Source organism: Scyliorhinus torazame, chromosome 21, assembly GCF_047496885.1.
Source record: "Scyliorhinus torazame isolate Kashiwa2021f chromosome 21, sScyTor2.1, whole genome shotgun sequence".
Classification (NCBI taxonomy): Eukaryota; Metazoa; Chordata; class Chondrichthyes; order Carcharhiniformes; family Scyliorhinidae; genus Scyliorhinus; species Scyliorhinus torazame.
The window spans coordinates 74,145,720-74,394,223 of NC_092727.1; the positions used below are offsets into that span (position 1 = coordinate 74,145,720).

Consider the following 248,504-nt stretch of genomic DNA (forward strand, 5'->3'; position numbering starts at 1 on the left):
CTCCACGGAGTCCAGGAAGGTGTCCAGCTCGGCTTCCCTGAACTGTGGCACTGCTTTCCTTCCAGCCATCTCATTGGCGGGCATGGTGTGTGTGAGGGAAAGGACAGTTAAAGTGCGGCTGCAGCGTGTGACCGCCAATCATGACCGCCAATCATGGACCCGATAAGGCCTGCACCCTTTTTCATGGAATTGATTGCGTTCCACGTGGTGATGGTGCTAGCCTATTTAAAGTAGCTGAATCGATGCAGGTGTTGCATCAATTTTTCTGTCGTCAAACGCCACACATCCTCCGCTGGCGTCAACGCTTCGCCGCAGAAACGGAGAATCCAGTACGGAGAATTTCGCCCTCTGTTTCTGAAACGGAGAATCCCTCCCAATGGATTTGGATTTGGGTTTATTATCAAATGTACCGAGGTACAGTAAAAAGTATTGTTCTCCGTACGGTCCAGCCAGATCATTCCATACATGAAAAAACATAGGACATACAATAGATACACCATACATAGACGCAGACATAGGGTGAAACATACGGAGTATAGTACTACTCGGTAAAGAAGATGTGGGGAGAGATCTGTTCAGTCCATAAGAGGGTCATTCAGAAGTCTGGTAGCAGCTGTTTTTGAATCTATTAGTGTGTGTTCTCAGACTTTTTTATCGCCTGTCCGATGGAAGAGGTTGGAAAAGAGAATCACCCGGGTGGGAGGGTTCTTTGAATACACTGCCCGCTTTTCCAAGGCAGCGGGAGGTGTAGACAGAGTCAATGGATGAGAGGTGGATTCACGTGATGGACCGGGCTGTGTTCACGACTCTCTGTAGCTTCTTACATTTTTGGGCCGTGCAGTTGCCATGCCAGGCTGTGATGCAACCAGATAGTGAGCTGGTTTCACCATTGGCCAGATCCTCTGTTTCGCCAGAAGCACACTCACGCCCGTGGATTTTCCAACGTCATGGGGGTGCCCACAATTGGAAACCTCATTGGCCGGCTGCCGGGATGGAGAATCCCGCTTCTGGCGGCGGCGCGCCGCACCAAAAAATGAGTCCGGCGGGGTGGAGAATCCCGCCCAAGATGCTTTCCATGGTGCACAGGTAAAAGTTGGTAATAGTCAATGTGGACATGCCAAATTTCCTTAGCTTCATGAGGAAGAAGAGGCGCTGTTGTGCTTTCTTGGTCATAGCGTTGATGTGGGTGGACCAGGACAGATTGTTGGTGATGTGCACACCTAGGAATTTGAAGCTGTCAACCATCCCCACCTTAGCACCATTGTTACAGACAGGGGTGTGTACGATACTTTGCTCCTGAAATCAATGACCAGCTCCTTAGTATTGCTGACATTGAGGGATAGATTGTTGTCTTGCACCACTCCTCTAGGCTCTCTAACTCCCTCCCGCATTCCGACTCATCGTTGTTCGAGATTCGACACACTATGGTTGTGTCATCAGCAAACTTGTAGATGGAGTTGGAGCCAGTATTTGCCACACAGTCATGTGTGTATAGGGAGTATAGTTGGGGGCTATGAACACAGCTTTGTGGGGCCCTGGTACTGAGGGAGGTGTGTTTTTTAAAAATATAAATTTAGAGTAACCAATTCTTTTTTTTTTCAATTAAGGGGCAATTTAGCGTGGCCAATTCACCTAACATGCATATCTTTGGTTTGTGGGGGTGAAACCCACGCAGACACAGGGAGAATCTGCAAACTCTACACGGCAGTGACCTGGGGCCAGGATCGAACCTGGGACCTCAGTGCCGTGAGGCAGCAGTGCTAACCACTGTGCCGCCGTGCCGCCCATGCGGAGGAGGTGTTGTTGTTTATCCTTACTGATTGTGGTCGATGGGTCAGGAAGTTGAGGATCTAGTTGCAGAGGGAAGAGTCAAGTTCTAGGCTTTGGAGTTTCGAAATGAGCTAGGCTGGGATTATGGTGCTGAAGGCGGAGCTGCAGTCAATGATTGAAGTCTGACATAGGAGTCCTTCTTATTGAGATGCTCCAGGGATGAGTGCAGGGCTAGGGAGATAGCATCTGCCGTGGACCGGTTGTGGCGGTAAGCAAATCGCAGTGGATCAAGGCGTTCTGGGAGTATGGAGTTGATGTGTCGCATGACCAACTTCTCGAAGCAGTTCATAATAATAGATGTCAAGGCCACTGGACTTTAGTCGTTGAGGCACGTTGCCTGGTTCTTGTTTGGCAACAGTATGATCGTGGTACACGTATACACTTCTTGAAGCAGGTGGGAACCTCAGAACAGAGCAGGGAGAGGTTGAAGATGTCCGCGAATACAGTTGGTCCGCGCAGAACCTGAGGGCACAACTAGGGACTCCATCAGGACCTGTTGCTTTCCGAGGGTTCACTTTCAAGAAGGCCGATCTGACTTTGGAAGCTGTGACAGTAGGTACGGGTGTGTCCAAGGCTGCTGGGGCAGTTGACAATGGTTTGATGGTTTCCTGCTTGAACCGAGCATAGAATGCATTGCGTTCATTGGGCAGGGGTGCGCTGCTGGAGATTCTACTCGCTTTGCTTTGTAGCCCATTATGTTTACAAGCCTCGCCACAACTGATGTGAATCCATGTCATTAGTCTGTGACTCTAGCTTAGTCTGGTATTGTCTCTTGGTATGCCTGATGACTTTGCGGAGGTTGTACCTAGATTTTGTGTATAGGTCAGGGTTGCCTGTCTTGAATGCCCCAGACGTGGCCTTCAGAAGGAAGTGAAATACCGGTTAAACCATGATGTCGGTTGGGTAGCATGTACTACCTTCTTTGGCTCACAATCTTCTGCACACTTGCTGATGAAGTCTGTGACAGTGGTGTCATACTCATTTAGGTTGGCCACTGAGTTCTTGAATATGGACCAGTCCACTGACTCCAAGCAGTTGTGTAGGAGCTCTCCCATTGCCTCGGACCAGCATTGCGTGACCTTCTTAACCGGATTCTCTCGCTTAAGTTTCTGCTTGTATGCCGGGAGAAGGAGCACAATCTTGTGGTCCGATTTTCCGCAGTGTGGTCGGTGGATGGATCCGGAGGCACCCTTGATGTTTATATGAGAGATGTGGGTGAGAGTGTGTGTGTGTGAGAGTGTATGTGTATACGTGTGCGAAAGTGAGCGTGTGTGCATGAGAGTGCGTTTGGGTGTGCAAGAATGTGTTTGTGTGATAGTGTATGTGTACAAGAGAGTGTGCGTGCAAGAGAGAGTTTGTGCGAGAGTGTGTGTGTGTGAGAGTGAATGTGTGTGAGAGTGCGTTTGTGTGTGCAAGAGTGTTTATGTGAGAGTGTATGTGTACAAGAGAGTGCGCGTGCAAGAGAGAGTTTGTGCGAGAGTGTGTGCAAGATTGCGCGAGAGAGTGTGTGTGTGTAAGAGAGAGTGTGTGTGTGTGAGAGAGAGTGTGTGTATGTGCAAGAGAGAGTGTGTGCATGCGAGAGTGTGTGTGCAAGAGTGTGTGGAAGTATGTGTGAGAGTGAGTGTGTATGTGTGCGAGAGTGAGTGTGTGCATGAGAGTGCGTCTGTGTGTCGGAGAGTATGTTTATGTGAGAGTGTGTGTGTACAAGGGAGAGTGTGTGAGCGAGAGTGAGAGTGTGCATATGTACTAGAGAGAGAGTGTGCATGGGAGAGTTTGTGCGAGAGTGGTGTGTGCAAGACTGTGCGAGAGAGTATGTGTGTGCAAGAGTGATTGTGTGTATGCAAGAGAGAGTGAGTGTGTGTGCAAGAGTGGGTGTGTGCAAGAGTGTGTGTATGTGTGTGCAAGTGAGAGTGTGTGTGGGCGAGAGAGTGTGTGTGATGCAAGAGTGTGCATGAGAGCGGGTGTGTATGTGTGTGCGTGTGCAATAGATTGTGTGTGCGAGGGAGAGTGTGTGCGAGAGTGTGTGTGCAAGAGTGTGTGTATGAGTGTGTGTGTGAGGGAGTATGTGTGCGAGAGGGTGTGTGTGCGAGAGAGTGTGTGTGCAAGAGTGTGCGTGTATGCGAGGAAGTGTGTGTATGCGAGAGTGTGTGTGTGTGTGCAAGAGAGTGCGTGTGTGTGAGAGTATGCGAGAATATGAGAGGGCGACATGGTAGCACAGTGCCATATTCACAGCACCAGGGACCCGGTTAGACTCCCGCTTGGGTCACTGTCTGTACGGAGTTGCACGTTCTCCCCGTGTATGCATGGGTTTCTTCCGGGTGCTCCGGTTTCCTCCTACATGTCCCGAAAGACGGGCTGTTAGGTGATTTGGACATTCTGAATTTTCCCTGTGTGTACCCGAACAGGTGCTGGAGTGTGGCGACTAGGGGATTTTCACAGTAACTACATTGCAGTGTTAATGTAAGCCTGTTTGTGACACCATTAAAGATTATTATCATAAGAGAGTGAGTGTGTGTGCGTAAGTGTGTGTGTGTGCAAGAGAGAAAGAGACTGCAATCTGTGTGAGGGTGTGTGCACATGCTTATGAGAGAAAACACAACATTTTCCCTTTGTACAATGAACCCCAGCAGTTTTTCAAACTGCCACTGTTTTCTTGAAGTCACTTCAGCACCAACAACAGCCCTGTCTGTCTGTCAGTTTAGTTAAATATTATGGAGTTATTACAACAAGTCCATTATCAACCTGCACCAACAACAGATTGAACATTATTCATCTCACTATAAATTTGAAGATCTTTCTTTGCACTAAATAATGTCCCTATAAAACAGCCGCTGTGTGTATTACTGTGTGCTGAACTTCGAGATTACTGGAAATGAGTTCATGCATCTCAGAGAGGAGCTGAGTGCCCCCAAATGGCGCATCTCTGTAAGTACAGTTACCAAAACCTTCCCAAACTGTTATTCCCAAATTCCATTGTGCAGGTCATCCAATAATAATAATATTTTTTATTAGTGTCACAAGTAGGCTTATATTAATACTGCAATGAAGTTACTGTGAAAATCCCCTAATCGCCACACTCCGGCGCCTGTCCGGGTACACACAGGGAGAATTCAGAATGTTCAGTTCACCTAACAAGCACGTCTTTCAGGACTTAAGGGAGGAAACCAGAGCACCCAGAGGAAACCCACGCAGACACAGGTAGAACATGCAAACTCCGCACAGACAGTGTCCCTGGCACTGTGAACATATGATCATTTAATTGGATTAAAGACACCCCATAAAACATTCAGTTGGACTGACTGAATTGATCAGAATTCCACTTCAGGACCCTTTGACATTAAGGAAAAGTTAAAAAATCAGTTTCAGCAGCTGGAGATTTTCTACCAATCCTGGTTGGATTGATACCTGGAATATTACAAGGATCCCACAGGTTAGTGTCATGAGAATGTCGCTTTAAGAAATGTTTGGCTGCTCATATTACTGCAGTGATGTCAGAGTGTGAGTGGAGCTGGGCTGTCTGTCAGTTTTTTACTTTTGTTTTAGGCTGTTTGCTGCAGGGCGTGTTTTAGTTTCATTTTCAGTGTTGGAGCTGAAGCCAGACCAAGCAGGTGTACTGCTGTTCTATCTGCCATCAAAAGACCATCTCTTTATCAATTGGTGAATTCAGAATTATAAATGTTTTCAGTAATGACTTGAACCTGATGTGCTTCTGTTAAAGGTTATGTTTTTTATAAGTCTTCTGGATGTTAAAAGGACAGCGTAAGCATTAATTAGTGTTGTACACTTTGGAGGTTGTGTTTGAATTAATGGTTGCTAAGATGTTCACTGTTTGTTTTAAAAAGGTTAACTTGAGTTCATAGAATAAACATTGTTTTGCTTTAAAAACATTTTTCGATTTCTGCTGTCCCACACCTGTTGAATGGGCCATGTGCTCCCCATACCACAATCTATTAAAAGTTGTGGGTCAGGTGAACTCCATGATACACTTTGGGGTTCTCTAAACCCGGCCCATAACAAATTGGAGGATTGGCTTAGTGAACTTAAAGACAGTGAGGGGTGAGCATATTGTGGTTGCTTTTCAGGTGTGGTATTCCAATTTAAGTGGGGAGTGTGTTGTGGACAATGGCTCTTTCAGAGGCTCTGAAGTTTTTGGGGGTGGAGATGGTCACACACACTACCTTACGGACAGAGACTAAAAGCAGACTGTTAGATTTGGTAAAAATATTGCTGTTAACATTACCTGACAAAATGCGCAAAGATGAGGTAATTATGACGGTGGCTAAGCATTTGAAGTTGCTTGAGATACAGTCTGACTCATTAGAAATGGCAAAGATCCAGTTGCAGATTAAGCAACTTGAACATGAGAACGAATTAAGCAGCTTGAATACGAAAGAGAGGAAAAAGAAAGAGAGAGAGAGGAAAAAGAAAAGGAGAGCGAAGAAAGGAGAAAAGAAAGAATAGCCCGAGCTAAACAAAAAGAAAGAGAAAGGGAGATACAGATCAGGGAAATAGATAAAGAGAGAGAGTTTGAACTTCAGAAAATGGCCATGAAACATGACAGTCAGTTAAAATTGGCAGACGTAAAGGGAAACGTATAGTTGGATGATAGTGATGAGGTTTGCACTGAGTGCTGAATTTGGTGCATTTGAGTGCTACAGTGAGAGTTTGGTGACTGAGGGAGTACAAGGCTTTATTTTTATCGAAAGTATAGTCTTTCTTTTATTTAGTTAATTAACTTAAAAGTTGCTGTTTGGTATAGAAGAAGGTGAATTTTCAATCAGCTTTAAACAAAGGTTCTACTTGTAGGTACTTGCAGCTGGAGCTTGTTAATTAGTTAATTGGATTAGGCCAGTTTTCAGAGGCTAGATTCACAGTATAAAAGTGTTTGGTGCATTTGAGTGCTATAGTGAGAGTTTGGTGACTGAGGGAGTGCTGAATTTGGTGCATTTGAGTGCTATAGTGAGAGTTTGGTGACTGAGGGAGCGCTGACTTTGGTGCATTTGAGTGCTATAGTGAGAGTTTGGTGACTGAGGGAGTTAGGTGAGGAGGGACTAAGACCATAAGACCTAGGAGCGGAAGTAAGGCCATTCGGCCCATCGAGTCCACTCCACCATTCAATCATGGCTGATTTCAACTCCATTTACCCGCTCTCTCTCCATAGCCCTTAATTGCTCGAGAAATCAAGAATTTATCAACTTCTGTCTTAAAGACACTCAACGTCCCGGCCTCCACCACCCTCTGTGGCAATGAATTCCACAGACTCACCACTCTCTGGCTGAAGACATTTCTCCTCATCTCTGTTCTAAAGTGACTCCCTTTTATTCTAAGGCTGTGCCCCCGGGTCCTAGTCTCCCCTGCTAATGGAAACAACTTCCCTACATCCACCCTATCTAAGCCATTCATTATCTTGTAAGTTTCTATTAGATCTCCCCTCAACCTCCTAAACTCCAATGAATATAATCCCAGGATCCTCAGACGTTCATCGTATGTTAGGCCTACCATTCCTGGGATCATCCGTGTGAATCTCCGCTGGACCCGCTCCAGCGCCAGTATGTCCTTCCTGAGGTGTGGGGCCCAAAATTGCTCACAGTATTCTAAATGGGGCCTAACTAATGCTTTATAAAGCTTCAAAAGTACATCCCTGCTTTTATATTCCAAGCCTCTTGAGATGAATGACAACATTGCATTTGCTTTCTTAATTACGGACTCAACCTGCAAGTTTACCTTTAGAGAATCCTGGACTAGGACTCCCAAGTCCCTTTGCACTTCAGCATTATGAATTTTGTCACCGTTTAGAAAATAGTCCATGCCTCTATTCTTTTTTCCAAAGTGCAAGACCTCGCACTTGCCCACGCTGAATTTCATCAGCCATTTCTTGGACCACTCTCCTAAACTGTCTAAATCTTTGTGCAGCCGCCCCACCTCCTCCATACTACCTGCCCCTCCACCTATCTTTGTATCATCGGCAAACTTAGCCAGAATGCCCCCAGTCCCGTCATCTAGATCGTTAATATATAAAGAGAACAGCTGTGGCCCCAACACTGAACCCTACGGGACACCACTCGTCACCGATTGCCATTCCGAAAAAGAACCTTTTATCCCAACTCTCTGCCTTCTGCCTGATAGCCAATCGTCAATCCATGTTAGTACCTTGCCTCGAATACCATGGGCACTTATTTTACTCAGCAGTCTCCCATGAGGCACCTTATCAAAGGCCTTTTGGAAGTCAAGATAGATAACATCCATTGGCTCTCCTTGGTCTAACCTATTTGTTATCTCTTCAAAGAACTCTAACAGGTTTGTCAGGCACGACTTCCCCTGACTAAATCCATGCTGACTTGTCCTAATCCGACCCTGCACTTCCAAGAATTTAGAAATCTCATCCTTAACAATAGATTCTAGAATCTTGCCAACAACCGAGGTTAGGCTAATTGGCCGAAAATTTTCCATCTTTTTCCTTGTTCCCTTCTTGAACAGGGGGGTTACAACAGCGATTTTCCAATCCTCTGGGACTTTCCCTGACTCCAGTGACTTTTGAAAGATCATAACTAATGCCTCCACTATTTCTTCAGCTATCTCCTTTAGAACTCTAGGATGTAGCCCATCTGGGCCCGGGGATAAATCAATTTTTAGACCTCTTAGTTTCTCTAGCACTTTCTCCTTTGTGATGGCTACCATATTCAACTCTGCCCCCTGACTCTCCAGAATTGTTGGGATATTACTCATGTCTGCTACTGTGAAGACTGACGCAAAGTACTTATTCAGTTCCTCAGCTATTTCCTTGTCTCCCATCACAAAATTACCAGCGTCATTTTGGAGCGGCCCAATGTCTACTTTTGCCTCCCGTTTGTTACTGGCTAGCCTACCTTCAAATTTGATCCTCTCTTTCCTTATTTCTCTTTTTGTTATCCTCTGTTTGTTTTTGTAGTCTTCCCAATCTTCTGACTTCCCACTACTCTTTGCCACATTATAGGCTTTCTCTTTTGCTTTGATGCATTCCCTAACTTCCTTTGTCAGCCATGGCTGCCTAATCCCCCCTCTGATAACCTTTCTTTTCTTTGGGATGAACCTTTGTACTGTGTCCTCAATTACTCCCAGAAACTCCTGCCATTGCTGTTCTACTGTCTTTCCCACTAGGCTCTGCTCCCAGTTGATTTTCGTCAGTTCCTCCCTCATGCCCCTGTAGTTACCTTTATTTAACTGTAACACCTTTACATCTGATTCTACCTTCTTTCTTTCAAATTGGAGATTGAATTCGACCATATTATGATCACTGCCTCCTAAGTGCTCCCTTACTTTAAGATCTTTAATCAAGTCTGGCTCATTACATAACACTAAGTCCAGAATGGCCTGTTCCCTCGTGGGCTCCATCACAAGCTGTTCCAAAAAGCCCTCCTGTAAACATTCAATGAATTCCCTTTCCTTGGGTCCACTGGCAGCATTATTTACCCAGTCCACCTGCATATTGAAGTCCCCCATGATCACTGTGACCTTGCCTTTCTGACATGCACTTTCTATTTCGTGGTGCATTTTGTGCCCCCGGTCCTGACCACTGTTAGGAGGCCTGTACATAACTCCCATTATGGTTTTTTTGCCTTTTTTTGCCTCAACTCTACCCACACAGACTCCACATCATCTGACCCTATGTCGTTTAGTGCTATTGATTTAATTTCATTCCTAATTAACAAGGCAACCCCGCCCCCTCTGCCCACCTCTCTGTCTTTTCGATAGGTTGTGAATCCCTGGATGTTTAAATGCCAGTCCTGAACCCCCTGCAACCATGTCTCTGTGATGCCTACCACATCATACCTGCCAGTCACAATCTGGGCCACAAGCCTTGTTCCGTACACTGCGCGCATTTAAATATAGCACCTTTAATTCTCTATTGACCGTCCCTTTTTGTTTTCTTAGTGTGGTGGACCTTGGTTTACTGAGCCTTTCCATACACTGTGTCATATTTTGTGGGATGGGGACAATCGTAACCACTCTTGAGTTTTGTCTGTTCGTGTTTTTTTGTATTCCTAAGCAGCTACACTCCCCGCTGATTACTTCACCTCTTGGTTTGCTGATTTTCCCTTCCCCCCCAATCTTTAGTTTAAAGTCCTATTGACCACCCTATTTGCTCTCTTCGCCAGAACACTGGTCCCAGCTCGGTTCAGGTGGAGACCATCCCAACGGTATAGGTCCCCCCTGTCCCAAAACTGATGCCAGTGTCCCATGAAAAGGAACCCCTCATTCCCACACCACTCTTTCAGCCACGTGTTAACTTCCCTTATTCTTGCCTCCCTATGCCAATTTGCACGTGGCTCGGGCAGTAATCCGGAGATTATGACCCTTGAGGGCCTGTTTTTTAATTTGAATCCTAGCTCTTTGTGATCTCTAAACAGGTCCTCTTTCCTAGACTTGCCTATGTTGTTGGTACCGACATGGACCACAACAACGGGATCCTCCCCCTCCCTCTCCAGTATCCTTTCAAGCCGGTCAGAGATGTCCCGCACCCTAGCACCGGGCAGGCAACATACCATGCGGGACTCTTTATCCTGCTCACAAAGGATACTATCTATCCCCCTGATAGTAGAATCCCCTACAACTACAACTTGCCTATTTACTCCCTCCCCTTGATTGGCCTGCTGAACCATGGTGCCTTGGTCAGCTGAATCATCCTTCCTGCAACCCTGTTCGCCATCCACACAGGGGGCAAGTGCCTCATACCTGTTGGACAGTCAAGGGCTGAGGCTCCTGAGTTCCTGACTGCTGGTTCCCTTTACCTGCCTGACTTGCAGTCACACCCTGCTGTCCCTGGCCACTGGCAGGATTTAAACTACTTACTCTGACAGGTGTGACTGCCTCCTGAAACACAGTGTCCAGGTAAGTCTCCCCCTCCCGGATGTGCCTCAGTGTTTGAAGCTCAGACTCCAGCTCATCAACTCTGAGCCGGAGCTCTTCGAGCAGCCAACACTTACTGCAGATGTGGTCGCTGCAGCTCGCAATGGGATCTGCCAGCTCCCACATCAAGCAGCTCAAGCACATCACCTGACCAGCCATCACTAATTAATTAATTAGTTTAATTTAAGTTTATGGTGGGGGCAGCTTCAGCCAATCAGACACTAATCTACACTGCACTTTTAACTGAAAAACAGCACAATTAGATTAACCACTTACCTTTCCTGGTTACCTCACTGCACCAAACTACCAAATTCTCACTGTCTGTATCTCTCTCACTCAGGCTGTGTCTCCTTGACCTGCGCAATGCTAATAATATAATATAATAATGCTAATAATAATAATATAATATGGCACTTACCTCACACCAATGGATCTTATTATTAGGTTCGAGAAGGAGGGCGGGTGGGAGACACTACACGTGTAGTGTCTCGGGTTTCCTCTCCACCAGAATTTATTGGTTGGGGGGGGGGGGGGGGGGGCGGGGGGGGGGGGGGGGGGGGGGCCTTCCCAGAAGTAGAACTTCCGGTTCCCACCTTATATTTTAAAAAAAACAGAAAAGAAGAACAGAAACGGGACTAGGTAAGTGTTTTTAAAGGAGAAACGTACCTCCTAGAAATCACTTGCGCACCGCTCCTGCCGAAATCCCAAGGCCTGCTCCTGTGAAGGTAAGTGTTTTTAAAGGAGAAACTTACCTCCCAGAAATCACTTGCGCACCGCTCCCGCCGAAATCCCAAGGCCTGCTCCTGTGAACGTAAGTGTTTTTAAAGGAGTAAGGCGCTCCTTTCATTTTGTTTCCTACATTTCCGCTAAGAACGAGAAAGGAGCCAGGAGTTTACGACTGGGAGCAGAGTCAGAGGGCGGAGGTCCAGTTGGTCCACAGGGCAACTATATTCTGTAAGGTTAGAGGGGATGGAGGCTAGGCCAGTTGCATGCTCCTCCTGTAGGATGTGGGTGGTGAGTGATACCACTGGTGTCCCCGCTGACTATACCTGCGGGAAGTGCACCCAACTCCAGCTCCTCAAAGACCGTGTTAGGGAACTGGAGATGAAGCTGGATGAACTCTGGATCATCCGGGAGGCAGAGAGGGTGATAGAGAAGAATTACAGGGAGGTAACCACACCCAAGGTACAGGACAAGAGTAGCTGGGTTCCAGTCAGGGGAAGAAAACAAACAGGCAGACAGTGCAGGGATCCCTCGTGGCCGTTCCCCTTCAAAACAAGTATACCGTTTTGGATGCTGTTGGGGGGATGACCTCCGCGGGAAGGCCCTAGCGGCTAGGTCTCTGGCACTGAGTCTGGCTCTGGGGCTCAGAAGGGAAGGGGGGAGAATAAAAAAGCAATAGTAGTAGGAGATTCAATAGTTAGGGGAGTAGATAGGAGATTCTGTGGTCGCGAGCGAGACTCCCGGAAGGTATGTTGCCTCCCAGGTGCCAGGGCCAGGGATGTCTCGGATCATATCTTCAGGATCCTTAAGGGGGAGGGAGAGCAGCCAGAAGTCGTGGTGCACATTGGTACCAACGACGTAGGTAGGAAAAGGGGTGTGGAGGTAATAAACGAGTTTAGGGAGTTAGGCTGGAAGTTAAAAGCCAGGACAGACAGAGTTGTCATCTCTGGTTTGTTGCCGGTGCCACGTGATAGCGAGGCTAGGAATAGGGAGAGAGTGCAGCTGAACACGTGGCTGCAGGAATGGTGTAGGAGGGAGGGCTTCAGGTATTTGGATAATTGAAGCGCATTCTGGGGAAGGTGGAGCCTGTACAAGCAGGACGGGTTGCATCTGAACCAGAGGGGCCCCAAAATCCTGGGAGGGAGGTTTTCTAGTACTCTTCGGGAGGGTTTAAACTAATGTGGCAGGGGAATGGGAACCGGATATGTAGTCCAGCAACTAAGCGAGCCGATATTCAGGACACCAAAGCATGTAGTGAGGCAGTGGGGAAGGGAACACTGACAAAGGAGAGTACTTGCAGGCACGGAGATGGGTTGAAGTGTATATACTTCAACGCAAGAAGCATCAGGAATAAGGTGGGTGAACTTAAGGCATGCATCGGTACTGGGGACTACGATGTGGTGGCCATCACGGAAACTTGGATAGAAGAGGGGCGGAAATGGTTGTTGGAGATCCCTGCTTATAGACGTTTCAATAAGATTAGGGAGGGTGGTAACAGAGGTGGGGGGGGGGGGGGTGGCATTGTTAATTAGAAATAGTATAACAGCTGCAGGAAGGCAGTTCAAGGAGTATCTGCCTACTGAGGTAGTATGGGTTGAAGTCAGAAATAGGAAAGGAGCAGTCACCTTGTTAAGAGTTTTCTATAGGCCCCCCAATAGTAGCAGAGATGTGGAGGAACAGATTAGGAAACAGATTTTGGAAAGGTACATAAGTCACAGGGTAGTAGTCATGGGTGACTTTAACTTCCCAAACATTGAGTGGAAATTCTTCAGATCAAATAGTTTGGATGGGGTGGTGTTTGTGTAGTGTGTCCAGGAAGCTTTTCTAACACAATATGTAGATTGTCCGACCAGAGGGGAGGCAATATTGGATTTGGTACAGGGTAAGTGATAGATTTGTTAGTGGGGGAGCATTTTGGAGATAGTGACCACAATTCTGTGACTTTCACTTTAGTCATGGAGAGGGATAGGTGCGTGCAACAGGGCAAGGTTTACAATTGGGGGAAGGGTAAATACGATGTTTTCAGACAAGAATTGAAGTGCATAAGTTGGGAACATAGGCTGTCAGGGAAGGACACAAGTGAAATGTGGAACTTGTTCAAGGAACAGGGACTACGTGTCCTTGATATGTATGTCCCTGTCAGGCAGGGAAGAGATGGTCGAGTGAGGGAACCATGGTTGACAAGAGAGGTTGAATGTCTTGTTAAGAGGAAAAATGAGACTTATGTAAGGCTGAGGAAACAAGGTTCAGATAGGGCGCTGGAGGGATACAAGATAGCCAGGAGGGAACTGAAGAAAGGGATTAGGAGAGCTAAGAGAGGGCATGAACAATCTTTGGCGGGTAGGATCAAGGAAAACCCCAAGGCCTTTTACACATATGTGAGAAATATGAGAATGACTAGAGCGAGGGTAGGTCCGATCAAGGGCAGTAGCGGGCAATTGTGTGTTGAGTCTGAAGAGATAGGAGAGGTCTTGAATGAGTACTTTTCTTCTGTATTTACAAATGAGAGGGGCCATATTGTTCGAGAGGACAGTGTGAAACAGACTGGTAAGCTCGAGGAAATACTTGTTAGGAAGGAAGATGTGTTGGGCATTTTGAAAAACTTGAGGATAAACAAATCCCCCGGGCCTGAAGGGAAATATCCAAGGATTCTATGGGAAGCAAGAGATGAAATTGCAGAGCCGTTGGCAATGACCTTTTCATCCTCACTGTCTGTGGTACCAGGGGATTGGAGAGTGGCAAATGTCGTGCCCCTGTTCAAAAAAGGGACTAGGGATAACCCTGGGAATTACAGGCCAGTTAGTCTTACTTTGGTGGTAGACAAAGTCATGGAAAGGGTACTGAAGGATTGGATTTCTGAGCATCTGGAAAGACACTGCTTGATTAGGAATAGTCAGCACGGATTTCTGAGGGGTAGGTCTTGCCTTACAAGTCTTATTGAATTCTTTGAGGAGGTGACCAAGCATGTGGATGAAGGTAAAGCAGTGGCTGTAGTGTGGATGGATTTTAGTAAGGCATTTGATAAGGTTCCCCATGGTAGGCTTCTGCAGACAGTAAGGAGGCATGGGATAGTGGGAAATTTGGCCAGTTGGATAACGAACTGGCTAGCCAATAGAAGTCAGAGAGTGGTGGTGGATGGCAAATATTCAGCCTGGATCCCAGTTCCCAGTGGTGTACCGCAGGGATCAGTTCTGGGTCCTCTGCTGTTTGTGATTTTCATTCATGACTTGGATGAGGGAGTTGAAGGGTGGGTTAGTAAATTTGCAGACGATACGAAGATTGGTGGAGTTGTGGATAGTGAGGAGGGCTGTTGTCGGCTGCAAAGAGACATCGATAGGATGCAGAGCTGGGCTGAGAAGTGGCAGATGGAGTTTATCCCTGAAAAGTGTGAGGTTGTCCATTTTGGAAGGGCAAATATGAATGCGGAATACAGGGTTAACGGTAGAGTTCTTGGCAATGTGGAAGAGCAGAGAAATCTTGGGGTCATTGTTCATACATCTTTGAAAGTTGCCACTCAAGTGGATAGAGCTGTGAAGAAGGCCTATGGTGTGCTAGCGTTCATTAACAGAGGAATTGAATTTAAGAGCCGTGAGGTGATGATGCAGCTGTACAAAACTTTGGTAAGGCCACATTCGGAGCACTGTGTACAGTTCTGGTCGCCTCATTTTAGGAAGGATGTGGAAGCTTTGGAAAAGGTGCAAAGGAGATTTACCAGGATGTTGCCTGGAATGGAGAGTAGGTCTTACGAGGAAAGGTTGAGGGTGCTAGGCCTTTTCTCATTAGAACGAAGAAGGATGAGGGGCAACTTGATAGAGGTTTATAAGATGATCAGGGGAATAGATAGAGTAGACAGTCAGAGACTTTTTCCCCGGGTGGAACAAGCCATTGCAAGGGGACATAAATTTAAGGTGAATGGTGGAAGATATAGGGGGATGTCAGAGGTAGGTTCTTTACCCAGAGAGTACTGGGGGCATGGAATGCACTGACTGTGGAAGTAGTTGAGTCAGAAACATTAGGGACCTTCAAGCAGCTATTGGATAGATACATGGATTACGGTAGAATGATATAGTGTAGATTAATTTGTTCTTAAGGGCAGCCCGGTAGCATTGTGGATAGCACAATTGCTTCACAGCTCCAGGGTCCCAAGTTCGATTCCGGCTACATAAAGATGTAGTTAAATTTTGTCAATCATGTCACACATGTCTAGTGATAGGGAAACCTCAAGCAGTGATAAAATCAGCGCCCTTAATACCCATACAAGCATTTGAGGAACCTTTTACAAGGGTCCTAATTGATTGCGTAGGACCGCTTCCTAAAACAAAAAGTGGGAATCTTTTAACGATAATGGATGTGTCTACTAGGTTTCCAGAGGCCATTCCAGTACGTAATATTACAGCTAAAAAGATTGTGGAGGAGTTACTGAAATTCTTTACTAGATACGGACTACCCACAGAAATACAATCGGATCAAGAATCCAATTTTACCTCCAGGTTTTTCAAAAAAGTTATGGGTAGCTTCGGAATAAAACAATTTATATCAACTGCGTACCATCCAGAATCACAGGGAGTGTCAGAAAGGTGGCATCAGACATTAAAGACAATGTTGATAGCTTATTGTCAAGATTATCCAGAGGATTGGGATAAAGGAATTCCATTTGTACTATTTGCAATTATGGATGCACCTAATGAGTCAACCAAATTCAGTCCTTTTGAATTAATTTTTGGTCATGAGGTAAGAGGACCACTTAAATTGATTGAGGAAAAAATGGTGAGTGAGAAATCAGAAATGACATTATTGGATTACGTGTCAAATTTTAGGGAACGATTAAATAGAGCAGGTGAATTGGCTAGACAACATTTACAGCTTGCACAAAATGTGATAAAACGGGTTGCAGACAAGAAATCCAAAGTTCGTACTTTTGCCTGTGGAGATAAAGTTTTAGTATTGCTACCAGTGGTAGGTGAACCTTTAAAAGCTAGGTTTTGTGGACTTTATCAGATTGAAAGGAAATTAAGTGAGGTGAATTATGTGGTTAAAAATGCCGGATAGAAGGAAAACTCACCGAGTGTGTCGTGAATATGCTTAAAAGGTACTTTGAAAGGGAAGGAGAGAAAAAGGAGGAGGTTTTAATGATTCTAATTCAAAGTGGCGAACCAAATCCAGATGACTTGGAATTTGACATACTTCAAATTAAATTTGAAAACGAGGATGTTCTTAAAAATTGGGATAAATTGTTGAGTTACCTTCCAGAGGAAAAACAAACTGACCAGAAAGAGTTATTGATATCACAAGTTTGTAGAGATAAATTGGGAAGTAATAAAATGGCTACACATGATGTAGATGTGATAAATGCTGTTCCAATCAAACAACATCCGGAGATTTTAAAAAGTGGCGGCCGAGTTCCGGGAGCCGTTCGGAGAAGGAGGAGCAGTCTCTGTCGGGGAGAGAACCTGAGAACATCTAAGACACTCAGAAGGTAAGAAGGTCAGTAAGTGATTTTTACTCATTTTTACTTTTATACCTTTTTCAAATTGTGTGTGTCGGGGGGAAACTGAAGTGACATCACAGAAAAGCTGTGACCTGAGTAGCTGGTTGGGAATCTACACTAAATTTTAAAAATTACGCATTGGTAACTAATGCATAATTACTTAATTATAATTTAGAGGGGTATCTAAGCCAGAGATCGGAGAGTACTATATTTAGCGTTCGCATTTATATTAGAAATCTAGTGCTAGGAAACAGATAGTTAACAGTAACTTTAAAAAAATAAAAAAAAATATATATTTTTTTTTGAAACTTTTAATTTTAATTAATTGACGCAATGTCAGTTAGAGGGGTGCAGTGCTCTGACTGTGAGATGTGGCACGTCCGGGAGGCTTCCAGTGTCCCGGGTGGCTTCATCTGCAGAAAGTGCACCCAACTGGAGCTCCTCGCAGACCGCATGGTTCGGTTGGAGCAGCAATTGGATGCACTTAGGAGCATGCAGGTGGCGGAAAGCGTCATAGATCGCAGTTATATAAATGTGGTCACACCCAAGGTACAGGCAGAGAAATGGGTGACCACCAGAAAGGGCAGGCAGTCAGTGCAGGAATCCCCTGTGATTGTCCCCCACTCAAACAGGTATACCCCTTTGGATACTGTCGGGGGGATAGCCTATCAGGGGAAAACAACAGCAGCAGCCAGAGCAGTGGCACCACGGCTGGCTCTGATGTTCAGAAGGGAGGGTCAAAGCGCAGAAGAGCAATAGTAATAGGGGACTCTACAGTCAGGGGCACAGATAGGCGCTTCTGTGGACGTGAAAGAGATTCCAGGATGGTAAGTTGCCTCCCTGGTGCTAGGGTCCAGGATGTCTCCGAACGGGTAGAGGGCAAACAGGCAGAGGTCATTGTACATATTGGTACTAACGACATAGGCAGGAAGGGGCATGAGGTCCTGCAGCAGGAGTTCAGGGAGCTAGGCAGAAAGTTAAAAGACAGGACCTCTAGGGTTGTAACCTCGGGATTACTCCCTGTGCCACGTGCCAGTGAGGCGAGAAATAGGAAGATTGAGCAGCTAAACACGTGGCTAAACAGCTGGAGTAGGAGGGAGGATTTCCGTTATCTGGACCACTGGGAGCTCTTCCGGGGCAGGTGTGACCTATATAAGAAGGACGGGTTGCATCTAAACTTGAGAGGCATAAATATCCTGGCCGCGAGGTTTGCTAGTGTCACACTGGAGGGTTTAAACTAGTATGGCAGGAGGTTGGGCACGGGAGCAATAGGTCAGAAGGTGAGAGCATTGAGGGAGAACTAGGGAATAGGGACAGTGGGGCTCTGAGGCTGAGCAGACAGGGAGAAGTTGCTGAACACAGCGGGTCTGGTGGCCTGAAGTACATATGTTTTAATGCAAGAAGTATTATGGGTAAGGCAGATGAATTTAGAGCTTGGATTAGTACTTGGAACTATGATGTTGTTGCCATTACAGAGACCTGGTTGAGGGAAGGGCAGGATTGGCAGCTAAACGTTCCAGGATTTAGATGTTTCAGGCGGGATAGAGGGGGATGTAAAAGGGGAGGCGGAGTTGCGCTACTGGTTCGGGAGAATATCACAGCTGTACTGCGGGAGGACACCTCAGAGGGCAGTGAGGCTATATGGGTAGAGATCAGGAATAAGAAGGGTGCAGTCACAATGTTGGGGGTTTACTACAGGCCTCCCAACAGTCAGCGGGAGATAGAGGAGCAGATAGGTAGACAGATTTTGGAAAAGAGTAAAAACAACAGGGTTGTGGTGATGGGAGATTTCAACTTCCCCAATATTGACTGGGACTCACTTAGTACCAGGGGCTTAGACGGGGCGGAGTTTGTAAGGACCATCCAGGAGGGCTTCTTACAACAATATGTAGACAGTCCAAATAGGGAAGGAGCGGTACTGGACCTGGTATTGGGGAATGAGCCCGGCCAGGTGGTAGATAGAACATAGAACAATACAGCGCAGTACAGGCCCTTCGGCTCACGATGCTGCACCAAATCAAAAGCCATCTAACCTACACTATGCCATTATCATCCATATGTTTATCCAATAAACTTTTAAATGCCCTCAATGTTGGCGAGTTCACTACTGTAGCAGGTAGGGCATTCCACGGCCTCACTACTCTTTGCGTAAAGAACCTACCTCTGACCTCTGTCCTATATCTATTATCCCTCAGTTTAAAGTTATGTCCCCTCGTGCCAGCCATATCCATCCGCGGGAGAAGGCTCTCACTGTCCACCCTATCCAACCCCCTGATCATTTTGTATGCCTCTATTAAGTCTCCTCTTAACCTTCTTCTCTCCAACGAAAACAACCTCAAGTCCATCAGCCGTTCCTCATAAGATTTTCCCTCCATACCAGGCAACATCCTGGTAAATCTCCTCTGCACCCGCTCCAAAGCCTCCACGTCCTTCCTATAATGCGGTGACCAGAACTGTACGCAATGCTCCAAATGCGGCCGTACCAGAGTTCTGTACAGCTGCAACATGACCTCCTGACTCCGGAACTCAATCCCTCTACCAATAAAGGCCAACACTCCATAGGCCTTCTTCACAACCCTATCAACCTGGGTGGCAACATTCAGGGATCTATGTACATGGACACCTAGATTCCTCTGCTCATCCACACTTTCAAGAACTTTACCATTCGCCAAATATTCCGCATTCCTGTTATTCCTTCCAAAGTGAATCACCTCACACTTCTCTACATTAAACTCCATTTGCCACCTCTCAGCCCAGCTCTGCAGCTTATCTATATCCCTCTGTAACCTGCCACATCCTTCCACACTATCGACAACACCACCGACTTTAGTATCGTCTGCAAATTTACTCACCCACCCTTCTGCGCCTTCCTCTAGGTCATTGATAAAAATGACAAACAGCAACGGCCCCAGAACAGATCCTTGTGGTACTCCACTTGTGACTGTACTCCATTCTGAACATTTCCCATCAACCACCACCCTCTGTCTTCTTTCAGCTAGCCAATTTCTGATCCACATCTCTAAATCACCCTCAATCCCCAGCCTCCGTATTTTTTGCAATAGCCTACCGTGGGGAACCTTATCAAACGCTTTGCTGAAATCCATATACACCACATCAACTGCTCTACCCTCGTCTACCTGTTCAGTCACCTTCTCAAAGAACTCAATAAGGTTTGTGAGGCATGACCTACCCTTCACAAAGCCATGCTGACTATCCCTGATCATATTATTCCTATCTAGATGATTATAAATCTTGTCTCTTATAATCCCCTCCAAGACTTTACGCACTACAGACGTGAGGCTCACCGGTCTATAGTTGCCGGGGTTGTCTCTGCTCCCCTTTTTGAACAACGGGACCACATTTGCTGTCCTCCAGTCCTCTGGCACTATTCCTGTAGCCAATGATGACATAAAAATCAAAGCCAAAGGTCCAGCAATCTCTTCCCTGGCCTCCCAGAGAATCCTAGGATAAATCCCATCAGGTCCCGGGGACTTATCTATTTTCAGCCTGTCCAGAATTGCCAACACCTCTTCCCTACGTACCTCAATGCCATCTATTCTATTAGCCTGGGGCTCAGCATTCTCCTCCACAACATTATCTTTTTCCTGAGTGAATACTGCCGAAAAATATTCATTTAGTATCTCGCCTATCTCTTCAGACTCCACACACAATTTCCCATCCCTGTCCTTGACTGGTCCTACTCTTTCCCTAGTCATTCGCTTATTCCTGACATACCTATAGAAAGCTTTTGGGTTTTCCTTGATCCTTCCTGCCAAATACTTCTCATGTCCCCTCCTTGCTCGTCTTAGCTCTCTCTTTAGATCCTTCCTCGCTACCTTGTAACTATCCATCGCCCCAACCGAAACTTCACACTTCATCTTCACATAGGCCTCCTTCTTCCTCTTAACAAGAGATTCCACTTGCTTGGTAAACCACGGTTCCCTCGCTCGACGCCTTCCTCCCTGTCTGACCGGTACATACTTATCAAGAACACGCAGTAGCTGATCCTTGAACAAGCCCCACTTATCCAGTGTGCCCAACACTTGCAGCCTACTTCTCCACCTTATCCCCCCCAAGTCACGTCTAATGGCATCATAATTGCCCTTCCCCCAGCTATAACTCTTGCCCTGCGGTGTATACTTATCCCTTTCCATCATTAACGTAAACGTCACCAAATTGTGGTCACTGTCCCCAAAGTGCTCTCCTACCTCCAAATCCAACACCTGGCCTGGTTCATTACCCAAAACCAAATCGAACGTGGCCTCGCCTCTTGTTGGCCTGTCAACATATTGTTTCAGGAAACCCTCCTGCACACACTGTACAAAAAACGACCCATCTATTGTACTCGAACTATATCTTTTCCAGTCAATATTTGGAAAGTTAAAGTCTCCCATAATAACTACCCTGTTACTTTCGCTCATATCCAGAATCATCTTCGCCATGCTTTCCTCTACATCCCTAGAACTATTAGGAGGCCTATAAAAAACTCCCAACAGGGTGACCTCTCCTTTCCTGTTTCTAACTTCAGCCCATACTACCTCGGAAGAAGTGTCCCCATCTAGCACCCTCTCCGCCACCGTAATACTGCTCTTGACTAGCAGCGCCACACCTCCCCCTCTTTTGCCTCCTTCTCTGAGCTTACTAAAACACCTAAACCCCGGAACCTGCAACATCCAGTCCTGTCCCTGCTCTATCCATGTCTCCGAAATGGCCACAACATCGAAGTCCCAGGTACCAACCCATGCTGCCAGTTCCCCTACCTTGTTTCGTATACTCCTGGCATTGAAGTAGACACACTTCAAACCACCTACCTGAACACTGGCCCCCTCCTGCGACGTCAAATCTGTGCTCCTGACCTCTATACTCTCATTCTCCCTTACCCTAAAACTACAATCCAGGTTCCCATGCCCCTGCTGCATTAGTTTAAACCTCCCCAAAGAGCACTAACAAATCTCCCCCCCAGGATATTTGTGCCCCTCAGGTTCAGATGTAGACCATCCTGTCTGTAGAGGTCCCACCTTCCCCAGAAAGAGCCCCAGTTATCCAAAAATCTGAATCCCTCCCGCCTGCACCATCCCTGTAGCCACGCGTTTAAATGCTCTCTCTCCCTATTCCTCATCTCACTATCACGTGGCACGGGCAACAACCCAGAGATAACAACTCTGTTTGTTCTAGTTCTGAGCTTCCATCCTAGCTCCCTGAAAGCCTGCCTGACATCCTTGTCCCCTTTCCTACCTATGTCGTTAGTGCCAATGTGGACCACGACTTGGGGCTGCTCCCCCTCCCCCCTAAGGACCCGGAAAACACGATCCGAGACATCACGTTACCCTTGCACCTGGGAGGCAACATACCAAACGTGAGTTTCTCACGCTCCCACAAAATCTCCTATCTGTGCCCCTGACTATAGAGTCCCCAATTACTAATGCTCTGCTCTTCTCCCCCCTTCCCTTCTGAGCAACAGGGACAGACTCCGTGCCAGAGGCCCGTACCCCATGGCTTACCCCTGGTAAGTCCCCCCCCCACAAGTATCCAAAGTGGTATACTTGTTTCTCAGGGGAACGACCCCAGGGGATCCCTGCACTGACTGCTTTTTCCCAGTCCCTCTTACAGTTACCCACCTATCTCCAATCTTTGGTGTAACTAATTCCCTGAAGCTGCTATCTATGACCCCTTCTGCCTCCCGAATGATCCGAAGTTCTTCCAACTCCAGCTCCAGTTCCCTAACTCGGTCTTGGAGGAGCTGGAGATGGCAGCACTTCCTGCAGGTAAAATCAGCAGGGACACTAACTGCATCCCTCACCTCAAACATCCTGCAGGAGGAACATTGCACTCCCTTCCCTGCCATTCCTCTAACTTTCTACCAAGATCTGGCTAACAACTAAATTAAATTTTTATAAAAAATAATAATAATATAATAAAATATGGTACTTACCTCAGACCAATGGGTTTTATTATTAGGTTAGAGGAGGAGGGTGGGTGGGAGACACTACACGTGTAGTGTCTCGGGTTTCCTCTCCACCAGAATTTATTGGTGAGGGTCTTCCCAGACGTCCGCGGGTCGACTTCCTGTTCCCGCCTAAAAAACTAATTTAATAAAAAAGAAAAATCTCAGCTCCTGCTGAAATTGACTAACCAGCCAGCTCCACTCCCGCTGAAATCGACTGGCCTGCCCCTGCAAAGACAAGTGCTTTTAAAGGTTGACTTACCTCCCAGCAACCTCCTTCCGCAATGCTCCCGCTGAAACTGACTCACCAGCTGTTCTCACGCCGAAATCGACTGGCCTGCCCCTGCAAAGACAAGTGCTCTTAAAGGTTGACTTACCTCCCAGCAACCTCCTTCCGCAATGCTCCCGCTGAAACTGACTCACCAGCTGTTCTCACGCCGAAATCGACTGGCCTGCCCCTGCAAAGACAAGTGCTTTTAAAGGTTGACTTACCTCCCAGCAACCTCCTTCCGCAATGCTCCCGCTGAAACTGACTCACCAGCTGTTCTCACGCCGAAATCGACTGGCCTGCCCCTGCAAAGACAAGTGCTTTTAAAGGTTGACTTACCTCCCAGCAACCTCCTTCCGCAATGCTCCCGCTGAAACTGACTCACCAGCTGTTCTCACGCCGAAATCGACTGGCCTGCCCCTGCAAAGACAAGTGCTTTTAAAGGTTGACTTACCTCCCAGCAACCTCCTTCCGCAATGCTCCCGCTGAAACTGACTCACCAGCTGTTCTCACGCCGAAATCGACTTCGTAGTTTCAGTAGGGGAGCATTTCGGTAACAGTGACCACAATTCAGTAAGTTTTAAAGTACTGGTGGACAAGGATAAGAGTGGTCCTAGGATGAATGTGCTAAATTGGGGGAAGGCTAATTATAACAATATTAGGCGGGAACTGAAGAACATAGATTGGGCAAGATGCCCCTTAAATGTCACTATCATCCCTGCTTCCACCACCTCCTCCGGTAAACATCCAAATCCTGAAACTTTTAGCTGCCAATCCTGCCCTTCCTTCAACCAGGTCTCTGTAATGGCAACAACATCATAGTTCCAAGTACTAATCCAAGCTCTAAGTTCATCTGCCCTACCCGTAATACTTCTTGCATTAAAACATATGCACTTCAGGCCACCAGACCCGCTGTGTTCAGCAACTTCTCCCTGTCTGCTCTGCCTCAGAGCCCCACTGTCCCTATTCCCTAGTTCTCCCTCAATGCTCTCACCTTCTGACCTATTGCTCCTGTGCCCACCCCCCTGCCATACTAGTTTAATCCCTCCCAAGACCTTCTTGTTGAAAGAGACTGTCAATCAAGAAGGATTTCAGTTGGAGGAAGAAGAACAAAAATGGACTATATTATTGTACTTGTTTGCATGTGTTGTTTTTTTTTAAACAAAAAAGTATATTTACTGTGTGCATTTCTTAAAGGATAGTAAAAAGGTGAAAAATGAAACCATCTTGAAGTTGATGGTTTATTTATTTTTCTTGGGGAGAGGTGTCATGAGAACGTCGCTTTAAGAAATGTTTGGCTGCTCACATTACTGCAGTGATGTCAGAGTGTGGGTGGAGCTGGGCTGCCTGTCAGCTTTTTACTTTCGTTTTAGGCTGTTTGCTGCAGGGTGTGTTTTAGTTTCGTTTTCAGTGTTGGAGTTGAAGCCAGACCAAGCAGGTGTACTGCTGTTCTCCCTGCCATCAAAAGACTATCTCTTTATCATTTGGTGAATTCAGAATTATAAATGTTTTCAGTTGTGACTTTTACCGGGGCAGCACGGTAGCCTTGTGGGTAGCACAATTGCTTCACAGCTCCAGGGTCCCAGGTTCGATTCCGGCTTGGGTCACTGTCTGTGCGGAGTCTGTACATCCTCCCCGTGTGTGCGTGGGTTTCCTCCGGGTGCTCCGGTTTCCTCCCACAGTCCAAAGATGTGCAGGTTAGGTGGATTGGCCATGCTAAATTGCCCTTAGTGTCCAAAATTGCCCTTAGTGTTGGGTGGGGTTCCTGGGTTATGGGGATAGGGTGGCGGTGTTGACCTTGGGTAGGGTGCTCTTTCCAAGAGCCGGTGCAGACTCGATGGGCCGAATGGCCTCCTTCTGCACTGTAAATTCTATGATGAAACCTGATGTGCTTCTGTTAAAGGTTATGTTTTTTGTAAGTCTTCTGGATGTTAAAAGGACAGCGTAAGTATTACTTAGTGTTGTTCTCTTTGGGGGTTGTATTTGAATTAATGGTTGCTAAGATGTTCACTGTTTGTTTTAAAAAGGTTAACTTGAGTTCATAGAATAAATATTGTTTTGCTTTTTAAAATATTTTTCGATTTCTGCTGTACCACACCTGTTGAGTGGGCCATGTGCTCCCCATACCACAATCTATTAAAGTTGTGGGTCAGGTGAACTTCATGATACACTTTGGGGTTCTCTAAACCCTGGCCCATAACATTAGATAACCAAGGAGGTCTTTCTGATATGAATGAAATGGAAATTGCTTCTTGTCACAAGTAGGCTTCAATGAAGTTACTATGAAAAGCCCCGAGTCGCCACATTCCGGAGCCTGTTCGGGGAGGCTGGTACGGGTATTGAACCCACGCTGCTGGCCTTGTTCTGCTTTACACGCCAGCTGTTTAGCCCACTGTGCTAAACCAGCCCCAGAAACATATTCAAGACTCACCAAGAAGTTGGAGCATCGTGGGCACAGCAGATGCAAGCTGAGATACAGATATCTGGAGCTGATTTGGGCTCGGACTCTGGTAACTGGATGAGGGATCATCTCTCATTCCCCGAGTTATGACTGGCAATAAGAGAATAAACTGCAGGCGGATGTATTTGATTGCGGTAAAGGTGTGGGGGGAGGTGTAGAGTAAAGGGTTAACAGCAGAAGCAGATGATGCTGATGTAATGATGATGTAACACCACGTGATCGTGTAACAGAGGTCTGAGGGAAGGAAAGTTTTAACCATGTGTAGAATTCCCAATAAGAGCTGTAGATAAAGAGTAAACTAGTCTTTTTTTTATTAAGGGGAAATTTAGCATGGCCAATCCACCTATGCTGCACATCTTTGCGTTGTGGGTGTGAGACCCGCGCAGACATGGGGAGAATGTGCAAACTCCACACGGACAGTGACCCGGGCCCAGGTTCGAACCCGGGTCCTTGGCGTCGTGAGGCAGCAGTGCTAACCCCTGCGCTACTGTGCCATCCCTATCAAACTACAGTCTTGAGCAGCTTATAAAGACAATCCCCAATGTGCCCAGCAAGATCTCATCCACATAACGAAATATGGTGACAGTGGTAAACACTCCAAGAAGCTGCTGCAGACCTGACAAGTCAAGAGATCCTTAAAAGAAAGATGAAAGAAACAAATTCAAGACTCACCAAGAAGTTGGAGCAACATGGGCACAGCAGATGCAAGCTGAGATACAGAAAGCAATGAGCACAGATCAGAATCAATTAGCAACATTAATGAAGCAACAACAATTTCATGACTTGGTACAAGCATGGAATTCATACTACCACTCGCAGATCATTCCGGAGCACTGAATACTCACAACAATAGCAGCACTTGGAAAGCTGGAGAATGGTTTTCCAGATATGGAACCACTCCTGGTCTGCATAAAAAATAGCACAATGGGTCAAATCATTACTCTATGCCGTTGGAGCAATTGCTGACCACATTATGGTGAGGCAGGGTGTCAATGAGACTTCAACTTCATACAAAGAAGTCCTTTCAGCATTTCATTCATATTTCAGTGTTCACAAAAACATTGTTATAGAAAGGGCAAAGGTTTGCAAATGAAAACAATGACCAGGCATGAGCATGGACTCATTCATCAACAATCGATACAAGTTGGAAGAAAATTGTAACTGCAAAATATTGAGGGGAGAATTATTTGTTCTCAAATAGTACTTGAACCCAAAATGAAGTTCTCTTGAAAATTAGAAAAGATTTAACTCTAATCAAGGAATACAAATTATGATTTTTAAAATAAATATAGAGAACCCAATTATTTTTTTTTCTTTTCGGGGCAATTTAGCGTAGCCAATCCACCTATACAGTGAATGGTAGAACCCTCAAGAGTATTGAAAGTCAAAGAGATCTAGGAGTACAGGTCCACAGGTCATTGAAAGGGGCAACACAGGTGGAGAAGGTAGTCAAGAAGGCATACGGCATGCTTGCCTTCATTGGCCGGGGCATTGAGTATAAGAATTGGCAAGTCATGTTGCAGCTGTATAGAACCTTAGTTAGGCCACACTTGGAGTATAGTGTTCAATTCTGGTCGCCACACTACCAGAAGGATGTGGAGGCTTTAGAGAGGGTGCAGAAGAGATTTACCAGAATGTTGCCTGGTATGGAGGGCATAAGCTATGAGGAGCGATTGAATAAACTCGGTTTGTTCTCTCTGGAACGAAGGAGGTTGAGGGGCGACCTGATAGAGGTATACAAAATTATGAGGGGCATAGACAGAGTGGATAGTCAGAGGCTTTTCCCCAGGGTAGAGGGGTCAATTACTAGGGGGCATAGGTTTAAGGTGAGAGGGGCAAGGTTTAGAGTAGATGTACGAGGCAAGTTTTTTACGCAGAGGGTAGTGGGTGCCTGGAACTCGCTACCGGAGGAGGTAGTGGAAGCAGGGACGATAGGGACATTTAAGGGGCATCTTGACAAATATATGAATAGGATGGGAATAGAAGGATACGGACCCAGGAAGTGTAGAAGATTGTAGTTTAGTTGGGCAGTATGGTCGGCGCGGGCTTGGAGGGCCGAAGGGCCTGTTCCTGTGCTGTACATTTCTTTGTTCTTTGTTCTTTGTAACCTGCACATCTTTGGGATGTGGGGGTGAAACCCACGCAGACATGGGGAGAATGTGCAATCTCCACAAGAACAGTGACTCTGGGCCGGGATTCAAACTTGGGACCACAGATTTTTCACTGTTGCTGCCAGGATTGCTTTTACCTTCCAGACAGGGGTGACTGATGGGGTGGGGGGTCTCAGATGGGGGATCTCTGATGAGGTGGCATCTGATATAGGGGTCTCTGATGGGGTGGTCTCTGATATCGGGGTCTCTGATGGGGTGGTCTCTGATCTCGGGGTCTCTGATGGGGTGGTCTCTGATGTAGGGCTCTCTGATATCGGGGTCTCTGATGGGGGGGGTCTCTGATATAGGGGTCTTTGATGGTGTGGTCTCTGATATAGGGGTCTCTGATATAGGAACAGATTAGATCATTCACCCGCTTCCTACATTTGCATGCATACCTTTTCTGTGCCGCATTTGTGCTGACTGCCAAACCACCACCCACCCCCAAAGGCCTGAGCGGCGGCATTGGTGAACCACCTCCGGCCATCACTGGAGTATAGAACAATCCAGTGGGCCTCAACAGGGTACAGCAGGAGACCCAGTGAAGCGTCACTAAACTTGGTAGCCTGAAGGAAAGAACCACTGAGGTTACAGTAGGGCGGCATGGCCGCACAGTGGTTAGCACTGCTGCCTCACAGTGCCAGGGACCTAGGTTTGATTCTGGTCATGGGTGACTGTGTGGAGTTTGCACATTCTTCCTGTATCTGTGTGGGTTTCCTACGGGTGCTCCGGTTTCCTCCCACAGTCCACAGTTTTTGTTGATGATAAGGCCATAGATGTCATAATATCCACTCATGTATATAATGAGATGCAGACAGGCAGTGATTGACACACAGGATGACCAGTAAGCACACAACACAGTGCAGCCAATCACCAGACAGGACACTACCACTATCAAGCCAGAGGGCACTAGGTTTCCCGCTCTCTTGGGACCCAGCCACTGAGACAGTCAGAGTCCACGAGCTAGCACAGTGCAAACACCATGCGGTAGCTAGTAAGTCTGGTCAGGCTACTAAAAGGTCTCCAGTCAGTTCAGTTTAGTGTCAACCCACAGCTGAATATGTATATCAGTTCTATCGTTGAATAAAACAGTGTTGGATCTTCTCCAGTGTTAGATGTCTGTTTCTAGCTTCCCTGCATCGAGTGCAGTCCACATCGAATCTACTTGCCTAACACATCAATAAACAGATAAAATTAACTGTCTGACCTTGGCTGTTGCTGCTGTAGACTAAGTTCGAACCATAGAACCAAAGGATCTTGCAGTGCAGAAGGAGGCCATTCAGCCTATCGAGACTGCAACAACCTTCTGAAAGAGTACCCTGCCTGGGCCCACTGCCCTGCCTTTTCCCCGTAACCCCATAACTCCACCTAAACTGCACAACTTTGGAATAGGGGAGGAAACTGGAGCACCCGGAGGAAACTCACACAGACACGGGGAGAAAGTATACACTCCACACAGACAGCCACCCGAGGTCGGAATCGAACCCGGGTCCCTGGTGCTGTGAGGGAGCAGTGCAAACCACTGTGCCACCGTGCTGCCCAATGAGCTTTCGTACCACATGTATAGGTTCACAGAACCCAGCATATCTGTGTGCTTTTATAACAGCCTTAGCAATTCATTCAGCCCTTTTTGTTCCTGCGTCTGTTGGCCTTTTTCCTCTGTTGCCACTTGTCTTAAACCTAAAAGTTTTAGTATCCAGAGAACAGTCTTGAACCACTATCCTCCGGATTAGTGGCGCTCGCAATCTACTTCAGTACCACCCTGTCAGACGAAAGCAGCAATTGCATACTTCTTATCTATTTTGTTTTAACTTGGATTTTGTCAATAAATTGAGGATACGGCTGAACATTTTGTCCTGAAATGAGAATGATAGGAACACTGGAGATCCATTGAGCTGTTTGGGACTGACAGACAGGTAGCATGGTAGCACAGTGGTTAGCACAGTTGCTTCACAGCTCCAGGGTCCCAGGTACAATTCCTGGCTTGGGTCACTGTCTGTGCGGAGTCTGCACGTTCTCCCCGTGTCTGCATGAGTTTCCTCCGGGTGCTCCGGTTTCCTCCCACAGTCCAAAGATGTGCAGGTTAGGTGGATTGGCCATGAAAAGAGGTTAGGTGGGGCTACTGGGTCACAGGGATACTGGGTGGAGGTGTGGGCTTAGGTAGGGTGCTCTTTTCAAGGGCCGGTGCAGACTCGATGGGCCAAATGGCCTCCTTCTGCATTGTAAATTCTATGATTCAATGACCGCACGATATTTATATTCAAATTGTTAAGTGTATTAAATGAAAAAGAAAACTCATGAGTAATTACTGTTACAAATACTCTGTCATAGAAGTTTCCTCACAAGATCAAAGACATTACTCTGGGAGTTCTTTGTGATTATTCCACATTTCTCACAGACCACTGTCTGGCCCAGGGGGCAATGCTCCCATCTGGGCCCACGAGACATTTTGTTGACCGTTGCCACGTTCCGTTGGTTTCCATCCATGTTGGTTTTTCCTATCGGTGTGACTGAATGATACGTGCATAAAGCGAGGGCAAGTGAAGTGAGGTGGGTACTGATTGCTCGCAACATTGACTGTGAGAGCCGTGTTCAAAGTGTAAATATTTATTTTGTTTTTACTATTTGACGTTGATAATTGTTCTATTAATAGATAAACGAATGAGCATTTGCTATAACTCATTACAAAATAGTCAGAATGTATTAATTGTATTTACACATATTGATAGGGTCATGGTTAGCGAACAAGTCCGATTTGAAATTAAATGAAATGAAAATTGCTTATTGTCGCAAGCAGGCCTCAAATGAAGTTACTGTGAAAAGCCCCTAGTCGCCACATTCCAGCGCCTGTTCGGGGAGGATGATACAAAGAACAAAGAAATGTACAGCACAGGAACAGGCCCTTCGGCCCTCCAAGCCCGTGCCGACCAGCTGCCCGACTAAACTACAATCTTCTACACTTCCTGGGTCCGTATCCCTCTATTCCCATCCTATTCATGTATATGTCAAGATGCCGCTTAAATGTCACTATCGTCCCTGCTTCCACCACCTCCTCCGGTAGCGAGTTCCAGGCACCCACTACCCTCTGCGTAAAAAACTTGCCTCCTACATCTACTCTAAACCTTGCCCCTCTCACCTTAAACCTATGCCCCCTAGTAATTGACCCCTCTACCCCGGGGAAAAGCCTCTGACTATCCACTCTGTCTATGCCCCTCATAATTTTGTATACGTCTATCAGGTCTCCCCTCAAACACCTTCGTTCCAGTGAGAACAAACCGAGTTTATTCAACTGTGTAACACACAGGCAGTCCCCAAAATGAAAACCTGATAACTAATCAACCCCATGATCAGCAGCTGACTGTTCCATGTGCCGTTGGAGATAAAATCAGTCACCCATAGATACCCAACATGAATCAGTCCTCGCAGTGACTCTCTTCAACAGATATGCCAGTAACCTCCCTCCCACTAAGTCACAGCTTTTCACATTTTCTGATGACTTGGCCCTGGCTTTTGAGGCTGAAGAATTCCAGGACGTTGAGAAAACACTAACTGAAGATCCATGTTCACTCTGTCTATGCTCCTCATAATTTTGTAGACCTCTATCAGGTCGCCCCTCAACCTCCTTCGTTCCAGTGAGAACAAACCGAGTTTATTCAACCGCTCCTCATAGCTAATGCCCTCCATACCACGCAACATTCTGGTAAATTTCTTCTGCACCCTCTCTAAAGCCTCCACATCCTTCTGGTAGTGTGGCGACCAGAATTGAACACTATACTCCAAGTGTGGCCTAACTAAGGTTCTATACAGCTGCAACATGACTTGCCAATTCTTATACTCAATGCCCCGGCCAATGAAGGCAAGCATGCCGTATGCCTTCTTGACTACCTTCTCCACCTGTGTTGCCCCTTTCAGTGACCTGTGGACCTGTATTCCTAGATCTCTTTGACTTTCAATACCCTTGAGGGTTCTACCATTCACTGTATATTCCCTACCTGCATTAGACCTTCCAAAATGCATTACCTCACATTTGTCCGGATTAAACTCCATCTGCCATCTCTCCGCCCAAGCCTCCAAACAATCTAAATCCTGCTGTATCCTCTGACAGTCCTCACCGCTATCCGCAATTCCACCAACCTTTGTGTCGTCTGCAAACTTACTAATCAGACCAGTTACATTTTCTTCCAAATCATTTATATATACTACAAAGAGCAAAGGTCCCAGCACTGATCCCTGTGGAACACCACTGGTCACAGCCCTCCAATTAGAAAAGCATCCTTCCATTGCTACTCTCTGCCTTCTATGACCTAGCCAGTTCTGTATCCACCTTGCCAGCTCACCCCTGATCCCGTGTGACTTCACCTTTTGTACTAGTCTACCATGAGGGACCTTGTCAAAGGCCTTACTGAAGTCCATATAGACAACATCCACTGCCCTACCTGCATCAATCATCTTAGTGACCGCCTCGAAAAACTCTATCAAGTTAGCGAGCCACGACCTCCCCTTCACAAAACCATGCTGCCTCTCACTAATACGCCCATTTGATTACAAATGGGAGTAGATCCTGTCTCGAAGAATTCTCTCCAGTAATTTCCCTACCACTGAAGTACGGCTCACTGGCCTGTAGTTCCCTGGATTATCCTTGCTACCCTTCTTAAACAGAGGAACAACATTGGCGATTCTCCAGTCCTCCGGGGCATCCCCTGAAGACAGTGAGGATCCAACGATTTCTGTCAAGGCCTCAGCAATTTCCTCTCCAGCCTCCTTCAGTGTTCTGGGGTAGATCCCATTAGGCCCTGGGGACTTATCTACCTTAATATTTTTTAAGACACCCAACACCTCGTCTTTTTGGATCTCAATGTAACCCAGGATATCTACACACCCTTCTCCAGACTCAACATCTACCAATTTCTTCTCTTTGGTGAACGCTGATGCAAAGTATTCATTTAGTACCTCGCCCATTTCCTCTGGCTCCACACATAGATTCCCTTGCCTATCCTTCAGTGGGCCAACCCTTTCCCTGGCTACCCTCTTGCTTTTTATGTACGTGTAAAAAGCCTTGGGATTTTCCTTAACCCTATTTGCCAATGACTTTTCGTGACCCCTTCTAGCCCTCCTGGCTCCTTGATTAAGTTCCTTCCTACTTTCCTTATATTCCACGCAGGCTTCATCTGTTCCCAGCCTTTTAGCCCTGACAAATACCTCCTTTTTCTTTTTGACGAGGCCTACAATATCTCTCGTTATCCAAGGCTCCCGAAAATTGCCGCATTTATCCTTCTTCCCCACAGGAACATGCCGGTCCTGAATTCCTTTCCACTGCCACTTGAAAGCCTCACACATGTCAGATGTTGATTTGCCCTCAAACATCCGCCCCCAATCTATGTTCTTCAGTTCCCGCCTAATATTGTTATAATTAGCCTTCCCCCAATTTAGCACATTCATCCTAGGACCACTCTTATCCTTGTCCACCAGTACTTTAAAACTTACTGAATTGTGGTCACTGTTACCAAAATGCTCCCCTACTGAAACATCTACCACCTGGCCGGGCTCATTCCCCAATACCAGGTCCAGTACCGCCCCTTCCCTAGTTGGACTGTCTACATATTGTTTTAAGAAGCCCTCCTGGATGCTCCTTACAAACTCCGCCCCGTCTCAGCCCCTGGCACTAAGTGAGCTAGGTCAATATTGGGGAAGTTGAAGTCTCCCATCACCACAACCCTGTTCTTTTTACTCTTTTCCAAAATCGGTCTACCTATCTGCTCCTCTATCTCCCGCTGGCTTTTGGGAGGCCTGTAGTAAACCCCCAACATTGTGACTGCACCCTTCTTATTCCTGATCTCTACCCATGTAGCCTCACTGCCCTCTGAGGTGTCCTCCCGCAGTACAGCTGTGATATTCTCCCGAACCAGTAGCGCAACTCCGCCTCCCCTTTTACATCCCCCTCTATCCCGCCTGAAACATCTAAATCCTGGAACGTTTAGCTGCCAATCCTGCCCTTCTCTCAACCAGGTCTCTGTAATGGCAACAACATCATAGTTCCAAGTACTAATCCAAGCTCTAAGTTCATCTGCCTTACCCGTAATACTTCTGGCATTAAAACATATGCACTTCAGGCCACCAGCCCAGCTGTGTTCAGCAACTTCTCCCTGTCTGCTGTGCCTCAGAGCCTCACTGTCCCTATTCCCTTGTTCTCCCTCAATGCTCTCACCTTCTGACCTATTGCTCCCGTGCCCACCCCCCTGCCATACTAGTTTAAACCCTCCCGTGTGACACTAGCAAACCTCGTGGCCAGGATATTTATGCCTCTCCGCTTTAGATGCAACCCGTCCTTCTTATATAGGTCACACCTGCCCCGGAGGAGGTCCCAGTGGTCCAGATAACGGAAACCCTCCCTCCTACACCAGCTGTTTAGCCACGTGTTTAGCTGCTCTATCTTCCTATTTCTAGCCTCACTGGCACGTGGCACAGGGAGTAATCCCGAGATTACAACCCTAGAGGTCCTGTCTTTTAACTTTCTGCCTAACTCCCTGAACTCCTGCTGCAGGACCTCATGCCCCTTCCTGCCTATGTCGTTAGTACCAATATGTACAACGACCTCTGCCTGTTTGCCCTCCCCCTTCAGGATGCCCTCTACCCGTTCGGAGACATCCTGGACCCTGGCACCAGGGACGCAACATACCATCCTGGAGTCTCTTTCACATCCACAGAAGCGCCTATCTGTGCCCCTGACTAGAGTCCCCTATTACTATTGCTCTTCTGCGCTTTGACCCTCCCTTCTGAACATCAGAGCCAGCCGTGGTGCCACTGCTCTGGCTGCTGCTGTTTTCCCCTGATAGGCTATCCCCCCCCGACAGTATCCAAAGGGGTATACCTGTTCGAGAGGGGGACAACCACAGGGGATTCCTGCACTGACTGCCTGCCCTTTCTGGTGGTCACCCATTTCTCTGCCTGCACCTTGGGTGTGACCACATTTACATAACTGCGATCTATGACGCTTTCCGCCACCTGCATGCTCCTAAGTGCATCCAATTGCTGCTCCAACCGAACCATGCGGTCTGTGAGGAGCTCCAGTTGGGTGCACTTTCTGCAGATGAAGCCATCTGGGACGCTGGAAGCCTCCCGGGCCTGCCACATCTCACAGTCAGAGCACTGCACCCCTCTAACTGACATTGCGTCAATTAATTAAAATTTAAAAAAAAAAATTAAAATTTTTTTTAATATATCTTTTTTAAAATTTCAAAGTTACTGTTAACTATCTGTTTCCTGGCACTAGATTTCTAATAGAAATGCGAAAGCTAAATATAGTACTCTCCGACCTCTGGCTTAGATACCCCTTTAAATTATAATTAAATAATTATGTTTAATTAGTTACCAATGCTTAATTTTTTTAATTTAGTGTAGATTCCCAACCAGCCACTCAGGCCACAGCTTTTCTGTGATGTCACTTCAGTTTCCCCCCGACACACACAATTTGAAAAAGGTATAAAAGTAAAAATGAGTAAAAATCACTTACTTACCTTCTGAGTGTCTTGGATGTTCTCAGGTTCTCTCCCTGACAGCCAACGGTGCTGGCCTGCCATGGTCTGCTTTAAAAGCCAGCTATTTAGCCCTGTGCTAAACCAACCCCAATCTTACGGCCACTGAGGTGAAGGAGGGTCACTCACCAGCCTAGGTTGACCATCAGTGGTCTACACAGTGTGAGAGGGGTATGTTCGGAGTGTAGCACCACTGGATCTTAAATGTTGAATTCTGAAGTAATATTTTTACAAGTGCATGATATACCCAATAAAATTTCACATAAAGGGCAATACTGTTGAACTGCTTTTACTAAAGGTGTAATAACTGAAGGGGAAATAGAGAACCAAAATAAGAGAACAACATCACCCTCAGGCAGAGCAAAAAAGATGACAAGTGTGAGAAGGAAGATGGGCAATGCAGGATTGAGGGTGTTGTACCTAAATGCGTGCAGTATACGGCTCAAGGTAAATGAGCTTGTTGCACACATTGAAATTGGCCGGTACGATGTTGTGGGCATCACAGAGATGAGGCTGCATGGGATCTAAATATACAAGGATATGTGTCCTATTGAAAGGACAGGCAGATGGGCAAAGGGGCGGGGTTGCATTGTTAGTAAGGAATGGAGTTAAATCGATAGCAAGGAGCGGTATAGGCTAAGAAGGCATAGAATCTCTGTGGGTAGAGTTGAGGAATCGCAAAGGTAAAAAAATCCTGATGGGACTTATGTACAGGCCCCCTAGCAGTAGTCAGGATGTGGGGCAGAAAGTAAATCAGGAGATAGTAAAGGCATGTAAAAAAGGTAATATTACAACAATCATGGGGAACTTCAATATGCAGGTGGACTGGGAAAATAAGATTGGTAGTGGATCCAAAGAAAAGGAATTTGTGGAATGTCAAAGAGATTTTTTTTGGAGCAGCTTGTGACAGAGCCTACAGGGAACAGGCAATTCTTGATTTGGTGCTGCATAATGAGGCAGACTTGGTTAAGGAACTTAAGGTGAAGGAATCCTTAGGGCGCAGTGACCACAATATGTTAGAATTTACCCTGCAGTTTGAGAGGGAGAAGCTGGAATCAGATGTAACGGTATTACAATTAAATAAGGGTAACTGCAAAGATATGAACGAGGAGCTGGTCAGGGTTGATTGGAAAAGGAGCCTAGCAGGGAAGACAGAAGAACAGCAAAGCAGTGTTTTTTGTGCATTATTTGGAAGGCACAATGGAAATTCATCCCAAGGAGGAGGAAACATGCTAAGGGGAGGACAAGGCATCCATGGCTGACAAGGAAAGTCAAGCACAGCATAAAAGCAAAAGAAAAAGCATACAAAGTGTGGGTTAGTCAGAAGCCAGAGAATTGGGAAGCCTTTAAAAGTGAGCAGAGGGCAACTAAAAAAGCAATAAGGGGGGAGAAGATGTAATGTGAATGTAAGCTAGCTAGTAATATAAAAGAAGGTAGGGAAAGTTTTTTCAATATATAAAATGTAAGAGAGAGGCAAAAATAGACATTGGACCACTGGAAAATGTGGCTGGAGAAGAAATAATTGGAAACAAAGAAAAAACAGAGGAACTGAATAGTTACTTTGCATCAGTCTTCCTGGTGGGAGGACACCAGTGGGATGCCAGAGCTCCAGGAGAATCAGTGTAGGAGGTGACTGCAGTGACCATCATTAAGGAGAAGGATCTGGGGAAATTGAAAGGTTTGAAGGTGGACAAATCATCTGGAACGGATGGACTACACTCCAGGGTTTTAAAGGAGATAGCTGAGGAGATTGTGGAGGCATTGGTGGTGATCTTTCAGGAATCACTAGATGCAGAAAGGGTCCCAGAGGACTGGAAAGTGGCTGATGTAACACCACTGTTTAAGAAGGGAGGGAGGCAGAAGACGGGAAATTATAGGCCTATTAACCTGACTTCGGTCATTGGTAAGATTTTAAAGTCCATTATTAAAGATGAGATCGCGGAGTGCTTGGAAGTGCATGATAAAATAGGACTGAGTCAGCGCGGCTTCGTCAAGGGGAGGTCATGTCTGCCAAATCTGTTCGTGTTCTTTGAGGAAGTAACAAAGAAGTTGGACAAAGTAGAACCAGTGGACATGATTTATTTAGATTTCCAGAAGGACTTTGACAAGGTGCCACAACGGAGACTTAAATAAGTTAAGAACCCAACGTGTTAACGGTAAGATCCTGGCATGGATAGAGGATTAGCTGATTGGCAGAAGGCAGAGAGTGGGGATAAAGGGGTCTTTTTCAGACTGGCAGCCGATGACTGTGGTGTGCCTCAGGGGTTGGTGCTGGGATCACAACTTTTCACAATATACATTAATGATCTGGAAGACGATATTAATGAAATGAAAAATCAAAATCGCTTATTTCACAAGTAGGCTTCAAATGAAGTTACTGTGAAAAGCCCCTAGTCGCCACATTCCGGCACCTGTTCTGGGAGGCTGGTACGGGAATTGAACCGTGCTGCTGGCCTGCCTTGGTCTGCTTTCAAAGCCAGCGATTTAGCCCTGTGCTAAACAGCCCCTGTAGATCTGTAGAGGGACAGGTGGTATTGAGTAAGCAGGTGGGCTGCAGAAGGACTTGGACAGGCTAGGAGAGTGGGCAAAGAAGTGACAGATGGAATACAATGTGGAAAAGTGTGAGGTTATGCACTTTGGAAGGAGAAATGGAGGCATAGGCTATTTTCTAAATGGGGAAATGCTTATGAAATTAGAAGCACAAAGGGACTTGGGAGTCCTTGTTCACGATTCTCTTAAGATTAACGTGCAGGTTCAGTCGACAGTTAGGAAGGCAAATGCAATGTCCGCATTCATGTCAAGAGGGCTAGAACACAAGGGCAGGAATGTACTTCTGAGGTTGTTTACGCCTCTGGTCAGACCACATTTGGAGTATTGTGAACAGTTTTGGATCCTGTATCTAAGGAAGGATGTGCTGACCATGGAAAGGATCCAGAAGAGGTTCCCAAGAATGATCCCTGGAATGAAGAGCTTGGCATTTGAGGAACGGTTGAGAATTCTGGGTCTGTACTCGGAGTTTAGATGGATGAGGGGTGATCTGATTGAAACTTACAAGATACTGAGAGGCCTGGATAGAGTGGATGATAAGAGGATGTTTCCACTTGTAGGAAAATCTAGAAGCAGAGGACAGAATCTCAGACTAAAGCTCCTATCCTTTAAAACAGAGATGAGGAGGAATTTCTTCAGCCAGAGAGTGGTGAATCTGTGGACCTCTTTGCCGCAGAAGGCTAGAGAGGCCAAATCACTGAGTGTCTTGAAGGCAGAGATAGATAGGTTCTTGATTAATAAGGGGATCAGGGGTTATGGGAGAAGGCAGGAGAATGGGGATGATAAAAATATCAGCCATGATTGAATGGCTGAGCAGACTCGATGGGCCGAGTGGCCTAATTCTGGTCCTACATCTTGCGGTCTTATGGACTTACTGCAGCATGTGGCATTCTGAGTCGCCTCGCCGCACTAAACAATGACCTGCATCTTCAGCACCCAGCCAAAAGGCATGTCCGAACTACAGCACCATGACCTTCACTACGGGCAGAGCAGGGAGGCAGGTCCCAAATCCACCCCAGTCAGGATGAGGAAATCAAGAAGCATTCTGACGGCACCAACTGCCCAGCAAGTTTCTCCCCACTCCCACCCTAAGGAGTTAGAGTTATTGTGGCCACATACACTTTCATACGCATGCTGTAGTTTGGAGCTATGGATAGTGATGGTAGAGGCTCCAATTTATTTCCACCATATGGCTGAGCAGGAATTTCTCCAACACCTGCCGCCTCCCATTGGTATGCATTGGAATGATTAACATATTCATGATGAACTAGTGTGGCGTCGTTGTGAGCGTTCCTCCTTGACCACCAGGTCCTGGGTTGGAATCCTGTGGCCATCTAAAATGGCCGCCCGCAAAGATCGATGGGAAAGTTGGTCAAGCCTGAATGAACACAGACAGGCCTGCAGCCTGCAAATATACAAAAGCTGCAGCTCAGACTTATGCAGAAACTAACACATAGAACATAGAGAACATAGAACATTACAGCACAGTACAGGCCCTTCGGCCCTCAAAGAACAAAGAACAAAGAAATGTATAGCACAGGAACAGGCCCTTCGGCCCTCCAAGCCCGTGCCGACCATGCTGCCCGACTAAACTACAATCTTCTACACTTCCTGGGTCCGTATCCCTCTATTCCCATCCTATTCATGTATTTTGTAGCCACGTAAAATGGCTGCTTCCCGATTAATTTGGCCAAAACCCGATTTAAAATGGCTAACCGGAAAGGCTGATGGGAAAAGCAGGTAACAAGACACAAATGGACAGCTGCAGGCAGAATATCATATTCGGCTCTGGGGAAGTCGGCCCAGATCGATACTCAGGACTATTAACAGCCCATCAACCCAAACATCTGCAGTTATACTCAGGACTATTAGCAGCCCATCAACCCAGACATCTGCAGTTTAATCGGCTATCCCCGGGAACAATGGCAACATATTAGCAATTGAATACCGGGCCAGACCTGTCGGCGCCTGCAGTGGCCGAAACAAAGGCAGGTGAACGACCACCCCCCGATCGGGGAATCGCCTCGCAATTGGACGTATCGAACCCAGTGATTGGGAACAAGTCCAATCACTTGGGACTCAGGGTCAAGGGCCGCCCCGAGAGGCGGGAAGCCCCTGGCCTCTATAAAGTGAGGGGCCAAGTTCAGATCGCTCTCTCTCTCATCTTCGCCTGCTCGCGACCTTCGCAAGAACATCGACCAGAAAGCGTAAGTTTGACTCCAGCGATCGCTACCCGATCGAGACTCCTAGCAATCGACCTGCATCAGCCTTTTGAATCCCGTGGGCCAGATCCGATTGGATAAGCCTTTTGTTTCCCTGACCTGGTGGGCCCTTCCTAAAGCTAAGTATTGGCCAGTAGTGATAGGTTTCTACATAGAGAATAGCATTATTGTGTAAGCATTACTTGTTGTATATAATAAATGACCGTTGATTTCAATCTTACTAAGCGGTGTGCTAACTTATGAATCATAACTCGAGCTTGAACTACGTGGCGGTATCAGAAATATACCTGGCGACTCATGAGCAAAGTTGACGTAATTAAAACTAAATAAACTGAGGCTGATAAGAGCAACAATTTGTCAGGATGCTCCTTAAATGTCACTATCGTCCCTGCTTCCACCACCTCCTCCGGTAGCGAGTTCCAGGCACCCACTACCCTCTGTGTAAAAAACTTGCCTCGTACATCTACTCTAAACCTTGCCCCTCTCATCTTAAACCTATGCCCCCTAGTAATTGACCCCTCTACCCCAGGGAAAAGCCTCTGACTATCCACTCTGTCTATGCCCCTCATAATTTTGTAGACCTCTATCAGGTCGCCCCTCAACCTCCTTCGTTCCAGTGAGAACAAACAGAGTTTATTCAACCGCTCCTCATAGCTAATGCCCTCCATAACCAGGCAACATTCTGGTAAATCTCTTCTGCACCCTCTCTAAAGCCTCCACATCCTTCTGGTAGTGTGGCGATTAGAATTGAACACTATACTCCAAGTGTGGCCTAACTAAGGTTCTATACAGCAGCAACATGACTTGCCAATTCTTATACTCAATGCCCCGGCCAATGAAGGCAAGCATGCCGTATGCCTTCTTGACGATCTTCTCCACCTGTGTTGCCCCTTTCAGTGACCTGTGGACCTGTACTCCGAGATCTCTCTGACTTTCAATACTCTTGAGGGTTCTACCATTCACTGTATATTCCCTACCTGCATGAGACCTTCCAAAATGCATTACCTCACATTTGTCCGGATTAAACTCCATCTGCCATCTCTCTGCCCAAGTCTCCAAACAATCTAAATCCTGTTGTATCCTCTGACAGTCCTCATCGCTATCCGCAATTCCACCAACCTTTGTGTCGTCTGCAAACTTACTAAACAGACCAGTTACATTTTCCTCCAAATCATTTATATATACTACAAACAGCAAAGGTCCCAGCACTGATCCCTGTGGAACACCACTGGTCACAGCCCTCCAATGAGAAAAGCATCCTTCCATTGCTACTCTCTGCCTTCTATGACCTAGCCAGTTCTGTATCCACCTTGCCAGCTCACCGCTGATCCCGTGTGACTTCACCTTTTGTACTAGTCTACCATGAGGGACCTTGTCAAAGGACTTACTGAAGTCCATAGAGACAACATCCACTGCCCTACCTGCATCAATCATCTTTGTATGTTGCGCTGACCTGTGAAACCACTCTAAAGTCCATCTACACTATTCCCTTCTCGTCCATATGTCTATCCAATGACCATTTGAATGCCCTTAGTGTTGGCGAGTCCGCTACTGTTGCAGGCAGGGCATTCCACGCCCTTACTACTCTCTGAGTAAAGAACCTACCTCTGACATCTGTCCTATACCTATGTCCCCTCAATTTAAAGCTATGTCCCCGCGTGCTGGACATCACCATCCGAGGAAAAAGGCTCTCACTGTCCACCCTATCTAATCCTCTGATCATCTTGTATGCCTCAATAAAGTCACCTCTTAACCTTCTTCTCTCTAACGAAAACAGCCTCAAGTCCCTCAGCCTTCCCTCATAAGATCTTCCCTCCATACCAGGCAACATTCTCGTAAATCTCCTCTGCACCCTTTCCAATGTTTCCACATCCTTCCTATAATGCGGCGACCAGAATTGCACGCAATACTCCAAATGCGGCCGCACCAGAGTTTTGTACAGCTGCAACATGACTTCATGGCTCCGAAACTCAATCCCTCTACCAATAAAAGCTAACACACCGTACGCCTTCTTAACAACCCTCTCAACCTGGGTGGCAACTTTCAGGGATCGATGTACATGGACACCGAGATCTCTCTGCTCATCCACACTACCAAGAATCTTACCATTAGCCCAGTACTCTGTCTTCCTGTTATTCCTTCCAAAATGAATCACCTCACACTTTTCTGCATTAAACTCCATTTGACACCTCTTAGCCCAGCACTGCAGCTTATCTATGTCCCTCTGTAACTTGTAACATCCTTCCGCACTGTCCACAACTCCTCCAACTTTAGTCTCATCTGCAAATTTACTCACCCATCATTCTACACCCTCCTCCAGGTCATTTATAAAAATGACAAACAGCAGTGGCCCCAAAACAGATCCTTGTGGTACACCACTAGTAACTGAACTCCAGTCTGAACATTTCCCATCAACCACCACCCTTTGGCTTCTTCCAGCTAGCCAATTTCTGATCTAAGCAGCTAAATCACCCTGAAATCCCATGCCTCTGTATTTTCTGCAGTAGCCCACCGTGGGGAACCTTATCAAACGCTTTACTGAAATCCATATACACCACATCAACTGCTTTACCATCATCCACCTGTTTGGTCACCTTCTCAAAGAACTCAATAAGGTTTGTGAGGCACGATCTACCCTTCACAAAACCGTGTTGACTATCTCTAATCAAATTATTCCTTTCCAGATGATTATACATCCTATCTCTTATCAACCTTTCCAAGACTTTGCTCACAACAGAAGTAAGGCTCACTGGTCTATAGTTACCGGGGTTGTCTCTACTCCCTTTCTTGAACAATGGGATAACATTTGCTATCCTCCAGTCTTCTGCCACTATTCCTGTAGACAAAGATGACTAAAAGATCAAAGCCAAAGGCTCAGCAATCTCCTCCCTAGCCTCCCAGAGAATCCTAGGATAAATCCCATCCGGCCCAGGGGACTTATCTATTATCACACTTTCCAGAATTGCTAACACCTCCTCGTTATGAACCTCAAGCCCTTCTAATCGAGTAGCCTGAGTCTCATTATTCTCCTCGACAACATTGTCTTTTTCCTGTGTGAATACTGACGAAAAATATTCATTTAGCGCCTCTCCTATCTCCTCGGACTCCACGCACAACGTCCCACTACTGTCCTTGACTGGCCCTCCTCTTACCCTAGTCATTCATTTATTCCTGAAATATCTATAGAAAGCTTTAGGGTTATCCTTGATCCTACCTGCCAAAGACTTCTCATGTTCCCTCCTGGCTCTTCTTAGCTCTCTCTTTAGTTCCTTCCTAGCTAACTTGTAACTCTCGAGCGCCCAAACTGAACCTTCATGTCTCATCTTTTCATAATCCTCCTTCTTCCTCTTGACAAGTGTTTCGACTGCTTTAGTAAACCATGGTTCCCTCACTTGACCACTTCCTTCCTGCCTGACAGGTACATACTTATCAAGGACACGCAGTAACTGTTCCTTGAACAAGCTCCACATTTCCATTGTGCCCATCCCCTGCAGTTTTCCTCTCCATCCGATGCATCCTAAGTCTTGCCTCATCGCATCATAATTGCCTTTCCCCCAGATATAACTCTTGCCCTGCGGTATATACCTATCCCTTTCCATCACTAAAGTAAACGTAATCGAATTGTGGTCACTATCACCAAAGTGCTCACCTACCTCCAAATCTAACACCTGTCCTGGTTCATTACCCAGTACCAAATCCAATATGGCCTTGCCTCTCGTTGGCCTATCTACATACTGTGTCAGGAAACCCTCCTGCACACATTGGACAAAAATGGACCCATCTAAAGTACTCGAACTATAGCGTTTCCAGTCAATATTTGGAAAGTTAAAGTCCCCCATAACAACTACCCTGTTGCTTTCGCAATCCATCTTTGCAATCCTTTCCTCTCCATCTCTGGAACTTTTCGGAGGCCTATAGAAAACCCCAAACAGGGTGACCTCTCCTTTCCTGTTTCTAACCTCAGCCCATAGTACCTCAGTAGACGAGTCCTCATCAAACGTCCTTTCTGACGCAGTAATACTGTCCTTGACTAACAATGCCACCCCTCCCCCTCTTTTACCACCTTCCCTGAGCTTACTGAAATATCTAAACCCCGGCACCTGCAACAACCATTCCTGTCCCTGCTCTATCCATGTCTCCGAAATGGCCACAACATCGAAGTCCCAGGTACCAACCCATGCAGCAAGTTCACCCACCTTATTCCGGATGCTCCTGGCATTGAAGAAGACACATTTTAAACCACCTTCCTGCCTGCCGGTACACTCCTGCAACTTTGAAATCTTACTCATGACCTCACTACTCTCAACCTCCTATATACTGGAACTACAATTCAGGTTCCCAAACCCCTGCTGAACTAGTTTAAACCCTCCCGAAGAGCATTAGCAAATTTCCCCTCCAGGATATTGGTACCCCTCTGGTCCAGGTGTAGAGCATCCTGTTTGTAGAGGTCCCACCGACCCCAGAATGAGCCCCAATTATCCAGAAATCTGGAACCCTCCCTCCTGCACCATCCCTGTAGCCACGTGTTCAACTCTCTCCCTATTCCTCGTTTCGCTAGCACGTGGCATGGGTAACAACCCAGAGATAATAACTCTGTTTGTCCTAGATCTAAGTTTCCACCCTAGCTCCCTGAATTCCTGCCTTACATCCCTATCCCTTTTCCTACCTATGTCGTTGGTACCTATGTGGACCACGACTTGGGGCTGCTCCAATAGAGAAAGGTCATTAAAAGGTTATCGGGGGACAATGGGCTCCAGTTAGAAACTGACGATAAGTGGCAGACTCAGCGGCGCCTGTTTTTCTTATTTGGGAAGGCCTATGTGCCTCGGACACTAACGACCATGGGACCCGCCCAGCCATCAAGGTGTCCGCCCCCAATTGGTCAGGACCGATCAGGGTGATCGCGACCCTATTGATCCATTGGACCTTCACCTGGGGCCGCGCAAAAGGGTGTGAAAGCTAGAAGGATAAAAGGTACTGCATAGTCCACCACTCGCTCTCTCGACTATAGCTCACGACTGCAGCTTCGACAGCCAACAATAACAGTGAATCCATCACCAGCCAAGAAGAGTGCCATCCACGTGATCCACAGAGGAACCAGGACAGAGGACACAGACAACCAGCAACAAGAACTCCAGCACTGCCAAACTACCAGATCTCAGGTAAGGCCTTATCTGCTCTGTACTTGCCAGTCACCTGGAAGTTGAGTTAAGTTGGACATTTATAGTCCAATGTGCAGGACCGTGTGATTGATTAAGCAATTACCCTTGTCTATGTTAATAAAAAAATTTTGTACTAAGCAACTTGTGTGATCATTTGTCCACCGTATACAAATTAAACACACACTGTGGTTTAGCTAAAGAAGGCACAACAATCCGAATCCAGAGTTTCTGACTTAGGGCCACTTGACCTCCAAAAACTCACAATTACGAGGCTGTATTGGCAATATATATTACATTTAATGTTCAATATTCTCTGGTGCATTCAATCTGAGGGTTTTTGGTGAGTTCCAGACACTCGCTGTAGTGGGAGGGCTTCCGATTGTATTCCTAATGAAAGGATGTTGAGTTCACAGTTGTTGAAGTACTAGTTAAAACAATAATCTAATTCATCAATCATCCAGTTGCTATGATAGTTTGCTCCACAATTGCCTTCGAATTTGTTCTTCCCTTGATCACAATGGGGTCTGCCCTAGTTTATCAAGTAATATATTAGAGTGACAAATTCCAAATACTGACAGCACAGAAAGAGGCCATTCAGCCCAACAATGCCATGCTGATTCCCCACATATTCAGCCTCTTCCCTCCCCTTTTCTCCTAAACTTATCAAGATAACCTTCTACGTCTAGCTCTGTCATGTGCTTCCTCTTCAATTCATCTACTCCTTGTGGCAGCTACTTTCACATTCTCACAATTTTGTGTTTCTCTTCTTTTTCATATTGGATTTAATGTTGACTATTTTGTATTTATGTCTCCCAACAAGTGTAAACATCAGCTCTACGATTACCCTATTTTAGTAGAGAGTGGAATGCGGGGGTGTTCTCAGAAACTGTGCCAGAATCTTCCATTCTGGAGTCTCAGATCGGTGGCAGGAGCAGAGATGGAGTTATTTGTGCTGTGATTGGGGAGGAGTGGGGGGGGGGGGGGGGGACAGCTGTTCACGTGCTCTTGTGTTCGGTTGCTTCCTTGAACATGAAGGTACACATAGGACACGAAGATAGGATTGCTGCAAGTATTTATTCTTGATGATAACAATGTATTTCCATGTAGAAACAATTCTGTTTACATTATTGTAAAACTAAGGAGGGAGATTACTGTCCTCTTGTCCTTCCTACTACCAAGTACCATCCTCCCGACTGTCCCCCGATATATATATGCCTTTATGGGTGTCTGGTTCCACCTGCTGGCGGGAGGTCATAATTGTCCCTACATGTGTTGGTCAGTGGCTGTGTACAGTGGTGCTATTATATACAAATATATACATTGGTACAACTATTGTGAGCAGCACGGTAGCACAGTGGGATCACTGCTGCTTCAAAGCTTTAGGGTCCAAGGTTCGATTCCCGGCTTGGGTCACTGTCTGTGTGGAGTCTGCATATTCTCCCCGTGTCTGTGTGGGTTTCCTCCGGGTGCTCCGGTTTCCTCCCACAAGCCCCGAAAGACGTGCTGTAAGGTTAATTTGGACATTCTGAATTCTTCCTCAGTGTGCCTGAACAGGTGGGGGAATGTGGCGACTAGGGGCTTTTCACAGTAACTTCATTGCACTGTTAATGTAAGCCGACTTGTAACAGTAAAGATTATTATTATGTACAATTATACATGGATATGCCTATAAGCATATCACCACACGTGCAAACTTGCACCGTTCACCTCATTACCTATACATCCGTGTGGACCATGGTGGACCTCGAGGCAGGGTTGGACAGGAGGTTGCTGTTCCCATCATTACCTCAAGGGTTAAAGGACCAGGCGGAGATCGCAGCGGAGATGGGGCCTGCACAGAAATGCCCATCAGTGTCGGAAGGGGACGAATTATCTCCCGTCCTCTGGCAGTGGAAGTATACCATCTTCTCTCACTGCAAACAGGCACTCATAAGAGAACCAGGCAGTCGAACTGCACGTATACAGGGGTGTGAAACAGGATTTTGTACTGTATGTGTGCCAGCCACTTAATGCTCTTATATCAGTTGCAGGACCTCCTGCTTTTTAATCACTGACTGAAGAGGGATCAGTAGCTCCCAGAAGCATCTATGCTGTTAAACTGCTCATGACTCTATTGGATGACAATTAATCCTTCTGTAGGACAAGAAGAACCACAACAAGCACCTGGGAGTGGTTTGCAAAGTAATCGGTGTCTCCCTAGGAACCGAGCACAAACATATAGGATTTCCCTTCTGCGATTACAGTACTCGCTGCACGGTGAAAGAGTGGAATCCTTTCCTATTGTTGGATGTGACTGGCTGTTGCCATGGAACTCTCAAGGCCACATGTCAGTAGCATTTGTGGGAAGCCTGAGATTGCAGCAAATCCCAACTCTCTGGCAGCCTAGTTTTCGGAATCCAGGTGGAATTGTACAAATTGGTACGTTCCCCTAAACAGGGCATTAGGCACCTCCTGGATGAACTTGTGCATCATTGACACGGAGAAGCTGCACAGGTTCCCAGTGGCACCCGGAAAGGAGCCATGGGAAAAGACATTTAAGGAAGCAGTGCCCTTCAATGCCTTGTGGCTGCAGGTTGTTGTGGAGAAGAGATCACTCTGGGATATTCTAAGGCACCTCTGGAATAGTCTTTTGTTATAAGCGAGGCATTTTCAGAACCCCAAAATGTATCATGGCATTCAACCAACCTCTCCCTTTAATGTTTTTGTTGCTTTTCCTAGCACACGGCTTTTTCCCTAGGTGTGGAATTACAATTATGGACACGTGGGTTTTTAAACACAAAACACTGTTTATTCCATGAACTCAACTTAACATCTTAAATAAACATTGTATCTCTGAACATCCCTTACTTCAAATATAACTCAGAAAATATTGCAACAGTAAATAACTCCTTAAACTGTTCCTTCAAACTTCCAAGAGACTTAACAACTGTAAACAGTATCACATCAGGTTAAAGGATATATATATTTTCTGTAGAATGGCAGAGATATATTAGCTTGGTTGACTTCAACTCCAGCACCTTGCTTTCTTCCTTCAAGCAACTCACAGCAAACCAGAACTTCTCAAGCTGCTGTCTCAAACTGGCTTTCTCCTTTTCAATCAGCTCACAGCAAAACAGCCAGGCACTTTTAAACTGTTCTCAGCAAAACCAGCCAGGCACTTTTTCAAACTGCTAAACCAAACTGCAAAATGACTGACCTGAGCTGAGCTCCACCCACTCTATGACATCACTGTTTTCTTAAAGGTACATTGCTTAAACATCCAGTTCTTAAAGGCACTCTCGCATGACATTTTCATTTATCTGTAGATGCACCGCCTACAATATATCCATGGTCGGGCCAATGCTCATCATACATTGGACCCTGATCGCCAGCGTCCTGATCTTCTTGAAGCCTCACTGTGTCTTGGTGCTCAGGTCGTTCCTCCTGCTCCCTTGCTCCAACCTGCGTTGTGCCCTCCCTTCTTCTGTGATGAGAGCCGATAGAAAGGCAGAGTTGCCTGGATTGAGTGGAGATGTGGGCTTAAGTAGAGTGCTCTCTCCATGGCTGGTGCAGACTCTACTTAAGCCCACATCTCCACTCAATCCCTGTAACCCAGTAACCCCACCTAACCTTTTTGGATCTAAGGGCAATTTAGCATGGGCAATTCACCTAACTTGCACATCTTTGGACTGTGGGAGGAAACCGGAACACCCGGAGGAAACTCGCGCAGACATGGGGAGAACGTGCAGACTCCGCACAGACAGTGACCCAAGCCGGGAATCGAACCTGGGACCCTGGAGCTGTGAAGCAACTGAGTTAACCACTGTTCTATCGTGTCGCTTTAGTCAATCAATTATTCTGATCATGAACTCCACTCACCCATAATACCCTTCTCCCTCGTCAAGGCATCCCGGTTTTACATCGATGTGTTGCATTGTTAAGAATCACAAGATGGCACATGTTTACCTTTGAGGCCCACTCCACAAATTTCTACCTTCTCCCGTCACCCACCAACATCCCTCATCACCCTTGACCCATCCAATATGACCATTTGTCTCTCCTCTGTCACCCTGGAACCTACTCCCACTTACCCTGGACTTTATCATCATCCACCTCCACATGGCTTCCCCCCTCTGAGCTTACACCACTACCTTCCCCATGCCCACCCTAACCCTGACATCTCCCATTATCCAAATCACCTATTCCGTCCACTGCCATCACTCACCCATTACCTTGGACCTGTCACCCTACCACATCCCATTCCTCACTCTGACCCTGAGTGTTTCCTCCCCGCCCAGCACCCTCAGTTAATACACCAGGTCCCACTGTCGACAGCACTGATCTCACCCTCTAGGACCATCACTCTCCCACCATCCTTGCTCAGAGGTCCCCCTCCCAAACCCAGCCACAGGTATCCCAAACCCAACAAGAAAGGTTCTTCGCTCCATTCAACGGTGCTGCACCCTTCCGTTCCCTCACTGCCTCCTTCCAAAACCCGAACAGTCACATCCTTTCCCAGTCAACCTCCCTCTCTTCCATCCTTTGCCTGCCTCCTGTCGAAGAACCCTGCTTCGACACCTGGGAGTCTTTATTAACAGCTCACAACAACATTCTGTGTATATATATAGTGGTAGGTACAGGTATGGAGCTGGCTTCACCCTTGGCCTTTAGACATCTCCATCCATCTCTAGACTGGCCCTGGCTCTGGGTCATGTGTCTTCTTACATCACCGTGTGGACGGTACTGTACTCAGACCCACATCAACCCTGAATGGACCAGACGCTACTACTACACCCGTGTCCAACCTTCAAACCTGTCCGAAACACCCGACATGAGTCAAACTGTGAGCGGTCCCCAGGAAAGTCAGTCACCTCATAGTTGTAAAAGAAGTCAAGCTTGGCAGGCGCACACCACTTAGATGCAGTTGTAAAAGTGAAATGTCCAATTTCTGACTGGTGGGACACTTAATTTGGAGGGAGATGTTAATTCCAGCGAGGTTGTCTTTTTCTTTTTGAAAAATATTTTATTGAGGCATTTATATATTTACACATGAAACACACCCATAAAACAAAACAAGCCAATAAGGCTGAAAATAATCAAATCAACTACATACCTAACACCCCCCATCCCGCCTCCCGCTCCCCAACTCCCTATATCCTTTTTTTTAAACCCCCCCACCACTGATGACATCGATGAACGGCTGCCATCGCCGGGCAAATCCCTCCACAGACCCTCTCAAGGCGGACTTAATGTTCTCCAGCCTAAGAAAATCTCTGCCAGGTCACTCACTCACACCCCTGGTTTTGGCGGTCCCGAGTCCCGCCATTTCAATTAGATCCAAATTCGGGCTACCACGGAGGCAAAGGCCAAGACATCGGCTTCTCTGCCCTAGGCTCCCGGGTCTTCTGACACTCCAAAGATCGCCATTTCTGGACTCGGGGCCACCTTCAGTTTCAAAGTTGATGTGGTGTATATGGATTTCAGCAAAGCGTTTGATAAGGTTCCCCACGGTAGGCTATTGCAAAAAATACGGAGGCTGGGGATTGAGGGTGATTTAGAGATGTGGATCAGAAATTGGCTAGCTGAAAGAAGACAGAGGGTGGTGGTTGATGGGAAATGTTCAGAATGGAGTACAGTCACAAGTGGAGTACCACAAGGATCTGTTCTGGGGCCGTTGCTGTTTGTCATTTTTATCAATGACCTAGAGGAAGGCGCAGAAGGGTGGGTGAGTAAATTTGCAGACGATACTAAAGTCGGTGGTGTTGTCGATAGTGTGGAAGGATGTAGCAGGTTACAGAGGGATATAGATAAGCTGCAGAGCTGGGCTGAGAGGTAGCAAATGGAGTTTAATGTAGAGAAGTGTGAGGTGATTCACTTTGGAAGGAATAACAGGAATGCGGAATATTTGGCTAATGGTAAAGTTCTTGAAAGTGTGGATGAGCAGAGGGATCTAGGTGTCCATGTACATAGATCCCTGAAAGTTGCCACCCAGGTTGATAGGGTTGTGAAGAAGGCCTATGGAGTGTTGGCCTTTATTGGTAGAGGGATTGAGTTCCGGAGTCGGGAGGTCATGTTGCAGCTGTACAGAACTCTGGTACGGCCGCATTTGGAGTATTGCGTACAGTTCTGGTCACCGCATTATAGGAAGGACGTGGAGGCTTTGGAGCGGGTGCAGAGGAGATTTACCAGGATGTTGCCTGGTATGGAGGGAAAATCTTATGAGGAAAGGCTGATGGACTTGAGGTTGTTTTCGTTGGAGAGAAGAAGGTTAAGAGGAGACTTAATAGAGGCATACAAAATGATCAGGGGGTTGGATAGGGTGGACAGTGAGAGCCTTCTCCCGCGGATGGATATGGCTGGCACGAGGGGACATAACTTTAAACTGAGGGGTAATAGATATAGGACAGAGGTCAGAGGTAGGTTCTTTACGCAAAGAGTAGTGAGGCCGTGGAATGCCCTACCTGCTACTGTGAACTCGCCAACATTGAGGGCATTTAAAAGTTTATTGGATAAACATATGGATGATAATGGCATAGAGTAGGTTAGATGGCTTTTGTTTCGGTGCAACATCGTGGGCCGAAGGGCCTGTACTGCGCTGTATTGTTCTATGTTCTATGTTCTAAGGTCTCCGGCAAACCCCTGCCAGAATCCCCCAAGCTTTGGACAGGCTCAAAATATGTGGATATGATTCGCGGGCCCACTCGTACACTGCCCATACCTATCCTCTATCCCTAGCACACTGGGCTAAATCGCTGGCTTTTAAAAAAGCAGACCAAGGCAGGCCAGCAGCACGGTTCGATTCCCGTACCAGCCTCCCCGAACAGGCGCCGCAATGTGGCGACTAGGGGCATTTCACAGTAACTTCATTTGAAGCCTACTTGTGACAATAAGCGATTTTGATTTCATTTCATTTCATTTCAAAAGACCTGCTCCTCCTGGCCACAGTCATATGTGCACTCTGGATCACCTTAAACTGAATAAGGCTAAGCCTAGCACATGACGAGGATGAGTTCGCTCTTGTCAATACCTCCTTCCACACCGCAGCCTCCACCACCCTCCCCAACTCTTCCTCCCACTTACACTTCACTACCCCAATCGGCGCTCCCTCCCTATAAATTCATCAATTCCTTATAAATTTCCAACCATTTACCCTCACCTATCCAGTTCTTCACACCACCTTGTCCTGTAGCCCCTGGGGCGGCAGGTGAGGAAAGGACGGTACCTGCTTCCGCACAAAATCCTTCACCTGTAAATACAGGAACCCATTCCCAGCGGGTAACTCAAATCCCTCCACCAACCCCTCCAAGCTCGAGAAGCTGCCCCCAATAGATCCCCAGACCGCTCAATCACATCTGTTGCCAACCCCAAAACCCCCTGGCCAGCACCCTCGGAGCAAACATATGATTCCCACAAATCGGGGCCCCCTCCAGCTTCAGGTGCTGCCGCCATTGTCCCCACACCCTCAGGGCTGCCACCATTACTGGGCTTGTGGAGTACCTGGCCGGCGAGAACGGCAAAGGCCCCATCAACAGTGCTCCCAAACTCGAGTCTTTACAAGGGGCTGCCTCCATCCGCTCCTAAATCGACCCTGACGCCACTGCCCACTTTGTAACCCTGGCTATATTTGCCGCTCTACAGTAATTCATCAAATTTGAAAGAGCTAACCCATTCCCCCGCGATCCCGGTCCAGCAGCACCTTCTTCACCCGTGGGCTTTACCCATCCAAACAAACCCCAAAATCATTGCATTCACCCTCCTAAAAAAAGCCTTAGGGATGAAGATCGAAAGATTCTATAACACAAACAAAACCTCGGCACCCATCCTGCCAGCTGCAGCGGGAGCACATCCCAACTCCTAAAATCCCCCTTCATCTGTACCACCACCAAAATCAGCCTGTGCAACTGCTCCCACCCCCGCACCACTTGAATACCCAAATCTCTTTTCCTGCCCCCACTCCCCCGCTTGAATTAGGAAAACCTCGCTCTTCTCCATGTTCAATTTATATCCCGAGAATAGACCAAATTCCTCCAGAATGCCCATAATCCCCCAATATCTTCCACAGGGTCTGATATATAAAGCAGCAGATCATCCACGTACACTGTGGTAAACCACTGTATCCTTATATTAAGGGTTGTACAGTAGAGCCTGCACTACAGGTTCACCTGGGCTCCTGCATGCTCGCTCCGCCCAGGAGCCGGGTTATAAATATGCGTGGCCTCCAGCTCGCAGCCATTTCGTCAGCTGCTGTAGGAGGCCACACATCTGATACTAATAAAGCCTCAGTTTGAATTCAACTTCGTCTCCAGACAAATTGATCATGCCTCAATATATTGGTATCAGATTCAGAAGATGGACCTCCGGATTAAACCAGATCGCCTGCAGCTGGATCCACACGCAAGCGACGCCAGAAAGGACTTTCAGCACTGGCTAGCTTGTTCCAGAGGCTCAGAAGATTCAAATATTATACTCCAGACTCAACTCCAAAGTCTTCCCGCTGATCTAGGATGCGTCCAATTACGCTGATGCCATGACCCGACTCAAAGACAATTATGAGCAGAAGACGAACACACTCTTCGCCAGACACGTGCTTGCAAAGCATACTGGTGAGTCAATCGAGGACTTCTGGAGGGCCCTGATCCCACTAGTGCGGGACTGTGACTGCCAGGATGTTACAGCTAAGGAGCACTCAGATCTCCTTATGCGGGACGCTTTTGTAACTGGGATTGGGTCTGATGTTATCAGGCAGCGGTTCCTAGAAGGGGCCACGCGCGACCTCGCAGAGACTAAAACATTAGCGCTTTCCATGACGGTCGCCCTGCGCAATGTCCAGTCTACGCCCCCAACCGCGCGGCCCACTCCTCCTCCGCTTCATGGGCCCCACAGGCGCTACCCACCCAATACGCCTGCGCTACGCGCCAGCCAGTGATCTCCGGGAGGTCCCAATGCTATTTTTGCGGCCAGCAAAGTCACCCCTGCCAACGCTGCCCGGCCCGCGCTGCCCTTTGTAAGGCCTGTGGGAAGAAGGGCCACTACGCAGCGGTGTGCCAGGCCCGCTCAGCGGCAGCGGTCGCCCCATCCCCCCCGGTCATGGACAATGGGCGCCGCTATCCTCCCCTCCTCCCCAGGCCATGTGCAAGCAATGGGCGCCGCCATCTTCTCCCCCGCACAACACGTGCATTTCATGGGCGCCGCCATCTTGCTCCACCCCCGCAATGTGCGTTCCATGGGCACCGCCATTTTGTGATCCCCAGGACCTCCAGGCGCCGCCATCTTGTCCACCCCGCAGCACATGGGGACCAATGGCGTTTCAGGACCCCCAAATCGACGGCCGTCTCACTATACGACGATCAACCACGACTCGCATCCATGGCAATCGACCAGTCCCGAACACATACTCTGACCAACGCATCCAGCAGCGTGAAAGTCAACGCCCATGTGACCTCCTGCCTACTGGACTCCGGGAGCACCGAGAGCTTTGTACATCCAAATACGGCAAGGCGCTGCTCCCTCAAGGTACACCCTACCAACCAAAGTATCTCCCTGGCCTCCGGATTCCATCACGTAGCGATCCGGGGCTACTGCACGATCGCGCTCACAGTCCAAGGCGTAGAGTTCCACGGTTTTCGCCTCTACGTCCTCCCTAACCTCTGCGCTGCACTTATCCTCGGCCTGGATTTTCAGTGCAACCTCCAGAGCCTGACCCTTAAATTCGGTGGACCCTTACCAGCCCTCAATGTGTGCGGCCTCACGACCCTGAAGGTCGATCCTTCTTCCCTCTTTGCCAATCTAACTCCAGATTGCAAACCCGTCGCCACCAGGAGCAGACGGTACAGCACCCAGGATAAGGCCTCCATCAGGTCCGGGGTCCAGCGGTTGCTTCGGGAGGGATTCATCGAGGCCAGCAACAGCCCCTGGAGAGCTCAAGTCGTAGTGGTTAAGTCTGGGGAGAAAAACCAAATGGTCGTGGACTACAGCCAGACCATCAACAGGTACACGCAGCTCGACGCGTACCCACTCCCACGCATATCTGATACGGTTAACCAGATTGCACAGTACCGGGTCTTCTCAACGGTGGACCTGAAATTCACTTACCACCAACTCCCCATCCGTAAATCGGACTGGCCATACACCGCCTTCGAGGCAGACGGCCGGCTATATCACTTCCTTAGGGTCCCCTTCGGCGTCGCCAATGGGTTTTCGGTCTTCCAAAGGGAGATGGACCAAATGGTCGACCGGTACGGCTTGCAGGCCATATTTCCGTACCTAGACAATGTGACCATCTGCGACCATGATCAGCAGGACCATGACGCCAACCTCGCTAAATATCTCCACACCGCCACTCTCCTCAACCTCACGTATAACAAGGCGAAGTGTGTGTTCTGTATAAACCGCTTAGCCATCCTCGGCTACGTGGTCGAGAACGGAGTTCTGGGGCCCGATTCCGACCGCATGCATCCTCTCATGGAGCTCCCCCTCCCCCACTGCCCCAAGGCCCTCAAACGCTGCCTGGGGTTCTTCCCGTATTACGCACAGTGGGTCCCAAACTCTGTGGACAAGGCCCGCCCACTCATACAGTCCACTCATTTCCCCCTGACGGCCGAGGCCCAACAGGCTTTCGCCCGGATCAGAGCTGATATTGCCAAAGATGGAATGCACGCTGTAGACAAAACACTGCCTTTCCGAGTAGAAAGCGACGCATCGGATGTCGCCCTTGCCGCCACCCTCAACCAGGCAGGCAGGCCCGTGGCATTCTTTTCCCGCACCCTCCATGCCTCCGAAATTCTGCACTCATCCGTCGAAAAGGAGGCCCGGGCTTTCGTTGAGGCTGTGCGACATTGGAGGCATTACCTGGCTAGCAGGAGATTCACTCTCCTCACTGACCAACGGTCGGTAGCCTTCATGTTCAACAACACACAGCGGGGCAAGATCAAAAATGATAAAATCTTGCAGTGGAGAATCGAGCTCTCCACCTATAACTACGAGATTAAGTATCGCCCTGGCAAACTCAATGAGCCCCCAGATGCCCTATCCCGAGGTACATGTGCCAGCGCACAGGTAGACCGACTCCGGGCCCTGCACGACAGCCTTTGTCACCCAGGGTTCACTCAGTTGTGCCACTTCATTCAGGCACAAAATTCCGTCGAGGAAGTAAGGACGATCACCAAGGACTGCCAGGTCTGTGCGGAGTGCAAGCCACACTTCTATTAACCAGACCGCGCACACTTGGTGAAGGCCTCCCGCCCCTTTGAACGCCTCAGCGTGGATTTCAAAGGCCCCCTCCCCTCCTCCGATTGACACACATATTTCCTCAGTGTGATCGATGAATACTCCCATTTTCCCTTCGTCATCCCATGCCCCGGCATGACACCTGCCACCGTCATTAAAGCCCTTAATTCTATCTTCACTCTGTTCGGCTTCCCCGCCTACATCCACACTCATTCATGAATGAAATGAAATGAAAAACGCTTATTGTCACAAGTAGGCTTCAAATGAAGTTACTGTGAAAAGCCCCTAGTCGCCACATTCCGGCGCCTGTTCGGGGAGGCTGTTACGGGAGTGATTCATGAGTGATGAGCTATGTCAGTTCCTGCACTGCAGGGGTATCGCCTCCAGCAGAACGACGAGCTACAACCCCCGGGGAAACGGACAGGTAGAAAGGGAGAATGGGATGGTATGGAGGGCCGTCCAGCTGGCCCTACGGTCCAGAAATTTCCCGGCCTCCCGCTGGCAAGAGGTCCTCCCTGATGCACTACATTCCATTCGCTCATCACTCTGCACTGCTACTAACAGTACACCGCATGAACGTCTTTTTGCCTTCCCCAGGAAGTCCACATCCGGGGTATCGCTCCCAACTTGGCTCACAGCTCCGGGAACCGTGCTTCTCCGTAAACATGTGCGGCTCCATAAGGCGGATCCGTTGGTGGAAAGGGTGCACCTGCTCCACGCAAACCCACAGTACGCCTACGTGGCATTCCCCGACGGCAGCCAGGATACCATCTCCCTCAGGGACCTGGCACCAGCAGGTTCCACCCCCACACCATGCCCGCCGCCCCCAACGTCACCCTCCCCTCCCCCGCCGCCCCAATCACCCCCCCCTAGGATTGTCCGTCCTCCCCCTGCCCACCCCCATTGATGAAGAGGATTTCGGCACGCTCCCGGAGTCAACTTCGACACAACAGCACCAACTTCGCCGGCTCCACTTCATCGATCTCAAAGGATGATCAAGGCGCCGGACCGGCTGAACCTCTGACCGGCCCGCCGGATGACCAGAGACATTTTGTTTTCTGTTCTGTAAATATTAAAGATTGCTAATTGTATATAGTTAGCCACCACCCCCACCGGACTCAATTTTAACAGGGGGTGAATGTGGTAAACCACTGTGTCCTTATATTAAGGGTTGTACGGTAGAACCTGCACTACAGGTTCACCGGGGCCCTTGCATGCTAGCTCCGCCCAGGAGCCGGGTTATAAATATGCGTGGCCTCCAGCTCGCAGCCATTTCGTCAGCTGCTGTAGGAGGCCACACATCTGATACTGATAAAGCCTCAGTTTGAATTCAACTTCGTCTCCAGCCAAATTGATCGTGCCTCATACACCGAGACCTATGCTCCACACCCACCGCCGTCCTCCTGCCAGCCCCTTGACACTCTCAGTGCCACCGCCAATGGCTCTATAGCCAAGGCAAAGAGCAATGGAGAGAGTGAACATCCCTGCCTCCTCCCCCGATGCAGCCTGAAATATTCTGAACTCACCCGGTTTGTCCGCACACTCGCCACCGATGCCTGGTACAACAACTGGACCCAATCCACAAATCCCTGTCCAAACCCAAACTGCCCCAGCACCTCCCACAAATAGTCCCACAACACCCAGCTGAAGGCCTTCTCCGCATACATGGTGACCACCACCTCCACACTTTGTCCCACCGGGGGCATCATTATAACATTTAACAGCCACCTGATGTTAGTCGACAAATGCCTCCCCTGAACAAACCCCGTCTGGTTCTCCCCTATCACCCCCAGCACACAGTCCTCAATTCTTAAGGCCAACAACTTAGTGTCCACATTTAATAATGAAATTGGCCTGTAGGACCCACACTGCACCGGGTCCTTGTCCCTCTTTAAAATTAAGGAGATCGAGGCCTGCAACAGCATAGGGGGGAGTACCCCCTGCTCCATTGGCTCATTTCATGCCCTTACCAGCAGGGGCACCATGTCCCCCGAAAACGTTTTATAAAATTCCATCAGGAACCCGTCCAGGCCCGGGGCCTTCCCCGCCTGCATCACCCCCATACCCCCCACCACTTCCACCAGCCCAATGGGGGCTCCCAATCTCTCCACCCTAGGGAGAAAAAAACGTCTCATTCCTCCCACCCCGGCCGGGGGCTCCGACTCGTACAATCTCCTATAAAAGTAGCTGAACACCCCATTCACCCACCGGATCCAAGTGTTCCCTCCCTATCCTTCACCTTTCCGATCTCCCTCACCGCCTCCTGCTTCCTGAATTGACGCACCAGCATCCTACTTGCCTTTTCCCCGTATTCATATACCGCCCCTTTAGTTTTCCTCAACTGCCCTAACGCCTCACTTGTGGATATCAGCCCAAATTCCATCTGAGGTTTCTGTTGCTCCCTCAGCAATCCCGCCTCCGGGGCCTCCGAATATCTTCTATCCACCTGCAAAATCTACTCCACTAGCCTCGCCATCTCTGCCCGCTCCGTTTTATGTCTGTGCACCCGTATTGAAATAAACTCCCCCCTACTACTGCCTTCAATGCTTCCCACAACGTGGCGGCCGAAACCTCACCCTTGTCATTCAGCTCCACATAATCCCGAATAGCAGCCCTCACCCGCTCACAAACCTCCACATCTGTGCACATCCAACCTCCATGTGGCCATTTCGGAGACATGGATAGAGCAGGGACAGGAATGGTTGTTGCAGGTTCCGGGGTTTAGGTGTTTTAGTAAGCTCAGAGAAGGAGGCAAAAGAGGGGGCGGTGTGGCGCTGCTAGTCAAAAACAGTATGACGGTGGCAGAGAGGATGCTAGATGGGGACTCTTCTTCCGAGGTAGTATGGGCTGAGGTTAGAAACAGGAAAGGAGAGGTCACCCTGTTGGGAGTTTTCTATAGGCCTCCAAATAGTTCTAGGGATGTAGAGGAAAGGATGGCGAAGATGATTCTGGATTAGAGCGAAAGTAACAGGGTAGTTATTATGGGAGACTTTAACTTTCCAAATATTGACTGGAAAAGATATAGTTTGAGTACATTAGATGGGTCGTTTTTTGTACAATGTGTGCAGGAGGGTTTCCTGACACAATATGTTGACAGGCCAACAAGAGGAGAGGCCACATTGGATTTGGTTTTGGGTAATGAACCAGGCCAGGTGTTAGATTTGGAGGTAGGTGAGCACTTTGGGGACAGTGACCACAATTCGGTGACGTTTACGTTAGTGATGGAAAGGGATAAGTATACCCCGCAGGGCAAGAGTTATAGCTGGGGGAAGGGCAATTATGATGCCATTAGACATGACTTGGGGGGGATAGGTTGGAGAAGTAGGCTGCAAGAGTTGGGCACACTGGATATGTGGAGCTGGTTTAAGGAACAGCTACTGCGTGTTCATGATAAGTACGTACCGGTCAGGCAGGGAGGAAGGCGTCGAGCGAGGGAACCGTGGTTTACCAAAGAAGTGGAATCTCTTGTTAAGAGGAAGAAGGAGGCCTATGTGAAGATGAGGAGTGAAGTTTCAGTTGGGGCGCTTGATAGTTACAAGGTAGCGAGGAAGGATCTAAAGAGAGAGCTAAGACGAGCAAGGAGGGGACATGAGAAGTATTTGGCAGGTAGGATCAAGGAAAACCCAAAAGCTTTCTATAGGTATGTCAGGAATAAAAGAATGACTAGGGTAAGAATAGGGCCAGTCAAGGACAGGGATGGGAAGTTGTGTGTGGAGTCTGAAGAGATAGGCGAGATACTAAATGAATATTTTTCGTCAGTATTCACTCAGGAAAAAGAGAATGTTGTGGAGGAGAATGCTGAGACCCAGGCTATTAGAATAGATGGCATTGAGGTACGTAGGGAAGAGGTGTTCGCAATTCTGGACAGGCTGAAAATAGATAAGTCCCCGGGGCCTGATGGGATTTATCCTAGGATTCTCTGGGAAGCCAGGGAAGAGATTGCTGGGCCTTTGGCTTTGATTTTTATGTCATCATTGGCTACAGGAATAGTGCCAGAGGACTGGAGGATAGCAAATGTGGTCCCTTTGTTCAAGAAGGGGAGTAGAGAAAACCCCGGCAACTATAGACCGGTGAGCCTCACGTCTGTTGTGGGTAAAGTCTTGAAGGGGATTGTAAGAGACAAGATTTATAATCATCTAGATAGGAATAATATGATTAGGGATAGTCAGCATGGCTTTGTGAAGGGTAGGTCATGCCTCACAAACCTTATCGAGTTCTTTGAGAAGGTGACTGAACAGGTAGACGAGGGTAGAGCAGTTGATGTGGTGTATATGGATTTCAGTAAAGCGTTTGATAAGGTTCCCCACGGTAGGCTATTGCAGAAAATCCGGAGGCTGGGGATTGAGGGTGATTTAGAGATGTGGATCAGAAATTGGCGAGCTGAAAGAAGACAGAGGGTGGTGGTTGATGGGAAATGTTCAGAATGGAGTTCAGTTACAAGTGGCGTACTCAAGGATCTGTTCTGGGGCCATTGCTGTTTGTCATTTTTATCAATGACCTAGAGGAGGGCGCAGAAGGGTGGGTGAGTAAATTTGCAGACGACACTAAAGTCGGTGGTGTTGTCGACAGTGCGGAAGGATGTAGCAGGTTACAGAGGGACACAGATAAGCTGCAGAGCTGGGCTGAGAGGTGGCAAATGGAGTTTAATGTAGAGAAGTGTGAGGTGCTTCACTTTGGAAGGAATAACAGGAATGCGGAATATTTGACTCATGGTAAAGTTCTTGGAAGTGTGGATGAGCAGAGGGATCTAGGTGTCCATGTACATAGATCCCTGAAAGTTGCCACCCAGGTTGATGGGGTTGTGAAGAAGGCCTATGGAGTGTTGGCCTTTATTGGTAGAGGGATTGAGTTCCGGAGTCATGAGGTCATGTTGCAGCTGTACAAAACTCTGGTACGGCCGCATTTGGAGTATTGCGTACAGTTCTGGTCACCGCATTATAGGAAGGACGTGGAAGCTTTGGAGCGGGTGCAGAGGAGATTTACCAGGATGTTGCCTGGTATGGAGGGAAAATCTTCTGAGGAAAGGCTAATGGACTTGAGGTTGTTTTCGTTAGAGAGAAGAAGCTTAAGAGGAGACTTAATAGTGGCATACAAAATGATCAGGGGTTTAGATAGGGTGGACAGTGAGAGCCTTCTCCCGCGGATGGAAATGGCTAGCACGAGGGGACATAGCCTTAAACTGAGGGGTAATAGATATAGGACAGAGGTCAGAGGTAGGTTCTTTATGCAAAGAGTGGTGAGGCCGTGGAATGCCCTACCTGCAACAGTAGTGAACTCGCCAACATTGAGGGCATTTAAAAGTTTATTGGATAAGCATATGGATGATAATGGCATAGTGTAGGTTAGGTGGCTTTTGTTTTTTGACTTCCCATGTCGGTGCAACATTGTGGGCCGAAGGGCCTGTACTGCGCTGTATCGTTCTATGTTCTATGTCCACTGTGGGTGCTGTCCCTTACCCGATTCACCTGCGAGTCCACCCGATGTGGCGCATGGTTTGAAACCACAATCGCCGAGTACTCCGTACCGACCACCCCAGCAACAACATCCTGCCCAACACAAAATAGTCAATCCGGAAGTACACCCTATGCACATGGGCGAAAAACAAAAATTCCTTTGCCCTCTGCCTACCAAATCTCCAAGGGACCACCCCCCTCCCATGCACTCCAGAAACCAATTCAGTTCCCTCTCCACCGCCGACATGCTCCCCGACCTCGGGCTCGACCGATCCAATTTTGGCTCCAGAACCGTGCTAAAATCCCCCCCACCCCCCATTATCAATCGGTGTGAGTCCAGGTCCGGGATCTTCCCCAGCACCCGCCTCATCAACTTTATATCATCCCAGTTATATCATCCCAACTAACACCAGCGGCATCCCCTCCAATTTTCCACTCACCATAACAAACCTCCCCCTGGAGTCTGCCACTATGCTCCCTATTTCAAAAGCTATACGTTTATTTATCAAGACCGCCACCCCCATCGACTTCAAGTCCAGTCCTGAATGAAAGACGTGCCCTACCCACCCTTTCCTGAGCCTAGTCTGATTCCCGACCTTCAGGTGCGTTTCTTGTAAGAATGCCACATTCACCTGCCGATCAGCCATAGCCGCTCCTGGGCCAAACCCAGCCGGTGTCCCGCACCCCCTCATGCCCACCCTCGATGTCCACCATCATCAACCCCCCCCCATACCACATTTCAAAACCCCTCCCCTGTCAGTAGTCCCCCCTCCCTATCAAAAACAGCAATCCCAACCCCCATCAACACTGTAAAATCCTGCTCACCCCCCACTGCGCTTCCATGAACTAGCCCGCCCAGCGAGTCTGGCAGCTCCCACCCATGGCGCCTAGCATTCAACTCCCCACTGATTCCCTGACCACCACCCCCCCCCCCCCCACCCCGCACAAACACTGTCCTTGTGCAAACAACAACATCAACATTCAAAGACCAAAAGAGAAATGAACAACCCCCTACAGAAGAGCAAAGGGCAATGGCCTCCAGAGAGAGAAAAAAGAAACCCTCCTCCAAAGTTCAAAGTCCTCCTCCTGGCCAAAGGGTCATACTGAGATCAAGGGAAGATACAGGTCAATCTCAGCCTCTGTTAGCCAATTATCAGGTTGCCAGGGATTGATTGGTGATTCTTTGTGACACTGCCCCCTCCTGGCAAGGAGTGTAGTTATTGGTGGAGTTGTGGACATTGATTTGAGATCAATTCTGTTGCCTGATTTCTCCCTTCTTTCCTCCTTATAATAATAATCTTTATTGTCACAAGTAGGCTTACTTTAACACCGCAATGAAGCTACTGTGAAAAGCCCCTTGTCGCCATATTCCGGTGCCTGTTTGGGTACACAGAAGGAGAGTTCAAAATGCCCAAATTATCTAAAGGCGCTGACCTCCAAGTCAACTGCAGCACAGCAGCCACCTCGGCCCAATGGCCATTCTTCATGTGCGTGCAAATTAACTATTTTACTGGGCAGGCGTCACAGCCCTGGCATCCTACATTCGCACTCACACATCATGTCCAGTGGGAGTGGGACAGCCTTGGGAGACAGGCAGGCCCAGCTGCACATGTGTTGTGTCCTTTGAAACATAACTATTAGAAAAGTTTTACTGGTTTAAACTTCCATTTGTCACATGGGATGGCAGGGAGGCACAGTGGCTAGCACACAGCGCCACTGCGCCAGGGACCCAATTCAATTCCGGCCTCAGGTGACTGTTTGTTTGCATTTCTCCCTGTCTCTGCATGGGTTTCCTCCGGGTGCTCCGGTTTCCTCCCACAATCCAAAGATGTGCAGGTTAGATGGTTTGTGTTAAATTGCCCCATGATATCCAAAAGGTTAGGTGGGGTTACGGGTGTAGAGGATAAGGTGGGGCATGGGCCTAGGTGGGGTGCTCTTTCCAAGGGTCGGTGCAGACCTGATGGTTTGAATGCCCTCCTTCTGCACTGTAGGGATTCTACGATTCCCCTTGATTACCCATGCTCATTGTTGCCAAGTTCCTGTTGCAAGTCATTGCCTGAATATAGTCACTGATCAGCAGGAGAACAGATCTCCCTCAGTAAAGCCCCTGTTCTGATTACACCAGCGTCATCCAATACACTTGGAACTAATTGTATTTCTGATTAATAAGCTCAGAATGAGTGACAGATGTTGTCCTTGTTCTTTCAATACTCATACTCGGGTGGTGTGTACTGTGACTGCTAATCTGTCTGCGTACTAGTTAATAAAATGTTGGAACAAAATGAAGAATGCGTGAGTGTTTTCTGAGCATTGTAAGTGTTTTACGTCCTCGGTCAGTGAATGGTGGTAGATGTTTGCTGAGTAAATTTACCCTCATGTGTGTACACAAGGTGTTTTCTGCTCAAACCTTGACGAATGGAAGATAAAATCAGTAAAACCTGGAAATGAAGGGAACTAGTAAAACTTGTTCAAACTTGCTTTGCATATCTTAAAATGGAACTCCAGTCTGTCTGTATTATTGTTTTTTTACTGAGGTCTGAAAATTTTGAATTGGTGGAAGTGCTACAGAACATTTTCCGACTGCTCAGGTCAATGAGGAGGGAAAAGTGCTAGGGGCCTGCATTATACATTATATGGGAAGGCAGTGGTATAGTGGTATTGTTGCTGGACTAGTAATCCAGAGACCCAGGGTAATGCTCTGGGGACCTGGGTTTGAATCCTACCAGGGCAGATATTGGAATTTGCAGGGTCTGCAGTACAGACCGGGGCCACCATATAGCCTGTTTACCTGGTTGAGCATGGGGGTTACGCACCATGTTAAACATGTCTGCCTTTCACCCCCTGCAGCCAATGACTGTCGGAATCCAACCAGGAATGGTGGCCTTCATCCTGGCAGCACTGGGGGATGCATTGAGATTTTACGAGCAAGAGCTTCCAGAGGAGGACCATGCAACAGCGGAGCCTGCCCCAAAGGAACAGGAGGCAGCCAGTGAGGATGGAGAGCCAGGCGCCCAACAGGCCGAGGAGGAGGTGGGAAGGAGGCACCAAATGAGGCCACGTGTATAGAGGCAGCGCCTGTCATTCAGGGACCTGTCGGACCGGGCATGCCAACAGAGGCTATGGCTGAACAGGCGAAGAAGATGACATATCTGCCAGATCATGGCGCAACTGGCACCATGGGGCAATGGGTGAGGACACCCGCTGATGGTGGCCCTGAACCTTTACACTCTAGGGTTCTTCCAGGCGCCGAGTGTGGGCCTGCCTGGTATTTCACAGACGTCGGTGCACCTTATATGCCCACTCAGAATAACATGGCAAATTCAATGTGGACCTAGCCCACCAGGATGCCCGGGCAGTGGGGTTCGCCGTCATCGCCGAGATGCCCCAGATCCAGGGGGTGATCGACAGGATGCATGTCGCCCTGGGAGCACCAGCCCATGACAGGCTGGTCTTCACAAAACCAAAAGGGGTTCCACTCGATGAACGTGCAGCTGGTGTGTGACCATGAGATGCACATCATGCATGTCTGCACGCGATGCCCGAGAGGATTGCAAAACGCCTTCATCCTTGGACATCCTGACCCATGGCCGATACCTAGGCCCCGAAGGCCTCAAACGTGATGACACCTATGCAGTATGGCCTGAGTGGCATGCATTGTCGGTGCCGCCTCCTGCCCATGCAGGCAGTTGGAGGAGTCCAACTGTACCTGCAGTCGCTGGATTGTTGCTGACAACCCTTCAAAGAACAAAGAACAAAGAACAAAGAAATGTACAGCACAGGAACAGGCCCTTCGGCCCTCCAAGCCCGTGCCGACCATACTGCCCGACTAAACTACAATCTTCTACACTTCCTGGGTCCGTATCCTTCTATTCCCATCCTATTCATATATTTGTCAAGATGCCCCTTAAATGTCCCTATCGTCCCTGCTTCCACTACCTCCTCCGGTAGTGAGTTCCAGGCACCCACTACCCTCTGCGTAAAAAACTTGCCTCGTACATCTACTCTAAACCTTGCCCCTCTCACCTTAAACCTATGCCCCCTAGTAATTGACCCCTCTACCCTGGGGAAAAGCCTCTGACTATCCACTCGGTCTATGCCCCTCATAATTTTGTATACCTCTATCAGGTCGCCCCTCAACCTCCTTCGTTCCAGTGAGAACAAACCGAGTTTATTCAATCGCTCCTCATAGCTTATGCCCTCCATACCAGGCAACATTCTGGTAAATCTCTTCTGCACCCTCTCTAAAGCCTTCATGTCCCTGGCTCTGTGACTGCATCTCCACTATTCCTGGGGAGTTGACAACGGTTTAATGGGTTCCTACTCAAACCGAGTAAAGAATGCATTGAGTTCATCAGGAATCGGGTGCGCTGTTGCCGGAGATTCTATTCAACTTTGCTTTGATGGTGGAGGGTGTTCGAGACAGCTGTGTTGCCAAGTCAGTGTCATCCCTGGACGGGTGCTCAGGGGTGTCTCAGACTGCTGCTCAAGGGCTTGTAGACATGTAAAATGGCCACCTGCAAAGGACCATGGGAATTGTGGTCAATTTGGGACACAGGCAAGAGACAGCCTCTGTGTATTGTGCAAAGAAACCAGACTTTACTGAAATTTGCATCCATTAAGAGTCAATTACCATTTTCCCCAAGACAATATCATTCGCATTAAGGACCATCAACGATAGCAGACTAATCGGCGGCGCCCCCTTATTTGGAAAGGCCTACGTGCCTGAGGCAAGATATCTAGCACCCGCCCAGTCATCGAGGTATCTGCCCCCTAATTGGCTGAGATGGATGAGGGTGATTGAAAACCCGATCGATCCATTGGACCTGGAGTAAGGACCGCCCAAAAGGGTGCGAAAGAGACAAAGGATAAAAAGCCCTGCGCACTAGAGATCGGTCTCTTTTGGAATCGGCCTGTGTGCGACCAACTGAAGCAGAACAACCAAGTTCAAGGACCTGCGACCATTCCTGAAGGACGTGCCCAGCTGAGACAACCCAACAACTTCCAACTGACTACGTGGACCCAGATAAAGGCCTTATCTCGCACAGTGCCGGTCACTCGAAGTTAAGTAAAAGTCATCTTAGTTGTTTGGTGTAGTTTAGTACGGAGCCGCATGTTTTATTACATAGAGATACAAGTCTTGTGTTTATTAATAAACTGTGTTTTTGAGCTAATATACTGGTTGTATGGTCATTTGGTCAATATAAGAAACAGCTTGTGGTTCACATAAAGGGTAAAAAGGCAACAGGCTCTGATCACTGCCTGTTTCCTCTTCCTCACTGTTATCCACTTGGGATTGGGATCGGGGTCACCAGAAGGGTCTGCCTCCTCGCCAGGTGATCCTGCTAAACACAAGGCATGACCCACGATTGGATCACGCGGGGCAGCGCGGTGGTGTAGTGGTTAGCACTGCTGCCTCACGGCACTGAGGTCTCAGGTTCGATCCCAGTTCTGGGTCACTGTCTGTGTGGAGTTTGCACATTCTCCCCGTGTTTGTGTGGGTTTCGCCCCCACAACCCAAAAATGTGCAGGGTAGGTGGATCGACCATGCTAAATTGCCCATTAATTGGAGAAAATTAATTGGATACTCTAAATTTTTTTTTTTAAATGATTGGATCGCGCATGGTGCTGTGGGTGTGGTGGGGAGGATTGTGGGGATGTTGGGTGGTGGTGATGGGGGTTTGTGGGGTTGGTGTGGGGGTGGTGGGTGATTGTATGAAAGTGGTGAGTGGTGGTGGGGGAATGTGGGGATGGTTGGTGATGGGGACGTAAGGGAGGGGGTCGAGGGGTGGTGGTGGGGATGGTTGGTGATGGGGGGGGTCGAGGGGTGGTGGGGGGGGATTGTGGGGATGGTTGGTGATGGGGGGGTGTCGAGAGGTGGTGGGGGGATTGTGGGGATGATTGGTGATGGGGGGGCCGAGGGGTGGTGGGGGAATGTGGGGATGGTTGGTGATGGGGGGTCGAGGAGTGGTGGGGGGGGATTGTGGGGATGGTTGGTGATGGGAGGGGGTCGAGGGGTGGGGGGGATTGTGGGGATAGTTGGTGATGGGGGGGTCGAGGGGTGGTGGGGGGGATTGTGGGGATGATTGGTGATGGGGGGGTCGAGGGGTGGTGGGGGGATTGTGGGGATGGTTGGTGATGGGGGGGGTCGAATGGTGGTGGGGGAGTCATGCTACAGGTGCCATGCGGAACTACAACTCAGCGGGATCCCACTTTCTGACCCGATGCCAACCTCCACCTCGGCGACTACCCTCTCGCTGGGGCCCCAACCAGGTCCAGTGCCCATAGCTCTGCTGCGGTGAGTGCCGCATGTCTGGCTGTCCCCCTCCAGTCTTTTCTCTCTCCTGGCGGTCAAGCGCCTTCTGGCGGGGGAGACAGAAAGTTCAAAATATTAGGCGGTTGGACACGGGCAGCACAGGAGGTGGGTAACCGGTGGCCTTCGTAGCCAGGTCACCCAGCCATGACGGCCGGTATGTGCTCCAGCATGTGGTGCAGGATGGGGAGTGCACACACTTCTGGTGGGTGGGGTTCAGTCACCTGCCGGAAATGCAAGAAATCCAGGTACTGTCATAATATACACATCGGTATATGATGGTGCAGAGACGCACACTGACTGACACACTGCAAAACCAATCAACACACACAACACAGCAGCCAATCACCAGTTAGGGCACGGTCACTATAAAGACAGAGGGCACCAGTTTTCACGGTCATTCGGGATGCAGCCTCTGAGACATACAGAGCCCGCGGTCAGTAGCACAAACGTCCACCATGTGCTAGCAGTATAGGCTGGTCAGGTTAGGCATAGGTCTTCAGTCAATCGAACATAGTGTCTACCCACAGTGCAAGTTTGTTTAACAGCTCTTAGTTAAATAAAATAGAGTTGTACTATTACAAGTGGTCGCGAGCGAGACTCCCGGAAGGTATGTTGCCTCCCGGGTGCCAGGAACAGGGATGTCTCGGATCGTGTCTTCAGGATCCTTAAGGGGGAGGGGGAGCAGCCAGAAGTCGTGGTGCACATTGGTACCAACGACATAGGTAGGAAAAGGGGTGTGGAGGTAATAAACAAGTTCAGGGAGTTAGGCTGGAAGTTAAAAGCCAGGACAGAGTTGTCATCTCTGGTTTGTTGCTGCTGCCATGTGATAGCGAGGCTAGGAATAGGGAGAGAGTGCAGCTGAACATGTGGCTGCAGGAATGGTGTAGGAGGGAGGGCATCAGGTATTTGGATAATTGGAGCGCATTCTGGGGAAGGTGGGACCTGTACAAGCAGGACGGGTTGCATCTGAACCAGAGGGGCACCAATATCCTGGGAGGGAGGTTTTCTAGTACTCTTCAGGAGGGTTTAAACTAATTTGGCAGGGGAATGGGAACCGGATTTGTAGTCCAGCAACTAAGGTAGCCGATATTCAGGACGCCAAAGCGTGTAATGAGGCAGTGGGGAAGGGAACACTGACAAAGGAGAGTACCTGCAGGCACGGAGATGGGTTGAAATGTGTATACTTCAACGCAAGAAGCATCAGGAATAAGGTGGGTGAACTTAAGGCATGGATCGGTACTTGGGACTACGATGTGGTGGCCATCACGGAATCTTGGATAGAAGAGGGGCAGAAATGGTTGTTGGAGGTCCCTGGTTATAGATGTTTCAATAAGATTAGGGAGGGTGGTAAAAGAGGTGGGGGGGGGGGGGGTGGCATTGTTAATTAGAGATAGTATAACAGCTGCAGAAAGGCTGTTCGAGGAGTATCACCCTACTGAGGTAGTGTGGGTTGAAGTCAGAAATAGGAAAGGAGCAGTCACCTTGTTAGGAGTTTTCTATAGGCCCCCCAATAGTAGCAGAGATGTGGAGGAACAGATTGGGAAACAGATTTTGGAAAGGTGCAGAAGTCACAGGGTAGTAGTCATGGGTGACTTTAACTTCCCAAATATTGAGTGGAAACTCTTTAGATCAAATAGTTTGGATGGGGTGGTGTTTGTGCAGTGTGTCCAGGAAGCTTTTCTAACACAGTATGTAGATTATCCGACCAGAGGAAGGGCAATATTGGATTTAGTACTTGGTAATGAACCAGGGCAAGTGATAGATTTGTTAGTGGGGGAGCATTTTGGAGATAGTGACCACAATTCTGTGACTTTCACTTTAGTAATGGAGAGGGATAGGTGCGTGCAACAGGGCAAGGTTTACAATTGGGGGAAGGGTAAATACGATGTTGTCAGACAAGAATTGAAGTGCATAAGTTGGGAACATAGGCTGTCAGGGAAGGACACAAGTGAAATGTGGAACTTGTTCAAGGAACAGGTACTACGTGTCCTTGATATGTATGTCCCTGTCAGGCAGGGAAGAGATGGTCGAGTGAGGGAACCATGGTTGACAAGAGAGGTTGAATGTCTTGTTAAGAGGAAAAAGGAGACTTATGTAAGGCTGAGGAAACAAGGTTCAGACAGGGCATTGGAGGGATACAAGATAGCCAGGAGGGAACTGAAGAAAGGGATTAGGAGAGCTAAGAGAGGGCATGAACAATCTTTGGTGGGTAGGATCAAGGAAAACCCCAAGGCCTTTTACACATATGTGAGAAATATGAAAATGACTAGAGCAAGGGTAGGTCCGATCAAGGACAGTAGCGGGAGATTGTGTATTGAGTCTGAAGAGATAGGAGAGGTCTTGAATGAGTACTTTTCTTCTGTATTTACAAATGAGAGGGGCGATATTGTTGGAGAGGACAGTGTGAAACAGATTGGTAAGCTCGAGGAAATACTTGTTAGGAAGGAAGATGTGTTGGGCATTTTGAAAAACTTGAGGATAGACAAGTCCCCCGAGCCTGATGGGATATATCCAAGGATTCTATGGGAAGCAAGAGATGAAATTGCAGAGCCGATGGCAATGATCTTTTTGTCCTAACTGTCAACAGGGGTGGTACCAGGGGATTGGAGAGTGGCGAATGTCGTGCCCCTGTTCAAAAAAGGGACTAGGGATAACCCTGGGAATTACAGGCCAGTTAGTCTTACTTTGGTGGTAGGCAAAGTAATGGAAAGGGTACTGAAGGATAGGATTTCTGAGCATCTGGAAAGACACTGCTTGATTAGGGATAGTCAGCAGGGATTTGTGAGGGGTAGGTCTTGCCTTACAAGTCTTATTGAATTCTTTGAGGAGGTGACCAAGCATGTGGATGAAGGTAAAGCAGTGGATGTAGTGTACATGGATTTTAGTAAGGCATTTGATAAGGTTCCCCATTCACAACCCTTTGGGTGAAGAAGTTCCTCCTAACTTTTTCCCCGGGTGGGACAAACCATTACGAGGGGACATAAATTTAAGGTGAAAGGTGGAAGATATAGGAGGGTTATCAGAGGTAGGTTCTTTACCTAGAGAGTAGTGGGAGCATGGAATGCACTGCCTGTGGAAGTAGTTGAGTCAGAAACATTAGGGACCTTCAAGCAGCTATTGGATAGGTACATGGATTACGGTAAAATGATATAGTGTAGATTTATTTGTTCTTAAGGACAGCATGGTAGCATTGTGGATAGCACAATTGCTTCACAGCTCCAGGGTCCCAGGTTCGATTCCGGCTTGGATCACTGTCTGTGCGGAGTCTGCACATCCTCCCCGTGTCTGCGTGGGTTTCCTCCGGGTGCTCCGGTTTCCTCCCACAGTCCAAAGATGTGCAGGTTAGGTGGATTGGCCATGATAAATTGCCCTTAGTGTCCAAAATTGCCCTTGGTGTTGGGTGGAGGTGTTGAGTTTGGGTAGGGGGCTCTTTCCAAGAGCCGGTGCAGACTCAAAGGGCCAAATGGCCTCCTTCTGCACTGTAAATTTAATGATAATCTATGATTAATCTAGGACAAAGGTTCGGCACAACATCGTGGACCGAAGGGCCTGTTCTGTGCTGTATTTTCTATGTTCTATGTTCTATGTTCTTATTCCTGATCTCTACCCATATAGCCTCACTGCTATCTGAGGTGTCCTCCCGCACTACAGCTGTGATATTCTCCCTAACCAGTAGCGCAACTCCGCGACCCCTTTTACATCCCCCTCTATCCCGCCTGAAATATCTAAATCCTGGAACGTTTAGCTGCCAATCCTGCCCTTCCCTCAACCAGGTCTCTGTAATGGCAACAACATCATAGTTCCAAGTATTAATCCAAGCTCTAAGTTCATCTGCCTTACCCGTAATACTTCTGGCATTAAAACATATGCACTTCAGGCCACCAGACCCGCTGTGTTCAGCAACTTCTCCCTGTCTGCTCTGCCTCAGAGCCCCACTGTCCCTATTCCCTAGTTCTCCCTCAATGCTCTCACCTTCTGTCATATTGCTCCCGTGCCCACCCCCCTGCCATACTAGTTTAAACCCTCCCGTGTGACACTCGCAAACCTTGCGGCCAGGATATTTATGCCTCTCCGGTTTAGATGCAACCCGTCCTTCTTATATAGGTCACACCTGCCCCGGAAGAGCTCCCAGTGGTCCAGATAACGGAAACCCTCCCTCCTACACCAGCTGTTTAGCCACGTGTTTAGCTGCTCTATCCTCCTATTTCTAGCCTCACTGGCACGTGGCACAGGGTGTAATCCCGAGATTACAACCCTAGAGGTCCTGTCTTTTAACTTTCTGCCTAGCTCCCTGAACTCCTGCTGCAGGACCTCATGCCCCTTCCTGCCTATAGAACATAGAACATAGAAAATACAGCACAGAACAGGCCCTTCGGCCCACGATGTTGTGCCGAACCTTTGTCCTAGATTAATCATAGATTATCATTGAATTTACAGTGCAGAAGGCCATTCGGCCCTTTGAGTCTGCACTGGCTCTTGGAAAGAGCACCATACCCAAACTCAACACCTCCACCCAACACCAAGGGCAATTTGGACATTAAGGGCAATTTATCATTGGCCAATTCACCTAACCCGCACATCTTTGGACTGTGGGAGGAAACCGGAGCACCCGGAGGAAACCCACGCAGACACGGGGAGGACGTGCAGACTCCGCACAGACAATGACCCAAGCCGGAATCGAACCTGGGACCATGGAGCTGTGAAGCAATTGCGCTATCCACAATGCTACCGTGCTGCCCTTAAGAACAAATAAATCTACACTATATCATTTTACCGTCATCCATGTACCTATCCAATAGCTGCTTGAAGGTCCCTAATGTTTCCGACTCAACTACTTCCACAGGCAGTGCATTCCATGCCCCCACTACTCTCTGGGTAAAGAACCTACCTCTGATATCCCTCCTATATCTTCCACCTTTCACCTTAAATTTATGTCCCCTTGTAATGGTGTGTTCCACCCGGGGAAAAAGTCTCTGACTGTCTACTCTATCTATTCCCCTGATCATCTTATAAACCTCTATCAAGTCGCCCCTCATCCTTCTCCGCTCTAATGAGAAAAGGCCTAGCACCCTCAACCTTTCCTCGTAAGACCTACTCTCCATTCCAGGCAACATCCTGGTAAATCTTCTTTGCACCTTTTCCAGAGCTTCCACATCCTTCCTAAAATTAGGCGACCAGAACTGTACACAGTACTCCAAATGTGGCCTTACCAAAGTTTTGTACAGCTGCATCATCACCTCATGGCTCTTAAATTCAATCCCTCTGTAAATGAACGCGAGCACACCATAGGCCTTCTTCACAGCTCTATCCACTTGAGTGGCAACTTTCAAAGATGTATGAACATAGACCCCAAGATCTCTCTGCTCCTCCACATTGCCAAGAACTCTACCGTTAACCCTATATTCCGCATTCATATTTGTGCTTCCAAAATGGACAACCTCACACTTTTCAGGGTTAAACTCCATCTGCCACTTCTCAGCCCAGCTCTGCATCCTATCTATGTCTCTTTGCAGCCGACAACAGCCCTCCTTACTATCCACAACTCCACCAATCTTCGTATCGTCTGCAAATTTACTGACCCACCCTTCAACTCCCTCATCCAAGTCATTAATGAAAATCACAAACAGCAGAGGACCCAGAACTGATCCCTGCGGTACGCCACTGGTAACTGGGATCCAGGCTGAATATTTGCCATCCACCACCACTCTCTGACTTCTATCGGTTAGCCAGTTCGTTATCCAACTGGCCAAATTTCCCACTATCCCATGCCTCCTTACTTTCTGCAGAAGCCTACCATGGGGAATTTTATCAAATGCCTTACTAAAATCCATGTACACTACATCCACTGCTTTACCTTCATCCACATGCTTGGTCACTTCCTCAAAGAATTCAATAAGATTTGTAAGGCAAGACCTACCCCTCACAAATCCGTGCTGACTATCCCTAATCAAGCAGTGTCTTTCCAGATGCTCAGAAATCCTATCCTTCAGTACCCTTTCCATTACTTTGCCTACCACCGAAGTAAGACTCACTGGCCTGTAATTCCCAGGGTTATCCCTAGTCCCTTTTTTGAACAGGGGCACGACATTCGCCACTCTCCAATCCCCTGGTACCACCCCTGTTGACAGTGAGGACGAAAAGATCATTGCCAACGGCTCTGCAATTTCATCTCTTGCTTCCCATAGAATCCTTGGATATATCCCGTCAGGCCCGGGGGACTTGTCTATCCTCAAGTTTTTCAAAATGCCCAACACATCTTCCTTCCTGACAAGTATTTCCTCGAGCTTACCAATCTGTTTCACACTGTCCTCTCCAATAATATCGCCCCTCTCATTTGTAAATACAGAAGAAAAATACTCATTCAAGACCTCTCCTATCTCTTCAGACTCAATACACAATCTCCCGCTACTGTCCTTGATCGGACCTACCCTCGCTCTAGTCATTCTCATATTTCTCACATATGTGTAAAAGGCCTTGGGGTTTTCCTTGATCCTACCCGCCAAAGATTGTTCATGCCCTCTCTTAGCTCTCCTAATCCCTTTCTTCAATTCCCTCCTGGCTATCTTGTATCCCTCCAGTGCCCTGTCTGAACCTTGTTTCCTCAGCCTTACATAAGTCACCTTTTTCCTCTTAACAAGACATCCAACCTCTCTTGTCAACCATGGTTCCCTCACACGACCATCTCTTCCCTGCCTGACAGGGACATACATATCAAGGACATGTAGCACCTGTTCCTTGAACAAGTTCCACATTTCACTTGTGTCCTTCCCTGCCAGCCTATGTTCCCAACTTATGCACTTCAATTCTTGTCTCACAACATCGTATTTACCCTTCCCCCAATTGTAAACCTTGCCCTGTTGCAAGTACCTATCCCTCTCCATTACGAAAGTGAAAGTCACAGAATTGTGGTCACTATCTCCAAAATGCTCCCCCACTAACAAATCTATCACTTGCCCTGGTTCATTACCCAGTACTAAATCCAATATTGCCCCACCTCTGGTCGGACAATCTACATACTGTGTTAGAAAAGCATCCTGGACACACTGTACAAACACCACCCCATCCAAACTATTTGATCTAAGGAGTTTCCACTCAATATTTGGGAAGTTAAAGTCGCCCATGACTACTACCCTATGACTTCTGCACCGTTCCAAAATCTGTTTCCCAATCTGTTCCTCCACATCTCTGTTACTATTGGGGGGCCTATAGAAAACTCCTAACAAGGTGACTGCCCCTTTCCTATTTCTGACTTCAACCCATACTACCTCAATAGGGTGATACTCCTCGAACTGCCTTTCTGCAGCTGTTATACTATCTCTAATTAATAATGCCACCCCCCCACCTCTTTTACCACCCTCCCTAATCTTATTGAAACATCTATAACCAGGGACCTCCAACAACCATTTCTGCCCCTCTTCTATCCAAGTTTCCGTGATGGCCACCACATCGTAGTCCCAAGTACCGATCCATGCCTTAAGTTCACCCATCTTATTCCTGATGCTTCTTGCATGTCGTTAGTACCAATATGTACAACGACCTCTGCCTGTTTGCCCTCCCCCTTCAGGATGCCCTCTACCCGTTCGGAGACATCCTGGACCCTGGCACCAGGGAGGCAACATACCATCCTGGAGACTCTTTCACGTCCACAGAAGCACCTATCTGTGCCCCTGACTAGAGTCCCCTATTACTATTGCTCTTCTGCGCTTTGACCCTCCCTTCTGAACCTCAGAGCCAGCAGTGGTGCCACTGCTCTGGCTGCTGCTGTTTTCCCCTGATAGGCTATCCCCCCCGACAGTATCCAAAGGGGTATACCTGTTCGAGAGGGGGACAACCACAGGGGATTCCTGCACTGACTGCCTGCCCTTTCTGGTGGTCACCCATTTCTCTGCCTGCACCTTGGATGTGACCACATTTATATAACTGCGATCTATGACGCTTTCCGCCACCTGCATGCTCCTAAGTGCATCCAATTGCTGCTCCAACCGAACCATGCGGTCTGTGAGGAGCTCCAGTTGGGTGCACTTTCTGCAGATGAAGCCATCCGGGAAGCCATTTGGTATCGATCTGGGCCGACTTCCCCAGAGCCGAACACGCTATTCTGTCTGCAGCTGTCCGTTTGTGTCCTGTTGGCTGCTTTTCCCATCAGCCTTTTCGGTTAGCCATTTTAAATTGGGTTTTGGCCAAATTAATAGGGAGTCAGCCATTTTAGGTGGCTACAGACGGCGAGGCCGAAGACCGCACAGTGCATGCGCGGTGGCGTACCGAACGTTCTGACGTCATGACATGCGGCAACTGTGGCTCCGACCTCTTAAGGCGGCAATGTCCTGCAAAATCCCGACGCTGTCTCCAATGTGGCAAGCTTGGCCACTATGCAGCCCTGTGAGGTCTGCTCAACCTACTATCTCTCGTCGCTCCAACCAGCCACGCAGGGATGTCCTAACCATCCAGCCACCGGTCACCGATTCCGACTCCGACTTGATTCCGGATCTTGACACCGAGGACCCTAAAGCACCATTTCGGGTGGGCATCATCACCAAACACAAGATGCTTCAGAAGACAAAAGCCAAGTCTCTCCCAATATTCAGCATTGATCCGGGCGACGAGTGCTGTGCCACCCTCATGGTCAACCGATCCCGCATCCGATTCCGCCTGGACACCGGCGCTTCAGCCAACCTCATTGACCTCAAAAGCTTCCATGTCTAGCCTACCATCCTGCCATCCGCCTGCCAGCTTCTGGACTATCATGGTAATGCCATTGCTGCCAGTGGCTCTTGCCAGCTTGAAGTGTCGCACCGGTCATTAAAGGCTAACCTGCCATTCGAAATATTGGGATCCACTAAAGCCTCCCTGCTTGATGCTCAGGCGTGCAAACTTCTAAACCTTGTCCAAAGGATTCACTCCCTGTCACCCGCTGACGCTTCCGCATTTCAGGACGCTGACTTTCGGACACAGCTGAACGCCATCATCACCCGATACCATGGTGTATTCGAGGGCATGGGCACACTCTCATGCACTTATAAAATCATGTGGTGCACGCACCTCGCAGGTACCAGCACCCCTCAAGGACCGCCTCAAGCAACAGCTGCAGGACCTCCAGGACCAGGGCGTAATTTCGAAAGTTACAGAACCGACTGACTGGGTCAGCTCTATGGTATGCGTAAAAAAAACATCCGGCGAATTACACATATGTATTGATCCCAAGGACCTCAACCGCAATATTATGAGAGACCACTATCCCATTCCAAAGCGCGAAGAACTCACCTGCGAGATGGCTCGTGCCAAATTTTTCACCAAGCTAGACGCATCCAAGGGGTTCTGGCAGATCCAACTCGACGCATCCAGTCGGAAGCTCTGCACCTTTAACACCCCATTTGGCCGGTATTGCTACAACCGGATGCCGTTTGGCATCATCTCTGTGTTCCAAAGAATAATGGAGCAGACGATGGAAGGTATCGAAGGGGTTCGCGTATATGTGGACGACATCATCGTCTGGTCTACCACCCCGCAGGAGCACATTGATCACCTCCGACGAATCCATGAACATGGCCTCCGCCTCAACAGGACCAAATGCTCCTTTGACCTTTGGTCAAACAGAACTTAAATTCCTCAGTGACCACATTTCACAGTTTGGCGTGCAGCCGGATGCTGACAAGGTATCTGCCATTAAGGCAATGAAGACACTGGAGGACAAGAAGGCGGTCCTCCGCTTCTAGGGCATGGTCAATTTCCTGGGGAAATTCATCCCTAACCTCACCTCTCAGACGATGGCTCTCAGGAACCTGGTTAAGAAGACGACCCGAGTTCCAATGGCTCCCCGCCCAAGAACAAGAATGGCGGGAACTCAGGGCGAAGTTGACCAAGGCCCTGGTGTTGCCATTTTTCGATCAGGCCAAAGAAACAAAGATCTCCATGGATGCAACGCCTCCTCATGGGCTCCTGTTGCATACGCGTCATGTGCAATGACGCCCACCGAACAGCGCTATGCGCAAATTGAAAAGGAGTGCCTGGACCTTCTTACCAGAGTCGTCAAATTCCATGACTATGTCTATGGACTCCCGAAGTTCACAGTCGAGACAGACCACAGGCCACTGGTCAATATCATTCAAAAAGACCTTAACGACATGACGCTGCGCCTGCAGCGCATTCTCCTTAAACTCAGGAGGTACGACTTCAAACTCATCTACACCCCGGGTAAGGAGCTCATCGTCGCCGATGCACTCTCACGATCTGTCACCACACCCTGCGACCCAGCGGGCTTCGTATGCCAAATTGATGCTCAGGTGGCATTCGCCGCATCCAATCTGCCTGCCACGGACGAACGACTCATCCAGATTTGTCGTGAGACGGCCAACGATCCCCTGCTCCAACGTGTCATGCGCCACCTGACAGACGGGTGGCTCAAGGGTCAATGCCCTCAATTCTATAACATTAAAGATGACCTGGCGGTGGTAGATGGAATTCTACTAAAGCTGGACAGGATTGTCATTCCGCACAGCATGCGGAACCTCGTCCTTGAGCAGCTCCATGAGGGCCACCTGGAAGTGGAGAAATGTGCCGGGCCCGTGAGGCAGTGTACTGGCCTGGAATCAACGAGGACATTGCCAACACCGTTCTTAACTGCCCAACATGCCAGCGTTTCCAGCCTGCTCAGCCAAGGGAGACCTTGCAACCCCATGAGTTGGTCACGTCCCCCTGCACCAAAGTGGGCATCGACCTGTCCCATGCACTTGGCCGGGACTACGTCCTCATAATGGACTATTTCTCAAACTACCCGGAGGTAGTTAGGCTACACGACCTCACCTCAACTGCGGTCATCCGTGCGTGGATGGAAACCTTCGCTTGCCATGGCATCCCGCTCACGGTCATGTCCGACAATGGCCCGTGTTTTGCCAGTCAGGAGTGGCCCAATTTTGCCAAACGATACAACTTCACACATGTCACGTCCAGTCCCGATTACCCCCAATTCAATGTCAAACAACTCCTGTGCAAGGCGGACGATGCAGGATCCGATTTTTACCTCGCCCTGCTTGCTTACAGATCAGCTCCATTGTCCACCGGCCTGTCACCGGCTCAATTGTTGATGAATCGCATGCTGCGGACGACGGTGCCGGCTATTCATGTCCCAGACTTGGACAACCTTCTGGTCCTTCGTCGAATGCAGTTATCTCGGGCCCAACACAAATCGGCGTACGACGCCCATGCCACGGATCTCCCTGCTCTGGCTCCTGATGATGAGGTCCGTGTCCAACTTCCCGATGGTGGTTGGTCCGCCACCGCTGTGGTGCTCAGACAAATGGCCCCCCAGGTCATTTTTGGTTCATCTACAAGGCGGCTCTCTTCTTCGCCGAAATAGGCGGGCACTACGACTCCTTCCTCGCTCGCCACCAGATCATCATGTCCTGCCTCGCCGTCACAACGAACCCGTCACGGATTTTGCAGATCTCCCTTTCGCGCTGCCACCCTCTGAGTCTGACACAGTCCCTTCCATTCCAGAACAAGCGGCCCCTGACCCACCCCTGAGGCGGTCAACCAGAATTTGTCGCCCATCTCAGAGACTGAATTTATGAACTGCCTGAATTCATGGACTCTTTGAACTCATGAACTGATTGTTTCGTTACCCTGTTTGATTAACTCACTGGTTTGTACACACTGTTGTTCTAGTTATATTTTGTGTTACATACTGTCCATCTGCACCAGACACCTTCCAATGTGAATATCTTAGAGTTTCTGTACATAGTCCTGTAAATTATGCTTGCATGTGCCACACAGAGTTAGGAACATTCGCATACTACATTATTTATTGCCACGAACACACATTTTTTGTAGTAAAGGGGGGATATCATAATATACACATGATGGTGCAGAGACACACACTGACTGACACACTGCAAGACCAATCAACATACACAACACAGCAGGCAATCACCAGTTAGGGCACGGTCACTATAAGGACAGAGGGCACTAGTTTTCCCGCTCATTCGGGATTCAGCCTCTGAGACAGACAGAGCCCGCAGTCAGTAGCACAAACATCCACCATGTGCTAGCAGTATAGGCTAGTCAGGTTAGGCATAGGTCTTCAGTCAATCTAACATAGTGTCGGCCCACAGTGCAAGAATGTCAAACAGCTCTTAGTTAAATAAAATAGAGTTGTACTATTACAAGTGTTGGTAGTCTGTCTATGTTACTGCTCAGGTAAATGCAGTATCCACGGATCCAGAGTACCCAACACATCAGGTACAACCTCCGTAAAGTCATCAGGGATGCCAAGAGACAATATCACACCAAGCTCGAATCACAGACCAATGATACGGACTCTCATCGGTTGTGGCTTAAACAACATAATGGGCGACAAAGCGAAGTCGAGTAGAATCTCCGGCAGCAGCACACCCCTCCCCGATGAACTCAATGCATTTTATGCTCGCTTTGAGCAGGAAACCATCAAAGCGTTGTCAACTGCCCCAGCAGCCTCGAACACACCTATACCTACTGTCACAGCTTCCAAAGTCAGACCGGCCTTCTCGAAACTGAAGCCTCGAAAAGCGACAGGTCCTGATGGGTTCCCCGGCCTTGCACTCAGATCCTGCGCAGATCAGCTGGCTGATTTGTACGCGGACATCTTCAACCTCTTCATACTCCGTTCTGGGATTCCCACCTGCTTAAAGAAGACCACCATCATACCAGTGCCAAAGAAGAACCAGGGAACGTGCCTCAATGAGTATCATCTGGTGGCCTTGACATCAATTATTATGAAGTGCTTTGACAGATTGGTCATGAAACACATCAATCCATACTCCCAGAATGTCTTGATCCACTGCAATTCGCATACCGCCGCAACCGGTCCACAGCAGACACCATCTCCCTGGCCTTGCACTCGTCCCTGGAGCATATCGACAACAAGGACTCCTACGTCAGATTCTTATTCATTGACTACAGCTCTGCCTTCAACATCATAATCCCAGACAAGCTCATATTAAAGCACCAAAACGTAGGACTTGACCCCTCCCTCTGCAACTGGTTCCTCGACTTCCTGACCCATAGAGCGCAATCAGTAAGGGATGTTTGTGTGGGATGGGGGTTAGTGCCAGGAGCACAGTGCTGCCTACTCACCCTGCCGGCCCTGAGGAGGTCATGAAGCTTCTTCTTGCGCGGTTGTCCGGTCCTAGCGGTGAGGCCCATGGAGTTCATGGCGTCTGCCACCTGCACCCAGGCCCGTTGTACAGCGGTGGGTGGCAGCCTCCTTCCCACCTGGGATACAGAGTAGCCAGCCTCTCCTCCACGGCGTCGAGCAAGGTCTCCAGCTCTGCTCCGCAAACTAGGATGCTGCTCTCCGTGTTGCCATCTTGTTGGCTGGGATGAGTCTGTGTGGGAAGTGGTGTGCTAATAAGCGGCTTCAGCCTGTCAGCCTCTCAAATGTCAATCCTGACTCTGGGGAACCTGACACCATTTTTCATTAGAATTGCTTGTGTTCCACGTGGCGCCGGTGCTAGCCCATTAACGGTTGTTGAATCGCTCCGGGACCGGCGCCAATTTTACTGTTGTAGAAACACACAGATTCTGTCCCAGCATCAGCACTTAGGGCGCGATCTTTCCAAAATGGAATAAAGTCCTCGAGCGAGTGCGTTTAGCAGCATTCGCAGTGCCGAGAAACATGGCTAGTCAACACTACTTGTGTTGAATAAGGATCCTAAATGGGGAACGAGCGGGCGAGGCTGCAAATAGCCCCGTTTTTTACAACGAGGAGCTCCGCTCGCTGGAACTCCCCATTGTAGAGAGAGATTAGGATGCCACTTTTAAATGATATCCCAATCTCCAAGTCCCTCACAAAAAAATCCCTGACCTCCCCCCAGCCCGAATGCAACATGGAAGGGTCCCCTGCACCCCCCCTCACCCCCCAGTACCCGCAGTGGGCAACCCCAGCCCAATCACGCACGTGCAAAAATGCCAGCTTGGCACTGTGGCAGTTCCAACCTGGCAGTGCCACCTGGGCACCTTGGCAGTGCCAGGTTGGCACCCAGTTGGAACTGCCAGGTTGCAACGACCAAGGTGCCAAGCTGGCATTTTTTTCCTGTACACGATTGGTCTGGGGTTGCCCAAAGGGCATGCAGCTGGGGGCCTCCAATCCCCTTGGAGACCCCCGCTACTGCCGTTCCATCTGGTCCGCGCCTTGGGGTACCTTGGAAATCTGCACATTAGAGTAAGGCTTACTGCCTCACTCTAAAAGGCAGATTTGCCAAAAACGGTTCCCGCCCATTGTGAGTGGGATTCCCCTTGCAATGTCTCGTGAGATTGCGTTGAATCTCACGAGGTGTTGTGATGCAGGTGGATCCGGGGAGCGGGGTCTCCCGACTGTCACCGGCCACGCTGTGCCACGGCAACCTGCTTTTCCGGCTCAGTGTGGCCAGAAGATCATGCCCTTAGTCTCTGAAACGAAGAATCCCGGCACTTGTGTATTTAAGTAAATCTAATTTCACTGGTGTTGTGCCTCGAAGTCAAGCGCACTTGCCTAGGATGTCGTAACAAGAACATAATGGGCACAATTTATCCACCGAATTGAGCCTTTTACAGATCAGGGTGCTAGATGAATAGCGCCGTGCGCCAACCAGCTCGCACCCAATGGTGAGTTCCGGATCCTGGTCAAAGATGACGAGGATATCATCTCTTTTGAAAAATAAATTTAAAGTACCCAATTATTTTTTCCAATTAAGGGGCAATTTATCATGGCCAATCAACATACCCTGCACATCTTTGGGTTTGGGGGCGAAACCTACGCAGACACGGGGAGTATGTGCAAACTCCACACGGACAGTGACCCAGGGCCGGTATTTGAACACGGTCCTCAGCGCCGTAAGCAGCAACGCTAACCACTGTGCCACCGTGCTGCCCCCATTTCAATCTCATTAGCGAGATTGAAGTTGAATGTAGCGACCTCCCGGGAATTGTTCGACTCCCCAGAGGTAAATCATTTGGGCATTGTTTAGTACTCCTTTTCAAAAAACTGAAGCAGGCGCAATGGCTGCTGAGGGGCAGTAACGAGATGAGTTGCCATTTCCATTTTCTGACATACAGCTCCATGGCACCGGTGGGGGACCTATGTGGCATCTCACAATCTACAGCCCACAGATGCATCCAGAAGGTGATGGAGCCCGTATGCCCAAGCATCCAAATATATCACCTTCAAGCAGGACCAAGCCCATCCAAGATGCCCGGGCTTCAGGATTTGCTGCCATTGCCGAGATGTCCCAGGTGCAGGAGGTGCTCGATGGCACGCCTAGCGCCCTGTGCACATTGGGATGTCAGGGAGTGCCCTATATTAACAGGAAGGGATTTCACTTCTTGAATGTTCAGATCATGTGTGACCACAGCCTCCGAATCATGCACTTGTGTGCCCGCTACCCAGGGATCGTGCATGACAGCTACATCCTAGGGCTCTTTGAGATCCTTGGTGCCTTTGAGGACCACCCCAGGATGACGGGTTGGCATGTGGGGGACAAGGGATACCCACTGAGGTCATGTCCGGTGCGGAGGCCTGAGACCGAGGCGGAGACCCGTTATAATGAGGGCAACGTTGCAACCCCTGCTGTCCTTGAGCAGTACATCAGACTGTTGGTCCGATGCGTGCACCATTCTGGTAGTACCCTGTCGTACACCCCCCAGAGGTGGTCTGCTGTGCCCTCCACAACCTTGCACAGCAGCGGCGAGACATGCTGGAGGAGGAGAAGGAAGGACATGCGGCCTTGTGTGACGAGGGGGAGACGGACGAGGAGGGCTGGAGGATGAGCCCGAGGAGGAGCCGGAAGATGGCAGAGAAGCAGCGGCAAGGGCCCGACATGCCAGGAAGATCAGGGAGGCCTCCATTGTCTCCAGATTCTCATAGAATGAGGCTGTATCCTTCAGTTCAACCTTCCCTAAACCCCCTCATTTCCCTCCTTCCCCAATCACCCTCCCCCATTTCCCTTCTTCACCCCTAATCCACCCCTCCCCTCAATCCGCCCCTCATTCGCTCCCAATCCTCCTCCCCTTTCCCCCATTGCTCCTCTCCCTTCCTCCTACTCTCCCCTCCCCCAATCTCCCCCTTCCTCCATCTCCAACCTCACATCACACCGGCCCCTTCCCCGAACACCCTGTTCCATCCTCCCAAGGGCTGTGTAACATCACGCCAGGGTGAGGGGCCTGTGTCGGCACTATCAGTGGGTCAATGTACAAGACAGGAGAGTGATGATAATTCACTGTGAGGAACGCTCTGGTGCTCCACAGTTGACTTCTGAGTTAACTGGTGCTGCCAGTCCTGGGTGCTCCCCATTGTCTGCACCCTGGTGTCAACATGCTCAACGATGGTCCTCAGTGACTGGACCATGCTCAGTAGTACCCCAACAACGTCCACCTGTGTCTAGGTCCCTCAGCGACAGGGGCATGATTTCAAGGCTCTCAGCTATGGGCGTCACAGACTGAGCCATGCCTCAAGTTGCGGACGTCGTGCTCCAGGTTTTCCATTGCGGTTGCCACCCTAGCAATGTTGGCCTGGTGCAATGCATTTCCGGGGCCATCTCCTTTGCGCAAAGCCTTTGGGACTCCTCCAATAGGCTATGCACTGGCCAGAATGATGCTGAAACCCCATTCTGAATGTCATGGCTCTGGCCTATCATCTGCATCAACTCTGGGAGAACCTTGTCCAGATCCTCTTCATCTTACTTGAACTCAGCACAGTCCTGGGATTGAGCAGACCTCTGACTGCTGTTTCCCTTGGATGTTCCTGCCTCCACCTAATGTGCATCAGTAACTGTGTGGTGTGATGTGTTAGGCAGGTCGGTTCGGTGTGGACTGCACTTGATGCAGCGATGCGAGAAACAGACCTCTAACACTGCAGAAGATCCAACACGGTTTTATTGAACGATAGAACAAAGAACAAAGAACAAAGAACTAACATACATATTTTTTATTTTAAAAAATATATATTTTATTCAAGATTTTTTGGCCAAACATAACAGTAAGTAGTGTTTCTTTTAAACAACAATAAAGCAATATAAATAACAGTGGCCAGTTTTAAACAGATAAATAAATAATATATGAACAGAAACAAAAACCAAACTAAATGGCAACTGCCTTGTCAAAAATAAATACTCTCCAAAGATACAATCCAACAGTGCAATATACATTACCTAAAACAAGTGCCTATACATATACAATAACATCCCTGAGAGTCCGTCCGGTTCCTCCCCCCCCCTCCCCCTGGGTTGCTGCTGTTGTCTTCTTCTTTTCCATTCCCTCTATCTTTCTGTGAGGTAGTCGACAAACGGTTGCCACCGCCTGGTGAACCCTTGAGCCGAACCTCTTAGTACGAACTTAATCCGTTCTAACTTTATAAACCCTGCCATGTCGTTTATCCAGGTCTCCACACCCGGGGGTTTGGCTTCCTTCCACATTAACAATATCCTGCGCCGGGCTACTAGGGACGCAAAGGCCAAAACATCAGCCTCTCTCGCCTCCTGCACTCCAGGCTCTTCTGCAACCCCAAATATAGCCAACCCCCAGCTTGGTTCGACCTGGACCCCCACCACCTTCGAAAGCACTTTTGCCACCCCCACCCAAAACCCCTGTAGTGCCGGGCATGACCAGAACATGTGGGTGTGATTCGCTGGGCTTCTCGAGCATCTCGCACACCTATCCTCTATCCCAAGAAATTTACTGAGCCGTGCTCCAGTCATATGCGCCCTGTGTAAAACCTTAAATTGTATCAGGCTTAGCCTGGCACATGAGGACGATGAGTTTACCCTACGTAGGGCATCAGCCCACAGCCCCTCCTCAATCTCCTCCCCCAGCTCTTCTTCCCATTTCCCTTTCAGCTCATCTACCATGATCTCCCCCTCGTCCCTCATTTCCCTATATATGTCCGACACCTTACCATCCCCCACCCATGTCTCTGAGATCACTCTATCCTGCACCTCCTGCGTCGGGAGCTGCGGGAATTCCCTCACATGTTGCCTCGCAAAAGCCCTCAGTTGCATATACCGAAATGCATTCCCTTGGGGCAACCCATATTTTTCCGTCAGCGCTCCCAGACTCGCAAACGTCCCATCTACGAACAGATCTCTCAATTGTGCTACCCCTGCTCTTTGCCATGCTCCAAATCCCCCATCCATTCTCCCCGGAACAAACCTATGGTTATTTCTTATCGGGGACCACACCGAGGCTCCCGTCTTTCCCCTATGCCGTCTCCACTGCCCCCAAATTTTCAATGTAGCCACCACCACCGGGCTTGTGGTGTATTTCTTCGGTGAGAACGGCAACGGTGCCATCACCATAGCTTGTAGGCTAGTCCACCTGCAGGACGCCCTCTCCAATCTCTTCCACGCCGCTCCCTCCTCTTCTCCCATCCACTTACACACCATTGAAATATTGGCGGCCCAGTAGTACTCACTTAGGCTCGGTAGTGCCAGCCCCCCCCTGTCCCTACTGCGCTGCAAAAATCCCCTCCTCACTCTCAGGGTCTTCCCGGCCCACACAAAACTCATAATACTCTTCTCGATTCTTTTGAAAAAAGCCTTCGTGACCACCACCGGGAGGCACTGAAACACAAAAAGGAATCTCGGGAGGACCACCATTTTAACCGCCTGCACCCTACCTGCCAGTGACATGGACACCATGTCCCATCTCTTAAAGTCCTCCTCCATCTGTTCCACCAACCGCGTTAAATTAAGCTTATGTAATGTACCCCAATTCTTGGCTATCTGGATCCCCAAGTACCGAAAGTCTTCCTCAACGGTAAATCCTCTATTTCTCTGCTCTGCTCCCCTGGATGCACCACAAACTCACTTTTCCCCATGTTCAATTTATACCCTGAAAAATCCCCAAACTCCCCAAGTATCCGCATTATCTCTGGCATCCCCTCCGCCGGGTCCGCCACATATAGCAACAAATCATCCGCATACAGAGATACCCGGTGTTCTTCTCCTCCCCTGAGTACTCCCCTCCACTTCCTGGAACCCCTCAATGCTATGGCCAGGGGCTCAATCGCCAGTGCAAACAATAACGGGGACAGAGGACATCCATGCCTCGTCCCTCTATGGAGCCGAAAATAATCAGACCCCCGTCCATTCGTGACCACGCTCGCCATCGGGGCCCTATACAGCAACTGTACCCATCTGATATACCCATCTCCAAAGCCAAATCTCCTCAGCACCTCCCACAAATAATCCCACTCCACTCTATCCAATGCTTTCTCGGCATCCATCGCCACCACTATCTCCGCTTCCCCCTCTGGTGGGGGCATCATCATTACCCCTAGCAGCCTCTGTATATTTGTATTCAGCTGTCTCCCCTTCACAAACCCAGTTTGGTCCTCATGAACCACCCCCGGGACACAATCCTCTATCCTCGTTGCCATTACCTTGGCCAGAATCTTAGCGTCCACATTCAGGAGGGAAATAGGCCTATAGGACCCGCATTGCAGCGGGTCTTTTTCCTTCTTTAGGAGGAGCGATATCGTTGCCTCTGACATAGTCGGGGGCAGCTGCCCCCTTTCCCTCGCCTCATTAAAGGTTCTCATCAGTAGCGGGGCCAGCAAGTCCATATATTTCCGATAAAATTCAACTGGGAATCCGTCTGGTCCCGGGGCATTCCCCGCCTGCATGCTCCCAATCCCTTTCACTACTTCCTCCGTCTCAATCTGTGCTCCCAGTCCCACCCTCTCCTGCTCCTCCACCTTCGGGAATTCCAGCTGATCCAGAAAGCACATCATTCTCTCCTTCCCATCCGGGGGCTGAGCTTCATATAATCTTTCATAAAATGCCTTGAACACTCCATTCACTCTCTCCGCTCCCCGCTCCATCTCTCCCTCCTCATCTCTCACCCCCCCTATCTCCCTCGCTGCTCCCCTTTTCCTCAGTTGGTGGGCCAGCAACCTGCTCGCCTTCTCCCCATATTCGTACTGTACACCCTGTGCCTTCCTCCATTGTGCCTCTGCATTACCCGTAGTCAACAAGTCAAATTCTACATGTAGCCTTTGCCTTTCCCTGTACAGTCCCTCCTCTGGTGCCTCCGCATATTGTCTGTCCACCCTCAGAAGTTCTTTCAACAACCGCTCCCTTTCCCTACCCTCCTGCTTTCCTTCATGTGCCCTAATAGATATCAGCTCCCCTCTAACCACTGCCTTCAGCGCCTCCCAGACCACTCCCACCTGGACCTCCCGATTATCATTGAGTTCCAAGTACCTTTCAAGACACCCCCTCACCCTTAAACACCCCCCCTCATCTGCCAATAATCCCATGTCCATTCTCCAGGGTGGACGCTGTTCTTTTTCCTCCCCTATCTCTAGGTCCACCCAATGTGGAGCGTGATCCGAAATAGCTATAGCCGTGTACTCCGTCCCCGTCACCTTTCCGGTCCTGGACCTCGATCTGTCCAGCCCTGGGTCCAGCACCATATTAAAATCTCCACCCATTACCAACTTCCCCACCTCTAGGTCCGGGATAAGTCCTGTGGGCTTAAACACAGGTCACAGCTGTTCTCCTTCTAGGAATGGACACTTGCTGCTTCCAGGTAAGTGTTACAGCTGTAATCTTTTTCACTGCCCCTGTCTGGACTGCTCTCCAGCTTCCAGACAGGAGTCTCTTTTCTGGGGGGGGAAGGGACATCCCTTTAGGCAAGGGATTCCTGTAGTGGGTCCCTCTAGTTAGGCGGTCACTGTGAGGGGGTTTACTTTAGTTAGGGGGTCCAGGTGAGGGATTCCTTTACTTAGGGGGTCACTGTGAGGGTCCCTCTATTTAGGGATCTCTTTGGGGAGTTCCTTCAGTTAGGGGCTCCCTGGGGGTCTCCATATTAAGGGAGCCACTGAGAGGAGTCTCCCTATTAAAAGGGTCCCTGGGATGGTCTCCAATTAAGGGGGTCCCTGTGGGCCGGGTTTCACTATTGAGGGAATCATGTGGGGTCTTCCTGTTAAGGGGGTCCCTCAGTGGAGAGTCTCCATAATTAGGGAGCCCTGGGGGGGGGATGTGCCCCCCCCATACTTGGGGGAAAGGGAGCATTCAGGCCATCTGCGGTTGGGAGTCTGCTTTACAGAGCGGGGGGGCGGGGGGGGGGAGGGGTGGTATTGATTTGTGGTGCGTGGGGGGGGGGGGGGGTTGTGGTGCCTGGCCGCGGGAGTCCGCTTTTAGAACATAAGAACTAGGAGCAGGAGTAGGCCATCTGGCCCCTCGAGCCTGCTCCGCCATTCAATGAGATCATGGCTGATCTTTTGTGGACTCAGCTCCACTCTCCGGCCCGAACACCATAACCCTTAATCTCTTTATTCTTCAAAAAACTATCTATCTTTATCTTAAAAACATTTAATGAAGGAGCCTCAACTGCTTCACTGGGCAAGGAATTCCATAGATTCACAACCCCTTGGGTGAAGAAGTTCCTCCCAAGCTCAGTCCTAAATCTATTTCCCCTTATTTTGAGGCTATGCCCCCTCATTCTGCTTTCACCCGCCAGTGGAAACAACCTGCCCGCATCTATCCTATCTATTCCCTTCATAATTTTATATGTTTCTATAAGATCCCGCCGCATCCTTCTAAATTCCAACGAGTACAGTCCCAGTCTACTCAATCTCTCCTCGTAATCCAACCCCTTCAGCTCTGGCATTAACCTAGTGAATCTCCTCTGCACACCCTCCAGCGCCAGTACGTCCTTTCTCACGTAAGGAGACCAAAACTGAACACAATACTCCAGGTGTGGCCTCACTAACACCTTATTGCAGCATAACCTCCCTCGTCTTAAACTCCATCCCTCTAGCAATGAAGAACAAAACTCCATTTGCCTTCTTAACCACCTGTTGCACCTGTAAACCAATGTTTTGCGACTCATGCACTAGCACACCCAGGTCTCTCGGCGCAGCAGCATGTTTTGACATTTTATCATTTAAATAATAAGCCCTTTTGCTGTTATTCCTACCAAAATGGATAATCTTACATTTGTCAACATTGTATTCCATCTGCCAGACCCTAGCCCATTCACTTAGCCTATCCAAATCCCTCTGCTGACTTCCGGTATCCTCGCACTTTTTGCTTTACCACTCATCTTAGTGTCGTCTGCAAACTTGGACACATTGCACTTGGTCCCCAACTCCAAATCATCGATGTAAATTGTGAACAATTGTGGGCCCAACACTGATCCCTGAGGGACACCACTAGTTATTGATTGCCAACCAGAGAAACACCCATTAATCCCCACTCTTTGCTTTCTATTAATTAACCAATCCTCTCTCCATGCTACTACTTTACCCTTAATGCCATGCATCTTTATCTTATGCAGCAACCTTTTATGTGGCACCTTGTCAAAAGCTTTCTGGAAATCTAGATATACCACATCCATTGGTTCACCATTATCTACCACACTGGTAATGTCCTCAAAGAATTCCACTAAATTTGTTAGGCATGACCTGCCCTTTATGAACCCATGCTGAGTCTGCCCAATGGGACAATTTCCATCCAGATGCCTCGCTATTTCTTCCTTGCTGATAGATTCCATCATCTTCCCTACTACCAAGTTAAGCTAACTGGCCTATAATTACCTGCTTTCTGCCGACCTCCTTTTTTAAACAGTGGTGTCACGTTTGCTAATTTCCAATCCGCCGGGACCACCCCAGAGTCTAGTGAATTTTGGTAAATTATCACTTGCCCAACACTACCTCCTTAGTGATAACAATCATCTCAAGGTCCTCACCTGTCACAGCCTCATTTCCATCAGTCACTGGCATGTTATTTGTGTCTTCCACTGTGAAGACCGACCCAAAAAACCTGTTCAGTTCCTCAGCCATTTCCTCATCTCCCATTATTGAATCTCCCTTCTCATCCTCTAAAGGACCAATATTTACCTCAGCCACTCTTTTTTGTTTTATATATTTGTAGAAACCTTTTTGGTCTGCCCGGCTCAAAATGGCGGCCTGATAGTGGGAGTCCGTTGGGAATCTCTCATATTCCTCACCATGTATAAATTTGCTTGGCAAGGGATACTGAATTGCTTTGCAATTTGCGCTCCGGGGGGGTAACGTAAATTGGCAGCAATTCTCCACTGGCGGGATTCTCCATTGCGCCAGCAGTGCATCGATGCCCGTGGGTTTCCTAGCAACATTGCATGGGAAGTGGCGGCACGCTGTCCATGAAAATGCGGCTGGCGGACCCGAGAATCACCCCCATAGCCTCCCAAACGTAGAATCCCACCCTTGTAACAGATGCTGCCTGATCTGCTGAGCATTTTTAGTGTTTTCTGTTCTTTGTCTGGTTTTCTTTAAGCCTGGATCATTGCAAACAAGGCAACATAGAGGAAGCGTGAACGTGTATGAATCCTGTTACAGAAATTAAACACACATAATCATAAGGATAAGGACTTGCTTCAATGAGGATTAAAAATTCAACTCAGAGAAAGTATGACTCACAGTTCCTTATTGGAACCAGCAGGTGCAGGAATAGCTAACAGCATTATTAATCAATCTTCTACATCACCATGGCAACTAGCTAGGCCCTGAGGCTGTGCCTCGCCGGCTGATATGCTTCCTTGTTTAGTAAAACGTATGTATATGGGCAGGTCAGATAGCACTGCTTCACAGAAAGGTGTTTGACAGCAGTCTGAGCGCATTCTTCTTACTGAGTCTCAGCAGAACATGACAAATTTGATCGGAAGTTATTGAATTAAGGGGGCCACTGATTCCCCCAGCTTCTTCCTCCTCATACGAGCAATTTCCCCCTTCCCTTTGGTGACGCTCCGAGGTGTGCCGGGTCACCGCGTGGACAGCAAACGTTGGGAACCTGACCTGCGATCTAGTAGGTGAGCTCTTCAGCGTTGCATTCTATAATGTCAAAGCATCGTTGTCGGCATCTGTGCCTTCCAAGGACTGGTATGTGTGAATGTGAGACAGTGTTTTGTGCGACTTTACTGAGGGGTGACGCTGGGAAATAGGGTGTATTTTTTTTTTAACTCATATAAAGGTGTCGGGCAGAGTTGATGGTCAAATAGGTAGAACACTTTTGGATTAAATGTTAAAATTGAATTCTGAGGTAAACCACAGGCTCTGAACTCTGTACCTTGTTCTCTGGCTCAGCAATTCTGTTTATGTTCTTTTCTGAATGCATGACAGTGTAGGAGTCTGTATGACAGGAGGCACTCGAGGCGCCACCCTTTAGCCTCTCCACAGTGTACCCAAACCCAGGAGATCAGGAGCTGACAGCCTCAACCACCCAAGGAGATGGCCTTGCTGTTGGTGCGGTCCCTGCTTTGTTACAACAGACTGCTCTGTGGGTGTTTGCTTGAACCCCACACAGTCTGCTGGCCCTGTCTCCAAGTACTGTGTTCGGAGACTCTTCTGGGTTGAAAAGTGCAAAGTAAAAGTATCTACGGAAAACTTAAAATGAGTGCAAACTGTCTTATAATCTTACACCTTACATCCCAGAAAGAGGCCATTCACCCCATCATTCCAGCCTTTGAAAGAGTGATCTAATTGATCCCAATCCCTTTTGCTCTTGTCCCAGAGCCCGACAATTATTTTTCTTCAACTAACAATCCAACCCCCTTTTTAATTCTATCTGCCCTCTTAGGCAGCTCACTCCAGATCATAATAACTTACTGTGCACAACAAATTCTCCTCACCTCCACTGCGGTTCTATTGCCAATTATCTTTAAAGTGCCCTATTGAGGGTGTCATAGAATCATAGAATCCCGAGAGTGTAGAAGGAGGCCATTCGGCCCATCGAGTCTGGACCCATCCTTCAAGTCAGCATTCCACCCACGTGTTCCCTCCCCACCGTGTCCTATTTCTGCAACCCTATAACTTAACCTACACATCCTTGGACACTAATGGGGCAATTTATCATGGTCAATCCGCCTACCCCGTACGTCTTTGGACTGTGGGAGGAAACCGGAGCACCTGGAGGAAACCCACGCAGACACTGGGAGAATGTACAAACGCCACACAGACAGTGACCCAAGGCTGGAATTGAACCCGGGTCCCTGACGCTGTGATGCAGCAGTGCTAACCACTGTGCCACTGTGGCCTTGTGCTGTCATGAGGTGGTCCTGGAGCACGGGCCAGACCATGGGTGAATATTAGACAACCTACCGCAGGGGTATAGCGAGCTCTCCCTCAAATTGCACCCTCTCTATCTAACGCTGCAGCATGGTTTGTCAAGTTTCATTCCTCAGGAGTTTTTTCCAACCTCATCAGTACAGTAGGTCAAACACAAGCAGGGGGGAAGGGGGTGATGTCTCTCCAAGAATAAAGCTGCGGTGGGGGAGGGAAGGGGGAGGTGCTTAGTATTCAGGGTTTTCCCAGAAATCAAGGAGGAGTGATCCTACCGGGATAAAAGAAGTCATAGAATCCCGAGCAGAAGGAGGACATTCAGCCCATCGAGTCTGTACCAACCCTCCTAAGGAGCACCCTACCTAGACCCACTCCCCTGCCCTATCCCCGTAACTTCAATTAACCCTTTTGGACACTGAGGGGCAATTTTAGCATGGCCAATCCGCCTAACCTGCACACCCTTAGACTGTGGAGGAAACCGGAGCACCCGGAGGAAACCCATACAGCCACTGAAAGAATGTGGAAGCTCCACTCAGACGATAGTCTGTCGCCCTCTGAGAATACAGGGTGGAAGTTATTACTCTGTAGATGTGGTGAAGGCGGTGATAACTCCAGTGATACACAGAGAGCCATGATTTTGCAACATTGAAAAATCACTGTCCATGGGATTGATACAGAAAGAGCAAAATGTCATTCAGCTCCTAGTAGAAATGTTATTGTGCAGAAGGAGGCCACTTGGCCCATCGTGCCTGTCCCAGCGGAAAATAGCAATTCAGCTTTCATTGTGTAGGTTACGGCTCCTCAGGTGCATATCCAAGTGTTTTTAAAATGTTAGCCCAAGGCCCCTGCCATCTACAAGGACAAGGGCAGCAGATCACCACCACCTGCAAGTTCCCTTCCAAGCCACTCACCATCCTGACTTGGAACTCCGTTGCCATTTCTTCACTTACGGTGGGTCAAAATCCTACAATTCCCTCCTGAACAGCACTGTGAGGGTACCTACACCAGATGTACTGTAGCGGCTCGAGAAGTCAGCTCACCACCACCTACTCAAGAGTAATTAGGGGTGGGCAGTAAATCCTGGTCTAGCCTGCGAGCCCACATCTTGTAAACTAATTTTTAAAAAAAGAACATATTTGTACTCCACCCTAAGCCCTCTCTATCTCTTCCTTGCATTCCTCCCGCTACCCTGACACTGATTTACCTTCTGATCGAGACCACTTTTCGCAAATCACGGGCAGGATTCTCCAACCCTCCGCCGGGTCGGAGAATCGCCGGGGGCTGCCGTGAATCCCGCCCCCGCCGGTTGCCGAATTCTCCGGCACCGGATATTCGGCGGGGGCGGGAATTGCGCCGGTTGGCAGGCCCCCCCCCCCCCCCCCCCCCGGTGATTCTCCGGCCCGCGATGGGCCGAAGTCCCGCTGCTGGAATGCTTGCCCTGCCGGCGAGAATCAAACCACATCTCTTACTGGCGGGACAAGGCGGAGTGGGCAGGTTCCGGGGTCCTGAGGTGTCTGGCCCCGGGGGGTGCCCCATGGTGGCCTGGCTCGCGATCGGGGCCCACCGATCCGCAGGCGGGTCTGTGCCGTGGAGGCACTCTTTTCCTTCCGCCTTCGCCATGGTCTCCACCATGACGGAGGCGGAAGACACCCCCTCCATTGCGCATGCACGTGGATGCCGTGAGCGGCCGCTGACGCTCCCGCGCATGCGCCGCCCGGCAAAGTCAGTTTCGCGCCAGCTGGCGGGGCACCAAAGGCCTTTCCCGCCAGCTGGCGGCGCGAAAATCAGTCCGGCGCGAGCCTAGCCCCTCAAGGTGAGGGCTCGGCCCCTCAAGATGCGGAGACTTCCGCACCTTTGGGGCGGCGCGATGCCAGACTGATTCGCGCCGGTCGGCGGACATCGCGCCGATTGCGGAGAATCCCGCCCCACAGTTCAGCACTGAAAAATGGCCTTTTCCCAATTGAAAACGTTTACGCTTGATCTATCTTTGCCCTTTTCCATACTAGCGCTAAATCCATCTGAATTAAACAACATTCATTCTAACTGAATTATGTCACCACAACAAAAATTCTCTCCTTACAAGTCTGTTCCAGTTTGGCAGTCCCATGAGCAGATTTTTCTTCTCTCTCTGCCTCTGTCTCAATTCTGCTTTTATTGTTGATAATCCTTCCAGTCATTTCTTCAATGCAAACCTGAGCGGCAGTGCCAGGGGCAGACCCGCAGGGGAGCACTGCTGTGGGTGTTCACCCTTCTGTGTGTTTGGGGGGAACGAGCCCTCAGATGCTTGTGGGGAAGGGGAGGGGAGTGCGCCGGTGTCCGTGCGCGGGAGGGAGTCCTTCAATGCTTGTGGTGGGCGGGGGAGTTCACCCCGATGCTTGTGGTGGATGGGGGACTTGCTCTGATGCTTGTTTTGCGGGGGGTGGGGGGGGTGGGGAGGAGAGGAATGTAGTGTCCCAATGCTCTTTGTGTGGGTGGGGTGCGAGGGGTGGGGTGGGTGTGTGTGTCGTGTCCCGATGCTTTTGTGGGGGGGGGGGGGCTGCTGCGGGTGTGTGAGTGTGCGGTACCTTGATGTTTTTGGTGTGGGGGGAGAATGGGTGCTTGTGTGGTGCCCAATTGCTTTTGGTGTAGGTGTGTGTGTGTGGGGGGGGGGGGGGTGGTGGTGTAGTGCCCTGATGCATATGTTGTGAGGGGGGGGGGGTGTAGTGCCCTGATGCATATGTTGTGAGGGGGGGGGTGGTGCCCCAATGCTTTTGGTGGGGGTGGTGCCCCAATGCTTTTGGTGTGGGTGGGTGGAGCCCCAATGCTTTTGGTGTGGGTGGGTGGAGTAGGGAGTGCCCCAATGCTTGTGGTGGCTGGGAGGGGGCAGATTTGCTGCGATGCTTGTGATGGGCAGGGAGCTCACCCCGTAGCTTGTGGGCGGGGGTGTATTTCCCTGATGCTTTTGGTGTGGGTGGGGGAGGGGGGCATTGTTGGGAATGCTCTGGATCTTGTGTGGGGGTTTTCTGTTTCTGTAGGAAGTTGGGAGAAGGGTTTATTTCCTGTGCCGATTGGGGTGCACTTTGAAGATGATGCACAGAGTGCCAGAGAATCCGAAGATTATCATAGATTATCATAGAATTTACACTGCAGAAGGAGGCCATTCGGCCCATCGAGTCTGCTCTTGGAAAGAGCGCCCTACCCAAGGTCAACACCTCCACCCTATCCCCATAACCCAGTAACCCCACCCAACAGAGAAAACTCGACTGTGCAGCTGGAGAGCGACAGCAAAAGAGATCTGTCGGGAGAGAAAAGAGCTAATGTTTCGAGTTCAGATGACCCTTTGTCAAACCCGCTGAGATTTTCCAGCATTCTCTCTTTTGGTTTCAGATTCCAGCATCTGCAGTAATTTGCTTTTATGGAGAGCTTCACGCCGGATTTCAGCCAGGCACTGACACTCTGGCAAGTTTTGGGCAGATTCCATTGGTCTTACCTCTGGGCTCGATTACCTCAGTTTAGTGAAGCTCTGGGGCGTCCATCGGGATGTCAATGTGACTCATACTAATTCTAAGCTGACGTGAGTCCTTACTGATGTTTACAGATGGTGTAACAAGTGAGGCTCTCAGGAAATCTCAGGAATTCTAACAGGTACACTCCCTGTTGGGCAGGTTGCTCCCACTCCAATGGAATTTAAAGGAAACATGAAATAAGGCATCATCAACAAGATTAACGGATTGGACAGACCATTTGATGTAATAAAACTTCCTAAAGTCCGCCTAAGAGTAGGAATGAGCAATATTAGACACCTCATAATGTACTTGACACAAGACCATGGCTGGGATTCTCCAATCCCACGGCGTGTCGGAGAATAGCCGGAGGGGGGGGAGGGGGCGTGCAAACCCCGCCACACTGCTCCGACGCCGGGCCACCGATTCTCCGGTCGGCGCGACGCCAGTCGGGGGCCGTTGAAAGCGTGCCCCCCCCCCCACAGCGATTCTCCGCGCTCGACGGACCGAGTGCCCGCCCAGTTCCACCGGCGTCGTTTGCGTATGGTCCTACCCGGCAGGACCTCTGCGTTCTGGCTGCGGGGGCCGTCCTGGTGGTGGTTAGGAGGCTGACTCCGGGGGGGGGGGGGGGGGCTCCACGGTGGTCAGGCCTGCGATTGGGGGCAACCGATCGGTGGACGGGCCCATTCAGGGTGTGGCCTATGTTCCTCTGCGCCAGACCCCTGTAGGGCTCCGCCATATTGCCCGGGGGCCGGCGCAGAGACGGCCATGGCGCGCATGCGTGGACCTGTGCCGGCTGTGGCGCGCATGTGTGGATTTGCACCGGCCGTGGCGGGCCGGCTTTCGGCGTCAAAGCAATGCACAGCACTCCAGCGCCGTTCTAGCCCCCTAGTAAGGGGTGAATGCCTGGGTCTGGAGGCCCGTTGACGCCGGCGTTGCTTGCGCCGGTTTTGAAGCTGGCGTCAACTTTTGGACAGGATTTCAGAGAACCCCGGCCCATATCCGGGTAGATGGCCAGAAACCTGGGCCAGGATTTTAAGGCCCTATCGCAGCATATCTCCCCTGACAGATGCAGCGTGTCATTTCAATATCAGTTTGTTGGGTAGTAACAATCCGACCAGTTAGGAGGGGCCATAACATTGTGGCCTTGGTTAAAGAGGTGGGTTATTAAGGAACATTCTAAAGGAGGAAAGGGAGGTGGAGAGGTTTAAGGAGGTACTCCAGTTTTGCATCTTGACAGTTGCTAGTGTGGTCACCACCGGGGAAAGAATTAAAATTGGGAATTCTCAAACGATTAGAACTGTATAAGCACAGATATCCCTGGGATGAGGTGGGGTTGGGAGGGGGGGGGGCGTGGTGGAGAGGTGATTACAGGGATAGGGAGGGGTGAAGGATTCAAAAAGAAGGGTGAGTGTGTTTAAATGGAGGATTTGCTTTTTACAATCCCAGACCAGACCCTAACAGTTGCTAGGATACCAGGCTGGAACCCCAATATTTTATTTAATTTTGTAAGACTGTGAGGAAAGGATAGTTTACTCCAGGAGTAATTCCACACACAAACAGGATATGGTATATTAACGCAAACTTTATTATGAACACATTCGTAAAATAACTTTAACATCAGAAAGAAAAAGCTTACAATTACAAGTTACACAATGCTTAACAATGTCAATGAAACACTAACTCCACTCAAACAAAACCCACATCAAGCTCCACTTTAAAAAAGTTAGCAAACACAGGAATACTTGTGAAGAGCTGGCTTTGATAAACCGCTTTGAGGAAGAAAGAAATCCTTCAAGAAACAGCTTGCAAATTCTTGCATGTGTCAAACTACTGTTTAATCTGCCAGCCTTTTCAGAACTCCAAAATTCAACACCTGACTGCTTCAGCCCCTGGCTCCTCCCGATAACTGCATCATCTTACTAAAGCTAAACACAATGCACAGGATTCTCCTTTTGGGAGATTTAAGTGTTGACGCCGGGACTGAATTGCGTGCAGCATGCAGTAAAGAGACCGGCAGCTGGAGCTGTTTTTAAGCGCTCCACTCACCACACACTCACTGCAGCCACCAGGTGGAGACAGCTGGTGATCCGGAGGGGTGGGGGTCACTGAGAGGGCACTGAGGGGGTCACTGACCCTGAGAGGGGCAGAGAACCAGGGAGAGTTCGAAAGGCCACAGTGCGGGTAACCTCTGGTTGTGATGAGCTCTGCTGATCATTTGCTCCCTCTCTCTTGGCACCGTGCTTCTGAGGAGTGCCAACACCTGATGGGCCCCTGATTGAGGTTGGCCACACCGATGCCTTTGATGAAAAAACTGGGGTATGAGGGAGTCCATAGGGGCTGCCTGGGTGGGCTCCCAGATGATCTGATGCTCCCTGAGCATTCAAAAACACAGGCAGCAGCTAGCAGGGTGAAGTAGCCTGTAAGTAGAACCAAAGGGGTGAATTTAATGATAGACTGCAGCAATGGGAGTCTGAGCCAGGTCACCCCAATCCCTACACGCTGAGTCCACGTACTGGGCAGCCACCACCCAGCAAGCCTGACACTCTTCAATAGTTTTTCAATGTTGCTTTAGCTTTCCACTCCCCTCCACAGCCATGGCATCCAGTCGCTGTTTGACAATTCTTATCGTAATTTGCATCTGCGAGGTTTACGCCTGAGAGGGGTGGAGCGTCGTGGATAAGTGGAGCCTGAAGTGACCACGCCGCTAATCCCATGAAAAATGCTGGATTTCCATGAAATTTTGTTTATATAAAGAAGGTTCCCTGGGGACTAGATAGTTAGAGACATTGGCCTGTATTCTACCCCTCACCGAATCGGGCATTGGCCTGGCTCAGACTCCCATTGCTGCAGTCTGTCTTTTAAATTCACCCCGGTCATGTTTATATTTATTTGGAGTGAGTTTCTGTTTGTCCAGTACTGGATGTCAGATAAGCAATTAGCAACAGTGGAGGAGCCGAGGGAGGTGATGTGAGGTAGAGCTGGGTGTCCTCGGTGTGCATGTGAAAACTACAGCTGCATTTTCAGATGATGTTGCTGGGGGTCATCATGAAAATGAAAAATAAGAGGCGGACAAGGATAGATGTTTCGAGGTTACCAGATATAACAGTGTGGGAGCAGGAAGAGGAGCTAACACAAGTGATTCTCTGACTGTGATTAGATAGAATGGGACCAGGTGACTAGTGTCACCCAGCTGGACAACATTGTTGGAGGAGGACGGTGTGGTCAATGTGTCAAAGGCTGCAGGCGGGTTGAGAAGGATAAAGAGGGAATATTGACCCTTTTGTCAGCATCATGCAGGATGTCATTTGTGACTTTGACAAGAACTGTTTCAGTAATGTGGCAAGAGTAGAAATCTGATTGGAGGGACTAAAAGCGTCAGTAAAAATAGGCATGGGTCTGTGAGGAAACAAGGTTTTAAGACAGGAAATGGAGAGGGAGGTTGGAGATGGGGCGGTAGTTTGCAAGGATAGTAGAATTAAGAATGTTTTTAAGGAGAAGGGTGATAGGGCCAGATTTTAAAGATTAAAAGAGAACCAAAAACAATAACGGCTAACATGGGAACCAGGAGGGGACGTTGGGTGATCAGCTGTTCAGTGGAAATAGGGAACAGGATGTGGGGCTGATGGGCAAGAAGAACTTGGTGAGGGCAGGAGGGAGATAGAAGAGAAATTAGAGAAAGATGCAGGTTCAGGGCTCGGACTGGGTGGAACATTGCAGGAAACTTGACTTGGTGGGCAAGTGAAAGGGAAAGACGCAGAACTAGATGGTGTTTTTTCTGGCCCAGCAGAATCTGGCAGGGGATCGTTAAGCAATTGTTCTCTATATCCTTTCAAGTCTCCTTCCCTTCGACTTAAGGGATTGACAACGTGGGGCATACCAAGGGGAGAATGACCAGCGCGAGAGAGAAAATATTGTTTCAATGGGGTCTAAGTGGCATTGAGGGTGCAGTAAACAGATGGGTTGGTCCAGAAATATCATGGAAAACAGTGGATCAATGTCTAGACATTTGGGACGTTGGGATTTTGAAAGTGCAGTTGTAAGTGAATTGGGAGGTAGTTTATGTAGGAATAGATACAGAAGAATGAGGGTTTGGAGAGGGAAGTGGGATGTGGGTGGGCACTGATCAGAAGTGATGAGATGTTTGTGATCAATACGATGGGAGTAGTAAGACCATGTGAAAAGGCAAGGTCAAGGAATCCAATGGAAACCAGTTCCCACTCCAAGCTCCCATTTTCCAATGAGCAGAAATGTTGCTATCCCACCATCTGCCCAACTGGCCAATTCCTCCATGGCCCCAGGAATTTCTGTCCCACTTTGTTAGCTGCTATCTTGATCTTGAACCAGTGAGTGAGAAAACCACTACTGATTGAATTTTTTTAACACGTAACCAAGTATGTAGATAAGGGTAGTGCAGTTGATGTAGTTTATATGGATTTCAGCAAAGCCTTTGATAAGGTCCCACATGGGAGACTTATTAAGAAGGCATATGCAAATGGATACAGGGTTTGATAAGGTGGATTCATAATTGGCTTAGTGGTTGCTTTAGTGTCTGGAAACCAGTGACCAGTGTACCACAGGGATCCATGCTTGGCCCCGTATTGTTTGTCATGTATATAAATAACATAGATGACTATGTGGGGGGCAGGACCAGTAAGTTTACGGATGACACAAAGATTGGCCGGGTGGTTAACAGTGAGGTTCAGTGTCTTGGGTTCATAGACGGGAGAGTTAAATGGGCAGCTAAGTGGCAGATGGAATTTAACCCTGAAAAGTGTGAGGTGATACACTTTGGAAGGAGTAATTTGACAAGGAAGTATACGATGAAAGGTCTGACACTGAGAAGTTACGAAGAACAAAGGGACCTTGGCGTGTTTGTCCATAGATCCCTGAAGGCAGAAGGGCAGGTTAATAGGGTGGCAAAAAGGAAACATGGGACACTCGCTTTTATCAATCGGGGCATAGATTCCAAAAGCAGGGAAGTCATGATGGAGCTGTATAGAACTTTGGTGAGGTCACAGCTGGAATACTGTGTGCAATTCTGATTGCCTCATTATAGGAAGGATGTGATTGCACTGGAGAAGGTGCAGAGAAGATTCACCAGAATGTTGCCTGGGAAGGAACATTTAAGTTATAAAGAGAGGTTGGATAGGCTTGGGTTGTTTAAGTGACCTGATTCAGGTGTGCAAGATTATGAGGGGCATGGACAGGGTGGAGAGGGAGCAGCTGAACAGCTGCTTAGTTGAACGGCCAGTTACGAGAGGACACAAGTTCAAAGTTAGAGGTGGGAGGTTTGGTGGGGGGGATTTGGGGTAAAACGTTTTTACCTAGAGGGTGGTGACGGTCTGGAATGCACTGCCTGGGAGTGTGGTAGAGGCAGGTTGCCTCACATTCTTTAAAAAGTACCTGGATGAGTACTTGGCACGCCATAACATTCACGGCTATGGGCCAAGTGCTGGCAAGTGGAATTAGGTGGGCAGGTCTGGGCCTTTCATGCCTCGGTGCAGACTCGATGGGCTGAAGGGCCTCATCTGCACTGTAGTATTTTGTGAACAGGCATAATAAATTGAATTAAATTGATATTTGATTTAGAGTCACGTGTACCGAGGTACAGTGAAAAGTATTGTTCTGCATACAGTATTGTCCAGACAGAGCATTCCATACATGAAAAAACATAGGACATGCATCAATACACAATGCAAATACATAGACACCGAATGAAGCATACGGAGTGTAGTACTACTCAGTATAGAAGATGTTTGAAGAAACCAGTTCAGTCTATAAGAGTGTCATTCAGGAGTCTGGTAACAGCGGGGAAGAAGATATTTTTGAACTGTTCGGGCGTGTTCTCAGGATTTTGTATTCCCTGCCTAATGGAAGACGTTCGAAGAGAGAATAACCCGGGTGAGAGGGGTCTTTGATTATGCTGCCCGCTTTCCCAAGGCAGTGGGAGGTGTAGACAGAGTCAATGGATGGGAGTCGGGTTCATGTGATGGACTGGGCTGTGTTCATGGCTCTCTGTAGTTTTTTACGGCCTTGGGCCAAGCAGTTGCCATACCAGGCTGTGATGCAGCCAGATAGGATGCTTTTTATGGCGCATCTGTAAAAATTGGTAAGAGTCATTGTGGACATGCTGAATTTCCTTAGTTTCCTGAGGAAGTATACGGTGGCCGTTGTGCTTTCTTGGCCATAGCATCGATGTGGGTGGACCAGGACAGATTGTTGGTGATGTGCACACCTAGGAGTTTGAAGCTGTCAACCATCTCCACCTCAGCACCATTGATGCTGACAGGGGTGTGTACGATACTTTGCTTCCTGAAGTCAATAACCAGCTCCTCAGTTTTGCTGACATTGAAGGAGTGTATGTTGTCGTTACACCACTCCATTAGGCTCTCTATCTCCCTCCTGTACTCTGACTCATCGTTATTCGAGATGCGACCCACTACGGACGTGTCATCAGCAAACTTGTAGATGGAGTTGGAGCCGGATTTTGCCACACAGTCGTGTATGTGTAGGGAGTATAGTAGGGGGCTAAGTATGCAGCCTTGTGGGGCCCTGGTGTTTAGGACGAAGATGGAGGAGGTGTTGTTGTCTTACTGATTGTAGTCTATGGGTCAGTAAGTCGAGGATTTAGTTGCAGAGAGAGGAGCCAAGTCCTAGGTTTCGTGTTTTGATATGAGCTAGGCTGGGATTATGGTGTTGAACGTGGAGCTGTAGTCAATGATAGAAGTCTGACATAGGAATCCTTGTTGTCGAGAAGCTTCAGGGGTGAATATAGGGCCAGGGAGATAGCATCTGCTGTGGACCAGTTGTGGCAGTAAGCGAATCGCAGTGGATCAAGGCATTCTGGGAGTATGGAGTTGATGTGTCTCATGACCAACCTCTCGAAGCACTTCATAATGATTGATGTCAAGGCTGCTTGGTAGTCGTTGAGGCACGATGCCTGGTTCTTCTTTGGCATTATGTGTTCAACCTTTTATAACAGCCTCAAGGGGCTGCAGAGGTCATTGCAGATTGGTAATGAGCAGAAGCTTAGCAAAGCCTCGAGAGGTTTTCCTAATTGAAAGTGTTATACGTAAATGTCATTGTCATGGAGACACACAAATGATCGGAGCCTTTCAACAGCAGAAACAACGATACATCGTAAAGCTATTACCTGGATGGACGAATAAAAACAGAACAATGAATAGAATTGAAAGGCAGTAACCGGCCTTGGTGAGATAGGTACTTAGAAAGAGACTTCGTAGAATTCCTACAGTTCAGAAGGAGGCCATTTGGCCCAGCGAGTCTGCACCAACACTTTGAAAGAGCACTCTACCCCGGCCCACTGCCTGCCCTATCCCCGTCTCCCCATCTAACCTGCACACCTTTGGACTGTGGGAGGAAACCGGAGTACCCAGAGGAAACCAAAGCATACATGAGGAGAATGTGCAAACTCCACACAGACAGTCTCCCAAGACCAGAATCGAACCTAGCCCCAAGAGGCAGCAGTGCTAACTACTGTGCCACCACACCGTTTGAGCACAAAAATCAAGTCTGACACCTCAGTGCAGTACTGAGCGAATGTCAGAAGTACTGTTTCTCAGGTGAGACATTAAAACGAGACTCCAGAGAAGATCCCAGGAAGTGGGGGGGGGGGTGCCATTTAAAAAAAAAAAAAGCGAGGGAGATATCCTTTGTGTCAGGGCCAATATTTTACCTTCAATCAACATTATAAATATCAGATTATCTGGCCATTATTGAGTTGAATTTTGTGAATGTTTACTGTATGTAAATTCGTTCTTGGGGTTCCTGCCTTACAATTGGAACTACAGTTGGGATTCTCCAGTCCCCCAGCCTCCGTGTTTCCTGGCGGCACACCATTCACTGGCGGTGGAATTTTCTCTTCCCACTGCTTGTCAGCGGGATTTCCCATTGAAGCCAGCCCACAGCGCTGGGAAACCCATGGACGGGTCTGCGCTGCCAGTGAGTAAACAGAATCCCAATGGCTGGAGAAGAGACAATGGGCGGGATTCTCCGGTCAGCCAGCCATGTTTTCCGGCACGGCCCGCCCCCACCGGCAGCGAGATTCCCTGTTCCTGCAGCCGACCAATGGGGTTCCCATTGTGGCTACCTCACACCAGTGGTCCAAGCTGGTATTTATACTCCACACATCTCTCCTTCCATCACACCTTACCAGCAAATCCTCCTTGCTCATGTGTGTATCTAGTTTCACCTTCAATGAACCTATGGCAATTGTGCGACCACTCTATGCGGTCACAACCTCTCCACCGAGTAAACAAGTTAGTCCTGAATTCCTTTTGGGATTTTTGAGAAACTCTCTTATGCATTGCCCCATAAGCAGAACAATTTTCTTTCTGCTTGTCAGTTCGGCTTTCACTTTTGTCATTCCTTGTAGCACTTCCTTCGATGCCTCGATCTTAGGGTGGCCAATCCTGCTTGGGAGGATTTGTGGAAATTTGATGATCACATCACATTATAGCTGACGACACGGCATCTTTCTATGAGATTAATTTGCAAGTCAAATTTCTAGAAAAATCAACCGCTCCAGGGAATTCCTGAATTAATGGTCATTTCCATGAACATGAGCTCATTTGCAAGAACAACACGCTTCAGATCATGCCTGTTCGGACGGGGCACTGCAAGCTTCTTTCTCAAGTTGTAAACCAAGCAGCCAATTTTCCAGATAAAAACAAATGACTGTGGATTCTGGGATCTAAAACATAAACAGAAAATACTGGACAATCTCAGCAGGTCTGACAGCCTCTGTGGAGAGAGGAGACCTAACGCTTCGAATCTGGATAACACCTTGTTAATTTGACTAAAACCCCCAGGAAACTACTTGGATAAAGTGTCAGCATCAATGAAACAGACAATTAGAAAATAGACAACAAAGGAGAGACTTAGATATTAAACAGGCTCCCTTACAGTTCCTCTTAAGAAGGGGAGAGCTACAGGTAATGGTGATGAGAGTGTGACAGGAAGGGAAGAGCACACTAATCTAAGTATGCACCAACAAATAAGATCATAAATGGTAAAAAAAAATAAGAATTAAGGGCCCTTTATCTGAAAGCTCGCAGCATCTGTAATAAGATGGCTGAATCGATAGCACAAATAAAATATTGTGCCTGATTTAATAACTATTATTGTGACGCAGTTGCACGTGGCTAAGGCTGGGACCTGAGTATTCAAGGGTATTGGACATTTTGGAAGGACAGAAGTAAAGGAAAAGGAGATGGGGTAGCTCTGTCAATATAATATAGATACAGTAGTGAGAAATTATCTTGATTCAGAATATCAAGATATAGGGTAGGATTCAATCAGAGAATCATAGAACATAACAGCTCAGTACAGGCCCTTCGGCCCTCGATGTTGCGCCGACCTGTGAAACCACTCTCAAGCCCATCTACACTATTCCCTTATCGTCCATATGTCTATCCAATGACCATTTGAATGCCCTTAGTGTTGGCGAGTCCACTGCTGTTGCAGGCAGGGCATTCCACGCCCTTACTACTCTCGGAGTAAAGAACCTACCTCTGACATCTGTCCTATATCTATCTCCCCTCAATTTAAAGCTATGTCCCCTCGTTCTCCGACTGCGTCCACCCGGCGACCGGAGAATCCCGCCTGACGTCAATGGACTTCTCCATTGTCCACGGCTCTCCTGTGGCCAGAACTCCCCGTTGTAGCGAGAGATTGGGACGCCACTTTTAAATGGCTTTCCAATCTCCGAGGCCCACAAACAGAATCCCCAATCTTCCGCCAGCCGGAACAAAACATGAAAGGGTCCGACTCCCCCTCCCCCCAACACGCACAACAGGTAATCCTGGCCCAATCGCGCTGGCAGTGCCAGGGCACCACCCTGCCCAAAGGGCATGCAGCTGGGAACCTCCGATCCCCTTGGAGTTGCCTACGAGTGCCGTCCCGTCTGGCCCCCATTTGTAGGGACTAGTACCAAATGGCACTCGGCTGAGGTCAATGAGGCGAAGGGATTGAATCCCAAAGCCTCCGGTACCTTGGGAATCTGCATTTTCAAGTAAGGCTTATTGCCTCGCTCTGATATGCAGATTTGCCAAAAACTGATGGGCGGGATTCCCCTTGTAACGTCTCGGGAGATTGCGCTAAACCTCGCGAGCCGGGTAGATCCCGGGAGTGTGGTATCCCGGCTTTCATCGGCCACGCTGTGCCACTGCGAGCTGCTTTTGCGGCACAGTGTGGCCTGGATAAATGAGTCATTTTCAGGATGGAAAACATTACTGAATGGAGTGCCACAGGGATCAGTGCTAGATCTGACTTTATGATCCATTCTAATGACTTGGATCAAGTGACCAACTGTATTGTAGCTAAATTTATTGATGATACAAAAACAGGCTTGAAAGCAAGTTGTGAGGGGGATGCAAAGAGTCCACAAAGATATATAGATTGGTTAAGTGAGTGGGCAGAAATTTGGCAGATGGAGTGTAATGTGGGAAAATATGAGGTTGTCTAATTTTTCAGGCCAAAAAAACATGATTTAGATGGAGAGAGACCACAGAATGCTGTGGTTCACAGAGATCTGGGTGTTCTTGTACATGTATCACAAAACGTCAGGATGCAGGTACAGCAAGTAATTAGCAAGGCAAACGAAATGCTGGCCTTTGTTGCAAGGAGAATGAGTATAAAAGTTGGGAAGTCTTGCTGCAATTGTCCTGAGCGTTGGTGAGACCAGTTCTTGAGCACTGTGTACCGTTCTGGGCTCCTTACTTAAGGAGTGATATACTTGCATTGGAAGGAGTTCAGAGAAGATTCACTAGGCTGATTTCTGGGACTGAAGGGGCTACCTTATGAGGAAAGGTAGAGCAAGTTGCGCCGCCCGTCATCAGAATTTGGAAGAATGAGAATGGAAGAATATTGAAACATCAGGGCCGGGGTTCTCCGCTATCTGGCGGGGCGGGCCATACCGGTGTCAAGGAGTGGAATCCTCCGCACCTTCAGGGGCTAGGCCGGCGGGGCTGGCGCCACTCCAACCGGCACCGAAGGGCCTCAGCTGGCCAGTGCGAGTTGGTGCATGCGTGGGAGCGCCAGTGTGTCCTGGCGTGATCCCAGCGCATGTGCAGGGGGGTTCTTCACCGCGCCGGCCATGGCGGACCATTACAGCGGCCAGCGCAGAGGGAAAGAGTGCCCCCATGGCACAGGCCCGCCCGCAGATCAGAATACATCAGACCTTATGCACTGGTGGAGCAAGCTTGAGGGGCTGAATGGCCTACTGCTGCTCCTATTTTTTTTTAATGTTCTTTATTGTACACGAGTTAGCACTGCTGCCTCACAGTACCATGAGGGGGAAAGAAGCAGTCAGTGCAGGGATCGCCTGCGGTTGTTCCCCTCCAATAACCGGTATACCGTTTTGGATACTGTTGGGACGGGGGGGACCTACCAGAGGTAAGCCACGGTGACCAGGGGCGAAATTCTCCGTTATCGGCGGAAACTCCGCCGATCGGCGCAAAAAACGGCGCAAATCCCACTTGCGTCACGTCATAAAAATGGGCCGATAGTCTGCGGCCCGAAATGGGCTAGCAGCGACGTAACGGGATCCGCGCTTGCGCAGTGGTTCACGCCGTGCAGTGTCATACGCGCTGCACGGCGTGACGGCTCATAAGGCCGCGCAGCTCCCCCCCACCCGACCGGAACAGCCGACCGCAACACCCGACTTGATGGCTGGCCGTCGCTCAGCCCCGAGGTTCGAGTCACGCGATGTGGAGGCGCTCCTGGATGCGGTGGAGCAGAGGAGGGACGCCCTGTATCCCGGGCACGGCCGCAGAGTTGCCCCACGCCACAGCCGGCGTCTGTGGAGGGAGGTGGCAGAGGCCGTCACCGCTGTGGCCCTAACACCACGGACAGGCACCCAGTGCCACAAGAAGGTGAACGACCTCGTCAGAGCAGGCAGGGTGAGCCTCCCCCATATCCCCCATATCCCCTCTCCCCCAAATCCCCCCCTCCCCCATATCCCCCCCCTCCCCCATATCCCCCCTCCCCCATATCCCCCCTCCCCCATATCCCCCATATCCCCCTCCCCCATATCCCCCCCTCCCCCATATCCCCCATATCCCCCCTCCCCCATATCCCCCCCTCCCCCATATCCCCCATATCCCCCCTCCCCCATATCCCCCATACTCCCCCCTCCCCCATATCCCCCCACCCCCATATCCCCCCTCCCCATATCCCCCATATCCCCCCTCCCCCATATCCCCCATATTCCCATATCCCCCCTCCCCCATATCCCCCATATCCCCCCTCCCCCATACCCCCCATATCCCCCCTCCCCCATATCCCCCATATCCCCCCTCCCCCATATCCCCCATATTCCCCCCTCCCCCATATCCCCCATATTATCCCCATATCCCCATATCCCCCCTCCCCCATATCCCCCCTCCCCATATCCCCATATCCCCCCTCCCCCATATTCCCCATATCCCCCCCTCCCCCATATCCCCCCTCCCCCATATCCCCCCTCCCACATATCCCCCCTCCCACATATCCCCCATATCCCCCCTCCCCCATATCCCCCCTCCCACATATCCCCCATATCCCCCCTCCCCCATATCCCCCATATCCCCAAGTGAATCCAGCCCTAACCTTAACCTCTGCAATGCACGCGCAACCGATGGCGTGCATTCATATACCTGCCTAACACTGTTGCCTTTTACCCCTGCCACCACCCCCCCCCCCACAGGAGAAGCGCGCACACAACACCAGGGAGCATGTGAGGACTGGAGGAGGGCCCGCTGATGAGAGGCCACTGACCGTACACGAGGAAAGGGCCCTGGAACTGGCTGGCGGACCTGAGGACCGGGAGGTTGCTGATGCAGAGGTCGGGGCCCCACGAGCAAGTGAGCCACCAACAGCCCGTCCCCATATCCCCCCTCCCCTATATCCCCCTCTCCCGTATCACCTGATCACTGCCTGATGTCTAACCATGCATGCTTCATTGTGTATCGCAGGACCAAACGTCCAGGCACCCATCCCCGCAGATGCAGACCGCCCGCAGGATGCCCCTCGGAGACCACGGGAGACGGAGAGACCCGCACCCTCCAGCATGCGACGCCCGCAGGATGCCCCTCGGAGACCACGGGAGACGGAGAGACCCGCACCCTCCAGCATGCGACGCCCGCAGGATGCCCCTCGCACACCACGGGAGACGGAGAGACCTGGAGCAACAGGGAGACGACACCCCCGTCACGTGCGGGAGCGACCACCCAGCGATGAGGGGGGCAGCCACAGGCCCCCGTCACATCCGAGCCAGGACACCACTACCCAGGGCACCACTACCCAGGACACCCCTACCCGGGACACCACTACCCAGGACACCCCTACCCGGGACAGCACTACCCGGGACAGCACTACCCAGGACACCCCTACCCGGGAAGACGAAATACCGGACAGTGACTCAGAGTGGATGGGTGGAGACGAACCCCCACCCCAAAGTGCCATGGACTCAGAGTGGGACGAAGAGCACGACACAACGCCACTGCTGTCACCAACACCCTCCACCATCGCAGAAACACTCACCACGGTTGGGCACTTTAGTGATGAGGCGTCTGGTACACTCACTGGTGCGCACAACACAGCCGTCCCGGTACAGCAGGTGGAGGTCGGAGCAGCAGAGGGACCGGGCGGTCGGAGGGCAGCCCAGGCCAAGCGAACATCTGCCGCCCAGATGGATCCCGGGTTCCTGCAGTTACCACACCCACACATAGATCCGATGCAACCACCGACACGGAGACGAGCGAATAGGGTGACGGGTGGCTTGCGGCGGCTGCGGTCGCAGGTGGAGGAGTCCACCCGCGTCCAGGAGCTGGGAGTGGTCCCGGTCATGCGTGCCACCCAGGCTGACACCGCATGGGTGGCGTCCGAGGTGGAGGCAATGGGTGCGACGGTGTCAGACATGGGGAACGGTTTGCGAGGCCTGGGGCCTTCCGTGCAGGCGGCGCCTGTGGCCCAGGAAATGGCTGCCCTCTCACAGGAGGCCATGAGCCAGTGCCAGCGCCAGATGGCAGGCGTGCTCAACGCCATAGCCCAGTCTCAGCAGGCCATGGCCCAGTCTCAGCAGGCCATAGCCCAGTTTCTGCAGGCCATGGCCCAGTCTCTGCAGGCCATGGCCCAGTCTCAGCAGGCCATCGCTGAGGGCATCGGCGCCAGTGGCCATGTGCGAGCTGGCGTCGCACTGTCGCAGACCGGGTTCGACAACCCCCTGGGCTCCATGGCTGCAAACCTACAGACCCCTGTCGATACCAGCACGGGCCTCCAGGACTGGCAGCGCCAGATGTCGGGGGCGCGTCGGATGGCCAGTCCGTTCGCATCCCCCACCCATGTAGAGGCCTGGGGGCCATCGGGCACCCCGAGGGAGGAGGAGGTGGTGTGGTCCGTCCCGGCTCCCTCTGTAGGGGAGGTCCCGGTACACCGCGACACCTCGGACTCCCCCCCTTCCGTCCCAGGTGCATCGGGTGGGCAACGGGCAGGACAGGCTGGCAGCTCGCCATCCCAGTCGCCCGGGCCGCAGCCTGGCCCATCTAGGCCAGGACGCCCCAGGAAACGGCCGCCAAAGGGATCCAGTGTCAGAGGGCAGGAATCACAGGAGTCCACCTCCAGTTCTGCTGTACCGTCTGGGGAACCACGTAGACGTAGTCAAAGGGCCCGTAAGGCCAAACAATTAGACACTGAGTAAGTTGGCACGGGTGCAGGGCACAGATGAGTTTTAGGCGCTAGGGCACGTGCATGAACTCCTTTGGTTATTAAAGTCAATGTTACACCTACCAAAGCTGCCTTTGTGCTCTGTCCAAAGTGTGCGGGGGTGTCATGTACGTTGAGCGCAAGTGTGTGTGTGAGGGGTGGTCTTACCTCAGCCCCAGGTGAGTCTGCCCCCTTCCCCCTGGGCCGCCATCAACATCCCCCGGGCAGAGGACGGGACCGTGCGCTGCAGTGTCACAGCCGCATGCAGGGATGGTCCGGGTGGATGGTGGTACTGTGGCCATGGGTCAGACATAGTCCAACGATGTAGAGCCAGGAGCTCATCGGAGGCGGGTTGTCATCATTCTCCATGGCCTGCGATAGACACGCGTCCACCCGCAACTGGGTGAGCCCGGCCCGTTGTGCCGCCGGTGGATCGGCAATTGGGGGTGGGGGGGTGGTGTGCATGCGGGTGGGGTGTGTGGGGTTGGGGAGGGGGGTGAGGGTGCTGGGTGGGTGGATGGGTGGGGGGTGTGGGTGGTCGGCTGTTGTCATGGTGTGCGGTCTGTGGCCATACTACCCGATTCCCACGCCCATCTAGTCAGTGAAGCGGGCGTCTATCAGTCTGTCCCGTGCCCGCTGGGCCAGCCGGTAACGGTGGACAGCCACCCGTCTGTGTCTACCCCGTCTGCCCTGACCATTGCCCCCATCCCCCTCATCTGGGGAGGACTGGGCCTCTTCCTGCTGCTCCTCAACTCCGCCCTCCTCTGCCTGCGGCACATCGCCCCTCTGCTGGGCTATGTTGTGCAGGACGCAGCACACCACAATGATGCGGCCGACCCTATCTGACCGATACTGGAGGGCGCCCCCAGAGAGGTCCAGGCACCTGAAACGCATCTTCAGCACGCCAAAGCACCTTTCGATCACTCCCCTTGTCGCTACATGGGCATCATTGTAGCGGTTCTCCGCCTCATTGCGTGGCCTCCGTATAGGCGTCATCAGCCACGATCGCAATGGGTAGCCCCTGTCGCCCAGCAACCAGCCCCTCAGCCGGGGATGGCGTCCCTCGTACATGCCGTGGATGGATGACCGCGACAACACGAATGAGTCGTGTACACTGCCTGGGTGACGGGCGCAGACGTGCAGGATCATCATGCGGTGGTCGCAGACCACCTGTACGTTCATCGAATAGGTCCCCTTCCTATTAGTGAACACGGCCCTGTTATCTGCAGGTGGCCGCACGGCGACGTGCATCCCATCGATCGCGCCCTGGACCATGGGGAACCCGGCAATGGCAGAGAAGCCCACGGCCCGGGCATCTTGGCTGGCCCGGTCCACGGGGAAGCGGATGTAGCGGTGCGCCATGGCATAAAGGGCATCTGTCACTGCCCGGATGCACCGATGCACCGATGTCTGCGATATGCCGGACAGGTCCCCACTCGGTGCCTGGAATGACCCCGTTGCATAAAAGTTCAGGGCCACCGTAACCTTGACGGACACGGGGAGAGGGTGTCCCCCGCCAGTGCCACGCGGTGACAGGTGTGCCAGCAGGTGGCAGATGTGTGCCACGGTTTCCCGGCTCATCCGGAGTCTCCTCCTGCATTCCCGGTCCGTGAGGTCCTGGTATGACTGCCAGGGCCGGTACACACGGGGCGCCCTCGGGTGCCTCCGTTGCCGTGGGGCCGCGACGTCCTCCTCCCCCTCCTCGTCCTGTCGGTCAGGTGTCCCTCCAGCCTGGGCGGCTGCCGCCTGCCCCTCTGCGGCAGCCTGCGCCGCCTCTCTGGCACGCTCCTCCTCCTCCTCCTCCTCCTCCTCATCCAGGGCAACATAGACATGAGCGGCTGCCACCACGGCGGCCAACATCGCTGGATGGTCTGAAAACATGACGGCCTGGTGGGGGGGAGGGGAACGACGACATGTCATCATTGCCCATATCCCCTCCTCCCCCCAGCCAGGTGGCATGGACCGCATGGGTCCAACTGTTGGAGGCTGGCACCTGGCCAGGTGGACCAACTCATTTGCCCTCCCATCACCCACCCCGGCACGGCCCCCTCCCCAACCTCCACCCCAGCACGGACCCCCCGCCCAACCTCCACCCCGACACGGACCCCCTCCCCAACCTCCACCCCGGCACGGACCCCCTCCCCAACCTCCACCCCGGCACGGACCCCCTCCCCAACCCCCAACCTCCACCCCAGCACGGACCCCCCCAACCTCCACCCCGGCACGGACCCCCTCCCCAACACCCAACCTCCACCACAGCACGGACCCCCCCCCCAACCTCCACCCCGGCACGGACCCCCTCCCCAACACCCAACCTCCACCCCAGCACGGACCCCCCCAACCTCCACCCCGGCACGGCCCCCTCCCCAACCCCCAACCTCCACCCCAGCACGGACCCCCCCCCAACCTCCACCCCGGCACGGACCCCCTCCACAACCCCCAACCTCCACCCCAGCACGGACCCCCCCCAACCTCCACCCCGGCACGGACCCCCCCCCAACCTCCACCCCGGCACGGACCCCCTCCCCAACCCCCAACCTCCACCCCAGCACGGACCCCCCCCCAACCTCCACCCCGGCACGGACCCCCTCCACAACCCCCAACCTCCACCCCAGCACGGACCCCCCCCCCCAACCTCCACCCCGGCACGGACCCCCTCCACAACCTCCACCCCGGCACGGACCCCCCCCCCCCCCCCAACCTCCACACCGGCACGGACCCCCTCCCCAACCCCCAACCTCCACCCCAGCACGGACCCCCCCCCAACCTCCACCCCGGCACGGACCCCCTCCACAACCCCCAACCTCCACCCCGGAACGGACCCCCTCCCGGCACTCCCCCGGAGCCCAGCCTACTCTAACCACCCCCCCCCCCCCCCCCCCCCGCCGCACACACGCACACACAAGCCGAGACACACCTCTCCTCACGCAATCAGTCTGCGGCCACGCCATTTCCTGCCCAGAGCCAACCCCCCAGGCCGTCACTCACCTCCTCGCTGGTCGGCGTGAGCCTGGAGCACCGGGTCACGCCGATGAAAAGGAGGTTTGATTCACGTCGACGTGAACGGTCATCACGTCGACGGGACTTCGGCCCATCCGGAAGGGAGAATATCGGCAGGCCGAAAATCGGCTGCCTTGCGCAGACCCGTGACATTCTCCGCGGCAGCGGCGCCATTAACGCCCCGCCGACTTTTCTCCCTTCGGAGACTTCGGCGGGGGCGGGATTCACGGCGGCCAACGGCCATTCTCCGACCCGGCGGGGGGTCGGAGAATGACGCCCCAGGTCTCTGGCACTGAGTCTGTCCCTGTGGCTCAGAAGGGAAGGGGGGAGAGCAGGAGAGCATTAGTTATTGGAGACTCTATAGTTAGAGGTACAGATAGGCGGTTCTGTGGCAACGATAGGGGTTGCCTCCCGGGTGCCAAGGTCCGTGACGTCTCTGATCGTGTTTTCAGGATCCTTCAGGGGGAGGGGGAGCAGCCACAAGTCGTGGTACGCATCGGTACCAACGACATAGGTAAGGAAAGGGATGGGTATGTAAAACAGGAATTCCGGGAGCTAGGGTGGAAGCTGAGAGCCAGGACAGACTGTGTTGTCATCTCTTGTTTACTGCAAGTGCCACGTGCTAGCGAGGTGAGGAACAGGGAGAGAGTGCAGCTTAGCACGTGGCTACAGGGATGGTGTAGGATGGAGGGTTTCAGTTACTTGGATAATTGGAGCACATTCTGGGGAAGGTGGGACCTGTACAAACAGGATGTGTCACACCTGAACCAGAGGGGCACCAATATCCTGGAGGGGAAATTTGCTGCAGCACTTTGGGTGGGTTTAAACTAATTTGGCAGGGGGATGGGAAACTGATTTGTAGTCCAGGATATAGCACATAGAACATAGAACACAGAAAATACAGCACAGAACAGGCCCTTCGGCCCACGATGTTGTGCCGAACCTTTGTCCTAGATTAATCATAGATTATCATTGAATTTACAGTGCAGAAGGAGGCCATTCGTCCCCTTGAGTCTGCACCGGCTCTTGGAAAGAGCACCCTACCCAAACTCAACACCTCCATCCAACACCAAGGGCAATTTTGGACACTAAGGGCAATTTATCATGGCCAATCCACCTAACCACATCTTTGGACTGTGGGAGGAAACCGGAGCACCCGGAGGAAACCCACGCAGACACTGGGAGGATGTGCAGACTCCGCACAGACAGTGATCCAAGCCGGAATCGAACCTGGGACCCTGGAGCTGTGAAGCAATTGTGCTGTCCACAATGCTACCGTGCTGCCCTTAAGAACAAGTAAATCTACACTATATCATTTTACTGTAATCCATGTACCTATCCAATAGCTGCTTGAAGGTCCCTAATGTTTCCGACTCAACTACTTCCACAGGCAGTGCATTCCATGCCCCCACTACTCTCTGGGTAAAGAACCTACCTCTGACATCCCTTCTATATCTTCCACCATTCACCTTAAATTTATGTCCCCTTGTAATGGTTTGTTCCACCCGGGGAAAAAGTCTCTGACTGTCTACTCTTATCTATTCCCCTGATCATCTTATAAACCTCTATTAAGTCACCCCTCATCCTTCTCCGTTCTAATGAGAAAAGGCCTAGCACCCTCAACCTTTCCTCGTAAGACCTACTCTCCATTCCAGGCAACATCGTGGTAAATCTCCTTTGCACCTTTTCCAAAGCTTCCACATCCTTCCTAAAAATGAGGCGACCAGAACTGTACACAGTACTCCAAATGTGGCCTTACCAAAGTTTTGTACAGCTGCATCGTCACCCCGCGGCTCTTAAATTCAATCCCTCTGTTAATGAACGCGAGCACACCACAGGCCTTCTTCACAGCTCTATCCACTTGAGTGGCAACTTTCAAAGATGTATGAACATCGACCCCAAGATCTCTCTGCTCCTCCACATTGCCAAGAACTCTACCGTTAACCCTGTATTCCGCATTCATATTTGTCCTTCCAAAATGGACAACCTCACACTTTTCAGGGTTAAACTCCATCTGCCACTTCTCAGCCCAGCTCTGCATCCTATCTATGTCTCTTTGCAGCCAACAACAGCCCTCCTTACTATCCACAACTCCACCAATCTTCGTATCGTCTGCAAATTTACTGACCCACCCTTCAACTCCCTCATCCAAGTCATTAATGAAAATCACAAACAGCAGAGGACCCAGAACTGATCCCTGCGGTACGCCACTGGTAACTGGGATCCAGGCTGAATATTTGCCATCCACCACCACTCTCTGACTTCTTTTTTTTTAATAAATATTTTATTGAAAATTTTTTGGTCAACCAACACAGTACATTGTGCACCCTTTACACAATATTATAACAACACAAATAACAATGACCTATTTTGTAAACAAAAAATGAATAAATAATAAATAACAAAAATGAAAACTAACCCTAATTGGCAACTGCCTTATCACAAGTAACACTCTCCAAAAATATAATTTAACAGTCCAATATATAATTATCTGTCGCAACGACCTATACATATTATACAGTATATATTAACAACCCTGAGAGTCCTTCTGGTTCCTCCTCTTCCCCCCCCCCCACCCCGATCCTGGGCTGCTGCTGCTGCCTTCTTTTTTCCATTCCATCTATCTTTCTGCGAGGTATTCGACGAACGGTTGCCACCGCCTGGTGAACCCTTGAGCCGACCCCCTTAGAACGAACTTAATCCGCTCTAGCTTTATAAACCCTGCCATGTCATTTATCCAGGTCTCCACCCCCGGGGGCTTGGCTTCTTTCCACATTAACAATATCCTGCGCCGGGCTACTAGGGACGCAAAGGCCAAAACATCGGCCTCTCTCGCCTCCTGCACTCCCGGCTCTTGTGCAACCCCAAATATAGACAACCCCCAGCTTGGTTCGACCCGGACCCCCACTACTTTTGAAAGCACCTTTGTCACCCCCATCCAAAACCCCTGTAGTGCCGGGCATGACCAAAACATATGGGTATGATTCGCTGGGCTTCTCGAGCACCTCGCACACCTATCCTCCACCCCAAAAAATTTACTGAGCCGTGCTCCAGTCATATGCGCCCTGTGTAATACCTTAAACTGAATCAGGCTTAGCCTGGCACACGAGGATGACTAGTTTACCCTGCTTAGGGCATCTGCCCACAGCCCCTCCTCGATCTCCTCCCCCAGCTCTTCTTCCCATTTCCCTTTTAGTTCATCTACCATAGTCTCCCCTTCGTCCCTCATTTCCCTATATATATCTGACACCTTACCATCCCCCACCCATGTCTTTGAGATCACTCTGTCCTGCACCTCTCGTGTCGGGAGCTGCGGGAATTCCCTCACCTATATGAATAGGATGGGAATAGAAGGATACGGACCCAGGAAGTGTAGAAGATTGTAGTTTAGTCGGGCAGTATGGTCGGCACGGGCTTGGAGGGCCGAAGGGCCTGTTCCTGTGCTGTACATTTCTTTGTTCTTTGTTCTTTGTTTGTTGCCTCGCAAAAGCCCTCAGTTGCATATACCTGAATGCATTCCCTTGGGGCAACCCATATTTCTCGGCCAGCGCTCCCAGACTCGCGAACTTCCCATCCACAAACAGATCTTTCAGTTGCGTTATTCCTGCTCTTTGCCACATTCCATATCCCCCATCCATTCCTCCCGGGGCAAACCTATGGTTGTTTCTTATCGGGGACCCCCCAAGGCTCCAGTCTTTCCCCTATGCCGTCTCCACTGTCCCCAAATCTTCATTGTAGCCACCACCACCGGGCTTGTGGTGTAGTTCCTCGGTGAGAACGGCAATGGGGCTGTCACCATAGCCTGTAGGCTAGTCCCCCTACAGGACGCCCTCTCTAATCTCTTCCACGCCGCTCCCTCCTCCTCTCCCATCCACTTACTCACCATTGAAATATTAGCGGCCCAATAATACTCACTTAGGCTCGGTAGTGCCAGCCCCCCCCTATCCCTGCTACGCTGTAAGAATCCCTTCCTCACTCTCGGGGTCGTCCCGGCCCACACAAAACCCATCATGCTCTTTTCAATCCTTTTTAAAAAAAGCCTTCGTGATCACCACCGGGAGGCACTGAAACACAAAGAGGAATCTCGGGAGGACCACCATCTTAACCGCCTGCACCCTCCCTGCCAGTGACAGGGATACCATATCCCATCTCTTGAAATCCTCCTCCATTTGTTCCACCAACCGCGTTAAATTTAACCTATGCAATGTGCCCCAATTCTTGGCTATCTGGATCCCCAGGTAACAAAAGTCCCTTGTTACCTTCCTCAACGGTAGGTCCTCTATTTCTCTACTCTGCTCCCCTGGATGCACCACAAACAACTCACTTTTCCCCATGTTCAATTTATACCCTGAAAAATCCCCAAACTCCCCAAGTATCCGCATTATTTCTGGCATCCCCTCCGCCGGGTCTGCCACGTATAGTAGCAAATCGTCCGCATACAAAGATACCCGGTGTCCTTCTCCTCCTCTAAGTACTCCCCTCCACTTCTTGGAACCCCTCAACGCTATCGCCAGGGGCTCAATCGCCAGTGCAAACAATAATGGGGACAGAGGGCATCCCTGCCTTGTCCCTCTATGGAGCCGAAAATATGCAGATCCCCGTCCGTTCGTGACCACGCTCGCCATCGGGGCCCTATACAACAGCTGCACCCATCTAACATACCCCTCTCCAAAACCAAATCTCTTCAACACCTCCCACAAATAATCCCACTCCACTCTATCAAATGCTTTCTCGGCATCCATCGCCACTACTATCTCCGTTTCCCCCTCTGGTCGGGCCATCATCATTACCCCTAACAGCCTCCGTATATTCGTGTTCAGCTGTCTCCCCTTCACAAACCCAGTTTGGTCCTCGTGGACCACCCCCGGGACACATTCCTCTATTCTCATTGCCATTACCTTGGCCAGGATCTTGGCATCTACATTTAGGAGGGAAATAGGTCTATAGGACCCGCATTGTAGCGGGTCCTTTTCCTTCTTTAAGAGAAGCGATATCGTTGCTTCAGACATAGTCGGGGGCAGTTGTCCCCTTTCCTTTGCCTCATTAAAGGTCCTCGTCAATACCGGGGCGAGCAAGTCCACATATTTTCTATAGAATTCGACTGGGAATCCATCCGGTCCCGGGGCCTTTCCCGCCTGCATGCTCCTAATTCCTTTCACCACTTCTTCTACCTCGATCTGTGCTCCCAGTCCCACCCTTTCCTGCTCTTCCACCTTGGGAAATTCCAGCCGATCCATGAAGCCCATCATTCTCTCCCTCCCGTCCGGGGATTGAGCTTCATATAATTTTTTATAAAATGTCTTGAACACTCCATTCACTCTCTCCGCTCCCCGCTCCATCTCTCCTCCCTCATCCCTCACTCCCCCTATTTCCCTCGCTGCTCCCCTTTTCCTCAATTGGTGTGCCAGCAACCTGCTCGCCTTCTCCCCATATTCGTATTGTACACCCTGTGCCTTCCTCCATTGTGCCTCTGCAGTGCCTGTAGTCAGCAAGTCAAATTCTACATGTAGCCTTTGCCTTTCCCTGTACAGTCCCTCCTCCGGTGCCTCCGCATATTGTCTGTCCACCCTCAAAAGTTCTTGCAGCAACCGCTCCCGTTCCTTACTCTCCTGCTTCCCTTTATGTGCCCTTATTGATATCAGCTCCCCTCTAACCACCGCCTTCAACACCTCCCAGACCACTCCCACCTGGACCTCCCCATTATCATTGAGTTCCAAGTACTTTTCAATGCACCCCCTCACCCTTAGACACACCCCCTCATCTGCCATTAGTCCCATGTCCATTCTCCAGGGTGGGCGCCCTCCTGTTTCCTCCCCTATCTCCAAGTCTACCCAGTGTGGAGCGTGATCCGAAATGGCTATAGCCGTATACGCCGTTCCCCTCACCTTCGGGATCAACGCCCTTCCCAGCACAAAAAAGTCTATTCGCGAGTAGACTTTATGGACATAGGAGAAAAACGAGAACTCCTTACTCCGAGGTCTGCTAAATCTCCACGGGTCTACACCTCCCATCTGCTCCATAAAACCTTTAAGTACCTTGGCTGCTGCCGGCCTCCTCCCAGTCCTGGACTTCGACCTATCCAGCCCTGGTTCCAACACCGTATTAAAATCTCCCCCCATTATCAGCTTTCCCATCTCTAGGTCCGGAATGCGTCCTAGCATCCGCCTCATAAAATTGGCATCATCCCAGTTCGGGGCATATACGTTTACCAAAACCACCGTCTCCCCCTGTAGTTTGCCACTCACCATCACGTATCTGCCCCCGTTATCCGCCACTATAGTCTTTGCCTCGAACATTACCCGCTTCCCCACTAATATAGCCACCCCCCTGTTTTTCGCATCTAGCCCCGAATGGAACACCTGCCCCACCCATCCTTTGCGTAGCCTAACCTGGTCTATCAGTTTCAGGTGCGTTTCCTGTAACATAACCACATCTGCCTTAAGTTTCTTAAGGTGTGCGAGTACCCGTGCCCTCTTTATCGGCCCGTTCAGCCCTCTCACGTTCCACGTGATCAGCCGGGTTGGGGGGCTTCCTACCCCCCCCCCCCTTGTCGATTAGCCATCCCCTTTTTCCAGCTCCTCACCCGGTTGCCACGCAGCTGTATCTCCCCCAGGCGGTGCCCCCCCGCCCATCCCCTCCCATACCAGCTCCCCCCTCTCCCCAGCAGCAGCAACCCAGTAATTCCCCCCTCCCACCCCCCCCCCCCCGCTAGATCTCCCGCTAGCGTAATTACTCCCCCCATGTTGCTCCCAGAAGTCAGCAAACTCTGGCCGACCTCGGCTTCCCCCCGTGACCTCGGCTCGCACCGTGCGACGCCCCCTCCTTCCTGCTTCTCTATTCCCGCCATGATTATCATAGCGCGGGAACCAAGCCCGTGCTTCTCCCTTGGCCCCGCCCCCAATGGCCAACGCCCCATCTCCTCCACCTCCCCTCCTCCCCCCAGCACCACCTGTGGAAGAGAGAAAAGTTACCACATCACAGGATTAGTACATAAAACTCCTCTTTCCCCCCTTTTTAACCCCCCTCTTCGCCCCCCACATTCGCCCCACCATTTTGGTCAAACGTTCTTTTTAATAACCCGCTCATTCCAGTTTTTCTTCCACAATAAAAGTCCACGCTTCATCCGCCGTCTCAAAGTAGTGGTGCCTCCCTCGATATGTGACCCACAGTCTTGCCGGTTGCAGCATTCCAAATTTTATCTGCTTTTTATGAAGCACCGCCTTGGCCCGATTAAAGCTCGCCCTCCTTCTCGCCACCTCCGCACTCCAGTCTTGATAAACGCGGATCACCGCGTTCTCCCATTTACTGCTCCGAGTTTTCTTTGCCCATCTAAGGACCATTTCTCTATCCTTAAAACGGAGGAATCTCACCACTATGGCTCTGGGAATTTCTCCTGCTCTCGGTCCTCGCGCCATCACTCGGTATGCTCCCTCCACCTCCAACGGACCCGCCGGGGCCTCCGCTCCCATTAACGAGTGCAGCATCGTGCTCACATATGCCCCGACGTCCGCTCCCTCCGCACCTTCAGGAAGACCAAGAATCCTCAGGTTGTTCCTCCTTGCGTTGTTCTCCAGTGCCTCCAACCTTTCCACACATCGTTTCTGATGTGCCTCATGCGTCTCCGTCTTCACCACCAGGCCCTGTATGTCGTCTTCATTCTCGGCTGCCTTTGCCTTCACGACCCGAAGCTCCCGCTCCTGGGTCTTTTGTTCCTCCTTTAGCCCTTCGATCGCCTGTAGTATCGGGGCCAACAGCTCTTTCTTCATTTCCTTTTTGAGCTCTTCCACACAGCATTTCAAGAACTCTTGTTGTTCAGGGCCCCATGTTAAACTGCCACCTTCCGACGCCATCTTGGTTTTTGCTTGCCTTCCTTGCCGCTGTTCTAAAGGATCCACTGCAATCCGGCCACTTTCTCCTCCTTTTTTCATCCGTATCCAGAGGGGATTCCCTTCTGGTTTACCGCACAGTGTTTTTAGCCGTCAAAATTGCCGTTGGGGCTCCTATCAAGAGCCCAAAAGTCCGTTTCACCGGGAGCTGCCGAAACGTGCGACTCAGCTGGTCATCGCCGCACCCGGAAGTCCCACTCTCTGACTTCTATCGGTTAGCCAGTTCGTTATCCAACTGGCCAAATTTCCCACTATCCCATGCCTCCTTACTTTCTGCAGAAGCCTACCATGGCGAACCTTATCAAATGCCTTACTAAAATCCATGTACACTACATCCACTGCTTTACCTTCATCCACATGCTTGGTCACCTCCTCAAAGAGTTCAATAAGACTTGTAAGGCAAGATCACAAATCCGTGCTGACTATTCCTAATCAAGCAGTGTCTTTCCAGATGCTCAGAAATCCTATCCTTCAGTACCCTTTCCATTACTTTGCCTACCACCGAAGTAAGACTAACTGGCCTGTAATTCCCAGGGTTATCCCTAGTCCCTTTTTTGAACAGGGGCACGACATTTGCCACTCTCCAATCCCCTGGTACCACCCCTGTTGACAGTGAGGACGAAAAGATCATTGCCAACGGCTCTGCAATTTCATCTCTTGCTTCCCATAGAATCCTTGGATATATCCCGTCAGGCCCGGGGGACTTGTCTATCCTCAAGTTTTTCAAAATGCCCAACACATCTTCCTTCCTAACAAGTATTTCCTCGAGCTTACCAGTCTGTTTCACACTGTCCTCTCCAACAATATCGCCCCTCTCATTTGTAATTACAGAAGAAAAGTACTCGTTCAAGACCTCTCCTATCTCTTTAGACTCAATACACAATCTCCCGCTACTGTCCTTGATCGGACCTACCCTCGCTCTAGTCATTCTCATATTTCTCACATATGTGTAAAAGGCCTTGGGGTTTTCCTTGATCCTACCCGCCAAAGATTGTTCATGCCCTCTCTTAGCTTTCCTAATCCCTTTCTTCAGTTCCCTCCTGGCTATCTTGTATCCCTCCAATGCCCTGTCTGAACCTTGTTTCCTCAGCCTTACATAACATAGAACATAGAACATAGAAAATACAGCACAGAACAGGCCCTTCGGCCCACGATGTTGTGCCGAACCTTTGTCCTAGATTAATCATAGATTATCATTGAATTTACAGTGCAGAAGGAGGCCATTCGGCCCTTTGAGTCTGCACCAGCTCTTGGAAAGAGCACCCTACCCAAACTCAACACCTCCACCCAACACCAAGGGCAATTTGGACATTAAGGGCAATTTATCATTGGCCAATTCACCTAACCCGCACATCTTTGGACTGTGGGAGGAAACCGGAGCACCCGGAGGAAACCCACGCAGACACGGGGAGGACGTAAGTCTCCTTTTTCCTCTTAACAAGACATTCAACCTCTCTTGTCAACCATGGTTCCCTCACTCGACCGTCTCTTTCCTGCCTGACAGGGACATACATATCAAGGACACATCGTACCTGTTCCTTGAACAAGTTCCATATTTCACTTGTGTCCTTCCCCGACAGCCTGTGTTCCCAACTTATGCACTTCAATTCTTGTCTGACAACATCGGATTTACCCTTCCCCCAATTGTAAACCTTGCCCTGTTGCACGCACCGATCCCTCTCCATGACTAAAGTGAAAGTCACAGAATTGTGGTCACTATCTCCAAAATGCTCCCCCACTAACAAATCTATCATTTGCCCTGGTTCATTACCAAGTACTAAATCCAATATTGCCCCTCCTCTGGTCGGACAATTTACATACTGTGTTAGAAAAGCTTCCTGGACACACTGCACAAACACCACCCCATCCAAGCTATTTGATCTAAAGAGTTTCCACTCAATGTTTGGGAAGTTAAAGTCACCCATGACTACTACCCTGTGACTTCTACACCTTTCCAAAATCTGTTTCCCAATCTGTTCCTCCACATCTCTGCTGCTATTGGGGGGCCTATAGAAAACTCCTAACAAGGTGACTGCTCCTTTCCTATTTCTGACTTCAACCCATACTACCTCAGTCGGCTGATACTCCTCGAACTGCCTTTCTGCAGCTGTTATACTATCTCTAATTAACAATGCCGCCCCCCCCCACCTCTTTTACCACCCTCCCTAATCTTATTGAAACATCTATAAGCAGGGACCTCCAACAACCATTTCTGCCCCTCTTCTATCCAAGTTTCCGTGATGGCCACCACATCGTAGTCCTAAGTACCGATCCATGCCTTAAGTTCACCCACCTTATTCCTGATGCTTCTTGCATTGAAGTACACACACTTCAACCCATCTCCATGCCTGCAAGTACTCTCCTTTGTCAGTGTTCCCTTCCCCACTGCCTCATTACACGCTTGGCGTCCTGAGTATCGGCTACCTTAGTTGCTGGACTACAAATCCGGTTCCCATTCCCCTGCCAAATTAGTTTAAACCCTCCCGAAGAGGACTAGAAAACCTCCCTCCCAGGATATCGGTGCCCCTCTGGTTCAGATGCAACCCGTCCTGCTTGTACAGGTCCCACCTTCCCCAGAATGTGCTCCAATTATCCAAATACCTGAAGCCCTCCCTCCTACACCATTCCTGCAGCCACGTGTTCAGCTGCACTCTCTCCCTATTCCTAGCCTCGCTATCACGTGGCACTGGCACCAAACCAGAGATGACAACTCTGTCTGTCCTGGCTTTTAACTTCCAGCCTAACTCCCTAAACTTGGTTATTACCTCCAAACCCCTTTTCCAACCTATGTCGTTGGTACCAATGTGCACCACGACTTCTGGCTGCTCCCCCTCCCCCTTAAGGATCCTGAAGACCTGATCCGAGACATCCCTGGTACCCGGGAGGCAACATACCTTCCAGGAGTCTCGCTCGCGACCACAGAATCTCCTATCTATTCCCCTAACCATTGAATCTCCTACAACTATTGCTTTTCTATTCTCCCCCTTCCCTTCTGAGCCCCAGAGCCAGACTCAGTGCCAGAGACCTGGCCGCTAGGGCCTTCCCCCGGTAGGTCATCCCCCCCCAACAGCATCCAAAACGGTATACTTGTTTTGAAGGGGAACGGCCACGAGGGATCCCTGCACTGTCTGCCCGTTTGTTTTTTTTCCCCCTGACTGTAACTCAGGTATTCTTGTCCTGTACCTTGGGTGTGGTTACCTCCCTGTAACTCTTATCAATCACCCCCTCTGCCTCCCGGATGATCCGAAGTTCATCCAGCTTCAGCTCCAGTTCCCTAACACGGTCTTTGAGGAGCTGAAGTTGGGTGCACTTCCCGCAGGTATAGTCAGCGGGGACACCGGTGGTATCCCTCACCACCCACATCCTTCAGGAGGAGCATGCAACTAGCCTAGCCTCCATCCCCTCTTACCTGACAATATAGCTGGACTAACTAGATCTCCACCCTCCGACTCTGCTCCCAGTCAGCTACACTTTCTGTAAACTCTTGGCTCTCTTCTCACTCTTTGCGGAAATGTCGGAAACAAAATGAAAGGAGCACCTTACTCCCTCCTCACCTAACTCCCTCGGTCACCAAACTCTTACTGTAGCACTCAAATGCACCAAATTCAGCACTCAGTGCAAAACCTAGTGTTGCTGGAGTTCAGGAAGTTGAGGGTAGTGCAATACTGAGGAAAGTACCAAGGTCACAAGAGTGGACCTGCAGGCATGAAGGTGGTTTGAAGTGTGTCTACTTCAATGCGAGGAGCATCAGGAATAAGGTTGGTGAGCTTGAAGCATGGATTGGTACCTGCGACTACGATGTTGTGGCCATTAAGGAGACGTGGATAGAACAGGGGCAGGAATGGTTGTTGGAGGTTCTGGCGTTTAGATGTTTCCGTAAGATTATGGAAGGTGGTTAAAGAGGTGGAGGAGTAGCATTGTTAATCAAGGATATTATAATGGCTGCAGAAAGGCAGTTTGAGGAGGATCCATCTACCAAGGTAGTGTGGGCTGAAGTTAGAAATAGGAAAGGAGCGGTCACTTTGTTAGGAGATTTCTATAGGCCCCCAAACAGTAACACAGATGTGACGGAAAAGATTACAATGCACATTTTGGGTAGGTGCGGTAGTCACAAGGTAGTTGTCATGGGTGACTTTAACTTTCCAAATATTGATTGGAACCACTATAATTCGAATAGTTTGGATGGGGCTGTTTTTATCCAGTGTGTGCAGGAGGGTTTCCTCACACAATATGCGGATAGACCAACAAGAGGCTGGGCCACATTGGATTTGGTACTGGGTAATGAACCGGGTCAAGTGTTAGATTTGGTTGTGGGAGAGCACTTTGGAGATAGTGACCACAATTCGGTGACTTTCACTATAGCAATGGAGAGGGATAGGAACATACGGCAGGGCAAGGTTTCTAACTGGGGGAAGGGTAATTATGATGCGATTAAGCAAGAATTGGGGAGCATAAGATGGAAACAGGAACTGTCAGGGATCGGCACAATTGAGATGTGGAGCTTGTTCAAGGAGCAAATATGTATGTCCCTGTCAGGCAGAGAGGAAATGGTCGAGTGAGGGAACCATGGTTTACAAAAGAGGTTGAATGTCTTGTCAAGCGGAAGAAGGGGGCTTATGTAAGGATGAGAAAACAAGGTTCAGTTAGGGCACTTGAGGGATACCAGATAGCTGGAAGGAGCTCAAGAAAGGGCTTAGGAGAGCTAAGAGGGGGCATGAGAAGTCCTTGGCGGGTAGGATCAAGGAAAACCCCAAGGCTTTTTACACATATGTGAGGAATAAAAGAATGACCAATGTGAAGTTAGAGCCGGTCAAGGACAGTAGTGGGAACGTGTGCATGGAGTCTGAAGATAGAGGAGAGGCCCTAAATGAATACTTTTCAGTGTTCACAATGGAGAGGGGCCATGTTGTTGAGGAGGATAGTGCGATACAGGCTGGTAGGCTGGAGGAGGTAGATATTCAGAAGGAAGATGTGTTAGAAATTTTGAGAAGCCTGAGGATAGATAGGTCCCCTGGGCCTGACGGGATATATCCTTGGATTCTTTGAGAGGTGAGGGATGAGATTGCAGAGCCTTTGGCTTTGATCTTTATGTCCTCATTGTCTATAGGAATTGTGCCAGAAGACTGGAGAGAGGCGAATGTTCAAGAAAGGGAATAGGTATAACCCTGGGAATTAGAGGCCGATTAGTCTCACTTCGGTCATCGGTAAATTATTGCAAATGGTCCTGAGGGATAGGATTTATTATCATTTGGAAAGATACAGCTTAATCCAGGATAGTCAGCACGGATTTGTGAGGGGTCAGTCTTGCCTCACAAGTTTGATTGTATTCTTTGAGGAGGTAACCAAGTACATAGATGAAGGTAGAGCAGTTGATGTCGTATACATGGATTTTAATAAGGTGTTTGATAAGGTGACCCATGGTCGGCTCATGCAGAAAGTAAGGAGGCATGGCATAGAGGGAAATTCGGCCGATCCATGACTGGCTATCACATCATAGAAGACATGTAGATGGTAAATTTTCAACCTGGAGCCCAGACACCAGCGGTGTACCACAGGGATCAGTGCTGGGTCCTCTGCTATTTGTTATTTTTATCAATGATTTGGATGATGGAGTTGAAGGTTGGGTTTGTAAATTTGCTGATGACACCAAGATTGGTGGAGTAGTGGATAATGTGGAGGGCTGTTGTAGGCTGCAAAGAGACATTGATTGGATGCAGAGCTGGGCTGAAGAGTGGCAGATGGAGTTTAACCCTGATAAGTGTGAGGTGATTCATTTTGGGAGGACAAATTTGAATGTGGATTACATGGTTAATGGCAGGGTTCTGAAGAATGTGGAGGAGCAGAGAGATCTCCGAGTTCATGTCCATAGATGGATGAAAGTTGCCATCCAAGTGGATAGAGCCATGAAGAAAGCCTATAGTGTGTTAGCATTTATTAGCAGGGGGATTGGGTTTAAGAGCCGTGGGGTTATGCTGCAACTGTACAGGACCTTGGTTAGACCGCATTTGGAGTATTGTGTGCAGTTCTGGTCACCTCATTATAGGAAGGATGTGGAAGCATTGGAAAGGGTGCAAAGGAGATTTACCAGGATGCTGCCTGGTTTGGTGGGTGGGTCTTATGAGGAAAGGTTGAGGGAGCCAGGGCTTTTCTCATTGGAGCGAAGGAGGATGAGAGGTGACTTAATTGAGGTGTATATGATGATGAGAGGGATAGATAGAGTCGATGTTCAGCGGCTTTTTCCTCGGGTGGATGTAGCTGTTACAAGGGGGCATAACTATAAAGTTCATGGTGGAAAATATAGGAGGGGTGTTAGATGTAGATTCTTTACTCAGAGTGGTTGGGGCGTGGTATGGTAGTGGAGTCGGACACTTTATGAACTTTCAAGTGGTTCTTGGATAGACATATGGAGTGCACTAGAATGATTGGTAGTAGGTTGATTTGATCTTCGTTTCAGACTAGTTCGGCACAACATCGTGGACCGAAGGGCCTGTACTGTGCTGTACAGTTCTATGTTCTATGATCTATGTTCTATGAGTCCAGGGATTGATTCTGGCCTTGGTGGAGTTTGCATGTTCTCCCAATGTCTGCGTGGGTTTCCTCCGGGTGCCCCAGTTTCCTCCCACAGTCCAAAGCGGTGCAGGTTAGGTGGATTGGCTATGCTAAATTGCCTCTTAGTGGGCAACACGGTGGTGCAGTGGGTTAGCTCTGCAGCCTCACAGCGCCGAGGTCCCAGGTTTGATCCCAGCTCTGGGTCACTGTCCGTGTGGAGTTTGCACATTCTCCCCGTGTTTGCGTGCATTTCGCCCCCACAACCCAAAGATGTGCACGCTAGGTGGATTTGCCATGCTACATTGCCCTTTATTGGAAAAAATTAACTGTGTACTCTAATTTAAATAAATAAATAAATAGCCCCTTAAAGTGCCCAAAGATATGCAGGTTAGGTGGGGTTACGGGGATAGGATGGGGGACTGGGCCTGGGTAGGGTGCTCTTTTGGTGGATCAATGTAGACCTGATGGGGCGAATGACCTCCTATTGTACTATACGGATTCAGTGGCTTCTAAGGAGAAGGTGGTGCTGAGCTGCAGCAATCCATGTGGTATAGGTATTGCTGCTACTGTGTGTTGGTGAAAGGAATGAATGATTAAGATGGTGGAAGGGGTGTCAACCAAGCAGACTGCTTTGTCCTGAATGCTGTTGAAGCTCTTGTGTTGTTGGAACTGCACTCAAAAAGACAAGTAGAGTATTCCATCACACTCCTGACTTGTGTTCAGCACTTATACTTATCACCAAATCTGGGTAAACACTTACTTTTGTGGGGTCATGTGTTGCCTTTGGTGTTGTGAGATTACAGGAGTGAGGCCTGTAGTACCAGTACACATTACTGAATCTGCAGCTGTTTCACAAAGAACTGATCCTTTGCCTTGTAACCTCTTTTCCTACAGGTCCGAGGACAAAGAAAACCACATTCTGCAATGGAAACTAACCTCTTGGAAGAACACAGCCCAGGCCTACTGCCCTGGTTTATTGCGGCAACCCAGATCCTTGGCCTGGCAGCTGTGGTCATGACTGGGGTGTGGATGGGTTACTATCAAGGCGGTTTTGCCTGGGATGGAAGTTCTCTGGAGTTCAATGTCCACCCTCTGTGTATGGTGATTGGAATGGTCTTCCTCTATGGAGATGGTGAGTACCAGACATACTCTCAAAAGCTTTGCTTCTGTTTGGAGAATTGCACTTTGTGAAATAGTGCAGCTGGTGAAAAAAATATTCTTCACCTCCAAAGCTGTTTGTGTTTGGCACAGAGGCTTATGTGTGTCTTCACCACAATTTTGACTGATACATTATCAAGAGAGCAAGAAAGAAATCTACAATCTGGCCATCTCCCTCCACGCCCGCGGATTTCCTGACGTCGTGGGGGTGGCTCCAATGGGAAACCCCATTGGCCGGCTGCCGGAAGGGAGGATCCTGCTGGTGGGGGGCATGCTGCACCAGAAAATAGGTCTGGTGGGACAGAGAATCCCGCCCCTGATATTTTCATTGAAAATACGGAGAGGTTTAGTAATAGGGTCGGGCAAATTACATTTCTCATATCGTTGTAGGATGGACCAGGTTGCTATCTGCTGAACATCCCCAGTGGAACACCTGTTGGTTCTACCATTCACTAGAACCTAAAGACAATAAAATAAATGGGTTGTTTTAAGAAATGGAATTTCATTTGAAGTTGAGTTGCTGTTTTTAACCCCTTTTCTGTTACTCCCATTTGTGCTGATCATGGCCCATGACCAACCTGAAAGAAATTTCCCTGACACAAAGGATGGGATTTTCCAACCCCCCCCCCACCACGGTGTGTTTTCCAGCGGTGGAGGCGGCTCATCGTTTACCACCGGCAGGATTTTCCGGTCCGGCCGATGTCCAGTGCTTTGCGCGGTTGGACCATCCCGCTGTTGAGGAACCCGCTGTGTGTGGTCTCCTTCGGTGGTATCGGAAAAACCCGCCCACAGATTTTCAATCAGGATGCTGGAGTGCCAGGAGATCTGAAGTGGTCCACATATCTCTCAGAATTATATCCAACACAGCTGGGTCAGAATGTAGCTAATATCCAAACAAAGAGAAAGACAATCTATTCCATTAGTCGCGATTCAAAATTGTGAAGTGTTGCACAACCTCCAAAACAAAAAACCAAAGCACACAGGCATAGAAAGCCAAAGTGTGAAGAGAATTTAGATTCGAACAGGAGAATTTTCCTTTGGAGTAACAAGAGAGTAAGAATGAAGAGTAACAATAGCCACTCAATAGAGCTCCAGTGATTGGGGAGTTCATGGGGATGTGATGGTATTTACAGTGATGAGGTCCTGGGCAGAGGGTCTGGTGTTGCTTTCAGGAGGGATCACAGTAAAGAGGTGGTATTTAAGAAAGATCCCCAGAACTGTGCCAATATTTACACTGAAAACCATGCATGACAACTCTCACCTAAGCTTCACCCTCATAGTTTTGAAGAGATCAAAAATGGGTTTTGGAGTTCAGGGGAGAGGATCGGGAGATAAAACACAAAATCAAAAGCTTAGTGGGCAAAATGCGGAACACAATTTCCCCCAGTGGGAATGTGGGTTTCTGTCCAGTCCCCAATGACCTGATTTGAGTTTTGCTCATCACACTTACTTTCTCCAGTTCTCTGAAGTTGGAAGATCCCAATCCAGATACCAGCAAGACCCTAAACTCTGGAATTTCCCCCTAATCCTCTGCACCATCTCCTTTGAGATGCTACTTAGACCCGAACCCTTTGACCATACTGTCCTAACGTCTCTTTGTGTGGCTCGGTGTCAGATTAAATGTGATAATGCTCCTGTTTCAGGAGATTAAATCCGCCATATAAATATAGCAAGCTGTTGTTGTTGCTGTAAAAACAGGAGAGTTGAGAGTTATATGAAGTGCAGCATCTGTTGCACTCAGCCAATAAAACTGGGGAAGAATATCTATTACTGGTCAGTACAGGTTGCTGGTCACCCATATACAGGGCACCAACCATTTAGTCAGATAACAGCCAGGTTCACTGTCTTCATGATAATCGGAAGAGACACACATCCTATCTCTGCACTTAGGTCCAAGCAGGGTCTGGTTGCTTATGTGCAGGATTCATTATCCCATCCCAGAGCTGACAACCTGCCTCAAGGCTGCTGCTCTTAATAAAATTTATAGGGACAATGGGAATGGCAGATGTGCTCTTAAATGGATCAGTGTGCTTATTGTGAATCACAGAGATGTTTGGAATAGGAAATCAGATCAGATTGTCGCCCTGGGCTGTATGAATTCAATTTTAAACTTGTGGACAATGGAAAAAGGAAGAGGTTTTGAATATAATTGTGCTTTCTTAGTTACACCCTTAGGATAATTCAAATCAAATCACCCCTGACCACTCCACTTGTTTGTAAGTTGAAACACAATTTTTATTTATAACAGAAATAAAGATGAAATGTGAAATAATTACAATGGAATAACGGCAATGGAATACTACTCCATGTTGACTGTCCCACCCTCCACTCACACACACAGACAAACACAGGGGTGGGAAAGGGTGAGAATAATAAGGATTAAGGTAAAATTAAAATGTGAGTCCTTGCTTTCGATGTTGAATTCTTTGCAGCAGTCTGTCCCAGAATGCTGACTGATCAAAGCCACTGGTGTACAGTGGGTAATAGTCTTCTGGCAGAAACATTCATTCAATACTCACAGCATTAGGATTTCTAATGAAGAGTCACTTTAGTTTTTATTAAACTGAGCCTTCAGCTCCAGGTTCGCATCCAGGTCTCTCTCTTCCTGTCGAGACACTTGATTTCACATCAGCCCCTGCTTCCAGCTCATGGACTGATTTTAATGTTCTTCAATCTGAAGAGAAGCCATGCCTAGACCTGCTGGAATGAGAAAATAGCCCTTCAAACTGGCGTTTGTATTAAGTGCACGGAGGCAGAAATTAGTTAGAGTTAGAATTTACAGTGCAGAAGGAGGCCATTCGGCCCATCGAGTCTGCACCGGCTCTTGGAAAGAGCACTCTACCCAAGGTCAACACTTCCACCCTATCCCCATAACCCAATAACCCCACCCAACACTAAGAGCAATTTTGTTCACTAAGGGCAATTTAGCATGGACAATCCACCTATCCCGCACATCTTTGGACTGTGGGAGGAAACCGGAGCACCTGGAGAAAACCCACGCACACACGGGGAGGATGTGCAGACTCCGCACAGACAGTGACCCAAGCCGGAATCGAACCTGGGACCCTGGAGCTGTGAAGCAATTGTGCTATCCACAATGCTACAGTGCTGCCCTCGGCACCAGAATTCCTTTTTATTTATAAAACCTGCAGCCGAACAACCAGGTGCATTCAGCTTTCAGCTTGCAGTCTACACTGGGAGTGCAGAGGCTCTGACACTCTCTGTTCTATACAGAGAAAGGGGTTCCCTGATTGGGCCACTAATCAGGGAACTCGTATTCTAATTGGCCAATCTCAAAGGCCTAGCCTTAGTCATTACACCCCCCCCCCCCCCCCCCCCCCCAGCCCAAAGTCCGAGGAACTCCCGTGGTCCTTGTGACTCACGGGTCTCCTGCTTCGTTTCTGCTCCGGGTCCGTATCCTCCACTACGGCCCTCCGATATAACGGCAAGGCACCCGTCTTTTCCGATGTGAGCGCCTGAGGGGTGGTTCGCCCCTTTCCTCCGGCGGCAGGGGAACAGCACCAACCATGGTATCCATATCCGAGTCCGCTGTTCTCACCAGTGGTGTTGGAGGGGCGTGAATAGTTTGTCGGGGAGTACTCGCCACGGTCCTCAGTATGCTGGTCTGAGTCCGCTCCGGAGGAGGAAACAAATCTGAGGCCGCACCTGGTCCAATTGTTTTTTTATTACATGTTTTCCCACACGTATCTCATACGACACGGGTCCTGTACTGGCCTTGACTGTTCCTGCTACCCATGTGGGGCCATTCGCATTTCTGACCCATACCTCTTCACCTGTTGAACTGCCTTTCTTGGCGAGTGTTGTCGTGGCCCCTGCATTGGGCCACATGGTGTCGCTCTACTCTTCCGCCTAAATTTGGGAATAGTAGACTCAGCCGGATTCAGAGTCTACTCTTTCGCCTAAATTTGGGAAGAGTAGACTCAGCTGGGTTCGGAGTCGGCTGCCCATGAGTAGCTCCGCCGGTGCTATTCCCGTTGTGTGCGGGGTTGTCCTCTCGTCAAGTAGCCAGCGCGACAGTTTGGTGTCTAAATAATGCTGCCGACTGTTTTTTCAACCTGACTTTTATGATCTGGACGGCTCTAGCCGCCAGACCATTCGATGCCGGGTGGTATGGTGCCTTATGTGCCGAATACCATTCGACTTCATAAATTTTGTGAAGTCCTGGCTGGTGAAAACCGATCCATTATCTGAAACTAACATCTCCGGGATACCATGGGCGGGATTCTCCGAAATGGAGGCAGAGTGTTCGCGCCGTCGTGAACGCCGTCGAGGTTCACGATGGCGCGAAACGGCCCCTATCCCGACCGATTCAAGGCCCGATAATGGGCTAGGAGCAGCGTAAAGGCGGCGCCGCATACATGACGCGGTCGGCGCCGCATAACTGACGTCACCCGTGCATGCGCGGGTTGGCCGGCGCCAACCCACGCATGCGTGGTTGCCGTCCTCTCCGAGTCCGCCCCGCAAGAAGATGTCTGACGGATCTTGCGGGGCTGCGGAAGAAAGGAAGTCCTCCTTCAGAGAGGCCGGCCTGACGATTGGTGGGCACCGATCGCGGGCCAGACCTCATTTGAGGCCCCCCCTGGTGCAGGATCCCCCCTCGCCCCCCCGCAGGCCGCCCCCCCCCCCCCCCAGCGTTCCCGGGCTGTTCCCGCCGGCTGCGACCAGGTGTGGACAGCGCCGGGGGGGAACCCGCCGTTTTGGGCAGGCCGCCCGGCTCATCCGGGCCGGAGAATCGCGGGGGTACCGGTGAATCGCCATTTTGGCTGTCTTGGGCGATTCACTGTACCGCGCCGCGCAAAACGAGATTGTGCCGATCTGGCCGCTTCCGTGAATCGCGGGAGGGCGTCGGACTGGCATCGCGGGAAAATTTGGCGACCCAGGCGATTCTCCCAACCGGCGCGCGAGTGGAGAACTCTCAATTTCCTGAACTCCAGCAACACTATCTCCTAGACTACAAATCAGTTTCCCATCCCCCTGCCAAATTAGTTTAAACCCCCCGAAGTAGCTGTAGCAAATTTCCCTCCCAGGATATTGGTGCCCCTCTGGTTCAGGTGTAACCCATCCTGTTTGTACAGGTTCCACGTTCCCCAGAATGCGTTTGATAAGGTTCCCCACGGTAGGCTATTGCAAAAAATACGGAGGCTGGGGATTGAGGGTGATTTAGAGGTGTGGATCAGAAATTGGCTAGCTGAAAGAAGACAGAGGGTGGTGGTTGATGGGAAATGTTCAGAATGGAGTACAGTCACAAGTGGAGTACCACAAGGATCTGTTCTGGGGCCGTTGCTGTTTGTCATTTTTATCAATGACCTAGAGGAAGGCGCAGAAGGGTGGGTGAGTAAATTTGCAGACGATACTAAAGTCGGTGGTGTTGTCGATAGTGTGGAAGGATGTAGCAGGTTACAGAGGGATATAGATAAGCTGCAGAGCTGGGCTGAGAGGTGGCAAATGGAGTTTAATGTAGAGAAGTGTGAGGTGATTCACTTTGGAAGGAATAACAGGAATGCGGAATATTTGGCTAATGGTAAAGTTCTTGAAAGTGTGGATGAGCAGAGGGATCTAGGTGTCCATGTACATAGATCCCTGAAAGTTGCCACCCAGGTTGATAGGGTTGTGAAGAAGGCCTATGGAGTGTTGGCCTTTATTGGTAGAGGGATTGAGTTCCGGAGTCGGGAGGTCATGTTGCAGCTGTACAGAACTCTGGTACGGCCGCATTTGGAGTATTGCGTACAGTTCTGGTCACCGCATTATAGGAAGGACGTGGAGGCTTTGGAGCGGGTGCAGAGGAGATTTACCAGGATGTTGCCTGGTATGGAGGGAAAATCTTATGAGGAAAGGCTGATGGACTTGAGGTTGTTTTCGATGGAGAGAAGAAGGTTAAGAGGAGACTTAATAGAGGCATACAAAATGATCAGGGGGTTGGATAGGGTGGACAGTGAGAGCCTTCTCCCGCGGATGGATATGGCTGGCACGAGGAGACATAACTTTAAACTGAGGGGTAATAGATATAGGACAGAGGTCAGAGGTAGGTTCTTTACGCAAAGAGTAGTGAGGCCGTGGAATGCCCTACCTGCTACAGTAGTGAACTCGCCAACATTGAGGGCATTTAAAAGTTTATTGGATAAACATATGGATGATAATGGCATAGTGTAGGTTAGATGGCTTTTGTTTCGGTGCAACATCGTGGGCCGAAGGGCCTGTACTGCGCTGTATTGTTCTATGTTCTATGTTCTAATGTGCTCCAATTATCCAAGTAACTGAAACCCTCCATCCTACGCCATCCCTGTAGCCACGTGTTAAACTGCACTCTCTCCCTGTTCCTCACCTTGCTAGCACGTGGCACTGGCAGCAAACAAGAGATGACAACACGGTCTTTCCTGGCACTCAGCTTTCACCCCAGCTCCTTGAATTCCTGTTTTACATCCCCGTCCCTTTTCCTACCTATGTCGTTGGTACCGATGTGTTCCACGACTTGTGGCTGCTCCCCCTCCCCCTTAAGGATCCTGAAAACACGATCAGAGACGTCATGGACCTTGGCACCCGGGAGGCAACACACCAACCATGAGCCTCTATCGTTGCCACAGAACCACCTATCTTGTTGCTCTTTCTAGCTTTAGTCTATTTGATCTGTTTAGGTCACCTTTGCTCATGAGTCGCCAGGTATCTTTATGATACCGCCACGTTGTTCAAGTTCAGGTTATGATTAATAACACAGCACACCGCTTAGTAAGGATTAAAACAACGGTCATTTATTATATACAACAAGCAATATTAATACCCTAATACTACTTTCTATATAACAAACCTATCACTACTGGCCAATACTTAACTTAGGAAGAGCCCACCAGGTCAGGGAAACGAATGGCTTGTCCAATCAAATCTGGCCCGCGGGATTCAAAAGGCTGCTACAGGTCGGTGGCTAGGTGTCTCTACCGGATAGCGATCGTTGGATTCAAACTTACGATACACGGTGGCTGGTCTTGCGACGGTCTCGAGCAGGCGAAGATGAGAGAGAGAGAGATCTGAACTTGGACCTTCACTTTTATAGGGCCCAGGGGCTTCCCGCCTCCCGGGGCGGCCCTTGACCCTGAGTCCCAAGTGATTGGATTCTGTCCCCAATCTCTGGGGTCGATGTGTCCAATGGTGAGGCGATTCCTCGATCGGGGGGTGGTCGCTCACCTGTCTTTGTTTCGGCCACTGCAGGCGCCGACAGGTCTGGCCCGGTATTCAATTGCTAATATGTTGCAATTGTTCCCGGGGATAGCCGATTTAACTGTGGATGTCTGAGTAGATTAGGTGTAAACAGTCCTGAATGAAACTGCGGATACCTGGGTTGATGGGCTGTTGATAGCCCTGAGTATCGATCTGGGCTACGTTCCCCGAGCTGAAGCTGCAAACCTGTCTGCAGCTGCCTGCTTGTGTCTTTTTGGCTGCTTTTCCCAGCAGTCTTTCGGGTAAGCCGTTTTAAACTGGGTTTTGGCCAGATTAATCGGAACGCAGCCATTTTACATGGCTGCAATCTGTACCTCTAACTATAGAGTATCCAATAACTAATGCTCTCCTGCTCTCCCCCCTTCCATGTGGAGATGCGTCGCAAGTGAGCTCCAACTCTTTCCTGGGGTCGGACTGTGCCGAGACGTTTTCTAAGGTGAGCTGTTCTTTGATCTTCTTGAAAGCCCGTCGTGGCGGGCAGACCACTCCCAAGCTTGCCCCCTTTTTTAGTAATTGGTGTAGGGGGTCCAGGATGGAAGCCCTGTTCTGTATGAACGTTCCATAGTATGTCACCAGTCCTAAAAACGACCTTAACTCCTGAATTGTGGTGGGGGCCAGGGCATCTTTAATTGCCCTCACCTGAAGGGTGTAGCTCTGACTTGTCAACCTTGTACCCCACCTCTACTTGAGGTCTAGAAAAACACATTTCTCCCACTTTACGCGCATGCCTGCTGCTGAAAACGTCCTAAGGACTTCCTCCAGGTTTTGCAGTTGATCTGCCTTTGTTTTTCCCGTAATGCGGATGTCATCCAGGTAAATCAAGACCTGTGGTAGCCCTTGCAATATATTCTCCATTGTTCTCTGGAATATTGCTCAGGCTGACGATACCCCGAGGGGTAATCTTGTATACTAATCTTGTATACTGAAAAAGGCCCTTCAGCGTGCTTATCATTGAGAATTTTTGCGACTCTTCGTCCAGCTTCAGCTGTAGATATGCGTGGCTCATGTCCAGTTTTGGGAATAAAAGTGTCCTCCAGCCAGCTTTGCATACAAACCCTCAATCCGGGGAATTGGGTATTTGTCCAGTTGTGAGTAGCGATTAATCGTTTGTTTGAAATCTCCACAAAGGTGATCCGGCTTAAGGATAGGCACCACTGGTGCCGCCCATTCTGCAAACTGAACCGATGTTATTATTCCCTCACGCTCCAATCGTTTGATTTCCGTATCGACTTTCTGCCTTCACGCAAAGGGTATTGGTCGGGCCTTGTAGAATTTTGGGATCGCCTGTGGATCTACATGTAATGTCACCTTTGTGTCATGATATGCAGATAATGCTATACAGACAGGCAGCTAATGAACACAGAGAACAGGACATGACCAATGAGCAGGCAGGACACTCCGGGGTGGTATCTCACTATAAAAAGCACGAGGTGCTCACACTCCGCCTCTTTCCACTGATGAACATCTGCAGTGAGTCAGGGTGTATGTACAGTATCACACCTCCAGCACGTGACTAAAAGCTAGTCTGGTTCAGTCAGACAGAGTCAGACACTTAGGTTAGCAGAGTGTCGAACTCATAGAGAACTGTGCTACTGGTTCAATAAATCAGGTCTGGAGTATATTTTGGTTAAAGCTGCATCCAATTGCAGCCTGTGTTATCCCAGAGTACATAACACTACATGCCACCAGGAGACTGCTTAATCTAGGTGGTTTACCTCAGTCCGTACCATGACGACCAGCGAATGTATACCGGCACCATGGAGAAGATTCAGGCTCCTCACCAGCTCAAGACCTCCGGCAATCTCAGTGCCAACTGGCGGATTTCATAGAATTTACAGTGCAGACGGAGGCCACCCGGCCCATCGAGTCTGCACCGGCTCTTGGAAAGAGCACCCTACCAAGATCAACACCTCCACCCTATCCCAGCAACCCCACCCAACACCAAGGGCAATTTTGGACATTAAGGGCAATTTATCACGGCCAATCCACCGAACCTGCACATCTTTGGAATGTGGGAGGAAACCGGAGCACCCGGAGGAAACCCACGCACACACTGGGAGGACATGCAGACTCCGCACAGACAGTGACCCAAGCAGGAATCGAACCTGGGACCCTGGAGCTGTGAAGCAATTGTGCTATCCACAATGCTACCGTGCTGCCCCTAATAATCACTTTTGTCACAAGAAAAGCCCCTAGTCGCCACATTCCGGTGCCTGTTCGGGGAGGTTGGAACGGGATATTCAAGCAAAAGTTTCTGCTGTACATCGAAGCTTCAGACCTCTCCTCTTAACAGCGGGTGATCAAGCCATCAAACTCTTCAACTCTTTTCACTTCACCGAAGGCCAGGAGAAGACAAAGTTTCAGACCATCCTGAACATGTTTGAGAGTCACTGAAGTGGACACCAATGAAATCTTTGAGTACTACATATTCAAACAACGTCTACAAGGTACAGATGAATCTTTCAACTCCATCTTAACTAACCTCCGCCTGCTAGCGCTGTCCTCCAACTTTGGTGATATTGCTGACTCCATGATCTGAGACCAAATCGTTTTTGGAGTTCACTCTGATCCTCTTGAGAGAGCTGCTACTGAAAATCAAGCATATGACCCTTCCAGTCGTGATTGAAACATGCATAGTGCAGGACCACGCCAAAAATCGCTATGCCCAGTACAAATCGGCTGAAAGTGAGAAACTTGCCTCCCATGCAGGCCATCTCCTGGATGCAGCGCCTCAACATTGATGAAAGCGGCCATTTTGCGCGCTTTTCCCAGGGCCCCGTGCATGTGCGATGCGAACGGGATAACGAAGCGGCCGACACCCGCACTGCGCATGTGCGGCGGTGCGCGGAGCGTCAGGACACCAACGTCTTCGAACTGCGGCAACGCCCACTTAAAGAAACACTGCCCCGCAAATGGCAGGCGATGTTTAAACTGCGGGAAGCCTGGACAATATACAGCCTTGTGCAGGTCTTCACCGCCAGTCAGGGGCCAGCGCTTCCAATTCCGACGACGGCGCATTCAGAATATGCAACAACGATTACAGGATTCTGATGCTGGCAGCACAACGGATCCAGAGGAAGAATGCCTGGACTCAGCCTACTGTGTGGGCATCATTACCAAATGTGAATATGCCTCATCCAACTCATCACAAATTCAATCCATCCTCGCTGTGGATTCTGCGGACGAATGGCATGTGGTGATGCAAGTCAACCACTGCTCCATCCACTTTAAGCTGGACACAGGTGCTTCTGCCAACCTCCTCTCACAGGCAGATTTCAAACCCATCAAGAAGCCCCCAAGTTCCTTCCAGCAGCTTGCAGGCTCCTGGACGACAACGGAAATGCCATCACGACACTGGGATCCTGCCATCTACTCGTCTCCAGCGGAGCACCCATGCACGGTTACGTTTTGAAATTGTCAAGCCAGACAGGGCATCCCTACTTGGCGCGCAGACCTGCAAGCAGCTGAACCTCGTGCAGCAGGTTTACACAACGACATCCTCCAATTTGGAACTTTAGGCCAGCATTGACAACATCCTTGCTCAGTATCCGGATGTGTTCAACGGGATGGGCATGCTGCCATATTGATACAAGATTCTGCTACAACCTGATGCCAAGCCAGTGGTCCACGCACCGCACCGGGTCCTGGCTCCGCTGAAGGAGCGCCTGAAGGCACAGCTCAAAGATCTTCAGCAACAGGGCGTCATTTCCAAGGTAACCGAACCGACTGACTGGGTCAGCTCGATGGTATGTGTTAGAAAGCTTTCGGGAGACCTGCGCATCTGCATTGCTCCCAAGGATCTCAATAAGAATATAATGCGTGAACATTACCCCATCCCGAAGCGGGAGGAACTCACCAGCGAGATGGCACACGCATGTTTTTTCACCAAGTTAGATGCATCACATGGATTTTGGCAAATCCAGCTGGATGAGTCCAGCAGAAGGCTCTGCACCTTTGGCATTGTCTCGGCATTGGAGATCTTCGATCACATCATGGAGCAGATGATGGAGGGTATTGAAGGGGTTTGTGTGTACGTGGATGACATCATCATATGGTCCACGATCCCTGAAGAGCATGTTCCCTGTCTCCAGCAGGTATTCCGCCGTGCCCATGCCAATGGCCTGAAGCTGAACAGGTCCAAATGTTGCTTTGGCATGTCGACATTCAAGTTCCTAGGTGACCAGATCTCTCAGCAGGACGTGCGCCTGGACACAGACAAGGTCAAGGCCATCGAAGCCCTGAAGGTCCCTGAAGACAAGAAGGCGGTGCTGTGCTTCCTGGGCATGGTCAATTTTCTGGGCAAGTTCATCCCAAACCTGGCCTCACCACAGCCCTACGAAACATGGTGAAAAAGTCCACTGCCTTTGAGTGGAAGGCAGCACATCAGGCAGAGTGGTTGGAGCTGAAAGCCAAGCTCACCACTGTGCCCGTCTTGGCATTTTTAGACCCAGACAGGGAGACGAAGATCTCGACAGATGTGAGCCAGGATGGCATCAGTGCGGTGCTGCTTCAACGCGATGACACTTCATCCTGGGCACCGGTAGCCTACGCACGAGGACCATGACGCCCACCGAAATAAGGTATGCGCAAATAGAGACGGAATGCATGGGTCTTCTCACTAGCATTCTCAAGTTTCACGACTATGTCTACGGCCTGCCGACATTCACTGTCGAGACGGATCATAGGCCTCTGGTCCACATTATCCACAAGGACCTGAACAACATGACGCCTCGGTTTCAACGCATCCTCCTCAAACTCAGAAGGTACGACTTTGACTTAGTGTACACGCCTGGCAAGGAGCTCATCATCGCTGATGCATTGTCCCGCTCTAACACATTGCCCAGTGAATCACTGGAAATCATCCGGCAGATTGAATCACAGGTGCAGCTGTGTGCTAGCACCCTCCCGGCGTCTGATGAGAAGATGGTTCGTATCCACGAGGAGACAGCCAAAGACCCCCTCGTGCAGCGTGGCTGGCAAAAAGGGCAGTGCCCTCAATTGTACAATGTAAAGGACGACCTGGTGGTGATTGATGGTATCTTCCTCAAGCTGGACCGGATTCCACTCAGTCTCCAGAGCTTGGTGCTCCGCCAAATCCTTGAGGGACACCTGGGAGTCGAGAAGTGCAGACGCAGAGCCAGGCAGGCTATCTACTGGCCCATTATTAGCCAGGATGTGGAGATAACGGTGAGATATACGGTTTGATTAAATCATTATAATGGGCCATAGGATGTGGAGATAACAGGATGCGGCGAGCAACTGACGTTAACGTGAACATGCAATGTAACAGATGGTAGGCGTACCGGAAAGAATGTGAACCTCGTCAACCTGAACTGATCAGGCAAGAGGGGAGGGGACAGTCGTTTGCCTTTGCTCTATTAAAAAGGGCAGCACGGTAGCATTGTGGATAGCACAATTGCCTCACAGCTCCAGGGTCCCAGGTTTGATTCCGACTTCGGTCACTGTCTGTGCGGAATCTGCACATCCTCCCCGTGTGTGCGTGGATTTCCTCCAGGTGCTCCGGTTTCCTCCCACAGTCCAAAGATGTGGTTAGGTGGATTGGCCATGATAAATTGCCCTTAGTGTCCGAAATTGCCCTTCGTGTTGGGTGGGGTTACTGGGTTATGGGGATAGGGTGGAGGTGTCGATCTTGGGTAGGGTGCTCTTTCCAAGAGCCGGTGCAGACGCGATGGGCCAAATGGCCTCCTTCTGCACTGTAAATTCTATGATCTATGACTGCGAGCCAAGTCAGTCAACCTGAGTCATCATTGATCTCTCCAGCTTGAATTAAAGGCAGGGTCTGTATTAAAGGCATTCATTGTCCATGGACAAAATTTGTAAGAGCAAAAATAAAAGAACATAGTTTAAACAGGAGGAACCTTACAATATGAAAGGAGCTGGAACATAAAACCTAGTAAGTGAGGCTACAGTTATGCCAAACCTTGGCTCAGATCCCACCTGGAATTGAAAAAATTGGGATCAGCTCTGGGCACCAGAAGGATTGCACTGATTCAGATTCAGCAGAATGAATCAGGGTTTAAGGGCTTAATTTACAAGGGCAGGAGGCGAAGATTAGGCCGGTATTCCCGATTTCACAAAAGGCTGTAAATGCTGAGATTGATACAAAAATTTTATGACTGTTGGATTTTTGGATGAGGGTATCAAGGGACATGGATCAAAGGAAAATGGGGTTGAGATACAGATCACCAGTGATTGAGTTTTAGGGAACAAAGCTGGCAAGTAGTTGAAGATTCCGTGGGGGAGCATTTTGGAAATTATGACTACAACTCAGTAAAATTTAAGTTGTGGAAAGGGACAAAGATAGATCGGAAATTAAGGTTCTGAATTGGGGGAGAACCAATTTTAATAAAATAAGACAGGATCTGTCCAAATTTAACAGGAGCAGCTACTTGTAGGGAAATCCACATCAGAGCAGTGGGATTCATTCAAAAAGGAAATAGAGAGAGTACAGGACCAACATGTTCCTGTGATAGTGATGTATGGGAACAGTAAGTCTGGAGAACCATGGATGACGAGGGATATCCAGGGTTGGTTCAGGAAAAAAAGGGAGGCTAATGACAGATACTGAAGGCTCAAAACTGCGGAAGGCCTACAGGTGCATAGAAAGTGCAGGGGATTAGTTCAGAAAGAAATTGGGAGAGAGAGGAGGGAGCATGAAAAATCACTTGCAGGAAAAATAAATTAAAATCCAAAGGTGTTTGATAAGTTTATTAAGGACAAGAGCTTGGCCAGGGTAAGAGTAGGTCCCATTAGGCAACAAATGTAGCAATTTGTGTGTGGAACCGGAAGATATAGGTGAGATTTTAAGTGAGTACTTTGCATCTGTGTTCACTGTGGAGAAGGATGATGTAGGTATAGAAGTCAAGGAAGCATTTTGCGATTTACTTGAATGACTTAACATTGAGAGGGAGGACGTATTAACAGTTTTAACGGATTGGATTGGATTGGATTGGTTTATTGTCACATGTACCAGGGTGTACTAGCTAGATGGATAAAGAACTGGCTGGGCAACAGGAGACAGAGAGTAGTGGTGGAAGGGAGTGCCTCAAAATGGAGAAAGGTGACTAGTGGTGTTCCACAGGGATCTGTGCTCGGACCACTGTTGTTTGTGATATACATAAATGATCTGGACGAAGGTATAGGTGGTCTGATTAGCAAGTTTGCAGATGATACTAAGATTGGTGGAGTTTCAGATAGCGAGGAGAATACAGCAAAATATAGATAGATTGGAGAGTTGGGCAGAAAAATGGCAGATGGAGTTCAATCCAGGCAAATGCGAGGTGATGCATTTTGGAAGATATAGTTCAAGAGCGGACTATACGGTCAATAGAAGAGTCCTGGGGAAAATTGATGTACAGAGATCTGTGAGTTCAGGTACATTGTACCCTGAAGGTGGCAACGCAGGTCGATGGAGTGGTCAAGAAGGCATACAGCATGCTTGCCTTCATCGGACGGGGTATTGAGTACAAGAGTCGGCAGGTCATGTTACAGTTATATAGGTCTTTGGTTGGGCCACATTTGGAATACTGCGTTCAGTTCTGGTCGCCACATTACCAGAAGGATGTGGATGCTTTAGAGAGGGTGCAGAGGAGGTTCACCAGGATGTTGCCTGGTATGGAGGGTGCTAGCTATGAAGAAAGGTTGAGTAGATTCGGATTGTTTTCATTGGAAAGACGGAGGTTGAGGGGGGACCTGATTGAGGTCTACAAAATTATGAGAGGCATGGACAGGGTGGATAGCAACAAGCTTTTTCCAAGAGTGGGGGTGTCAATTACAAGGAGTCATGATTTCAAGGTGAGAGGGGGAATGTTTAAGGAAGATGTGCGTGGAAAGTTTTTTACGCAGACGGTGGTGGGTGCCTGGAACGCTTTGCCAGCGGAGGTGGTAGAGGCGGGCACGATAGCATCATTTAAGATGCATCTAGACAGATATATGAACGGGTGGGGAACAGAGGGAGGTAGATCCTTGGAAAATAAAAGACCGGTTTAGACAAAGGATCTGGATCGGCGCAGGCTGGGATGGCCGAAGGGCCTGTTCCTGTGCTGTAATTTTCTTTTTCTTTGTACCGAGGTACACTGAAAAGTATTGTTGTGTGTGCAACTCGCATAGATTGAAAAGAAAATACATAATAGGGCAAACATAAAATACACAATGTAAACACATAGACACAGGCATCGGGTGAAGATATCAGATCAGTCTATAAGTTCATCAGTCCATAAGAGGGTCATTTAGGAGTCTGGTAATAGCAGGGAAGAAGCTGTTTTTGAATCTGTTAGTGCATGTTCTCAGACTTTTGTATCTCCTGCCCAATGGCCTTAAATCCCCGGGGCCAGATGAGGTGTATCCTAGGTTGCTGTGAGGGGCAAGGGAGGAGGTTGCAGTTGCTTTGACAAAAATTGTCAATCTTCTCTGGTCACAGGAGAGGTGCCAGAGGTCTGGAAGGCAGCTAATGTGTTGCCATTATTGTCCCAAGTAGGGTCAAACTAGGAAATTACAGGCCAGTGAGTCTAACTTAAGTGGTGGGGAAACTACAGGAAAAAATTCTGAGGGACAGAATTAATCTCCACTTGGAGTGGCAAAGATTAATCAAGGATAGTCAGCATGGTTTTGTCAAAGGGAGGTCAAGTCTTACAAATTTTATTGAATTTTTGGAGGCAGTGACGAGGTGTGTAGATGAGGATAGTGCGGTTTATGAAGTCTGCATAGGCTTTAGTAAGGCTTTTGACAAGGTCACACATGAGGGGCTGAAGAAACCATTGGATTCAGGGCAATTTGTCAAACTGGATCCAAAACTGGCTTGATGGTAGGAGAAAGAAGCCATGATGTGGAGATGCTGGTGTTGGACTGGGGTGGGCACAGCAAGAAGTCACCCGATGAAGGAGCTACGCTCCAAAAACAAGTCATTCCAAACAAACCTGTTGGACTTTAACCTGGTGTTGTCGGAGAAAGAAGATAATGGTTGAGGGTTGTTTTTGTGACTGGAATCCCATGTCCAGTGGTGTTCCACAGGGATCGGTGGGGAGTCTGTTGTTGTTTGTAGTATACATTAATAATCTTGATGTGAATGTAGGAGGTATGATAAGTAAGTTTGCAGATGACACACAAATTGGTGGTGTGGTAAATAGTGAGGAGCAAGGTCTTAGATTACAGGACGATATAAACGGGCTGGTTAGATTGGTAGAAAAGAGGCAAATAGAATTTAGAACACAGAACATACAGTGCAGATGGAGTCCATTCGACCCATCGAGTCTGGACTGACCCACTTAAACCCTCACTTCCACCCTATCCCCGTAACCCAATTACCCCTCCTAACCTTTTTTGGTCACTAAGGGCAATTTATCATGGCCAATCCATCTAATCTGCACGTCTTTGGACTGTGAGAGGAAACCGGAGCACCCGGAGGAAACCCACGCAGACACTGAGAGAACATGCAGCCTCCGCACAGACAGTGACCCAGCAGGGAATCGAACCTGGGACCCTGGCGCTGTGAAGCCTATCATGTGAGAGTACCTTAAAGAAATGGTTCTTTACTTTCGCTTTAGGCTGTTTTCCGCGGTGTGTGTTTTGCTTCGTTTTCAGAGCTGGATAGCTGCAGTCACAGCCAGAAGGTGTATTAGAGTCTCTCTCTGTAATCTAAAGAATGTAAATCGATCCTTTGGTGATGTAAAACTAATAACTGCTCTTAGTACTGACTTTAACCTGATGTGCTCCTGCTGGAAGATTTTTTTTTTAAAAAGTCTTCTGGATGTTAAAAGGACAGCTTCAGAATTACTTAGTGTTGTATTCTTTGGGGGTTGTATTTGAATTAATGGTTGCTAAGATGTTCACTGTCTGTTTTGAAAAAGTTAACTTGAGTTCATAGAATAAACATTGTTTTGCTTTTGTTGTGGGCCAGGGTTCAGAGAACCCCAAAGTGTATCATGGAGTTCACCTTATCCACAACTTTTAATAGATTGTGGTATGGGGAGCATACGGCTTACTCTACAGGTATGGTACAGCAGAAAATGGACCAGTGGTATTTAAAACAAAGCAATGTTTATTCTATGAACTCAAGTTAACCTTTCTAAAACAGCCGTAAACATCTTAGCAACCAGTAAATCAAATACTCCCCCCAAAGAATACAACACTAAGTAATCTATATGCTGTTCGGTTAACATCCAAAAGACTTAACAAACCTCCAAACAGGAGCACATCAGGGTTTACATTCAAGACTGAAAACATTTATACTTCTTCTGAATTCACCAAATGATCCATAGATAGTTTTTGGATGGCAGAGATCAACAGCAGTGCAGCTCACAGACACCCTCAAGCTTTCGCAAACTGAAACTAAAAAGCAGAACCAGAGCTCAGCTCTACCCACACTCTGACATCACTCCAGTAACATGAGCAGCTCCATTTCTTAAAGGTACATTTCATAAACACCCATTTCTTAAAGGGTACTCTCACGTGGCACCGCCCCCCCAAGAAAAAAAATATACCATCAACTTCAAGATGGTTTCATTTTTCACCTTTTCACTACTTTTAAGAAATGCACACAGTAAATATGTTTGTCCGTTTAAAAAAACAACACACGCAAACAGGTATAATATAATGCATTTTTACCTTTCTTCCTCCAACTGAAATCCTTCTCGATTGACAGTCGCTTTGAACAAGGTCTCTGCACGATCCATCCATTTCTCTACGCCTCGGCATTTCTCTTTAAAGTCAGATAATTTAGTTCAATCTGATCATAGAGTCCCTTGCAATTCTCCAACACAGGAGCATTGGTTATCACAGCTTTCAGGCAGTCAAATGTCTGTTGAAAGTCTGGTGTCCATTGAAATGTTCAACGGTTCTTCAGCAAGTCCATTAGTGGAGCATTCACGCTACAAAACATTTGCACAAATGTTCGATCAAATCCACTAGAAATCGCATTATTTCCCGTCGTCCTGAGGGTATCGAAAACCCCTCAAGGAAAGTGATTCGGGCTTTTCCAAATTCATTTTTGGCTATGTTTATCACCAAACCCGCCTCCTGAAGTCGATCGAATAACTCCATCAGATGTTTTAACTGTTCTTTCCATGTCGGGCTGAAAATTACCAGATCGTCGATGTATACCGCACAATCGGGTAATCCTGAAACGATTACTGTGTTAGTTAACCGTTGAAATGTGGCTGGGGTATTTTTCATGCCAAATGGCATAACTTTGAATTGGTACATACCATCTGGAGTCACAAAAGCTGAAATCTCCTTCGCCCTTTCGGATAAAGGTACCTGCCAGTAACCTTTAAGTAATCCAGTTTGGAAATGAAAGCTGATTGTCCCACTTCCTCAATGCAATCCTCCAAACGTGGGATAGGATTGTTGCTCATTTTAACCTTAGTCTATTTGCTCTGTTTACGTCACCTTTGCTCATGAGTCGCCAGGTATCTTTATGATACCGCCACGTGGTTCAAGTTCAGGTTCTGATTAATAACACAGCACACCGCTTAGTAAGGATTAAAACAACGGTCATTTATTATATACAACAAGCAATATTAATACACTAATACTACTATTTATATAATAAACCTATCACTACTGGCCAATACTTAACTTAGGAAGAGCCCACCAGGTCAGGGAAACAAATGGCTTGTCCAATCAAATCTGGCCCGCGGGATTCAAAAGGCTGCTACAGGTCGGTGGCTAGGTGTCTTTACCGGATAGCGATCGCTGGATTCAAACTTACTATTGCCGGTTGCTGTTCTTGCGAAGGTCTCGAGCAGGCGAAGATGAGAGAGAGAGAGAGAGATCTGAACTTGGACCCTCACTTTTATAGGGCCCAGGGGCTTCCCGCCTCCCGGGGCGGCCCTTGACCCTGAGTCCCAAGTGATTGGATTCTGTCCCCAATCTCTGGGGTCGATGTGTCCAATGGTGAGGCGATTCCTCGATCGGGGGGTGGTCGCTCACCTGTCTTTGTTTCGGCCACTGCAGGCGCCGACAGGTCTGGCCCGGTATTCAATTGCTAATATGTTGCAATTGTTCCCGGGGATAGCCGATTTAACTGTGGATGTCTGAATAGATGGGCTGCAAACAGTCCTGAATGCAACTGCGAATACCTGGGTTGATGGGCTGTTGATAGCCCTGAGTATCGATCTGGGCTACCTTCCCAGAGCCGAATATGCAAAACTGTCTGCAGCTGCCTGCTTGTGTCTTCTTGGCTGCTTTTCCCAGCAGTCTTTCGGGTTAGCCGTTTTAAACTGGGTTTTGGCCAGATTAATCGGAACGCAGCCATTTTACAGGGCTACAGGATAAGAGTCCGTTCTTGTAACTGCATTAGCCTTTCTATAGTCCACACACAACCGTTGGGTACCGTCTGGTTTAGGACCATCACTATGGGTGAGCTCCATTGGCTGCAACCCACTTCAATTGTGCCATTTTTAAGCATACTCTCAATCTCTTTGTTAACCTGTACCAATTTTAAAGGATTAAGTCTATATGGATGTTGTTTGATTAGAACAGCATTTCCCACATCTACATCATGTATAACCATTTTAGTACTTCCCAATTTATCTCCACAAACTTGCCCATGTGATATCGATCACTCTTTCCGGTCAGTGTGTTTTTCCTCTGGAAGATAACTCAACAATATATCCCAATTTTTAAGAACATCCTCATTTTCCAATTTAATTTGAGGTATGTCAAATTCACAGTCATCTGGATTTGGTTCGTCACTTTGAGTTAGAATCATTAAAACCTCCTCCTTTTTCTCTCCTTCCCTTTCAAAGTACCTTTTAAGCATATTCACATGACACACTCGGTGAGTCTTCCTTCTATCTGGTGTTTTTACCACATAATTCACCTCACTTAATTTCTTTTCAATATGATAAGGTCCACAAAACCTAGCTTTTAAAGGTTCACCTTACCACTGGTAACAATACTAACACTTTATCTCCACTGGAAAAACTACGAACTTTGGATTTCTTGTCCACGACCCGTTTCATCACATTTTGAGCAACTTTCAAATGTTGTCCAGCCAATTCACCTGCTCTATTTAATTGTTCCCTAAAATTTGACACTTAATCCAATAATGTAATTTCTGATTTGTCACTCACCAATTTTTCCGTAAGCAATTTAAGTGGTCCTCTTACCTCGGGACCAAAAATTAGTTCAACAGGACTAAATTTGGTTGACTCATTAGGAGCATCCCTAATTGCAAACAGTACGAATGGAATTCCTTTATCCCAATCCTCTGGATAATCTTGACAATACCCCCTCAACATGGTCTTTAATGTCTGATGCAACCTTTCTAATGCTCCCTTCGATTCTGGATGGTACGCAGTTGATTTAAATTGTTTTATTCCTAAGCTATCCATAACTTCCTTGAACAACTTTGAGGTAAAATTTGATCCTTGATCCGATTGTATTTCTGTGGGTAGTCCATATCTAGTGAACAATTTAAGTAACTCCTCCACAATCTTTTTAGCTGTAATATTACGTACTGGAATGGCCTCTGGAAACCTAGTAGACACCTCCATTATCGTCAAAAGATATTGATTCCCACTTTTTGTTTTAGGAAGCGGACATACGCAATCAATTAGGACCCTTGTAAAAGGTTCCTCAAATGTTGGTTTTATCACCGCTTGAGGTTTCCCTATCACTTGACATGTGTTACATGATTGACAAAATTTCACTCCATCTTTATGTAGTCCAGGCCAATAAAAATGTTTTTGGATTTTAGCTTGAGTTTTCCTTATTCCCAAATAACCTCCCACTGGTACCTCATGTGCAACTCGCAACACCTCTTTTCTCTACCCTACCGGCAATACTACTTGATTAACTTCTGCCCACTTTTCATCCGCCTGCATATGTAAAGGTCCCCATTTTCTCATCAAGACATCACTTTTACGGTAATAACACTCTGGTATACACTCCGATTCCTCTTCCGTGTATGCTTTCTGATACATCCGTTTTATTTCTATATCTTTTTGTTGTAACTTCGCCAATTTTCCTGAACTAAAAATATCCGCCTCATCCTCCACCTGTTCTTGTTCTTTTTCAACCATCTGATCAAAAATCGTTTCTGATAATTGCACTTCAACTTCATCTTCACTCTTTTGATTTCTCCTCTTGTCTTAACCTGTGACTTTGTGACCTTGTTACTACACAATCTGGGAAAATCCAAGGATATTCATCCTTCAACACTTCAGTTGTCTGATTTTCTACTGGCTTGTCAACCACAGTAAGCATCACTCCCACTTGCGATCCAGCTATATCATTATCCAAGATAAATTGCACTCCTGGACAAGATAGTTTCTCTATTACTCCTACTACCACTTCACCACACTTCACTGGACTTTCCAACCTTACCTTATATAATGGAACGCTACTCATCTCACCCTGAATTCCACATATTACCACCTTTTCTGGGAATATTCCTCCCAAACTACATCACTCCTCATCTCATACCATTAAAGATTGACTAGCTCCAGTATCTCTTAAAATTGTGGCCTCTTTACCTGCTCCTCCTGATACACACGAGTAAACTTCACATAAATAAACTTTACCCACGCAAGTAAATTCTTTAAAGAGACCTGGCACCTTTTTATCAATCACCTCTTGATCAGGCTGTACAATCTTTTACACCTCCTTCGCTTCACTTGGGCTTTCCTTTACCACTAACAAACCCCACTGTCTTATCCTGTTTTACCACATCAGCCTTCCCAGTGCTTTTATTCAACCACCAACACTGTGACTTTACATGGCCTAGTTTATTACAGTGAAAACATTTGAAACTTTTAATTTCTTTTCCACCCTCCTGAATTTCCTTTTTAATCTGAGGTACACTCTCATTATCCCCCATCAGATCACCTTTACCTTTACCACTTGAGTATTTCCCATGTCCCCAGTTTCTATCCCTCACAGGCTGAAACTGATGTCGGAAAACAAGCTTTGATTTATGAACTAATTCATAATGATCTGCCATTTCTGCTGCTAACCTCGCAGTTTTAACCCTCTGCTCTTCCACGTGAATTCTCACTACATCAGGAATTGAATTTTTAAACTCCTCCAAAAGTATAATTTCTCTGAGTGCTTCATACGTTTGGTCTATTTTCAAAGCCCTTATCCACCTATCAAAATTACTCTGTTTGATCCTTTCAAACTCCATGTATGTTTGACCAAATTATTTCCTTAAATTTCTAAACCTTTGTCTGTAGGCTTCAGGCACTAGTTCATATGCACCTAAGATGGATTTTTTCACCTCCTGATACGTCTCAGATGTCTCCTCCGGTAGTGACGCAAACACTTCACTAGCTCTACCTACCAGCTTTGTTTGAATCAGTAATACCCACATGTCCTGTGGCCATTTCATTTGTTTCGCTACATTCTCAAATGAAATGAGAAAGGCTTCTACCTGCTTCTCGTCAAACCTTGGCAATGCTTGATTAGAGCGTCAAAGTCGACCTCCAAGCCTTCGACTTTGACGCTCTTTCTTACTATCCTCATCACTATCATCCAACTGTACATTTCCCTTTACGTCTGCCAATTTTAACAGACTGTCATGTTTCATGGCCATTTTCTGAAGTTCAAACTCTCTCTCTTTATCTTTTTCCCTGATCGGTATCTCCCTTTCTCTTTCTTTTTGTTCTGCTTGAGCTATTCTTTCTTTTCTCCTTTCTTCTCTCTCCTTTTCGTTTTCCTCTCTCTCTCTTTCGTATTCAAGCTGCTTTAATTCTTTCACATGTTCCATTTGTTTAATTTGCATCTGAATTTTAGCCATTTCCAATGAGTCAAACTGCATCTCAGGCAACTTTAAAAGCTTAGCCACCACCATAATTACCTGACCAATGTTAACTGCAATATTTTTGCCAAATCTGACAGTCTGCTTTTCGTCTCTGTCCTTAAGGTACTGCGTGTGAACGTCTCCACCCCCCAAAAAACTTCTGAGCTTCTGAAAAAGCTATTTTCCACAACACACTCCCCACTTAAACTAAATTACCACACCTGAAAAGCAACCACAATATGCTCACCCCTCACTGTCTTTAAGTTCACTGAGCCAATCCAATAGATAGATTTTTATCCCGGACGAGCCCCCAATTGTTATGGGCCAGGGTTTAGAGAACCTCAAAGTGAATCTTGGAGTTCACCTGATCCAAAACATTTAATAGATTGTGATATGGGGAGCACACGGCTTACTCTACAGGTATGGTACAGCAGAAAATGGACCATTGGTTTTTAAACCAAAGCAATGTTTATTCTGTGAACTGAAGTTAACCTTTCTAAAACAAACAGTGAACATCTTAGCAACCAGTAAATCAAATACACCCCCCAAAGAATACAACACTAAGTAATCTGTATGCTGTTCTGTTAACATCCAAAAGACTTAACAAACCTCCAAACAGGAGCACTTCAGGGTTTACATTCAAGACTGAAAACATTTATACTTCTTCTGAATTCACCAAATGATCCATAGATAGTTTTTGGATGGCAGAGATCAACAGCAGTGCAGCTCACAGACATCCCCAAGCAGGAGGTTGTGTTGGGGCTGTATAAAATGTTGGTTAGGCCCCAGGTGTACTGTGTACAGTTCTGGTCATCACACTATAGGAAGGAAGTGATTGCACTGGAGAGGGTGCAGGGGGGATTGACCGGGACATTGCCTGGCCTGTAGTGTTTCAGCTATCAAGAGAGACTGGATAGACTTGGTTTCTTTACCCTGGATAAGAGAAGGCTTAGGGGGGACCTGATTGAGATGTATGAAATTATGAGGGACATAGATAAGATGGCTAGGAAGGTACTTTTCCCTTAAAGGAGCAGTCAATAACCAGGGACAATGGGCAGGAGGTTTAGAGGAGTTCTGAGGAAACCTTTTTCACCTAGAGGGTGGGTAGAATCTGGAACTCACTGCTTGGAACAGTGGTAGAGGTGGGAATCCTCACAACGTTTAGGTAGTATTTAGATGAACACTTGAAATGCTATTGCATAAAAGGCTATGGGCCAAGCACTGGAAAATTGAATTAGAATAGTTGATGGCTATTGAGGATGGGATGGGTTAAAGGGCCTTTTCTGGGCTGTAAAACTTTATGACTCAAATTGAATCATGGAGTAGCTCACGCTGCTGCGTGACCTCCTCCTGTCCAAAGAACAAAGAAATGTACAGCACAGGAACAGGCCCTTCGGCCATCCAAGCCTGCACCGACCATGCTGCCAGTCTAAACTACAATCTTCTACACTTCTGGGGTCCGTATTCCTGTATTCCCATCCTAGTCATGTATTTGTCAAGATGCCCCTTAAAAGTCACTATCGTCTCTGCTTCCACCACCACCTCCAGCAGCGAGTTCCAAGCACCCACAACTGCCTGTGTAAAAAATGTACCTCATACATCTCCTCTAAACCTTGCTCCCCGCACCTTAAACCTATCCCTTTGAACTACACACACGTTTTGGCTGTCTAAATTGGAGAAAAACATAGTACGGAGCAGACTCCAAGCAGTAGGGAATCCAAGGAAACCATTGGCTCATGTCCTCTTTGTAAACTGAACTCTTCACTACGCTTGATATGTCCTTCAGGAGTCCAGGTCAGGATGTCAGGACTATCATCATTCCTGTCAGCTGTTCTGCCCCCTTTCTTACTGACAACCTGACTAATTCCAGGCCAGAGTCCAGAGCAATTGCTCATTTCATTCCTGCCCATTCACCTCACCATTCCCTCCAACCCACACTGCCCCAACTGTGTCTCCTCAAACTGGGGTGACAATGCGCGGAGGATTCCCTAACAGGAACCCCATCCCCTTTCACCAGATGAGTTCAGAAGGCCCAGTGCCATTAGATCGCTACAGGGTTTCCCCTTGTGGGTGGGCTTGGGAGAGATTGGGAGGGATGGGATGGGTTGATGTGGGATTGGTACCCAGGGAAGTGGAGTGGGATTGAAAAGGAAACATAGGAACATAGGAATTAGGAGCAGAAGTAGGCAATTCAGCCCTTCGAGCCTGCTCCGCCATTCAATCAGATCATGGCTGATCTCTTCCTGATCGCAAATCCACCTCCCTAACTGTTCCCCATATCCATTCAACCCATTTTCTTTATCGTAAATGTATCTATCTCCTTTTTCAAACCATTTAACAACTCCGATTTCATTGCACTATGGGGCAGCGAGTTGCACAAATTCACCACCCTCTGTGCGAAGTAGTTCCTCCTCATCTCAGTTCTAAATCTACCACCTCTCAACCTATATCTGTGACCTCTTGTTTTGGATTGTCCTACAAGAGGGAACATTTAGTCTACGTTTACTTTACCAATCCCTTTTAGTATTTTATATAGCTCGGTCAGATCCCTTCTCATCCTTCTAAACTCCAGCGAGTATAAGCCCAAACTGTTTAATCTCTCCACATACATCAACCCTTTCATCCCCGGAATCAGTCAGGTGAATCTCCTCTGAACTGTCTCCAAGGCCAGCACATCCTTCCTCAAATAAGGAGACCAAAACTGGACACAATACTCCAGATGTTGTCTCACCAACACCCTATACAATCGCAACAACACTTCACCACTTTTATACTCCAGTCCTTTTGCAATAAACAATAGCGTTCCATTTGCCTTTTAAATTCCATGCTGTAACTGTATATGGACTTTCTACGACTTATGAAGAAAGACACCCAAATCCCAGCCGCATTTTGAATCTGCTTTCCATTTTAATAGTAATTTGCCTTTCTATTTGTTCGACCAAAATGGACAACCTCACACTTATCTACAATAAATTCCATCTGCCAAATTTTGGCCCAATCTCCTAACCTATCTATATTCCGATATAAAATCTTTATCTCCTCTTCACTGCCTGCTTTCCCACCTATTTAACAATAATCTTTATTGTCACAAGTAGACTTACATTAACACTGCAATGAAGTTACTGTGAAAAGCCCCGAGTCGCCACATTCCAGCATCTGTTCGGGTACACAGAGGGAAAATTCAGAATGTTCAAATTACCTAACACGTCTTTCGGGACTTGTGGGAGGAAACCGGAGCACCCGGAGGAAACCCACGCAGACACTTGGCGAACATGCAGATTCCGCACAGACAGTAACCCAAGCCAGGAATCGAACTTGGGATCCTGGCTCTGTGAAGCGACAATGCTAACCACTGTGCTACTGTGCCGCCCATTGTGCTACCATGCTTCCCATTTTTGCATCATCCACAAATTTTGCTATGTTACACTCTGTCCCTGCTTTTAGACTATTTATATAGATTGTGAACAGTTGATGTCTGATGTCTGATCCCTGCGGCAACCTGCTAGTTACAGCTCGCCAGCCAGAGAAGGACCCATTTATCCCAAACCTCTGCTTTCTGTCAGTTAGCCAATCCTCAATCCAATCTAGAACTCTACCCCCAATCCCCTGCGATCTCACCTTCTCGATCAGTCTTTTAGGCGGCACCTTGTCAAATGCATTCTGGAAGTCTAGATCTATCACATCCACAGGTTCTCCCTTCTCCACCTTGCTGGTTACATCCTCAAAGAACTCAAGCAAGTTTATCAAGCATGACTTACCCTTCATAAAAGCATGCTGACACTGGTGGATTGAGCTTTGTCTTTCCAAATGTTCAGTCATCTCCTCCTTAATGATTGATTCCAGCAACTTCCCCACCACAGAGGTCAAGCTCACCGATCTATAGTTTCCTACTTTTTGCTTCTCTCCCTTTTTGGATAAGGGCGTCACATTTGCATTTTTCCAATCCACCGGCACCCTTCCAGAATCCAGGGAATTCTGAAATATCAGAACCAATGCATCCACTATCTCTTCTGCTACCTCTTTTAATACTCTAGGTTACAGGCTATTAGGTCCCTAGACTTATCTGCCCTTAATTCCATTAGTTTATTCAACTAACTGCACCCTAGTGATGGTTATTGCACCAAGTTCCTCTGCATTAACTGTAGGTTTTGGAAATGTTTCATTATCTTCTACCATGAAGACAGAAGCAAAATATTGGTTCATTGTCTCCACCATCTCTGTATTCTCCATTATTACCTCACCAGTATCGTCCTCTAAAGGGCCAACATTTACTTTAACTATTGTATCCCTCCTGACATACTTAGAAAAGTCTTTGGTATCAGTGTTTATGTTTTCTGTTAGTTTCCTTTTGTAGTTCAGCTTAGCTCTTTTGATTTTATTTTTAGTAGCCTTTTGCTGAACCGTAAAGTTCTCCCAATCCTCCAGCTTACCATTAGCTTTTGTATAGTATGCCCTAGTATTTACCTTTGTTTTCCTTGCCTTCTTTGTAGAGGAGTACCAATCATGGGGGAAATTTTAAAGCAAATGAACAAAGCAGATTTAGTGATGAATCAGGAATAGATAGGATAGATGCAGGCAGGTTGTTTTCACTGGAGGGTGAAAGCAGAACTAGGGGGCATAGCCTCAAAGTAAGGGGAAGTCAATGTAATAAGTCCACGGAGGCAGAAGTTCCGTTACCAGAATTCCTTTCATTTACAAACTCAACAACTGAACAACCATGACCATTCAGTCTGTCGTTTATACCGGGAGTGCAGAGGATCTGACACTCCCTGTTATATACACAGAAAAGGGCCACTAATCATGGAACTCGTATTCTAATTGGCCAATCTCGAAGGCTTGGCCTAAATCATTACACCCTTTCCTCCCCCCCCCCCCCCCAAAGTCCAGGGGTCTCCTGCTTTGTTTTCACGCCGGGTCCAGCTCCTCCACTTCGGCCTCCGACGTAGGAGGGGGGGGGGTTTAACGGCAAGGCGCCCGTCTTTTCCAATGTGAGCGCCTTTCCTTCAGCAGCAGGGGTACAGATGCGGCATCATCCACGGTGTCCATATCCGAGTCTGATGTCCTCACCAGTGGTGTCGGATGGGCGTGAATTGATTGTCGGGGAGGACTCTCCACGGTCCTTTATGCTGGTCTGAGTCAGCTCTGGAGGAGGAAACGAATCTGAGGCCCGCACCTGATCCAGGTGTTTCTTTATTATATGTTTTCCGACACGTATCTCATATGACACAGGTCCTGTCCATACATTTTCACCCGTGGTGAACTGCCTTTCTCGGAGTTTTGTCGTTGCCCCTGCATTGGGCCGCTTGGTGTCACTCTATTCTGCCATCTAAATTCGGGAATAGTAGACTCAGCCGGGTTCGGCGATGTCTGCCCATAAGTCGCTCCGCTGGTGCTATTCCCGTTGTGGCGTGTGGGGTTGTTCTGTAGTCAAATAGCCAATGCGACAGTTTGGTGTCCAATGATGCTGCTGACTGTTTCTTCAACCCGACTTTGAAGGCCTGGACAGCTCTCTACGCCAAACCATTCGATGCCGGGTGGTATGATGCCATCCTTATGTGCCGAATGCCATTCGACTTCATAAATTTTGTGATGTCCTGGCTGGTGAAAACCGATCCATTATCCAAAACTAACACCTCCAGGATACCATGCGTTGCGAACGAGGTGCGGAGTTTTTCAAAGGTAGTTGGTGAATTTGCAGAGTTCATTTTGTAGATGTCCAGCCATTTGGAATGGGCGTCTACTATTATAAGAAACATTGAACCCATAAATGGGCCTGCAAAATCGGCATGAAGTCGCGACCATGGTCTACCTGGCCATTCCCATGGTTGCAACGGGGCTGCCGGTGGCACCTTCTGCCCTTGTTGGCATTCTTCGCACCAACCTACCAATGCCGCTATATCTGGCATTCTTCGCACCGACCTACCAATGCCGCTATATCTGTGTCCAGGCCCGGCCACCAGACATAGCTTCTGGCCAGCATTTTCATTTTTGAGACTCCAGGGTGCCCATGATGTAGTTCAGTCAGTATGGCTCGATGGCCTTGACTTGGAACTATTACTCGAGCCCCCCCATAGCAGGTCCCATCTTCCACGGTGATCTGCTCTCTTCTGCTCCAGTAAGGGTGGAATTCCGTCTTTCCATCTCCCAGTTAGCACCATGTGTTTTATTTTTGATGAAACCGGGTCCTTTTGTGTCCATAAACGAATGTTATGTGCGGCAACTGGAAGGGTGTCCAGGAAATGTAACGTCATTACAGTTTCCTCTATTTTGGGTACTAATGGAGGGGTGTCCGGTAATGGCAGCCTGCTTAGTGCATCGGCGTTTGCCACCTGGGTCCCTAGCCGATGCTCCAGTTGATACTGGTACGCCACCAGTAGTAGGGCCCAGCGTTGTATCCGGGCCGAAGCTATTGGTGGTATTGCTTTGTCTTCTTTCAACAAACCCAGCAATGGCTTGTGGTCTGTAGTTAGTGAATTTCCGCCCGTACAAGTACTGGTGAAATTTCTTCACCGCCAAGATCACAGCCTTTTCGATTTTGGCGTACTTTCGTTCTGCTGCTGCCAGCATCCTGGAAGCAAACACTATAGGTTGTTCCTGTCCGTTTTGCCATCTATGTGCCAAAACTGCACCAAAGCCATATGGAGACGTGAGCACCAACTCTTTCCTGGGGTCGTAGTGTGCCAAGACGTTCTCTGAGGAAAGCTGTTCTTTTATCTTCTTGAAAGCCCTCTCTTGGCGGGCGGACCACTCCCAGCCTTCCCCCTTTTTTAATAATTGGTGTAGGGGGTCCAGGTGGAAGCTCTTCTGTATGAACCTTCCATAATATGTCACCAGTCCTAAAAAAAGACCTTAACTCCTGGATTGTGGTGGGGGCTGGGGCATCTTTAATCGCCCTCACCCGATCCTCCAAAGGGTGTAGCCCTGATTTGTCAACCTTGCATTGGATTGGATTTGTTTATTGTCACGTGTACCGAGGTACAGTGAAAAGTATTTTTCTGCGAGCAGCTCAACAGATCATTAAATACATGCGAAGAAAGGGGAATAAAAGAAAATGCATAATAGGGCAACACAGCATATACAATGCAACTACATAAGCACTGGCATCGGATGAAGCATACAGGGTGTAGTGTTAATGAAGTCAGTCCATAAGAGGGTCATTTAGGAGTCTGGTAACCAGTTTGTGTGATGGATTGGGCGGTGTTCACGACTCTCTAAAGTTTCTTGCGGTCCTGGGCCGAGCAGTTGCCATACCAGGCTGTGATGCAGCCCGATAGGATGCTTTCTATGGTGCATCTGTAAAAGTTGGTAAGAGTCAATGTGGACATGCCGAATTTCCTTAGTTTCCTGAGGAAGTATAGGCGCTGTTGTGCTTTCTTGATGGTAGCGTCGACGTGGGTGGACCAGGACAGACTTTTGGAGATGTGCACCCCTAGGAATTTGAAACGGCTAACCATCTCCACCTCGGCCCCGTTGATGCTGACAGGACTTGCTGGTGCTGGTACAGTACTTTGCTTCCTGAAGTCAATTACCAGCTATTTAGTTTTGCTGGCATTGAGAGAGAGATTGTTGTCTCTACACCACTCCACTAGGTTCTCTATCTCCCTCCTGTATTCGGACTCATCGTTATTCGAGATCCGGCCCACTATGGTCGTATCGTCAGCAAACTTGTAGATGGAGTTGGAACCAAGTTTTGCCACGCAGTTGTGTGTGTACAGGGAGTAGAGTAGGGGGCTAAGTACGCAGCCTTGCGGGGTGCCGGTGTTGAGGACTATTGTGGAGGAGGTGTTGTTGTTCATTCTTAATTGATTGTGGTCTGTTGGTCAGAAAATCGAGGATCCAGTTGCAGAGTGGGGAGCCAAGTCCTAGGTTTCGGAGCTTTGATATGAACTTGGCTGGGATTATGGTGTTGAAGGCAGAGCTGTAGTCAATAAATAGGAGTCTAATGTAGGAGTCCTTGTTTTCGAGATGCTCTAGGGATGAGTGTAGGGCCAGGGAAATGGTGTCTGATGTGGACCGGTTGCAGCAGTATGCGAATTGCAGTGGATCAAGGTGTTCTGGGAGTGTGGAGGTGATGCGCTTCATGATCAACCTCTCAAAGCACTTCATTACGACTGAAGTCAGGGCCACTGGTCGGTAGTCATTGAGGCACGTTGCCTGGTTCTTCTTTGGTACCGGTATGATGGTGGTCTTCTAGAAGCAGGTGGGGACCTCGGAGTGGAGTACGGAAAGGTTATAGATGTCCGTGAATACCTCTGCCAGATGGTCCACGCAGGCTCTGAGTGCACGGCCAGGGATCCCGTCTGGGCCCGTCGCCTTCCGAGGGTTCACTTTCAGGAAGGCCAATCTGACTTTGGAAGCTGTGATGGTGGGTATGGGTGAATTATGGGCTGCTGGGGCACTCGCCAGCGGATTGTTGGTTACCTGCTCGAACCGAGCATAGAATGCAGTGAGTTAATCGGGGAGGGGTGCGCTGCTGCCAGAGATACTGTTCGGCTTCACTTTGTAGCCCGTTATGTTGTTTAGTCCTTGCCACAACCGCCGAGAGTCTGTCTGTGACTCTAGCTTGGTTTGATATTCTCTCTTGGCATTCCGGATGGCTTTGCGGAGGTCGTACCTGGAATTCTTGTATAGGTCAGGGTCGTCTGCCTTGAACGCCTCAGATCTGTCCTTCAGTAGGGAGTCAATCTCGCGATTGAGCCATGGTTTCCGGTTGGGGAACGCACGTACTGCTTTCTTTGGCACGCAGTCGTTCACACATTTGCTGATGAAGTCTGTGACGGTGGTGGCATACTCATTTAAGTTGGTCGCTGAGTTCTTAAATATGGACCAGTCCACTGTCTCTAAGCAGGCTCTTCTGTCTCCTCGGACCAGCACTGCACAACCTTCTTAGCTGGTTTCTCCCGCTTGAGTTTCTGCTTGTATGCCGGGAGAAGGAGCACCATCTTGTATGCCAGATAGATTACTTGAGGTGCTAGGAAAACATATTTCTCCCTCTTTTGGTGCACGCCTGCTGCTGAAAACATCCTAAGAACTTCCTCCAGGTTTAGCAGGTGTTCTGCCTTTGTTTTTCCTGTAATGAGGACGTAGACCAGGTAAATGGCGACTTTTGGTAGCCCTTGCAATATATTCTCCATTGTCCAAGAAGGGTGCAGTCACAATGTTGGGGGTTTACTACAGGCCTCCCAACAGCCAGCGGGAGATAGAGGAGCAGATAGGTAGACAGATTTTGGAAAAGAGTAAAAACAACAGGGTTGTGGTGATGGGAGACTTCAACTTCCCCAATATTGACTGGGACTCACTTAGTGGCAGGGGCTTAGACGGGGCGGAGTTTGTAAGGAACATCCAGGAGGGCTTCTTAAAACAATATGTAGACAGTCCAACTAGGGAAGGGGCGGTACTGGACCTGGTATTGGGGAATGAGCCCGGCCAGGTGGTAGATGTTTAAGTAGGGGAGCATTTCGGGAACAGTGACCACAATTCAGTAAGTTTTAAAGTGCTGGTGGACATAAATAAGAGTGGTCCTAGGATGAATGTGCTAAATTGGGGGAAGGCTAATTACAACAATATTAGGCGGGAACTGAAGAACATAGATTGGGGGTGGATGTTTGAGGGCAAATCAACATCTGACATGTGGGAGGCTTTCAAGTGTCAGTTGAAAGGAATTCAGGATCGGCATGTTCCTGTGAGGAAGAAGGATAAATACGGCAATTTTTGGGAACCTTGGATAACGAGAGATATTATAGGCCTCGTCAAAAAGAAAAAGGAGGCATTTGTCAGGGCTAAAAGGCTGGGAACAGACGAAGCCTGTGTGGAATAGAAGGAAAGTAGGAAGGAACTTAAGCAAGGAGTCAGGAGGGCTAGAAGGGGTCACGAAAAGTAATTGGCAAATAGGGTTCAGGAAAATCCCAAGGCTTTTTACACGTACATAAAAAGCAAGAGGGTAGCCAGGGAAAGGGTTGGCCCACTGAAGGATAGGCAAGGGAATCTATGTGTGGAGCCAGAGGAAATGGGCGAGGTACTAAATTAATACTTTGCATTCACCAAAGAGAAGAAATTGGTAGATGTTGAGTCTGGAGAAGGGTGTGTAGATAGCCTGGATCACATTGAGATCCAAAAAGACGAGGTGTTGGGTGTCTTATAAAATATTAAGGTAGATAAGTCCCCAGGGCCTGATGGGATCTACCCCACAATACTGAAGGAGGCTGGAGAGGAAATTGCTGAGGCCTTGACAGAAGTCTTTGGATCCTCACTGTCTTCAGGGGATGTCCCGGAGGACTGGAGAATAGCCAATGTTGTTCCTCTGTTTAAGAAGGGTAGCAAGGATAATCCAGGGAACTACAGGCCGGTGAGCCTTACTTCAGTGGTAGGGAAATTACTGGAGAGAATTCTTCGAGACAGGATCTGCTCCCATTTGGAAGCAAATGGACGTATTAGTGAGAGGCAGCATGGTTTTGTGAAGGGGAGGTCGTGTCTCACTAACTTGATAGAGTTTTTCGAGGAGGTCACTGAGATGATTGATGCAGGTAGGGCAGTGGATGTTGTCTATATGGACTTTAGTAAGGCCTTTGACAAGGTCCCTCATGGTAGACTAGTACAAAAGGTGAAGTCACACGGGATCAGGGGTGAGCTGGCAAGATGGATACAGAACTGGCTAGGTCATAGAAGGCAGAGAGTAGCAATGGAAGGGTGCTTTTCTGATTAGAGGGCTGTGACAAGTGGTGTTCCACAGGGATCAGTGCTGGGACCTTTGCTGTTTGTAGTATATATATAAATGATTTGGAGGAAAATGTAACTGGTCTGATTAGTAAGTTTGCAGACGACACAAAGGTTGGTGGAATTGCTGATAGCGATGAGGACTGTCAGAGGATACAGCAGGATTTAGATTGTTTGGAGACTTGGGCGGAGAGATGGCAGATGGAGTTTAATCCAGACAAATGTGAGGTAATGCATTTTGGAAGGTCTAATGCAGGTAGGGAATATACCATGAATGGTAGAACCATCAAGAGTATTGAAAGTCAGAGAGATCTAGGAGTACAGGTCCACAGGTCACTGAAAGGGGCAACACAGGTGGAGAAGGTAGTCAAGAAGGCATACGGCATGCTTGCCTTCATTGGCCGAGGCATAGAGTATAAGAATTGGCAAGTCATGTTGCAGCTGTATAGAACCTTAGTTAGGCCACACTTGGAGTATAGTGTTCAATTCTGGTCACCACACTACCAGAAGGATGTGGAGGCTTTAGAGAGGGTGCAGAAGAGATTTACCAGAATGTTGCCTGGTATGGAGGGCATTAGCTATGAGGAGCGGTTGAATAAACTCGGTTTGTTCTCACTGGAACGAAGGAGGTTGAGGGGCGACCTGATAGAGGTCTACAAAATTATGAGGGGCATAGACAGAGTGGATAGTCAGAGGCTTTTCCCCGGGGTAGAGGGGTCAATTACTAGGGGGCATAGGTTTAAGGTGAGAGGGGCAAGGTTTAAAAGAACAAAGAACAAAGAACAAAGAAATGTACAGCACAGGAACAGGCCCTTCGGCCCTCCAAGCCCGTGCCGACCATACTGCCCGACTAAACTACAATCTTCTACACTTCCTGGGTCCGTATCCTTCTATTCCCATCCTATTCATATATTTGCCAAGATGCCCCTTAAATGTCCCTATCGTCCCTGCCTCCACTACCTCCTCCGGTAGTGAGTTCCAGGCACCCACTACCCTCTGCGTAAAAAACTTGCCTCGTACATCTACTCTAAACTTTGCCCCTCTCACCTTAAACCTATGCCCCCTAGTAATTGACCCCTCTACCCTGGGGAAAAGCCTCTGACTATCCACTCTGTCTATGCCCCTCATAATTTTGTATACCTCTATCAGGTCGCCCCTCAACTTCCTTCGTTCCAGTGAGAACAAACCGAGTTTATTCAATCGCTCCTCATAGCTAATGCCCTCCATACCAGGCAACATTCTGGTAAATCTCTTCTGCACCCTCTCTAAAGCCTCCACATCCTTCTGGTAGTGTGGCGACCAGAATTGAACACTATACTCCAAGTGTGGCCTAACTAAGGTTCTATACAGCTGCAACATGACTTGCCAATTCTTATACTCAATGCCCCGGCCAATGAAGGCAAGCATGCCGTATGCCTTCTTGACTACCTTCTCCACCTGTGTTGCCCCTTTCAATGACCTGTGGACCTGTACTCCTAGATCTCTTTGACTTTCAATACTCTTGAGGGTTCTACCATTCACTGTATATTCCCTACCTGCATTAGCCCTTCCAAAATGCATTACCTCACATTTGTCCAGGTTAAACTCCATCTGCCATCTCTCCGCCCAAGTCTCCAGACAATCTAAATCCTGCTGTATCCTCAGACAGTCCTCATCGCTATCCGCAATTCCACCAACCTTTGTGTCGTCTGCAAACTTACTAATCAGACCAGTTACATTTTCCTCCAAATCATTTATATATACTACAAAGAGCAAAGGTCCCAGCACTGATCCCTGTGGAACACCACTGGTCACAGCCCTCCAATTAGAAAAGCATCCCTCCATTGCTACCCTCTGCCTTCTATGGCCTAGCCAGTTCTGTATCCACCTTGCCAGTTCACCCCTGATCCCGTGTGACTTCACCTTTTGTACTAGTCTACCATGAGGGACCTTGTCAAAGGCCTTACTGAAGTCCATATAGACAACATCTACTGCCCTACCTGCATCAATCATCTTAGTGACCTCCTCGAAAAACTCTATCAAGTTAGTGAGACACGACCTCCCCTTCACAAAACCGTGCTGCCTCTCACTAATACGTCCATTTGCTTCCAAATGGGAGTAGATCCTGTCTCTAAGAATTCTCTCCAGTAATTTCCCTACCACTGAAGTAAGGCTCACCGGCCTGTAGTTCCCGGGATTATCCCTGCCACCCTTCTTAAACAGAGGAACAACATTGGCTATTCTCCAGTCCTCCGGGACATCCCCTGAAGACAGCGAGGATCCAAAGATTTCTGTCAAGGCCTCAGCAATTTCCTCTCCAGCCTCCTTCAGTATTCTGGGGTAGATCCCATCAGGCCCTGGGGACTTATCTACCTTAATATTTTTTAAGACACCCAACACCTCGTCTTTTTGGATCTCAATGTGACCCAGGCTATCTACACCCCCTTCTCCAGACTCAACATCTACCAATTCCTTCTCTTTGGTGAATACTGATGCAAAGTATTCATTTAGTACCTCGCCCATTTCCTCTGGCTCCACACATAGATTCCCTTGCCTATCCTTCAGTGGGCCAACCCTTTTCCCTGGCTACCCTCTTGCTTTTTATGTAAGTGTAAAAAGCCTTGGGATTTTCCTTAACCCTATTTGCCAATGACTTTTCATGACCCCTTCTAGCCCTCCTGACTCCTTGCTTAAGTTCCTTCCGACTTTCCTTATATGCCACACAGGCTTCGTCTGTTCCCAGCCTTTTAGCCCTGACAAATGCCTCCTTTTTCTTTTTGACGAGGCCTACAATATCACTCGTCATCCAAGGTTCCCGAAAATTGCCGTATTTATCTTTCTTCCTCACAGGAACATGCCTGTCCTGTATTCCTTTCAACTGACACTTGAAAGCCTCCCACATGTCTGATGTTGATTTGCCCTCAAACATCCGCCCCCAATCTATGTTCTTCAGTTCCCGCCTAATATTGTTATAATTAGCCTTCCCCCAATTTAGCACATTCATCCTCGGACCACTCTTATCCTTGTCCACCAGTACTTTAAAACTTACTGAATTGTGGTCACTGTTACCGAAATGCTCCCCTACTGAAACATCTACCACCTGGCCGGGCTCATTCCCCAATACCAGGTCCAGTACCGCCCCTTCCCTAGTTGGACTGTTTACATATTGTTTTAAGAAGCCCTCCTGGATGCTCCTTACAAACTCTGCCCCGTCTAAGCCCCTGGCACTAAGTGAGTCCCAGTCAATATTGGGGAAGTTGAAGTCTCCCATCACCACAACCCTGTTGTTTTTACTCTTTTCCAAAATCTGTCTACCTATCTGCTCCTCTATCTCCCGCTGGCTGTTGGGAGGCCTGTAGTATACCCCCAACATTGTGACTGCACCCTTCTTATTCCTGATCTCTACCCATATAGCCTCACTGCCCTCTGAGGTGTCCTCTCGCTGTATAGCTGTGATACTCTCCTGAACAAGTAGCGCAACTCCGCCTCCCCTTTTACATCCCCCTCTATCCCGCCTGAAACATCTAAATCCTGGAACGTTTAGCTGCCAATCCTGCCCTTCCCTCAACCAGGTCTCTGTAATGGCAACAACATCATAGTTCCAAGTAGTAATCCAAGCTCTAAGTTCATCTGCCTTACCCGTAATGCTCCTTGCATTAAAACATATGCACTTCAGGCCACCAGACCCGCTGTGTTCAGCAACTTCTCCCCGTCTGCTCTGCCTCAGAGCCACACTGTCCCTATTCCCTAGTTCTCCCTCAATGCTCTCACCTTCTGTCCTATTGCTCCCGTGCCCACCCCCCTGCCATACTAGTTTAAACCCTCCCGTGTGACACTAGCAAATCTCGCGGCCAGGATATTTATGCCTCTCCGGTTTAGATGCAACCCGTCCATCTTATACAGGTCACACCTGCCCCGGAAGAGCTCCCAGTGGTCCAGATAACAGAAACCCTCCCTCCTACACCAGCTGTTTAGCCACGTGTTTGTCTGCTCTATCTTCCTATTTCTAGCCTCACTGGCACGTGGCACAGGGAGTAATCCCGAGATTACAACCCTCGAGGTCCTGTCTTTTAACTTTCTGCCTAGCTCCCTGAACTCCTGCTGCAGGACCTCATGCCCCTTCCTGCCTATGTCGTTAGTACCAATATGTACAACGACCTCTGCCTGTTTGCCCTCCCCCTTCAGGATTCCCTCTACCCGTTCGGAGACATCCTGGACCCTGGCACCAGGGAGGCAACATACCATCCTGGAGTCTCTTTCACGTCCACAGAAGCGCCTATCTGTGCCCCTGACTATAGAGTCCGCTATAACTATTACTCTTCTGCGCTTTGACCCTCCCTTCTGAACATCAGAGCCAGCCGTGGTGCCACTGCTCTGGCTGCTGCTGTTTTCCCCTGATAGGCTATCCCCCCCGACAGTATCCAAAGGGGTATATCTGTTCGAGAGGGGGACAACCACAGGGGATTCCTGCACTGACTGCCTGCCCTTTCTGGTGGTCACCCATTTCTCTGCCTGCACCTTGGGTGTGACCACACTTACATAACTGCGATCTATGACGCTTTCCGCCACCTGCATGCTCCTAAGTGCATCCAATTGCTGCTCCAACCGAACCATGCGGTCTGTGAGGAGCTGCAGTTGGGTGCACTTTCTGCAGATGAAGCCATCCGGGACGCTGGAAGCCTCCCGGACCTGCCACATCTCACAGTCAGAGCACAGCACCCCTCTAACTGACATTGCGTCAATTAATTAAAATTAGTCTTTTTTTTAAATACTTTTTTTTTTTAAATTACAAAGTTACTGTCAACTATCTGTTTCCTAGCACTAGATTTCTAATAGAAATGCGATAGCTAACTATAATATTCTCCGATCTCTGGCTTAGATATCCTCTAAATTATAATTAAGTTATTATATGTTTAATTAGTTCCCAAATACTCAAAAAAATTTAGGTTAGAATCCCAACCAGCCACTCAGGTCACAGCTTTTCTGTGATGTCACTTCAGTTTCCCCCCGACACACACAATTTGAAAAAAAAGGTATAAAAGTAAAAATCACTTGCTTACCTTCTGAGATGTTCTCAGGTTCTCTCGCTGACAGAGACTGCTCCTCCACCTCCAATCCTTGACCTGCAAAATGCTAATAATATAATAATATAATATGGCACTTACCTTACACCAATGGGTCTTATTATCAGGTTAGAGGAGGAGGGTGGGTGGGAGACACTACACGTGTAGTGTCTCGGATTTCCTCTCCACCAGAATTTATTGGTGGGGGGGGGGGGGGAAACTTGCCAGAGGTCGAACTTCCGGTTCCCGCCGAAATCCAAAGGGCTGCTCCTGTAAAGGTAAGTGGTTTTAAACTCACTACTCACCTCCAAGAAGGCCCCTGCGCACCGCTGCCGCCGAGATCCAAAGGGCTGCTCCTGTAAAGGTAAGGTTTTTAAATACACTACTCACCTCCCAGAAGGCCCCTGCGCACCGCTGCCGCCGAAATCCAAAGGGCTGCTCCTGTAAAGGTAAGTGGTTTTAAACTCACTACTCACCTCCAAGAAGGCCCCTGCGCACCGCTGCCGCCGAGATCCAAAGGGCTGCTCCTGTAAAGGTAAGGTTTTTAAATACACTACTCACCTCCCAGAAGGCCCCTGCGCACCGCTGCCGCCGAAATCCAAAGGGCTGCTCCTGTAAAGGTAAGTAGTTTTAAACTCACTACTCACCTCCAAGAAGGCCCCTGCGCACCGCTGCCGCCGAGATCCAAAGGGCTGCTCCTGTAAAGGTAAGGTTTTTAAATACACTACTCACCTCCCAGAAGGCCCCTGCGCACCGCTGCCGCCGAAATCCAAAGGGCTGCTCCTGTAAAGGTAAGTGGTTTTAAACTCACTACTCACCTCCAAGAAGGCCCCTGCGCACCGCTGCCGCCGAGATCCAAAGGGCTGCTCCTGTAAAGGTAAGGTTTTTTAAATACACTACTCACCTCCCAGAAGGCCCCTGCGCACCGCTGCCGCCGAAATCCAAAGGGCTGCTCCTGTAAAGGTAAGTGGTTTTAAACTCACTACTCACCTCCAAGAAGGCCCCTGCGCACCGCTGCCGCCGAGATCCAAAGGGCTGCTCCTGTAAAGGTAAGGTTTTTAAATACACTACTCACCTCCCAGAAGGCCCCTGCGCACCGCTGCCGCCGAAATCCAAAGGGCTGCTCCTGTAAAGGTAAGTGGTTTTAAACTCACTACTCACCTCCAAGAAGGCCCCTGCGCACCGCTGCCGCCGAGATCCAAAGGGCTGCTCCTGTAAAGGTAAGGTTTTTAAATACACTACTCACCTCCCAGAAGGCCCCTGCGCACCGCTGCCGCCGAAATCCAAAGGGCTGCTCCTGTAAAGGTAAGTGGTTTTAAACTCACTACTCACCTCCAAGAAGGCCCCTGCGCACCGCTGCCGCCGAGATCCAAAGGGCTGCTCCTGTAAAGGTAAGGTTTTTAAATACACTACTCACCTCCCAGAAGGCCCCTGCGCACCGCTGCCGCCGAAATCCAAAGGGCTGCTCCTGTAAAGGTAAGTGGTTTTAAACTCACTACTCACCTCCCAGAAGGCCCCTGCGCACCGCTGCCGCCGAAATCCAAAGGGCTGCTCCTGTAAAGGTAAGTGGTTTTAAACTCACTACTCACCTCCAAGAAGGCCCCTGCGCACCGCTGCCGCCGAGATCCAAAGGGCTGCTCCTGTAAAGGTAAGGTTTTTTAAATACACTACTCACCTCCCAGAAGGCCCCTGCGCACCGCTGCCGCCGAAATCCAAAGGGCTGCTCCTGTAAAGATAAATGGTTTTAAACTCACTACTCACCTCAAAGAAGGCCCCTGCGCACCGCTGCCGCCGAGATCCAAAGGGCTGCTCCTGTAAAGGTAAGGTTTTTAAATACACTACTCACCTCCCAGAAGGCCCCTGCGCACCGCTGCCGCCGAAATCCAAAGGGCTGCTCCTGTAAAGGTAAGTGGTTTTAAACTCACTAGAGTAGATGTAGGAGGCAAGTTTTTTACGCAGAGGGTAGTGGGTGCCTGGAACTCGCTACCGGAGGAGGTGGTGGAAGCAGGGACGATAGTGACATTTAAGGGGCATCTTGACAAATTTGTAGTTCTGTAGTTCCCTGGATTATCCTTGCTACCCTTCTTAAACAGAGGAACAACATTGGCTATTCTCCAGTCCTCCGGGACATCCCCTGAAGACAGTGAGGATCCAAAGATTTCTGTCAAGACCTCAGCAATTTCCTCTCCAGCCTCCTTCAGTATTCTGGGGTAGATCCCATCAGGCCCTGGGGACTTATCTACCTTAATATTTTATAAGACACCCAACACCTCGTCTTTTTGGATCTCAATGTGATCCAGGCTATCTACACACCCTTCTCCATTTGTCAAATGACAAATTAGGATGGGAATAGAGGGATACGGACCCAGGAAGTGTAGAAGATTGTAGTTTAGTCGGGCAGAATGGTCGGCATGGGGTTGGAGGGCCGAAGGGCTTGTTCCTGTGCTGTACATTTCTTTGTTCTTTGTTCTTTGTCCTCTGGAATATCGCACAAGCTGACGATACACCGACGGGTAATCTTGTATACTTGTATACAGAAAAAGGCCCTTCAGGGTGTTTCTCGCAGAGAATTTTAGGGACTCTTCGTCCAGCTTCAGCTGTAGATATGCGTGACTCATATCCAACCAGCTTTGCATACAAATCCTCAATCCAGGGAATTGGATGTTTGTCCAGTTGTGAGTAGCGATTAATCGTTTGTTTGAAATCTCCACAATGGCGGACCGAGCCGTCCGGCTTAAGGATAGGCACCACGGGTGCCGCCCGCTATGCAAACTGGACTGGTTTTGTTATTCCCTCATGGTCTAATCAAGACTTTCTGCCTTCATGTGAAGGGTACTCGTTGGGCCTTGTAGAATTTTGGAAATGCCTCTGGATCTACATGCAATGTCGCCTTTGCTCCCTTTATTGGTCCGAGCCCTTCTCGGAAAACCTCTGGGTATTTTCACAAAGTGTTCGCTCAGGCGGCCATTTTCCAACTGGAAAATGTTTACCCAATCCAGCTGGATCTCTTTTAGCCAGTTTCGTCTCAATAAGCTTGGTCCAACACCTTTCACTGCCATTAAAGGCAGCCTAACCAGTTGCTCTCCATAAGCCACAGTTACATGCGTTGTGCCCAACACTCTCAGTAGTTCCCCTGTGTATGTCTTCAGTTTTGCCCTGATCCTGGTTCGGAATAAGGGTTGGAGTCCAGTGCGAATTTTATTGAATACTGTTTTCCCCTATCACTGATACCGCTGCTCCAGTGTCGACTTCCATCAGTGTGGGACGTCCATTCAACCTTATGGATAATTTAATGGGTTTTGATTTCACCATCGTTACACAATTTCGTTTAACATAGAATTTACAGTGCAGAAGGAGGCCATTCGGCCCATCGAGTCTGCACCGTCTCTTGGAAAGAGCACCCTACCCAAGGGCAACACCTCCACCCAATCCCCATAGCCCAGTAACCCCACCCAACACTAAGGACAATTTTGGACACTAAGGGCAATTTATCATGGCCAATCCACCTAACCTGCACATCTTTGGACTGTGGGAGGAAACCGGAGGAAACCCACGCACACACGGGGAGGATGTGCAGACTCCGCACAGACAGTGACCCAAGTCGGAATCTAACTTGGGACCCTGGAGCTGTGAAGCAATTGTGCTATCCACAATGCTACCGTGCTGCCCCTGTTGCTCCTCGTTGGAGGTAGGTGGGTCATCTAGGGTATGCATTCTCCTATACCCCGGCCTACGTGACATAGAACATTACAGCGCAATACAGGCCCTTCAGCCCTCGATGTTGCGCCGACCTGTGAAACCACTCTAAAGCCCATCTACACTATTCCCTTATCGTCCATATGTCTATCCAATGACCATTTGAATGCCCTTCGTGTTGGCGAATCCACAACTGTTGCAGGCAGGGCATTCCACGCCCTTACTACTCTCTGAGTAAAGAACCTACCTCTGACGTCTGTCTTATATCTATCTCCCCTCAATTTAAAGCTATGTCCCCTCGTGCTAGACATCACCATCCGAGGAAGAAGGCTCTCACTGTCCACCCTATCCAATCCTCTGATCATCTTCTATGCCTCAATTAAGTCACCTCTTAACCTTCTTCTCTCTAACGAAAACAGCCTCAAGTCCCTCAGCCTTTCCTCAGAAGATCTTCCCTCCCCCCGTACCAGGCAACATTCTGGTAAATCTCCTCTGCACCCTTTCCCAATGCTTCCACATCCTTCCTATAATGCGGTGACCAGAATTGCACGCAATACTCCAAATGCGGCCGCACCAGAGTTTTGTACAGCTGCAACATGACCTCATGGCTCCGAAACTCAATCCCTCTACCAATAAAAGCTAACACACCGTACGCCTTCTTAACAACCCTCTCAACCTGGGTGGCAACTTTCAGGGATCTATATACATGGACACCGAGATCTCTCTGCTCATCCACACCGCCAAGAATCTTACCATTAGCCCAGTACTCTGTCTTCCTGCTATTCCTTCCAAAATGAATCACCTCACACTTTTCTGCATTAAACTCCATTTGCCACCTCTCAGTCCAGCGCTGCAGCTTATCTACGTTCCTCTGTAACTTGTAACATTTATCCGCACTGTCCACAACTCCACCGATTTTAGTGTCATCTGCAAATTTACTCACCCATCCTTCTACGCCCTCCTCCAGGTCATTTATAAAAATGACAAACAGCAGTGGCCCCAAAACAGATCTTTGTGGTACACCACTAGTAACTGAATTCCATTCTGATCATTTCCCATCAACCACCACCCTTTGTCTTCTTACAGCTAGCCAATTTCTGATCCAAACTGCTAAATCACCCTGAATTCCATGCCTCCATATTTACTGCAGTAGCCTACCGTGGGGAACCTTATCAAACTGAAATCCATATACACCACATCAACTGCTTTACCCTCATCCACCTGTTTGGTCACCTTCTCAAAGAACTCAATAAGGTTTGTGAGGCACGACCTACCCTTCACAAAACCATGTTGACTATGTCTAATCAAATTATTCCTTTCCAGATGATTATACACCCTATCTCTTATAAACCTTTCCAAGACTTTGCCCACAACAGATGTAAGGCTCACTGGTCTCTAGTTACCGGGGTTGTCTCTACTCCCCTTCTTGAACAAGGGGACAACATTTGCTATCCTCCAGTCTTCTGGCACTAATCCTGTAGACAAAGATGACTTAAACATCATAGCCAAAGGCTCAGCAATCTTCTCCAAGGTGATGGTTTTCGGCTTCTATTTCTCCTTTCTGTCTCCGACCTCTGGTAACAACTACAATATTTTGCCGGGCTGCCGTATGTCTGGGCCGAATTTTCCCTTGCTTGGGAGGGCTTCTGCGAGTGGGCCTGGTTAACTTCGTATCCGCGGAAAAAATTTGAATAAATATATATATTTTTTTTAAACTTAGTATCCGCATTGTTCATGAGGGTGGCTATGCAGTTGCCTATCCCCCAGCGATAGTACCTTAACTCAGTTTCACTGGTATGGGCGTCTACCTCCATCGGTGTACCCTGTAACTCATGCTTGCCGCTTTTTCTAAGGACAAAGCCAGCTGCAATGCTTGTTTGCAATCTAGCTCTTCCTCTGCTAACAGGCATTTCTGTATTGCTAAATTATTTATTCCACATACCGAACGGTCTCTGAGCATCTCATTTAGCGTCAGGCCAAATTCGCTGAGGAGGTGGTGGAAGCAGGGACGATAGTGACGTTTGAGGGGCATCTTGACAAATGCATGAATAGAGGGATACGGACGCCGGAAGTGTAGAAGATTTTAGTTTAGACGGGCAGCATGGTCGGCGCAGGCTTGGAGGGCTTAAGGGCCTGTTCCTGTGCTGTACTTTTCTTTGTTCTCTGCTAATCACCGTAATCTTGTTAAAACGTTTGTAACTGACTCCCCAGTGTCTCGGAATGCTGAGTAAAACTGGTACCTTCGCAGGATCAGAGGTGGCTTACACCGGGAGTGCAAAGGATCTGACACTCCCTGTTATATACAGAGAAAGGGGTTTCCTGATTGGGCCACTAATCAGGGAACTCGTATTCTAACTGGCCAATCTCAAAGGCCTGGCCTAAGTCATTACAGTCGATTTAGGAAGAACCTTTTCACCCAAAGGGTTGTGAATCTATGGAATTCCCTGCCCAGTGAAGCAGTTGAGGCTCCTTCATTAAATGTTTTCAAGGTAAAGATAGATAGTTTTTTTGAAGAATAAAGGAATAAAGGGTTATGGTGTTCGGGCTGGAAGGTGGAGCTGAGTCCACAAAAGATCAGCCATGATCTCATTGAATGGCGGAGCAGGCTCGAAGGACCAGATGGCCTACTCCTGCTCCTAGTTCTTGTGTTCTTTTGTACAGAGCCTGCAATTTCCACACAAGAAAATCTCCCCATTCGATCTGTCATTATAAAAGGTAAGTAATTCTGGAATTCACCAGACCTTCTGTTTTGGCCAAGTCTGTCCTCCACCATGATCAGTGGGGTGGAGGCTCTATTCAGTCAGAGAAAGAAGGAGCTATATTCTGTCTATATTTCGGGTTGATCTTCAGCTCTGGCTTGATTATTAGGTCAGTCTGTATGTTAAAGTACATTTTTAAATTCAAAGGTCACTAAAAGTAACAGTACAATTGAAAGTAGGACACTCTGGAAGGCAGCAGGCACTATCTAAACCAGATCTCATGCTTTACTCTGAACCTCCCCCTGAAATAAATCATCGCAAACCTCCCCTTCGCTTGTGGGTTACTGAGAACCAATTGTCTCTCTTTCTCTTGCAGCAATCCTGGTGTACAGAGTGTTCAAAAATGAGAGTAAAACTACAGTGAAGATTCTGCACGGAGGCATCCACCTTATTTCACTAGTGGCAACTATTGTTGGTAAGTCTGGTGTGGGAGAGAACCATGAAACTCAGTGGGCAGTGAACATGGGAGAGCCAATCTGTGAGGGGTATGTACATGTGTGCCAGATCATTGAGGAATAAATCCAATTTAAACTGCGAAAGATGAAATGATAAGAGGGATGGACACCAATTAAATGGTGAGACAAAGAAGAGAGGAAGAGAGACACGAGGAAGGGGGAAAGGGGGGATATGTGGATGTGAATGAGTAAACAAAACTGCGTTGTTTCCGATTTGGGACTGAGGATCCTCAGCTGTGTGTGGAAAGACCTGAACCAAATCTCTTCAGGTTGTGGTAACCAGGAGCCAAGACTTAAGTAGTCGGCATGTCATGATCAGCCATGTGATGACGATTATTTCATTTATTCATTTATTATAATAATCTTCATTAGTGTCACAAGTAGGCTTACATTAACACTGCAATTGATTTACCGTGAAAATTCCCTAGTGGCCACACTGGCGCCTGTTTGGGTACACTGAGGAGAATTCAGAATGTCCAGTTCACCTAACAAACACGCCTTTCGGGACTTGTGGGAGGAAACCAGAGCACCCGGAGGAAGCCCACGCAGACACTGGGAGAACGTGCAGACTCTGCACAGACAGTCACCCAAGCCAGTAATCAAACCCGGGTCCCTGGTGCTGTGAAGCAACAGTGCTAACCACTATGCTACCGTGCCGTCTTGATGTGGGTGTCACTGACCAGGCCAGCATTTATTGCTATCCCTAGTTGCTCTTGGAAAGGTGGCGATGAGCTACCTTCTTGAATTGTTGCAGTCCCTGAGGTGTGGGTACATCTACTGTGGTTTAAGGGAGGGAATTCCAGGATTTAGACCCAGCAATACTGAAGGAACAGGGATATATTTCCAAGTCAGGGTGGTGAGTGACTTGGAGAGAAACCTCCAGGTGACAAGGCGTTTGTGCTCCCATGTGTCCTAGGGTTCCTTGTGTTTGGTGGCTAGAAGTAGATGGCTATGATTGGCAGCAGGGTTTGGAGTTGTGTGTATTCTGATTGTGTTTTCTTTTCTAGGTTTGGTTTCTGTTTTTGGTTATCACTCGGCACAAAATATACCCGATATGTACAGTCTGCACAGCTGGTGTGGTCTCATAAGCATTATTCTCTTCTGTGTACAGGTTAGTGCCCTTCAATGTGCCAACCCAGCTCCACACTCTGCCATTCTGTACCCTCCATAAGAAGTCATCAAAGGCAGGGTAGATTCACCCTGAAATCTGGAACACTCTCCCTCAAAAAGCTGTTGTGACTGGGGGTCAATCAAAACATTTCTAGGGTGACATGGTGGCACAGTGGTTAGCTCTGCTGCCTCACAGTGCCAGGGACTCGGGTTTGATTCCGGCCTTGGTGACTGTCTTTGTGGAGTTTGCACATTCTCCCCGTATCCACGAGGGTTTCCGCCGGGTGCTCTGGTTTCCTCCCACAGTCCAAAGATGTGTGGCTTAGGCGGATGGGCCATGCTAAATTACCCCTTATTGTCCAAAGGTGTGCAGGTTAGGTGGGGTTGCGGGGACAGGGTGGTGGAGTGGGCCGAGGTGGGGTACTCTTTTAGAGTGTCGGTGCAAACTCGATTGGGCGAATGAGATGCAGGGATTCTTGATTCTAAGCTCAGATAGATGGATTTTTGTTGGGGAAGGGGATCAAGGAATATGGAACCAAAGTAGAGTTAAGATATGGATCAGCCATGATATACACAATGGAATAGGTTGAATGGCTTTTACAAGAATCTAATAAACAACACACATCCAGGAAACAAAAACAGAAAAGCTTGAAAGGCTCAACCAGTCCAGTGTCACCCATTGTGAAGTAGAAGTCAGTCGGTATGTGTTTCATGTTCATAGTTCCTGGTCCAGCGCAGGTCACACACCATCTTTAACAAATAAACAGAGAACAGAACTTTTAAAACACTCATGCTCACATCAAGCTTAAACTAAACAACCCCAGGAACAAATAAAAACCTGCTGTTCATTCTCATCACCATGGCTGCTGTACTGACCTTCCAAACAACAACTAATCAGACAAAATTAATTTATATATTGTGATTAATGTACAAATTCTTATGTGTTTTATTTCATATCTGTTGAAGCAATGTTTTAAAAGCCTTGGTTAAGGTATATAATTATTGCAGTAATATTACTAAAGAACCTAGGCTAAGTTATACCAAGAAGACTGACTGCATCCTGATCGAGGTGTACAAGTCAAATCCTCCCTAAACCTCCTGTCCCCGACCTTGAACTTGTGTCCCCTTGTAACAGACCCTTCAACTAATGGGGAACAGTTGATCCCAACCCACCCTGTCCATGCCCTTCATAAACTTGTACACCTCGATCAGGATGCAGTCAGTCTTCTTGGTATAACTGAGTGAGCTGAGTGAGCCGAGACAGTGAAAACAGCGCGGGAGCTGAGTGAGCCGGGATAGTGAAAACAGCGCGAGAGCTGAGTGAGCCGGGACAGTGAAAACAGCGCGGGAGCTGAGTGAGCCGGGACAGTGAAAACAGCGCGGGAGCTGAGTGAGCCGGGACAGTGAAAACAGCGCGGGAGCTGAGTGAGCCCGGACATTGAAAACAGCGCGGGAGCTGAGTGAGCCGGGACATTGAAAACAGCGCGAGAGGTGAGTGAGCCGGGACATTGAAAACAGCGCGAGAGGTGAGTGAGCTGGGACATTGAAAACAGCGCGAGAGGTGAGTGAGCCGGGACATTGAAAACAGCGCGGGAGCTGAGTGAGCCGGGACATTGAAAACAGCGCGGGAGCTGAGTGAGCCGGGACAGTGAAAACAGCGTGGGAGATTTTAAAAGCGCAGGAGCTGTGAGTCAGAGCGGAGATTTTAAAAGAATGCGGCCTAGTTTCGGGAGCCGTTCTGGGGAGGAGGAGCAGTCTCTGTCAGGGAGAGAACCGGAGAACATCTAAGACACTCAGAAGGTAAGAAGGTAAGTAAATGATTTTTACTCATTTTTACTTTTATACCTTTTTCAAATTGTGTGTGTCGGGGGGAAACTGAAGTGACATCACAGAAAAGCTGTGACCTGAGTGGCTGGTTGGGAATCTACACTAAATTAAAAAAATTAAGCATTGGTAACTAATTAAACATAATTACTTAATTATAATTTAGAGGGGTATCTAAGCCAGAGATCGCAGAGCACTATATTTAGCTTTCGCATTTATATTAGAAATCTAGTGCTACGAACCAGATAGTTAACAGTAACTTTCAAAAAAAAATTTTAAATATATACATTTTTTTTTTCAAAAACTTTTAATTTTAATTAATTGACGCAATGTCAGTTAGAGGGGTGCAGTGCTCTGACTGTGAGATGTGGCAGGTCCGGGAGGCTTCCAGGTCCTGGGTGGCTTCATCTGCAGAAAGTGCACGCAACTGGAGCTCCTAACAGACCGCATGGTTCGGTTGGAGCAGCATTTGGATGCACTTAGGAGCATGCAGGTGGCGGAAAGCGTCATAGATCGCAGTTATATAAATGTGGTCACACCCAAGGTGCAGGCAGAGAAATGGGTGACCACCAGAAAGGGCAGGCAGTCAGTGCAGGAATCCCCTGTGGTTGTCCCCCTCTCGAACAGGTATACCCCTTTGGATACTGTCAGGGGGGATAGCCTATCAGGGGAAAGCAGCAGCCAGAGCAGTGGCACCACGGCTGGCTCTGATGTTCAGAAGGGAGTGTCAAAGCGCAGAAGAGCAATAGTCATAGGGGACTCTATAGTCAGGGTCACAGATAGGCGCTTCTGTGGACGTGAAAGAGACTCCAGGATGGTATGTTGCCTCCCTGGTGCCAGGGTCCAGGATGTCTCCGAACGGGTAGAGGGCATCCTGAAGGGGGAGGGCAAACAGGCAGAGGTCATTGTACATATTGGTACTAACAACATAGGCAGGAAGGGGCATGAGGTCCTGCAGCAGGAGTTCAGGGAGCTTGGCAGAAAGTTAAAAGACAGGACCTCTAGGGTTGTAATCTCGGGATTACTCCCTGTGCCACGTGCCAGTGAGGCTAGAAATAGGAAGATAGAGCAGATAAACACGTGGCTAAACAGCTGGTGTAGGAGGGAGGGTTTCCGTTATCTGGACCACTGGGAGCTCTTCCGGGGCAGGTGTGACCTATATAAGAAGGACGGGTTGCATCTAAACCGGAGAGGCATAAATATCCTGGCTGCGAGGTTTGCTAGTGTCACACGGGAGGGTTTAAACTAGTATGGCAGGGGGGTAGGCACGGGAGCAATAGGTCAGAAGGTGAGAGCATTGAGGGAGAACTAGGGAATAGGGACAGTGGGGCTCTGAGGCAGAGCAGACAGGGAGAAGTTGCTGAACACAGCGGGTCTGGTGGCCTGAAGTGCATATGTTTTAATGCCAGAAGTATTACGGGTAAGGCAGATGAACTTAGAGCTTGGATTAGTACTTGGAACTATGATGTTGTTGCCATTACAGAGACCTGGTTGAGGGAAGGGCAGGATTGGCAGCTAAACGTTCCAGGATTTAGATGTTTCAGGCGGGATAGAGGGGGATGTAAAAGGGGAGGCGGAGTTGCGCTACTAGTTGGGAAGAATATCACAGCTGTACTGCGGGAGGACACCTCAGAGGGCAGTGAGGCTATATGAACAAAGAACAAAGAAATGTACAGCACAGGAACAGGCCCTTCGGCCCTCCAAGCCAGTGCCGACCATGCTGCCCGACTAAACTACAATCTTCTACACTTCCTGGGTCCGTATCACTCTATTCCCATCCTATTCATGTATTTGTCAAGATGCCCCTTAAATGTCACTATCGTCCCTGCTTTCACCACCTCCTCCGGTAGCGAGTTCCAGGGACCCACTACCCTCTGCGTAAAAAACTTGCCTCGTACATCTACTCTAAACCTTGCCCCTCTCACCTTAAACCTATGCCCCCTAGTAATTGACCCCTCTACCCTGGGGAAAAGCCTCTGACTAACCACTCTGTCTATGCCCCCAATAATTTTGTATACCTCTATCAGGTCTCCCCTCAACCTCCTTCGTTCCATTGAGAACGAACCGAGTTTATTCAACCACTCCTCATAGCTAATGCCCTCCATAACCAGGCAACATTCTGGTAAATCTCTTCTGCACCCTCTCTAAAGCCTCCACATCCTTCTGGTAGTGTGGCGACCAGAATTGAACACTATACTCCAAGTGTGGCCTAACTAAGGTTCTATACAGCTGCAACATGACTTGCCAATTCCTATACTCAATGCCCCGGCCAATGAAGGCAAGCATGCCGTATCCCTTCTTGACTACCTTCTCCACCTGTGTTGCCCCTTTCAATGACCTGTGGACCTGTACTCCTAGATCTCTTTGACTTTCAATACTCTTGAGGGTTCTACCATTCACTGTATATGGGTAGCGATCAGGAATAAGAAGGGTGCAGTCACAATGTTGGGGGTTTACTACAGGCCTCCCAACAGCCAGCGGGAGATAGAGGAGCAGATAGGTAGACAGATTTTGGAAAAGAGTAAAAACAACAGGGTTGTGGTGATGGGAGACTTCAACTTCCCCAATATTGACTGGGACTCACTTCGTGCCAGGGGCTTAGACGGGGCGGAGTTTGTAAGGAGCATCCAGGAGGGCTTCTTAAAACAATATGTAGACAGTCCAACTAGGGAAGGGGCGGTACTGGACCTGGTATTGGGGAATGAGCCCGGCCAGGTGGTAGATGTTTCAGTCAGGGAGCATTTCGGGAACAGTGAGTTTTAAAGTGCTGGTGGACAAGGATAAGAGTGGTCCTAGGATGAATGTGCTAAATTGGGGGAAGGCTAATTATAACAATATTAGGCGGGAACTGAAGAACATAGATTGGGGGCAGATGTTTGAGGGCAAATCGACATCTGACATGTGGGAGGCTTACAAGTGTCAGTTGAAAGGAATTCAGGACCGGCATGTTCCTGTGAGGAAGAAGGATAAATACGGCAATTTTGGGGAACCTTGGATAACGAGAGATATTGTAGGCCTCGTCAAGAAGAAAAAGGAGACATTTGTCAGGGCTAAAAGGCTGGGAACAGACGAAGCCTGTGTGGAATATAAGGAAAGTAGAAAGGAACTTAAGCAAGGAGTCAGGAGGGCTAGAAGGGGTCACGAAAAGGCATTGGCAAATAGGGCTAAGGAAAATCCCAAGGCTTTTTACACGTACGGAAAAAGCAAGAGGGTAGCCAGAGAAAGGGTTGGCCCACTGAAGGATAGGCAAGGGAATCTATGTGTGGAGCCAGAGGAAATGGGCGAGGTACTAAATGAATACTTTGCATCAGTATTCACCAAAGAGAAGAAATTGGTAGATGTTGAGTCTGGAGAAGGGTGTGTAGATAGCCTGGGTCACATTGAGATCCAAAAAGACGAGGTGTTGGGTGACTTAAAAAATATTAAGGTAGATAAGTCCCCAAGGCCTGATGGGATCTACCCCAGAATACTGAAGGAGGCTGAAGAGGAAATTGCTGAGGCCTTGACAGAAATCTTTGGATCCTCACTGTCTTCAGGTGATGTCCCGGAGGACTGGAGAATAGCCAATGTTGTTCCTCTGTTTAAGAAGGGGAGCAAGGATAATCCCGGGAACTACAGGACGGTGAGCCTTACTTCAGTGGTAGGGAAATTACTGGAGAGAATTCTTCGAGACAGGATCTACTCCCATTTGGAAGCAAATGGACGTATTCGTGAGAGGCAGCATGGTTTTGTGAAGGGGAGGTCGTGTCTCACTAACTTGATAGAGTTTTTCGAGGAGGTCACTAAGATGATTGATGCAGGTAGGGCAGTGGATGTTGTCTATATGGACTTCAGTAAGGCCTTTGACAAGGTCCCTCATGGTAGACTAGTACAAAAGGTGAAGTAACACGGGATCAGGGGTGAGCTGGCAAGATGGATACAGAACTGGCTAGGTCATAGAACGCAGAGAGTAGCAATGGAGGGGTGCTTTTCTGATTAGAGGGCTGTGACCAGTGGTGTTCCACAGGGATCAGTGCTGGGACCTTTGCTGTTTGTAGTATATATAAATGATTTGGAGGAAAATGTAACTGGTCTGATTAGTAAGTTTGCAGACGACACAAAGGTTGGTGGAATTGCTGATAGCGATGAGGACTGTCAGAGGATACAGCAGGATTTAGATTGTTTGGAGACTTGGGCGGAGAGATGGCAGATGGAGTTTAATCCGGACAAATGTGAGGTAATGCATTTTGGAAGGTGTAATGCAGGTACGGAATATACAGTGAATGGTAGAACCCTCAAGAGTATTGAAAGTCAGAGAGATAAACGTGTACAGGTCCACAGGTCATTTAAAGGGGCAACACAGGTGGAGAAGGTAGTCAAGAAAGCATACGGCATGATTGCCTTCATTGGCCGGGGCATTGAGTATAAGAATTGGCAAGTCATGTTGCAGCTGTGTAGAACCTTAGTTAGGCCACACTTGGAGTATCGTGTTCAATTCTGGACACCACACTACCAGAAGGATGTGGAGGCTTTAGAGAGGGTGCAGAAGAGATTTACCAGAATGTTGCCTGGTATGGAGGGCATTGGCTATGAGGAGCGGTTGAATAAACCCGGTTTGTTCTCACCTGGAACGAAGGAGGTTGAGGTGCGACCTCACAGAGGTCTACAAAATTATGAGGGGCATAGACAGAGTGGATAGTCAGAGGCTTTTCCCCGGGGTAGAGGGGTCAATTACTCGGGGGCATAGGTTTAAGGTGAGAGGGGCAAGGTTTAGAGTAGATGTACGAGGCAAGTTTTTTACGCAGAGGGTAGTGGGTGCCTGGAACTCGCTACCGGAGGAGGTGGTGGAAGCAGGGACGATAGTGACATTCAAGGGGCATCTTGACAAATACACGAATAGGATGGGAATAGAGGGATACGGACCCAGGAAGTGTAGAAGATTGTAGTTTAGTCGGGCAGCATGGTCGGCACGGGCTTGGAGGGCCGAAGGGCCTGTTCCTGTGCTGTACATTTCTTTGTTCTTTCTGGAAGTGGAATTTGAATTGTTTTGGGTTGCCTAATTGGAATTAGTGGCAGGTGTAGATAGTAAGTTTAAGATTTTCCTTGTGTTTAAGAACTGTTTAACTGATAATTGTAAAGCTGTTTCTTTGATGTTAATGTTGATAATTATGTGTTTAAAATAAAGCTTCTTTGAACATAAAGGATACTTATTGGTCAGAGTCATCACTCCTGGGGTGAAGTATCCATTTCTCACAGTTTTACAAAAACAAATTGTTTGGGGTCCTCATCCAGTATCCTAACAAAATAGTGAGGAGGAGATAAACACACACAGGGAGGAGACTAAAGACTGAGCTTAACAGACATATTTTCAGAAGAAATTTAAGGTCCAAGAGGGGAAGGGTAATTCAGGAAGGGAGTTTCAGAAATTGGAAGACGACAAACCGGATCAGAGATGCTAAGTATAGATGAAAATACAAAGATGCATTTAAAAGGAGACAAACCTAGAAAAGTAGATAATAGGAGTGGAAGAAGGCCATTCGGCCTTTCGAGCCTGCACTGCCATTCATTATGATCATGGCTGATCGTCCATCTCAGTAGGGTAGCACAAGTGAATAGCACTGTGGCTTCACAGCGCCAGAGTCCCAGGTTCGATTCCCCCTGGGTAACTGTCTGTGCGTAATCTGCACATTCTCCCTGTGTCTCCGTGAGTTTCCTCCAAGTGCTCTGGTTTCCTCCCACAGTCCAAAGACGTGCATAAGGAGGATTGGCCATGATAAATTTCCCCTAGTGGCCAAAAAGGTTAGGAGGGGTTATTGGGTTATGGAGATGGGGTGTAAGTGAGTGCTCAAGTGGGTTGGTGCAGACTCGATGGACCAAATGGACTCCTTCTGCACTGTATGTAATTGCCTGCCCCTACCCCCCCCCCCCCCCCCCCCCCCGCTATATCCTTTGATCCCTTTAGCCCCAAACTCTATATTAACTGCTTCTTGGAAACATACAGGGCGGGATTCTCCACCAGCCGCGATTTCCGGCACGGCGCTCCCCTGTCAGCAGCATGATTCTCCATTCCCGCTGCCTGCCAATGGGGTTTCCCAGTATGGCCACCCCAAACCGTCAGGAAAACCGCAGGCATGCCGGCCGACCGGAGGATCCCGCCGATGGAGAATTCCACTCTCAATATTTTGGCCTCAACTACTGGTTTGCCAGACTGATTCCCGGGATGACAGGATGACGTATGAGGAGAGATTGAGTCGGGTAGGATTGTATTGATTGGAGTTCAGAAGAATGAGGGGGGAATCTCATAGAAAACTATAAAATTCTAACAGGACTAGGCAGGGTAAATTGAAGAATGGCGTTTCCGATGGTTGGGGTGTCCAGAACCAGGGGTCACAGTCTGAGGATAGGGGCGCGGCCATTTAAGATAGAGATGAGGAGAAATGTCTTCATCCAGTGAGTGGAATTGATTATACCACAGAGAGCATCATAGAATTTACAGTGCAGAAGGAGGCCATTCGAGCCCATCGAATGGGCAGCACGGTAGCATAGTGGTTAGCACAATTGCTTCACAGCGCCAGGGTCCCAGGTTCGATTCCGGCTTGGGTCACTGTCTGTGCGGAGTCTGCACATCCTCCCCGTGTGTGCGTGGGTTTCCTCCGGGTGCTCCGGTTTCCTCCCACAGTCCAAAGATGTGCAGGTTAGGTGGATTGGCCATGATAAATTGCCCTTGGTGTCCAAAATTGCCCTTAGTGTTGGGTTGGGTTATGGGGTTAGGGTGGAGGTGTTGACCTTGGGTAGGGTGCTCTTTCCAAGAGCCGGTGCAGACTCGATGGGCCGAATGGCCCCTTCTGCACTGTAAATTCTATGATAATCGAGTATGCACCAGCACTTGGAAAGAGCACCCCACCCAAGCCCACACCCCCACCCTATCCCCATAACCCAGTAACCCCACCCAACACGAAGGGCAATTTTGGACACTAAGGGCAACTTAGCATGGCCAATCCACCTAACATCTTTGGACTGTGGGAGGAAACCGGAGCACCTGGAGGAAACCCACGCACACACAGGGAGGACGTGCAGACTCCGCACAGACAGTGACTCAAGCCGGAATCGAACCTGGGACCCTGGAGCTGTGAAGCAATTGTGCTATCCACAATGCTACCGTGCTGCCCCAAATCTTGTTTATTCTCATCATTTAAACATTGACGTCAACCTCGTGGCTTTCCTCTGCACTTTGAATATCTCTTTACTTTCAGAGAATCATAGAGTTTTACAGCACAGAAGGAGGCTTTTTGGTCCATCATGTCTGTGCCATCCATTAAGTGGGTCCCGAAGGGCAGCCAGTTGGCAAAAGTAGGTCCTGGCAAAAGGAGTTTGGAAAACACTGGATTAGCCCAACATCATTAGCAGGAAAAATGCTTTTATAAAGGATGCGATAAAAATATCGACAGTATTAGACAAAGGCAATGTGGATTTAATAATCTTTATTGTCACAAGCAGCTTACATTAACACTGCAATGAAGTTCCAGTGAAAATCCCCGAGTCGCCAGGGAAATCCTGTTTGACAAACCTACTGGAGTTTATTTTAGCAAAGTAGATATGGGAAAACCAGTGGATGTGGTGTATTTGGATTTTTATAAAGCATGTCACTTTACGGGCGGCATGGTGGCCCAGTGGTTCGCACTGCTGCCTAAGGCGCTGAGGATCCGGGTTCAATCCCAGCCCCAGGTCCCTGTCTGTGTGGAATGTACACATTCTCCCCGTCTCTGTCTGGGTCTCACCCCATAACCCAAAGATGTGCAGGTCGGGTGGATTGGCCACGCTAAATTGCCCCTTAATTGGAACAAAAATCATTGGGTACTCTAAATTTCTGGAAAAAAAAATTGTCGTCACTATGACAGACTCTACTTTACAAATAGAAACATGGAAACATAGAAAATCGGAGCAGGAGTATTCCATTTGACACTTTGAGTCCCACATGAGAGGTTGGTGTGCATAAATTCTAGCACATGGGACTGAGAGTAATGTATTGGCATGGATTGAGAACTGGTTAGCATCCAGCAGAGGGCAGTAGAGCGGAGCTGCTGATTGGCTGTTGCAAGGGCAATTTGCATACCGCCATTGTGGTCACCCTAACTTGAAGGTGGTTTGTGGAGGAGCTGTTGTCAAGTGACACTTAAACCCGTAACACTTCTTCAGTGTTTCCCTCCCTACCCCCTCCTCTGACCATAAAAAAACAACCGCTGTAAAGATCAAGAGGAAGGCTTGAGGGCAGGTAGAAGTAGAAAGAAGTTGAACCATGACGTCACAGCCTCCAGGTAAGGGATTGGCTGGTGACTGGTAAGTAGTTTTTCTTTTATTTTCCCTCCGGTGTTATCATGCAGGGCGCAGAGGTTGCTGAGTAAGTGCTTGCTGAGAAGGGGAGTGAATAACAGGGAAGCTCTTTCTTTCTTTTTCTTTTTTTTATCTAGAGGGGATGGCAGGGAAGGTAGTGCAATGTTCCTCCTGCAGAATGTTTGAGGTGAGGGACGCCGACAGTGTCCCTGCTGATTTCATCTGTGGGAGGTGCACCCATCTCCAGCTCCTCAGAAACCGCGTCAGGGAACTGGAGCTGGAGCTGGATGAACTTCGGATCATTCGGGAGGCAGAGGTGGTCATAGATAGAAGCTTCAGGGATGTAGTTACTCCGAAGAATAAAGATAGATGGGTGACGGTGAGAGAGGCTGGGAGGAAGCAGTCAGTACAGGGATCCCCTGTGGTCGTTCCCCTTAGTAACAAGTACACCGCTTTGGATACTGTTGGGGGGGGGGGGAGGGGGGGACTTACCAGGGGTAAGCCATGGGGTGCAGGTCTCTGGCACAGAGTCTGTCCCTGTTGCTCAGAAGGGAAGGGGGGAGAGGAGTAGAGCATTAGTCATTAGAGACTCCATAGTTAGGGGGATAGATGGAGATTCTGTGGGAATGGTGTGTTGCCTCCCAGGTGCCAGGGTGCGTGATGTCTCGGATCATGATTTCGGGATCCTTAAGGGGGCAGCCCCAAGTCGTGGTCCACATAGGTACCAACGACATAGGTAGGAAAAGGGATAGGGATGTAAGGCAGGAATTCAGGGAGCTAGGGTGGAAACTTAAATCAAGGACAAACAGAGTTATTGGGCGAAATTCTCCCCCAACGGCGCGATGTCTGCCGACTGGCGCCAATCAGACGGGCATCGCGCCGGCCCAAAGGTGCGGAATGCTCCGCATCTTTGGGGGCCGAGCCCCAACATTGAGGGGCGAGGCCGGCGCCGGAGGGATTTCCGCCCCGCCAGCTGGCGGAAATGGCATTTGTTGCCCCGCCAGCTGGCGGAAATGGCGTTTGTTGCCCTGCCAGCTGGTGCGGAAATGCGGCGCATGCGCGGGAGCATTTTCCCACGCATGCGCAGTGGGGAGAGTTTCTTCTGGTGGAGTCCGTGGCGGAGGCGGAAGGGAAAGAGTGCCCCCACGGCACAGGCCCGCCCGCGGATCGGTGGGCCCCAATCGCGGGCCAGACCACCGTGGGGGCACCCCCCGGGGTCAGATCGCCCCGCGCCCCCCCCAGGACCCCGGAGCCTGCCCACGCCGCCTGGTCCCGCCGGTAAATACCAGCTTTGATTTACGCCGGCGGGACAGGCAATTTCTGGGCGGGACTTCGGCCCATCCGGGCCGGAGAATTGAGCGGGTGGTCCCGCCAACCGGCGCGGCCCGATTCCCGCCCCCGCCCAATCTCCGGTACCGGAGACTTCGGCGGGGGCGGGATTCACGGCGGCCAACGGCCATTCTCCGACCCGGCGAGGGGTCGGAGAATGACGCCCCTGATCTCTGGGTTGTTACCCGTGCCACGTGATAGCGAGACGAGGAATAGGGAAAGAGAGGAGTTGAACATGTGACTACAGGGATGGTGCAAGAGGGAGGGTTTCAGATTTCTGGATAATTGGGGCTCATTCCGGGGTCGGTGGGACCTCTACAAATGGGATGGTCTACACCAGGACCAGAGGGGTACCAATATCCTGGGGGGAAAATTTGCTAATGCTCTTCGGGAGGGTTTAAACTAGTTCAGCAGGGGCTTGGGAACCTGAATTGTAGCTCCAGTATACAGGAGGATGAGAGTAGTGAGGTCATGAGTAAGGTTTTAAAGTTGCAGGAGTGTACCGGCAGGCAGGAAGGTGGTTTAAAGTGTGTCTTCTTCAATGCCAGGAGCATCTGGAATAAAGTGGGTGAAGGTGTGGCATGGGTTGGTACCTGGGACTACGATGTTGTGGCCATTTCGGAGACCTGGATAGAGCAGGGACAGGAATGGTTGTTGCAAGTGCCGGGGTTTAGATATTTCAGTAAGCTCAGGGAAGGTGGTAAAAGAGGGGGAGGGGTGGCATTGTTAGTCAAGGACAGTATTATGGTGGCAGAAAGGACGTTTGATGACGACTCGTCGATTGAGGTAGTATGTGCTGAGCTTAGAAACAGGAAAGGAGAGGTCACCCTGTTAGGGGTTTCTATAGGCCTCCAAAAAGTACCAGAGATGTAGAGGAAAGGATTGCAAAGATGATTCTGGATAGGAGCGAAAGCAACAGGGCAGTTGTTATGGGGGACTTTAACTTTCCAAATATTGACTGGAAACTCTATAGTTCGAGTACTTTAGATGGGTCCATTTTTGTCCAATGTGTGCAGGAGGGTTCCCTGACACAGTATGTAGATAGGCCAACGAGAGGCGAGGCCATATTGGATTTGGTACTGGGTAATAAACCAGGATAGGTTTTAGATTTGGAGGTTAGTGACCACAATTCGATTACGTTTACTTTAGTGGTGGAAAGGGATAGGTATATACCGCAGGGCGAGAGTTATATCTGGGGGAAAGGCAATTATGATGCGATGAGGCAAGACTTAGGATGCATCAGATGGAGAGGAAAACTGCGTGTCCTTGATAAGTATGTACCTGTCAGGCAGGGAGGACGTGGTCGAGCAAGGGAACCATGGTTTACTAAGGCAGTCGAAACACTTGTCAAGAGGAAGAAAGAGGCTTATGTAAAGATGAGACATGAAGGTTCAGTAAGGGCACTCGAGAGTTACAAGTTAGCTAGGAAGGACCTAAAGAGAGAGCTAAGAAGAGCTAGGAGGTGACATGAGAAGTCTTTGGCAGGTAGGATCAAGGATAACCCTAAAGCTTTCTATAGATATGTCAGGAATAAAAGAATAACTAGGGTAAGAGTAGGGCCAGTCAAGGACAGTAGTGGGAAGTTGTGCTTGGAGTCCGAGGAGATAGGAGAGGTGCTAAATGAATATTTTTCGTCAGCATTCACACAGGAAAAAGACAATGTTGTCGAGGAGAATACTGAGATTCAGGCTACTAGATTAGAAGGGCTTGAGTGTCATAAGGAGGAGGTGTTAACAATTCTGGAAAGGGTGAAAATAGATAAGTCCCCTGGGCTGGATGGCATATATCCTAGGATTCTCTGGGAAGCTAGGGAGGAGATTGCTGAGCCTTTGGCTTTGATCTTTAAGTCATCTTTGTCAACAGGAATAGTGCCAGAAGACTGGAGGATAGCAAATGTTGTCCCCTTGTTGAAGAAGGGGAGTAGAGTCAACCCCAGTAATTATAGACCAATGAGCCTTACTTCTGTTGTGGGAAAAATCTTGGAAAGGTTTATAAGAGATAGGGTGTATAATCATCTGGAAAGGAATAATTTGATTAGACATAGTCAACATGGTTTTGTGAAGGGTAGGTCGTGCCTCACAAACCTTATTGAGTTATTTGAGAAGGTGACCAAACAGGTGGATGAGGGTAAAGCAGTTGATGTGGTGTATATGGATTTCATTAAAGCATTTGTTAAGGTTCCCCACGGTAGGCTACTGCAGAAAACACGGAAGCATGGGATTCAGGGAGATTTAGCAGTTTGGATCAGAAATTGGCTAGCTGGAAGAAGACAAAGTGTGGTGGTTGATGGGAAGTGTTCAGACTGGAGTCCAGTTACTAGTGGTGTGCCACAAGGATCTGTTTTGGGGCCACTGCTGTTTGTCATTTTTATAAATGACCTGGAGGAGGGCGTAGAAGGATGGGTGAGTAAATTTGCAGATGACACTAAAGTCAGTGGAGTTGTGGACAGTGCGGAAGGATGTTACAAGTTACAGAGGGACATCGATAAGCTGCAGCGCTGGGCTGAGAGGTGGCAAATGGAGTTTAATGCGGAAAAGTGTGAGGTGATTCATTTTGGAAGGAATAACAGGAAGACAGAGTACTGGGCTAATGGTAAGGATCTTGGCAGTGTGGATGAGCAGAGAGATCTCGGTGTTCATGTACATAGATCCCTGAAAGTTGCCACTCAGGTTGAGAGGGTTGTTAACATAGAACATAGAACAATACAGCGCAGTACAGACCTTCGGCCCACGATGTTGAACCAAAACAAAAGCCATCTAACCTACACTATGCCATTATCATCCATATGTTTATCCAATAAACTTTTAAATGCCCTCAATGTTGGCGAGTTCACTACTGTAGCAGGTAGGGCATTCCATGGCCTCACTACTCTTTGCGTAAAGAACCTACCTCTGACCTCTGTCCTATATCTATTACCCCTCAGTTTAAAGCTATAACAGTTAAGAAGGCGTACGGTGTGTTAGCTTTTATTGGTAGAGGGATTGAGTTTTGGAGCCATGAGGTCATGTTGCAGCTGTACAAAGCTCTGGTGTGGCCGCATTTGGAGTTTTACGTGCAGTTCTGGTCGCCCCGTTATAGGAAGGATGTGGAAGCATTGGAAAGGATGCAGATGAGATTTACCAGAATGTTGCCTGGTGTGGAGGGAAGATCTTATGAGGAAAGGCTGAGGGACTTGAGGCTGTTTTCATTTGAGAGCAGAAGGTTAAGAGGTGACTTAATTGAGGCATACAAGATGATCAGAGGATTGGATAGGGTGGACAGTGAGAGCCTTTTTCCTCGGATGGTGATGTCTAGCACGAAGGGACATAGCTTTAAATTGAGGGGAGATAGATATAAGACAGATGTCAGAGGTAGGTTCTTTACTCAGAGACTAGTAAGGGTGTGGAATGCCATGCCTGCAACAGTAGTGGACTCGCCAACACTAAGGGTATTCAAATGGTCATTGGCTAGACATATAGACGATAAGGGAATAGTGTAGATGGGCTTTAGAGTGGTTTCACAGGTCGGTGCAACATCGAGGGCCGAAGGGCCTGTACTGCGCTGTAATGTTCTATGTTCTAGAAACTGAGTAGGAATAAATGTTTGCTGATGACACAAAACTTGGTGGGAATGTGAGTGGTGAGGAGGATGTGAACAGTTCTCTTGGAGATTTAGACAAGTTGAGTGAGTGGACAAATAAATGACAGATGAAGTTTAACGTGGATAAATTTGAAGTTATCCACTTTGGCAGAAAAAACATAATGGCAGAATATTATTTAAATTGTGGTGCACAAAAGGACCTGGGAGTCCCTGTGCACCAGCCACTGAAAGCATGCAGGCAGGTGCAGTAAGCACCAAGGCAAATGAAAAGTTGACCTTCATTGCAAGAGGCCTTGAGTACAGGAGCAAGGATGTCTTACTGCAGAGACTACACCTGGAGTATTGTGTGCAGTTTTGGTCTCCTTGCCTGAGAAATAATATACGGACCACAGAGGGAGTGCAGCGAAGGTTCACCAGACTGATTCCCGGGATTGTACTATGAGGAACTATTGGGTCGACTGGGCCTGTATTCACTGGAATTTCGAAGAATGAGAAGGAATCTAATTGCAACATACCAAATTCTGAGAGGGCTGGACAGACTGGATGTGGGAATGTTGCTTTCTCTGGCTGGGGTGGTCAAGGTCAAGGCATCACAGTCTCAGCATAGAGGGTAGGCCATTTAGGACTCAGATGAGGGTGGTGAACCTGTGGAATTCTCTACCACAGAAGGCTGTGGAGGCAAAGTCACTAAATATATTTAAGAAAGAAATAGACTAGATTTCTAAACTCTAAAGGTGTCAAGGAGTATGGGGAGAGCATTGGAGTATGGTGTTGAGATAGAGGATCAGCCATGGACTTATTGAATGGCGGAGCAAGCTCGAAGGGCTGAATGACCTACTCCCGCTCCCATTTTCTATGTTTCCATTTGAAAAATACAGGCAGCGGAATTCTCCATTTGCAGGACCCTCCGGTCCACTGGCAGTGCACCCACGCCCACGGGATTCCAACAGCGTATGGTGGCCACAATGGGGAGCCCCATTGGCCAGGCTGTTGGGACAGAGAATCGCCCTGGCGGTCGGGACATTCCGTCCCAGAAAATGCGGCTGGCAGACCGAAGAATCCCGCCCAGAATCTGTCAAAGTGGCATCAAATCGGGGAAGCTGAAGTACAAAAGAATTGGGAGGGTGAGACAGAGCTGAATTATGGAGCTGTGGGGTAGGATTCTTCATGTGCCCTATACCTTTGATTGGAATCAATTACGCTGACTCATTGATGGACTTTTCTTTCCGGTGTTATTTGTGTCATGCCTGTTTTGTTCTGTGTTATTATTAGGTTAAAAGTTCAAGTGTTTTTTGTCGACCTTCCTTTTTGCAGTGGGTTGCAGGACTAATATTCTTCATATTTCCCGGCGTGTCCTATTCTCTCCGAGCCTGTTACCGGCCACTCCATGTGTACTTTGGACTGGGACTATTTATTCTGGCTATCGGGACCTCCTTGCTCGGGATCACGGAGAAACTGCTCTTCTCCATCGGGTAAGGTTCAGTGCGGCACTGGAGGGATTGGAGAATATTTTCAAGCTGTCCAAGCAATATTTGACTCGGGAAATCATTTAAAAATGCCGTAGGCATCCCCATTTCAGGATTCCCAACCTGGTTCCTTGGCTGCCTAATTTTCAGGAGTGCCTTTTAAAGGTAGTGGGTTTGTTCATGTCGAAAGCTGGCATCTGACACTCCACACTCCCAACTTGACCAGCTCCATTGTGAATGAATGTTTGTGGCCGGGGTGCCAATGAAGCCGACTGCTTTTGCCTGGAAGGTGTATGTAAAGCCTCAAGTGTTTTTAGAGCTGTGTTTACCCTGGAAAGTGAAGAGTAATCCACTACACTCCTGTGTGGTGTAGATGGTGGACAGGCTTAGGGGAGTTATGAGTTGCTGGCCACAGGATTACCAGCCTCCGACCTGCATTTGCAGCCTGCACTTACGGTGGCACAGTGGTTAGCACTATTGCTTCACAGCTCCAGGGCCCTGGGTTGCATTCTGGCCTCTGCTGTGGGTTTCCTCCGAGTGCTCAGGTTTCCTCCCACAGTCCAAAGATGTGCAGATTAGATGGATTGGCCATGCTAAATTGCCCCTCAGTGTCCAAAAGGTGAGGTTGAGTTATTGGGTTACGGGGATAGGGTGGAGGCATGGGCTTGGGTAAGGTGTGCTTCCTAAGGGCTGGTGCAGGCTTGATGGGTCGAATGACCTTCTTCTGCACCTATTCTATGATTCTATGATTTATATTGTCAGTCCAGTTCAGTTTCTGGTCAATGGTAAGCCCAGGATGTTGATTGTTGGGGATTCAGTGATGGTAATGCCATTGAATGTCAAGGGTGATGGTAAGATTCTCTCTTCTTGGAGATGACCATTGCCTAGTACTTGTATCAGGCAAGAGTGGTTAGGGGGGGTCGAGGCCATACGATTGAAACCCGAGGAATAGTGTGAGGTAGACTGGGCACCAGATGCTGAAGTTCAGATTGCTGATGCTTGTGATTGAATAAATCTTTTCCCTTGCAGGAGCACTTACTCCAAGTTTGCGGCTGAGGGAGTATTGGCGAATGTGCTGGGCCTGGTGCTGATCGGCTTTGGATTGACGGTCGTATATGTCGTGACACGCAGCGAGTGGAAGCGAGTAACAAGCCCTGAGGAGGAAGCCCTCTCCATGCACTTCAAAACCCTGACAGAGAGGGACAGCCCCGATTCACCACAGGGATCATAAAGGTCAAAGTTCAAACCAATACCATCAAGTGAATATAAATTATAACCTTGGTCATGCTGTAGTAAGTGAGTGAGTGCTAAAAGCACAGGGTCCGTTGATGTATCACTCTGTCTCTTTTTTGTTAATAAATCCCACACTGATTTTCTTATTTAATGAAAGGAAGTCTCGTTTCCCCCAATAGATTGTGTTTTGGGTGCACCTCATATCCCAGCAAGTTAGAAGACGGAATAAAATGAATTGATTAAAGGATAATAATTATTCATTTACCCTGGGAAGTTGGATGGTAAGGTCGCCAGTCCATTATGTTTTTCATCACTGGGGCCAAATCCAGTTCAGGCTGTAGGAGACTTGTGTGGAAAGAGCTGAACTAATCTCAGCCCAGTTTCCAATGGGCATGGGGCCATGGCAACCCAAGAGAGGCTGCAGGAACTCTGGCATAAGAAACAGGATTAATACCATCTCGGGACAATGAGGAGCTCTCTTAAGGTTGTGACTGGGGCTGGGACAGAATTAAGAGGAGCCAGACCTAGTCTACCTGATATTGGCATAAGGTTCCCTAGCACCAACATTCATTAGCTTCACAACTACCAAATCAAATTAAACCTTACGCCTGAGGTACGAACTGGACTTTGCGAACTTCCCAAATAAACAGGCAAGATCAATTAATTGCCCTGAATTGACCACTTCCTATCCGCACTAGATGAATTTCTTTGTTTTTAAAGCACTTTCAGACATAGAATAATAGAATCACTGCAGTGCAGAAGGAGTCAATTCGGCCCATCAAGACTGCATCGATTGTCTGAAAGAGCCCACTCCTCCACTTCACTCTGGACACTAAGGGGCAATTTGACATGGCCAATCCACCTAACTTGCACATCTTTGGACTGTGGGAGGAAACTGGAGCACTCAGAGGAAACCCATGCAGACACGGGAGGAACGTACTAACTCCTGGGGCTGGTTTAGCACAGGGCTAAAGAGCTGGCTTTTAAAGCAGGCCAGCAGCACGGTTCAATTCCCGTACCAGCCTCCTAGAACAGGCACTGGAATGTGGCGACTAGGGGCTTTTCACAGTAACTTCATTTGAAACCTACTTGTGACAATAAGCGATTTTCAATTTTTTTCCACACAGTCACCCAAGGGCGGAATCAAACCCGGGTCTCCGACACTGTGAGGCAGCAGTGCTAACCCCTTTGCCACTCCGCTGCCCCTCTAAAATGAAATCAGACTAATCTAGAATCACAGAAACCCTACAATGCAGAAGCAGGCCATTCGGACATTGAATCAGCACCAATCCACCACTGCCGAGACCCACTCCCTCACTCTATTCTCGTAAACCCACCTAACGTGCACATCTTTGGACTGTGGGAGAAAACTGGAGCACCCGGAGGAAACCCACGCAGACATGAAGAGAATGCGCAAACTCCACACACAGTTACCCAAGGCCAGATTCAAACCCAGGTCCCTGGTGCTGTGAGGCTGCAGTGCTAAATATTGTGCTGTCCTTGTGGTTGTGGCATCCTGTGGTTGTGGAAGGAGCAAATCTTTCTTTCTTTTCCCGCTGAACCAGGTGTTTTTCTCTTTTTAATGTCCAGCCGCTTGTCCAGCAGGGAGTGCGTGAACTCGATAAGGAGCAGGAACTCTGGATTAATTTCCCACGACTAAACGGGGGAGGGAGGTTGGCGTCAAGATGACAATCCAGTCTCATATTCCCACCACAGCTTGGAGCAACCAAGCTGAGTCCCGGATCAGAAATTGAAGCCTCTTAGTTTGTATGGTCCAGTTCTACTGCCCCAACCTATTGGAGCTATTGGATGACAAACACACTGGAGCCACTTAATTCCTGACAGTGGTAAGTCAGATAGGGACAGATGCCCACTTACTCATGGAGTGCACTCTTTAAACTCTTGGGGGGGGGAGGGGGGGGGTGATTGAAGGAGAAGCCATCACCACTGCTTCTGATGCCAGCAATGTGGGCCTTGAGCTCTTCCGGTGCCATATCAATAGTTCTATCGACAGGACTGGGACCAGAGGCTTCATTAGCAAGAAGGTCAATTTTTGTGTCATAGTAACTAATAAATGAGAGGGCATCGAACGATGCCCTCCGCCCAGTGCCAAGCTTCTCTTGGAGACACATCCTTCAACCTGCCTTATTTACTTCAATTTCTATACTAAACAGTAAATATATTTGTATTCACTTGATGATTTTATTCAGTGAGGATCAAATGTAGCCTAACACCACCCGGTGGGAAAGAGGAATCAACTTAGTTGTAACATGGACTTCCAGCTCACAGTTGCCTGGCACCCACTGGGCTAGTTGGGTTAAAATAGCCCCCAGTGAGATGGAGGAGACTGATTCCTGAGTCTCAGATACTCATTTGCTTACACAAGCCTTTGTCAAAGGGACATTGCTCAGTGAAGTGTTCCTTCATCCTGCTTTGCAAATATGGAACACTTTCCAGTGGAGTTGCCAACACTGATTGGATGTATTCCTGGAGGATTTGTCACATGACTTCATGCCCCCTGCAGACCTGCATGGGTTACAGGTCAACGCAATTCCTTCCCATGGCCACTTGGAAAGAGGTCAGACCCCCTCCAGTAAACAATGGGATGAAAATTAACTGTTATAAAACCGCTTTCTTTTCCATCTCCAACAATATTATAAAAGTGTTCAAAGGGAATTAAAGATAAACTTTGTTTTAATGTCCCTCTATTATTTTCTGAATTATTCTCAGCAACATCCGAGAGATGAATCTATAATACCCGAAGATTCCAGGACAATCCTGGAGGGTTGGCAACTTGGTGCCCAGTGTTTAGGGAAGCCATTACTCAGAAAAAGATTTTGCTTCTCCAAAACTTTAATCTTTGCATTCCAGCCTCCAGGATCAGGGGAGGTTATTTGGCCTCTGCTCTAACCCCAAGGGAGGGTGGAGCAACATGAGTATGCTTTCTGTTGTCCACTCTGGCACCACAGGAATGTCAGATGGGCAATGGGGAAAATGGAGGACGGGTGTAGCATGGGACAAGGAAAAGTCACTAAGTTAGTGTGATTCCGGAACTGTCCAATGCACCAAGTTATGATATTCATGCTGAAGACAGGTCAAGAGCACCTGCACTCATAGAACATTACAGTGCAGTACAGGCCCTTCGGCCCTCGATATTGCGCCGACCTGTGAAACCACTCTAAAGCCCATCTACACTATTCCCTTATCGTCCATATGTCTATCCAATGACCATTTGAATGCCCTTAGTGTTGGCGAGTCCGCTACAGTTGCAGGCAGGGCATTCCATGCCCTTACTACTCTCTGAGTAAAGAACCTAATTCTGACATCTGTCTTATATCTATCTCCCCTCAATTTAAAGCTATGTCCCCTCGTGCTATCCATCACCATCCGAGGAAAAAGGCTCTCACTGTCCACCCTACCTAATCCTCTGATCATCTTCTATGCCTCAATTAAGTCACCTCTTAACCTTCTTCTCTCTAACGAAAACAGCCTCAAGTCCCTCAGCCTTTCCTCATAAGATCTTCCCTCCATACCAGGCAACATTCTGGTAAATCTCCTCTGCAACCTTTCCAATGCTTCCACAGGCTTCCTATAATGCGGCGACGAGAATTGCACGCAATACTCCAAATGCGGCCACACCAGAGTTTTGTACAGCTGCAACAAGACCTCATGGCTCCGAAACTCAATCCCTCTACCAATAAAAGCTAACACACCGTACGCCTTCTTAACAACCGTCTCAACCTGAGTGGCAGGATCTATGTACATGGACACCGAGATCTCTCTGCACATCCACACTGCCAAGAATCTTACCATTAGCCCTGTACTCTGTCTTCCTGTTATACCTTCCAAAATTAATCACCTCACATTTTTCCGCATTAAACTCCATTTGCCACCTCTCAGCCCAGCGCTGCAGCTTATCTATGTCCCTCTGTAACTTGTAACGTCCTTCCGCATTGTCCACAACTCCACCGACTTTAGTGTCATCTGCAAATTTACTCACCCATACTTCTACGTCCTCGTCCAGGTCATTTAATGAAAATGACAAACAGCAGTGGCCCCAAAACAGATCCTTGTGGTACACCACTAGAACTGGACTCCAGTCTGAACATTTCCCATCAACCACCACCCTCTGTCTTACAGCTAGCCAATTTCTGATCCCAACTGCTAAATTGCTCTGAATCCCATGCCTCCGTATTTTCGGCAATAGTCTACCGTGGGGAACCTTCTCAAATGCTTTACTGAAATCCATATACACCACATCAACTGCTTTACCCTCATCCACCTGTTTGGCTGCCTTCTCAAAGAACTCAATAAGGTTTGTGAGGCACAACCTACCCTTCACAAAACCGGGTTGACTATCTGTAATCAAATTATTCCTTTCCAGATGATCATACATCCTATCTCTTATTAACCTTTCCAAGACCTTGCCCAGAACAGTAAGGCTCACTGGTCTATAGTTACCAGGGTTGTCTCTTCTCCGCTTCTTGAACCATATTTGCTATCCTCCAGTCTTCTGGCACTTTTCCTGTAGACAAAGATGACTTAAAGATCAAAGCCAAAGGCTCAGCATTCTCCTCCCTAGCTTTCCAGAGAATCCTAGGAAAAATCCCATCCGGCCCAGGGGACTTACAAAGAACAAAGAACAAAGAAATGTACAGCACAGGAACAGGCCCTTCGGCCCTCCAAGCCCGTGCCGACCATGCTGCCCAACTAAACTACAATCTTCTACACTTCCTGGGTCCGTATCCCTCTATTCCCATCCTATTCATGTATTTGTCAAGATGCCCCTTGAATGTCACTATCGTCCCTGCTTCCACCACCTCCTCCGGTAGCGAGTTCCAGGCACCCACTACCCTCTGCGTAAAAAACTTGCCTCGTACATCGACTCTAAACCTTGCCCCTCTCACCTTAAACCTATGCCCCCTAGTAATTGACCCCTCTACCCTGGGGAAAAGCCTCTGACTATCCACTCTGTCTATGCCCCTCATAATTTTATAGACCTCTATCAGGTCTCCCCTCAACCTCCGACGTTCCAGTGAGAATAAACAGAGTTTATTCAACCGCTCCTCATAGCTAATGCCCTCCATACCAGGCAACATTCTGGTAAATCTCTTCTGCACCCTCTCTAAATCCTTCTGGTAGTGTGGCGACCAGAATTGAACACTATACTCCAAGTGTGGCCTAACTAAGATTCTATACAGCTGCAACATGACTTGCCAATTCTTATACTCAATGCCCTAGCCAATGAAGGCAAGCATGCCGTATGCCTTCTTGACTACCTTCTCCACCTGTGTTTCCCCTTTCAATGACCTGTGGACCTGTACTCCTAGATCTCTTTGACTTTCAATACTCTTGAGGGTTCTACCATTCACTGTATATTCCCTACCTGCATTAGACCTTCCAAAATGCATTACCTCACATTTGTCCGGATTAAACTCCATCTGCCATCTCTCCGCCCAAGTCTCCAAACAATCTAAATCCTGCTGTTTCCTCTGACAGTCCTCATCACTTTCCGCAATTCCACCAACCTTTGTGTCGTCTACAAACTTACTAATCAGACCAGTTACATTTTCCTCCAAATCATTTATATATACTACAAACAGCAAAGGTCCCAGCACTGATCCCTGTAGAACACCACTGGTCACAGCCCTCCAATTAGAAAAGCATCCTTCCATTGCTACTCTCTGCCTTCTATGACCTAGCCAGTTCTGTATCCAGCTTGCCAGCTCACCCCTGATCCCGTGTGACTTCACCTTTTGTACTAGTCTACCATGAGGGACCTTGTCAAAGGCCTTACTAAAGTCCATATAGACAACATCCACTGCCCTACCTGCATCAATCATCTTAGTGACCTCCTCGAAAAACTCTATCAAGTTAGTGAGACACGACCTCCCCTTCACAAAACCATGCTGCCTCTCACTAATACGTCCATTTGCTTCCAAATGGGAGTAGATCCTGTCTCGAAGAATTCTCTCCAGTAATTTCCCTACCACTGAAGTAAGGCTCACCGGCCTGTAGTTCCCTGGATTATCCTTGCTACCCTTCTTAAACAGAGGAACAACATTGGCTATTCTCCAGTCCTACGGGACATCCCCTGAAGACAGTGAGGATCCAAAGACTTCTGTCAAGGCCTCAGCAATTTCCTCTCCAGCCTCCTTCAGTATTCTGGGGTAGATCCCATCAGGCCCTGGGGACTTATCTACCTTAATATTTTATAAGACACCCAACACCTCGTCTTTTTGGATCTCAATGTGATCCAGGCTATCTACACACCCTTCTCCAGACTCAACATCTACCAATTTCTTCTCTTTGGTGAATACTGATGCAAAGTATTAATTTAGTACCTCGCCCATTTCCTCTGGCTCCACACATAGATTCCCTTGCCTATCCTTCAGTGGGCCAACCCTTTCCCTGGCTACCCTCTTGCTTTTTATGTACGTGTAAAAAGCCTTGGGATTTTCCTTAACCAATGACTTTTCATGACCCCCTTCTAGCCCTCCTGACTCCTTGCTTAAGTTCCTTCCTACTTTCCTTATATTCCACGCAGGCTTCGTCTGTTCCCAGCCTTTTAGCCCTGACAAATGCCTCCTTTTTCTTTTTGATGAGGCCTACAATATCTATCGTTATCCAATGTTCCCGAAAATTGCCGTATTTATACTTCTTCCTCACAGGAACATGCCGGTCCTGAATTCCTTTCAACTGACACTTGAAAGCCTCCCACATGTCAGATGCAGATTTGCCCTCAAACATCCGCCCCCAATCTATGTTCTTCAGTTCCCGCCTAATATTGTTATAATTAGCCTTCCCCCAATTTAGCACATTCATCCTAGGACCACTCTTATCCTTGTCCACCAGTACTTTAAAACTTACTGAATTGTGGTCACTGTTACCGAAATGCTTCCTACTGAAACATCTACCACCTGGCTGGGCTCATTCCCCAATACTGGTCCAGTACCGCCCCTTCCCTAGTTGGACTGTCTACATTTTGTTTTAAGAAGCCCTCCTGGATGCTCCTTACAAACTCTGCCCCGTCTAAGCCCCTGGCACGAAGTGAGTCCCAGTCAATATTGGGGAAGTTGAAGTCTCCCATCACCACAACCCTGTTGTTTTTACTCTTTTCCAAAATCTGTCTACCTATCTGCTCCTCTATCTCCCGCTGGCTGTTGGGAGGCCTGTAGTAAACCCCCAACATTGTGACTGCACCCTTCTTATTCCTGATCTCTACCCATATAGCCTCACTGCCCTCTCAGGTGTCCTCCCGCAGTACAGCTGTGATATTCTCCCGAACCAGTAGCGCAACTCAGCCTCCCCTTTTACATCCCCCTCTATCCCGCCTGAAACATCGAAAGCCCACCATGGTGCCACTGCTCTGGCTGCTGCTGTTTTCCCCTGATAGGCTATCCCCCCCCCGACAGTATCCAAAGGGGTATACCTGTTCGAGAGGGGGACAACCACAGGGGATTCCTGCACTGACTGCCTGCCCTTTCTGGTGGTCACCCATTTCTCTGCCTGCACCTTGGGTGTGACCACATTTACATAACTGCGATCTATGACGCTTTCCGCCACCTGCATGCTCCTAAGTGCATCCAATTGCTGCTCCAATCGAACCATGCGGTCTGTGAGGAGCTCCAGTTGGGTGCACTTTCTGCAGATGAAGCCATCCGGGACGCTGGAAGCCTCCCGGACCTGCCACATCTCACAGTCAGAGCACTGCTCCCCTCTAACTGACATTGCGTCAATTAATTAAAATTTAAAAAAAAAATTTAATTTTAAAATATATTTTAAAAATTTTTTCAAAGTTACTGCTAACGATCTGTTTCCTAGCACTAGATTTCTAATAGAAATGCGAAAGCTAAATATAGTACTCTCCGATCTCTGGCTTAGATACCCCTCTAAATTATAATTAAGTAATTATGTTTAATTAGTTACCAATGCTTAATTTTTTTAATTTAGTGTAGATTCCCAACCAGCCACTCAGGCCACAGCTTTTCTGTGATGTCACTTCAGTTTCCCCCCGACACACACAATTTGAAAAAGGTATAAAAGTAAAAATGAGTAAAAATCACTTACTTACCTTCTTAGATGTTCTCAGGTTCTCTCCCTGACAGAGACTGCTCCTCCTCCTCCGAACGGCTCCCGAAACTAGGCCGCGATCTTTTACAATCTCCGCTCCGACTCGCAGCTCCCGCGTTTTTTAAATCTCCCGCGCTGTTTTCAAAGTCCCGGCTCACTCAGCTCCCGCGCTGTTTCCAAAGTCCCGGCTCACTCACCTCTCGCGCTGTTTTCAAAGTCCCGGCTCACTCAGCTCCCGCGCTGTTTTCAAAGTCCCTGCTCACTCAGCTCCCGCGCTGTTTTCAAAGTCCCGGCTCACTCAGCTCCCGCGCTGTTTTCAAAGTCCCGGCTCACTCACCTCTCGCGCTGTTTTCACTGTGTTTTCACTGGGACTTATCTATTTTCACACTTTCCAGAATTGCTAACACCTCCTCCTTGTGAACCTCAAGCCCTTCTTGTCTAGTATCCTGAATCTCAGTATTCTCCTCGACAATATTCATAGAATTTACAGTGCAGAAGGAGGCCATTCGGCCCATCGAGTCTGGACCGGCTCTTGGACCCTACACAAGGTCAACACCTCCACCCTATCCACATAACCCAGCAACCCCACCCAACACCAAGGGCAATTTTGGACACTAAGGGCAATTTATCATGGCCAGTCCACCTAACCTGCACATCTTTGGACTGTGGGAAGAAACCGGAGCACCCGGAGGAAACCCACGCACACACAGGGAGAATGTGCAGACTCCGCACAGACAGTAACCCAAGCCGGAATCGAACCGGGGACCCTGGAGCTGTGAAGCAATTGTGCTATCCACAATGCTACCGTGCTGCCCCTTCATATTGTCTTTTTCCTGTGTGAATAATGACGAAAAATATTTATTTAGCACCTCTCCTATCTCCTCGGACTCCACGCACAACTTACCACTACTGTTCTTGACTGGCCCTACTCTTACCCTAGTCATTATTTTATTCCTGACATCTGTAGAAATGATGTGGAGATGCCGGCGTTGGACTGGGGTGAGCACAGTACGAAGTCTTACAACACCAGGTTAAAGTCCAACAGGTTTGTTTCGATGTCACTAGCTTTCGGAGCGCTGCTCCTTCCTCAGGTGAATGAAGAGGTCTGTTCCAGAAACACATATATAGACAAATTCAAAGATGCCAAACAATGCTAGGAATGCGAGCATTAGCAGGTGATTAAATCTTTACAGATCCAGAGATGGGGTAACCCCAGGTTAAAGAGGTGTGAATTGTCTCAAGCCAGGACAGTTGGTAGGATTTCGCAGGCCAGATGGTGGGGGATGAATGTAATGTGACATGAATCCCAGGTCCCGGTTGAGGCCGCACTCATGTGTGCGGAACTTGGAAGTTCCGCACACATGAGTGCGGCCTCAACCGGGACCTGGGATTCATGTCACATTACATTCATCCCCCACCATCTGGCCTGCGAAATCCTACCAACTGTCCTGGCTTGAGACAATTCACACCTCTTTAACCTGGGGTTACCCCATCTCTGGATCTGTAAAGATTTAATCACCTGCTAATGCTCGCATTCCTGGCATTGTTTGGCATCTTTGAATTTGTCTATATATGTGTTTCTGGAACAGACCTCTTCATTCACCTGAGGAAGGAGCAGCGCTCCGAAAGCTAGTGACATCGAAACAAACCTGTTGGACTTTAACCTGGTGTTGTAAGACTTCGTATCTGTAGAAAGCTTTAGGGTTATCGTTGATCCTACCTGCCAAAGACTTATCGTGTCTCCTCCTGGCTTTTCTTAGCTCTCTCTTTAGGTCCTTCCTAGCTAACTTGTAACTCTCGAGCGTCCTAACTGAACCTTCACGTCTCATCTTTACATAAGCCTCCTTCTTCCTCTTGACAAGTGTTTCGACTGCTTTAGTAAACCACGGTTCCCTCGCTCGACCACTTCCTCCCTGCCTGGCAGGTCCATTGTGTCCATCTCCTGCGGTTTTCCTCTCCATCCGATGCACCCTAAGGCTTGCCTCATCACATCATAATTGCCTTTCCCCCAGATATAACTCTTGCCCTGCAGTATATACCTATCCCTTTCCATCACTGAAGTAAACGTAATCGAATTGTGGTCACTATCACCAAAGTGCTCACCTACCTCCAAATCTAACACTTGTCCTGGTTCATTACCCAGTACCAAATCCAATATGGCCTCGCCTCTCGTTGACCCATCTACATACTGTGTCAGGAAACCCTCCTGCACACATTGGACAAAAACGGACCCATCTAAAGTACTCGAACTATAGAGTTTTCAGTCAATATTTGGAAAGTTAAAGTCCCCCATAACAACTACCCTGTTGCTTTCGCTCCTATCCAGAATCATCTTTGCAATCCTTTCCTCTACATCTCTGGAACTTCTCGAAGGCCTATAGAACACCCCCAACAGGGTGACCTCTCCTTTCCTGTTTCTAACCTCAGCCCATACTACTTCAGTAGACGAGTCCTCATCAAACGTCCTTTCTGCCACTGTAATACCGTCCTTGACTAACAATGCCACCCCTGCCCCTATTTTACCACCTTCCCTGAGCTTAATAAAATATCTAAACCCCGGCACCTGCAACAACCATTCCTGTCCCTGCTCTATCCATGTCTCCAAAATGGCCACAACATCGAAGTCCCAGGTACCAACCCATGCTGCAAGTTCACCCACCTTATGCTCCTGGCATTGAAGAAGACACACTTTAAACCACCTTCCTGCCTGCCAGTACACTCCTGCAACTTTGAAACCTTACTCATGACCTCACTACTCTCAACCTCCTGTATACTGGAGCTGCAATTCACGTTCCCAATCCCCTGCTGATCTCCTTCTTTAATTGTCCTAAACAAGCACAACAAAGTTAGAAATTTGAATGCTATGTGTAGGGGTGAGCGAGGGAGGAAGAATTTTACTAATTTTTACCTAACTATTGACCCTGTGACTGATGGGGACAGTACTGAGGGATCTTTCCTCTGTATCTAACCCCATGCTGTACCTGTCTTGGGAGTGTTCAGTGAGACAGTGAGGACCTGTTCCATTCAAGTGAAAATAAAACCGTGAATAATTGACATTTGGGTTAATGCAAGAAAGAAAATTATGCAGGGGCAGGAAATCTAAAACATTAAATGCAGGAAATCGGCCAATGGGCTAGGTAGTGCCTGTGGAGAGAGCAAACAAATTAACATTCAAGGTATAGACCCATCATCAGTTATGAAAAACCATTCCGATCTGAAATGCTAACTGTTCTATTCTCTTCAGGGAAGCTGCATTGACCTGTTGAGTGTTTCCTGTTTATAAATATCCGACTGACTATTCTTCCATATAATTTAAGAAAACACTGGGATATTTCTGTGAGAATCCAGGACCAGGGCTTTGCGAGCGGATTATGCAATGGTGATGACAAGCTTCAACAACTTAGTCCTGATTTTCTGACCAATGCTTGCCACTTGCGAGGCCACACACTGAACAAGCCAGGCTGCACAGTAGTATTACAGAATGAAGGATTTTTCATGAAGTTTGTTGATTCCGTTAGTAAATGTCAACCATTCCAACTGGGACAGAACCACAATAGTGTCAAAAGACTGTAGAGAAACAGAAGGAGACCAAATGGGAAATCAGCATCCCATCATCAATTTGCTTATTTGTCTGTTACTGACTTCAGGTGGAAACTTGTGCCTATTGGTTAAATATTTGTTCATACATTTTGTTCTGTGTTATATTGTTAGAGTATTAAATAAATGTTGCAAACAAAATCAACTCTGTGTGCCGTGTGGTCCTCGTCTGCAGATTCAGTAGATCCACTTGTTCAGCCATTCCTATACAAAGACCTCCCTGCCATTCATTTCTCTAATAATTGAAGTTTTATAGCTGGGGCCAGATGGGTGACGATCTTTGGGAATTTCTATCAGAGTTTACCCAAATAACGCCGAGGGAGAGGTGGTGGCGTCGTGGTAATGTCACCGGACTGGTTATACACTAGTTTAATGCCCTGGTGGACACGGGTTCAAATCCCATCACTGCTGTTGGTGGAATTTAAATTCAATTAATGAACTCTGGAATATAATGAAACTATCACTGATTGTCATTTAAGGGCATCTTGACAAATACCTGAATAGAATGGGAATAGAGGGATACGGACCCCGGAAGTGCAGAAGCTTTTAGTTTAGATGGGCAGCATGATCGGCACAAGCTTGGAGGGCCGAAAGGCCTGTTCCTGTGCTGGACTTTTCTTTGTTCTTTGTTAAAAACCCATCTGGTTCACTAATGCCCTTTAAGGAAGGAGAAATTTGCCATCTTTACTAGGTCTGGTCCCCATGTGACTCCAGGTTCACAGCAATGTGACTGACTCTGATCTACCCTCTGAAATGGTCTTGCCAGTCAGTTCAAAGGCTATAAGGGGTGGACCATGAATTCTGGTATTAGCAGCTATGCCAGCGGTGGGGGAGTGGAGAGGATATTAGAGAACCAATAATGTAAAAAAATGTTACAAAGGGGAGAATAAATAACATTTTGCATGAAGTGTGAGGCATGGAATAATGGGGGTGGGCTAGGAGTTCAATGATAGGATGATGACTCAGGATCAGAGAGGGGCTTGCGCAAGGTGGAATGGTACATGAAGATGCAGGATGACTAATTTTTTTGCTGTGTTCTTGGACTGGTAAACCGCTGGTATTTGCAAAATCAAAACTGCAGAATTGAATCAGAGTTGGGAAAACGCAAATCCCCTTTGGACACAGAGGGCAATGTTCCAGCCATGTTGCATCTGGTGCAAATCCCTCTTTGTCTGTAAAAATACCGGTTTAGCCCTGCAGGATTTGCGTTGGGCATCTACTAGTTTGCCATGTTCCTGAGACCTCCTAGCAGCCAGAGGGCATGAATCAGATTAGTATACTTAAATCTTCATTTAAATATGCAGCATCTATTTTAAGGCCGATTCTCTAGTCTATTGCAGTTCTCTGACTCACCAGAATTGCATGAAGCCAGCGCGAATCACTACTGGTTGTCACAAACAGACTTGGTAAGCATGCTTGGGGCTCGGAGACCATTGTCGCTTGTTAGAGGTGAAAATATCCACACGAAGGCCTGAGTATAAGTAAAAAAGCAGTTTATTATATCAGAATTCTGGGAGAAAAGACCTGAGTGTAATCCAGCTCCTCGCCTGCTCCAAAAACCAATTCAATTGAATCCAAATGCATGGTCCCCACAAGAGAGACATACCAAATCCAGGCATTAACAAGCATGCGTCAATTCTCTGCTGGTTTGAAAAGGGGGTGGAGTAAGAGTTCTCTACCAGATGTCATTTTGTCACCACCCTTCTTTTCTTTAAACAAGAAACATGATCATGGACATATTATATTTACCCATCTATCCTTTACACTTAATTCTGCAATCTCAGAATTAATACATCTGCTTTGTGTCAGGGAAGTTTTAACTCTGAACTAATCAAACACCGGATTGGTCATAGGTATTTCAACTATCTTAACTTCCAATGAACACCATAAAACGAATATTTTCTTATTCTTACATACATGGTTTTGTACACTGATTAAAATTCCTCGTGTATCAAAATTACCCTGGAAATGTCAATAATAACATAAGAACTAGAAGCAGGAGTAGGCCATCTGGCCCCTCGAGCCTGCTCCACCATTCAATGAGATCATGGCTGATCTTTTGTGGACTCAGCTCCACTTTCCGGCCCGAACACCATAACCCTTAATCCCTTTAGAACATAGAACATAGAACATAGAACAATACAGCGCAGTACAGGCCCTTCGGCCCACGATGTTGCACCGAAACAAAAGCCATCTAACCTACACTATGCCATTATCATCCATATGTTTATCCAATAAACTTTTAAATGCCCTCAATGTTGGCGAGTTCACTACTGTAGCAGGTAGGGCATTCCACGGCCTCACTACTCTTTGCGTAAAGAACCTACCTCTGACCTCTGTCCTATATCTATTACCCCTCAGTTTAAAGTTATGTCCCCTCGTGCCAGCCATTTCCATCCGCGGGAGAAGGCTCTCACTGTCCACCCTATCCAACCCCCTGATCATTTTGTATGCCTCTATTAAGTCTCCTCTCAACCTTCTTCTCTCCAACGAAAACAACCTCAAGTCCATCAGCCTTTCCTCATAAGATTTTCCCTCCATACCAGGCAACATCCTAGTAAATCTCCTCTGCACCCGCTCCAAAGCCATCACTTCCTTCCTCTCATGCGGTGACCAGAACTGTACGCAATACTCCAAATTCGGCCGAACCAGAGTTCTGTACAGCTGCAACATGACCTCCTGACTCCGGAACTCAATCCCTCTACCAATAAAGGCCAACACTCCATTGGCCTTCTTCACAACCCGATCAACCTGGGTGGCAACTTTCAGGGATCTATGTACATGGACACCGAGATCCCTCTGCTCATCCACACTGTCAAGAACTTTACCATTAGCCAAATATTCCGCATTCCTGTTATTCCTTCCAAAGTGAATCACCTCACACTTCTCTACATTAAACTCCATTTGCCACCTCTCAGCCCAGCTCTGCAGCTTATCTATATCCCTCTGTAACCTGCTACATCCTTCCACACTATCGACAACACCACCGACTTTAGTATCGTCTGCAAATTTACTCACCCACCCTTCTGCGCCTTCCTCTAGGTAATTGATAAAAATGACAAACAGCAACGGCCCCAGAACAGATCCTTGTGGCACTCCACTTGTGACTGAACTCCATTCTGAACATTTCCCATCAACCACCACCCTCTGTCTTCTTTCAGCTAGCCAATTTCTGATCCACATCTCTAAATCACCCTCAATCCCCAGCCTCCGTATTTTCTGCAATAGCCTACCGTGGGGAACCTTATCAAACGCTTTGCTGAAATCCATATACACCACATCAACTGCTCTACCCTCATCTACCTGTTCAGTCACCTTCTCAAAGAACTCAATAAGGTTTGTGAGGCATGACCTACCCTTCACAAAGCCATGCTGACTATCCCTGATCATATTATTCCTATCTAGATGATTATAAATTTGTCTCTTATAATCCCCTCCAAGACTTTACCCACTACAGACGTGAGGCTCACCGGTCTATAGTTGCCGGGGTTGTCTCTGCTCCCCTTTTTGAACAAAGGGACCACATTTGCTATCCTCCAGTCCTCTGGCACTATTCCTGTAGCCAATGATGACATAAAAATCAAAGCCAAAGGTCCAGCAATCTCTTCCCTGGCCTCCCAGAGAATCCTAGGATAAATCCCATCAGGTCCTGGGGACTTATCTATGTTCAGCCCATCCAGAATTGCCAACACCTCTTTCCTACGTACCTCAATGCCATCTATTCTATTAGCCTGGGGCTCAGCATTCTCCTCCACAACATTATCTTTTTCCTGAGTGAATACTGAAGAAAAATATTCATTTAGTATCTCGCCTATCTCTTCAGACTCCACACACAATTTCCCATCCCTGTCCTTGACTGGTCCTACTCTTTCCCTAGTCATTCGCTTATTCCTGATATACCTATAGAAAGCTTTTGGGTTTTCCTTGATCCTTCCTGCCAAATACTTCTCATGTCCCCTCCTTGCTCGTCTTAGCTCTCTCTTTAGATCTTTCCTCGCTACCTTGTAACTATCCATCGCCCCAACTGAAACTTCACACCTCATCTTCACGTAGGCCTCCTTCTTCCTCTTAACAAGAGATTCCATTTCCTTGGTAAACCATGGTTCCCTCACTTGACGCCTTCCTCCCTGCCTGACCGGTACATACTTATCAAGAACACGCAGTAGCTGATCCTTGAACAAGCCCCACTTATCCAGTGTGCCCAACACTTGCAGCCTACTTCTCCACCTTATCCCCCCCAAGTCACGTCTAATGGCATCATAATTGCCCTTCCCCCAGCTATAACTCTTGCCCTGCGGTGTATAATTATCCCTTTCCATCATTAACGTAAACGTCACCGAATTGTGGTCACTGTCCCCAAAGTGCTCTCCTACCTCCAAATCCAACACCTGGCCTGGTTCATTACCCAAAACCAAATCCAACGTGGCCTCGCCTCTTGTTGGCCTGTCAACATATTGTTTCAGGAAACCCTCCTGCACACACTGTACAAAAAACGACCCATCTATTGTACTCGAACTATATCTTTTCCAGTCAATATTTGGAAAGTTAAAGTCTCCCATAATAACTACCCTGTTACTTTCGCTCTTATCCAGAATCATCTTCGCCATCCTTTCCTCTACATCCCTAGAACTATTAGGAGGCCTATAAAAAACTCCCAACAGGGTGACCTCTCCTGTCCTGTTTCTAACTTCAGCCCATACTACCTCGGAAGAAGAGTCCCCATCTAGCATCCTCTCCACCACCGTAATACTGCTCTTGACTAGCAGCGCCACACCTCCCCCTCTTTTTCCTCCTTCTCGGAGCTTACTAAAACACCTAAACCCCGGAACCTGCAACATCCATTCCTGTCCCTGCTCTATCCATGTCTCCGAAATGGCCACAACATTGAAGTCCCAGGTACCAACCCATGCTGCCAGTTCCCCTACCTTGTTTCGTATACTCCTGGCATTGAAGTAGACACACTTCAAACCACCTACCTGAACACTGGCCCCCTCCTGCGACGTCAAATCTGTGCTTCTGACCTCTATACTCTCATTCTCCCTTACCCTAAAACTACAATCCAGGTTCCCATGCCCCTGCTGCATTAGTTTAAACCCCCCCAAAGAGCACTAACAAATCTCCCCCCCAGGATATTTGTGCCCCTCAGGTTCAGATGTAGACCATCCTGTCTGTAGAGGTCCCACCTTCCCCAGAAAGAGCCCCAGTTATCCAGAAATCTGAATCCCTCCCGCCTGCACCATTCCTGTAGCTACGTGATTAAATGCTCTCTCTCCCTATTCCTCATCTCATTATCACGTGGCACGGGCAACAACCCAGAGATAACAACTCTGTTTGTTCTAGTTCTGAGCTTCCATCCTAGCTCCCTGAAAGCCTGCCTGACATCCTTGTCCCCTTTCCTACCTATGTCGTTGGTGCCAATGTGGACCACGACTTGGGGCTGCTCCCCCTCCCCCTAAGGACCCGGAAAACACGATCCGAGACATCACGTACCCTTGCACCTGGTAGGCAACATACCAAACGTGAGTCTCTCACGCTCCCACAAAATCTCCTATCTGTGCCCCTGACTATGGAGTCCCCAATTACTAATGCTCTGCTCCTCTCCCCCCTTCCCTTCTGAGCAACAGGGACAGACTCCGTGCCAGAGGCCCGTACCCCATGGCTTACCCCTGGTAAGTCGTCCCCCCACAAGTATCCAAAGCGGTATACTTATTTCTCAGGGGAACGACCACAGGGGATCCTTTATTCTTCAAAAAAACTATCTATCTTTATCTTAAAAACATTTAATGAAGGAGCCTCTACTGTTTCACTGGCCAAGGAATTCCATAGATTCACAACCCTTTGGGTGAAGAAGTTCCTCCTAAACTCAGTCCTAAATCTACTTCCCCCCCTATGCCCCCTAGTTCTGCTCTCACCCGCCAGTGGAAACAACCTGCCCGCATCTATCCTATCTATTCCCTTCATAATTTTATATGTTTCTATAAGATCCCCCCTCATCCTTCTAAATTCCAACGAGTATAGTCCCAGTCTACTCAAACTCTCCTCGTAATCCAACCCCTTCAGCTCTGGGATTAACCTAGTGAATCTCCTCTGCACACCCTCCAGTAACAGTATGTGCTTTCTCAAGTAAGAAGACCAAAACTGAACACAATACTCCAGGTGTGGCCTCACTAACACCTTATACAATTGCAGCATAACCTCCCTAGTCTTAAACTCCATCCCTCTAGCAATGAAGGACAACATTCCATTTGCCTTCTTAATCACCTGTTGCACCTGTAAACCAACTTTTTGCGACTCATGCACTAGCACACCCAGGTCTCTCTGCACAGCAGCATGTTTTATTATTTTATCACTTAAATAATAATCCCTTTTGCTGTTATTCCTACCAAAATGGATTACCTCACATTTGTCAACATTGTATTCCATCTGCCAGACCCTAGCCCATTCAGATTGTTTCAAATTTGCGAGATCAGTTTTCATTTTGAAATTAAGCCTTTCAAGCCGTCCAGATAAACTCGGCACTAATTCAATTCATTTGAATCAAAAAACAAACCCAGTAATATCTTTCAAACACTGGTTAAATACCAAATCCCTCTGCAGACTTCCAGTATCCTCTGCACTTTTTGCTTTACCACTTATCTTAGTGTCGTCTGCAAACTTGGATACATTGCCCTTGGTCCCCAACTCCAAATCATTTATGTCAATTGTGGGCCCAACACTGATCCCTGAGGGACACCACTAGCTACTGATTGCCAACCAGAGAAACACCCATTAATCCCCACTCTTTGCTTTCTATTAATTAACCAATCCTCTATCCATGCTACTACTTTCCCCTTAATGCCATGCATCCTTATCTTATGCTGTAACCTTTTGTGTGGCACCTTGTCAAAGGCTTTCTGGAAATCCAGATATACCACATCCATTGGCTCCCTGTTATCTACCGCACTGGTAATGTCCTCAAAGAATTCCACTAAATTAGTTAGGCTCGACCTGCCCTTTATGAACCCACGCTGCGTCTGCCCAATGGGACAATTTCCATCCAGATGCCTCGCTATTTCTTCCTTGATGATAGATTCCAGCATCTTCCCTACTACCGAAGTTAAGCTCACTGGCCTATAATTACCCGCTTTCTGCCTACCTCCTTTTTTAAACAGTGGTGTCACGTTTGCTAATTTCCAATTCGCCGGGACCACCCCAGAGTCTAGTGAATTTTGGTAAATTATCACTAGTGCATTTGCAATTTCCCTAGCCATCTCTTTTAGCACTCTGCGATGCATTCCATCAGGGCCAGGAGACTTGTCTACCTTCAGCCCCATTAGCTTGCCCATCACTACCTCCTTGGTGATAACATTTGAAAACAAACATTTGTTAATTACGCTCAAACTATGATCTGTAAATCATAATGTCAGTTGACACAAAAAAGCACCACACACAAAGGACACCTAGTACGTCAGTGCTTTAACCAAAATTAGGTAAAAATCCTTCTGGTTCCTATTCTAAAGTTGCAAATTATAAACTCAAGGTTACTTCTCAGAAGATAAATCTTAATGGGGAGATTAACATTCACAGACCAAACACATTCTCACATGTCACAAATATCAGAGTTAACTGTTAGCCCTCTCTCATGGCTACAGATTCTCAAAGAGACAGCAATTTCACAATCGCTTAAGTAATATACTGAACAAAATCTTCCATTCTCCTTCGTCAGAAAACTTTCTCTGTGTTACAAAGAACAACAAAGAACAAAGAAATGTACAGCACAGGAACAGGCCCTTCGGCCCTCCAAGCCCGTGCCGACAATGCTGCCCGACTAAACTACAATCTTCTACACTTCCTGGGTCCGTATCCTTCTTTTCCCATCCTATTCATATATTTGTCAAGATGCCCCTTAAATGTCCCTATCGTCCCTGCTTCCACTACCTCCTCCGGTAGCGAGTTCCAGGCACCCACTACCCTCTGCGTAAAAAACTTGCCTCGTACATCTACTCTAAACTTTGCCCCTCTCACCTTAAACCTATGCCCCCTAGTAATTGACCCCTCTACCCTGGGGAAAAGCCTCTGACTATCCACTCTGTCTATGCCCCTCATAATTTTGTATACCTCTATCAGGTCGCCCCTCAACCTCCTTCGTTCCAGTGAGAACAAACCGAGTTTATTCAATCACTCCTCATAGCTAATGCCCTCCATACCAGGCAACATTCTGGTAAATCTCTTCTGCACCCTCTCTAAAGCCTCCACATCCTTCTGGTAGTGTGGCGACCAGAATTGAACAGTATACTCTAAGTGTGGCCTAACTAAGGTTCTATACAGCTGCAACATGACTTGCCAATTCTTATACTCAATGCCCCGGCCAATGAAGGCAAGCATGCCGTATGCCTTCTTGACTACCTTCTCCACCTGTGTTGCCCCTTTCAATGACCTGTGGACCTGTACTCCTAGATCTCTTTGACTTTCAATACTCTTGAGGGTTCTACTGTATATTCACTGTATATTCCCTACCTGCATTAGACCTTCCAAAATGCATTACCTCACATTTGTCCGGATTAAACTCCATCTGCCATCTCTCCGCCCAAGACTCCAGACAATCTAAATCCTGCTGTATCCTCCGACAGTCCTCATCGCTTTCCGCAATTCCACCAACCTTTGTGTCGTCTGCAAACTTACTAATCAGACCAGTTACATTTTCCTCCAAATCATTTATATATACTACAAAGAGCAAAGGTCCCAGCACTGATCCCTGTGGAACACCACTGGTCACAGCCCTCCAATTAGAAAAGCATCACTCCATTGCTACTCTCTGCCTTCTATGGCCTAGCCAGTTCTGTATCCACCTTGCCAGCTCACCCCTGATCCCGTGTGACTTCACCTTTTGTACTAGTCTACCATGAGGGACCTTGTCAAAGGCCTTACTGAAGTCCATATAGACAACATCTACTGCCCTACCTGCATCAATCATCTTAGTGACCTCCTCGAAAAACTCTATCAAGTTAGTGAGACACGACCTCCCCTTCACAAAACCGTGCTGCCTCTCACTAATACGTCCATTTGCTTCCAAATGGGAGTAGATACTGTCTCGAAGAATTCTCTCCAGTAATTTCCCTACCACTGAAGTAAGGCTCACCGGCCTGTAGAGGAACAACATTGGCTATTCTCCAGTCCTCCGGGACATCCCCTGAAGACAGCGAGGATCCAAAGATTTCTGTCAAGGCCTCAGCAATTTCCTCTCCAGCCTCCTTCAGTATTCTGGGGTAGATCCCATCAGGCCCTGGGGACTTATCTGCCTTAATATTTTTTAAGACACCCAACACCTCGTCTTTTTGGATCGCAATGTGACCCAATGTACACCCCCTTCTCCAGACTCAACATCTACCAATGCCTTCTCTTTGGTGAATACTGATGCAAAGTATTCATTTAGTACCTCGCCCATTTCCTCTGGCTCCACACATAGATTCCCTTGCCTATCCTTCAGTGGGCCAACCCTTTCCCTGGCTACCCTCTTGCTTTTTATGTACGTGTAAAAAGCCTTGGGATTTTCCTTAACCCTATTTGCCAATGACTTTTCGTGACCCCTTCTAGCCCTCCTGACTCCTTGCTTAAGTTCCTTCCTACTTTCCTTATATTCCACGCAGGCTTCGTCTGTTCCCAGCCTTTTAGCCCTGACAAATGCCTCCTTTTTCTTTTTGACGAGGCCTACAATATCACTCGTCATCCAAGGTTCCCGAAAATAGCCGTATTTATCTTTCTTCCTCACAGGAACATGCCGGTCCTGTATTCCTTTCAACTGACACTTGAAAGCCTCCCACATGTCAGATGCTGATTTGCCCTCAAACATCCGCCCCCAATCTATGTTCTTCAGTTCCCGCCTAATATTGTTATAATTAGCCTTCCCCCAATTTAGCACATTCATCCTCGGACCACTCTTATCCTTGTCCACCAGTACTTTAAAACTTACTGAATTGTGGTCACTGTTACCGAAATGCTCCCCTACTGAAACATCTACCACCTGGCCGGGCTCATTCCCCAATACCAGGTCCAGTACCGCCCCTTCCCTAGTTGGGCTGTCTACATATTGTTTTAAGAAGCCCTCCTGGATGCTCCTTACAAACTCCGCCCCGTCTCAGCCCCTGACACTAAGTAGTCCCAGTCAATATTGGGGAAGTTGAAGTCTCCCATCACCACAACCCTGTTGTTTTTACTCTTTTCCAAAATCTGTCTACCTATATGCTCCTCTATCTCCCGCTGGCTGTTGGGAGGCCTGTAGTATACCCCCAACATTGTGACTGCACCCTTCTTATTCCTGATCTCTACCCATATAGCCTCACTGCCCTCTGAGGTGTCCTCTCGCAGTACAGCTGTGATATTCTCCCGAACAAGTAGCGCAACTCCGCCTCCCCTTTTACATCCCCCTCTATCCCGCCTGAAACATCTAAATCCTGGAACGTTTAGCTGCCAATCCTGCCCTTCCCTCAACCAGGTCTCTGTAATGGCAACAACATCATAGTTCCAAGTACTAATCCAAGCTCTAAGTTCATCTGCCTTACCCGTAATGCTCCTTGCATTAAAACATATGCACTTCAGGCCACCAGACCTGCTGTGTTCAGCAACTTCTCCCCGTCTGCTCTGCCTCAGAGCCACACTGTCCCTATTCCCTAGTTCTCCCTCAATGCTCTCACCTTCTGACCTATTGCTCCCGTGCCCACCCCCCTGCCATACTAGTTTAAACCCTCCCGTGTGACACTAGCAAACCTCGCGGCCAGGATATTTATGCCTCTCCGGTTTAGATGCAACCCGTCCTTCTTATACAGGTCACACCTGCCCCGGAAGAGCTCCTAGTGGTCCAGATAATGGAAACCCTCCCTCCTACACCAGCTGTTTAGCCACGTGTTTATCTGCTCTATCTTCCTATTTCTAGCCTCACTGGCACGTGGCACAGGGAGTAATCCCGAGATTACAACCCTCGAGGTCCCGTCTTTTAACTTTCTGCCTAGCTCCCTGAACTCCTGCTGCAGGACCTCATGCCCCTTCCTGCCTATATCGTTAGTACCAATATGTACAACGACCTCTGCCTGTTTGCCCTCCCCCTTCAGGATGCCCTCTACCCGTTCGGAGACATCCTGGACCCTGGCACCAGGGAGGCAACATACCATCCTGGAGTCTCTTTCACGTCCACAGAAGCGCCTATCTGTGCCCCTGACTATAGAGTCCCCTATTATATAAAAGTAAAAATAAGTAAAAATCACTTACTTACCTTCTTACCTTCTGAGTGTCTTAGATGTTCTCATGTTCTCTCGCTGACAGAGACTGCTCCTCCACCTCCGAACCTTGACCTGCACAATGCTAATAATATAATAATAATATAATCTGGCACTTACCTTACACCAATGGGTCTTGTTAGAGGAGGAGGGCGGGTGGGAGACACTACACGTGTAGTGTCTCGGGTTTCCTCTCCCCCAGAATTTATTGGTTGGGGGGAGGACTTCCCAGAGGTCCGCGGGTCGAACTTCCGGTTCCCGCCTTATATAAAAACAAATAAAACAGAAAAGAAGAACAGACACGGGACCAGGTAAGGCATTTTAAAGTAAGTACTCACCTCCCAGAGGGTCCCTGCGCACCGCTGCCGCCGAAATCCAAAGGGCTGCTCCTGTAAAGGTAAGAGTTTTTAAATTCACTACTCACCTCCCAGAAGGCCCCTGCGCACCTCTGCCGCCGAAATCCAAAGGGCTGCTCCTGTAAAGGTAAGAGTTTTTAAATTCACTACTCACCTCCCAGAAGGCCCCTGCGCACCGTTGCCGCCGAAATCCAAAGGGCTGCTCCTGTAAAGGTAAGAGTTTTTAAATTCACTACTCACCTCCCAGAAGGCCCCTGCGCACCGCTGCCGCCGAAATCCAAAGGGCTGCTCCTGTAAAGGTAAGAGTTTTTAAATTCATTACTCACCTCCCAGAGGGCCCCTGCGCACCGCTGCCGCCGAAATCCAAAGGGTTGCTCCTGTAAAGGTAAGAGTTTTTAAATTCACTACTCACCTCCCAGAAGGCCCCTGCGCACCTCTGCCGCCGAAATCCAAAGGGTCTTATTCCATTTAAGTCAATTTCCACTGATTGATTTTATAAGCATTAGCTATTCTTAGAGACGTATATTTTTTTTGTGCAGGTGACCTGCTTGCTGAAATGGTTAAATGTTGTACAGAACCGAAGGAGGGGGAGAACTTGGAATGATGCCATTTGCGTCTGTTATATGATCTGAAACTTCATTTATTCTTCCCTTTAATGTTACTCAAATTTCTTTCTTGTTCTTTAAACTGAACTCAATTCTCATGGAGTTCCTGGAGGAGTACGGCCGAAAGGGTTCGGTCGGTGCTTGCAACTTCGATTGCGTATGGGGAAAGTGGATCTTGGACCTGTAATGCTGGTACTGAGGGCTCTTTTTAAAGCATCCACGGCATCCGTGTGTTGTGGAAGCCATTCCCAAGGAGCCCTTTTCTTGAGAAGGTCGGATAGGGGCGCTGCTTTTGTGGTGAAACCGTCGATATGGTTTCGGCAGTAGCCAACCAGTCCTAAAAATGACCGGAGAGCTGAGACATTGTGGGGAAGGGGCAATTTGACGATTGAGTCAATTCTCTTTTGCTCGATCTCACGTTTACCATGTGTGATTACTGTACCCAAGTAAATCACTTTTTCCTGCAAAATCTGGGCCTTCTTAGGGTTGACTTTACATCCAATTTCTTTCAGGAGTGCTCAGAGTTCGGCGAGAAGTGAAATGTGCTCTGCCTTTGTGTCTGTCTGTAGTAGCTAGTCATCTACATATTGGACCAGACAATCGGGGTTGGAAAGTTTTGCTAGTCCATTTGCCAGCTGTCGGTGGAAAATGGAGGGAGAGTTGTGGAAGCCTTGCAGAAGGCACGACCAAAGGCAAATTTGTACTGGCACGCTTTATCAAATGGAATGGACCAAAAGCTGTTACTAATTTCCAAAACCGAAAACATTTTGACTGGAGTCCCTGTTTGAGCATGGTCTCGAGTCTCGTGGCTACGGTGAGGGCTGCTACTGGGGTTACTTTGTTCAGTTCCCGGTAATCATTGGTCAGTCGCCATGATCCATCGGGTTTCCTGACGGGCCAAATTGGTGCGTTGTTTGTAGAGGCTACTGATCTGAGTACGCCTTGATCCAGCAAACTCTCTATTACCTTTGAGATTTCTCCCTCGGCCTCTTGGGGAAAACCGTACTGCTTTTACCCCAACATGACCTGTAATGTTTACCAAGCCAGCTATTTTGTGTGATCTACTGAGCTCTGCCTTTGTTCCGATATGGAAGTGTGGAGCGCTCGTAGGGCTGCTTTCAAATCACTGCACGGTTTCGGCAATTTCTCTACCTGTTGCTCGGTTTCTTGTCTTACCAAGACCGCACATTGCGTGTCCTGGTAGGCCTTATTATATTGTGTCTGAAAACTACTCAAATGGGCGAGACAAGACTGGTGTGCCCACTTGGCATCATCCACCTCTCTGTCCCTCGCTGCTAACTGTTCTCTCAAATCTTTATTCTCTTTCTTAAACTCGCTCACATCTCCCTCACTATTTCTGTCTCTCTCCTCTATCTCTCTACGGAGCGTCCTAATGACCTCCTCTGTGCCTCGCAATTGTGCCAAGCAGGACACGATTGCAATCGGCTTGCGAGCTTTCCCTAAGCTCTTCTTGTGGATTTCTGACAGGTTCTCCCACCAAGTACGTCCTATACTCCCGGGACCTGTTTCATCATTCGCACAGAATTCGCTCCAAAGGGGCCATCCTTTCCCTTTGAGGAACTTTCTGATTTCCTCTTCCCATACGGGACACTGTCCTACTCTACTGGTAGCTGCGACCTCAAATTCCTGGGGGTTCATAAGGCATTCCATTGCCTTCATTGCCATTCTCTCCATCTGGGTTCTCTACTGAATTTGGAACAGGGGGTGATAAAGAGGTGATGTAAACACGGGTATGGCTTCTGCACATTTCTGGTCTACAAAACTCCCGACAATTTTACGCAACTAAATCTATCAGGTTTACCTTATATCCCTGTTAGTACGCATGCATTACCACACTTCCGAATCTCGGAGGTTTGATCAGTATTGTTCTTACACTTATGGTTTTTCTGTTTCTAATTGGATTCCAATTCAAATTTGGAATCTCTCGGAGTGGTTAGGCCACTTCTAAGTCGAGTCCCATCAGATGTCGCCAGTAAATGTCGCTAATTGTGTTTCTCTTAATTTGGCTCTGAAGATGGCGGCCAATATGGTCGCCTTCCTTAATTCTAAGTATGTTTGCTCTAGAGTCGCCAGGTATCTTCAGAATCTGCGACACAAGGTTCAAAACCGAATACTGATCAAAGACTCGATACACCAGTTAGTAAGTTCAAACTCAATGCTCATTTATTTACACACACAGTCAAATATACTCCTGCATAAAACTCTACTAACTAAACTATCACTACTGCAAAAGCTTATACTTAGCTTTGGGCGCCCACTCAATCAGAGGAACAATGACCGTTGGTCGGTTCTGAGGCTGCTGGGGTCGAATTGGTACGTAATAACAGCTGGGAGCGTCTGTCTCGTGGCGTGCGTTGACCTTGGACTTACTTGTTCTGATGTTGCTGTTGGGCAGGTCTCTCCTTGGTGAGAGCCGGGGCCGCAAGAGAGCGATTCTCTATTGGGGGATTCTTCTTATACCCAAAAGGGGCTTTGCGTGCTTTTGGGCAGGCCTTGAACTTGGCCCCAATTAATTGGGCCGTTTCCCAATCGTTCCCATCGATTTCCTCCGATAGAGGGGTGGGTGCCCTGATTGCTGGGCGTGTCCTAGGTGGCCGTTGGCCTGCTTTGTTCTGGTCTCCTCTGGCACCGGGGTGCCTGCCTTGGTATTGTTTACTTAAATGTTACCTTTTTGTTTCCGGGGATGGCTCATTAGTATGGAAATGGTTTGCAGTATCGGTCTTGTCTGGGAGCTATGGCTCCAATCAACAGACAAACCTTGCACCTGCTTGCTTTCGTAGTATTGTCCATTTTCCCTGCAATCTTTGCAGAGTGTCCATTTTGTAATCGGGAAGTGGCCATCCCAGATGACTACAAGTGAAGTGTTTATGGCTGCAGCGTGTCAGCCTCCTGAGTGTCAATCACGGACCCGGTGACTCCTGCACCGTTTCTCATTGGAATCGATTGTGTTCCATGTGGAGTCAGCGCTAGCCCCTTAACTGTTGTTGAATCGGTCCAGATGCGTTGCCAGTTTTGCTGTCGTAGAACTCCACTAGTCCTGCCCTGGCGTTAACACAGTCTCAGGAAAGGTGAATCTGGCTGAAGGGTGCTGTTCCACAAGCTCATACTGAACTTCATTGGAACCCTGCAGCAGGCCGAGGGTGGGGATCTCGGATTGGGAGCAGAAAATTAGACCAATAAGTGACCCAAAAAAGCTTGGAGTCATGGCTGGAAACATTCAGAAAAGGGAGGAACAATCTTGTTTGGTCTCTCTAGTGTCGAGGTGATTGCATTAATTGTGAGCCGCAAATAGAGCATATTAAATTGAAAGTTGTACGCTGTGTTGTTTCAAGTGTTCACCTAATTCTTCTGAAATGTTGAGGGTTCCCGCTTCTACCACCCTTTCAGGCAGTGAGTTCCAGATTCCCACCACCCTCTGGGTGAAAAAGCTTTTCCTCAAATCCCCTCAAAATCTCCTTAAATCTATGCTCCTGGTTATTTTCAAACGGAGGCCAGGAAATGCAAACGGCAGAATAAAAGTACAGGAAAACAAAGAATCTGCAAAAGAGGAGGTGGTGGTGTATTGTCACTGGACTCGTGATCCAGAGAGCCAGAGTAATGTTCTGTGCACCTTGGTTCTAATCCCGCCTTGGCAGATGGCGAAATTTGAATTCAATAAAATTCTGGAATAAAAAGTCTAATGATGACACTGAAATCATTGTCAATTGTCATAAAAACCTACCTGGTTCACGAGTGTAATTTAGAGAAGCAAATCTTTGTCCTTACGTGATCTGGCCTACATGTGACTCCAGACCCATAGCAATGTGGCTGATTCTTAACTGCCCTGCCCTCTGAAACAAGGAACAATTCAGCCCCTCGAGCCTACTTCACCATTCAAAGAACAAAGAATAAAGAAAATTACAGCACAGAAACAGGCCTTTCGGCCCTCCCAGCCTGCGCCGATCCAGATCCTTTATCTAAACCTGTCTTCTATTTTCCAAGGATCTGCTTCCCTCTGTTACCCTCCCGTTCATATATCTGTCCAGATGCATCTTAAATGATGCTATCGTGCCCGCCTCTACCACCTCTGCTGGCAAAGCGTTCCAGGCACCCACCACCCTCTGCATAAAAAACTTTCCACGCACATCTCCCTTAAACTTTCCCCTCTCACCTTGAAATCGTGACCCCTTGTAATTGACACCCCCACTCTTGGAAAAAGCTTGTTGCTATCCATCCTGTCTATGCCTCTCATAATTTTTTAGACCTCAATCAGGTCCCCCCTCAACCTCCATCTTTCCAACGAAAACAATCCTAATCTACTCAACCTTTCTTCATAGCTAGCACCCTCCATACTAGGCAAAATCCTGGTGAACCTCCTCTGCACCCTCTCTAAAGCATCCACATCCTTCTGGTAATGTTGCGACCAGAACTGCATGCAGTATTCCAAATGTGGCCGAACCAAAGTCCTATACAACTATAACATGACCTTCTGACTCTTGTACTCAATACCCCATCCGATGAAGGCAAGCATGCTGTATACCTTCTTGACCACTCTATCGACCTACGTTGCCACCTTCAGGGTACAATGGACCTGAACTCATGATGACAGATGCTAGATGGAGACTCTTCTTCCGAGGTAGTATGGGCTGAAGTTAGAAACAGGAAAGGAGAGGTCACCCTGTTGGGAGTTTTTTATAGGCCTCCTAATAGTTCTAGGGATGTAGAGGAAAGGATGGCGAAGATGATTCTGGATATGAGCGAAAGTAACAGGGTAGTTATTATGGGAGACTTTAACTTTCCAAATATTGACTGGAAAAGATATAGTTCGAGTACAATAGATGGGTCGTTTTTTGTACAGTGTGTGCAGGAGGGTTTCCTGAAACAATATGTTGACAGGCCAACAAGAGGCGAGGCCACGTTGGATTTGGTTTTGGGTAATGAACCAGGCCAGGTGTTGGATTTGGAGGTAGGAGAGCACTTTGGGGACAGTGACCACAATTCGGTGACGTTTACGTTAATGATGGAAAGGGATAAGTATACACCGCAGGGCAAGAGTTATAGCTGGGGGAAGGGCAATTATGATGCCATTAGACGTGACTTGGGGGGGATAAGGTGGAGAAGTAGGCTGCAAGTGTTGGGCACACTGGATAAGTGGGGCTTGTTCAAGGATCAGCTACTGCGTGTTCTTGATAAGTATGTACCGGTCAGACAGGGAGGAAGGCGTCGAGCGAGGGAACCGTGGTTTACCAAGGAAGTGGAATCTCTTGTTAAGAGGAAGAAGGAGGCCGATGGGAAGATGAAGTGTGAAGTTTCGGTTGGGGCGATGGATAGTTACAAGGTAGCGAGGAAGGATCTAAAGAGAGAGCTAAGACGAGCAAGGAGGGGACATGAGAAGTATTTGGCAGGAAGGATCAAGGAAAACCCAAAAGCTTTCTATAGGTATGTCAGGAATAAGCGAATGACTAGGGAAAGAGTAGGACCAGTCAAGGACAGGGATGGGAAATTGTGTGTGGAGTCTGAAGAGATAGGCGAGATACTAAATGAATATTTTTCGTCAGTATTCACTCAGGAAAAAGATAATGTTGTGGAGGAGAATGCTGAGCCCCAGGCTAATAGAATAGATGGCATTGAGGTACGTAGGGAAGAGGTGTTGGCAATTCTGGACAGGCTGCAAATAGATAAGTCCCCGGGACCTGATGGGATTTATCCTAGGATTCTATGGGAGGCCAGGGAAGAGATTGCTGGACCTTTGGCTTTGATTTTTATGTCATCATTGGCTACAGGAATAGTGCCAGAGGACTGGAGGACAGCAAATGTGGTCCCTTTGTTCAAAAAGGGGAGCAGAGACAACCCCGGCAACTATAGACCGGTGAGCCTCACGCCTGTAGTGGGTAAAGTCTTGGAGGGGATTATAAGAGACAAATTTATAATCATCTAGATAGGAATAATATGATCAGGGATAGTCAGCATGGCTTTGTGAAGGGTAGGTCATGCCTCACAAACCTTATTGAGTTCTTTGAGAAGGTGACTGAACAGGTAGACGAGGGTAGAGCAGTTGATGTGGTGTATATGGATTTCAGCAAAGCGTTTGATAAGGTTCCCCACGGTAGGCTATTGCAAAAAATATGGAGGCTGGGGATTGAGGGTGATTTAGAGATGTGGATCAGAAATTGGCTAGCTGAAAGAAGACAGAGGGTGGTGGTTGATGGGAAATGTTCAGAATGGAGTACAGTCACAAGTGGAGTACCACAAGGATCTGTTCTGGGGCCGTTGCTGTTTGTCATTTTTATCAATGACCTAGAGGAAGGCGCAGAAGGGTGGGTGAGTAAATTTGCAGACGATACTAAAGTCGGTGGTGTTGTCGATAGTGTGGAAGGATGTAGCAGGTTACAGAGGGATATAGATAAGCTGCAGAGCTGGGCTGAGAGGTGGCAAATGGAGTTTAATGTAGAGAAGTGTGAGGTGATTCACTTTGGAAGGAATAACAGGAATGCGGAATATTTGGCTAATGGTAAAGTTCTTGAAAGTGTGGATGGCAGAGGGATCTCGGTGTCCATGTACATAGATCCCTGAAAGTTGCCACCCAGGTTGATAGGGTTGTGAAGAAGGCCTATGGAGTGTTGGCCTTTATTGGTAGAGGGATTGAGTTCCGGAGTCGGGAGGTCATGTTGCAGCTGTACAGAACTCTGGTACGGCCGCATTTGGAGTATTGCGTACAGTTCTGGTCACCGCATTATAGGAAGGACGTGGAGGCTTTGGAGCGGGTGCAGAGGAGATTTACCAGGATGTTGCCTGGTATGGAGGGAAAATCTTATGAGGAAAGGCTGATGGACTTGAGGTTGTTTTCGTTGGAGAGAAGAAGGTTAAGAGGAGACTTAATAGAGGCATACAAAATGATCAGGGGGTTGGATAGGGTGGACAGTGAGAGCCTTCTCCCGCGGATGGATATGGCTGGCACGAGGGGACATAACTTTAAACTGAGGGGTAATAGATATAGGACAGAGGTCAGAGGTAGGTTCTTTCCGCAAAGAGTAGTGAGGCCGTGGAATGCCCTACCTGCTACAGTAGTGAACTCGCCAACATTGAGGGCATTTAAAAGTTTATTGGACAAACATATGGATGATAATGGCATAGTGTAGGTTAGATGGCTTTTGTTTCGGTGCAACATCGTGGGCCGAAGCGCCTGTACTGCGCTGTATTGTTCTATGTTCTATGTTCTATGTTCTATGAACTCCCAGATCTCTCTGTACATCAATTTTCCCCAGGACTCTTCCATTGACCGTATAGTCCGCTCTTGAATTAGATCTTCCAAACTGCATCACCTCGCATTTGCCTGGATTGAACTCCATCTGCCATTTCTCTGCCCAACTCTCCAACCTATCTATATTTTGCTGTATTCTCTGACAGTCCTCCTTGCTATCTGCAACTCCACCAATCTTAGTATCATCTGCAAACTTGCTAATCAGACCACCTAGACCTTCGTCCAGATCATTTATGTATATCACAAACAACAGTGGTCCGAGCACGGATCCCTGTGGAACACCGCTAGTCACCTTTCTTCATTTTGAGACACTCCCTTCCACCACTACTCTCTGTCTCCCGTTGCCTAGCCAGTTCTTTATCCATCTAGCTAGTACACCCTGAACCCCATACGACTTCACTTTTTCCATCAACCTGCCATGGGAAACTTTATCAAACGCCTTACTGATGTCCATATCTACAGCCCTTCCCTCATCAATTAACTTTGTCACTTCCTCAAAGAATTCTATTAGGTTTGTAAGACATGACCTTCCCTGCACAAAACCATGCTGCCTATCACTGGTAAGTCTATTTACTTCCAAATGTGAATAGATCCTATCCCTCAGTATCTTCTCCAACAGTTTGCCTACCACTGACGTCAAGCTCACAGGTCTATAATTCCCTGGATTATCCCAGCTCCCCTTCTTAAACAAAGGGACAACATTAGCAATTCTCCAGTCCTCCGGGACCTCACCCGTGCTCAAGGATGCTGCAAAGCTATCTGTTAAGGCCTCAGCTATTTCGTCCCTCGCTTCCCTCAGTAACCTGGGATATATCCCATCCGGACCTGGGGACCAATCCACCTTAATGCCTTTTAGAATACCCCAAACTTCCCCCTTCCTTATGCCGACTTGACCTAGAGTATTTAAACATCCATCCCTAGCCTCAACATCCGTCATGTCCCTCTCCTTGGTGAATACCGATGCAAAGTACTCATTAAGAATCTCACCCATTTCCTCTGACTCCACGGATAAATTCCCTCTTTTAGCCTTTGAGTGGGCCAATCCTTTCTCGAGTTACCCTCTTGCTCCTTATATATGAATAAAAGGCTTTGGGATTTTCCTTAACCCTGTTCGGCAAAGATATTTCATGACCCCTTTTAGCCCTCTTTATTGCGCGTTTGAGATTTGTCCTACTTTCCCGATATTCCTCCAAAGCTTCATCAGTTTTAAGTCGCCTAGATCTTATGTATGCTGCCTTTTTCATCTTAGCTAGTCTCACAATTCCACCCACCATCCATGGTTCCCTAACCTTGCTCTTTCTATCCCTCATTTTCACAGGGACATGTCTGTCCTGAACTCTAATCAAACTTTCCTTAAAAGACTCCCACATTTCAAATGTGGATTTCCGATTAAACAGCTGCTCCCAATCCACATTCCCTAGCTCCTGCCGAATTTTGTTATACTTGGCCTTTCCCCAATTTAGCACTCTTCCTTTAGGACCACTCTCGTCTTTGTCCATGAGTATTCTAAAACTTAGCGAATTGTGATCGCTATTTCCAAAGTAATCACCGACTGAAACTTCAACCACCTGGCCCGGATCATTCCCCAATACCAGATCCAGTATGGCCCCTTCCCGAGTTGGACTATTTACATACTGCTCTAAAAAAAACTCTCCTGGATGCTCCTTACAAATTCTGCTCCATCTACGCCTCCAACACTCCATGAGTCCCATTCAATGTTGTAGAAGTTAAAATCTCCCATCACTACCACCCTACTGCTCCTACATTTTTCTATAATCGGTCTACATATTTGTACCTCTACTTCACGCTCGCTTTTGGGAGGCCTGTAGTAAAGTCCCAACAATGTCACTGCACCCTTCCTATTTCTTAGCTCTACCCAGATTGCCTCAGTGCTCGAATCCTCCATCGTGCCCTCCTTAATCACTGCTGTGATATCATCTCTGACCAGTAATGCAACTCCTCCACCCCATTTACCTCCCTCTCTATCCCTCCTGAAGCATCTATACCCTGGGATATTTAGTTGCCAGTCTTACCCTTCCCTCAACCAACTATCCGTAATACCAATAACAACAGATTCCCAGGTACTAATCCAAGCCCTAAATTCACCTGCCTGACCTGATACACTTCTCGCATTGAAACAAATGTACCCCAGACCACCTGTCCCTTTGCGTTCATCATCTCTTCCCTTTCTACTATTCCCCTTAGTCACATTGAGTTTATTATCTAGTACCTTACTGGCTTTAGTTGCTGCCTCTTTACTGACCTCTGACTTGCTAATCTGGTTCCCATCCCCCTGCCACGTTAGTTTAAAACCTCCCCAACAGTGTTAGCAAAAGCACCCCCTAGGACATTGGTTCCAGTCCTGCCCAGGTGTAGACCATCCGATTTGTAATGGTCCCACCGCCCCCACAACCGGTTGCAATGTCCCAAAAATCTGAACCCCTCCCTCCTGCACCATCCCTCAAGCCACGTATTCATTCTGACTGTTCTTGAATTTGTACTCTGACTGTCTCGTGGCACTGGTAGCAATCCTGAGATTACTACCTTTGAGGGCCTACGTTTTAACTTATCTCCGAACTCCCTAAATTCTGATTGTAGGACCACATCCTGTTTTTTACCTATATCGTTGGTGCCTGTATGTACCACGACAACTGGCTGTTCACCCTCCCCCTTCAGTATGTCCTGCAGCCGATCTGAGACATCCCTGACCCATGCACCCGGGAGGCAACATATCATTCGGGAGTCTTATCCCGAATTGGGTTTTGGCCAAATTAATCGGGAAGCAGCCATTTTACGTGGCTACAAAATACATGAATAGGATGGGAATAGAGGGATACGGACCCAGGAAGTGTAGAAGATTGTAGTTTAGTCGGGCAGCATGGTCGGCACGGGCTTGGAGGGCCGAAGGGCCTGTTCCTGTGCTATACATTTCTTTGTTCTTTGTTCTTTGAGGGCCGAAGGGCCTGTACTGTGCTGTAATGTTCTATGTTCTATGTGTTAGTTTCTGCATAAGTCTGAGCTGCAGCTTTTGTATATTTGCAGGCTGCAGGCCTGTCTGTGTTCATTCAGGCTTGACCAACTTTACCATCGATCTTTGCGGGCGGCCATTTTAGATGGCCACAGGATTCCAACCCAGGACCTGGTGGTCAAGGAGAAACGCTCACAACGATGCCGCACTAGTTCATCATGAATTTGTTAATCATTCCAATGCATACCAATGGTAGGCGGCAGGTGTTGGAGAAATTCCTGCTCAGCCATATGGTGGAAATAAATTGGAGCCTCTACCATCACTATCCATAGCTCCAAACTACAGCATGCGTATGAAAGTGTATGTGGCCACAATAACTCTAACTCCTTAGGGTGGGAGTGGGGAGCAACTTGCTGGGCGGTTGATGCCGTCAGAATGCTTCTTGATTTCCTCATCCTGACTGGGGTGGATTTGGGACCTGCCTCCCTGCTCTGCCCGTAGTGGAGGTCACGGTGCTGTAGTTCGGACATGCCTTTTGGCTGGGTGCTGAAGAAGCAGGTCATTGTTTCGTGCGGCGAGGCGACTCAGAATGCCACATGCTGCAGTAAGTCCAGAAGACCGCAAGATGTAGGACCAGAATTAGGCCACTCGGCCCATCGAGTCTGCTCAGCCATTCAATCATGGCTGATATTTTTATCATCCCCATTCTCCTGCCTTCTCCCATAATCCCTGATCCCCTTATTAATCAAGAACCTATCTATCTCTGAATTCAAGACACTCAGTGATTTGGCCTCTCTAGCCTTCTGCGGCAAAGAGGTCCACAGATTCACCACTCTCTGGCTGAAGAAATTCCTCCTCATCTCTGTTTTAAAGGATAGGAGCTTTAGTCTGAGATTCTGTCCTCTGCTTCTAGATTTTCCTACAAGTGGAAACATCCTCTTATCGTCCACTCTATCCAGGCCTCTCAGTATCTTGTAAGTTTCAATCAGATCACCCCTCATCCATCTAAACTCCGAGTACAGACCCAGAATTCTCAACCGTTCCTCAAATGCCAAGCTCTTCATTCCAGGGATCATTCTTGGGAACCTCTTCTGGATCCTTTCCATGGTCAGCACATCCTTCCTTAGATACAGGATCCAAAACTGTTCACAATACTCCAAATGTGGTCTGACCAGAGGCGTAAACAACCTCAGAAGTACATTCCTGCCCTTGTGTTCTAGCCCTCTTGACATGAATGCGGACATTGCATTTGCCTTCCTAACTGCCGACTGAACCTGCACGTTAATCTTAAGAGAATCGTGAACAAGGACTCCCAAGTCCCTTTGTGCTTCTGATTTCATAAGCATTTCCCCATTTAGAAAATAGCCTATGCCTCCATTTCTCCTTCCAAAGTGCATAACCTCACACTTTTCCACATTGTATTCCATCTGTCACTTCTTTGCCCACTCTCCTAGCCTGTCCAAGTCCTTCTGCAGCCCACCTGCTTACTCAATACCACCTGTCCCTCTACAGATCTACAGGGGCTGTTTAGCACAGGGCTAAATCGCTGGCTTTGAAAGCAGACCAAGGCAGGCCAGCAGCACGGTTCAATTCCCGTACCAGCCTCCCAGAACAGGTGCCGGAATGTGGCGACTAGGGGCTTTTCACAGTAACTTCATTTGAAGCCTACTTGTGAAATAAGCGATTTTGATTTTTCATTTCATTAATATCGTCTTCCAGATCATTAATGTATATTGTGAAAAGTTGTGATCCCAGCACCAACCCCTGAGGCACACCACAGTCATCGGCTGCCAGTCTGAAAAAGACCCCTTTATCCCCACTCTCTGCCTTCTGCCAATCAGCCAATCCTCTATCCATGCCAGGATCTTACCGTTAACACTATGGGTTCTTAACTTATTTAACAGTCTCCGTTGTGGCACCTTGTCAAAGTCCTTCTGGAAATCTAAATAAATCATGTCCACTGGTTCTACTTTGTCCAACTTCTTTGTTACTTCCTCAAAGAACACGAACAGATTTGGCAGACATGACCTCCCCTTGACGAAGCCGCGCTGACTCAGTCCTATTTTATCATGCACTTCCAAGCACTCCGCGATCTCATCTTTAATAATGGACTTTAAAATCTTACCAATGACCGAAGTCAGGTTAACATACCTATAATTTCCCGTCTTCTGCCTCCCTCCCTTTTTAAACAGTGGTGTTACATTAGCCACTTTCCAGTCCTCTGGGACCCTTTCTGCATCTAGTGATTCCTGAAAGATCACCACCAATGCCTTCACAATCTCCTCAGCTATCTCTTTTAAAACCCTGGAGTGTAGTCCATCCGTTCCAGATGATTTGTCCACCTTCAAACCTTTCAGTTTCCCCAGAACCTTCTCCTTAATGATGGTAACTGCAGTCACCTCCTACACTGATTCTCCTGGAGCTCTGGCATCCCACTGGTGTCCTCCCACCAGGAAGACTGATGCAAAGTAACTATTCAGTTCCTCTGTTATTTCTTTGTTTCCAATTATTTCTTCTCCAGCCACATTTTCCAGTGGTCCAATGTCTATTTTTGCCTCTCTCTTACATTTTATATATTGAAAAAACTTTCCCTACCTTCTTTTATATTACTAGCTAGCTTGCATTCACATTACATCTTCTCCCCCCTTATTGCTTTTTTAGTTGCCCTCTGCTCACTTTTAAAGGCTTCCCAATTCTCTGGCTTCTGACTAACCCTTGCCACTTTGTATGCTTTTTCTTTTGCTTTTATGCTGTGCTTGACTTCCCTTGTCAGCCATGGATGCCTTGTCCTCCCCTTAGCATGTTCCCTCCTCCTTGGGATGAATTTCCATTGTGCCTCCCAAATAATGCACAAAAAACACTGCCATTGCTGTTCTTCTGTCTTCCCTGCTAGGCTCCTTTTCCAATCAACCCTGACCAGCTCCTCGTTCATATCTTTGCAGTTACCCTTATATAATTGTAATACCATTACATCTGATTCCAGCTTCTCCCTCTCAAACTGCAGGGTAAATTCTAACATATTGTGGTCACTGCGCCCTAAGGATTCCTTCACCTTAAGTTCCTTAACCAAGTCTGCCTCACTGCGCAGCACCAAATCAAGAATTGCCTGTTCCCTGTAGGCTCTGTCACAAGCTGCTCCAAAAAAAATCTCTTTGACATTCCACAAATTCCTTTTCTTTGGATCCACTACCAATCTTATTTTCCCAGTCCACCTGCATATTGAAGTTCCCCATGATTGTTGTAATATTACCTTTTTTACATGCCTTTACTATCTCCTGATTTACTTTCTGCCCCACATCCTGACTACTGCTAGGGGGTCTGTACATAAGTCCCATCAGGATTTTTTTACCTTTGCGATTCCTCAACTCTACCCACAGAGATTCTATGCCTTCTTATCCTATATCGCTCTTTGCTATCGATTTAACTTCATTCCTTACTAACAATGCAACCCCGCCCCTTTGCCCATCTGCCTGTCCTTTCAATAGGACACATATCCTTGTATATTTAGATCCCTTGCAGCCTCATCTGTGATGCCCACAACATCGTACCGGCCAATTTCAATGTGTGCAACAAGCTCATTTACCTTGTCCCGTATACTGCACGCATTTAGGTACAACACCCTCAATCCTGCATTGCCCATCTTCCTTCTCACACTTGTCATCTTTTTTGCTCTGCCTGAGGGTGATGTTGTTCTCTTATTTTGGTTCTCTATTTCCCCTTCAGTATTACACCTTTAGTAAAAGCAGTTCAACAGTATTGCCCTTTATGTGAAATTTTATTGGGTATATCATGCGCTTGTAAAAATGTTACTTCAGAATTCAACATTTAAGATCCAGTGATGCTACATTCCGAACATACCCCTCTCACACTGTGTAGACCACTGATGGTCAACCTAGGCTGGTGAGTGACCCTCCTTCACCTCAGTGGCCGTAAGATTGGGGCTGGTTTAGCACAGGGCTAAATAGCTGGCTTTTAAAGCAGACCATGGCAGGCCAGCACCGTTGGCTGTCAGGGAGAGAACATCTAAGACACTCAGAAGGTAAGAAGGTAAGTAAGTGATTTTTACTCATTTTTACTTTTATACCTTTTTCAAATTGTGTGTGTCGGGGGGGAAACTGAAGTGACATCACAGAAAAGCTGTGGCCTGAGTGGCTGGTTGGTAATCTGCACTAAATTTAAAAAATTAAGCATTGGTAACTAATTAAACATAATTACTTAATTATAATTTAAAGGGGTATCTAAGCCAGAGATCGGAGAGTACTATATTTAGCTTTCGCATTTCTATTAGAAATCTAGTGCTAGGAAACAGATAGTTAACAGTAACTTTGACATTTTTAAAAAGATATAAAAAAAAAAAAAAAAAAATTTAATTTTAAATTTTAATTAATTGACGCAATGTCAGTTAGAGGGGTGCAGTGCTCTGACTGTGAGATGTGGCAGGTCCGGGAGGCTTCCAGCGTCCCGGATGGCTTCACCTGCAGAAAGTGCACCCAACTGGAGCTCCTCACAGACCGCATGGTTCGGTTGGAGCACCAATTGGATGCACTTAGGAGCATGCAGGTGGCGGAAAGCGTCATAGATCGCAGTTATGTAAATGTGGTCACACCCAAGGTGCAGGCAGAGAAATGGGTGACCACCAGAAAGGGCAGGCAGTCAGTGCAGGAATCCCCTGTGGTTGTCCCCCTCTCGAACAGGTATACCCCTTTGGATACTGTCGGGGGGGGAGAGCCGATCAGGGGGAAACAGCAGCAGCCAGAGCAGTGGCACCACGGCTGGCTCTGATGTTCAGAAGGGAGGGTCAAAGCGCAGAAGAGCAATAGTAATAGGGGACTCTATAGTCAGGGGCACAGATAGGCGCTTCTGTGGACGTGAAAGAGACTCCAGGATGGTATGTTGCCTCCCTGGTGCCAGGGTCCAGGATGTCTCCGAACGGGTAGAGGGCATCCTGAAGGGGGAGGGCAAACAGGCAGAGGTCGTTGTACATATTGGTACTAACGACATAGGCAGGAAGGGTCATGAGGTCCTGCAGCAGGAGTTCAGGGAGCTAATCAGAAAATTCAAAGACAGGACCTCGAGGGTTGTAATCTCGGGATTACTCCCTGTGCCACGTGCCAGTGAGGCTAGAAATAGGAATATAGAGCAGCTAAACACGTGGCTAAACAGCTGATGTAGGAGGGAGGGTTTCCGTTATCTGGACCACTGGGAGCTCTTCCGGGGCAGGTGTGACCTATATAAGAAGGACGGGTTGCATCTAAACCGGAGAGGCATAAATATCCTGGCCGCGAGGTTTGCTAGTGTCACACGGGAGGGTTTAAACTAGTATGGCAGGGGGGTGGGCACGGGAGCAATAGGTCAGAAGGTGAGAGCATTGAGGGAGAACTAGAGAATAGGGACAGTGGGGCTCTGAGGCAGAGCAGACAGGGAGAAGTTGCTGAACACAGCGGGTCTGTTGGCCTGAAGTGCATATGTTTTAATGCAAGAAGTATTACGGGTAAGGCAGATGAACTTAGAACTTGGATTAGTACTTGGAACTATGATGTTGTTGCCATTACAGAGACCTGGTTGAGCGAAGGGCAGGATTGGCAGCTAAACGTTCCAGGATTTAGATGTTTCAGGCGGGATAGAGGGGGATGTAAAAGGGGAGGCGGAGTTGCGCTACTGGTTCGGGAGAATATCACAGCTGTACTGCGGGAGGACACCTGAGAGGGCAGTGAGGCTATATGGGTAGAGATCAGGAATAAGAAGGGTGCAGTCACAATGTTGGGGGTTTACTACAGGCCTCCGAACAGCCAGCGGGAGATAGAGGAGCAGATAGGTAGACAGATTTTGGAAAAGAGTAAAAACAACAGGGTTGTGGTGATGGGAGACTTCAACTTCCCCAATATTGACTGGGACTCACTTAGTGCCAGGGGCTTAGACGGGGCGGAGTTTGTAAGGAGCATCCAGGAGGGCTTCTTAAAACAAAATGTAGACAGTCCAACTAGGGAAGGGGCGGTACTGGACCTGTATTGGGGAATGAGCCCGGCCAGGTGGTAGATGTTTCAGTAGGGGAGCATTTTGGTAATAGTGACCACAATTCAGTAAGTTTTAAAGTACTGATGGACAAGGATAAGAGTGGTCCTAGGATGAATGTGCTAAATTGGGGGAAGGCTAATTATAACAATATTAGGCGGGAACTGAAGAACATAGATTGGGGGCGGATGTTTGAGGGCAAATCAGCATCTGACATGTGGGAGGCTTTCAAGTGTCAGTTGAAAGGAATTCAGGAGCGGCACGTTCCTGTGAGGAAGAAGGATAAATACGGCAATTTTCGGGAACCTTGGATAACGAGAGATATTGTAGGCCTCGTCAAAAAGAAAAAGGAGGCATTTGTCAGGGCTAAAAGGCTGGGAACAGACGAATCCTGTGTGGCATATAAGGAAAGTAGGAAGGAACTTAAGCAAGGAGTCAGGAGGGATAGAAGGGGTCATGAAAAGTCATTGGCAAATAGGGTTAAGGAAAATCCCAAGGCTTTTTACACGTACATAAAAAGCAAGAGGGTAGCCAGGGAAAGGGTTGGCCCACTGAAGGATAGGCAAGGGAATCTATGTGTGGAGCCAGAGGAAATGGGCGAGGTACTAAATGAATACTTTGCATCAGTATTCACCAAAGAGATGAAATTGGTAGATGTTGAGTCTGGAGAAGGGTGTGTAGATAGCCTGGGTCACATTGAGATCCAAAAAGACGAGGTGTTGGGTGTCTTAAAAAATATTAAGGTAGATAAGTCCCCAGGGCCTGATGGGATCTACCCCAGAATACTGAAGGAGGCTGGAGCGGAAATTGCTGAGGCCTTGACAGAAATCTTTGGATCCTCACTGTCTTCAGGGGATGTCCCGGAGGACTGGAGAATAGCCAATGTTGTTCCTCTGTTTAAGAAGGGTAGCAAGGATAATCCCGGGAACTACAGGCCGGTGAGCCTTACTTCAGTGGTAGGGAAATTACCGGAGAGAATTCTTCGAGACAGGATCTACTCCCATTTGGAAGCAAATGGACGTATTAGTGAGAGGCAGCACGGTTTTGTGAAGGGAAGGTCGTGTCTCACTAACTTGATAGAGTTTTTCGAGGCGGTCACTAAGATGATTGATGCACGTAGGGCAGTGGATGTTGTCTATATGGACTTCAGTAAGGCCTTTGACAAGGTCCCTCATGGTAGACTAGTACAAAAGGTGAAGTCACACGGGATCAGGGGTGAGCTGGCAAGGTGGATACAGAACTGGCTAGGTCATAGAAGGCAGAGAGTAGCAATGGAAGGATGCTTTTCTAATTGGAGTGCTGTGACCAGTGGTGTTCCACAGGGATCAGTGCTGGGACCTTTGCTCTTTGTAGTATATATAAATGATTTGGAGGAAAATGTAACTGGTCTGATTAGTAAGTTTGCAGACGACACAAAGGTTGGTGGAATTGCGGATAGCGATGAGGACTGTCAGAGGATACAGCAGGATTTAGATTGTTTGGAGACTTGGGCGGAGAGATGGCAGATGGAGTTTAATCCGGACAAATGTGAGGTAATGCATTTTGGAAGGTCTAATGAAGGTAGGGAATATACAGTGAATGGTAGAACCCTCAAGAGTATTGAAAGTCAAAGAGATCTAGGAGTACAGGTCCACAGGTCATTGAAAGGGGCAACACAGGTGGAGAAGGTAGTCAAGAAGGCATACGGCATGCTTGCCTTCATTGGCCAGGGCATTGAGTATAAGAATTGGCAAGTCATGTTGCAGCTGTATAGAATCCTCGTTAGGCCACACTTGGAGTATAGTGTTCAATTCTGGTCGCCACACTACCAGAAGGCTTTAGAGAGGGTGCAGAAGAGATTTACCGGAATGTTGCCTGGTATAGAGGGCATTAGCTATGAGGAGCGGTTGAATAAACCCGGTTTGTTCTCACTGGAACGAAGGAGCTTGAGGGGAGACCTGATAGAGATCTACAAAATTATGAGGGGCATAGACAGAGTGGATAGTCAGAGGCTTTTCCCCAGGGTAGAGGGGTCAATTACTAGGGGGCATAGGTTTAAGGTGAGAGGGGCAAGGTTTAGAGTAGATGTACGAGGCAAGTTTTTTACGCAGAGGGACTCGCCTGGGACTCGCTACCGGAGGAGGTGGTGGAAGCAGGGACAATAGTGACATTTAAGGGGCATCTTGACAAATACATGAATAGGATGGGAATAGAGGGATACGGACCCAGGAAGTGTAGAAAATTGTAGTTTAGTCGGGCAGCATGGTGGTCATGGGCTTGGAGGGCCGAAGGGCCTGTTCCTGTGCTGTACATTTCTTTGTTCTTGTTTTCAACCACAGAAACGCCTGTCTACTCCCCTTACAATTGAATCCCCTATGACTATAGCCCTGCCAGTCTTTTTCCCGCCTTTTGTAAGGGCCCCGAAGAATCCAGCACGAGTTTTAAGGATACAAAATAATAACGTTTATTTACTCTAACAATATATACATAACAGTAGCAGTAACTTCCCTTGCTACCTTCTCCTTCTTCCTGGTTCCTGGACTGGCCAGCTTATTTATAGTAGGAGTTTCTCCGCCCCCCTCATTGGGGAAGTTCATACTCCCATAGGATTGTGGGATAGTCATTAGTCCCCAGCCAATCTTCAGTAGGCAGGTTATAACATCCCTCCCCCCCAAAGTCCAAGGAATCCACCGTAGGCCCTGGCGAAGGAAGGCGTCGAACTCGTTTGGCCGCAGGCCGGACGCCATTTGAACGCGGCGCTGGATCTGGCGGCGTATAACGAGACGGAGACTGGCGCTTCCGTGATGAATGGCGCGGTTGTACATCCACGGCCTGTGGACCCGAGGATCCCCCTCTGATTCATCCTGTGTCTCCATCTCGGAGTCAGAGTCTGCTGCCACCGTCATGTCAGCGTCTCTATCCCCATTCGGTCCCATCACGACCTGCGCAGGCTTCGAGTGAGGCACCAGTGGAAGATTTGGTGGTCTACCTTCCCTTGTTTCTGGTCTTTGCCGCTGTTGAACTGAGCTCCGGGGGCGGGGAATCTTTTGCGGGGATGATCTTCTGGACCGGACGTGGTCTACATGTTTTCGCTGGAGACGACCCTGGGCTTGCACTTGGTACGATATAGGGCCCGTTTGGTGAAAGATTACACCAGGAACCCATTGGGCACCACCAGCAAAGTTCCGCACGAATACTGGGTCACCGGGCGCAAACTGCCGAATCGGACGATGCCGAGACAATCCCGGTCCCTGCCGTTCTTGTGTGCGGCGTACTTTTGCGCCAATGTCCGGGAAGACCATACTAAGGCGGGTGCAAAGTCTCCGGCCCATTAGGAGTTCTGCGGGAGCTACCCTAGTCACTGTATGGGGGGTGGTCCTGTACGTAAACAAAAACCGAGCCTGTCTCGTGTCCATTGATCCAGAAGACTGCTTCTTTAGGCCTCTTTTGAATGTTTGCACTGCACGCTCTGCCAACCCATTTGAAGCCGGGTGGTAAGGGGCAGTGCGGATATGGCGGATGCCGTTCATCTTTGTAAACCTAGCAAACTCCTCACTCGTGAATGGAGTGCCATTATCCGTGACCAGCACCTCGGGGAGGCCATGCGTACTAAATGATAAACGCATTTTTTCAATTGTTGCGCAGGACGTTGTCCCCTGCATCTTATGCACCTCCAGCCATTTGGACTGGGCGTCAATTAGCAGAAGGAACATGGATCCCTGAAAATGGCCTGCGAAATCTGCATGTAAGCGTGCCCAAGGCCGCCCTGGCCATTCCCAGTGATGTAGGGGCGCGGCCGGCAGAATCTTCTGATGCTCCTGGCAAATGGAGCAGTTTTGGGCCACTTTCTCAATGTCGGTGTCGAGGCCTGGCCACCAGACATAACTCCGGGCCAACATTTTCATCTTGGTCACGCCCGGATGCCCATTGTGCAAGTCTGATAATATCAGCTCCTGGCCTTTTTCCGGGACAATCACACGTGTCCCCCACAAGAGGATGCCGTCTTCCACGCTGAACTCTGACAGCTTGGAGGAAAATGCCCGCAACTCGCCTGGGAGCTGTCTATGCTGCCCACCATACAGGACTATGTGCCGAACCTTTGACAAGACTGGCTCCGTCTGGGTCCACTCACGGATCTGTGATGCCGTGACAGGCAAGGTGTCCATAAAATTTAGGGTTGCGACCACCTCACCGGTCGTGGGGGTCGACATGGGGCCGGTCGATAAAGGCAATCGGCTCAGTGCGTCGGCATTTGCTATCTGCGTACCTGGTTTGTGCTCCAGAGAATACTCATATGCCGCAAGCAACAAAGCCCAGCGCTGGATCCGTGCAGAAGCAATGGGCGGTATTGGCTTATCCTCTCTGAAGAGTCCCAGCAGGGGCTTATGATCAGTCACGATAGTGAAATGGCGGCCGTACACATACTGGTGGAAGCGTTTCACCGCAAAAACCACTGCCAGGCCCTCTTTCTCGATCTGCGCGTACTTTTTCTCCGCTGCAGTCAATGTGCGGGAGGCGAAAGCTATCGGTCGCTCGGCCCCGTTCTCCATCTTGTGGGACAGGACAGCCCCAATACCATACGGGGATGCATCACATGTGACGAGCAAAGGCTTTCCCGGATCATAGTAGGTTAGTAACCCAGACGACGACAATTGTTGCTTTACCCGCCGGAAAGCGGTTTCTTGCGGCTGACCCCAAACCCAGGTGTGATTTTTCTTTAGCAGCAGGTGCAAGGGGGCCAGCGTAGTTGCCAGATTGGGGAGGAACTTCCCGTAATAGTTTACGAGACCGAGAAAAGAACGAAGATGCGAAGTGTCAGTCGGGGTGGGGGCAAGTTGAATTGCACGCACCTTCTCTGCGACGGGGTGCAGACCCTCGCGGTCCACCCGATAACCTAGGTAGACTAATTCTTTTGCCTGAATACACACTTTGTGTGACGTAAACGGACTCCAGCCTCCGAAAGGCGTCTAAGGACAGCCTCCAGATTTTCCAAATGCTCTTGCTCCGACGTCCCTGTAATCAACACGTCATCTAGGTAGACAGCCACACGTGGTAAACCTCTCAAAATGCCCTCCATAACACGTTGAAAAATTGCACAGGCAGAGGATACTCCAAAGGGCAACCGTGTATATTCATACAGGCCCCGGTGTGTGTTAATTGTTACATATGGTCGGGAGGCAGGGTCCAGCTCCAACTGCAGGTAGGCGTGACTCATATCTAATTTTGTGAATGAGAGTCCGCCTGCAAGTTTCGCGTAGAGATCCTCTATGCGAGGCATTGGGTATCGGTCGAGTCGGGAAACTGTATTCACTGTCAGTTTATAGTCGCCACACAAGCGAACTGTGGCATCTGGCTTCATTACTGGTACAATTGGTGCTGCCCAGTCAGCAAAACGGACGGGCCTGATAATACCCAAATTCTCCAAACGAGTGAGCTCCCCTTCTACCTTCTCGAGCAAAGCGTAAGGCACTGGGCGCGCCCGGAAATAGCGCGGCGTGGCTCCTGGTTCAACTTGGATACGGGCTACGGCCCCTTTTATTTTCCCCACACCAGGCTGGAATACCTCTGGGTATCGTCCTAGCACCTCAGTCAACCCTCCAGAAACTGTTTGGAGGATGTGCTGCCATTGCAACCGCAAATGGCGCAACCAGTCCCGACCCAACAGGCTGGGCCCATGGCCACGCACTACGATAAGTGGGAAACGCCCCTCCTGGCGTCCGTAGACAACAGGGGTCATTGTAGTTCCTGCAATGTCCAGTGGTTCCCCCGTGTAGGTGGCCAACCTGGCCTGTGAGTCAGTTAATGTAAGGGTCTGCATACCCTGCTTGATGCGGTTGAATGTCCTCTGGGCGATCACGGAGACCGCTGCGCCAGTATCCAACTCCACCTCCAGCGGGTGGCCATTGACCCGTACTGTCACCTTAATGGGGGCCACACGGGGAGCTGCCACACAATGCAGCTGCAGGCAGTCATCCTCCGTCTCCACGTCCAGGAGTGGTCGCTGCAGGTTCATCCACATGGAAGGTACGGCCTCTGGGCTGGTCCCAGTTACGGCCCCTGGGCTGGTCCCAGTTTCGGTCGGAACGACGGCGCCTCTGGCGTCCCCAGGACCGCCGTCCGCGACTGGGTCGGCGCCTACAAGTCTGACACGGACATGGCTCCTCATCCATTGGCTCTGGAGAAGGCTCCCTTCGGGGAGGAATGTCCGATGGCCACTGGCGTCAGTCTGATCGTTGCCTCGCCCAAGGTACCGCAGGAGTGCGGGGGGACGTTTTTGGGCGGAAAGTGTTGCGCCCCAAGGCATGCACTTCCATTCCCTGTAGCTCCTGTACGCCTCGCTCTGCGCTCTCCCGGGACAAGACTATTTGTACTGCCTGTTGAAAAGTCAATGTTGGCTCCACTAACAACTTTCTCTGGGTGGCCGCATTGTTAATACCGCAAACCAAACGGTCGCGTAACATTTCTGACAAGGTCTCACCATAGTCACAGTATTCCGCAATCCCGTGTAGCCTGGATAAAAAAATCGGCAAGGGATTCTCCAGGGGTCCTCTCAGCGGTATTAAACCGGTAACGCTGGACTATCATGGACGGGGTTGGGTTAAAGTGTTGCCCCACTATATTCACAAGTTCGTCAAGCGTTTTGGTGTCCGGCGCAGCTGGGTACGTAAGGCTCCTAATCACCCCAAACGTACGCGGCCCGCAGGCGGTGAGCAATATGACCACCTGGCGCTCGTTTTCAGTGATATTGTTTGCCCGGAAATAGTAACGCATCCGTTGTGTGTACTGGTTCCAGCTTTCCAGCGCAGCATCAAAAACATCCAAACGTCCGTACAGAGGCATGGTATAATAGAAAACAATTTCCAACCTGTATCCAACAAAAATCCAGGGAGGTGGCTTCAGCAGTGTAGACAGCTATTCACTTTTACCTTCGTCGCCAGTTTTGTAAGGGCCCCGAAGAATCCAGCACGAGTTTTAGGGATACAAAATAATAACGTTTATTTACTATAACAATATATACATAACAGTAGCAGTAACTCCACTTGCTACCTTCTCCTTCTTCCTGTTTCCTGGACTGGCCAGCTTATTTATAGTAGGAGTTTCTCCGCCCCCCTCATTGGGGAAGTTCATACTCCCGTAGGATTGTGGGATAGTCATTAGTCCCCAGCCAATCGTCAGTAGGCAGGTTATAACACCGCCCTTCTGTGCAGCAGAGCCAGCCACGGTGCCATTCAATATGAAGAAGGCTGATCTCATCTCCACCTTCCTGCCTGTTCCCTATGACTCTTCATCCCGCTACTAATTAAAAACCTCTCTCTGTCCTCCTTAAATTTGTTTAGTCTTCTGGTGTCCACTGGACTCTGGGGTAGAGAATTCCACAGATTCATGGCTCTTTGAGTGAAGTAATTCCTCCTCATTTCTGTTTTAAATCACTTAGCCTAAAACTGCAGCCTTTCATTCTAGAAATGGCCCAGCAAGTCATCAGTGCAAGGGCAATTAGGGATGGCCAATCAATGCTGTGTTGTCAGAACGATTAAAAAAATAGAAACAACAAATATGCCCCTCAAAATGGCTGCTTCCAACCAGATTGTTATAACCTGCCTGCTTACCATTGGCTGGGGACTAATGACAATCCCACAATCCTGTGGGAGTATGAGCTTCCCCAATGAGGGGGGCGGAGAAACCCAGCAGCCCATTGGAGCTTTCAACATGGGGACCTGGTTTCAAATCCAGCTCTAAACCACTGAGGAGACTTTGTTGTGCGAACTTTCGGTTAGTAATGGGTTTTTGTGCAATAATAACAGGAGCCAAACAATTTTCTGCCTTTAGCAGTTTATTTTGGAAACTGGCTGTGCCAATCGGTACATAGTCATGAAGATTGAACAGGTTAACGCTGCAATGTTCGCAAGGACTGGTCAAAATGCAGTTCTGATGTCTGGATCGCTCTGGTGGTGCGCTGCTGTACACACTCCAGAGGGTCTCCCACTTTGTGGTGGTTTGCTTTGCCATCCATAACCTGGTACAGCAGTGGGGCGACATGGTGGAGGTGGAGGAGGAGGAGGAACATGCGGCCTCATTTGCGAAAAGGATGAGGAGCCGGATCAGGACGGGATGGTGGATAAGGCCAGGGAGAAGCGCAGGAGGATGGAGATAGACAGCGGCGATGGTTGGCATGCCTGGAGGACCATAGAGATCCTCATCCTCATCATCTTTCGAGTCTTTGTCCATCAGCTGACCCCCCACCCACCCAATTCCCCTTCTTCCCCCACATTCCCCACCTTTCTCCCCTTCCCAGACCAACCCCCGACCCAAATACCCTGTCCCACCCGTCCGATGCCAGCACTTTCAGCAGGTCAATGTACAAGGCAAGGGAGCGATGAACAGTTGCTGTGACATTAGCTCCGGTGCTCCTCAGTTTATGCCATATGTCTGACTCCTGTCTTTCTCCTGGCAGCTCGTTCACACCTCTGAACGGGGTTTGCATCAGAGGCATTTGATCTTGGACCATTGTGCCTGGGGGACAGGGGTGGGGTGAGCGGAAGGCACCCGGATGTGGCGCTTCAGGCAGGCCGGCTGTGAAGGCTTCACATGTTCTGTTGTTACATGTTTTAATACCGAACAACAAAGAAAAAGAACAAAGAAATGTACAGCACAGGAACAGGCCCTTCGGCCCTCCAAGCCCGTGCCGACCATACTGCCCGACTAAACTACAATCTTCTACACTTCCTGGGTCCGTATCCTTCGATTCCCATCCTATTCATATATTTGTCAAGATGCCCCTTAAATGTCCCTATCGTCCCTGCTTCCACTACCTCCTCCGGTAGCGAGTTGCAGGCACCCACTACCCTCTGCGTAAAAAACTTGCCTCGTACATCTACTCTAAACCTTGCCCCTCTCACCTTAAACCTATGCCCCCTAGTAATTGACCCCTCTACCCTGGGGAAAAGCCTCTGACTATCCACTCTGTCTATGCCCCTCATAATTTTGTATACCTCTATCAGGTCGCCCCTCAACCTCCTTCGTTCCAGTGAGAACAAACCGAGTTTATTCAATCGCTCCTCATAGCTTATGCCCTCCATACCAGGCAACATTCCGGTAAATCTCTTCTGCACCCTCTCTAAAGCCTCCACATCCTTCTGGTAGTGTGGCGACCAGAATTGAACAGTATACTCTAAGTGTGGCCTAACTAAGGTTCTATACAGCTGCAACATGACTTGCCAATTCTTATACTCAATGCCCCGGCCAATGAAGGCAAGCATGCCGTATGCCTTCTTGACTACCTTCTCCACCTGTGTTGCCCCTTTCAATGACCTGTGGACCTGTACTCCTAGATCTCTTTGACTTTCAATACTCTTGAGGGTTCTACCATTCACTGTATATTCCCTACCTGCATTAGACCTTCCAAAATGCATTACCTCACATTTGTCCGGATTAAACTCCATCTGCCATCTCTCCGCCCAAGTCTCCAGACAATCTAAATCCTGCTGTATCCTCAGACAGTCCTCATCGCTATCCGCAATTCCACCAACCTTTGTGTCGTCTGCAAACTTACTAATCAGACCAGTTACATTTTCCTCCAAATCATTTATATATACTACAAAGAGCAAAGGTCCCAGCACTGATCCCTGTGGAACACCACTGGTCACAGCCCTCCAATTAGAAAAGCATCCCTCCATTGCTACCCTCTGCCTTCTATGGCCTTGCCAGTTCTGTATCCACCTTGCCAGTTCACCCCTGATCCCGTGTGACTTCACCTTTTGTACTAGTCTACCATGAGGGACCTTGTCAAAGGCCTTACTGAAGTCCATATAGACAACATCTACTGCCCTACCTGCATCAATCATCTTAGTGTCCTCCTCGAAAAACTCTATCAAGTTAGTGAGACACGACCTCCCCTTCACAAAACCGTGCTGCCTCTCACTAATACGTCCATTTGCTTCCAAATGGGAGTAGATCCTGTCTCGAAGAATTCTCTCCAGTAATTTCCCTACCACTGAAGTAAGGCTCACCGGCCTGTAGTTCCCGGGATTACCCTTGCTACCCTTCTTAAACAGAGGAACAACATTGGCTATTCTCCAGTCCTCCGGGACATCCTCTGAAGACAGCGAGGATCCAACGATTTCTGTCAAGGCCTCAGCAATTTCCTCTCCAGCCTCCTTCAGTATTCTGGGGTAGATCCCATCAGGCCCTGGGGACTTATCTACCTTAATATTTTTTAAGACACCCAATACCTCGTCTTTTTGGATCACAATGTGACCCAGGCTATCTACACCCCCTTCTCCAGACTCAACATCTACCAATTCCTTCTCTTTGGTGAATACTGATGCAAAGTATTCATTTAGTACCTCGCCCATTTCCTCTGGCTCCACACATAGATTCCCTTGCCTATCCTTCAGTGGGCCAACCCTTTCCCTGGCTACCCTCTTGCTTTTTATGTACGTGTAAAAAGCCTTGGGATTTTCCTTAACCCTATTTGCCAATGACTTTTTGTGACCCCTTCTAGCCCTCCTGACTCCTTGCTTAAGTTCCTTCCTACTTTCCTTATATGCCACACAGGATTCGTCTGTTCCCAGCCTTTTAGCCCTGACAAATGCCTCCTTTTTCTTTTTGACGAGGCCTACAATATCACTCGTCATCCAAGGTTCCCGAAAATTGCCGTATTTATCTTTCTTCCTCACAGGAACATGCCGGTCCTGTATTCCTTTCAACTGACACTTGAAAGCCTCCCACATGTCAGATGTTGATTTGCCCTCAAACATCCGCCCCCAATCTATGTTCTTCAGTTCCCGCCTAATATTGTTATAATTAGCCTTCCCCCAATTTTGCACATTCATCCTCGGACCACTCTTATCCTTGTCCAACAGTACTTTAAAACTTACTGAATTGTGGTCACTGTTACCGAAATGCTCCCCTACTGAAACATCTACCACCTGGCCGGGCTCATTCCCCAATACCAGGTCCAGTACCGCCCCTTCCCTAGTTGGACTGTTTACATATTGTTTTAAGAAGCCCTCCTGGATGCTCCTTACAAACTCCGCCCCGTCTAAGCCCCTGGCACTAAGTGAGTCCCAGTCAATATTGGGGAAGTTGAAGTCTCCCATCACCACAACCCTGTTGTTTTTACTCTTTTCCAAAATCTGTCTACCTATCTGCCCCTCTATCTCCCGCTGGCTGTTGGGAGGCCTGTAGTATACCCCCAACATTGTGACTGCACCCTTCTTATTCCTGATCTCTACCCATATAGCCTCACTGCCCTCTGAGGTGTCCTCTCGCAGTATAGCTGTGATATTCTCCCGAGCAAGTAGCGCAACTCCGCCTCCCCTTTTACATCCCCCTCTATCCCGCCTGAAACATCTAAATCCTGGAACGTTTAGCTGCCAATCCTGCCCTTCCCTCAACCAGGTCTCTGTAATGGCAACAACATCATAGTTCCAAGTACTAATCCAAGCTCTAAGTTCATCTGCCTTACCCGTAATGCTCCTTGCATTAAAACATATGCACTTCAGGCCACATTTACATTTTACATTTCCATTCATCCTTGTGACACACCCCTCGTCTTGCCCTGAGTAGTAACTCAGTGATCCTCTCCTTGATCTTACATGGTCTACTGCTACTTCTAGGTGTGTACCCAGGATGGAGATAAGAGGTGAAGGCAGCCTGCTACTTTCGTGTCCAGTGGCCTTTGTAGACCTTGGCTGAATTCTGATGGAGGGCCCCTGCCGACTTACCTGTGTCACTGACATCACTGTTCTTCCCTTGTGTTGCGCCGGTGTCAGGAAGGAGGGATTCGGAAGAACTGGAGACGGCCGTTGTTTCCTTGTTGGCCTCCAGCGCATCCTCCTCCCTGATGGTGCTCCATGGGCTCTGTGGGTCTAAATGAGAAGGAGGGGCAGCTAGAGTGAGCTCCAGAGACCTCTGCATCATCTGGCTCTGACAGTCCTTTTTTACATAATTCCAATTGAGGGGCAATTTAGCGTGGCCAATCCACCTACCCTGCACATCTTTGGGTTCTGGGGGTGAGACCCACGCAGACAAGGGGAGAATGTGCAAACGCCACATGGACAGTGATCCGGGGCCGGAATTGAACCCGAGTCCTCGTGCCGTGAGGCAACAATGCTGACCACTGCACTACCGTGCCGTCCTTTGGCTCTGCCAGTCCTGTCACTTCCCCATTTTCTGCACCATGGTCTTAATACACTTGGCGATGCTCCTCAGTGACTGTGCCTTGCTCCGCAGTGCCGCGGCAATGTTCACCTGCGTATGGGACATGTCCCTCGGCAACTGGTACATGATGTCGAGGTCATGTTGATGGTTATCACAGACTGAGCGATGCCTTGGACACCACCACTCAAGATGCTGATCTCGCGTTGCAAGCTTTCCACCCTAGCAATGTTCGGATTTGTGCCACGTATTGTTGGCATCATCTCCTGCACCCATAGCCTTCAGGACTCCTCCAATCGGCTATGCACTTGCTGGAATGTCGCTGACATCACCTCCTGAATCTCACAGTCGTGTCCTAGCATCTGCATCAGCTCTGGATAAACTTGTCCAGAAGCTCGGCATTTAACTGGGATTCAGCTCATTCCTGTGACCCAGCAGACCTCCGACTGCCGACTTTCTTGGATGTTCCTACCTCCACCTGATGTGCCTCAGCAACTGTACCAGATTGTACGACAGAAGCCTGTCCACGAACATCGCCACCAAGTTGTGTGCCTCTGCGCTAGTGGAATGTGGGGTGATAGCTATGGCCCTTTGCTTGTGATCTCCTTGGGGCTCTCCACCTTGCGTGGCAGGGGTGGGGACAACTCCGGATGGCCCGGCCTCAACCTGCGAGAGAATGGACATGTGGTCAATGAGAAGGAAGGACCATTCTGTATGACTTGAACAGCTCACTTGAGACAGGTCATCTGGATGAAGGGAATGTGGATCCTCACCTCTGTGGCACAGGCCAACCTCGCTGTTGGCAACTGCTCTGTTCTCTGACAATCCCACATATCCAGGGTCGGTTCCTCATAGGGCATGAGGTTTCGGAACTCTGGCACTCTGCTCCCCCCCCACCCTCGTCTTGGCCCTTTCCTGATTATTAAGAGTTATCGCCTCCTGTGAGGGCAAAGAGAGTGCTTTGTGAACTGCACGTTTGCTGGGTCGGTGGGGGGGGGAGGGGGGGGGGGGGTCTCTTACAGGTGCCATGTGTGGAGACTGCAACTCGACATGAAGTGAGTGTGCTGGTGGGAGGCAGGGGATGATGAGGAACAAGCATGAAGATTGGGTGTGGGAGAATGTGAGGTACTAGCCAGTGATTTGTCAGAGGGTGGAAGTGCGGGTTTGGGAATTTGAGGGGTGGAAGGCAGAACTAATGCCAGAAGAGAGGTGGTAACTTACCCTTGCAGCTCGCTGGAGGTCTATGGTCTTCTTCCTACATTGGATGCTGGTCCTCCTGGTCATGCTGCCCTCACTGCCAATTGGTATTGGTTACCCTGCTGCTGGTCGTCTGACCCCCCTCAGGAGATCAGGAGATCTCAGCTCGCATCCATAGCATCCAGAAGCTTGGCCAGGTTGGCATCGTCAAAGTGAGGAGCAGGTCTGTGCGCTGCCATGCTTGTGTGCTGACTGAGTGAGTGCTGAGGGGGCCTTTAAAAGCAGCTCCCCATTGTTCGCAGCGAGGCACTGAGGGGCGAGTCTGATGAATCAGATGACATTTCAGCCAGTAATGGCGAGGAGCTCTTGGGGACTTATTTCCCGCACTAAGTGCCATTAAATAGGGACCACGATCTCGCCAACGTGGCTGTCAAGAAACCCCACCCCGCCAATAGTGCCCAAAATGACACTTAGAATTTTTCCGTTAAATCCCACCCTCAAATTCTAGGCGCAAAGCCCAATATAT

At 48.5% G+C, this 248,504-nt stretch overlaps 1 protein-coding gene across 2 annotated transcripts; it reads left to right on the forward strand.

Moving 5' to 3' along the window:
• Positions 1 to 91,683: 91,683 nt before the first annotated feature.
• On the forward strand, positions 91,684 to 206,337 carry cyb561 (cytochrome b561). 2 transcript variants are annotated; one of them, XR_011937460.1, is made up of 8 exons: positions 91,684 to 91,983; positions 129,750 to 129,987; positions 175,533 to 175,631; positions 176,679 to 176,782; positions 193,138 to 193,295; positions 194,319 to 194,522; positions 196,113 to 196,369; positions 205,840 to 206,337. XR_011937460.1 is itself a non-coding variant. In XM_072486946.1 (7 exons), the coding sequence occupies exons 2-6, from the start codon at positions 129,780 to 129,782 to the stop codon at positions 194,518 to 194,520; spliced, it is 771 nt and encodes a 256-aa protein (XP_072343047.1). In that variant the 5' UTR covers positions 91,684 to 91,983; positions 129,750 to 129,779; the 3' UTR covers positions 194,521 to 194,522; positions 205,840 to 206,337. The 2 variants fall into 2 exon arrangements, 1 of the variants encoding a protein (XP_072343047.1); XM_072486946.1 differs by lacking the exon at positions 196,113 to 196,369.
• Positions 206,338 to 248,504: the final 42,167 nt, after the last annotated feature.

What these genes read in the sequence shown, in the direction of transcription:
- cyb561 (XM_072486946.1), top strand. Translation starts at nt 129,780, where the DNA reads ATGGAAACTAACCTCTTGGAAGAACACAGCCCAGGCCTACTGCCCTGG. An exon ending in TTATTCTCTTCTGTGTACAG is followed by an intron (nt 176,783 to 193,137) that starts GTTAGTGCCCTT and finishes TCCTTTTTGCAG; the next exon opens with TGGGTTGCAGGACTAATATT. An exon ending in AAACTGCTCTTCTCCATCGG is followed by an intron (nt 193,296 to 194,318) that starts GTAAGGTTCAGT and finishes TTTCCCTTGCAG; the next exon opens with GAGCACTTACTCCAAGTTTG.